This window comes from Channa argus, chromosome 2, assembly GCF_033026475.1.
Source record: "Channa argus isolate prfri chromosome 2, Channa argus male v1.0, whole genome shotgun sequence".
NCBI classification, from domain to species: Eukaryota; Metazoa; Chordata; class Actinopteri; order Anabantiformes; family Channidae; genus Channa; species Channa argus.
Genome location: NC_090198.1, coordinates 11,592,991 through 11,877,516, shown reverse-complemented (window position 1 = coordinate 11,877,516; position 284,526 = coordinate 11,592,991). Strand labels below are relative to the sequence as shown.

Below are 284,526 nucleotides of genomic sequence, written 5' to 3'. Positions count from 1 at the left end.
GAAGGTTTGTGAGCTCATCGATCCTGTGCCACTCTCTCTTTGGCTAATTGTTGTTAGTCTTTTTCATTTTTGTCTCAAAGGCAAACCAATGGACTGGAGCTGTCACTCTACTGATCTCTAGTGAAGACCACAGACATACACACTGACCTTTTTAAGCATGGGCATTTCTGGCCCCTGCGCAAAGAATATGAGAGCTTCATCACAGCGTGAGGACAAAACTGGTTCCTTTGGTTTTAGAGCAGTCACATTGTTAATATATTTCTAATCGATGATTGGAGCTTGATGGTATTGGAAATCTTTTGGTCATTGAACACACAGTCTGTTGGATCATATGGTGACTAGTCAATGATGTCAAAGAACGAGTAAAAGTGACCTGAGAAGATAAATTTATACTGTTTGGTGTGTGAACTGAACTGAAATGACATATTCGAGGTAGGTGGTGTAGGTGAAGTGGTTGACAATCTGAACTTCATCTCTGCTGTTTCTCTATTCTTTTGTAACTCAGGTGAATCAAAAGAACACATATGAATATGACCCAAGTGTTCACTAAAGCATGAGGAAATGCACAAAATACCCAAGCTTTCATATAGCACCATTGAGAACACACAAGTAATCTAAACACTAGTATCCAAGTGACTAAAATGGAGGAGAAAAAGTGTCCTTTTTTGCTGTGAAAACAAAATGCTAACATGCCAGACAATTCAATTTCTCATACTGAATGTGTTTTTCTTGGTGATGCTGCACATCCACTTTCTGCATATGTTTTGCATATTGTGGGTTAAATAATTGCATTTGAGATAAAATACTCTTTAAATAATTAGGAATGGCTTACTTACCTGACTGCTGTTCACAATAATAAAATGGTTTCAGTTTGGTGATTGTGTTTTTAATATTCAGTTTTTCTTTAAAAAACGTGTTCAACCAAGTAAAGTTTACTATTAAAAACAAAAAACAAATGCAAACATTAATTCCATAAAAATAATGATCCCACAGAGAAACAAAGAGATCACTGTCTCTTTGAAGCTGTGGAGGCTGCTACTGTTTTGTACATGCCTACAATATACAATATGCACTGTTATAATAAATATGAACAATTAAAACCGTATAGTAATGAGCATCTCGAAGATTATTTTAGATTTTAATTGAGAAAAAGACACTTGGAGGTATCATTGAGAAAGAAATATAGAAGCTGTGATGTCATAAAGTCACTGCCAAAACACTTTGCGTGGTTGAAAATAACACAAAGCAGAAGTGTATTAACACCTCTGACACCTTCATCTCTGTCGAGATGACACATTCTTCAAAATGTGCAGTGATCCCTCAGACAGTGTTTTTAACCTTTACAATCATTAAATGTCAGAATACATGTCAAGATATTATTACAGTCATGCGAGGTGGCACGTTATCACTTACACCTCAAAATGAATCAGAATGGGATGTAACAGTGACAACAGGGAAAACTGTGAAAAAGGTTAATAAGCTACTGACTGCACCACAGTCATCGTGATCTTTGATACTGCTCACTAGCTTTCCCTTGTAATTGAATGAAACCTTTAACTTAAAGAACTTACACCCAATATGCAGGCAAGCATGAATGTACACATCACACAGATGCACTCGATGTGCACTGATCAGCCACCTTGTTAGGTCCACCTGTAAAATCTATTTTAATCCAATACTGCAGCTCTGCCATAAATTCTCCTTTTGCAAGGTTATAGTTGCTCGGTTTTTAAGTTTAAACTGTCAGAAAATTGATAATTCTACAATGTGTTTATTACATAGTGTGTGGTGGAATCGGATGGAAGTGCATTATTTTAAGACATGGTTATTATGGTTTGGCCCCCTCATTATTTTCCATCTACTTTGCTCTACCCTGTAAGTTGATTATAGTAAGAATCATCTTGTAGTTTTCACATATTATATTTTATAGGCTTAATGTGATGTTTTACTTGTAAAATCTTATTATGCAGAGTACCTGCTCGGGATGGGAATTCACAATATATCATGTATAAAAAATATCAAGATCCAAGTATAAACTAATGGGTGTAATTGCAAGAAACATCTGTTTACATTACATATATACTGATAAAACTGTTGGTAGGCTGCTGTATGTAACAGTGAAGTGGTTATAGAAAAGAATCACCCCCTTGTAAGTGTTAAACGTTTTTTAAATAATATATATATATATATATATATAAATAAAATTATTTAGAAAATAATTTTTATGTTTTCAAGGTACTGTCAAAAGTTGTGAACATGAAAGTGACCATATTGTTTTTGCACTTTAATATAATTGCAGTTTAATAGTTTTCCCTCTCCCCATATACAGTGGAAATAGAATTTTTGGAAGTTTTAACCTTTTATCTTCCGCAACATCGAATCATGGTCACTTTAAATGTTTGTCAAAAACACTAATTATCTAATTGTGTGACTGATGATTTAGATGAATGATGGGGTGCATCTATATGAAATTCTTGTAGTTTATATTTTTGATTAGTTAATTTTCCTCTTATTATTGGATTTTACTATTGGATGTATCACTGTGAAATGATACATTCCTCTGGATGAACTGTAGTAACTCTGGTCCAAATTTAATTTGTTCCAAACTTTCCTGACCATTTAATACCTGTGAAACTGACACTATGGTCAGCTCTGACTGTGCTGTCTTTAGTGCTAATGTACAGTGAACATCATCTCGTTTACATATCTTAGACCACTGCTGTGCATTATCACGTACAGCTTGGCTCTGTATTTACCACAGTTTTAACATGTTAACATTTTCACATTTTACCATGACATTGTATAGACAAAACTTGAATGTGGCAGCTGTGACTAGAACTATCTGCAAGACCACTACAGGTAGAAAAGTCTAAACACAGCCTAAAACATTAGACATTAAAGGCATTGTATCACTTGACCATTTATACCTATAAATTGTCAGTTGGAAACACATATGAAAAAGGTGTATAAAAATAATTGGTATTGATAACTATGAGGTTTGTAGAAATTTTAATTATTGTTTCAGATAATATTTTCAGTCCATATGGTAAGATGTTATATGCCATTCTTTATTTGTAAAAGACCACAGTGTAATTTACAGGTGGGTATTAAACAGTGACAGTAACAGCAGAAAGAACATCCAATGGAAAGAAAAACAATACAAAACAGAAATCTCTTGTAAGAAGTGAGCTTTCCCTCTGTGGTACTGAAGGGAAAAAATGTTTTAAGTGAGGATATCATGTGCCTGCTGCTCCACCAGAACTGCCATATTCTTAACGTCACCACACCATAAGTCCAGCTGCTCCTTCATACCTTTGATCTGAAACAGCAAGCAACAAGTAAGAGTTAACATTTGATTTATACTTCTCCATTGTTACACATTAATGTTAACGCGGAAAAAGGAATTATGGGTATCCATAGGCTTGCAGAAACCCTGACACGCAAGCCTCCCAAATCTCAACAGCATGTTGTGTGGAGATGCGTGTCGAACAAGCTCACTGAATAATGTCGGAAGTCTGGATTGAAATGGAAAAGGAACCAGAAAGAAGAACAACGAAAAAGAAGAAGAAGATTCCTAACAGTTCATACCTGTCCAGATGTTCACACTCATTTTATATAACACTGATGAAATGTGTAATATATACTGCTGCTTTATTCAATGCTGTTTTTTTGGATTCATTTTGTTTTCACTGCGTTTTGAGTTGCCATTCAAATAAAATGTCAACACTAAGAGGCCATGCACTTATTAGCTTAGTATTAGTTACTTATTATATTAATGCAATAGGGTCTCACTAGAGTTTTTTGAGATGTCTATTTCAACTTATGATTTTTTGTTTTGTTTTCAACATTTAAAAAAGAGAGGAAAAAAGTAAAATAAGTAAAGACTGGGTTTGATAGTACACTAATATTTCACATGGGACACACACACTGGTAATGAAAACCTCTAGGGGAGGAGCTGGACCCCTCTGCATTTCCCCAGTGGCCAATAAACTGTTCGACTCATCCCCCATCTGTAAAAAGGAGGGGGACTATAAAGTCTAAATGGACAAACTATTATTTACTTTCTTATTTTTAAAGCATCTCTCTTACCTTGTTTTAAGCCATATTTCAGTAGTTTGTATTTATTTGCCTATCTGGTTTCAATTTCCTTATGGGATCAATAAAGTTCTTAGGATATTGAATATAGATTCACAATTAACCATCAGGTGTTTAAAAATCTCTCAAATATTTATAGGTTTCTTTAATAATAAAGAACAGGACTTGTAGTTCTCTATGTCTATCAAATACATCATATACTCATCTGAGGAATGACTGCAGAAAAAAAAAATCTCCAGAGGCTTCACTTTCATTGTAATTGTAATTTTATGCTCTCTACTGCTGTAAAATCCAGCTCAGCAGCCCAAACCCAAGCAAAGCATCTTGCCATCCAATTTATCATTGAAATCCACTTTTACCTTTTTACATACACAGTGTTGTAAATTGCTTACACAAAGAACACTAAGGTTTGTTAAACATGATACTGCCCCTTGTGGACATGTCTATTGTGCAAGTACAAAAGAAACACGTGCAAAATTATCCAAATGTAACCTATGTATGCATGTGTACGTTCAGGAAGCAGAAGTGTAATTCTGCCTTTAGACCAGCAGATAGAAATTGGCTTGTGGATTTCTTCCAACATGACTGCTGGACCTTAGTAAAAACACAACTGTAGCCACTGGAATTTCTCTGTTTTAATTTAAAAACAATAGGAGAACTAACCTGCTGTAGGTCGAGCACTCTGGGTTGCACCCAGGTCATCTGCACCTTCTGGTCCACTTCATCAATGTTCCCTTTGATCAGGCCCACAGACAGAGCCTTCATCACCAGTAGCTCCACCTGCAGGAGACACCTAGTATCACAGACCATTTTCCCTAATAATATATACACATGCTGAGGATCTGCTCTGCATCTGGCATAAAACAACAAGGGAAACTGAGTATTTCACTGAATTAACATTGATTGATGGGGTGACTGGAAGCACTTGTCATCCAACTGACCTCATTAACAGGGATTTTGGCGCTCTGAGCAATCTCACCGAAGGTCAACTGTCTGTGGTTTGCAGGACGAGTGAAAGTCATCTAGAAGGGAAAGGAGACATTTGAAATGATTTAGCATTTTTGTTTTTATGCCTTTACAGTGCCAATGATCTTGCAGAAACAACAGATTTGGCTTCTAGGTACTAATTGTCTGTTATTCTGAATACATTTAAGAAAGAAGTTGGGCCCGGTCAGATTCATTCCACATCTTGCTAGCACTAGCTAACAGTAATGATAAACCAGCAGTTCATTCAAGAAACATCTGTACCAGCTGTTTATTTATAGATGACTGCAGTCTGTACTTTATCTCCACGGTGAAGCAAATGACAATCTGTGTAGTTAGTATGGTATGCTGCTCCACGTTGTGCTCAGGCACAAATTTGAATGTGGGTATTCAGCACAGACATATACCACATAGAAACTGTATAGATTTACTTCAACAAAGCGAGTTTACCGACTGCAACAAATTATATCACATTGAAGTTTTGCCAGTTTCAACAGTGTTGTGATTGGGCTGTCATTTTCAGAGAATACAGTTGGATGAAATTACAGACCAGTTACTACATGATTGTTGGGTGGCAGGGTGTTACCTCCATCACACAGAGCAGCTGGATCTTCTGCATTAGTTTCACTTCATGTGCTGCAAGATCAGGCTGGAACCACAAAATTAAAAATAATTGAATATTAACAATGTTCACCATGAACAGATAATAGGACTGTCAAGACTTGGGATTACTAGCTGAGACTAGCTAACCCAACTATATGCAGATTTAAGGCTGGTGTCATATATGCAGATGACTTAATATCAGACTGATCATTTAGTGGACAACTGGACTATGCTAAAGTGTCTTTGTGTGTTTCTTTTTATTACAACCCTGTTTCCAAAAGTTTGGATCCTGTTTAAAATGTAATTCTCTTTTACCCCCAAAGTTAAAACTCTACCATGCAAAAAAAGACATTGACAAGATCCAGGAATACTGCCGCCTTCTTTGACACCGAGTTCCTTTAACATGGACTGAGGCAAAGTGGTAAACTCTTCTGTGGTTTGAGGAGTCATTTGAAATTCTTTTTGAAAACCATGAACGTGTCATTTATGAAGGCACCAATAATTAGTGATAAATGCAAGCTTTGAAGCAACACACTCTTCCATTGAGACAACATTTAGGTAACACTTGGATCTTGCTAATTTCAGCAACACATTGCCAAACCACATTATGCACATATTACAACACCAAACAAGCAAATATTTAGAAAATTGCATTCAAAATTAAATCGATCAGCCTTCTCTCTTTCCAAATTAGGTGGCCACTGAAAATTCTTGATTGGGTTGCTTGCATCAAGTTGAAAAGTCAACATTTGATATGTTGTATCTACACTACTTTATATAGATAAGTTCTAAATAATTTAGAAATAATTGCAGTCCCTTTTTATTTTAAATTTAAATATCCTAATTCTTTAAAAATGTGTATATTTAATACTCATGTTTTCCAGCATATACCTGGTATAACTTGACCGCTCTGGATAGCAACTCTGATCAGTAGTGACTCCCATATCAGTTTAAGTTTTAATTTCTGTCTTTCAATATGCTGGATGGACAGTTGTATGAATATAAATCACCTGTTGGCCCCAGGCAGTCTTGAAGCCCTGGAATTTCTCAACATTGCCTGCATTGAAGGCATATAATGTATCAATGAGCCACTGTTTGTCTGTGTTCCTCAGAGATTCCAGCACTGGATGCATCAGCTGCAAAGACATACAGCAGACATTGGTTTAGTTGAAGGGCTGTTCAGCAATTATGACGACCATTTTCAGAGGAACTTAGTAAACATCCCACCAGCTCTCCAAAGTTGTAAACTCCTTCGCCCAAGAGTCCAGCCAGTCCAAGTGTGAACGCCCGCTCCTGCTTCTCTGTTTCTGCAGAGTCATCACTACATCATTCAGCTACTGATGCATTGTGTTTCATCAAGAAATCAAATCTAGTTTTCCTTCATGCCTTTGCTCACCTGGAAGGTCTTTGATGTCCACACATCCAAGGTAGCGCAGAGCATCCTTGTAGTAGGAGGCATGGTTGCCAATGATGCGATAATATTTGCTAGAGAGATCATAAAACCTGCCGTGAACCGACGTCACCCCAGGCAAATTATTTAACATTTCCTCAACCTCTTCAATGATTTTCTGAAAGAAAAAGCAAAATAAGCACTGATCTACAACATTTTGTACAGAATTATCGCTCATATTGCTCTTTTCAGTTGCAGTTTTTGAACCTTCAAACCCTAAATTAGGCAGGTTACTAATTAGAAATACCTACTTAGTAGTAATATATACGCTCAAGGAAAATTTATTATACATGCCCAAATGTGACTTTTTCCTTTCCAGGCTTATTTCACACATAACTGTGTCTTTGAGTTTGTTTCAGAGGGAGCATTTACCTTTGTGGCAGTAAGATCATTGATCTCTAGTTTAAGGCTTCCAATAGAGGTCTTGCAGAGTATGACGGCTTCATCGTTACTTTTCACCTAGATGGAGCATTTTAAAGTATAATCATAACTGTTTCACATTAGATTTTTTTTTTTTAAACATTGATAATAATGTTGATATCTGACAGCTTACTTTTTCCTTGGTCTTCTCAAGAAAAGTGATGGCATCCTTAGGATCTAAAAGCAAAAAACTTTTGCTTAGGACAAACTCTCTCAAAAAACAACAAACAAAATAAAACTATATTCTGCATAGATATATTCTGTTGTTCATACCTGACATCTGTCTGGCGACATACAGTATAATCTCCACAAGGGACAGAGGATTGATTCTGTTATGGGTAATGAAAATAATAGATCACTATCAAAATAGGTAAGTGAACTGTAGACACTGGACTGATATTACAATAACTGCTATCACATGCATACACTAGAGTAAATGCTTGAGCCAATTTGCTGACCTGTGTTCAAAGTCACTGAGAAAATTTTCATAGAGCTATAAGGAAAACAAACAAAACAAAAATCAGATTAGAGATAACATCACATTTAATGTCAGTCTAGCTGAAAATACTTGATGAGGTTGAATTAAATGTTGCGATTTCAATGAGTTCATGGTGGGAGTGACAAGTACAGAATAACGTGTCGGCAGAGTGGTTACCTGTATGAGGCCATCTCCTGTTTTAAAGCAGGGCTCTTTGACAAAGTCTGTCAGCTTCAGAGTCAACTGATGCCACAACCTGCCAATAAAAACACACGTTCACAAAGGCCAGGTATTTTTTGTTCTTAATACTAGTGGAAAAACTGTTACATAAGCCTATGACCCTGCATGACAGTTATATTTTTTTCCAGGTATTTAATGTAATGTACTCTTACAAGCACAATTCACATTATGCTTAATAGTTAACTAGTTAACTAGTTAGTTAAAGAAGTGCTAGCAAAACTTGTTACATAGCAATGATAATCTACGTCTTCTACTAAGATTATATTTACCAAACCCCTACTCTAAAAGTAACTGTAGTGGCCAAATTTTAGTTAAGATTTTGCGTCTACCGTTAGCTAGCTGTTAGCTGCAGCATCTAGCGTTAGCTTTGTGCATGACTCAGCGTACACTTTCAATGAATGAGCTGGCTAACGTTAGCTAGCATAACGTTAGCATAACAGTTGAACAAGGCTATCTGCCTTTTTACCTTTTGTTGTACAAATCCTCCAAACCGTGCCACTCTGCCGCCGTTTCTGGCGTGGGGCTGTTGCTTTGCTGCTGTTTAAGGTACCCGGTAACATCTTTCATGATAGCGACAAACTGAAGGTAAATTTTATTCAGGCAGATAAGTGATGTTGAGTTTCAGGTAATGTCAAGTAGCTTGCCGTGTTGAGGACAGGCGCTGATCTGGCCAACCGTAAGGAGCAAAGAATCATGGGAAATCCAAGGGGCGCTGTTGTGTTCACATCAGTGAGATTTCCGTAGAGTCACACCAGATACATTCCGAAATTACGTACTTAGATGGTGCATTAACAGCACTTTGTTCCCAGGTGTGTTCAGACAAAACGGTGCATATTTTTATAAAATGATGGTGATAGACTGACTTAGCCTAATTTTTGTTGTTTGTTTATTATGTGCACTGGGATGCATTTGGGTCGTAGTTTAACAATACGTCCTGAATGCAGCAGAAGACGTAATACTCTGATGAGCGTTATGGGAAATGTAGGAAGTGTTTCAAAGGTTAGCCAACAATATTCGATAAAGAAGTGTTTCTAGTGAAAATCGTTTCTTTTATGCAGTAGACTTTTTGTTATTGTTCTATTGCCACAATACATTTGTGTTATGGCTTCTTTAGTGAGCGCATTCTTAACGTCAAATGTCAGACTTTGTGGTTTGTGTCGCAGCTTGTGTTCAACAACAAGCAGGGTGCTCTCTGCAGACGGTGAGTAACATTCATGTTTACAGCTCATATAATGCAGCAGAACCAGTAACGTGGGCTATTTGTGGTTGTTCAATTTCTGTTTTTAATGCAGTTTTCGGTCAACGCAGGGTGTGTCTTGGTGCAGGTGCAGCAGCGGTATCCAGGTAGATCTGTCTTGAAATATGAATCACATCAGATATCGCGTGCACTCAGGTTCAGTTATAGCCTAAAGTTAAACTTCTATTGCTACAGCTGGGAAAAAGCAAGGATGTATGTATTTACTAGCAGGTTGAACCGAATTGTGGGAGTTTACAGTGAGTAAAGATTAATTGCCCATTTTTGTCCGTTGAAATTTTGCATATAAATGCCTAGAGCTGTATATGCCGGTGTATTTTATTAGTCACCTAATCCTTTGGGGTTTTTACTTTTGTCAGGTGGTTAGTGGGAGGTTTTTGAGTCCCTTCATCCCTGTCTTGCGTCTTCATAGACAAACACATCATCCCTGGTGTGATGGGATTCGAGCACTTTTCTCCCGTGGTGGTGGTGCAGCTGCCAAGCAGCACACCCTGGAGGACATTGCGAAGAACATCAGAGAGCGGCAGTTTAAAAGGGTGTTGGTGATGGCTGGGGCTGGGATCAGCACACCTAGTGGTATACCAGATTTCAGGTAAAGAGATTTTATGTGGTTTACTGCCGTAATGCTGACAAATGATCCGCTGTGGCAACCCTGAACTCACAGGATAAACCGAAAGGACAAAAACTTCCCTAATATTGTAGTATTTCTACAAATCTGAAGAAAAATATCTACTTGTCATGTCTTTAGTTCTCTACTCTATAACAATGATGTACAACCACAAGCAGAGTGAGTGTTTCTTTAGTTCCACAAATCTAGCAGAGTCATACTTCTGCATTCCAGAGGATTCTGTTATATCAGTTTCAAAAGTTCCCTTTTTCCAGTTATTCTTCATTCATCATATCAATGATTTATTAAGCCTATAAATGTCATAATTGTGAAACTATCAGCAACAATACTCAATTTACAGGAATTTTGCAACATGTACATATCAAAATTCTAGTGGTATCTATCGTTTATCTTAGAAGTGATTTAAGTGGCAATATCTTTCATCTCTCATCAGATCAGTGTTTATTCCCTCACAGGTCCCCAGGCAGCGGCCTCTATGACAACCTGCAGCAGTATGACCTGCCCTACGCCGAAGCTATATTCGACATCAACTTTTTCCACCAAAACCCCAATCCCTTCTTTGCTCTGGCCAAAGAGCTATATCCAGGAAACTACCAGCCTAATTTGACACACTATTTTGTATGTCTGCTTCACAAAAAGGGTCAGCTTCTCAGGATGTACACGCAGAACATTGATGGACTGGAAAGATGTAAGTATCTCTCACAAATCGCTACACACTGAGAATATTCACGCAGTCATAGTTATGTTCTTTTGTATGTCTTTATCAAGTGGCTGGAATTCCTCCTGAGATGCTGGTGGAAGCCCACGGTACATTTGCCACCGCCACCTGCACTGTATGCCTGAGAAAATATGAGGGCGAAGAGCTACGAGTAAGTGATTACATAAACACTAACTGTACATGTTTGATCAAGCCCAAGACTTCAGCAGTAAATGTAGAAATGTTTGATCGGAGTGGCCAAACTAGGACACATGCTTAATACAGGGTGGCACATTTGGAAAACTTTTGAAAAGTTTTAAAATTAAAATTGAAAAAGTCTTTTAAAATAATAAACTGTATATTTATAGGTGAGTAGTGTGCTTATACATTTTTCAATGTCAAAAAAGTACCAATGGTACCATCTACCATTTTCACTCCAAATAGTTATAAACAAATAATAAGAAACAGTGGGGGAGAAGTAAATGGCGTTCCTTTCCAGGGATAATCTGCCTGGTTGCAACTGCCACCAAATTCTATTGTGACAAAATGTATGAAACTATTTTACATGTCCAGCTATCCATCCATTATCTGTAACCACTTATCCTGTTCAGGGTTGCAGGGGCTGAAGCCTATCCCAGCTGTCATTGGGTGAGAGGTGAGGGTACACCCTGGACAGGTTGCCAGTCAACCTCAGGGCCAACACTGAGAGACATACACTTTTGTTACAGCAGATACCTACCACCTTGTCACTCTGGCAGGGGGTGGCACCCCAGGCCACCCATCTGCCCCTGTTCTTTTAATAGATGATTCCAGCCATTGCTTTTTTATTTTTGTTTCGTAAAATCTTTGTCTTTTTCTTTTTGCAATTTTTGTACCAGACATTCCTTCTATTAGTCCAACGTCAGATATGGTTTCCAAATTGTTTTAAACACCTCCTTATGCTGTAAATCATATACTATAGTTAGTTATAGCGCTGTTTTTTCTGTCATTTTATTTTACTTTTTACTGTTGGTCATATCTGTGAATAAGTAAGAAAACAATTAAGAGGTTCACCCAAAAATAATCAGTAGACAGTAATTTTACATCCACTTTTCATGTCTCATCAGCCAGCTGTGATGAGTGGTAAAGTCCCTGAGTGTCCTTCCTGTATGGGTGTGGTAAAGCCTGATATTGTGTTTTTTGGTGAGGAGCTTCCACATCACTTTCTCAAGTACGTCACAGACTTCCCCCTGGCAGACCTTCTGATCATTATGGGGACTTCACTGGAGGTGAGTTTCATCAGCATAACACTACGTCACATCTGTGCAATTTGACTTCTGTTCAAGTGAGAGGATATGTTCGGGTGAGAGGTGATACAAGGATATTCTTTTCATTCTTTGCGCTGCAGGTGGAGCCCTTCGCCAGTCTGGCAGGAGCTGTGCGCAACTCAGTTCCCCGTCTCCTCATTAACAGGGACCTGGTGGGGCCATTTGCCTGGAGACGCCTGCCTAAGGACGTTGTGCAGCTGGGTGATGTTGTCAGTGGCGTGGAGGCTCTGGTTGATGCCCTTGGCTGGAATCAGGAGCTGGAGGCTCTGATGGCAGCCTCTGCTAAGAAAGTGAGATATGTTGTTTTTTTTTGTTTGTTTAAGAACTCACACATTCATACACATCCTGTAAATATCTGCATGTTATAACTGCATGTAGCATACTAAGCTTAATGAGTTTTGTCATAAGTTATTGACAGGTGCAGGAATTTATCAGTGATGTATTTATTTGTTTTTTAACATTATGTTCATAAAGAGAAGCAGGAACCACACTGATGAATTCACTATTACTGTATCTACTTTTATCTGCAGGCTGAAATAAAGACAGAGGAGTGACACTATTTCACTATGTGAAGCCTAAGACGTGGTTTCATTCACTGCACCTCCACCCTCTGTCACTGGCAAATCACAGAAATAATGATTAACAATTAAATGTTGTTAAAAAACTTCTGCAACAGAAATGCCGTATAAGAAACTGTCAATGAAGTACGTGTGAAATAATGTAATGAAGTAATGCATAACAATGATGTGGTGGGAAAAGAAATTGGCTTTTTGTCGGCATATATAGAAAAATTTGAAAATAGTTGGATGGTTTTTCATTTAAGTTTTATGTACAATACAAATTTGTGTGCAGTTGAATTATTTTGTTGTGCTAATAAGGGAAATGTACAGTATTTTATATAGTAGCCAGTAGTTTCTGAAAATGTGTCAAAATATGCATTAGAAATTAAGTTATCTCATCGAATTCTATTAAAACAAGGATGTATGTACATATTAGAATTTATGTATAATATGCAGTAATATTAGAGGAAGGTACTAATGACAAGTCATCCCTCCTTTTTCCTGACATAGACGTCTATGTCAGTTTCCTGACATAGACGTATGTAATAAAATGTGAAAGTACAGAAATGGTACAGTCATAAAAAATGTGGGAAACCAGCAGAGGGAGACCAAGATCATCTGTTCTTATTTAATTCAGCTTTGAGTGATGATCTACAATGGTGCTGGTTTTACAGATCAGGATGCTGTAAAAAATGCCGGATCGCAAATGGATGTGTGTACATTGAAGTTTGTTTACAATGAGTTTTTCATTGTATTATTAAAAAAGCCAAAGCAGTGAAATCCTTGTAAAGTCTTTGCTTAGAGCTCAGGACATTGAATTTGAAGCTAAAGTTAAATGTGAAAATTTTTCTAAATGTTGTGTGACTACTGTACACATTTACAGTGTAGAACATCTTTGTTCTACTTCTGTTTAAAAAAAAAATAAAGAGCACATTTTCTCTTTAAATGTTTGAGGAGTAGCAAATTAAATGTGACGCCAGGATCACAGGCCTTTCAAAAATACATAAATTATTGGCAAGATACAGTATGACAACATCCTTTATTAGAATAGTAATAGAGAAATATTTGTGTGATTACAAACATGAATGAAGCTTTTTTATTCAGTAACTGTGGTTTAAATTTTGATGACAGTCCTCATCTGTCCTCTGCAAGCTTGAAAACAATGTGTTTATGTTATGTTTTGTACATCATATTCTAGTTTCCCGAGCCTGGGAAAGTGTCAGGTCAATATAATGGGATATTTCCCTTTTTAAACTGCATTAAAACATGAATGCATTTAGAAATGCTTGCAAGTTTTACATACTGTGGAGTAATATATTGTTAAAAAAACAGATATGAATAATTCTGGAAGAACTTTACATAATTTTGTAAAAAATTTAACCAGATAAAACCTATTGAGATCGAGATCCCATTTACAAGGGCGACCTGGCCAAGAGTTCAGCAGCACACATCATCATAAATACAATTTTAAGTACACATTACAAACAATATAAACATAGTCATGGATTTATGAATAGATGTTGCAACTCAATGGTGGGAAATCATTCAGGTCTTTGATCAGTCTGTGGTGGCAGGTGCGTCCACATCAGAAGTTATTTGGTAGATAGGGTGCATGAAAACATATTCAGTGCCTCCAATTATATGTTTTGTTCACTCACTTTCATCAGTCTGTCTTCACTTACACCACGTGAAAGACTGTGAGTGTCACTTGTGAGTTTTTATAGTTGAGAAAAAAGTGAGTCAGTTCTCACCATGAGCTTACTGTAACATGCATCTGTGTTGGGGTTTTAAGTTTTGATGATCATTAGAGGTTTGATCAAATTCAGCACCTGCTTCAGCTTTTTCGACCCAGCTTTCACACTTGGCCCCAATTTTCACTTCTTCTTTCCCCCCTGAGTGCTGGTTAAATGTATTTATAAGGTGCTGCTGATGTCTCTCTAACAAGAAAAGGTCTATTTTATCACATAGAATATATATCACCTGCTGAAATGAAAAAATAATTAATACATAGTTTTTCTGTCCATGTTACTATCTGTGCATAATCTTCATAAGGTCATCATAAGTTTACCACAGCTAATCATTAGCATGTCGAGCTCAGTGCTCTGTTCTTGTAATGCTTTCAAAAGATGCTGCTCTGTTTGTTAAGGCATCCCTTTGGTCCAAACTCAAATGTGCATGAATACCAAGGAATTTGGTACAGGTATTCAGGATCCCCTCAGGATAAAGTGAAACATAAGTGGTCTGCTGAATTCTGCTGACCTTCACTTTGTCCAATCCTTTAGTTTATGTCCAAATCTATTTAATCCTCTGTGTTTTCCACTATATTTAGCAAATGTTGCAAATACACTTAATTAATAAGATAAACATGGTAAATATTAACATTACTACTAACGCACTGTGTGAGCAAGCTGATGTTACTATTTATCGTAATGTGCCATTTTTTTCCTCAGTTCACTAAATGGCCACTTATATAGTTACAACGCTGCTTCTCATTCACCAGTTCATTTACATACTCACACACCGATGGTGGTAGCTGCCATGCAAGGTGCTCACCTGACCAGCAACTTTGGGGTTTGTTGTCTTGCCCAAGGACACTTGGCCAGGAGAGACCAGAATCAAACCACTGACCTGTGGTTTGTGCACGACCGCTTTACTAACAGGGCTACAACGACCCCTCTCTACTGGTCTGTGGCACTTAGCCCAAGCTGGAGACATACATTTTTTTTTGCAACAGCTGGCAACTGTATTTTTTATTTTTTTTAAATGGTGCATTTCTCTGTTGCTCCTGTGTTAAACAGTAAACTACCTCATAGAGTTAAAAAATGCTATGACAAGTTACAGTAGGAAAAACCCAGAAAATAGTAAAATCAATGATAGTTATAATTCTCCTTCACCAGAAATATGATTCAGTTCATAAATACAACTGTCATTTCTGTCATTAGCACAGGGACCTATTTATATTGTCATTTGTGAAATTAAGGCTTTTGGAACCTGTTCCTGCTTACTCTAACTCACTGCAGCACAGCAATGGAAATAAATTATTGACATATGCTAAGAAGGCAGTAATGACATTGTGCAGTCCTGTGCAGATCCAATTTGCCCATCTCAGCTGGATGCATGTTCAGAGGGAATTTTTCTCACTTGGTCTTAAGAAGTTTCCCGGATTCAGTTTAATCCCACTTTTATTCTAAAGCAGCAATGGCAGTTACTTATAACTTCATCTCAGATAAATTGTATACTTTCCAGTTTTCTCTCAGGGAAGCATAAATCTTCCTTGGCGACATAAACGTGTGGATAGATTATAACCCCAGCCCCATTTTTTTAAACTTAAAAACCAACAAATGTTTATTTTGCTTGGGTCAGAAATATCCCACAAAATCAGTGAGAAGACAAACATTCCAGAGTAGCAGAGGAGGTTCAAATATATAAAATAAATAATGAATGCTGCGAAAAGTTTTGCACTCGACAAAAACAAAAAGAACTGTTGAACGATCTGACTTGTTTAAGTATTATAAAAACTATTAACAATATGGACTGATTTAATATTAAATCGTCACCTTCTTTTTATTGATTAATTAGTGATTTCTTATAACTTTCAACACGACCATGAGGACTGATGTGAAACATCTCGTTGCATTATAGGAACAGCTGAAATTTAGGGAACTTGACTTTTATACTTTTACTTTTAAATTGGTAGGTGACAAATATTGATCACCCTCTTAAATCTGACTTTTAGTATGAAGCCACCATCAATCAGCCTGTCAGTTGTCTGTCCTGGTCAAAAGCAAGGTGACACCACTGTCCCGTAATTGTTGTTGGCAGGTTGATTATTTACCAAAACGATTTAAACCAACAGCCAAGAAGAACTGACTGCAGATTGTGCACTGCCCTGTTGTGTTTGTGCAAAGAAACTGTCAGAATGAAAGGAAATATATTATTAAAAAGAATATTTCTTTGTATTGAGAATAATTACAGGCATTCATATGCATTTACAGGTGAGTTTCAGGCTTCAAAGGCTCAAGCTTTTCTGACAAAAATAAACCTGGCATGTAAAAAATGTCTGGAGTAAGTCACTCCAGACATGGACACTCTGGCAGCTGTGATTGAGCAACGCAGCACAGCTGGATTGCGTGCACACTGAATTAGACCACAGCCCTGTTTTGGACAACCCCCCCTATTTCCTGTCTTTATCTTATGATAGCTCAATCAATTTCTGGCTGTAGTTTCCTATTTACTCTACACTCACGAGCATTATTTAACTTTCTAATATACTTTTTGGCAAGAGAGTGAATAAGCATGTTTCCCATATTGTCAAACACATTCTTTAATCTTATATAAAAAGAGAGAAGTATTATTTTAGTCCGTTAAAGATTATTCAGCCTGCCTCCTTGAGGATGTCTCACTTGATCCTTTCAGGCGAACTTCCCTCTTGTGCTTTGTGCAAATCAGACATCCTCTAGTAGAACTGGCAGACCATAACCCCAACCAAGGCTCATGTACAGAATACTCCCAAAAAGGAAGTGCAGTACAGAAATGCAGAAAGTCAAATGTCACTTGCAGACGTAGGCATCTGTCAACACGCAGTCTGTTGCTGCTTTGTGCAGTTTTCTACTAAAACGTAATTTTGTCACATCATCAAGTGATAAAATTGACTTAGAATTACCACATAATTAGCTGCTTTTAAAAACACTGGTAAAGTATAGGCCTCATTGTTTCCAGTCTGTCACTTCCTGACATATCCAGTCCAGTCATATGTCAACATGTCGTAATTTATTCCAGTGTGAGAGGGTTTTTACAGATACAGGTCTGAACTTCACGGTCTCCACATTCTTCCCTTTTGTTCACTGGGTGAGTGTAGGGAAGTCTGGTGTCAGCAGCAGGTGCTTAACCATTTCTTGAAGAATTTCTTAAATTCAGTGTTGAAGATGGTGTAGATGATGGGGTTGAGGGCGCTGTTGACATAGCCCAGCCAGGTGACAGTGCTCATGAGACTGGGAGGGATGTCGCAGTTCAAACACAGAGCACGTGTCGTGTGGACCACGAAGAACGGAGTCCAGCAGAATAAAAAGCAACCTGCAGAGAAAAGTCAGACTTGGTCATCATGTTAAACCTGTACATCTCTTTAAATCATAACTCAGTCATTTCTGTCCAAGACCTTGTTTTCTAAGAAAGATGACTGATTGACTACTGCCTGGAGCTTCATGTGCTTCTCACAGTGTAGTGACCCCATAGTTAGTCCCATAGCTGTATGTCACAAAAACAGCAAATGCACACTTGTGAGGCAAAATATACAAACAAGCATATTATTAATTATATATGTTATATTATTATTATTATTATTATTATTATTATTATTATTATTATTATTATTATTATTATTATTATTTATTAAAGCATAAACATCAAACATGACATAAAAAAGCTTAAATCTTACAAAAAGCTAGGAACACATGAGATAAAGATGAATGCAAGACTTAAAGCAAAATCTGAAACTGGGATTGAATGTAAAGAAGACTGATTCAATGAGGAAGATTTGTAACAAATTAAAAAGCAAATAAGAAATCCACATGAGAAGGCAATTACAAACCAATCACATATTACAGGCACAGATGTGACTAAAAGCATCGATGGATTATAAAAAAATGGATCCCTGGGGGGTTTGTGTGTTTGTGGTCTTTTCTCATTTTGCATCTGCTTTTTCTTGTCTTATCTTTTTTGGACACTTCCATCCCTTTTTTGACCCATCATATCTGTTTTAGTTCATTTTATTTCTGATTTGAGTCATTTTGTTTCAGATTTTTGTAATTTTCTTTCTAGGTTTTGCCATTTTTTGTCTGTTTTTTGTCATATTGTGTTTTTGGTAATTGGGAATTGTTATCTTTCAGCGCACCCTTTTAGCACAGACTGCAATCTAGCTCTGTTTGTAGCTCTTAATGAGATGTCTCCTGAGTTTCAGCTCTTTCAATAAATGCTCTTTCCTGCTGCTTCTCCTTCCGTTTTATCTTGTCAGTGACCTGTGACTAAAACAAAGCTCTCTGACACTGACCAGTGTGTTTCTTTCCAGACTCACAATTGCATAATTAATGTTTTAGAGGCAAAGCAAACCCATAACCAAACCAGAGATAGTGTTTTTGTTTAAAAGATTCACCCTTTCATTCATTTCTCTTCGTTACTCTTGGTGATTGTGCCTTGACAGTTTGAGTTTAATTGAGAGTTCATAAAAGAAAAAGCAGAAATGTACGACCCTGCTGATTTTTCAGAACTTAGAACTAGACATTACTGCTTGGTGACGTTCAGTTAATTTTGGATTTCTTGATTTTGTTCTTACGCACATGGAAAATAATTTTAGTGTCAGAGTTGGCAGGAAAATACAAACGTTTTATACATATGTAAACTTCTACATATAATCTGACCACAGAAGGACAGAAATGGGAAGATCATTTTGATTTGGAGATCAATGAGAAAACTTGATTTAAAGTCGTTCCTAAAATGAATCTTCCAGACCAGACATCCTTGCCCGTTTGACTTCCGTCTTTAAGAACAAACAGGTGAATTTTTGAACTATTGACTGCCAGTGATAACTCGACTTAATTTACTTAGCTTCCCTTGTTAGTAAGGACTCTAAAAAAAGCTGCCTCACTGAAACCAATGCCATTTTTCTCTGATGACAGCTCATGTTTGTGATGAAATCTATCTAAATGATTTATAGCTTTGTGTAGAGTGGGTGATGGATGGGGCTTATATCTTTTTTTTCCAGGAGATTGAAGGACTTTGCATAATATGCCAAAGCTCTTCTGTTAGTAGGACACCATGCATATGATGTATTCAGGCCAGCCCTGAGACTACTGTCATGGATACAAGGATCTACAAATGTATTAAATGTAATCTTGTGGTGTGGCGGCTATAGCTCAGTTGGTAAGGCACTCTTCCACAGGGTCAGTAGTTCGATCCCCGGTCCAGGCTATATGTCAAAGTGTCCCTGGGCCAGACACTGAACCCCTAACAGTCCATTCCCATCCCCAGATCTGCAGGGCCGGTCCAAGCCCAGTAGAAATTGGGGAGGGTTGCGAAGGGCATCCTGCATCTGGCGTAGAAACTGTGCCGAATCAACATGCGGACAATGATCCACTGTGGCGACCCTGAAATTACGGGATGAGCCGAAAGCACCAAAATAATTAAATAAAAGTTCTGTCTTGTGGTGAATGAGTCTGACTGAACAAAAACTCTTCCCAGCTCAGGTGTCAATGAGTAAGTCCTGTCTTTTCACTGACTACTGCATTACTGTGCACCTCCAGTAATTGATTATCAAAACATTTGTGAATTTAGGTTTAGGTTAAATTTCATTTGCAGAATCCGTATACAAAATACACATAACAACCTGTGGCTCAGACTGTAGGCTGGGCTGTCCAAAACCTGCAAGACTGATGCTTTGATTCCTGGCTTGGATAACATGTTGTATTCTAGGGCAAGATACTGAACTCTAAGTTGCCCTTAGCGTGTGTTCCTTACCTTTAAGTGACTTTGGTTTGAGGTGTCTGACAACCTGTTAAATGCAGCTTTCTACTGTTTGCTGATTAGTACTTTGACTTCACGATCAACATGTCTCCACTCACTACTGACATTAAAATGAGTGCGTGACAAGCAATAGAGTATCTTCTATTGTTAGATAGCTGCTGCCTGACAATGTGACTCATCTGCTGGACACTAAACTTTATACATATCCCGATGAATTTAGAGCAGATCTCAGTCCATTCTTCAGTCTATGTACAGGTGAGCTGGTGTGACTGTAAGAGCATGTGCTGCATAGTAATTGGATTGAAGGCTTTACCCTATAATGGCCGTTACTTGTGGAGAGACGGCCAGTCAGAAGTGACAATTTTATCCTGACACACAGAGCAGCCTGCACGCATGTCAGCAGTCTCACTGCTACAACACAAATAGTAACCGTCAACACAAACTGCGAAAGCTGTCATTTTATTTCTCAAACTGTGCAACAAGTAAATACTTTCCAAAATGTGTTACTTGCAAAAGAAAACTCAGAACAAAAAGTTTGATTCACAGAACAGAGACGATGCTGGGTAAAATGTAAAGTGAGGAAAGTTTGCTTGTAATTTATTCTCTAATCCTGTTTGAATAATCGGCTCTGCACTCAACTTTGATGCACTTTGTTACTTATACTAACTGCCACTTTGCCAATTATTAACAGGGCAGTGATTATCGTATTGAACTGTTCAACACTAATGCACCTCGCTTGTTGTTAGGAGCAATTATACTTACATTTTCAACTTCAATACTGAAGTAATAACTCAAATTCAAGAGGCTGTAATGACAAGTGCTTACACCTAAAAGACTGTTCTGGCACTTTGATAGCAGTGAAAACATTTTCACAAAAGCTTCCTCTACAAGTAAATGAACACCAAACAATGAATGTTTAAATAAGATGGTTGTTGCTTTCTGAATGGGAACTGTACTTGTGTGTTCGTAGGCAGAGAGAGAAGAGGAAAGCTAAGAATGTAGGACTGACAGTAGGGACTTTGAATGTTGGTACTATGACAGGGAAGGCTAGGGAGTTGATCGACATGATGCAGAGAAGGAAGGTGGACATACTGTATGTCCAGGAGACCAGGTGGAAAGGTAGCAAGGCTAGAAGCTTAGGAGCAGGGTTCAAGTTGTTTTACCATGGGTCAGATAGGAAGAGAAATGGAGTAGGAGTTATATTGAAAGAGGATTTTGTGAGGAATGTTCTAGAGGTGAAAAGAGTATCAGACAGGTTGATGAGTCTGAAGCTGGAAGTTGAAGGGGTGATGTTCAATGTTGTGAGTGGTTATGCCCCACAGGTAGGATGTGAGTTAGAAGAGAAGGAGAAATTCTGGAGTGAGTTAGATGAAATGATGCAGAGCATCCCCAGAGGTGAGAGAGTTGTCATTGGTGCAGATTTCAATGGGCATGTAGGTGAAGGGAACAGAGGTGATGAGACTGTTATGGGCAGGTTTGGTGTTCAGGACAGGAACGCAGAAGGTCAGATGGTGGTTGACTTTGCAAAGAGGATGGAAATGGCTGTAGTAAACACTTTCTTTCAGAAGAGGCAGGAACATAGGGTGACGTACAAGAGCGGAGGGAGAAGCACTCAGGTAGACTACATCTTGTGTAGACGTTGTAATCTGAAAGAGATCAGTGACTGTAAAGCATTGGTAGGGGAGAGTGTAGCCAGACAACACAGGATGGTGGTGTGTAAAATGATGCTGGTGGTGAGGAAGATAAGGAGGACTAAGGCAGAGCAGAGGAGGAAGTGGTGGAAGTTGAAAAAGGAAGAATGTCGTTTAGTTTTCAGGGAGGAGCTGAGACAGACTCTGGGTGGTTTGGAGGTGCTTCCAGATGACTGGACTACTACAGCTAATTTGATCAGGGAGACAGGTAGGAGGGTACTCGGTGTGTCATCTGGAAAGAGGAAAGCGGACAAGGAGACTTGGTGGTGGAAGGAGGAAGTTCAGGAGTGTATACAGAGAAAGAGGTTAGCTAAGAAGAAGTGGGACACAGAGGACTGAAGAGAGTAGACAGGAGTACAGGGAGATACAGCGTAAGGTGAAGATAGAGGTGGCAAAGGCCAAACAAAGAGCATATGAGGACTTGTATGCTAGGTTGGACACTAAAGAGGGAGAGGTGGATTTGTACAGGTTGGCCAGACAAAGAGATAGAGATGGAAAGGATGTGCAGCAGGTTAGGGTGATTAAAGATAAGGATGGAAATGTATTGACAGGTGCCAGGAGTGTGATGGGAAGATGGAAGGAGTACTTTGAAGAGTTGATGAACGAGGAAAATGAAAGGGAACGAAGAGTAGAAGAGGTGACTGGTGTGGAGCAGGAAGTAGCAAAGATTAGTAAGAGTGAAGTGAGGAGGACATTGAAGAGGATGAAGAGCGGAAAGGCAGTTGGTCCTGATGACATACCTGTGGAGGTATGGAAGTGTCTAGGAGAGGTGGCAGTAGAGTTTTTGACTAGTTTGTTTAACAAGATCTTGGAGAGTGAGAGGATGCCAGAGGACTGGAGGAAAAGTGTACTGGTACCAATTTTTAAGAACAAGGGAGATGTGCAGAGCTGTGGCAACTACAGAGGAATAAAGCTGATGAGTCACACAATGAAGTTGTGGGAAAGAGTAGTGGAAGCTCGGCTAAGGGCAGAGGTGAGTATTTGTGAGCAGCAATATGGTTTCATGCCTAGAAAGAGTACAACAGATGCAGTATTTGCTTTGAGGACGCTGATGGAGAAGTACAGAGAGGGTCATAGGGAGTTGCATTGTGTCTTCGTAGATTTAGAAAAAGCGTATGACAGGGTGCCGAGAGAGGAGCTGTGGTATTGTATGAGGACGTCTGGAGTGGCAGAGAAGTATGTTAGAGTGGTGCAGGACATGTATGAGAGCTGTAAGACAGTGGTGAGGTGGGCTGTAGGTGTGACAGAGGAGTTCAAGGTGGAGGTGGGTCTGCATCAAGGATCGGCTTTGAGCCCCTTCTTGTTTGCTCTGGTGATGGACAGACTGACAGATGAGGTTAGACAAGAATCTCCCTGGACTATGATGTTTGCAGATGACATTGTTATTTGTAGTGAGAGCAGGGAGCAGGTGGAGGAAAATCTAGAGAGGTGGAGGTCTGCTCTGGAAAACAGAGGAATGAAGCTTAGCCGCAGCAAGACAGAATACATGTGTGTCAATGAGAGGGACCCAGGTGGAATGGTGAGGTTACAGGGAGCAGAGGTGAAGAAGGTGCAGGACTTTAAGTACTTAGGGTCAACGGTTCAGAGCAACGGTGAGTGTGGAAAAGAGGTGAAGAGGCGAGTGCAGGCAGGTTGGAACGGGTGGAGAAAAGTGTCAGGTGTGTTGTGTGATAAAAGAGTATCAGCGAGAATGAAAGGAAAGGTGTTCAAGATGGTGGTGAGACCAGCAATGTTGTTCGGCTTAGAGACAGTGGCACTGAAGAAAAGACAGGAGGCAGAGCTGGAGGTAGCAGAGCTTAAGATGTTGAGGTTCTCTTTGGGAGTGACGAGGATGGACAGGATCAGGAATGAATACATCAGAGGGACAGCTCATGTTAGATGTTTTGGAGATAAAGTCAGAGAGGCCAGATTGAGGTGGTTTGGACATGTTCAGAGGAGAAACTGTGAATATATTGGTAGAAGGATGCTGAGGTTGGAGCTGCCAGGCAGGAGGTCTAGAGGAAGACCAAAGAGGAGATTTATGGATGTAGTGAGGGAGGACATGAAGTTAGTTGGTGTGAGTGAAGAGGATGCAGAGGATAGAGTTAGATGGAGGCACATGATTCGCTGTTGCGACCCCTGAAAGGGAGCAGCCGAAAGGAAAAGAAGAAGAGATATATATATATATTTTATATAACAACCATATTAAAAATCTGTTATCTAGCTTTCGCTTTGTGTTAAGTGCCTGTCTGAGCACATGCACTATATCCTCCAACCTCTAATTACAAAAAAGGAACATTTTTATCAGTAGCTTTTGTGAGTGGTAAAATCCTGTATCATAATATATTTGGTATCTCGATTTGGCACTCCAACTGGACTTCCTGGATTTTATTTCATGTCTCACTTGCACTTTTTACAGCATGTCCCCACCAACACTGTGCATTTTTAAAGGGTTGTTTAAGGTCTAAACACCTGCTTTGGAAAAGAAAGGCTAGAAAATAAGTCACTAAGGTGATTCATCTTGTATTTATATTGTATTGCCCAAAGCTCAACTTTTGTTTAATTAAAACCTGTGAACAGTTTTTAGAGATATCAGCTACGAGATTAAGGCATAAGATGAAAGATCTTTTGTCGCTTTAAATTTGGTAACCTGTGTCACCAAGCGTCAGGTGGCTTACTCAGCTCAGATTTTTCCAAACCATTGATGTTCAAGTTGTAAGTAGTTGTAAATGTGACTTTGTCAGCACCAGGAATGAAGCATATTAAATGACTCACCTACTACAACAGGTAGCACCTTCATTGCTTTCCTCTCCCTGCTGTTGATCTTTGCTGTCTTCTTCCTCTTTTGCTGCTGGCTGAACGTCAGTGTGGGCACAGAGTTCTCTCTGTACTGCCGAGGATAAGGAATCTCCTGCTGCATGTAGTCATCTGTGTCATCGAGTCGGGACTGAGCCAAGTCCCTCTCGATGATCCTGGGCAGAGGCATAGGCAGAGGCCCGGGGATGGTGCCTGTCAGTGGGGGAAGGGCGGTGGCCACTGCTGCATGCTGCAGCTTCCTGCAGGCCTCGATGCTGCTGCGGAGTTTAGCTTTACGAGACTCTTCCCAGTGCCGTAGCCTGTGGAAAACCCCAAAATAGAGCAGGACCATGATGGGGCAGGGGATGAAAAAGGAGCAGACAGAAGAGTAAACCACGTAGTTGTTGTCCTCCAGTTTGCATTCGCCGGGGTCACGGTTAGGCACATTGTTGATGCCGAAGATGACAGGTGAGGCCACGGCTAAGGCCAGCATCCAGGTGGCTGACAGCAGGATGAGCTGACGATGGTCGACATGCCTGCGGTTGTAATTTAGGGGTATGGACACTGCAATAAACCTGCAAAGCAAAAAATTAAGAGCTAACACCTCAAAGAACATGTCTAAGAGAGCCAAGTTATCTCCTACTTAATATCTAATAACAATTACTTGTATTTTTTGCTTCAGTTATCTCTGCATTTGCCAGATATTAATAAGTAATTAGTTATTCCAAGCGTATAAGCTTCTTTAAATCTACAAACCTCATGTCCATAAAAGTCTGGACATTATAAAATGCAAAAAAAGAGAATGCAGTGATTCACAAATCCTTTGAAACCTAATTTTGATTCTAAACAGTAAAAAGGCAACATATCAAATGTTGAAACTGAGATTTGACTCAGCAGTATTTTAATTTGGTATGATAAGAAGACTGTGTGGGTAAATTGTTCAAAAGCTTTTACATAATTTAAAATCAAGAAAAATGCCAGCACTGTATACACGGACAAGGCTATAAACCAATACAGAATGGCTTTGATCTTCAAACAGCACTGCGTTCAAAACAGACTTGATTCTGTAGTGATAATCTATGCATGGGCTCAGGAAAACCTCTGAAAACCATCGGCAGTGAAAACAGTTCGTTGCTTCATCCACAAATGAGAGATAAAATTCTATCATGCAAAGAAACAATCATGTATATGTGAAACCACGTTTTAGCTTCATTACAGAGCATGGCTCCATAGTAAAAAAGGACAGGTGCTGTCCCCTACTGAAAACATTTAGAGGATAGAGGCGCTATATGAGCGGCCATTTACCAATTTACCATAGTGATAAATGAGAAAGGATGCTGTGAACAGCTGAAATCCTATATCAAGCAAGAATGGGAAAAGTGTTCCCATGTTCAAAATTAAAACAGTTCACCTCTTTAGTTTTCAAATGATTAGAGAGTGTCAAAAGATGCGGTAATGCAACACAGTGGTAAACATGCCCCTGTCCCAACCTTTAGATGTGTTGCTGACTTCAAAGTCAAAATAAGCAGATATAAGAAAAAATGTATTCCTGTTTCACCATTCTATATGTTCTCTTTGTACTATTTATCATTTAGCACTATTTATCATTTAACAATAGGTTTTAAATAATTTGAAAATCATTGCAATATTTTTTCATTTACATTTTACACATTGTCACACTTTCTAGAAATGCAGTTACCGTGTAACTGCATTTCTAGATACCATCTAACCGTGTTAGATTATTTTTCATCTCTATGATGAAATCTGATATGATTTTTGGAAAAAGGCAATAAAATGCATTCTGTACAGTCAGGGCGTCACCCTGCTACTCCAGTCAGAAAGTCGATGCCAGCCATAATTAATTAGTTTCGAGAGATATTTTATATTTCCCATCTGCCTTTAACACTGAATTTTATTGTGCTTGCAGCATCAAATCGGAGCTGATGTGGAGATGATTTACTTGAACTTTTCATTAACATAAAACAATTATTTGTTTTGTGCAATCTAACAATCTAGTCATCTTGCAGAAATATAGGTTTACTGCCAGGTTTTACTTTTCATGACAAAAATAAACAAAAAGCCTGAATGTTACTCCTTTAAATTTTGTTCAGGTCAAACTGTGTCAGGTCCAAATGTAGTTTGGCTGTCTATTCAGGTGATACTGCAGGGCAGGGGAATGTGACCAATGGCCGTCACAGGGCAACGCAAAGAGTAAACATTGTAGATACTGTGTGATGCTGGCTGAAGTATTTACACTGTATTTTTGTTCTGGATTAACGTTATATTAAAACTGTAGCAACTGAGGAATGTTTCACCATCCAATCATCTGTGTTTTGGCATTTAAATATAAATTAATACAATTTTCGGCCACTTTAAACATTGAAACATTTCAAATGGGACTATAAGGTTCACACATCTATCCATCTCCAGGCAGGGTACACTCAAGACAGTTCATCTTAGGTCAACACAGAAAGACACACACAGACAGACAACCATTCACATGCAGATTCACACCTACGGGTAATTTAGAGTCACCAATGAACCTAACATGCATGTCTATGAACTGGGGGACGAAACCAGACGACCTAGAGGACACCTACTCACACAATGGGGAGAACATGCAAATTCCACACAGAAGGTCAGATTCAAACCTTCTAGCTGTAAGGTGGCAGCACTAACCACTCCACCACTGTGTTTCAGACACAGAGCATCATCACAATTCATTTAAAGTCAAGCTTACAAGTGTGTGTTAGTGTGTTTATTGCCAAAGTGTTCCTTTGAAGAAACAAACACATAATCTGTGAGTTTAGATTACAACAGCTAACCAGAGTATCAGATGCATTGTTCTTGTTCCCTTCCTCTATAGCTAAAGAAGCCTGACAATTCCCCCCATGTGTAAGGGATAATTGATGTTTTCCTATAAACCTGGACCAGATAAACACCCACATACCTGTCCACACTGATGGCACAGAGGTTGAATATGGATGCGGTGCACAGCATCACATCCATGGTCATCAGGGCATCACACACCAGCATGTTCAAAGACCAAACTCCACCCTGAAACTGCACACACAAAGCAAAGAAACACAAACGCCACTTCATTAGCTGCCCCAAATCTGAGTGTAAATATCTGTAATCCTCTTGTGCTTGCACCACTGCAAGTCATTTTTGCATTCCTTTAATCCACAACTCGTTGGTTCTCCTCTTCTCCTGGTAACTAGCAGCATTTTTTTCTAACTTTCACGTTATTTCCTGATTCAGTTAGTCCATGTCGACAAGCCACCAGTGTAGTAGTCTATATTAGCTTGATACCTGTGCCAGTGGTAGCAGGCAGTGTAACAAGATCACAAATATGGCTGATTAAGCAGGACTTAAAGGGTAGCTAGCAGGCCACCTCTTAACCTCAGATGTTTGGACAGACACACAAGCAGGGGGCAGATGAATGCTTAAATAAAATTACACAATTTGAATCTTTTTGTTATCTGAAAATACAGTTATTTTTGACTCATACTTATAATCATAATGCATTCCCCACCCCCACACCTGATATTAATTGAAGTGTGAAGTTTGCCTCCTATGTCATCAACTCTTTGCGGTGGGCTCAGCAAAACTCCTGATCGATCTGGTCCAAATGTTTTACAATTTTTACAATAATATTTAAAATATTGAGTTTGAAGGACAGGACCATTTTTAGACCTCTGTCCACACAAATTCCTTTTTCTGCACAGAATACCCACAGGTGCTGGCTGCGATATAGGCTGCTGCTGCTGCTGTGGACAGATTGTAAGACAATGGTCTCTGGGCCACAGAAATGTAAAAGACCTCACACCCCTCCTACAAATGAGCAAGACACCCAGACTAGAAACGATGCAGCTGTTTTGTTGTCATTTCTCTTTGTAGTCATGCTGCTGCTCTTGATATTCTGTTTGCATCTCTTTCTAGTCATTGTATGTCTCTTTGTGGACGTTTTGTGTAGGCCCATTCTATCTTTGGAGTCATTTTGCATCTCTTTTTGCTCATGTTGCATCACTTTGTAGTCATGTTGTGTCTCTTTCAATAAGATTGCAGATGCTGCTGCTGATTGAAAAGCTGCAAGTGAACTTCAGAGGCTGAAAGCTTCTTGCCACAGATACACAAAATACTACCAATCACTACACAGATTCTAAATACCCAGGGACCTAGTTTATACCTGTGTAGGCCCCAGTGTGTACGTCGTATACCCATTTGGTAATCTATCCAAAGGTCTTACCTCTGCGTAAACGAACAGCGGCAGAACCAGCACCGCCAGCAGCATGTCTGCAAACGCCAAACTGACTATGAAGTAGTTTGTGGTCGTTTTCAAAGCCTTCTCCAGATAAACGCTAAGGCACACAAGCAGGTTGCCCCCGGTGATTGTCACAATCAGCAAAACCCCAAATATAAGCGCCAGGAAATTATAATGTGTGACCCCAGCCACCGGAACCGTGTCGTTGCTGAAGTCAGTAAACTTGTCGGACATGGTCGCCGGTATTGCGCCGTGCGCCGCAGACTGACGGTCTCCTTGTCCGACTGAGAACGACTCTCTCCGGAGCAGTTTTCATCTATGAGCCGTATGAGCCAGCAGCCCTGACATGAGAAGGAGCGTTACAGGTGAAGTGCTAGTATTCCCGTGAGGCGTTCACTGATAGCGCTGAGCCCGGTGTGCACCGCTGACCAGACGCAAAAGGCGACGCTGACAAAAACCAGATCTCGCTTAATTACAGAGCCACAGTTTCATTTTGTTTTGTACAATTAATGTAATTATACTGTCAACCTCCTGTAGATTTACGTGGACCAGTTTCTTTGCCGTCCCCTAAGCCTGGTCCTGAAGGAATAAGTTAGCGGAGTGAACGAATCGGAAGGTACCGACTTAAATCCATCCGCGCAAATCTTCTTATCGGAGCTCTGTGGTGGTTTTCTGTTAACAGTCACAGCAGAATGATTATAGATGGTAGAAATAATATGGTAACACAGAAAACCTCACATAAACGTGCAGGTTGTGTATCAAAGCAGTTAATTAGCTTTTAAAAGGGCAACAGGTTTTTAGGTTCTGGTTGTGGGCGGTTGAGGAGTAGCCATTTCATTTTTATATTTTAGCTGTTTATTTCATCTAAATATGCATTTTTTGTTTTACATAATGATTAGGAATCTGTTGCAGCTCTTGGATCTACAACACTTTGGCAGGTTGTTTTTCAAACAATGTCAGCACCGAATTTCATATCATATCAAATCATATAAAACCTATGTTTGACTGGTATTAGTACAAAGCTTACAGATCAAATCTAAAGCACATAATGAATCATTAAAACATTCAGAGAATCTGAAGAAATTTTAGTGTGCAAGGGGCAAGATGGGTGATCTAGGCTTTGCAGATGACTTGGCACTACTGTCTCACAGCTGCCATGAAATGCATGATAATATTACAACAACTGCAGCTACAAATAACATTCACAAGAGAAAGACTAAGATTATGAAAATCGACTCAGTGTTGAACTATTTGGACTTGAAGACAGCAAATTCAAACAAGTGGCATCCTTTATCTATTTGGAAAGGATCACAGAAAAGACAGTGGATGGGTAAAATGTTGTTGTTAAATTGAGAACAGGTGAAAAAAGCACAGCCTTTCTGCAACCCAAGAATATCTGGCACGCTAGCAATGCATTACCAAATTAGAATAGGAGCCTGCAACTCAAATGTAAAATCTGTGTTTCCTTATGATGCTGAGACCTAGAGACCAACAATCATAATCAATAGGATGCAAATCTTTATTAACTACTGCCCAAGATGAGTTCTTAATTTCCACTGGCCAGACAAGATCAGCAATAACTAGAAAAGGCAATTTCCAAGGAAATTACGTGGGAGAGCTGTTAAGTCGCCCGGTAGAGGCCGACCGCTCAGAAGCGGCTGAGAGCAGAGGCGTTTGTACGTTCAAAGCCGCAAACGCTGAAGAGAGATAAATACAAACAAAAAGAGAAAGAAGAAGATGACAAGAAAAGGAAAAAATCCAAAATCCCAGGAAAAGTTGAATTAAGAAAAGAAAAAAGTAGAAAGTAACAATGGAGGAAGTAAATAAGTAAAAAGTTGATATTTAAAGTGTAAAGAAGCAGAAAAAGAAGCAAAGTAAAAAGTTGCTATTGAAAGTGTAAAGAAAAAAGTAAGAAGTGAAAAAGCAACAACTTGATTAACAAAAGTGGAAAGAAGTAGTAAGAAACAAAGGAAAAGGTAAATATTCCCAAAGTTAAAAGAAACAAAGAAAGAAGCAAAGTAAAAAAGTTGCTATTAAAAGTGTAAAGGAAGAAGTGAAAAAGCAACAACTTGATTAACAAAAGTGGAAAGAAGTAGTAAGAAACAAAGGAAAAGGTAAATATTCCCAAAGTTAAAAGAAACAAAAAAAGAAGCAAAGTAAAAAAGTTGCTATTAAAGTGTAAAGAAAAAAGCTAGAAGTAACTACTTAGAAATGAAGGAACCATTTTAATGCTGAAAAACTGTTGAAAAAAAAAAAAGTTGAAAAGAGCTTTTAATTTGAAAGTGTGTTTCCTGTCTGTGTCTGTGTGGTAGTTTGTGTGTCCACTGTAGGGAGACTTCAAAACAAACTCATTTTAGCATTTAAATGCTAAATAATTAAAATAAGAATGATAAAAGGCTTTTATTTTGAAAGTGTGTTTCCTGTCTGTGAGGGTGTGTGTGTAGGGAAACTTCACCACAAAGTCATTTTAGCATTTAAATGCTAAAAAGTGGATAAAATATTATGAAAGGCTTTTATTTTGAAAGTGTTTCCTGTCTGTGAGGGTGTGTGTGTGTCTGTCTCCACTGTGTATGTTGAGGGCGAAAAACTCAGGTAAAGTGTGTGGACACAGCTCTGAGGCTGATTACATGATCTCATGCAGCTGTGTCCGTTACCATGACAATGACTGCTGCCCGCCTGCTGAGTCATGTGAGCCAAATGCAAAGGCAGGCTGGAAAATTGCTGAGACTATGCCTCGCAAAATGCTCAAAATATGAAAAGGTATTAGTCCTATCGAAACAATCCAAAAACTGTGAGTGACAAAAGGCTTCAATGAACACACTGATGTACTTTATTTGAAGATACTCCATAAAATGAAGGCGTGGTGGCGATTTTAAAACAGCCCCCCGTTTGTGATTTGATTAGAATTTAAGAACCTCTGTTATAATGGGCTCCAATGGGAGTTTCAGACGGCACTCTCTCTGCTTCTGGACACTTGGTGAAAGAACCGTCAGTCCTGTCACTATGAGAGTTACATTTACTGAAAGAAGACAAAAATACCTACATTCTGATGTATAGTTTGTTTATGTAAGATTAAAGTTGACTGAAGGAAAGAAGGAAAAGAAGGAAAAAAGTTGCTAAAAGTGGAAGCTGAAAAGTTAGAGTGCGTGTGATGTCACCCACTCTAGCTGCTCCAACATTCCGCAATACACACTAATGGAAAAGTTGAAAAAGCTCCAAAAGTTGCCTAAAACTAAAACTGCGATTATTCAAAAAGTATAAAAGATACAAAGAAGCTGATCAACACAGAAAAAGTTGAAAGGGACTAGACCCGTATAAACTTTAAATGAAGTTTCTACTCCAAAGTATGACGACACAAGAGGCAGATGAAAAGTGGCAAGTTGAAGGGAAGTTTTAAGTGGCTTCCATTCATTTTCAATGGGAAGAAAAGTTGATAAAAAGTGAAATATAATAAAAAGTATAAAAGTTATTAATGAGAAAAGTAATAGCCCACATGTCCTAAAAGAGACCTACGATTAGGAAGTGGAACGGAGTTTCTACGACAAACCGTCTAGGAGGAGATAGTGACCGAAAAACGGCGAAATAAAAATAATAATAATAATAACTAGAAAAGGCAATTTCCAAGGAAATTACGTGGGAGAGCTGTTAAGTCGCCCGGTAGAGGCCGACCGCTCAGAAGCTGCTGAGAGCAGAGGCGTTTGCACGTTCAAAGCCGCAAACGCTGAAGAGAGATAAATACAAACAAAAAGAGAAAGAAAGAAGATGACAATAAAAGAAAAAATCCAAAATACCAAGAAAAGTTGAATTAAGAAAAGAAAAAAAGTAGAAAGTAACAATGGAAGTAAATAGCTAAAAAGGTGATATTTAAAGTGTAAAGAAACAGAAAAAGAAGCAAAGTAAAAAGTTGCTATTGAAAGTGTAAAGAAAAAAGTAAGAAGTGAAAAAGCAACAACTTGATTAACAAAAGTGGAAAGAAGTAGTAAGAAACAAAGGAAAAGGTTAATATTCCCAAAGTTAAAAGAAACAAAGAAAGAAGCAAAGTAAAAAAGTTGCTATTAAAAGTGTAAAGGAAGAAGTGAAAAAGCAACAACTTGATTAACAAAAGTGGAAAGAAGTAGTAAGAAACAAAGGAAAAGGTTAATATTCCCAAAGTTAAAAGAAACAAAAAAAGAAGCAAAGTAAAAAAGTTGCTATTAAAGTGTAAAGAAAAAAGCTAGAAGTAACTACTTAGAAATGAAGGAACCATTTTAATGCTGAAAAACTGTTGAAAAAAAAAAGTTGAAAAGAGCTTTTAATTTGAAAGTGTGTTTCCTGTCTGTGTCTGTGTGGTAGTTTGTGTGTCCACTGTAGGGAGACTTCAAATCAAACTCATTTTAGCATTTAAATGCTAAATAATTAAAATAAGAATGATAAAAGGCTTTTATTTTGAAAGTGTGTTTCCTGTCTGTGAGGGTGTGTGTGTAGGGAAACTTCACCACAAAGTCATTTTAGCATTTAAATGCTAAAAAGTGGATAAAATATTATGAAAGGCTTTTATTTTGAAAGTGTTTTTCCTATCTGTGAGGGTGTGTGTGTAGGGAAACTTCACCACAAAGTCATTTTAGCATTTAAATGCTAAAAAGTGGATAAAGTATTATGAAAGGCTTTTATTTTGAAAGGGTATTTCCTGTCTGTGAGGGTGTGTGTCTGTGTGTGTCTCCACTGTGTCTGTTGAGGGAGAAAAACTCAGGTAAAGTGTGTGGACACAGCTCTGAGGCTGATTACATGACGTCATGCAGCTGTGTCCGTTACCATGACAATGACTGCTGCCCGCTGCCTGCCTGCTGAGTCATGTGAGCCAAATGCAAAGGCAGGCTGGAAAAGTGCTGAGACTATGCCTCGCAAAATGCTCAAAATATGAAAAAGTATTAGTCCTATCGAAACAATTCAAAAACTGTGAGTGACAAAAGGCTTCAATGAACACACTGATGTACTTTATTTGAAGATACTCCATAAAATGAAGGCGTGGTGGCGATTTTAAAACAGCCCCCCGTTTGTGATTTGATTAGAATTTAAGAACCTCTGTTATAATGGGCTCCAATGGGAGTTTTGACGGCACTCTCTCTGCTTCTGGACACTTGGAGAAAGAACCGTCAGTCCTGTCACTATGAGAGTTACATTTACTGAAAGAAGACAAAAATACCTACATTCTGATGTATAGTTTGTTTATGTAAGATTAAAGTTGACTGAAGGAAAGAAGGAAAAGAAGGAAAAAAGTTGCTAAAAGTGGAAGCTGAAAAGTTAGAGTGCGTGTGATGTCACCCACTCTAGCTGCTCCAACATTCCGCAATACACACTAATGGAAAAGTTGAAAAAGCTCCAAAAGTTGCCTAAAACTAAAACTGCGATTATTCAAAAAGTATAAAAGATACAAAGAAGCTGATCCACCCAGAAAAAGTTGAAAGGATCTAGACCCGTATAAAGTTTAAATGAAGTTTCTACTCCAAAGTATGATGACACAAGAGGCAGATGAAAAGTGGCAAGTTGAAGGGAAGTTTTAAGTGGCTTCCATTCATTTTCAATGGGAAAAAAAGTTGATAAAAAGTGAAATATAATAAAAAGTATAAAAGTTATTAATAAGAAAAGTAATAGCATAGATCTCCTAAAAGAGACCTACGTTTAGGAAGTGGAACGAAGTTTCTACGACAAACCGTCTAGGAGGAGATAGTGACCGAAAAACGGCGAAATAATAATAATAATAAAGAAAAGGATCTCATAAGTGTGAGAGCTGTGCTTACAGCTCTCCCACTAATAAAGAGAAAGGATCTCAATAGTGTGAGAGCTGTGCTTACAGCTCTCCCACTAATAATAAAGAGAAAGGATCTCAATAGTGTGAGAGCTGTGCTTACAGCTCTCCCACTAACTAGAAAAGGCAATTTCCAAGGAAATTACGTGGGAGAGCTGTTAAGTCGCCCGGTAGAGGCCGACCGCTCAGAAGCTGCTGAGAGCAGAGGCGTTTGTACGTTCAAAGCCGCAAACGCTGAAGAGAGATAAATACAAACAAAAAGAGAAAGAAGAAGATGACAAGAAAAGGAAAAAATCCAAAATCCCAGGAAAAGTTGAATTCAGAAAAGAAAAAAGTAGAAAGTAACAATGGAGGAAGTAAATAAGTAAAAAGTTGATATTTAAAGTGTAAAGAAACAGAAAAAGAAGCAAAATGAAAAGTTGCTATTGAAAGTGTAAAGAAAAAAGTAAGAAGTGAAAAAGCAACAACTTGATTAACAAAAGTGGAAAGAAGTAGTAAGAAACAAAGGAAAAGGTAAATATTCCCAAAGTTAAAAGAAACAAAGAAAGAAGCAAAGTAAAAAAGTTGCTATTAAAAGTGTAAAGGAAGAAGTGAAAAAGCAACAACTTGATTAACAAAAGTGGAAAGAAGTAGTAAGAAACAAAGGAAAAGGTAAATATTCCCAAAGTTAAAAGAAACAAAAAAAGAAGCAAAGTAAAAAAGTTGCTATTAAAGTGTAAAGAAAAAAGCTAGAAGTAACTACTTAGAAATGAAGGAACCATTTTAATGCTGAAAAACTGTTGAAAAAAAAAAAAGTTGAAAAGAGCTTTTAATTTGAAAGTGTGTTTCCTGTCTGTGTCTGTGTGGTAGTTTGTGTGTCCACTGTAGGGAGACTTCAAAACAAACTCATTTTAGCATTTAAATGCTAAATAATTAAAATAAGAATGATAAAAGGCTTTTATTTTGAAAGTGTGTTTCCTGTCTGTGAGGGTGTGTGTGTAGGGAAACTTCACCACAAAGTCATTTTAGCATTTAAATGCTAAAAAGTGGATAAAATATTATGAAAGGCTTTTATTTTGAAAGTGTTTCCTGTCTGTGAGGGTGTGTGTGTGTGTCTGTCTCCACTGTGTATGTTGAGGGAGAAAAACTCAGGTAAAGTGTGTGGACACAGCTCTGAGGCTGATTACATGACGTCATGCAGCTGTGTCCGTTACCATGACAATGACTGCTGCCCGCCTGCTGAGTCATGTGAGCCAAATGCAAAGGCAGGCTGGAAAATTGCTGAGACTATGCCTCGCAAAATGCTCAAAATATGAAAAGGTATTAGTCCTATCGAAACAATCCAAAAACTGTGAGTGACAAAAGGCTTCAATGAACACACTGATGTACTTTATTTGAAGATACTCCATAAAATGAAGGCGTGGTGGCGATTTTAAAACAGCCCCCCGTTTGTGATTTGATTAGAATTTAAGAACCTCTGTTATAATGGGCTCCAATGGGAGTTTCAGACGGCACTCTCTCTGCTTCTGGACACTTGGTGAAAGAACCGTCAGTCCTGTCACTATGAGAGTTACATTTACTGAAAGAAGACAAAAATACCTACATTCTGATGTATAGTTTGTTTATGTAAGATTAAAGTTGACTGAAGGAAAGAAGGAAAAGAAGGAAAAAAGTTGCTAAAAGTGGAAGCTGAAAAGTTAGAGTGCGTGTGATGTCACCCACTCTAGCTGCTCCAACATTCCGCAATACACACTAATGGAAAAGTTGAAAAAGCTCCAAAAGTTGCCTAAAACTAAAACTGCGATTATTCAAAAAGTATAAAAGATACAAAGAAGCTGATCAACACAGAAAAAGTTGAAAGGGACTAGACCTTTATAAACTTTAAATGAAGTTTCTACTCCAAAGTATGACGACACAAGAGGCAGATGAAAAGTGGCAAGTTGAAGGGAAGTTTTAAGTGGCTTCCATTCATTTTCAATGGGAAGAAAAGTTGATAAAAAGTGAAATATAATAAAAAGTATAAAAGTTATTAATGAGAAAAGTAATAGCCCACATGTCCTAAAAGAGACCTACGATTAGGAAGTGGAACGGAGTTTCTACGACAAACCGTCTAGGAGGAGATAGTGACCGAAAAACGGCGAAATAAAAATAATAATAATAATAATAAAGAGAAAGGATCTCAATAGTGTGAGAGCTGTGCTTACAGCTCTCCCACTAATAATAAAGAAAAGGATCTCAATAGTGTGAGAGCTGTGCTTACAGCTCTCCCACTAATGAGAGCTGTGCTTACAGCTCTCCCACTAATTATCTGACACAACTAACAGCAGAAGAGGAAATTGGAGGAAGCTGATCAAGATGGATTGAAAACATACTATGAAAACCATAATCACACAACACCAGACAAGCTTTGACATGCAACCGTCAAGGGAGGAGGAAGAGAAGTTGGTCAAAGCACACTTGGCAAGAGGATCTCCAAGCAGGCTTCCAGAAAATGGGATACAACTGGTATCAGATAGAGTAGAAAGTAAATGACTGACACTTATTCTACCCCACTTGGTCCTGGCCTTTAAAAAAAGACAAAGAAGCCTACGTCTGTAGATGACGTTGTGTAATAAGTACATTTGCTGCTCGGGGAGAAGTATAAGACCCTGCTTCACTTTTATTAAAGTTTTTGCCCAAAGAACATTACCTCATATATGATTTAATGTGCCACAATTAAAAGTTTCCTAAACTTTTGATAACTTCTCATTAAGGTTGATGGTCCTGAACAAGCCAGCTTTGATGTCAGTGTGAGGAAGTGGAACCTACTCAGTGGAAACTAGGTCAAATATGAAATCATCTTTACCCGTGATGAGTGTGTCTCCAGTGAACACAGCTAACATTGTAATGAACAAGACCAGGTCTGTCTATTTCAAAGGCCTTTAAATTGGACTGACATGCAGACGCTGTAGAGGACAGGTCATTAACATAATTTCACCTGAATGTCCCTTAAGCTTTTGAGGCTTCCTGTACTATGAGTATTGCAATTATGAAAGCAGTGAATAATGACCAGGGCCCCTAAATGGTTCAGATATATTGTTTCAAGTTTTAAATTAAATGTTGCCATAGAGTCAGTTATACTAAATTTATAAACAACACAAAAACTGTAAAAAAAAGTCAAACTTTATGTTCAAATTTGCATTTATCATGATGGCAGATTTACCTTACAAGCTTCTGTTTTTTAAAAATAAGACATAAATGAAGAAAATAATAAAACAAGCTTTTCAGTTACTGTTGTCTCCCAAGTTGAGGTCCAAACAGATTTTATCACCATAGGTGATTTATGTTTTTTATTTATTTATTTTATAACCCATAGGTGATCAAATATTTAGTTTGTTTTTTCTGAAATGTGGACTTAAATTGTCAATTATATCTAATAACACACACAGTTTTCCATATGCCCACTCAATTCAAATATTCACAGAGCAGGTTAGAAAATGTAAGTGAACCCCTAGGCTAATGACATCTATAAAATCTGAAAAAAATGGTCTAAAATTTCTTCGGAATTTTACCTAAATATGTAAAACCTTGGACAAAACAAAATTCTTTTTGCTAAGCCACCTAGGCTCAGTGTCCAACAATCAAAGATAAGAGCACCATCCCCACTGTGAAACACAGACGAGGCTCAGTTATGCTATTACGCTGCTTTGCATCAAATCTGTGCAGAGCACAATGAAATCATAACGTTATTATTCTGGAAAGAAACACACTGGCCAGTGTCAGAGCACTCTCTTGATTGCAGGTCATGCCTCCTTCAGCAGAGCATAATGACCAAAAACATACACCTAAAAGCACCAAGAATACATGAATAGAGGAAACTGAAGTGTCCTGATCTTCATCCAACTGAAACTCACTGATCAGACCCGAGAGAACTGGAAAAGTTCGCTTCAGAGTAGAGGAACAAGTCTGAGTATGAGTTCTTTTGGGGAAACAACATGGTAAACATAACAATTTATGATTTTATGTGAAATCTTATATTTTGCAAACAAAACCTCTTACTCAAATTTCCACACCTTGATGTTATATTTAGACATCACATGCAGAAAACAGCTGACAAGTTTTCAAGCAACTGCTACTTTTGATCTCGGTGTAAAGGTGTTTGTGGCCCGGCTCCTCCGGTGGCATGAATATCATTAGAATAAAATCAGCAGCAATTAGCTTTTCACACATTTCACACATTGCCTCAGGAGGAAAGGGAGAACTTGAAGATTAGCACACATGCATAGACAAACTCAACGCAGATGTTTAACTTGTTCTAAATTATTTGGGCAGAAATAAAGAGAAAGAAGATCACTATGAAGAGTCATCCCACTAAAGGCAATAAAGGAAACCATGCACACTAATAATCTTTTCCTCTGCTGGAACCCAGTGATTAAATGAGCACAGGATGAAAAACTGAATTGAGTTGTTGCTTTTGATAAATAGCATTTCCATATGACTCATACTGTATGGAAGCAAAGCTACATTCTCTAAATTGTAATGTTTTGTTTCAGAAAATTGTTTATTATTGAAGTCATCTGCATGGGAACATGAGTCAGTTATGGCATAAATGTTCTAGGTTTAAAAAAGAATTCACACCAATTAACAACATTTAGGAGACGTGCAGTGATGTTTGATAAGAATGTGCAACACTTTCTCTGGCAAATGTATTTTATAACAAAAAACATTCAATCTTACAACTTTCATCATGAGTGTACATTGATTAATTGATTGCAGCAATGTTGTGGTGGACACAGCAAACAAGCTGTGAACAAAAAACATAGAATTAAGAAGCTACAAGATCAGAGAGTTCGATAGTCCATGTCACGCTATTTATTCGGTTAAAATAATATATCTTCTCAAATGAAATATTACAACATTTCCTGTAGCTGTTGAATTTCCACCTGATCTAAAATCCTGGCAAAATTGCATTTTAAATTTCGTTACTTCCCACTGAGTTTTTCACTTTAAGCTCCAGCGTTCTTTAAATGTGCCTCTGGCACTTGACAGCAGTTTTTAGAGGTCAGTCTGTACCTGATTGAGCAAATAATGACTTTGTAACTCTGCAGGTGGTGATTTAAAAATATCTGAAAAAGGCAGGAGTGCTATCAGACATAAGTTACTGAAGAATGAGACGGAATATTTAGGAATAGTGGGTATAGAGTAGGCAATGTAGTACAGTGTGTAGAGAGGACAGTGATGGCTCCCTGAGTGTGCTTCCCAGCACAAAGGAGCAGTGATGAAAACTGACAACCTAATGAAGATGTCTGACCCACAGTAGCTGAGGTAAACATAAATTAAAGACACGGCCAAAATCCTGATGATTTTAGATTAAATAACCCAACATTTAAAGACTAAAATAAGACTAAAGAGAAAAACAGACAGACAGAAAAATAGAAAATGCCCAAACCACATATACAATGAAAGGGAAGTAAAGGAAGATAAGGACCTGAAGTCAGATACAGTTAAAATCAAATAGCAGCACGACAAAGCAGGACTTAAATCATCCCTCAGCTTTTTCACCTTGTAAAATTTATTTAGCAGCTTATGTTTCTTCCCCATTTCCCCCTTAACAATGATGTTGTTGTTTGTCGAGCAGTGCCAGCTGAAGTGTCCGAAGCGGCAGTCGAATGGTTACAGCGAGTGCCAAATACTAACCACACTGTCCCCAGTTTGGTTTTGGTTGGAGACCATTGCTGCATGTTGTACCCTCGCTATCTTTGTATAGTTCCTGTCTGCAACTTTGCAACTCGGCGTTAATAATGTCAAATATGCATGAGGAAAAGCCTTGCCAGCTGAGCTCACTGCTGGTGTTTCCTTTTATACCGTATGACTATTATTACTAGGGGTTAAAAAAAGTAACCATCATTTATTTATAACTTCTAATTTATGAATCAGCCTGTATGTCAGAAGGTGCATATAAATTTTGATTATAAAGTGCAAATCTAAATATTGTTTTGCACATGTGAATAAATGTGTGAAAAAGTTGCTTTCGCTAAATACATATAAATAAATGTGTGTGTGTGTGTGTGTGTATGTGTATTGAATGATTCTCAATTGTTTACTAAAATTCATTTACATTTACAAATTTAGACACATTTACAAAGATGTAAAAACTTATGCAAAACATATCAAGCTGTAACAGCCAAGATTGATATCAGGCTTTAAGTACTTTAATAGACTCTGAATGCATTGAATTTCAAATTATGTTGAGTTGACATATCAGTAGCAGCGATTGTAGAAATTTGTGCTTCTAGTTACTTTAAAATAAATATGTCCCCTCATCATCAAAGCATTTTAGTTTACAATTACAATGCTTTACAATTACAAGTACCCTTTTTTTTTTACCTGTTGACATCTATTTTTGATAACATTTTGGAGAGTGGAGTTGGGAGAGAGCACACAGCAAGTCCAGCTGTTACTAAATGGCACTTTTGAAAATACCATGAACTGCATGACTGAGAGTCTCCACAAACATTTGTTTAGCACTACTTCAACTTCACATTAAAATGTAGCATTTGCACCATACAAAAAATATGTCAGCTAACATTATTAATCACTGAGACTTAAATCCACATTTTGTTCTCTCCCTCTGTTTTAGGCAGAACAAGAATGCTATTAAGTAGATCTCTAATGAAATTATCTTCTATGCTAAATCCCTCCAACCCCAAGTTACAGTTACATCACCAAGAGAACACAAATTTAATTATATAAATGGGTCAGTTCTACAAACACATTTAACCCGATGGTAAAAATGTGATAAGTTTAGCTACACCAGCAGCCCCAGGAACCTGAAAGGTCCACACTGTCGTGAGTGTCCTTAATGATAGCATGGCACACTGCACTGTTGCATCTTAAATTGTGTTATGAAGTGTATCACACTAATAATCAATTATAAATACTTATAAATAGGCAAACTGCCAAGTATTGGTTTTACATACCACGACTTTGTCTTGGTGATGAGTTGCAAAACTAGACGGAACTGAGGTTTGAGTTTTGGTGGAGCGTCTGCTAGAAGGGCGAATTTAAAAAATTCTGTCAAGGGTGGTAGGGGTTAGACCACAATATCTATTACATACTGGTATCCTGTGGTAATTTTGTGTTTCTTTACTGTTGCTTGATTTTTATCAAGCATTATTAATGGATAGTTATTAAGGAGTCTTCGGCCCTGCTGCCCACTGACAACACTTTTAGAATACAGCCAGAGAATTCCCGTACACATTCAATAATGAACCAAGTTACTGTGAGTAGCAATAAATCTGTACCCTTTCTGTGAACAAGTAACAACATTTTGTTCCGTTTCAGTGTGTCACGGTTTCCAGTCTGATTAGCTGTGCGTTCAGTGTTAGTGAGGAGCATCTCTGCATGGAAACTTTATGTATGAGCTTTGTGCCACGTTACTGTGAGCTTGTTGTTCCCACACAGAGAAGGTCGGGGGCTAGGATACTAGTGTGTGTGCATGAGTACTGAGAATACTAGTGCAATGTATGACAGACCGGTGTGTGCACAGTGGAGCCTTGTCCACATGGGAACCCATTATGTGTTGGGACACAGCAAATTATGCACATTATGTGTTGGGACACATAATGTTTCAGACAGCATAACTTCCATTTTTACTGTCAGTTAATTTCTTAACCATAAATTGATTAAGTGGAACTTTAAATTAATTTATCAAGGGGAATGCAAACTTTGGCACCAATGTAATTTAGATTTCTTTTTCACTATGACATGTTTTTTACATGTATAACATATATAACATGTTTTTTACACACTCTGAACATTTGTACTAGCTGAATGTGCTTTAATATTATTATGTCAGATTCAGGGTTAAGTTTGCATTCCTTTACATTTAATTTATCTTATTCCTGGCTGTGTTGCAGCACACGCACACCCGGAGACAGGCAGACAGAGAGGGATCAAACCAAAGGTCAAAATAAAAACATGAGCTAATACACGAACAATTACACAACATGCATTTCTCTTGACAGCGGACAGTCAAAGACCCAATCCAAGAAACAGCTGCCATTAACTACTTTTGTATATTCTACAAACACGCACAGACTAATGTATCCAAACCTGGCTGGTAATGCTAATGAAGGTATCATTCTGCAAAGCATGAGCATGTTGAGCAACCAATCAAGATGCATTCATTCAGGTGGGCTAGATTCTACAATAAATTACAGAAATCATTTTTAAAGTAATGTGAATTATACAGTTAGATTAACTTGAAGTCAAATGTTAAACTTTACATGAACTTTTAAAAATCATACTGTTTATAAATTATACTGTTTTAAATAACATGAAAACATAGCAGTGCTTCAGGGTTCCTCAGGCCTTTGCAGCGGGAGCTTGACCGGCCCGTTGCCACTGTTGCTGCCTCAGTACACGTGGACACAGTTTTTCAAGCTTCTTAGCAAGTTTATTGTTCCAGTTATTCCAGAGAACTTACCAACAGTCACCATGAAGAACCAGTCTGTCTCTGTGTCTTATGTCTCTTTAGATTGACCCCATGATTTTGAGGGCTCTGTGGGGGTCATACCATCTGCTGCAGGAATCCTCATTCTTCTTGTTCCTAAGGACAATTTTCCATATTGGGCTCCTTGTCCTTTTTTTTTGTTTCCAATTAGAGTTCTGCCTTTTGGTATTACTTTGAGTGAAATAACTAATATATGTGCCATATGAATCTCATGTATTAATCCAAAAACTTTAAACGGGTTTTTTAACCTGAAGAGCATTTTGATATGTGAGAAATGTTTTCAGCCGCCAACATTCCTCTGCTGGATTCCTCCCAGAATAAATCAGGGCCACCAATATATAATGACCAGTCCAGCTAAAACAGATGCAAGTATTTTAGTGGGAGGCTCCAAGTCCTCTGCTGGCAGGCTCCTAATGCAATATGTGCCCGTAAGATGAAGTCACAAACATGGCAACTGTAGTCAACTCCCACTCTCCGGGCAGCACAGACCGGGCATTATGTGGATGAGTACCAGCTGGTACCACAGGCTCGTCATCCTCCTCGGTACTTTATTTGTTGGTGCGTCTGCAATCAGGACATGGAACTGAAATTGAAGAGCAAACCTGTGAACAGTCTTCTTGGATGTATCGTCGCCGTCTGCTTTTGTACCGTTTGTCCAGCTCAAAGACGTGAGTAGAGCTCTGATTTCTGTGGGAGGCGTCATCGGTTGCTGCTGAGGGCAGGGAGGAGAGCTGTGGATGTTGATGAGGCTACCAAAAGTGTGAGAGAGACACTTTATGTTTTAAGTGTTTGGTCTTTTAAAGTGTGGTTCCCATCCTTTTTGAATGCAGCCCCCTTAATTGTCTGCTATTAGCAACAAACAGAAAGTAGGATTTGGGGGAGAAGTAAATGAATCCCGATTTTCAATCAAAAAAGGCATTAAAAAAATTGACAAAAAGAATTAGGCCAGATTAGGCCTCCCAGGTTGGAAACATTCTCCAAACTGAAAACTAACTTATATTTACAACATTTGTTTATACCAGTTTTTCTCAGCCCTGTTCATCAGTGACCCCTGCCCTGTTTGCTTTCCAGCTATTCTAACCTTAACCCCTGCTGATTACCCTCACAAGGTGCTTTCAGTCATTTTCCAGAAATAGGAAAATACTATATTAGATAAGGATGGAGGAGGGGAAGACAAAGTAATTGAGGCTTGGGTAAATGCTGCTACAGATGTTCTGCAGTTGGTTTAGTTTTAAAGGCTACAATATTTAGTCAAGAATATAAACAGGTAATGAAAACCCTCTTTGTAGCAATACACACATCTATGTATGTTTATGTATGTTGAAATATGTGTGTGATGGGTTTCACAATAATTAATTAAGGTGACCTATTGTTACAAATTATTACGTTATTCTCTTGTCTCTACAAATTGGGTTTTTTTCACTACCTTCAACTACCAGTTTGTACGGTGCCTCCTGGTCCTGTGACGGTCCCAGAAAACAACACAGCTGATGTCCAGGTGGTTCGAATCAGCTCCAGTAGTGATGTGGCACTGACCGTCACAGTGAACCCAGCAGATCTGTTCTACCTTAAAGGGAACATCCTGATGATAAAGAAAGGACTGGACTATGAGGTACAGCCTGACGGATACTAGATGATTGAAGCGAACACCAACACCAAATCATGTACAACAAACAGATTTGATAATCATCCCTTTTCAGTAACTGATGTAGGTGGTGTTTGTTGCGATGGTATTTGAGCTGCCCTACTCTGTCTGTTTATTATACCATTGTGTGTGTGGTCTTTTCTTCTGAGGTGCTGCATTGTGGAGTCCAAAACAAATTCTGCACTAAACTAATAATGTGATCTTTACAATATTTCCCTTAAAAAGGGAACCAAATACCAACAGTAAAACATCATCCCACTAGTGATATATTTTAGAGGGAGCATCACAATTGGAGCTGCTTTGCTGGAAAGCTTGTTTTCATCAAGGGGAAAATTAATTTCAGGTTAAGGATAATATCAGGGTGGCTCTCTCCCAGCTGAAGCTCAGAAAAAGTAGGTGATGCTGCAGGATAATCACCTTAAAGTCCAACATTTGCAGGTCAGAGCACAGACCTCAACTCATTAAGGATGCCGTGAGATAACATCAAGAGAGCTGAAGCTTATTTGGGAGAAAAAAATTGTCCAAACATCCCTTCTTAACAATCCACAGCTATGTGAAGTGCTTGTTTGAGGTTATTCCTTCCAAAGATCAACAATTTATTAAATCCAAGGGTTCGCTTATTTTTTCTAGCAGCACCTTAAACGGTTAATGACTGTGTTTAATGAAGACATAAAATATTATAACTGTGTGGTAATAGCTTAAGCACATCGTGTTTATCTATGCATTTGACTTCAATGAAGATCCAATCACATTGACTAGGTAATGCAAACATTTTCAAGGGTTCACATAATTTTTCTTGCCACCGTAAGCCTGTATCTGTCCAAATGTGACCAAATGTGTCCAAATGTGACTCAGGGTATAAAGATGTAACATCTTTTCCCAACACTGGTTTCAACACTAGTGATTTGTCTTCAGTGTAGTGTAGCACAGATGTTTATTCATTCTGTATTTTACACAGAGGCTGGAGGTTTTTGCTTGGAGATGTTCACAGGGCTTAAATTAATGATTTGTAGCTTGTGTATGGTACTGTGTCTATTTAGATGATATTTTGTAGTTGAGCTTAAGGGAGTGAATATTGTAAGGAGAGACTGTGATGTTTTCAGAGAGGCAGATTTGAGCATGCCCCTGATTACAGGCAGATAAATTGACTGACACTTACTGTAGGTATAAAGTTAAAATGACTCAACCATTAAACTGAATGACTATTGCACAGGGAACATGGTTTAGTGCATTTCCATCCATAAAATGGAAATGACTAATTGATATATTATTTGAGCCATGTGTGTGTTGTGATTTGATCCACTCAAATCACATTTTATTTCAACACTAACATGTGGATTTAAAAAGTAGGATAATTTAATTTATTTATTATCATTATCATTATCATCATGGTTATTATCATTATTAGTGTCAAGGTGTCTTTATACTTCAAATAACTGATAATAAAGCTGGTCTGTGTTTTTAGTCATTACCTGGTGCAACACTGGTGGTGTGGGTGCAGTGCAGCAGATTTGGAGCCAAATCTGTGAGTAGGATCACATCAATCTCACTCCTACATGATCTGACAAGATAATCCTGTAACAATTTATGATGAGCTAAATAAAAATGAATAATAAAGAGCTGTTGAAAGTTGAAGACATGTTTTAATCTTGTAAATTGTCAATATGCATAAGATTCGTTAAAATAATTGGAAATGTGGTTCAGAATGTCAACAGATCTCATTTAGTCCCCTCTCTTCTTTGTTTAAGGTGAATGAGTCTGTGGACGTTCTGGTTGAAAATGTGAACGATAACCCCCCAAACTTTGCACAGAACCACTACGTATTAGAAGTGAATGAGGTGAGCAGATTAGCCTTTCATTACAGTTGGTCTCACACAGGACGGTGTTGACTCTTTTTTTGTCTCCGGCAGCTCACTCCGGTCAACTCCAGTGTTGGACTGATAATAGCTACAGATGTTGATTCAGAGCCACTGTTCTATCGCTTAGAGTCTGCCACGGTAAGACCACGGTGACTGTACTCACTATTTTCACTTCTACCCTCCAGTCCATCAAATAAATTAAACAGCCTTAGAAGAAAAAGCACCACACTGTTCATAAATCATGTCCACAACTAGACCAAACCATATGACAAAAAGTCACAAAAACACAAGTGGTAAAATGCAAACAATGTTGGAAACAACTGTTATTATGGTTCCTCACGTTGTTACTATGTGGAGGATGGATTAAAACCAGTGAAGAAGGTGCCTTACATTACTTCCTATAATGTATTTGTATGTATCTTTCTTTGTGTTCCAGGATAAATATTTTCGCCTGGAGAACATAAACACCCCAAGGATAGTTGTTAAAAGCATCCTGGACTATGATGTTGTACAAAAGCTCTCTCTAGTTCTACATGTACAGGTACAAGAATCAATTCAATACACATATAAAACAAACAAGATGCAAATCCAGTCTGCACGTCTAAAATGTGTCACATGTTCCAGGACACATTCAATGGTTCGGCCTCCAACAAACCCTTCTTTACTTCTGTGGCCACCATCACCGTTCACGTGAAGGATGTTGATAACCGGCCCCCATGGTTTCAGCCATGTTTGAGGACAAACTTAGGACTCGCCAAACTGTGTGTGAGCACAGGGTACAGAGGCAAGGTCAATCTCACTGAGAAAGAGGTAAGTCCCCACAAGAATGTTAAACAAGTCGGTTTCCAAAATCCAAACCGAAGAAGAATGAAGAAGTGCAAGGTGTGAGTCATTTGTTTAGAGATCAGACTGAGGATTTGGCTAATTACAAAGTATTAGAGATCTTGCAAAAAACATGATCTCTAATACTTTGTGGTTAGCCAGTGGTAATGGGGGAAAGCAAGACATTTTGAATTAACAAAAACCATCAGAGGCTTTGTACAAACAGTGCATTTAGTGGAACCTCCTGAAAAACAAACCGCTTGTGTACTGAGCAACACACAGAGAATACTTCAGGTCAGCCAATGATAACTTCTTTTCTAACTCCTCTCAGCCCTTGGCATTCTCAAGCTTCTCGTGTTCCTTCTTCCTGATGTTGCTATCACTTGGGATCTACAACTACAGCCTTGTTCTTCTGTCCTCAACTACAATGTTGCTACATAGTTTGTCATTCTGTATCTGGAAGTCCCACAGAATCTGAGCTTTGTCATCTTCAACCACCTTTGGAGTTGTATCTAATTTTGACTTTGGGACTTCCAGCCCCTGCTCGGCACAGTCGGCACACTGTTTCGGTACACTATGCCAGCCACTTGGTTATGGTTCGCCATGTATGGCCTGCCTGCTATCATCGGATGTCCTTGCGGGTATGGATCAGTGAGTCAGTGTCTCGTTCACTCCTGGCATACAGTTTGATGTCATGGTCGCACCGTTCTGTAGTTGGTATTCGTAACGACTCTTGGTGCTGATCTGGCTGAGGGGATTTAGGCTTATGCACAACAGCAGCAGGGACAGAGCACTTCCTTGGTATATGCCACACTTAATCTTGACTTGTGCAATTGGGCCTCTGGGGTTGTTTTCCACTTCCCCATTGAGATGTCAAGGAAGGCTCTTAAAGTCCTGTTGAACTTGTATAGTTCCAAGCATTCTAGGATCCATGTGTGAGGCATTGAGTCATAGGCTTTCTTGTAGTCAATACAGGCAGTGCACAGATAGTGCACAGTAGGTCGAGGGTTTGATTGCCGTTTAGGGTGTGGTCAATATCCAGTTTGGGCCCTTAGTAAAGGCCCTTAATGCTACCTACCTGCCTTGTTGCTAATGAGAGTTACAAAACAAGAGTCACACTGGCCTGGGTCAACAAGGTCCGCGTGAGGTGTCAGGAAAACAGGGCAACCTGAGAGAAGAACAAGACATTCATGGATGAGAGATGAGAATAGGAATATATATATATATATATATTCCTGTATATACTGTATTTGGCTTTGAATTAATGACTTGGCATATGGACGTTATGTTTGTCATTATCCCTTCATGTCACATGTTGACACCACCTCAGTTTATTTGCCAAAGAAGTGGTTCACAGGCAGAAAGTTTAAATGAATATATACACATGTGGACCCTAGAATCAGTGCCATATGATTTTATTTAACAGGAAGGGCCGTTGGTGCTGGAGCCTGGCCCAGTGTTTGCCAGGGATGGAGATAAGAACAGGAGTGAGCAGATCAGCTACAAAATACTTAGAGGTTTGAACAATATTTTATTTCCATCTGTTCACCTCCATTTATGAAGTATTTACTCACATATTTAATGTTCTCCAAATCTCTGAAACATAAATGTATATTCCTTCATTTTTCTCACAGCTAATAATAACCCAGTTATTTACTAGTTACTAGTAAAACAAATATAATTTAATTTCAATATCCTGAAAACATTTAGTATGAAGGCGATTTACTTTTCTGTTTGTATTTTATTGCTTTTGTTTGGGATTATTTTCATCTTTAGGCAATGAGGGAAATCTTTTCCAGATTGATGAAGACACAGGAAACATCACAATGGCTAAAGCAGCTGATATTGTTGGGCCAATAACTCTCACCATTCTGGTAAAAAAATAATATAATAGGCCAGTATATTGTTCCTCAGTGATTCTAAATGGAAGACAAGACAAAGCATTTCATTTCCTACAAATCAGGCATCACAGGTGACCAACAGGGATCAGTTTGCAGTAACACAGGTGACCATCGAGGTGATGAAGAAGAGCAGGAACCCTCCACGGTTTGAGAAGGAGCGATACGAAGGATTTATCTACAGCAACTCTGTACCTGAGAGCATGATCCTCAGAGATCGAAGCACCTACCGGCCTTTCAGGGTCCGAGCCCGGGACGAGGACTTTGCTAGTGTGAGTGGTGGTCTCTATGTGTTTATTATGAATATTGTTTGTTAATTGTTTAACTGGATAAGATAAATACAAACACTGAGCATTGGCTGGACACTACCGTTTCTTTCATTTGCTTAAAAACTTGTGTCCACACTTAACACACAGGCTGAAACAGAGGCTCACTGCCCCAAATGACATTTTGTTTGCAAAACTCTAACGAAACATTTAAAACAACCTTTGACATGCAGAATCTACTGGGAGAATCTAGCCTGGACCATTTCAGACATTCAATAGGGCACCATATTTACATTGTATTCCTTCTCGAAAAACAAATTAATTAATTAAAAAATCACCTAAAATTTTAACCAAAATCTGATACTATTGCATGATATTTTATTCTTTTTAAAATATTGTTCAAATACGAAACCTGAACAAGGTAAATACAGAAAATACAGAAAAGTTAAAAAAAATTGAAACTTACCCAAAATCGAAATTAAGATTTATAATATTTCAGATTTTACATTTAGTCAGTTCACTCTTGTCAAGTAGCTTCTCATTAACATCAGACTAAATATTTTCCCTCACCTTTGATCCAGGCTACAGCTACTCAGACTTTTAGGACACATCGATGCAGTTGTCGAACCAGGCAGACTGGAAGAACTTGGCAAAACAGTAGCAATCTTGAATTAAATGCTATACAAAACAATAAAAGGAATGGATTTTTGTCTTTCCTTACTTTTTAAATGTTATTTTTAGATTTTTAGTGATTATTTGTATTTTTATGTTTTCCTTTTTCATTGTGTAATTTTTATTTGTTGCAGTTTGCAAAAATACTTTAAAACCAACAATTTTGCTTTTAATATACAATAATAACCCTACACAGCACCATATAGCTGAGATGGATTTGTATGTGAACAGGGTAGATCAATCAGCAGGAGCAAAGATTCCTCCTAATGACTTTAAAATTTCCATAAGGCAATGGTACAGTACAGCGGGGTTGGTACCAGGTTGGTTGTGGTATCTGTCTGCCACCTAGTGGCCAGAAATCAGTTTAATATGCTGCTGCTGAGGTAAAATAAAGTTTTTCTCAATTGCTAAGATGTGTTTAATGAAATTGGAATCCCCCTGATCTTCATTATTACCTTCTTATAACATCAGAAATCTTCTTTTGGTAATGAGTTAATGCATTTCCATTGGTTTCACACAGGTTTTACCTTTTTACAGTTGACACGCATGTAATTTGTTGTATTTACCATGTAAACCAAAGGAAAACACATTTCCCCAGCTGATAGAAAATATTTGCAAAATTCTGAATCCCTAACATATGTGTATGCAACCCCCTACACACAATTCTTCAACCAATTATCAGTCCTTCTCCTCTGTGTTGCTTTTTGCAATGATTAAAAGAGTCTAAAAGTTTGACCATCAGTTGTGTTGTTTAAGGGAAGATTTTGATTTTGTTGCATATTTTAATTACATGTTCTGACAATTTAAGAGTATTTTGGAAACAAAATGTGTCATTTGTAACAGTGATCATCTATTTCAGCCTGTGTGTAAATGGTTTTGGAAGAGACAAGTGTTTAAGCAAATGAGAAAAACTGTAACATAACATCACCTAAAACCTTTTTTCTATATGTGTGTGTTAGGGTGTGAATCCAGATGTGAAGTATGAGGTTCAGTACAGCAGCTACGTCAATGTGACCTTCGATGGTTTTGTGGTTTTGAAGAGGGTTGTTAAAACAGAGTCTTTCGCACTTCAGGTGACTAACGTGAAAAACTGTCTATTTTTAGAGTCAAGCATTTCTGCTCACTCTTACCAACACTTCCTGCTATTTTCTAAGCTTTATAACTCTTGTTGCCTGCAGCTCAGAGCAGTGGACATGGCAACGGGGGAGTTTGGCACAGCTGCCCTCTCTGTTCAGGTCATACCCGGTGAGACCATCAGTTATTCTCTGTAATAGTGACTGCTTAGTTACAATAAAATGAAAAATGAAGTGATCAGTTTGTTAACCCAATGCCATTTCATACAGTAATAATAAATGATCAAACATTACCTTTTTTTTAGATTGTAAATTTACATTATGGGGCTCCAAAAAAAAGTGTAAAACTAGAAGCAAGATTATATTGTGCTGTAGTTTTATTCCATCTCACTGAGTCTAGTTGACTAAGCTCCCTAACAGATGTCTCATTTTGAAAGCTAACATCCTTTTGTCCTACTAAATGTATTTACAGTGCCTTGCAAAAATAATTATACTCCTTGAACTTTTTTATGTTTTGTCAAGTTACAACCACAAATGTAAATGTATATTATTGGGATTCTATGTAGTAGACCAACACAAAGTGGCACATAATTGTGAAGTGAAAGGAAAATGATAAATGATTTACCACATCTTTGAGATTTCTTTGTAAAAAGTTTTGAAAATGAATCATTTTCCTTATAATGTACCACTTTGTGTTGGTCTATCACATAAAATCCCAATAAAACTTGTGGTTGTAACGTGACAAAATATGGAAAATTTCACTTTTTCAAGGCACTGTATTTGTCTGCTCTGTAAATGTGTAGAGGATAGTGCTGGTGTTATCTTTTATCTTTCTTCTTTCTGCTAACTATAACGAAATATCATATTTGAACAAATGGTCCTGTAGAAACTGCAATAATGATGCAACATTATTTGTGACAAGCTTGACCACTTATCACTTAGTAGAAGATAAAGGCAGATCGTATTGATTAAAAGCAAGTTTTTGGTTGTTAAAAAGTCCCTAGACTTGTAAATTCTGCAGGGCTAACTTTGAGTCACTGTTCCGTCTCCTCTCTAGCCGATGCCATCCCGTCTCCTGCAAACGTCGGGTACCGTCCGGGGGACATGGCTCTTCTGGGCCTGGTCATGGCAGCCCTGCTGGTCCTCTGCCTCACAGTGATTGGGTTTTTGATTTCCCGCTTGTGGAAAGGAAATGCCAGTAAACTATGTGAGGTCAGTCATTATTGTAATTTTGCATTTCTATCTCTGAGCTGTTTTGGGCTGTACAACCCAACCTTTTTAGGAAACACGTATGGTAGTTCGTTGCAGCATGAGATTCAAAATCAGTCCACCATTCTTTGCTTAGCCTTTCAGTTATTAGTGTTATAATGTTACCATAAATAAAATACAACAAAACTTACTAATCAAGCAGAAACATTTCTAGTGAAATATGGACATGAGAAAAAGCAATGGTACTATTTGCAGTTTCCTGGTTTTCTGCATAAATTCGTCATTTGATCTGATCTTTTCCAAAGTAACAAATACTGTATCAACAAACACAATATTGTTGAGTTGGTAAAATAATAAACAGTCAAAACCATTCATGCTTTTATAGAATCATTATCATACAAAAAAGTGGTAAAACTAAAGACAACGGTGTTTCAATAAGTGGTTGAACCACCTTTGGCAGCAATAACCTCAAACAGCCACTTCCTGTAACTCTGGATTAGATCTGCACAACATTCAGGAGGAGTTTTAGACCATTCTTCCTTATAGAACATTCCCAGATCAGCCATTTTCTGAGGACATTTGGTGTTGATGGCTCTCGTGAGATCATTCCACAGCATCTGTATTGGGTTGAGGTCTGTGCTCCAAAGGTTGGATTTCGTGGAGCCATTCTGTAGAAAATTCACTTCAGGGTTTAGGGTCAATGTCATGCCGCATCACCCAGGTCCTTCTGAGCTTCAGCTTGCAGACAACCACTTTGACAATATTCTGTAGGACACCTTGGGGAACCAGAATAGCAAGTGATGTTAACAAACTCCAATGGGGATTCATTGGAGTTTGTTAACATCTGTGTTCATAACAGTAACAGATAAAGACTGAAAGGATTTTCAGTCTTTAGCTGTTACTGTCTTTAGCTGTGCCTGTGAGGTGATCTTGGCTGGGTATCCACTTCTATGGCAAGTAGCTAGAGTACTAAATCATCTCCATGACTACATGTTTTACCATGCTTGGAGCTCCACATAGAGCTGACAATATGACACATCATCAGTTGCGTTTATTTTACAGTATAGTATGAAAGTGAAAACACAATTTGAACTAAAAAACTTAAAAGTAAAAAATAAAAAAAAAAAATCACTTTTAAGGTGCTCATGTACATTTTTGAACAATGTTGTAAATCAACATTTTCCAACCTTTTTAAGTGACAAAAGGCGTTTTCAATTTAAAACATTTACATGCAGAGCTCCTCCTGTGTGGCTTTTGATGAATATTTATTAGCCTAAATACACAGAAGGGCTCTGTGTTACAGACAAATGAGCCTGGCTCACTCTTGGGAACCACAGTGGCATCTTTAACTTAAAACAATGCCTCAATATCGTCCTTGCTTCATTAACTGCTGTATCAATAATAAGGGTCTCCTCTCCTGACTGTAGTGCTTGGGCCACTGCCTGAAGTCTGGCCAGTCGGGGGACGGCCATAGGGACTCCCTCCAGTACACCAATGATGGCTTCCAGAATGAAGGCGACCAGAACCGTGGGGGTTTCAGGCGCTGGAACAACGTTATCCCCAGAAGAAGCACCTTCCCCCAAGCTCGTGGCCGGGTCATCCCCCTGGAAAGACGGAGCCGTCACTGCTCCTCCTGTGGCATTTACACCAACCACATTGCCAAGGGGAGCCCCTCAGTGAGACACACCATTAGGGGCAGAGGAGATGGAGATGTGTACAACATGAGATCGATCCTGACCAAGAAGAGGAGAAAGGAGGGCCAGAAGACAGTGTGGTTCAAGGAGAGTGAGGATTCCTCGGACATCGAGGTGGAAATAATTCCTGACACTGTGGGCCGGGTGGAGGAGGAAACCGAGGAGGAGCTGGAGGGAGAGATGGAGATGGAGGGGGTCGTCAGAGACCCAGCTGCCCCAATTAGAGAGAGTGATGAGGGACAGGAGAACAAGAACAAAGAGCCTAATGAGGAGCAGGACCATGAAAAAAACAGCTCAGAAAAAGAGAAGGAACGTCAGGAGCAGGACAACTGACAGCAGGCGTCATTGAGAAAAAAACTGAGGAGATGTTTGTTTTCTTGTCACTTTTTGGAGACTACAGGTCATGGCTGAGGTCTCAGCAGTCACGATGAAACTCCCAACTTCCCTGGATAACCACCATCCGTCAAGAATAGAGTCAATGATCAAAAATGGATTTCTTTGTCTAACTTTATACAGAGTTAAAAATATATTTGTCTGCTAAAATGTCAATTTTAATACATACAATTTTAATATTGTCGTTTGTCATAGATTTTTTTTTGATTGAGGTGGCTGCACCTTTAAATAGCAAAATGCAACAGATGATTTGAGTTGCATTCAACTGGTCTTAATGTAAGCTTAGTTATCATTGTTGAGAGGATGATGAGATTGCATCAGCTTTGTTGTCTGATGGGGCAAAAATCTTTAAAACCAGACAGATTTCAATCAAACACCAAAGATTTTATTCCCCCAAGCAGAATGAGGGGGAATACAAATGATGACAGTCCTTTATAACCATGGATTTTTAAATAACTGGCATTACAAGTATGACATTACTCTGGACAATGCTGTGAATCAATAACGAAGTTTGCAATTTATAAAGTATTTAAATGCAAGATGCAACAGTGTATTTTTCAATTATCCCTTTACTGTATGTCTATGCTTTTATTGTTTTTTTAAAACATGCTTTAGTTCATGTTTAACAATATAATGCATTAACACAGCACTGAGCAAACCGAAGTTTGGATTGCCAATTTATATCATAGAGCACGTTGCACAGACTGTAAAGCTCTTTAAGCTAAATTGTTTTTATAAGTGTTTTATATACCTATCAGCCACAACTTCATAATCACTGACTGGTGAAATGAATGGCACTGATTATCTTGTTACATGGAGAACTGTCAGGGGTGGGACACATTAGGCAGGAAGTGAAGAGTCAGTTCTTGAAGTGGATGTGGTGGAAGCATGAAGAAAGGTCAGACACCGTTTGAAAAGTTTTGTACAGGGCTTTTGAAATGGCCCATTATGCAGTGGACAGTATAAACAGGGGGTGAACAGGTGACAGGGTCATGGGCATCCAAGGGTCATTAATACACAGGAGGAGCCCATCTGCCTCAATCCCACAGAAGAACTACTGTGGCACAAATAACTGATCATGATTGAGTGGTCACAGTCCTCATGCTAGTTTTATTGTTGTGGCTAATTGGTGGAAAATTGCCATGACTCTCTAACTGGCGAGTCATTTGTAAAGATCAAAGGTTTCTCTCTAAAACAGAAAGTAATAAAGACATTTTTTTCCTATTATATTAGGTGTGCAGTTAAGTTTTATTAAATAGATTGTGGTCCAGATTCTCTGGGCCATGTTTCAAGGAGTTCAGAAGTAATATACTGTATAGGTCATTGGGGATGTTTGCCTAATGGACTTAAGACCATAAACATGCTTCATGTTTCTCTTTTTAATGGCTTATAAGTGGTCTATAAATCATCAGTAAATAATTTATTAACACTATTTAATGCAATTAATGTCTTAGCATAAAGTGGTTTCAGTCAAGTCATAGCAATGTTGAATTTGCAAGATTTGGACATAGATGTAATAACGTATATATTTATTTATCAGGTATATTATTGACTCCGGGAAATTAATTTTATTACAGGAAATACAGTGCATCGGAATTGCAACATAACAATAACATAATAGAATTTTAAACCCATCTCCCAGTCCATTCTTTATAGCCTCATAAATATAAAATGAGTCAACAAAAGACAAAAACTGAGGATTTGTCTGCAGTGAAGTTGTGGATGTGTGAAGTGTGAATTTGTGTTATGATTTGTTTCATCCTCTCTGCACAAATTGTGTTCACATTTTATTAAACTGAACTACATGTGCCTGGACTTGGTAGTGAACAATAAGTGAAGCAAAACTGTATCAACTGAATATTAAACATCTGAATTGACTTTTTCACATGAACTTTATTTCATTGAGCATGTGGTAAATAATAATCACTGCAAGTAAAATAATCACGTGTATGGGCACATGTATGGTTAATGTGGACTTTTTGTACATTAGTTGATGATGAGAATAATAAAGTTTAAAGAATGTGTTAAGTCTAAGGATCACCTTACTTGTCTGTAAGTTTTCTTTTGCTGTTTCACACAAAAATTATTTTTAAAGGGCAACTTCAACAATTTTCCACTTGTTTCCTAAGGCTTCAGTTTAGGGTGTAAATGTAGATTAATGCCTTTTAAACTACCCTCTGAATTTAATAGTCGCCTGGCTTCTAGCTGAAAAGCTTCAGATGATGTCACCCAGAGGAGTTAACCCTTAAGAGTTCAGATGTTTTTTATAATAAGAGCAACCAGATGACATAATCAGAACTGAAAAACTCTTCAGTTTTTCAAGGTGATGTCATTGCGAGGTGTTTTCAGCTAAAATAGTTTAGGTCAGGAAAGGCAGATACAACTTTTATGCAATGTGGACTAGAATGATAGAAAGCTTGTTATATTTTGTTAGTCAACTGTACAAAATCTAAATTTAAAAGCAGCAGGTAATTGAATCGAGACATAAGTCTTATATATTATTATTCTATAATATAAATATTGGCCAGAAGCAGTAACTTCTAGTACACAAGTGCACACACACACACTCTCTTTTCCCCCATGCTAAAAATGGATTTATTAATTCCTGACATTACAAAGCACAGTAAAAGCAGATGTATTTTAAAAAGTGTTTATTGAAGTCAGTCACATTATTAAAACACACTTAAAGTCAGTAGTATCAGACTGACATCATTCTAAAACACAAATTGAGTGTTCAGTTTAACACAAATCCCTGATTAAAAATAAACACAAAAAGCTGATCCCTGATCTTATACAACTAATGTACTTATTAACCTTTTAACTCTGCAATCTGTGTCAGACACTGCTTGAAATCGTTCAGATCAGTGCAGTTAGGCTCTACACAAAATCTATTGCTAAATATTGTTTGATTGCAAAGCAACAGAAAACATGCGGCGCAGATTTTTTTCCGCAGCACTTTAAAACATAATGGTGCAGGATGTGCTTACTTTGACTTAGCAAAGCCCACTCTGTTGTTCTCTCTATCAAAAACGGTATAGTACTGGCCGATGAATACATCTCCCAGAATCCACAGGGGTCCAGCAGGGGCAGGGATATCCAGACCCATGAAACCACTCAGACAAATGGTCTTTCCAGCCTGACTCTCCTGATGTTTGGAGGGAAAAAGACACACAGATAAAGCTGCTGTAATGTTCTGACAATGCAAACTTATTAGGCCTTCAAACTTGTTAGTACATACACAGAAACAATTTGTGTATAATGACTCCCCAGCCTCCTCCTGGCTTTGCCAAACTAAAGAATGCAGCACTTGCTTGGTTTTTGGATGTAAAAGACAATCAGTGTTGTATTGTTACAGCAAAAGGTGACTCTGTGCTGCCCCCTTCTGCAGGATAAACAACATCTCCTGCACACAGTCTCACCTTAAGGACATACTGTTCTCCAGTAAGAGCATAGCTCTGTCCGCCCAAGTTGAAGGTGATGACAGGCAGCGATGGGATCTTGTCACAGTTTATCATGTACTGAAAGACAACCAACATTCACTCAATGTCATGATTTTAACCAGAAACTGACAGGGAAACAATAGTAATAAAAAATAATATATATTTACATATATATGTACATATATATTTACATACATACACACATACAACTAAAAATTTAAGGTTTAAAATTCTATTATGTTATTGTTATGTTGCAATTCCGATGCAACAAAAAAAAAAAAAAACAACAACATTGTTACAAGGAGTCAACACTGCAAGTGACATGTGAAATGACTGCAGGATGCATCAAACAGAGTTCAGGTAAATCCTGCATCCATTTTTGTTCTTTGGGTTTTGCACCGAGTGCTTGTGCAGACATATGACCAATATTGGATATTGGTCACATGGCTATTTGTTTATATCCAATAGGCAAATGAACAAATAATTTTCCAGGGCTACCTGTGTGCTAAGACATCTTGAATAGGTTATGTGTCAGGTTTGCTCGACCAACAGTGTGGTCATCTGAGCCCTGCTGGGTTTATCTCACCTCTCCCTGTATGAGTGGAATGGCTCCAATGGCTTTCTGCAGGGCCTTGACTTCCGCAGCAGGACCGGTGATCAGAGAGGTCCCGGTGTCCACAATAGCTTCACAGCCGTCCTTACACAGACTCAGCTGGCTACCCACTGCCATCCTGACACACACACAAAAAGTGGTTTAGCATGTGTTATGGCCTATGTGTAAAGAAAGCACACAAGTAAAAGGTCCAACAAAGAATTATTTTACTTAGTAATGCACTTTGTTGTTAATCATAGTAAAACAGAAAATAAAAGCATTTATCTAATGAAAGCTAGGCTGTCTGCTAAATGCTCTTCTAAAAAGTTGTCAAATTACTGTCATTTGAGTATAAAAATAAAGCAAATATGATCCGTGTATTTTAGTGTGTAATGTAATATGCTCACCCATCCATGTGGATCTGCCAGTAGGCCTGACGGGTAATGTTAACATAGTGGAAGTCACCAGTGTAATATTTGGGGTCAGTTCCTCCCAGCAGCAGCTCACCACCAGGAGTGGTATCTGGGTTCCTGATACAGAGAGGGGAGGTATTAAATTTGGTATCGTCAAACATCAGGAGGAACACAGAGGTGACAAAATGTTGTTTTTTCATTTTTGGATCTTTTAGCTTGTTTCTGAAACCTCTACCACAGCAATACAGTTTGTTCATGTCCCTCAAAGCAATGAAAAAAGTACAATTACAACATTTTCCACAAACAGCTTGTTATGTGCTTCTTAAGTGGGTGAACCAGCTCTTTAAAAGAATAATTTGGGTTATATTTTAAACAATCCCCATAAAAACACTAACACATTCCATGAACTGCCACTACTCCTGAACTTTTAAACGTTGAAGACAAGGACATGTCTGCCACACACAGTTGACGCTTACATCACAGGTAAACCAACAGTAGTTGCAACATCTGTGAAAAATATTTCAAGCAAGATTGTAATGAAGAAACAAGTCCCCTATCCAGCTGTGAGATTGTGATTTATTGTTGGTTCAAGTGTCTGTTTTGGGAATTGCAGAAAATGACAGATTCTGAACTCAAACTTTTTTTTTAATCATTTGATGACCCATTTTGTTCAGATATTTTAGACATTTCTCACTCACTTTAAAGCGTAAATTATTTCCATACTTTAAGCATCAACGTAATCTAACATTAACACAGTTGGCAGATAAGGAGAAATAAACATTGCATCACCTCCTGTGAAAACATCGAGTTGCTAAATAGCTGCTAAATGCTCTACTTTCTTTCACTGAATATCTCTATAGTTGTGTCTGACTGCATTTTGGTGATAGGTTGTTGGTGCACATTAATTAAATGTTTGCTTGCTTGACACTGTTGTATACAGGGTCAAACCAAAACCAAAAGCAGGGCTTTGACCAGCAAAACCAAAATCATCAGTTAAAAGGAGCTACAACACTCTGTAGTGCTGCATATTCTTTGATAATGCTTTGTTCATGTTAGTATCTGGCCACCAGCTATTATATAAAATTACCCATTAAGTCTGAATATGAACTACATTTTCTACTTGGACTGAAAGCAAACACCATATTCGTGAGAATGACCTAGCTGCACGTTAATTTATTTTCTTGCTTATTTATGGCCTGTAGCCACAGATGCCTGTACCATCTTCAGACGACAGTTTGTGAGCATAATGGCAACAACATTTGAGTGATTTGTTAAAGCTCTGCAGGTAAAAGCTTGGCTGACATTAGCTGTTATCAGACCAATCTGAAGTTGCAAGGGATTTCTGTTTGTGGCCTTTACAGCAACAGTGTAATACAACTTTAATGTGTAATCTATTCTAACTTCCAGGTTTTCGAAGTGCAACAGAAATCGAAGATACCAATTGCAAAACCCCACAATGTTAACAAACGTCAGTTAAAGGAAGTCACACATTTCAAAAACTGTCACTGAAGTGTCAGGTTGAAATGCCAGGACATGTTTATACGCTACGTATAAACATGTCGTATAATAAGTGCAGTTATGGATCAGTCAAAAATGAAAATAAAGATGTGGATGATGTTTCACTTCTATATAAAAAAAAAAAAAAAAACAACAACAAAAACTTATAATCAGTATTATTATGTTGTAATATCTTGCACTTAAAATTCTAATGATAAAGGTATCACTTGTCACAAGAAGAGTGAAGTTTGCTGACGTCCGGCTGTCGATGTGATAAGTACAGTCAAAATCAGAAGACTAGGGCTGTACAGAAACTGTAAGGGAAACAAACTGTTTTTTCACTTATCAAGTAAAAAAAGCTATAGCCATGCAGTGTTTGGTAACTTTTACCCTATGCAAAAACAACACAGATGCTGTGTGTAATTTACAGCATCCACTCCTACATATAATGTACAGTTCACAAAGAAATAAAAAGCAGCAACATATAGCTCAGATAGTTAGAATATTGCACTTTTAACAAAAACCAATTTCCTTGTAGTTCATATATAAAAACTAAAATTATGTGTTATTCATTATTGTGTTTACCATGTTAAAAACAGCTGTAAGTATCACTGAGTAGTAAAGAGCCTTGCACCCAAAGTAAGAGGAGTACAGTGGAAACAAAAGCAAAATCCGTGACAATGGTTTCACCTTCAAGTCACAGTTTTCCTCTATATGAATTTAACAACCCTTATCTGTTGTCCAACCTGTTCAGGTAGAAGGAGAAAAGGTTCTTCTCCACCTTCTTCTGGCTCATGATATTGTCAAATACTGGAGCCACACCATCCACAGAGATGCGTGGGTAGGCCATGCCCAGAATCCCATCAAACTTGGCAGCTATAAAGGCCACACCAGGCTGCTTTATGGCCTCCCCAAATAGTTGTTTCTCTACAGATATATCTCCAATCTGAATAAGGAGGGATAAAAAAAAAAGAAGCTCGGTGTTAAAAAAACAAAAAAAAAAACAAAACACACTCTACTAAAACTACATCCCACTGTAATGGTAATGTGCGAGATAAGCTTACTGTGCACGTGTCCTGACTGAGGTAGCCTGACAAGCTGCCAGTTCCGTATTGGATAGCAAAGGCAGTGCCATTCTTCACATATGTGCTGGACTTGCCAGAATTATATTTGTGGTGAAGTACTGCAAAGAAAAGGAATGTAAAGATTTAGATTTACTGTAAAGCAGAATCCATAACATTTTTTGCAGAGGGTAACTGCACTACAGAAATGTCATTTTACAGCTGCCATACAGTACTGTCTTTGTGTTAAATGCATTATGACTTACAGCATGCAATGTCTAAAATGGAGCAGTGAACGGAGGGAACCCACAGATTAGAGGAACCAGTATCAAACACCACAGTGAATGTCTGAGGGGGGGTACCCAGACCAATCTCGCCATAATATTGGGCCTAGTGAAAAAACAAAACATACATTTGTATGATAAGTAACAATGATCATTAGGATTTTGAAAGCTTGCGAAGATTTCACTGGTATTTGCATGACGGAACCCACAGGTACATAAAACCACCAGTGAATAAACATTCTAAGGCTAATCTAGTGTACTCAGGAGAAGAGATTACAATAAGCCCCCAAATCAGAAAACTGGTAATTTCTAACAGCAGAGAAGCCAAGTGGCTCAACACGATGTCAAAACTGTAACTGTACAAAACAAGTTAATATCACACATCAGTAATTTGTTCTAGTCTTACGGATGATGAGGCCCAGCAGCTGTTGGTGTCAACAAATGTTAGAGTGATGCAGGTCAAACAGTCCCTCAGTTATGTCAATAAATCAACTCTTCGTTAAACAATTCAATGACTGAAGCACATGATTACTTAAATTTAGCAAACTTCCACTTCACATGACTCAATGGCATTTAGGTAAAAGCATCAATTGCGAAATACTTAAAGAATTTTTGTCATGTCACGCAGGCCTCAAAATGCTTCCTTTTTCATATGTAGAAGTCTTTGTGATTTATTGTGTGATTGGTGACTGATTAAACCAAATAACGGTAAAGGTTTTTTTTTTGCCAATTTAACTCAAAACTTTAAAATGTACACTGAGCTCTCACCTCCATTATATAGTGATTCTGTTTAGATTTTGTTTTAACTGCTTTAGAAAGGTGCAGATGTAGGTGTGTTTTCACTTGGGGCAGGTAATATTTAGCCTTTCTAAATGAAATAAATGCAATGTAATGCCATAAAATACAGCGCATTGCAATACAACAAAACAAAACCAGAAAGTGACCTTTTAAGATTATCAAGTTAATAATGTAATTATAGTTCATTATCATCATCAAGGTTCCGTATTTACACACACACAAAAAAAATATATAACTTAATAGAAAACACCAGACACTAGCAATCTATTCAAAACTAAAGATAGAAAGAAGTTTATCAGATGTGTTTGGGCCAGCAAAAAGCTAGTCATTTGTCATATTTTTATAAGCACCCTCTTCATGATATCTTCAGGATCTCGACCAAAGGCTGACCAATGTCATTTTGACTGACAGATTAAGTAGAACAAGAGCAAACCAGCTTTCTGTCAGCTGACGAAGAGAAAGAGACTTACAGATCAGCTGAGTCACTGTCATATGGTTTAGGATCCTCTTCAGTCAGTGTTTTATCACTTCAGAACAAATCAGCCTTTCTGAAAACCGGTCAGGATTTACTGGCCTTGACAGACAGGTTTAATTTTGCATTTAAGGCTTTATATAAAAGCCCACGCCCATCAAAACACAACAGGACCTTTGTGATGGCCTTTTAGCTTCTCAGTAAAGCAAGAATTAAGGGTCCACAGGTCAGTGATTAGGAGAGTAGTGCTTACATCAAGGTAGTTCTTCAGCAATTCTGGAGTGGGTTCATTACTGGGGGGAAAGCCAGCATTGTACTCAAGGGAGTGTTTGTCGGCCAGAAGCTCCTCAATTATTCTTCCAGAGTCTGTCATCTCACGTCTGATAGAACGGAATTTCTTTAATGGAATTCTGAACAGGAAGAAAAGTTAAAAAATAAAAGAGAACAAAAAAGGTCATTTAGGTTATTTTACCTATGGGCTTGCTCAAATTAAAAAAGTAAAATACAAAGGAAATAACGTTTAATCATCAGATCTGTAAAAAACAAAAAAAAAAACAAAAACCCAACACTCATAATGAATTTCTGTAGAGCACCAAGAATGTGTCATTAAAACTGTTTATTTGTAAAAACACCAAGTCAAAATTTCAATAGATTTTATGCATTTTCAATTTTAATGAGCTCTTTCAAGATTAATTTTATTTTCAATACATTCCACAAGCTGTTGATTCACACTAGAGTCTTTGATCATTGTTAAGCATCTTGGCTAGTACCCTAAGCTCCATAAACGGCTTATGATAATTTACTGACCAGCAAATAAAAACATTTTTAGCACTTTTCAGAAGAACAGTTAATAAAAGGCATTTAGCACACAGGACATAACTGTAATGTGCTCAGGCTATTCGCCAGCACTGTGAAATGTTACGGTTGATGCTTCTGTAATACTGTAACATGTAAATGAACAAACGCATATACCATGAAAATGATGCTGATCTGCAAGAGAGGCAAAAACTTGGATGCAACTTTGCTGCACTACTACATTGTAATGGCTGTCGTTATTATAGTGGATCACACGCTGGCTGCAGACCTATGACAAACCTTAAGTTTTACATAAGACAGACGAGCTGTTTCTCGTTGCACTAAAGAACAGCAGGGCTGCTGCCGCTTAACAACAATATAACACTGAACGTTATATAGAAAGAGCTCTGCGGTTTGTGGATCACTGTGGTTTAACAGGTCACAAGATCTCACAGGCAAAGAGACAAGGTCTCATTGGTGCTGTGTTATACAGAGCTCAAATTGCCTCCACTTCTACATTAGGTGTAGTATGACTGACTTCTGTCGTTAGTTTGGTTACAAAGTGACACTATGTAAGTGGCAGTTGGCTAACAGTTAGCGTTAGCTCACACCAGTGTTCGCCGTGTAAACAAAATACTCAACGAGTTTTTCTTACCGGACCAGAGCGTCGTTGGTCACAGCCAACGCAGCAAAAACACATAGGATGAAGGTCCTCATTGTTTCAGCTAGAGACTTAGAAACGCGTGGACTGAACAATGACTGAGCACTTCGAGTTGTTGTCGACAAAACCGAGTTTTATCAGCTGAGTGAGCGGAGTCACCGTCACGTGAGTATCCAACTCTGTCTGAATGCGTCACTTCCGGTGGGATTCCAGGACGTCAGTGGATAACGTAATCACCTGTGAAAATAAATATTTCCTTCTTGTTGTCTGCCGTGCGATTAATTTAATCTACAAGCTGGAATTCTCGGCTGAGGTGTCACCAACACTGAAGGCTGCCGGTGTTTGATCAGGCTTTTATTAGTTAGTTTTATAAGTTACTTCTTACCTGTAATGACTGAGACTGAACAGCTAGTGGCTGCCTCATCCCACAGATCCCACAGAATCCCCAGTCCCCAACTGGATCCCTCTTGGTTTATATCAAGAAAGTCTCTCAAGATCTCATGGGGAAACTGGGCTGTTAAAGGATCACTATTACAAACAAGCTCTTTGTTAATGTCACATTCACAGTACAGCTGAAAATAAACACTCCTCGGACATTTCAGACAGCAGTTGGATTGAGTTTAACTTTCCTGTACCATGTGAAAGTTATATTTTGAGTACAATGTGTTCAGACCTGTTGCAGCTTTGAACATTCAGAGACCAACATTAACATTTATCTGTCTGTGAATCTTTCTAAGCTGTTTTTCTTCTCAAGACAGGAAATGCATGTTTAGCATCTTCTTCCCCACTATCAGTTCATCAGCAGCTAGCCATAATTTCAAGTTTACAACCTGAAGTTAAGTGTTATCTTTGTTCATTTTATTGTACAGTCTAAAGTAAATGTTAGTTGCTGATTAGTTTAGTAGAACTGTATGTCACTACAGCTGGATTTGTAAACTTTTACATTTTTGTTCACATTGTACAAAAATTTATAGAAAGCTTCAATTTCCAATTCCAGATTTACATGTGGGAATGAATTATACCCACAGAACAACAGTATGTCATGCTGAATATATAAATGATACAAAAATGGAAATGTTATTACTCAAGATTTGTATTGGACTGGTGTATTTGTCAAAGTAAAGTGGTGGTGCTTATGAAGTTTCCCTTCACACAGTGTCGTAGCCTTTTCAAACAGTGTCACATTTCAGTCAGCTATTTTAACTGTGTGCTTACATATTACTGAGTCCATACAACCCCAGAAAGACCAAGATCAGAGATGCTATGCAGTGACGTAGAGTCACCTCATGTGTTTTGGCCAATTCCCCACCGTGAACCACTTTGACGTTCATCCAGCAGCACTCTTCCCATTAAACATTATCATTTAATAATTCCATCCAGATGTGACTGCTTACCGAGATCAGCTGGCATATGGGCAGTAAACCCTAGGCACCATGCCTTTAAAGAGAAAATAATGACGAAAGAAATGCTCAGTGGCTAACAGGGGATGTATTTAACTGTATTAAATACAATGAGTTTGCTTTTCAAAAGCAGACTTGTAAACTGTAAATGTGGTAATAAGTGTAACCACTGCAGACTTTTATGCGTACAGGCTCCATGGGTACCAAAAGTCCTGATGGTGACTGATCCTTTGGTGTAAATCATGATAAGAAAACTATTACTTTAAGTTAACAGGTGTTTCTCTGCACTGCTGTCAGTGCCCTGTCAATACAGGATTTTTTCATTTAGACCATCCAAACAATACATGTGTTCAGTTTGACCTGTGTCAGCTGATATCCAAAGCAAACGAGGGAAAACTAACTAAGTAAAACTAACTTACTTAACTATTATGGTTTGCAGTACATCTGATAATTATTAAACCTACATTGTCCATTTTATTACAGTTTAGAAAACAAAACAAATATATATTTATTTGTTACTGGGTGTAACATCATGTGATTATTCTTCTGCATTCTAAATCCTTATTGAAAACATACATTTTTAATTGCCAGAAACAACAATTAGAAAGTTACAACACATGTGAGTCATCCCTCACATGTGAGTCTGAGCTTCAGTAGCATTTGACAGTGACAATTCCAATTTGCACCATCAGCACCTTGATGCCAAAGCAAAATGACTTGACAGAAGTCAATCACGTGAGCCCAAACCATCAGCACAGCAGTCAGAAAAAGGAGCAAATAATTCTTATGCTTATAGGAAATTTGTGGCCAATTCTGAGAACATTAAACCAACAAAGTGAAAATGCAACAACAAAGAGGAAGGTCTGTTACCAACAGTGAAGCAACTCATTTTTACAGCAACAGGGAGTTCACTAATACTGATTACAGCAGTGAATCATTTTGCCTAATCTCTGATAGTTCTGACCAACTACTCTGGGCCCCTCTGCTGGCTGCCCTGTGTCCTAATAAATGAAATTTTGTGGAAAAACAAAAGAACCTAGTATTAAAACAGTTTGATTTAGGAAACAAGCAGAGAGACTGATTTTGCATAAAAAAAACCACAACAAAATCTTTCAGCACAAACCAGAAGTGACTGTTAGTTTGTAACCATACCTTTATGCATAACATTCATGTGTTTTTTTTACAGGGATAATTAAGAGTCATTAGTAGGCTAAGGGTCCTATTTATGTCAGATTCACTGGCAAGAAAAATCATAATACTACAGCATCAAATTACATTTATATCTTATTAAACTTTAAAGCAGTGGTAAATCCTAATTCAGACTTTGTGGCAGCACTTTGTTGAAGGCTCTTTTATGCAGGGTTGCATAGGATTTATATTACCAGACTAAGTGCAGTGTTGGTTCTCATTCACCCATCCACACAAGAATAATGGTGGAGCTGCCATGCAATGTCCTTTATCTGTAACCACTTATCCTGTGTAGCATTGCAGGGGGGCAGGAGCCTTTGCCAGCTGTCATAGGGTGAGAGGTGGGATGTACACTGGACAGGTCGTTAGTCTATCTTAGGGCCAATGCCGGCAATGTTCTAGCCTGATCCACCGAGAACAGCTTGGGGATCAGTGTCTTGCCCAAAGACTCTCCGACATACTGTATGAACAAGAGAAGGGATTAAACTGCTGACACAGTGCTTTCTACAGTCTGAGCCAAGCTAAGAGAAAAGCTCAGAACAGCCCTTCCAGAATTAGAATATTTAATTGAGTTTGAAGGGTACAGCTCTGATTTCACCATGTCTAATTCATATCTTAAAATATTTTGATTGCTGGAAAGTCCTCTTTTAAAGTGCCATTTAGCAAGCGGTCAGTCTAGAAAGTTCTTTTTTATTTGATCTCCTGACCCATTGTGTATTTGTAATTTTATCTGACATTATTGGCTATTAAACTGTTATTAACTTACTTGTTTATCTCACAGTCCTTTTTGTTTTTGGATCACACTGCCATCTCACTGCAAATCACTTCATCCATCACTAAACAAAATTGACTTGACTCTTGTGACTGGGGCCAAACCCTTTCAGCCAGATTCCTCAACCTGATGGGCAGCAGCAGCATGACATGTTCAACAGGCACATTAGTGTGGGTGCCCACCCTACTACTCCATCCACAGACTAGTAGTCAATAACGATTACAATATTAGCAGTCAGACTTTTGTGCTTAACTAAGGTAAATATGTCCTCGACCTGCTGAACCGACAGAGATAATATTAATTTCATTACAAAACTGAGTAAAATGGCAAAAGAACATTTTGCTTTCTGATGGAACTACTGGTACAGATGTCTGTTTAACTTTATTTCCCCCCCCTTTACAGTGTACAGCAATAAGTTCACCAATCTGTCTGAGATCTTAGTAGACTTTAGATAATAATTTATTCATAAATTATTCACGATGCACTGTAACACTGGAAGGCAAACTTCTACTCCCTGCAGAGCTTTACAGCTCCAATGCACACAATGCAATCAGCATTACCGTAACCCCACCATGGTGCTGGGATTTGCCTAGCAGCAGGTGTCAAAGCTTCAAATGTGGAACGTGAACAGATAATCGAACGTGTGAAATTTCTTCAAGCACAAAAACAAGAGCAGAAGATCATTCATGTTCCGAAATAGGATTTGACTCTTTTCTATTAGTGATCTTTTTTGCAGAAAACAGAAAATGGACCACTGAGATGGTGTCATTTCTCCCTCTTCAGATGGCTATAAAAAGACCACCTGCACCAGAAATAGTTCAAAGTTAGAGGATGTGCGCTGCTGCATATGCTGCTACTTGTGCGTTCGAGCTTAAAATTGCCAATTGCTTTTTAGTGCAAGTCTGTTTTATATTGTCAGATCTGACAAATCATAAATCAAGGGCTTTCAAAATGCTTCTTAGACACATTCCTTTGTCTGCCATATTTCCACATGTCAGTGAGTCTCTTCAGTTCGTTAAACACTGGAACTCTTAATTAATTTTCCTCCCGTGTTCGAATGATAATGATGAAGTAATTAGCAGTTTTTCTTTCTTACAGTGCATCTTGCAGACTTTCTCTGGAAATCCAACTACCTAAAAAGGCCCTCTAACTCCGTGTAACTCTTTTGTAGAAAACACCATTAGGAACACGAGTCATACATAAAAACTGCCACCTAATACAATGTGTTCCTGAGAAACAAGGCTGAGGGATAATCACCCAACCAAACATCCAATTAAAAATCAATTATGTGAGGACAAAAATCTTCATCCCAGTCCTGGCTAAGTCCCTTTTTTGTTGACTCTGTTCCAGTACACAGGAAATATTTAGTTATAGTTGTCTTGTTGTGTGGAGAATTGAACACTCATTGAGGAGCAGAGTCACTGCACCCACGCTTAAGAGAAACATATCAGGTCCTCTATATCAGGTGACTGTTCATGGTCAATTTCAATTAATCGATTTGTGAAGAGGGTGCATGTGTCATTTGAAACTGCTCTGTCTATTTTTCCTCTCCTTCTTGTGTCTACATTCATTTTCCGTTCTCTTTTTGGCTCATCGAGCAGCTATATAAATACTTAAAATGTGACTCATTGTGCTTTTCTGTTATACTAACAAAAAGTAGGCTGAGGGCTTATTTTGTTTTGTTTTTTTAACTCTAAAACATTTTTTTAAGATTCTGTGTTGTCAGTGTAATGACAGGACGCAATCTGTTCACTTAAATGTTTTTTTTACTTCCTGACTTCATGTAGCCTTCCCAGTGACTCAAACACTAGGTGCACTTCATTGCATGTTAGAAGGCCCTTTCAAAAATCAGTGTCTTTGAAGGACTTGCATGGATGCTTCAATTCAGGGATTATTCACCAGTGAAAACTTCATTTATTTACTTGTTAAGTTTAATGAAACCAGTCTGCATGTGCCTGCTGGGCTTCTCTGCTTAATCAAGAAACCTGCATTCAAATATTTGAAAAGCTCTCATTACAAAATGCCCAATGTGACTGGTTCAGTTCAACTTTAATTTACATTCCCTTCTAGAAGTGAATCTGCATGCAAGTACAATTTAGTACTTTCCTTTAGGAATTGAGATTATTATTCTGAAATATTAATAACAAATAGAATACACGGTTCTGTGCAAAAGTCTAGATTATTTTCACACAGTACCATATGAGAGGCATCTGAATGTTAACATTCATTGTGCAGCATGAAACACATTTTCAGAAAACGACTAGCCTTGCAACAAATGTTTGTCCCCTACCATGGTGACCTGATCTGAACAGTATGGAGTTATTCTGGGATTACATGAAGAAACCAAAGACATTAATTTTTGAATAGAATCATTGAATAGAAAGCAGCTCAAGAAGAGGCCCCATCGACCCTGGCAGGGGTTGAGCCTCTTAGCGTTCTTAAGGTATTCTAAATGTTTGTGGTCCAGAACCACGAAGGGATGCTCAGCCCCTCCAACAAATGCCTCCACTCCTCCAAAACCAATTTGAAAGCAAGAAGCTCTCAATTGCTGATATTATGTTCCACCTCAGAGAGCCCGCGAGAAAAGAAAGCACACAGGTGAACCTTGCCATCTTCCCTGGACCTTTGAGACAGGACAGCCCTGAACCCTACATCTGAGGCATCCATCTCCCCGATAAAATGTCTACTGGGATCTGGGAGAGTGAGAATGGGAGCTGAGAAGAACCCATCTATAAGACAAGAGAAATCCCAATCGGCTTTGAGGGACCAAGAGAAATGTCTCTTCGTAGAGGTGAGTTGGTGGAGCGGTGTGGCAATAGTGCTGTAGCCTCCAATAATACACCTACAGAAATAGGCAAACCCTATGAAATGTTGCAGCTGCTTGTGCGACTCAGGGATGGGCCAATCCCTCACTGCACTCACCTTCCCGGGGTCCATCTCCATATTTCCTGAGAAAATGAACCCCAGGAAGGAGATTGAGGGCGAGTGAAAGACGCACTTCTCAGCTTTGACGAACAGATGGTTCTGGTACAGCTGGGTCAGCCCCTTTCCAACATGAGTGATGTGTCTCAGAGGGGGAGAAGATAAGGCTGTCATCTAGGTAGACGAAAACAAATTTGTTCAACATGTCCACCAACACATCATTGAACAAATTCTGGAATACTGCCGGTTCATTAGGCCGAAGGAGATTATTGGAAGGGGGTAATGATTGCGCAGGTTAATTTGGTTTAACCTACGATAGTCAATTCATGGTCGAAGTTTTCTTACCCACAAAAAAAAGAAACCTGCACCTGCAGGAGAAGATGAGGGGAGGATGAGGCCAGCTGCAAGTAACTTATTAATGTACTTCTTCATGGCTTCACACTCAGGGCCAAAAAGAGAATATAGCCTGCCGCACAGAGGCATAGAGCCCAGTAAAAGCTCAATAGGCCAGTCATAATGGCAAAGACTTTGTTCTAGCTAAAAACAAATTTGAGGTTGTGATATACCTTGAGCACTCTAGATAAGTCAATGTTCTCAGGTGAGGTCTCCGGGAAGTTTGACGGAGAGGCCGCTTGTCGAATACATTCTTGAACGGGAATCCCCCAAGTTTATAATTTTGCCCCCTAGCCAATCAATGTTTGGATTATGGCAAGCTAGCCAAGTGTAACCAAGGATAAGAGGTTGCTGAGGTGACCGGAATATTTGAAACAATAGATTTTTGCAATGGTTTTCAATGGTCAGAATGAGGAGAACAGTCTGCAGGGTGCTCGGGTTCAGCACACGGCCATCAAGGGCACGGATAATGATGGTCTAGAATGTGGGATTAAAGGAAGGCCCATCTTACAAGGCAGACTCATCTATGAATTCAGTGTCAACACCAGAGTCAGTAAAGGCAGCGAGGAGAACTGTGAGACCAGGAAACTGCAGCGTTACCTTTAAACTGGGTCGGGAGGCCGAGGTGAAGTCGGCGCACGTATGGTTCAGCAGATGCCTTCCGGTTCCTGCTTAGGCCTTCATTTTACAGGACAGAGTTGCACCTTGTGATCAAAGCGACCACAGTTGAGACGCAAGTTATGTCGAAAATGCCTCTCTCTCCTCCGGAGACAGATGCATCCTCCCTAATTGCATGGGCTCGGGGGGGTGGGGGTTGGGGGGCTAGGGCATGGGAACGTGATCAAGAACTGGGGAGTCGAGAACGACTTTCATCATGAGTTCACATATCGATCAGGGTTTTTTGGGAGTCAGGGAGTTCCCAATAAGAAGGTTCCTTTTTTAAAGATTTTGACAACCCCTGATGAAACCTTTCCACTAATGTGGGTTCAATCCAAGTGCAGACTACCGCTATGGTTCTAAACTCGATAGCGTACTCAGTACCCTGAGTCAGGCATATGATGCTAGATGAACAGGTGAGGATAGCACGACAGAGAGGAATGCACTATAGAGACAAATTTACTGAAGGAGTCTGGCAACTTCTTCAAGATGACAGGAACAACCAATCCGCCAAATACCTTAACATACTCTGCTCAAGTACTTAAGGAGAGTTGGTGGACATAGCAAAGTCTTATTCTATTAACTGCATTTTGTAAAGAGTTAAGTGAAAAATGAAATATGCTCATGACACTGTTTTGGAAAGCATCCTGGGTTTACTGCTAGTGCCTGAAACATGATACTGCACATTACTCTGAATAGGATCAATTTGCATACTGAGTACTGCACCTCTGATGAACATATTTTGATTATAATGTTTCACTTCTAATACAAACTATTAACCTCTGGTGTACAGTATTTGAATGTCTTTACAAAACTTTGTGGGCATCTAACGATTGTTCCTCCTTCCGGCTAACTCTTCAGTTGTCTGAAGAGTTGTTGGCAGCTAACCAACTGTTACAGCAGATGCAGCAGCCCTATGGCTAACTGATTGAGGAAGACAGGGATGTGCAGATCAGCACACTGAACGAACGGATCACGTCGCATGAGGATGATGTCAGTGTCACTGAGGAAAGAAAGTACTGCTCTGCAACAAGTAAGAAACAACATGGCGGGCCATCTGGAGCACTCCTAAACCATTGAGAGGATTTAGCAATGATGAAGCAGATCCTCATCAGCATGCAGTCCAGACAGGGAGACTCTAAAACAGATAAAGCTGCTATCAGGACCTCTGGTGTGGGAAAACAGCCTCTCAAACATGTCAACAGGGCCACAAAAGAAGAGCCGCCGAAAAAACCCAACCATGTATGCTTGCAGGAATTTTCCAGGAGGATGATCTCTATCATAAGACTGCAAAAATTGACACATGCAAGCTGAATTCGATTGTTTATGAATCAGCACCCCGAAACCCATGGGTGATGCACAGGAAAATTGTTCACAAAAAAACATGGTCGAGTCTGCCAGGTTTGTATCAAGATGAAGACTAACCAGCTTTATAGACCCATTGTTTCTGATTTAGGAGAACAACTAGGGCCCGGGTATGTAGGAGGGACGTGTTTCTTTCTCTTTCTTTTGTTTTGGTTTTTCCTGCAGTCGCACTGTGGGTTAGTTAATAGGTGTAGACTAGTAAAAAAAATGCATTTCCGAGTAGAAAATACACTGTGAATGCTTCAGTGCTGGATGCTGGAAATGTCGCTTCCTAAAATATACTGGTTAGGCAAACATCAAAGCCAGTGAGCCTTAGAGTGTGTGATATCACCCACTCTAGCAGGGGGCTATTGTAGCTAAACTGACGGGGTAGAGCAAAAAAGTAGTTGTGGAGAGTTGAGTGTCTAGCCACGGAGGTCCTCACTTTCTTACCATGTTCTGTTTAATTATTGCGGAACATGTTCTGTGGATGTGACCTGTCGAATTACGTCTTGTCAGAAATTGTGGAACCTAAAAATTAAATTGGCATATAACGACCTCTGGAGTGGGTAATTGTTGGACCACCGGACACATGTACGACTGCTCAGGGCATTAATTAGGTCAACTGATAAATATTTGTAAAGATTATCTGCAGTTGTGCATATACTTTTATCTCTGAGATCAGAGCCGTGTGTACCATATGTTTCATCCAAAACAAGCTGGGATAGGTTTTAGACTTGTGAGCCTTGAATTCAAAATGGATGAATTTCCATATACTTCATTAAAAATCCCCTCGATGTTGGGATTATGTCACTTGACAGACAGGCAGGAGAAAACCCTGTGGTCGATCCACAGTCATAACGCTGATTTCATCATGAAGAAAGAGATAAATGAACAAAGTCAGCTTCCTTTTTCATCTTGAATTCACACGTCCCAGCATTCAGTCAGTGGCATGATAAGTGAGACTTTGTTCTAAGATTTTTCTTTGAGATAAAGATGATTTTCTTTACAAACATTAAGGGCACAGGCACAATATGAATTTAATAAATGAAGCAGTTTTATCCTGTGACTCCAAAGATATTACAGAGTGTGAAAATTTTGAGCTAATTGAGCTCCACGCCAACCCCTACTACAACACTACTTCAGTTGGCAGAGTAACACACACACAGACACACACACACACACACACACACACACACACACACACACACACACACACACACACACACACACACACACACACAGACACACACACACACACAGCCATTTCTCAATATACTTGTGAGGACACTCCATCATCCGCAGTGTATCAAGAGGCATTCAAAGGCCAGATGAGATCCAAAATCTCCCCAGCATGTTCTGGTATTACCCCAGGGCCTCCTTCCAGTTGGACATCCCTGAAAAACCTCAAATAGAAGGCACCCAGAAGGCATCTGGATGAAATGTTCAAATGACTTCAGCTGGCTCCTTTGGAGATAAAGAAGCAGAGCCTCTATTTTAATATCGGATTGGGCCAAACCTAATTTAATCTTAATTCTAACCTTAAAACTAAAGTTTAACCATCAAACATCCCCTTGATGTTGAAGGCCCATAGACTGTGGGCCTTACTGTGGAACTTATAGTGTTGTCGCAACAACAACAGCAGCAACGACACTAACACATATACACAGAGAGAGGGAGCAATTTACGCAATTTCTTTGCAAAAGAAGATTGCTATGCAAATGTTTAATAATTTTAATATGTACAGTATAATCTTGCATCATACAGTATATGGCAGAGTGAAGCTATTTTCACTCACTACAGCTTAAAGCAACTCATTGATAAGAGATTGAATGAGTGGTGTGTGTCACCTGGGGAACAGCGAGTGTATAAATAAAACAAATTCAAGGTTTTTTAAACCAAATTTCCACCTGCTTCACTTCAAGTAACAGGTCTCATCTCTACAAGAGGTGTTGAATAAAGTGTGAAAACTGGAGTACACAAGGACACGCAGACAGGCAAGCAGACAGGTTGACAGAAAGACAGAACAGCAACAGACAGGTGAATAAAAGGACATACTCATCAAAATGGAAAGAGATGACACACTGTAAGTGATTAGCAGGCAGAAAGACACACATACACACATATACAATATATGCAGAAATGCACAGCTGCAGACAGATAGGGAAACACTCCACATCTTGTTTCCATGGCAACCAAGTGAACAGGAATCCTTGTGCAGATCAAACTCTTTACCAGTCCAAATCAGTAAGCTCTTTTGAAATGTACTGGACTGGTGTGTGTGGCTTTATACTGCATTTAAAAAACTTTTTAGATCTCTAGATGAACTAAGGCTTATGGTTTTAGTTGTGTGTCGAAGTATGGTATAAATATTCATGGCCCCCAAGAAATGATGTAAGCATGTGTTTGGCTTCATTTTAGAAAGAAAAGGAAAAGCTTGGTACCGAGATAACCGCACGCTCAGCAGCCCACTCCGAATATTCAATAAACTGTTGAAGACACAACTCTGGCCCAACTTGGTATACACTTCAACAAAAAAAACTAAAAAGAAAACCCTACTGTATCCATTCCACCTTGCAATTGCATCTCATGAAACAGAAACATTTGTTCTCATAGCACTTTGCTTTAATGTTTTCTCCTTGACTTAAATTGTTCTGCTTGCTTTGCACCTCACTTGTAACAGTATTTTTTACTGAACATGGTAAACAACAACCACAACAACATTTCATTGTGATTTTTGCAATTTGACGTGAGGATTTCGCTCAAAACACTGCCCACACAGAGCAGAGACTCTACACAGTGTTTACCACTTTGGAGCTCTCAACACCGCTGCTGTAATGGTGCCACCTAAGCCACAGTGTTGATGTTAATAGCATTTATGTTTTAAAGAAAACCCAGCACAAAATAAAACTTGTTACCTTGGAGCCATGGCCCTGTCTCAGCCACACCTCTAATTACTTGTTAGGTCCACTCAATGCCAGACTGTGATCACATTAATTCAGAGTAAGCTTTTGATTTCCTCAAGATCCAACTCACCACAGATTTCAAACTGCAGATGAATCTGATTCATGTGATGATATGTTTGATAGCAATTCACCTCCAGCCATTATATTCCCAGTCAGAACAAAGCCAAACACTCCCGCAGTCAGTTGCAGTCTTTGTTACTCGCAGTGTACCTTGATCGGCCCTATTCATTCCCCCTAAGGAGCTCAATTCTCCTTACGTACCTGTGGTCACCACAGACTTAACTGTGAAGCTACCTCCTTATGCAGGATCTGAAATGAGGATTGGAAACTGGACTGGTCTTTATCCGAACACTCAAATGTTTTTTCTAGGGACTTTCTAATGTGCTCTCAAATCAGAACTTTATTCAGAGCACTAACTGAGTCATTTCAACTATTTTTCATGCAGTGTACAACCATGGATGATGTAACCACATATGATCTGTCTGGCAGAGCACGATGCCTGGCTCTTTATAGCAGAACTAACCATGGCTTTCAAAGTCTTACCCATTCATCTAGACATCTGGTTTGTTGAGGAGAAACTTACTACTTTGCAGTTCAACATTTCTTTTAGCTGCAGAATCATTCCTTAGATTTTTACCAAATAAAAATTTTATAGTTGATCCTTACTAACAATTACAGGCTCTGGCCTTTTTCAGCTTCCTGGGGTTCTTCAAATGTGCTCCCACTTAACCTATCTACGATTCCTCTCTTCATCCTTGTCGATCAGATGTTACTATTCATACTCGCAGCTCTGTCGTAGTGACACTCCACTTTCTCTACATACTCCTTTTATAATGATGAAAGGCATTTTTTCTCACTTGCTGATTCAAGCTCACCAAGACTAGTTTTTTGCCATTTCCACGATTTAGATAAGGTGGGGCTCAGTGTGTGGGCTCACCACATTCCTCCTGCTGTTTGACGCGCACTGTAAACGGATTTCACTAGGGAATGTAAATTTAGGGGGCAAGACAGGACATTAATGAGTCTGCTTCCTATCGTGTAAATAAAGCATTAACACCTGAGGCTAGTGAGTATTAGGCAGGTATAAGTGTAATTTTTATCCCATAGCTAACAGGTAATGCAGATCTAAGCGACCTGTAAGCCTCTTTAACTCACCTTGTCAGTCTCGGCTCTCAGCTGCATCTCTCTGATGACATCCATTACTGCCCTGAAAAATTGCTTCAGATTGGAAATTTCATTAAATCTTGGCCAGCTGCCATGATCTATCATCAAATATGAAGCTGTGGCACGGTAGCATTATGAAGCCAGCCTCATAAATAAATGTATTAAAATAAATTAAGGTTGCAGAATTTTGGACGTTGTTCCTTTAGTTGCTTTGGTCTGTATATTGATAACATAAGTCTTGATTTTGGAGGCGTTTGGAGTGTTGATGATACGCTGGGGTATTTTTCTGAGCAGATTTTTATTTTGTGTTTTGTTTGAAGACTGGGAGAAAAAAATACTGATAAATCAAAATCAAATTAAACCTTAATCCATCCATTTCATTTAGCCAATTCTATTTAAGATGAGAGTGCTAGAGGCCATTTCATCCATGGGACAAGTGCAAGTAGGCGATTTGTACTCTGCAAATATAGAATCAAGAATGAAACAAATATTACATTGTGTTGACATAATGTCATGCTTTGTGAAGTCGTGGACATATACAATTCTTCTGAAATTCATTTTCTGGCATAATTTCTTCCAGTATTATTGGAGTGAGCTGACACTGACAGATTGAGCAGGCATTCTCAGACTGTACATGTTTTACAGCCACTGTAGTTAGGATTCCTGCACTAGTATCTACACTGCATTTAACCTCTAAAGGGTCTAAAACTGTATAAGTGCCATGCTTCTTAAATCCAACACGTTTTCAGTGGTCACTGAACTGTGCAATGACACAACTAAATGAAAAACAATTGCTGTATTTAACATTGCTTTGGCATCTCCAGAAGAAAAAAGTTAACAGAATATGCCCAAAGGGCAAAAAGCAGAACAATTTTACATTACTTATAACTGGAACGTCTTCCAAGTATGAGGATAGGTAAATGTAGTGCAACATATGGACTGTTCAATTCAGAAAACGGAAAGCAAACAAATTTTGTGGTTTAAAAAACTACATAGATACGAGGAAAAACTATACAACTACCATTTTACACTCCCCCGAATATGGCTAAGATAAATTTATTGGGGAAAATATTAGCTTTGGACCGCTGTATTTGTCCCTTCGGACTGACAGCATATATTGTCAATTAATTACCTTTCCCAAGGTTTTGTGTCAGTCATTAAGTTCTTAAAAATAGATTTTCAAAAATGCTCCCTCTTTGACACAAAGTCTAAACATTTACGCACCCACAATACTTTGCAAAAGAGAAATCAAATTGACATAATCAACTGATACACAAACCTGGCTCGAGTATAAGTATGTTAGCTTGGGTACTGGAATAATTTGTTTGATGCTATTACACAGCTGTACATCTCTTTTATATGTTTCAGAGGCACGTATTCTACTTCTTCCTCTACTGAAGTTAGTTGACAGCTTTAGTTACCTTTTAGGTTAAGAAGGAACATTTGACAAGCTCATAATATAATGTACACCATATTTGCTTGTTGGTGGCTTGTGTCCTTTGTAATGTAAAGTACATGTGTTAGTTGGTGCAGCAACTCAAGCAAACAAAAAATTTGACCTATTCTCAATTCATGATGAAGGGAAGAAAGTGTTCACATTTACTGTAATCCCCAGGTCAACTGTTCGTAAATGAAGGCATTGCATTGTTTGCTAAACAAAACAAATGTCCTTACACATGCGAGGTGCAGGACGGTGGGTGAATTACATCCAGATTAGTCATGATGAGTCTGTCTTGGTTCAAATGCAGTCATATAGCTTATTAGCAGTATCTTTGCACACTTTTGCACCACCTGCTTGCAAAGCCAATACATGTTACAGGGAATAGGTTTTACAAGAAAAAAAAGGTAATGATCTGATTTCAATGCTACAAAGCCGTTCTTCATTAAATTAGAGCGTGAATCAGTAGTAATTATTCTGGTCATTACTTCGTTGAGATTAATATGGTGTGTGAAGTAAGAGAAAAAAAAGAAGGGTTTGGTGCCAAGGCCAGATCAGCTGAGCAGCTGGTGATCATCTTTGCCCTCAGAATGATTTCACTTGTAGATGTGCTGAGAATATGAACCTTCTGCTCACAGAGAAGGTTCATAAGAGCTGCTGAAGTCGATAGCCAGGCTTTACTACTGATCTGTGATGGTCAGTGAATTTTTTTGGTGATGAAGTGTTGCTGTGTACATTTAAGGCCATGTCACCTTTTCTAACTCTGCTTTCTTTACTTCCACCTCAGCTGTTGATTTCCTTCATTCCTCAAAATGTCTTTAGATGATGCTTAGAAAAGAGGTGCAAGATGGAAGAGCTTCACTTAGGAAACGTACTAATAAAACAAGATAAAATACCCCATTATGATAAAAAAAAATGTATTTAAATGTTAGGTACTAAAATACAGAAATATTATTGGCAAAATGTAATAGAAATATTGAGCTAGGTACAACATTCCATAAACAGCATTTCCTGCAATATTATTGCAGGAAGTGCTACCAAATATTTTATGACAAATATTTGTATGACAAATATTTAGTTTTATTTTCAAGGGTTTAAATTAAATACAAATAAATAAATACATTTTGTTTAGTCTAGTGGTTCTCAGGGAGTGAGCCCTTCCAAAGAGTCACCAGATCAGTCTGAGAGGATGTGACATGAATCAAGGGGGATAAAAGAAGAAAAAGTACCTAGTTTTCTTATCTTTAGAAATAAAATATTGGATAATTTTTGTTCTTTGGGCATCAAGCAGTTACTTAAATTAAACCATGTCAGAAGTTTAATAGACGCATATAAAGTTTTAATCAAGACGACATTATACAAGGGACAATCTTCCTCTATCCTTCATCCTGACTGCCTCACTCTCAAGTTACAGTTCTAATTAGTTGGCTGAAGATGTTTCCCTCCCATCAACCAATTGATTTTTGCCACAGTCTCCATGAGTCAATCATTTAATAGCAGTCACATTTTAAATGTGCTCCTCTCTGCATCGGTCAACTGTCATTTCACTGTTGAATCGATGCAGTCTGAATGGGGTCTAATCACCTAAGACTCTATTGACTGACGACCCGGCTCACTTCTGTCATGCACACTGTAGCAAGAAAGTACACATAAGCACTTTGTGAACTTCTATTCTCTTGTGTGTCACCTGATTGAAGTGGAACTGCTAATAAATAATTGGCATAAGATGACAAACAGCCTCGCAGAAACTGGAAACTAAGCCAACCCTCAAACTGTGGCAATTGTGCTGTACATCCCGAGGAGAAAATAAGCAGAGTTAAGAAAAGTTATACCATTAATCCCCCACCTCTCTTGCAAAAAAGCAAATATTGGACAGCCCAGCTGAGCTTATGGAGCCAAACAGGTGTGGAGTAATTACAGTTGAAAGAAAGTAGTTAAAACATAAGGTAGGATAAAGGGGGTTATAGAGGATCCCACACCTGGATCTGAGCAATTCTCCCTCACACTGAAAAAGTAATACACAAAACAAACCTTTTTTCTTTAAATCAGAATTATAAAATGCGTCTTAATAATGCAGCCTTTCAGAGGTAAATAACATTACATAATAAGTATCTACCTAGATAATTTACCAGTTGTATACCTTAAAACAACTTTGTGTCTAAATACTTGCAGTTAGGTTAATTGGTGACTATGAATTGCCTGTAGCAGTGATTGGTTGTCTGACAATTTAAATTAATCTGCAGAAGTTTTTTTGAGGTAGGAGTGACGACACAATCAAAACACCTTATTTGTGAGCTGTTCGACATTGCGGTAATCCATAAAATAGAAAATTCTGTTGGGTGTGCTTACATCCTCAAGGAGTTTTGAGAGATGGCTTGTGGTTCAATGTTAGTTTTCATTGCGGGCAATGGTTTAGTGCTCAGCCAAGAATGTTGGGAGTTCTTAACACCATCCATTCAAATCCAGTAGGAATGGTTAGTGCTGCCACCTCACAGCTACCCAGGTGGGCCAGAGCGGATTTTTCTGTGTGGAGTTTGCATGTTAATCGCATGCGTGGGTTTGCTCTGAGTTTCCTCCCATAGTCCAAAGCCATGTAGTATTTATTTACTGTCTAAGTTTATTAGTGACTCTGAAATGTGGCAGTGAATTCTGTCTCTTTCAGCACAAAGATAGTCTGGCAACCCCTCCAGGCTGTCCTCCACCTTTTGCCCAATGATAGCTAAATTGGCTCCAGCACCCACTGTTATTTATCAAAACAACACATTTATCAAATTAATGTGCGTTTATCAAAACAATTCATGAAACAATGCCGCGCAGTGGATGACCTGCACATTCAAGTAGTTTACTCAAAATCTTATTCATGTCAGCGATCATGTCATTGCCATGAGAAAGACAAATGGTTGAACATGTTGTTTAAATTATGGCAAGCATATACAGACAGAGCAACATCTAAATTGTGAGAATTGCCCACATTGGAAAATTTTCAATAGTTAATTTTTTTTTATATAGTGCCAAATCACAACAAAGTTCAGTGCATTTAACAATGTAAGGTCAAGACCCCGTTGACTAAGCGCTAGGTGATGGTGGATTGAAAAACCCCTTTAATAAAAGAAACTGCCAGTAGCAGGCTCAGGGTGGGTGACCGTCTGCCTTGACCTGTTGGGGTGAATGAAGAGTGGAGAGGGAAAAGAATAGAAGAAAACAAGAAGCAACAAAATACAATCAGGGAGGCAATGAGCAACTTCCAAGTGCCGCCACAAAATATTACCTGGAACACACAGCTCCTCTCATCATACCTGGAATAAGGTCAGAGACAGAGAAAGGGAGAGAGGCACATAGTCTGGATGCTAATGTGCTTGGAAGAAAAAACAGATGGTTAGAAGATGCAGTGATTTCCAGTAATGTCTCATCTGCAGGACTAAAATTAACTATATTCTACCTACAGTGTTTAATTACTAAGTTTACTATTTATATTATATATATGATATTATTTCAGGGGAAGGTGTAACAATAGGAAAAGTCCCTGTAACAAGCTTACTTGTCTTTAAATCTAGGGACAGACAGGAGCCCTGCACTGAGATGGAATATAAGGTTCAAGGAGATCTTTAATGTGTTTTTTAAAAGAGGGAGCTGGGTTATCTTGGCAGTCAAGCTCTGAGAAATCACACAGAAAAAGGAAATGAACAGCAACTGCCAGGGCAGAAAAAGATGAGTGAGCCTGCATGGTGGTTTTCTGTATCAGAATGACAGTAAAAACAGTAACGTTGTATTTGCACAATCCCCTCCCCTTCAGGAAAAACAAGAAGGCAATTTAATGAATGCCTTTAGGTTCTCTGACAATATGTGCCATTATCTTCATGTCTAAACATTGTAAAATGACCTATTTAAAAATATAATGTTCCCTCTTCATTTTGACATCTGTGCTTTTTAGTGTCACAGTTCAGAGAAACTGTAATATGCACATCAAGGTAAACTGCCCTTTAAAGGTGTGTGGCCCTGAGGCATTTGCTCATTTTTTTCTGCCCAGTTGTTTTTGCTTTTGTTCAAATTAAAAATATGTGCCCTGAAACTACACACGAGCTAGATGCATCGCTCTCACACTAAAGATACATTTATAACTGTGAGAGTGTTTAAGAACAAAAATGCCAAATTTATACAAACCAAATAACACAAAATGAAAAAGGGATAGTAAAAAACTGAAAATCCAGTCAGAAACATATTTAATTTTAGACAAATCCCCCCTTCCATCAGGCAGTGAGGAGGTCGAAGGGAAAAGTGAACAACTGTGAAAATCTGCCCACTTCACCCCCTCAACAACATGTATTAGCTGTAACAGCAGCAGCTGAACGTTCTGTATTCTCCTCTCAGAAATCCTGATGCAGCACTGTCCTTTCATGTCATTATATTAATCATAGTGGTGGATGAAAATGAATTTTAGCTAAGCTTTATTAAATTAGACAAAGTTGTGCCTTAATTAAAAATAACTTAGGTAGGACAGAAAATATTTGTGAATCTCAAATTGGCAATTTCCACGTAGCTTTACTAAATAGGTTTTAACAAATGTCTGTCACACTAGGATTACTGGATCAAAATAAAGAGAGATACATAGATACATAGATACATAGATAAAGGAAAATGTAAATACCTCATTTACTGAACATCTATGCCAAAGTATATACACTGTAAATGCTACATGTAAAGATGTATGTTGCATGTATGTGTTTCCATAGTAACAGTAAGTGACAACTGACAGTGAGCTCTTCTTCTTCTGACTGTTTCGGCCTTTCCATTGTTTTTTTACATTTACTAAAAAAAATTTTTGTAAGCAGCAAGCATACTCCACATAAGATTTCTCTTCACTGTCTGCTCTTTAATCCCACTGATTTTCAAGTTACAACTTGTGTTTTTGAAAGAATTTCCTTTGCCTCGCTTCCGGTCATCCTCCCACATTTTCTCAAGTGCCTTTGACAGATGCTGTTGGAGGTTTGGGATGGCCAAGAGCCAGAGTTTCTCTTGGATCCATAAGCTCTGGGTGGCTGCCATGATGCCATAGGGATAACGTTTTTTTGCAGGCCAACTTTGAAATTAACTAGACAAAAAGCTATTGGGATTTTTCAATGGCATATTAAATATTGCAGACAATAAGTGCCATGACAAACAGAAGTTTCTGATACATGATACATGTTTTGTTTAGCAAGATATTCTTCACAGATGAATACCACTTTTAAGATTTATGTATCTTTTTTAAGACACCTAAAGGCTTGAAAAAAGCATGTGTGGGGGCACTAAGTGATAAACTTTACAGTATGTCAGAGAATAAAACATGGAAAATGTTTTAAAGTTGTGTAAACTTTCACTTCAGGCATTTAACCAAAGCCTATTCAAACATCTACAATCTTCAGGACAAGTGAACAAGAAGTGCAGATATACTGACTGATTTCTGGGTTTTAGAACTAATTCCTAGGGCACTCAATTTTATAGAAATGTGTAATATGCAAACCTATATTGTATGGATATAAAAAGAAACCAAGTTATGATGCAAATCCATGAATCATAGAAATATAAATCAAGTTTTATTAGAAAGACAGATGAAAGAAATGACTGAGATATTCCTAGTGGAACAAAATGATACATGTAGCATTCAAATGTACCTTGCAAAATTTCACTCGCCAAGCTAAATTGTTTGCTAATTAAATAATTGTTTTCACACTGTCCTGCTGTAAAATACAACTGTAGGCCTTTTGGTTGTTTGTCTAAACAGAGAAAAACTATCAACATAGATGTATTACAATGAGAAAACATAGGCATATGGGGTGTGACAATGTACTGTGGCACAATATTTTGTGATTAAAAAATGCTGTGATACATTGTAAAAGTGGAAATTGGATTGCAATAGTTAACATTTTTGATTCAATTTTACCTCAAATTTTATTGTCTCCCAGAACATCTCGGTGGAATTTTCCCCTCTTAACTACAGGTCGTCATAGGCCAAACATTTTGTCTTAGCTGGCTGTTGTTGACTCGGACTGTCACTTGCTTACATATTTAGAAGACACATGATAATGAAAGAAGCTTTGTCAGACTTTATCTGCTGTGTGGCAGCATTTTGGTTTTTCAGCATGAATATAAGAAAATAGGGACACAGCTCTAGAGCAAGGAACGACTATTTGCAAGAGATTTTAAAAGACACCCGCCTCTGTACATGGGCACTCTTCCAACTAGCAAGTAGCTTACTCTATTTTAGTCTCATAAAGTTTGGAACAAATAATTTTTCTATTTTCTCAAGGGGGCAAAATTGCAAAATAACCCTTTATCATTGTTTTAGATATATATCAAAAAGTCCACACTGACTTGACCGAGCATGTTGATCTCATTTTTTTCTTGATATTCCAGGTTCTCCAGTTTCCTCCTACAATCCAAAGACATGCAGGTAGAGTAACTTGTATCATGAGATGAATGTGAGTGTGAATGGTTGTCTGTCTCCATGTGTGTGGCCTTGTCCTATGTGTACCCTGCCTCTTACCTGATGACAAAAGGAATATGAATGTATATATATCTATATGTGAATATGTATGTATATGAATGCAAGTTTTAAAGTAGAAGGTATTGGTAATGGTATTACCAATTTTTAGGTATGTGATGTTTTTGTTGTTGGTGTGTGTCACTGTGGTGGGATTATCTTATCTCCGATGTTCACCATAGACATCACGACCCCTCTCTTTTTTTTTTCATAGGGTGACTTTAATGAGTTTGGCTGTATGAATTGTTTATGTCATTTCCTGCTATTAATTAATTAATTTAAGCTTTCCCCCAAAATCTTCTATTACAATTTAGTCGAGAACCCTTCAGGAGGAATTCCCTGTTGCTTTAATTGTATTAAACATCATACTGCATTCTCTAGTCTCTCTGACCTACTTAAGTGCTGAAAGATCTGCTTTCCTTTCCATTTTATTCCTTTTAAAGCAGCTGTCTGAAGTTACTGTGCAAGGGGCAGGCTAGTAACAGGTGGGCTCTGACTGTAGAATCTGACTGTTTTGGCTTATATTATCTTAATTTTTCTATTAATATAAGGTCCAGTACAAAGATAATCTATTGTGGGTAGTGTAGCTGCAATTGCTAGACAAGTATTGAAGTGGGTGTTTGCTGTCACTCATTCCACCAGTCACAAATAGACACACAAAGCAGAATAATGGGGGTGCAGATTGTACCATCAATATTTAAAAACTGACATTTTTTGAGTGAAGCTCTATGGATATGCTGGTGATATGTGATAAAATTAATTCTGAAAACTTTGATGCTTCAGAGCACAAATTGACTGTAAAAAAATAAAAGCCTCCCATTGACTGGGCTTTTTTGTGGCTAAAGACGCTTGAAAATTGAAAGGGACTTTGTTTACCTCTGCTGTTGTTAGCCTATGGATGGATTTATTTGTTAGAGATCTGCCTTTACAAGGACTTTGGAGTAAGTTTATTACTTTATATCAAAATAGTAGCTATTCTGCCTCAGAATGCAGAATCAAGTTCAGTGCACTTTGTTGAGCAGTGAAGCTTCCATGGGAAATGAAGGTATTTGTAGTTCACTTTAACATGGTACAATCATAATGCAAAGATCTTTTTTGATAAACAAGTTTAGAGCACATTGTACTTGTGGCAAGCTTAGCTTTTATCTTCTATTTAAAACTGTACTGCAGCCAAAAATGACACTATGTGAACAGTGAGAATGATTTAAGGCAATATATTTTTGGAACAGACTGCTAAACAATGAGCTGAAACTCACATTAAAGCATTAAAGGCCGGGTTCAGGTGACAACAGTCTGTCAGTTTATCATTACATATTTCACATTATTGCGTAAAAATGACTTGTGATATCAGCGGCGAGGTTGAACCTGATCTCCCCGACACTTCCATCAGCTCTCACCTGCTGCCTGGAGGAGATGAAGGTGTGGCTGTCAGACAACTTCCTTCAACTGAACACACCAAAACCAAAGCCTTTCTAATTGGTACCCCCCCTCAGCTCCATTCCTCCCCAATTAACTAGATTTCCTTTTCTGGCCAGACCATTTCCCTCTTCCACTCTGTTAACGACCTGGGACCACCTGTCCTTCGAAACACAGGTCCACCACCTCTGTAAAATAGCATTCTTCCATCTCAGAAACATAGCCACACTCCACCCCTCCCTCTCCTTCTTCGTGATGCTGAAACGCTGGTCCAGGCCTTTGTCTCCACCTTTGTCTCCTCTGTTTTGGGATCTGTGGCAGGAGCCTTCAAAAGCTTCAACACATTCAAAACAGTGCTGCCAGGATTCTTATAGGGGGGTGCGGAAATATGAGTACATCACTCCGCTCCTTCCGACACTTCACTGGCATCCAATCCACCTCCGTCTTAAATATAAACTTTGTCTACTTGCCCACCAGTGCATCCATGGAAACGCCCCACAATATCTTAAAGAACTCCTCACTCCACAATTCACAAGACACCCTCACTCCACAATTATACGCCATCTCTGCCCCTCCAGGACGAAACACCAAACAATGGGGCATTGAGCTTTCTCAGCAGCCGCTCAACAAGTTCTACTGCCTGAGAACTTGACGGCACCACAGACTGTGGACTGTTCTTTTATTTATTTTTTTAGTTTATTTGATTTTTATTTCTTTTACTTTTATTTATTGTATTTTAGTTTTCACATTTTATTCTTACTTTTAATCTGCTTGTGTAGCTCTTTATAAATAAAATAAATTATTATTACTATTATTATTATTATGATCTACACTTGTGCCACAAACACAATGCATGCCTTGTCATAGATGTCAGTTTTGTTTCAAGGTATACTTTCTGCTGAAATGCTCAATTTAAAGGTGATTGTGAAAGATTTGCTGCTTGCTCCTTGATGGAGCACAGCAGTAGTAACATAAAATCTAAACATAAAACAACTGTTCAACTGGAAGAACAATGTTTTACATTACATTCAGTCTATCCATGTTTATCTATGTGAATAATTTGTAAATGCAGCTGAATTCAAACTGATTAAAGTGAATAGCCAGACTGGCTTTGAGAAAATAATTTAACTGTGTATCAGAGTCAAGGACAAAAACAACAGCAGCAACAGAGACTTGAGCTGACAAGACAACAAAAACAGAGGTGTAGATGAGAAAAGGTGGCAAAAGCATGTCAATAGAAGAAAAAGAAAAGACCATTCATTGGAAGGCTAAATAATGTTATGTGAGATATATGGGAGGGGAAGACAAAGATTAAAAACAAGAGAAAGAGATGAGGTTGATTAGATGCATGAAGCATCTAATCATCATCTCATCATATCTGAGTTTCCTTCCTCCAAAGAGCCTTTATGTATGATGCAGGGTCACCATAAAACATGTGCATGTGTGTGTATATAAACTTACCAATTAAAAAGGGGGTTTTAAAAATGGTTAGCCAGGTGATTTCTCAACTCCTAAATGTTCCCATAAGCACCACTGCTACTCATCATTTGAAGAAGCCTGTAGATTCGTGAACCTACTTATCCTTGAGGACAAGTAGCTTTCTCTAATCCACTTCTTACGAAGGAAAACAAGGCCAGGCACTTGGACAAATAGAAAGAGTGCTACTGCTACTTATAAGACAGCCGTAGCTTGCTGATTGGAGTCTTGTGTTCATTATCTGTCTAATTTCCACATCTCACTGAACAAGGCCTGTGTTTATTGATCTTCTAATGGTGGGATAATTTCTGGTCTGCCTGATTGGGCTGACAATCTTCAAAATTCTTCAAGTCTGCAGCATTTTCTAACTAAGTCTTCATTATCCAGGGGGGGTCGTCTTCAGAGCAGAATGTCACAGTATCGTTTCAATTTACAAAAAAACCTCAGCCAAGAAAGCTGGGGCAATGATTTCTTTGATAACTGCATTAAATGTATTTCAAAGTACTTTAGGCAGAAACATTCACCTGTCACCATCTAACATTATGAGAAAATGCTCAGTGTGCAGGTACAAAGTCATATTATTGTCTTGTATTGTGGCAAATATGCACTGGGGAAACTGGAAATAAACTACTCAATCATTCTACAAATGAGTAATGATAAGAAAGGGAAGATATCTGTTTTTCTCTTCACTTTTACTGTTTCTGGTCTGTCAAAAGCAAGTTAGTATTTTCCAAAAAAAGAAATGAATAAATAAAATATGGAGACACAGAAGAAAAAGAAACAAAGATGACAGCACAAGGGTGCAAAGGATCCAATGTGGGGAAAAATGAAGGAATATATAAGAATACAAGCGACAGATTTCCTGTCATTTTATATTGCCCATCTGACTCTCAAAATATCAGAATAACTATATCTAAACACCAAACAGCTGAACTTCTAACTCTTGTCAGCGCAAGTCTAACAAGCTAGAAGTCATTTAAAGTCCTATTTTGGTTTACTCATCACAAAGCAATGAAATAACAGCCTTTTAAAAAACAGGTTTTCTGTTAAATAAACAAAACACAGTCAACAGGACTTTCAATGGGTTTATTGTCACAATGGAGCTTGAACTGCAAGTTGCAAGTTAAAGTTACAGTGTGCAACATTTTTCACATTTTGAAATAGAAATATGCTCCAACCTTTATCTGAATGTGGAGGGGATGCAGTGTAGCATTCTGTGACACATATTCATTGGCAGCATTGCAGAAATATTTAAAAGCTTTTAAGCGAGGCTCCTCCTCCTGACAAATCAGAAAAAAGCAACAACTCCAACTTTATTAGTAAGTTCTAGATTCTTTTTATTTATTGTAACTTGATGACTACAACCATCTGAAGGGCTGTGCATTGTGCATTGTGGAGGGTAAAGCACAAAGCAAAGTTGTTTCACTGCAGGAAGAGGGAGAGTGGAGAATTCTGGTTCTGAGTCTAACATTAACTGTAGTTTAGGTTGCACACTGAAGCTTAATTTTTTTTTTCAAATTGTATTGATAACATTCCCTGGAAATGTCTATTTTTTTAAGTAAAAGGAATTCCTCACCCATAATTAAAGGTTATGGTGAGACTCTAAAGCCAAGAATGAAACTGCTGCATTTCTATCAGAGACCACACAGCCCCTGGTCACAAATCTGGCTCCAAAATAATTTGAACCCTGTTACTGACACCTGCTGAACACTGAGCATTAGTATGTACATTATTACCCAGGCTTTTATTGTAACAGCTGCTAGAATTTAAGGAGATAACATTGTTCTCACTGCCCGTATCCTTTACTCTCCCCACTCTCTTAACTTGCTGTTCTCCTTTCTTTCCTTCTTTCCTGTCTAAATTAGTGGGCAAAAGTTGCATTTTTCCATTTTACTCAGTCAAATGTGCAAGAAGTGAAGGGGCCTTAATACTTTCCATCGTGACTCATCTACTGTGCATCTTCATAATAACTAAAGAAGGTCGACAGCGAGGTGATGGGTGTTTTAGACCTGCACAGTAGAAACCACGAGCAATGTGTAATTTTCATGTCTAATAAAATCTTTAGGCTTTAATGGAAACAAACATGATTTCCAAAGGGAACATACTGTACTGTACATACTCCTTGTTCTGTAAAACTAAGCAAGTAGATTTTGTATGGCCTTACGTATACACACATACACCCACATTCACTACAATACGATAGATGGGAAGCTGTCAGAACAAACTGCAAGAATTCAACGCTTGCTGGAACAAGCTTGACGATGTGATTGAAAAATTCACAAACCAAAGAAGAAAGTCATGTTCAAATTAATGACCTGTCACTTGACGCCAGCACTCACACATGACATGACATGACATGACCAGGCCCTAACTTTCCCTGAAAATAATTCATCCAAAGTTTTACAATTTGGATGCCAGGAATGACTTCAGAGTACTGAAATCTCAATGAAATGAGGAAGAATTCAGTCCCACAGATCACCGGTGCCGAGCCTGAGAAGGTGACACTGTCAGATTAAAATGTACATTCCAACTCTCGTCTATAGTTACGAGCTGGCTGCAGATTTACCGTAAACCTGCCATATCTGTTAACTGTACAGAGATGTGAGACATGGATACATACTGATAAAATATGGAGGACTGCAATCCTTATTCCTAATTTCTCAAAAAAAATCTGACACCGGTTAATTCAGTTTAAAGTGATTCATCAAGATTAAGTTAGATAAATTGTCCCCCTGTGTCTTCAGTCTGATATATATGCAGGCTTAAAATAGCAGATGGAACATTGGTAAATTTATTCTGGGGCCACTAATTTATCCATTTATGTCAATAGATTTCTTTATTTTGCATCTACCAAAGAAGACATACTCCTGACAGAAACAAGACCTACTTGGGTGCTTGGGAGTTTTTTACTGCTCTCCTCTCACGTACAACTTTGTCAGTGCCATAACCATAACACAACCCAGATACTAAACAATGAAACTCATTATAAAGCTTTGCAAAGCTTAGGGGAGAAGGTCCAGCCATGCAATATCTTTAATTGCTTATCTTGTTCACGGTTGTGGTGGTGGCAGAGGGGCGGCAGCCAATCCCAGTTGTCATTGGGCGAGAGGCAGGACTGGTTACCAGTCTATCTTGGGCCCTTAGGGGAGCAAATTCATATTTCATATTGTTTCACATTGTTAGATGAGCAGATGTGAGCCATTAGTAAATATAAAGTCACATCGAGCACATGGTCATCTTAGCTTACCACAACTACAAGAAACAAGAAATCAAATCACTGTTTAACCTATCTAGTTTTTTTTTATCCGTGCAAAAACAAAGAGTTGAGATTATCTTGTGCCAGACTACTTGTTAAAATGTTATAGGGGGCATTATGAGCTTGTTTTAACATTTCAAAACTATTTTGAATGGACTATTTTAATGTAAATGTTAAATAGTTGGGTGTTAAAAGAACAATTGTGTTAATAGTTCAAGTATATTTCTATAGTAAATAAAAATATCCAAACTTCTATGTGTGTTGTAGTGATAGTAAGTAGCTAAAGAAGAAACAACCTGTATTTGACGACAGTATTGAAATCAAAATGCAAAACTATTATTAACACTAGCATTCACTATAGGTTTTGTACCTTAACCAAACTGCGGGTCAAAAAAACACATCCAGCAGGAATTATGCATATGTAATATCCAAAGGCTAACCACCTAACACTGAGGTAGTGGGCTGGCTGCCTGAAGAAACAGCGATGGTAAATGTCTGGTGAAATGTCTCCTACTGCACTGTTAAAAGCTAAACTTTGTCATAAATTAACTGTTATGCAAGTATTTTATCTAAGTTTTAGCAGTATTTAGGTTCAAATGCTTTGATTTATAGGGTTGACAGCTGTTTTGGTAACAGATGAAAGGTGAGTAGACAGCAACAGGTGAAAGCTTTTGTCAGTGTTTTTGACTGTTTTGACTTTTGGATGTACTGACCTGGAGTCAGTACATAGACCACAGGGACCATTCAGTGATCCATCCATCCAAATGCATTTTAAACTCAAACCCTTTTTAAATTTAAAGTTTAAGACTTTTACCTGCAACCGTTTTCTGTCAATCTGCTTACCAGGTGATAGACTAATATAACTACTTTAGCACTAAATATAATATTTAGAAATTGTCGATGCTGCATAATGTTCATATTTGGTATTTGACAGTACAGTGTGTATACTTCATGCTAATACTCATTTTTCCTTTTGTGAAAATTATACTTAAGCTAAGTGTTTTTGAAAAAGGTTTTCTGTGGCTTCCTGTGTAGGACTGAGAAGGTATTTTTGGGGGGGAGTTTTTTAAAGGTCTGGGGAGTTCGACGCATTCCGGTGACTTTCAGGTTTAACCCAAACATGCCGTATTCAAACATGTTTCAACAAACTGTCTATGAACATGTCAAGAACCAACAATAGGAGACGTGGAGTCTTTCATTCCTTTTCTCCCAGGGGTGATATTCAACTTTTAACGGAAACGGTCTGAGCTGTTAAGCTCCACAGCTTGTATTGACTTGTGTGACTACTGGGTTGAACTGTCAGAAAAAATTATACAAATGTCAGCAGCAGCAGTGTATTCATCTGAAAAATAAAAATAAATTGGTGTTTCTGCTTCACAAAGGTGTCGTGTGCAGGAAATGCCAGAGAAGTCAAAAATCAGTTGAATGTGTCACTTTTCGAAATGTTCCTCTATAAATCTTATGTTACTTAACAAACTAAAAGTATTCCTCCATCTACTACGTTCTGCTTATCCAGAGCTGGGTCATGGTGGTAGCAGTTAGTAAAGATGTGAATCTCCCCAACCTGATGACATAAACAGTATAATACTTAATGCTGACGGGTATAAAACCTTTGAAAAAAAATGTGGTTTGTCAGCTCGCGACATCAGTGGAGAGTAAACGTAATGATACATACATGCATACATACATACAGATGAAATTGTTGTATAGAGGATGCAGTCTTAACATTTAGACAACATGTATTAAAGCATTAAGAAAAGCATACATCTGGAGCTAGGGGGCCATTTTCTTAGATTTTATGTGAGCATTCAATACAATCCAGCCAATTCTTTTATCAGATAAAATGATTAATACTTCAACTAGAGGTTAATTTTCACCTCATTCTGTGGCACCAGTATTTTTTTTTGTAGTTAATATATAGTTATCACACAACGTCAACTCGAATTGTTACTATTTTAAGAGCAGCCCAAGGTCGTGTGAGCTCAATTTTATGCTTTATATCATCCACATGTGACTGTTAGACTGATGTTTCAAATACATTGATATTGAAGTCAGTTTCATCAAGTACTAAAGATGATCCTTGTACTTGTCAGCATTGTACAGACAGGCTGGTGAAGTGGTGGGACAGACGCTTACTTACAATCAATCCAAAGAGAACACAAAATATTTTTGGCTTTCCAGTGAACCTTCACTTTTCAGCAGTTACTGTTGACAATATATACAGTAGATCAAAGACCCAAGTATAAATACACACAACAACACTCTTACTTTCTTAGTCCCTTGAGGTCATTTGGACCCAATCAGTAATACAGAGTGTTGTGTAATATGGTACATTTGTCTTTCTGTTTATCTTCAGTTCCACTCAAATGACTGTCTACATATTAAAATAATGAGTCAAGTACTGGAGCCAACTTTTAGAACAGGATACACAAAAAGGATGCTGTCTTTGGCTCATCATATCACATAAGATCCTTCACATATTTGCTTTAAGAAATGTCAGCTGTTGCCATCTAATAGAAAATCTAGAGTTCTACAATTTAGACTGAATAGAGGTTAGAATTCCTTAATTCCTTAGTCTGTCACACAGATAAATCAGACTTTGGATTTAAAGTGATTAAACATCAAGTGTTGTTCTGCAGCTACATTTCCATAAGGTCTAATGTAATATATGTTTGTCTTTGTAATTAATGTTGCAATATGTGTGGTTGTGTTTAGTTGTTGAGATGCAAGAAGAACATTCTCAAATCACATCAAATCTCTATAGTTTGTTCTCTGTGGTTTGTTCTGGATCTGCCGTGTCTGAACTTGGTAACCTGAGCCCAGGGTCTGGCCACATTATGGAGAAAATTTAATTTGGTTGCTTGTATTCATGACTTCATTTTTTTGCAAACTATCTAAAGCTCACGACCATTGTTGGATCAAAGAGCAAATGGTAAATTGAAAGCCTTCCCTAACAGCTCAGCTCCCTCTTCCCTGCAACAAATGTACAATGTCAGAATGAGTGTCAAATCTGAACACAAAGATATGACCTAAGATGTATTTTCCTCATGTTGCATAATGAAAACATACATACATATATACATACATACATTTACATAATGAGACACAACATAGCTAATTAACATAAATATACAGGAACATATGGCTAATTATTTGAACTCCCCACATTATTTTAGTAGTTGAATGTATATACCCTTTTAATCCCATCCCCAGCTGTGCAGTGCCAGTCAAACCCGGTAGAAATTGGGGAGGGTTGCTTCAGGAAGGGCATCCGGCGTAAAGACTTTGCCAAATAAACATGTGGATAATGATCCACTGTGACGACCCTGAACCCACAGGATAAGCCAAAAGGACAAAAAGAAAAAAGCATATACACTTACTAATTATACAAGCCCAAAGCACACACTCACTATTCAAATACACCTAGCAAGCTATTTAACACACATTTTAGCAACATACCTCAAGCAGCGGTGGTCTTTACCAAACGTTTCCTTGATGGGGCAAGACCCTGTTCATTTTCGTCCTTTTGTCCGCTGTTAATCTGATCCCTTTTCTTTCTTCATTTCTAGAGAAATATACAACTTGGCCACAGTAGCCACATGTACTACAATCTCTACATCTTCTCTTTATTCCCTCTTATTTACCTGTTACTTTTGATTTAATCACTTCCCATTTGATATTAAAATTTATAATTTTCTATTCTGAACACAGTATGAAAGTTTGTTTTAACATATGTAATAACTGCAAGTAACAGAAAATGAGCGGCTGGGGCAGGGGGTTGTTTTGGTCTTTGGTCTCTCTATCTTATGTACACTGATTTTTTTAAATATCTGGACCATTGTTGCCAGGCTTTATGATAATCATGGTATTTGCACAATAATTTAGACCTTTGTACAATATATAGTTCTTAAAAAAAACTGTCCGGTACCACCCACATGTCAAAGTTTCACAGTCACTGAAACAGTGCAGAGCAGATTTGGAACTAGCCTGGTCCTGATTATTCTGTGCTAACTGTGTCAGTATTGTGTTCTGTAAATCTGATCTTTCATTTGCAAATAATGATCGAATCAAGTCTCAGATGATATCTAGTGGCACAGCTTGTAGCCACTCAGAGCTTCTTATAAACTAAGTGTTACATGTTAATTGTGTTCAGACTATCCTCTGGTTCTGCTCAAGGTGTATTCAGTTTGGTTCATGGCGGTAGAAATACTCATCTACAACCTAATTCTTCCCACACTAAGATGTGTCCTGTAGCCTGAGCAAATAGAGACTGTAGACATGTAGATGTTACTGTAGCTGCAGCGCAGACCTTCAAGTGATATTACAACATGCACTGCTGTCTGGACTTTAAATTTGTGATAGTTCCATGAAAAATATGCTAATTTTGAAGTTTTTCTAGGGTTATTTTGTTTGTAGGATCGGGCAACATTGATTTGAAAATACATGCACTGGTTTGAGGGGCAAGCCCAAACCATTTGCTTACTGTAGTTGGGAAAGACGCTCAGAAGTTGGTGGGGGCATGTTCCTACCATTGATGTAAAACAACATCCTTGGCAAATACCAGTTTGTGCCTAGGAACATGTTTCACATATGCTATGGATTAATGACAGCCACTGGGATCTACAGTATATGGCAATTAAAGCCAAACAATGTGCAAAAAGCTGCAACAACCAACAAAAATTAGTTTTGACTTGAGTGGGATTATGTCTTCCAGCAGCCAGGGACATGCAGAAGCAAGTAGCTGTGCATTCTTCACACAGTATTATCAAATGAAACTGGTGCTGATAGTAGCTGTCTGGATAGATGCCGTTCTTCTTTTTTTTTTTCTTTTATTAAACTTCCCAGCCCTCTCTCAAAAATGTCCTTTGTGTAATCTGCTGCAATTGGTGTTGCATCACAGACTAGTAAATCAAACCTGTTTCCCATGTGTGACATCAGTGCTCACTCTCCAATCTCCTTCTACTGACACACAACACAGACCAGTCCACTGAGCTGCAGTAAAAACTAAACCAGGATGATAATAGTTTTTAGGAAGTTTAACTGTTTTAAATGCTGGTGCATCTGAACTTTTCACCAGTCACTCGGTTTAGCAGCACAGATTTGAACAGTTGTTTAAGCCACATGAACTGCCTTTATTCTAAATCAATCAAATTCGAGTTTTTGGGGACTGACAGTGCTACATTGTAGGTGTCCAATAAATGTGTGTCTTCATGCAAGCAATAACTGAATGTGGCCTAATTAGAACGTACATAAAGAAGAAAAATTACAAGAAAACTAAAACGTGACCAATTAAGCTTTAAAATATCATACTTAGAGTGGAATTATAGTGATGTAATAGAAAGCAGATACTAGCACATACAGTACTGGCTGTACTTATTACTTCACCACAGCTTTTGTAAAACTAAGTATGAATATTTTTTCACTCAACCATTTTAGGGGGACATTGTACTTTTCTAGGCAAATACCATTCGATTTGTCTATATCTGTCTATTGTGCTGGAATTACATAAGCTTTCTCCCCATTTACAAAACAGCAATTAATATTCTCTCTGCCGCCTGCTCTCTGTTGTTAATGCACTTATCTGGTGTTTTGGGTTCACAAACTCAAGCATTCTCTTTCTCTCTCTATCAGGCATTTTGCCCCCAATTTTTAATTATCCTTCCACCACAGATACACAGGGACCCATAGAGCTGGTCTTTGTTAGGTAGCGAGATCACTGCAAGCCATGACACCCTGGGAATGACAACAGTATATTTGGTGAGCTAAAAAAGATGTTTAATATGCTAAACATTACACTAGCTCATCACATTAGTTTTGCCAGTATGTTAGGAAGAAGGAGAGTCCACTTAATGAGATGATCCATCTTATGCACTGCATTTTGCATCTGAAACCTGTGGACAAGTGAGACTATATCATTTATACATGTACTACTGCCTTCTTGTGCTGTTTACATTACATGCAGTTTATTTACATTCTCTTTTGGCTTGAAGCTGCTCTCTGACACCCACACAATCATTGACAGCTTGGTATAAAATGTGTTGTCGATGTTTTGCTTCTAGGGGACACAACAGAATGAACCTCTGAATAGAATCCAAGACCTCATCTCCCATGTTCCACCTGGCAAAGGAGAACCATTGTTTTCCTCAGTGTGATCAGTTTGTCTGCACACCAACGAGCTTAGCAACTGCCAGGTTTGAAAATCAACCATGTCTCTTGGAAGTATTTGGATGAGATCTCAGCAATGACTGTTTTAAGGTTAGGAAACATCACATGGACGTTTTTTCACGATCTGAGAATGCAGAGTTTCTCTGCTTATGTTCTATCCACTATTCAGTATTTACTGTAAAGTTTTAAAATCAGCGTAGGAGTGGAAACATGGCACTAAGTGACTTGGTAAAGCTAAAGACCGGACCAATTCTCTCTTGAATTGAATATAAAATCTAAAATAAGTATAGGTATTGACATTAATCACTGGGTGAATTTGTTAAAGGACCCAGGACCAATTGGGTTAACAAGATGGCAGCAACTCTTCTTCATCCTCTGACTCAGCTTGTTGGTTTGTCTTCTTCCGGCAGCACTGCAGCAGTCGGACACTCTGGGGATAATTCGGCAAAGAGAACATGGCTGTTAAGTTCTTACAGACTACTGCGCCAAAGGCCCATCTCATGCACACTAGCAGCATGCAGCTATAGGCATTCCAACCCCAGTACCCACATCGTGAGAAACTCATTTTGGCTCCACATGGATGGAGTAGTTTGTTCACTGCCAACCAAAAGCTTTTCACTTCTGGCGATTGTATTTAAGCTTAAAAAATCTTCAGAAAGTGTCACTTATCTGTGAAGATTTGCTTGCCTTGTACCTCACTTGTAATTCGCTTTGGATAAAAGCGTCTCCTAAATGACTCAATGTAAATGTAAATGTAAACGAAGATGATCTTGCTGAACAAAACATGTATCAAAATTGTCTGTTTTTCTGTGGGAATCCAAATGACAGTGGAAAAATCCCATTAACTTTTTTAGAGTAACACTCAGGCAGGCCTAAACATAATTCAAGTCTGTGGTGCTTTATTGTTTGATAAGTGGCAGGAAGAAACGCTTAATAAACATGCAGCAAGGTTTTCAAAATAAAGGCATGCAACAGGGAGTATCAAAATAAAAGCATAAAACATGCAAATAAAAACACAAATTAAAATACGTGCAGATTAAACCAAATCAAATATAAATAAATGAAACTAAAATCTAAACACAACTGAAAATAAAAATACTGTTATTCATGCAAGAAATAAAAATCCAGACAAATCGACAAAACAATTTAAAACGTCTGACCCTTAACACATAGTATTTAAATTTTCTTGCTTGGTACAGAGCCTCCAATCTATTGCAACTCTTGAATTATATTTAGCACCTTTTAAGTTGAACAGTAAACATGTAAACATAAAGAGCACTGAAGAGCCTTAGTTTACACAAGCAATTTTCATGCTTGATTTAGGTTGAATAAATGCATGCCTTAAATCCTTTTCATTTATGGACACCAGTGTCACAAAAACTAAATGTCAGCGAATATAGCCTTGACCTTGACTCAAATAACTTGAGTCGTGAGGAACATTGCTTCATTTTACTGGTGGATCGTGAGAAGATGCATAGGCATTGGTTAATGTTAATACTGAATATTTTTAATTATGTGTGTCCTTAACCCCTGTCAAAAGGCACCTTAGAAATTATGATCCATTCAGGAGTGGAGTAATGAAGTATATAAAGAAAAAGTAAAAAAATGTCAAAGAGGTAGCTTAGACAGCAGTTAAATGATAGAGGGATAAAAGATGTTCAAGACACACTTGAATTATATTTATTTAATGTGGGTGTCATCCTTCTGTGGATTCCTCCGTCTAAATTTTTAGGAGGTAGACTTTATATTTCTATCAAAGAAAGAGTTCGAAACACCTTTCCTTTTTCCTGTTTTTAATAACATTTTATACCTGTTAATATCTGTAACTTTAGTCATTATCTGTTGGTATTGAGTACAACTTTAGGAAAAAGCTGAGAGACAAATGTGACCAAAAAATAGAAAAATAATGTCCCTCAGAGTGCGGAGGTAGCAGTGGTTTAATTATAAAAATTGTTGTCAAACTTGGTGTTGCATAGCAACCAGGATGTTGTAGCATCCTTACAGCCTTGGACTTACCACTCCTGTATCTGTGATTTGTGTTTGAGCAGATAAGCACATCATGTTCGATGTCATCGTTATGTCTTCCCAAATTAAAGTAACTAAATATCTCTTCTCATACAAACTATTCTTCAGTCTGCGTGAACTGGTCAATCAATAATGATTATGTTTTATTCTGCTTTTTGCACAGGTATTTCTAGGTCAATTTCAGCATTCAGTCCAATCAAGTTTTTTACTCTTTCCCAGAGACTGTGGAGACATGAGCTTTAAGTCATACAGCCCACAGTGGACCGCCTAGTTATTTCATCCTAAGCTTCAGATGATAATTATCCATCGATGTACAAGCCTGAGGTTGATTATATTTATTCAAATGCTCTCTCTTTTCTTTCCCCTCCCTTTCTCTTTTGTGCTCTCTCTTTCTGTTTACGGCAGCTCTGCCCATCTGCCAACTGCACATGAATATTTAATGTGTTTGCCCTCGAGCTGTGCAGTGTCACCCGAACATTTACGCTGCGTGAAAAACTGGTACTGTAACTTTCATACATTTGTATTATTTCTTTACTTCTGACTTAAGGTGCTGCTGGTGTTTAATTATTCTGAGGAAAAGAATCCATTTAGAGTAGTGTATACTTTTGAAAGCACAGTCAGTTTCTCCCAGTTAAATCTAAACTTTTTTTGCTGAATATTTAGATTGCAGAACAGTTCAACGAGCTTGTTAGAGTGCGCAGACATCTTGGAGCTCCTCAGGGACATAGTTCACTGCCCTGCAGCTATTTCCTACTAATTAACATTCACAATTCAAGTTTTAATGTTAAGCTGTTGTTGCATCAAGGAAGCAGAAACACCTGCCTTTAAAGCATTAGCTTGTCATAATCATCTTCCTGTGGATTGTTTGCAAACTAGAACAGAGTGGGATTCATTAATAATAATGAGTATTAAATGCTCCAGCTGTATGACAAGCCCTTTAATGTCGGTATGACAGCACAGTGGAAAACAGGATTAAAACCATATACACACATTTGTTATTGTGCCAGTGTGTTTGTGTGAAGGCACTCACACAAACAAACCTACATTCACATCTTAGGTTCGTTTCTGAGTCTGGAACAAAATCTTCTTGAAGGCCCTCCTGAAGTCTCGGTTAAAAATAGTGTATATGATGGGGTTCAGGCAGCTGTTGCAGTACCCAATCCAGAAAAACAGGTCAAAGAGTGTGTCTGGGATTGTGCAGTTCTCTCTGCAGACAGCGTGGAGACTGTAGGTGAAGAAAAAAGGGAACCAGCAGAGGACAAACACCCCCATCACCACTGCCAGAACAAAAGTGAAGCGCTTCTCTCTCATTTGAGCCACTTTGTTTTTGGACAGAGACGTCTGCCTGCTGCGGAGAGGCACCGGAGAGTGGAGGAGGAAGTGTTGGGAGCACTGGTCAGATGATGCCCATGATATGGAAGCACAAGAAGGAGGAGGAGGAGGTTTTAACCTGCTGGTTACCTCAGCGTCCTTCCCCTCCTCTGTTGTGACTCTGATGCAGGCTCTCCTAGGGAAGCGGAGAGATGATGAAAACGAGGAGGATGTTTTTACATCAGCTTCACAGCTCCTCTCCTCTAAGTCAATATCATCCAGCTCTCCTCTCTTGTTGCTGCTGCTGCTCTTGTCAATGTTAGAGGAGCTGTGTCGGTTTTCAGGCCGCACGCTGTCCAGCTCTTTCTGGGATTTACTGCAGTTGGCTCCTTTTCTTTGGCAAGGTCTGGCAGAGTCCTCAAAGCAGGTCTCAGACTGAGACGGCTGCCGCTCCATCACGTTCTTTGCCACAAACACAGTGGATGCTCGCTGTTTGGCAACTCGGTAGATCTTACAATAAACGAGTATCATGATGACTCCTGGGACAAAGAAGGACACCAGGCAGGAAGAGAGGATGTACCAGGTCTGGTTATTTAGAAGACACTCCTGCCTCTGCAAGTCGTTCTCGTCCTCCATCTCTAAATCCTCCTCTTTCTGTGTCATGAGCAGAGGTGGGGACGAGATGATAATGGATATGAGCCACACGATGCTGATCATTGCTTTAATTCGTTTGGGTGTCCGTTTGCGGTTGTAGCTGACAGCCTTAGTCACAGACCAGTAACGGTCAAGGCTGATGGCACAGAGGTGGACAATGGATGAAGTGCAAAACAAGACATCTAGAGCCAGGTAAAAGGAGCACCATGTGGAACCAAAGTACCAGTAACCCATGACCTGGAAGGAGGGAACACAAATAAAGATATTTTTAATGACTCATTTAACCAGCATTAATAACATGCAGAAGAAAAAAACGGTGATTTTCCAGGCAGCATTAGTCAAACAGCGAGGCCTTGACTGAGGCACCGAAATATTTTTTTTAACCTTAAAAATAAAAAGAGTCTGTCATGTTGGGTACAACTGTATTTAGCTTGTAGGAAGATCTCACAGCGAGTTTGCCCAGTGACTGCAAATCAGCCCTCTTGGAAATAATTTAAACTGACAGTCTTTTCACAGCAGCAAGAAACAAACACCAAGAAACATCGATCTCGTTTTGCCTCAGCTTGGGCTTTTTCTGTAGGGTAAAGTCCAAAATTTAGTTTTTCGTCAACAACATTTGCCTAACTGTCAAGAGATAAAGAAGTAAATATTGCTCTCCCACATCTGCAATGCAGTTGCTTGGTTACCAATCATTTGAATGCATGCATTACCTTTTTTGAGGAACGTTATGTTGAGTTTACGATTTTGGACCTCAGAGTAGAAAAAGCCAGATGGAAAAACTGGATTTATTCATAAAGTACAAAGAGTCTTGATTACTTCTTAACAAAACATTTTTAAACTGCAATGTTGACTGCATTGTTCACATTTATACAGAAAATTATTATTTCTCTCTATTTTAAAGTTCCCTTATTTATATATTTGTAAATATAGCCTAACTACATCTATATTTTTGAAGTCATTACTAAAATCCATATTAAAACTTTTTTTTCAAAAAATAAACAACACATTCCCGGTTATTGCTTTTTAACATGAAAATATAAATCATTTCCACAAGTATCCTTTAAATTTGGTTATTAAAGAACTGTGACCAATGTACTAAGGTCTGGTGAACAAGCTAGATAGATATTTATTTCACATGACAGTTTCAGATTATGTGTATGTGTACATTAAGTGAATATAAGCCAATACATTGCCCCTGGTGGTTGCGCTTGTAGAACATTTAGATGATCACCATAGTCATCAAGGTTCATCCTGAGGGCAACATAAATAGCAATCCATACAATAGCTAGTTTGAAACAACATGTCAATCTGATGAGGGTGACAGAGGTCAGAGAATTACAAAATCATTGGAAGTCATCCTCCAGGGACCATGATTAAAGCCATGAAAACCCACCACTACTATTGCTAGACACTGAAGAGAACATCAGTGGGAAAACACCTACTCACAAACTCTAAGAAGTAAAACATATCAACACATTGTCTAAATGTATGCAGCATCTGGTAAGAGTTGGACAGGGTTTATTTAAAAAACTGACTTGACAACAACAGAGAAGAGTGTCCTGTGACTGCTATACTATACATGAATCCACATTACGTATATACTCACAGGAAACAGACACTTTAATGCATATTATGAACATTTATTCCACCAGCCAGAGTTTTTTTACACTCAAGTGTAAACTGTGTTTATACTGTAGTGGTTTTATCATAGGGGCCATGAATTTAAAAAATAGTTTGTTGAATTGTGACATAGGAACATAGATTCATAGTGACACCCACAATTGTTGGTAGGTGTCATTAGATATCAGACAAATTAATATGGTACCAATGACAGAGGCCCACAGGCTGTGTTCTTATCAGAAAAGTGGACTCCAGACTCCGATTGACTTGGAATACCAAGATCAAGTCTAACACAGATGATATCTAACGCTTGGTGAAAAGAGGTAAAGTCATGTCAATAGCCTGGTGGCAGAATGGTTGTAGACGTAATAATGCTCACAGACACAATTCAATACATTATGGTATATTATTTGATTTCACGAGTCAAGCTTCTACAAATAATGTGAGTAATACAACAATAAAAGCTACCTTTGACACTTTATCTGTGATAACTATACAACGATAGTCTGTATGTCATTTTCTATGACCAACCAGACATACACAATTTTTATCAGCTGTAACACATGAGCAAAGAAGAAAATTAGGTCTTGTAGTATACAGGTAGAAACTCATCGGGAGGAAGTTTGTGTGGATCAGTGGGTGTTACTCAGGACCATTCCCAAAAAGACTGACGTTTAATTCCAAGATGAAATGTTTTAGCAATGATTGTTCAACAACATTAACTATGTGTAACATTAACTATTATTATTGGAACCCTAATGATGAATGTTGTGTAATGTAAAGTTGTAAAGTAGTTGTTTAACCCAAATCACAATCGTTTTACTAAACTTAATCGTTTGTTTTTGTGTCGCAGTGATCTTCTTCTGTGACAAATAAGGTTGAGAAGATAAAATAATCTAAATTGTTATTTAGGTTGGGGGTCTCCAGGTTGGATGTGTTGGATGTAAAACTTGGGTTAATCTTCTTTACTTAAGAATATTGTAAAACTGTATACTGGCATTTGGGAGAGATGTGATGTGGTCTAATACTCTATTATTTCAATTAAATAAAGAGTTTTCTCACCTCGTTAGCCAATGAGAAGGGTATGACCAGCGTCGCCACCAGTATGTCAGCTGATGCCAGGGACACTAAGAAGAGATTTTGAGGTGCCTTCAGGGCTCGGCTGGTGAACACCGCAACCACCACGAGGACATTACCCACCAGAGTACCCAGGATAATGACTGTAACCACCAGCACAATGAACACTGACGCCACCTGTGAGTGAGGAGGTAGAGGAGGAGATCTCGACGAGGACGAAGATGCTTGGCTGACATTTTCCGAAGAAGTGTTTTGATGTAAAAAGGTCGGCACTGTGGCCAGTACAGGAGTGAAAACATCCAAGTCCATCCTGGTTATATGACTGACATTATGATCCCTGTTATTTAACCTCCAGTGCATTCACCACGGATAGAGCGTCATTATGCCAGCAAGTAAGAAAATAACAGGACAAAAAAATGAAAAAAGGAATGAGGAAGAAAAGTAAAGCCAGTGCTAAAAAATCTCTCAAAAAATTTAAAACACTGTCTTTGAGTCCAGAAGAATATAATTCGAAATCTTCACAACTGACAAATGAAGTGACCATTCTTAAAAAAAAGATCTAATTCTGAAATAACATATGATCTCTAATCCTCTTAGGGATACCCTTTGACAACATTGTGCCCTAAAAACATCCCAGTGTTCATGTTGCAAGCCGTTCTACTAATGAAAGAAGGATTTACGTGATTTTTAAAAAGTCATACCTGTTCAAATTTCTCAGTCCTGACACTGGCGTACAGTACCAAAACTGCCCAAGATAGGACCACTTATCTCATGCAAAAAAAACAAAAAAGGAAAGCATATGACTACATGTGCTTACTGGAGGAAGGACTGAAACCCTATTTGTAATGCATGGTACCCTCATACTGCTGCACTCCGAAAAAGATAAATGTGGCAGAGAAGAGGATTGAAAAGTAGAGAGGAAACGACTGAAAAAGACTGAATGGGATGAACAGATAAACAAAAAAAGAGGAAAGAAGAAGAGGAGGAGGTGATGCAAAAAGAAAAAAAAACAATGAGGTGCAAAAGACAAACAGAGGTCCTCACTTTCATGCGCGTCGTAGCCGTGCTGAGTGACACTGCTGCTGCTGCTGCTGCTGCTGTTCAGTGATTCTCTACTGCTGGAATAGAGAGGAGGAGGCGGAGAGAGAGAGAGAGAAAGAGAGAGTCTAATAGAGAGGACAGATAAAAGAAAAGAGTAAGAGATGCATGGACAGGGAGAGGAAGAATTGTTTGAAGGAGAGGACGAGTGGGATTTAAAAGAGTATAGAAAAGGCCAGGACATGAGGAAGAGGAGAAAGAAAAGAAAAGTACATGGTGTGAGAGGAAGATATTTGACGGAAGAGAGACAGAGTGGGAGGAAAAGCACAGTAAAGAAGAGAGAGAGGGATGGGGAGAGGTGAGGATAAGGAAAGAATAATGAGGTAAGGAAGAAGGAAAAAAAGACAGAAAAGAGGAGATCAGAGAAAAAGAAAGACAAGAAAAGAAGAGTAAAAGAAATGGATAGAAAAAGAGGACAAGAAGAGATGAAGGATGACAAATCAATAGAATGGAAAGGAATGAGAAGACAGAACTGGGGGAAGGGTAGGAATGCCGTAATGTAAAAGGAATGAAGGGAAGAAGAGGAAAGAAAAGAGGACAAGAGAATGAGCAAAGAGAATAAAAGAGGAAAAAGATAAAGATAAGATAAGATAAAATAAGAAAAGGAAAACACAAAAGACAGAGGACAGATATGGAAAGCAGATACAAGTAAAAAGTCAAGAGAACAACAAAGAGATATGAGAGATACAGTAAGAGGATAATTTAGAGTAGGAGGATGAGAAAGAAAAAGAGTAGAAAGTATGTGATGGCAGAAAGGAGTAGAGAAAAAAGAAAAATTGAAAAAGAAGACTGAAGAGATGGAAGAAGTGAGATGAGAGAAAAGGAGAGATGAGGAAAAGAAATAAAGGCAGGGGAGGAGATTATAAGAAAAGCTACACACTTGGGTGATGAGAGGAAACGAGTAGAAAAAACAGAAATGAAGAGAAATGACAGATGAGAAAAAGACATTAGACAGAAAGGGAGGCACTTTAAGAGTTTGGGATAAAGAAAAGGGCAAGAGAGGAGATACCTGTCTCCTGTAGACACAAGTTGAAGTGTCCATGGACAAGACACCTGTAGTAGCACCATCATCTACCATATGTGCAGCTGTTAAACAACTATTTCCCCACAGGGATCAATAAAATAGTAAAATCAATAAAATAGTTAAAAAAGGAAAGATGATAGAAGAGAAGAGGAGAAGGAAAGGAAAGGAAAGATAAGAGAGGAAAGACAATATGTAAGCAGAGGAAGAATGGAAAAAGATATATCCTCAGGAGATGAGAAAAGATTGGAATTTAAAGAAAATGGATAGAAGAGATGAAGGAAAGGAGAGAAGATGTGAAGAAACTAAGAGGAGAGAAATACAGGAGAGGAGAGGAAACACGAGTGGAGGGAAAGAGGAAGATGATAGGAGACAAATAGAAAAGAAAAGGAAAAAACAAGACAGAAATGAGGATGAAAGGGGGGGGAACAAGTTAGCAGGAGAAATGCGGTTTGTGAGAGGAGAGGCGACTAGATTGGAAAGGAAATGAAAGAAAGCTGAGACAAAATAGTTAGCTGTAGATGTGTCAACTTTTGAGTGGTCATCAATCAATTCCCATTTACTCTGAGATGAGTGAAGAGAGTGAGAAACCTTTCATTTAATCATTCACTGATGCTCTTAATTTAGCTGCCTGGCACTGAATGATGACATGTAGGCAGAATCTGCCTGCAGCGTGGTTCCTTTTCTCCTGAATGCAGCCCACAACAGTGCACGCTGTGACGCTCACATGCCTTTTATTTTGGCTTCAGAGGTAGATGACCTGCTAAGTTAGGCATGTCAAAACCCGACATGACGAGAATCCCTGCAGGCAGGGAGGTAAAATCCTGTGATGCCACAGCTTGTCGTTATACTTAGCAACAGATCGGGGATAGTTGGTTACACATCAACAAGCTTCTCCAGGGAGCATTTACACCTGCCATCTTTCGAGCTGTTTATTCAGCCTGAAACAGCATTCAGGGCTTTAGGTCAGTGGGAATAATGCGGCTTGTTTCCAGAAAATGCACATCGCCAATTGTATTAAGCTTTGTGGGATGGTGAAGAGGGACTTGCTAACATGATTAAGGAATCAGGGAAAGACCAAATGAAATCAGTGTTCCTGGAATCTTCTTCAGCTAAAACAAGCCTGACAACGATGAAGTGTTCCAGCCTAAATCAGTCACTGGGACGAAGTGACACAGACCCAGAAACAGTTCTCAGAGAAACCTAAACCTGCTATACCGTATAGATATACAGTATGTGGTCACCTGGGGGAACTGGAAACAAGTTGTAAACACTGACATCACTTTTATATGATGAATTTGTAACCAAACACTAACACAAATGGTTGTTTTAGCAATTGATACAGAAACAGGACAAATTAGTGAATTTGTTAGTGACGATTGTTAGAATCTTTACTTGGTGTTGTAATCTTCATACACAAATGAGTCAGTATATTAAATGAATTCACTGTTGGTTTCACAACACGAGACTCTCTTTGAGTGTATCCTTGTTACGGTGAACATGTGAACAGTCGCCTACTCATGCATTCATTCATTTGGAGGTGTATCCTATTTTGGCCACCTGATCAATCTTAATCAAATATTCATTCTTCCTGTTTCAGATCCCATTCCTGAGGGAAATATCTGACTCTTTAATAGCTAAATGTTCCCTTGTGTTCACCAGCTGCAGTGCAACAGTGCCTTTTATTTTACATCTGAGGCTGGTGTGAGTAGAAAGATTTAAACGTGCTCTAATCCCAGAACGGTGAGCTAAAAGAAGCTAAAAGGAGGTGAAATATAATCATTGAGTTATTGAAGCGCTAAAATGAAACAATTACATGTTTGCTTTTACAAAACATAACCAAATATTTTTTGGATTTAGGGTTCATTTTGACCAGGAGGTCTACTTCAGCTAACATTAGATTGTGAGTGGGTGCTGCCAGAGGCTGTGGTCGAACCCGACAGCTCCCCGATGGAACCATCATACCTGTGTTTTCAGTTGCCTCTGCCAAAGTAATGAGAAAATGAGCAGCATTCTGTACTCTGTTGCAGGCATGATGTGGAGGAGTTTACAAAAAAAAGTGTATTATATAAATTCTTATATGGAAAGTAATTAGACACCAACGTCATATTTCACGAAAGAAGGACCAGTTTTGATCACTAAGCACTGTCAGTGAAGCAGATAAACGAGGAAAGAGATTTGCTTAAGGTCACATATGAATCTCGGTTTGTGAAGATAGAAAAAGGACTGAACGTTCTTTATTTCCAGACTCTCCAACCCTGAGCAGTGAGCTGAGAACAGTCTGCTCAGAGGCTTGCAGTGAAGACTTGAAGTCATGACTCTGGGAACTGTATTTGCTGTGATAAAATAAAATGGCTATTAAAGGAAATTTCAGTGTACATTTGTCCTCCATTCAAAACTGAAAAAATGTGGAACCAAAAAGAATGGTTGATATTGGTTGGTATTTGTATTGTCACATTGAAACAGAAATGAACTGTCACAAAGGTGAAATTATGCTGTTCCAACTGTTCCAGTGGTTTACATTTGTTTTGGCTTGTGTCCTGATAAAAAGAAAAATTTTTTTACTTGTGGCTAATCATCAGATTTGATTCTACTGGTATGATTTATAAACCGCTCACAAGTAAGTGATGTTTTGTTCTCAGACAGTTTAAGTTACATGAAGCCCTAAAGTATTCAGTATTTCAATCACAAAGCTCGAAACATCTTTTCTGCAAGGATTTTTGATTAATCGTAAAATCGTAAAAAAAAAGAAATCTACTAGTCAGAGTAGAGTAAATCTACTCTAGTCAAATCTACTGACATAAGTTATTTATGCATGAAACATTGGCAAAAAGTGAGAAAAACAACTGAAAAGTAAAATTTAAAACTGAACATGTAAGCAAGTTTACTGGGAGATGTTAAATTGGCCCCAGTACACAAACTCACTGTCAAGATCAGCTTCAGCCTTGGACCATAAACCACCTACTATGTTAGTACCTGGAGTACTACATCCATACAAGAATTACCTAGTAATGTGTAAATTTATGTGGTCAGTATTAGAGGATCGCAGACTGAATCAGAAATGCTGTAGGATATGAAATGTGACTAAACAGTGATGTTGCCCTCTAAAAGTCACTTGCTATAGAAAGTGTTCAGGTATTTGTTTCTTTTTTCAAAGAGAAAATGAAATAGGGTCCATTTTGTGTCAGCCCTGTGCACCTGGGTTTTCAGTTATAATCAAAAATGAAAAAAAAAAACAAAAAACACCCGTCTATTGCAATGCATCACAGTGGGAACCACTGCATTGCTAAATCACTGAGTTTCACTGAGCTGCTGCACCAGTTTAGGAAAACAGCCGGAATCCTGTGTGACAGCTCTGCAGCAGCTACTTAAAAATGAAGCTCAGAACCCCCCTGGAAAAAACACACTTTCCATTTGCTTATTTTCACCTAATACCCCGAAGAGCATGGTGAGGGGTGAAATCTCTGGACCCTTTGGGTGACTCATATCGCCCGCTCTGATGGAGGCAAAAAGACAAGTTAACACACAAGGACAAGCACAGGGAGACAAGTTAACAGAGGGGGAGACGCAGACAGTATAGGAACGACATAAACAGATCAACAGGCAGCCACAGCTAAACAAAATGGAAAGGCCAAAGCTTTGTATGGCCTAGTGCAATTTCTCCAAGGATAGCAACTTAGAATATGTGCAGAATCACAAAAAAAGCTCTAAATCCTCTTTTTTACAGCCCTAAAGTCAGACTGGGAAGCTAATTAATTCATTTCAGAAAATATGTCTTTGAATACCAAGTAACACACAAAGACAATAATGGGATACTACATAATGCATGAGATAGAGGTCATCTTTATATTTTCTACTTAATTTTGTTCCAATACTAAATGATACACACGGTTAAGAAAGTTGTTTTAGAGTGGAGTTTGTACCTTGTGGGTCGGTGCATCTCAACAGCAACAGTCTCAGCTGTAAGTGGCACAAGCTGCCTGTTGGGTTGAGTCCTGAAGGACACAGAAGAAATTAACTTTAGATTCATCACAGTGCTTGGACAATCAAGACTGCTTTATCTGTTGCTTATGATCCTAATAAATCAGAAGGATAAAAACAAATATTGGTAGCGCTGCCTGGCGCACTGCAATTTTAGAACAAAACACAAATACAGTGATTGTTCACTGAATAGTGAAAAACCATTGTGGATGTAAAAGCAGATGTATGTCTGAAACTGTTTAGTTTTTATGATGCATTATCTGTTCACATGGATGGAGGCAAAAGAATTTATAGCCCCAGGTTGTGGTCCTGATGTATTAGCAAACCTTTGAGCCTAACATTTACTAACTGGTGATGTTTCAATATAACCATTTACTGTCGTTCTGAAGGTGTTTCTAGAATCCCCAAGGACTTCTAACCATTTGGACTTTTATATTCAGTAAACCTAATTCAGCCAATATGGTGGCTTATCAAATTCAGTTTTGTATGGCCATTATGTGCTAGATGTTGAAAAGGTGTGAGTCAGACACTGCTGGACCATCCAACATCCACTTCAGCTGAAACACATCGATGCCCTCGGTCTGTTGCTGTAAGATCTGGCTCCAGTTCATTTCAGAGGCATGACTGGATTACAAGACCCCAAACGAACCCAACTCAACCAAACCCCTTGGACATAGGAGCAAATCCCAGAGATACATACAGAGACTTTGCAGTAGTCTTGTATCTATTTCTGGTTATTTTGTATCTATTTTTACTAATATGTCTCAGTCTTTGAAGTCATTTGTATTTTCTGTATCTTTGTGCTAATTTAGAAGCTCTTGTAGTATTTTTGCATATCAATTTATTTATAGTTATTTGATAGACTTTCCAAGACAGGGGCAGTGTCATGTTCAAAGCGGCTTGCCAAGTGAGCAGAAAGATATCTAAAAAGGCAATGTAAATAAAATGTCATTGTTTATAACTGCCAGACTATCTTGAGATTATGGTCTAGCTAGCTATAACTTTATATAAACCTAAACTAGCTTGTTGACATCATATCCCAATTATACGTAAATACTGTGGTACATTAGTTATGAGCATTAACTCTCCTATTCCTGTACTTGCTCATCTGGATGGTGGAAATGAGATATGCAGTCAAACTCACCCAATTAGGGGTATATTATGCACATATTTTGCCTCCTGGCATGTTTTTCAACTTTCCGAAATTTGATCTGACAGACTTACCCGATTCTGACATACCTGATTTATATCACTATGTTAATCCTATCTCCATATGGAAATCGTACAAGAGCCTTGATCCCGACAAGTTTAACTGAGCAGGATTGGTGCAAATATTACATACTGTTGTGTCAGTAAACAGCTAAACAACAAAATGCCCACTTTCTTCAATGTAAGCATTGTTAGGAAAAGGTCAGGTCAGCCACAAGCAGTCTACATTCACATGTTTGTCTAGTACATCAAATTTTTCTCTCTCTCTCTAAATATCCGTTTATAAGAATGTCTAAGATGTTTAAACTCTGCAAACAGCATGAACATCAGAATGTAAATACCGTAGATTAAATGGTCAGGACATATAGTCCAATATACATCCAACATGGCATATTGTAGTGATTTAAACCCATAAGATTAAGGCTTCACATCACCAGAATTAAGAGATCATTAAAACACAAAGTTCAATAGTATGTAGAAAAACATGTCTATACAGTGTCTGTTCAGGAACTGCATCTGGGTTCATTAGCAAATTAAATGAACAAACAAATCAATAAAGAAACCATTTTGTACACTGACTGACAAACAAAGGAAATTAAAGCAGCGACTAAATGAGATACACAAACCGATTTCTAAAATAGCTTTTTTAGTCCAACTTCACTATGTAGTCACACATTCTAATTAGTCTACACCACAATGATCCATTAGAGTGGGGGGAGTGTACTTGTCACTGTTGACAATGGGTAGATTTTTCCTTATAAGTTGATTTATTTTCCTGAAGTGTATGCATTTCTTCTTTGGGTGCATCAGGTGCTAGCAGCTTTTGAAATCTTGTCACATGGAGGGTCCTTTACACACACTGACTTCTAACTTCCTGCGGCTCACCACCAGTGGCTGACGTGCCAGTTTCTATTTTCATCAACGTGACTAAGCCTTTCTATTATCTGCCTCTAAATAACGTGGTCAGAGCAGCTGAGAAACAGTCTGATGTTCAACTTCAGTTGTGCTGCCGGCAGAAATCAGCTCCTTCTCTTTTACAGTGTTTACTGTCTCTATACAGTGATGTCAGGAGAAACATAACACAATGTTTAGCTCAAGCTATATATATATATATATATATATATATATATACACACACACACACACACACACACATATATATATATATATATATGTATATGTGTGTGTGTGTATATATGTATATATATGTGTGTGTGTGTGTATACACACACACACACACACACACACACACACACACACACACATATATATATATATATATATATATATATATATATATACATATAGACAATTTTTGCTGTTCTTGAAAATTGACGGTACAATAACTCAAAAATCCCATCATAAGACCCAGAATAATGTTCAGTGATAGCTGATAATACAGTCAAAGATGAATGATTTCAATACCAGTTCCTTTCCTGATGGTAAATGGTCTGCACTTATATAGAGCTTTTCTACCTCACCAGACAAGAAGCAACAAAGATCTCCTGTCACACTCAAGCTAGGTACTTTGTCAATACAAGTAGTTAAACCCTGGTCCCCCTTAGTGCCCTGAAATCTGAAACTTTTACATAATTATTCTTGGACATGGCAAATGGTTCATATGTGTTACTGTGCAAGAAAATCTAATGATAGCCAATACAACAGCTCTTCCATTAAATTTACTTCTACTGGTCGTGTTGTACATTTTCATTGTACTGACAAATGTCTACGACCTTGGTGCAAAATTGTAGAGTTTAATTAACACCTCTGTGACAGTGTGAAAAAACAAAACAAAACACTCTTAGTGCCAAAGAACAATGGGTGCAGAAGTCAGCAGTAGTTTGGATCATGCCAGTAACAGCTGACATCCAGCTCATGTACCATCTAAAGTGTGACTACTGTGGGTTTCTCTTTTGTCACCTCAACATCGACAACACTGAACCTCCTCAAGTGTCAACACGGTTTGTTTGAGTTGTTCAAAGATGGAAATTCACAAATACAAGGTCCATTTTAAATGAGTGATAATTACACCCTAATATGGCCCCTATATGGTGATAACACTCTGAAATTCTTCAGAAGGAGAAAAGTATGAATGGAAAAACTGACAGTGGTCCTGTGGCTGCTGTTTACATGTACAGTGCCTATACAAAGCACTCACGCCCCTTGGAAGATTTCAGCATCATGGTTATTTCAATGTAGCTGGTATAACAAAAAATTACAAAAACAATTGTCACCTCAAAGTGACAATACAAGTGACGAAGACAGATTGCTACTAAGTAATGTCAACTAATAAAAAATTTAAAATGCAAAATAAGTAAGTAAGTAGTCCATTTAAAGTAATTCTCAAAAATGAACACAGAGGCAGCCTCAGAAAGTAAAGATCATCTGATTGCAACAAATGTGTTTTATATCCTTGTACAGTAGTATAAATAAACATGTATCTTGAAGTTACTAGTGAATCAGTATACTTGCCCCATAAAGACAAAACGACTCTAAGCAACTCTATAAAAAGGTTATTGAAAAGCATAAGTCAGGGGATTGATACAAGAAAATTCACTGAATATAGTCACTGAAGATCCCTTGGAGTACAGTTGGAGTCCAGAAATGTGGCAAATTGTGCCTGAGCAGGCTATTCTCAATTGTAAAAGAAGGAGACTAGTGAAGAAGACCACAAGGACAGCTATAGGTTCTCTGAAGGAGTTACAACCTCTGGCAGCTGAGACCTAGTGGCTACGAGAAAGTTAATGTGGAATAAAACTTATTTTATAACTCAGCTAGGGTTTGACCGAAGGCACTTGACTATGAAGTCAACTGGAAAAAGGTCAGATGAGACCAAAAGTGAGCTTTTTCGTCATCAGGCTATAGATACTATATCTGGGAGAAATTCAGCAGTGTACATCATCAAAAACACATCACCCCCACCATGAAGCACAGCTATTGCAACATTGTGCTATAGGGATGCTACTGTGCAGCAGACCCTTAAGGCTGTTAGAGGTAGAGGGTAAAATAACCGCAGCAATATATAGAGAAATTCAGGAGGAAAACCAGATATAATCTCGGACTGTGACTTAAAGGAGGCATGTTTTCCAGGAAGACATTGATCCCAAGCATATTGCCATTTCACTTCACAGAAGTGATTTAAAGACATCAGGATTGTCCACTGTCATGGGCGTTATGGAGTGGCTCACTCAGAGCCCAGACCTAAATCCAATTGTGAATCTGGCTGGACTTAAAAATGGGTGTTCACTTTCGTGACCCCCTTGTCACGTATGTATGGATAAACTTAAGGTCACTATTACTATGACCTCATATCTGTTTCTTCCACCCATCCCATTCTTCTAAATGCAGGGAATGATTTATCCACAAACACTGACTTTAACTTTCTGTTTTTTTGTCCTCAGGTAAAGGTGAAGTATTGACATGCGGCTTCAAATGATATCTTTCGATCTTCTTCATTTTTTTATCCCCCAGTGGAGACGTAGCATATCGGTCTGAACATAACACGATATAGATATACAGACTGATAGACTTCATTTACCATGATCAGTCAATAGGATACTTATTAAACTTTCAGTCATTCTGTATTTGCGTTGTCTCCATAGAGAAATACATGCTTAATATGTGGTTTTATGGTTGTTTAGACCTTATGACTACATAGGAGCATACGGACAATGTTTGCTTTTCATATTTAAACTTGATTTACCTGTTTGGGTGTAACAAATACATCTTCTTTAGTACATGGAGACAGGTGACCACCTCCCACCTGGGCAGAGAATGGCCAGACTAAGTCGTGTTTGAGTAAAGCGGTTTCAAATGTCCAAAAAGACACACAATTGCACTACAATATGTTTTGGGATGTATTTTGCAGTTTTATTTAAGTTTTTCTAACTGCAGAGAATAACTGGTTAAATGCAACAGACTTGAAGTCAAGTCCGCTGCTTCAACAGTAAATGTCAACTTTAGGTTTTAACTACTCAGAATCAAACACAGCACTGACGAAGTTTCTACACACAACGTTTCTACATACATAGATAACAATGGAACAAAACATGATGGGGTCAGAGCTTTCTAGTTCTCAACCAGTACAAATTACAGTTCATCTAAATACAACTTACAAGTTTAAATATATTCTACAAAGGTTGTTCAAATGTCTCCTTAGGTATGCAAAAAATTTAACTGAGGACAATGTGGGAGAGGATCGTGGCTAAGAAAAAAAACTAAGTTAACATAGATGTATTGTCTTACTGTCAGTCAGACATGATGTGATCTCTTTAGTTTTATACTTGGAGCTCAGTTACACTAGACATGGTTGGAGAAGCTAAGATTGCACGCTAAACAGTGTTTATCTCAACAGTCTGAGCCACAGAGCAGAGTCCATTCCCCTCCTCCTGTAAGATCAGCAGATCTCCCACTGTCTGCTGCCCGTGGACCACAATGCACTGCTCTGTGCCCTCTGAGATCACCACTTCCACCAGCTCCTGCTCTGTCTCTGCAGGCAGTGAGCTCTCAGAGCTGAGCAGTAGAGGGGTGGAGTCTGGAGTGGACAAGTTCTCTGTGTGGATGAAGACAACAGCGTGTTGGACATTACCCGAAGCCTCTTCATCTCCTCCTCTTGAGGTCTCAATGACATGAACATTCCTCTCTACCTGCCTCAACTCCTTTTCTCCCACTTTTCTTCGTCCTCTTCTCTGCTTCACTTCATCTTCATCCTTATACCCTTCCAAGTTCTTTTTGGGTCTGCCCCTGATTGGCTTTGGGTGACTGGAGCTTAAAGTCACTAACTTGTGTATGAACTCTTCCTTGCTGCTGTTTGTCTTCTCATCATGTTCTCCATCCGTTTGCTCCTGAGGTCCTCCCTCTGTCCTGTGCTGAGCTTGGTGCCGCAGCAGACTTTGTCTTACAGTGTAGGAAGCACCACAGTGGCAGCTGTATGGCTTCTCCATGAGGTGAGCTGACTTAATATGTCTTCTTAGCTTGGTTGCCAAGGTGTAGCCTGAGGAAATAACAAAAACCAAATCTGAACCATAAATTAAGTTATCCAAAAAAAAAACCAAGATGCAAGAATTTCAGCCTTCAACTAACAGCTCAATATGTTTTAAAAATGTGATAATTACATTTTAGAAAACCAACACAATGGAAAAACCTGGTTGTTTGATAAACTCTTTTCCTGGCCTCATGTTTAGGATTTCTGAAAATAAGTTTAACTTAGAAATTGAAGTTTTTGTATTTAGGCAACATTGGAGGACTATGTCAAAGACAATAACATACAGATAACACCAACATTTGGATACACACACACTTCTTGTTAGTAGGTTCATTTCATTGTTGGCTTTAACATTCTTATGCAATTTGTTCACTATAGGAACAGTAAAGTCACTAAAGTTAAAATGTATGTAAAATGTGACAGTTTCAAAAAGTAGCTGAAGAAAATGGACCAAACATCTGCGGCCCACTGAGTGAGATAAACAAGGCCAAATCAATTTGCGGAACCCGTTCTTCTGTGGCGACCCCTTAAAGGACAAGCCGAAAGCCTCTGAACTTTTTTTGCTATAATTACATCTAAGATTCTAAACTAAATTAAGAAAACCCCAACCTCGCCAAGAGAATCACAATGTTAATGATTTGCGTAATTATTAAGCACTTTGGAGAAAAAGGTCCATTATGCGTTAAAGGATTTGTGGGCTAGGAGAAATTAGAGGCCAGTTTTTTTTTTCTACAGCTGTATTTGACTTCTATATTTTCATATCATCTTCGAACCTTTTCCACAGAGAGGGCAGCGATGGGGCCTTTCTCCAGTATGCAGTCTCTCATGGGACTTTAGGCTGTGGGGATCCCTCAGTGATTTTCCACAGTAACTACAAAGGAAACCTCCTCCGGTGTGGGAAAACATGTGCCGGCGAAGTTCTGGTTTTTGGGAAAAACTCTGATTGCACTCTGTGCAGGGATATGGCTTCTCTCCATTGTGAATTCTCAAGTGACTCTCAAGGTTTCCTGACAGAGGTACACAGACAGACAGACAAAAAGAGGTCATACTCATTGACAGCTTGTGGTTGTAGCAAGAGCAAATATGCACTTTTCCAATAATGTGTGATGATTAGCTTTTTTTCATAAAATTGATGCCTTCAATATGACAAATTTAAACATAAATTGCAGGAAATTATCAAACTGTAACATTACTACACAGCTGTGTAGTAAAAAATATTTGAGTCCAGTGAACTGATCAATGTGACCACAACAGGAACATGCTTCCTGTCTATTTCATTTAAAAAAAATACTTCAACACAGTGGGCAGTGTTAAAGTGTTTAGGTGTTTTAGTAAAAGCAGTAATATTATGCAGGAAAAAAACTCTGGTGCAAATAAAAGCCCAGCATTCAAAATGTTGTTAAAATAAAGGTATAAAATGTACCAGAAGTAATAAAAGTTAAAGTGGCCATTTAGCAGCACAATGGCCAGTGTCATTGTAGTGCTACGGTCTCATATGATATGTTATCAAATTATTATTAACACTGTAGCTGGTCATGGTGGGGATCATTTCAAGTACCATACTTTTTACTGTATTTACATAAAAAATCTGAAAAATAGCCAGTAAATACAGCTATCAGATAAATGTTTTCAAAAAAGAAAAATTCTCTCTGAAATCTAGTGAACTTGAGGTGTATAGTAAAATAAATAGAAATTATCATGTAGGTTAGAATCTTACATAAAAACAATATTTAGTACTAATAAAGTAGTAATACTTTGCAGCATTATGATTTTAAGAGCAGTTAAGTTAAGTATTGGAGCTATTTATGACCAACAGCAGCTGGTGTTGTTACACGCCAAAGTCAGGGGATGTTTACTGGTTACTAGCTTGCTAGCTAATAAGATAAGGTGTACAAAGATGACATCTTATGGGGTATTAGAAGTTTATTTTGCCGTTTTCTGCTTCTACACTTTGTGCTTAGTGTTACTGCTAAATGTCTGCCATAGAAAACACCTTAAGTCTAAATTAGTGTCTAAATTATTATCTTAATTTTAAACACTGAAATAATCATTGCAAACTTTTCAAGTAGTACTGCTATGCTATGAATTTAATGTAATAGCGAAGACAAAATTATAAAAAAAACCTGTCAGCAAAATGCCATACAGCATCACAAATGTTGACATCTGTTTAGCACTTTGCATTTATTTCTCAGTAATCCATTAAACCATCTGTTTCCCCCAAAGTGCCTGCATTGCAAAATATCTTTGTTTACTTCAGCCAGGAGGTCTCTGCAAGCAGCTGGGAAAAAAAACATCTGGCCAAGCATTATTTTCAAACTGATGTCGTTTCTACACAAACGGGCTGATATGAGCTGTAAGCTAACAGCTACAGGAGGCGTTTAAATACAGCTCAGAGTGGAGGTCACCTGCATTCTGCAAGTGCTCAGACCCCAATAAAGTACATACTCACTGTGGTTATGCCTGTAAAGGAAAACAGACTTAAAGCATAAAAATGCACTTTAGGCTGCGGTTAGTGAGCACACTTGACAATTTGTTGAGGTTCCAGGATCAGAATTAAATCTCTAATATTACCTTTTTGACTGAAACACTTGCCACAATGCTGACAGATATGAGGCTTTTCACCAGTGTGAAGCTTCATGTGGTTCCTCAGAGAGCCAGAGTTGGCCAGTAGCTTGTCGCAGACTGTACACTGAACCTGGGCCAGAAATACAAAATCAAATGCAGTATGTCATCCCTATTAAACCAGGAATATTTTAAATTGTCACTACAGGTGAGTGGAAGAGCATGTAACTGTACACAACAAAACACAGTCCTACCTTTGGTAGCTGTGTGTAGATTGTTCTGCTGCAGTAAAGGAGGCGGTGGATACGTAGGGAGGGACGACGTGCAAATGCCTTGCCACAGTGCTCACAAGTGTAGGGTTTTTCACCGGTGTGCAGGACCATGTGCTCCCTCAGGTCCCGCTTGAGGCCATAGCTCTTTTCACAGTGAGGACAGGAGAATGGACGCTCCCCGCGGTGACTCATCTAGCAAAAACACCATTATTATTTAAAATAATATGTATTATTGGTACTGCTATTATTCCATAGAATGGGTAAATTGCTACTCTCCATAATGAGTCAGCTCCTATCCACTAAAGAACAGAAAGAAAACTCCCCATATCCACAAATGCTAAACTACTGCTAAAAGAAAACACTGGTGCAGTATCTTACATTTCTGAGCCCATATATTGCTCAAGTTTTTTTTTTTCCCTGAAAACAGCTGAGCAAAGGTGATAATAACTGTGATAGCAGAAAATGTGTCAGTTAAAAAACAATCGATGCTAGCTCTTAGCCTCAGTGACTAAAAGGGATTAGAAAAAAAGACAGACATTTTTGTTAATTTAGAAGTATCTCCAAATCTTTTCACCAGCAACAATTCATATGTGTGTAAAAAGTAAAATGTTCCCTGTAAATAAAAATAAACATCTGCTGATATATAGTTAACTAAAAACTGGATTTTAGATACAGTTTTTTAATAATTGTACTGCTTCAACAATGTACATACAGAGACTAAAGCCAACAATGAATTTCCTCTAATGACCATAAGGTTTTTCTCTCTTGAACCTAATTTAGCTTTAGTTTCCTGTGCCATAGATATCTGTGGCTGATTAAAAACACATTTAATGTGATCATAGATTTGTTTAAAAGGGAGCTGTAAAAATTTTTTTTTTGCTCCTCTGAACTAAGAAAGAGTCAATTACCCATGCTTGTTATGTCTGCTTTATTTAGTCAAATACATGAAGCTTGGCTTTAGTCTCTGTATGGAAATTGTTAACAATTATAAAAATATAGAAAATAGCCAGCCTTGTGCTTTAAAGAAATTATAGTGGTTTAAAAAATCTGTAAAATCTTGTTGTTAGAGAGCAAGTATTTGAAAAATAATAATGCCTCTATCATAGTTATATAGTATAGTATATATATTTTTTATAGTAATGACTTTTCAGGTCGTAATTTAATTTGTATTTTATTCCAAACAAACATTCTGGATATTTTTGATGTATTTGTGTTATTGAAAGAAATAACAAAATGAGGAAATATACCAAAGAAATAAAAGAGGAACAATAATCAAACAAAAGAGGAAAAAAAGAGAAAGAAACAAGGAAAAATCCAGAATGAGAAAATAAAATGACTCGTCAAATACTTTTACTAGTTTATGAACTTAATAATCTAACTACATCTCCTTACCTGATGGGCTCTGAAGCTTTCTACAGAGGTGTAGTTTTTCCCACACTCTTCACAGGTGAAGGGTTTTTCTTTTGTGTGACTGAACTGGTGTTTCTTCAAGTGACTGAGCTGGTAGAACTTTTTACCACAGCTGGAACATCTGTATCGCCTCTCTCTGATCTCTGGACACCCTGACAGAGCTGCTCTGGTATCATACACTGTTGTGACAGCCTCAGCATTAGGATTTAATATCTTCATGGAAAGCGCTGTTACCGTGCTCTCTGTGGAGCTCTGTCTTTGTCCCATTGTCTGTTTGGGTGGGTTAGGGCAGGCAGGCAGTCGCTTCACCCGGCTGGTCAGACAGTGAACCCTTCGAGCTTTAGCAGCCAAGCGAGAGCTAGTGCGAACAGCAGGAGGTTCAGAGGGGCCTTGGGTGTGTGTTTGTTTGTCTGTAGCACTAGAGTGTGACTGTTTGTTATCAGCAGCCAGGACACCTGCTGTCACCTTCTCTACGTCTGTTCTGTCTGTTTGACTATTAGTAGTGTGATCCTGTTGTCTGTCACTGTCTGGACTCTTCTCAGACATGGTTTTTTGCACTCTTTTCTTCCTCCTGTGCGTGGTTTGGTGACTCCTCTTCAGACATCTGTTGGGGTTTCTATGGCGTTCCTCCTCCTCTCCCTCCTGTGTTCCCTCCTTCTGTTGGTCAACTGTGTCCTCTTTCATTTCTTGAATGATTAATGTATGGGGAATTATAGCTTGTGGGTCTTTTTTGTTTTGCACTTTGTTACCTGTCCAAATAAAAAAATACAGTAAAGCAGTGTTAATCAGTAAGCTGAATGACCTTTTTGCATCATATTATTATTAACTGGTATTAACTAGAATATTTCCACCTCTCTACCCAGGAGAGGAGGGATGTCTGCCTAATGCCTCTTTACATTCATTCGGCTTAGAGCCCTCCACATAAACAAGTAGGCACTGTGCCTATAGGGAAAAACCTGCACATCACTGTTGTTCAATGTTGTTCTGATTGTGGACTCACTAATACTGATATTAGCTAATGCAAGAGTTTGCTTGAGAATTTCACCTTCAAATAAACTGATAATCTTAGAGCTTAACATACTTTTGCCACATACAAACAATTAAGATTGGATCATTTTCTACCGTAAATGAATTTATCTAGTTTCAGGGACTGAAAATAAATCTGTTATGTTTTAGGTCATATTCATGTAGAAATAGAGAAAATTCTAAATGGTTCATAATCAACATATATACTTTTTAGTTAACTTTCCTTACAGAGTCAGGGAACATAGTCATGTACTGTACGTACAAGTGTGTCCGACCTATAGCCAAATAAAGGTACAGGACTGTGTTTTTCCACTAGCTGAACTTCCAGTGGTCTATATAATGTATCTGCATTATTATTTTTTATTTGTTTTAAATCCTATTATATCACTAGTTATCACTTGTTGTTCTTTAGCACAGATTTCTGCTCTCTAACTAAATCTAATTAACGTCTACCACAACAATGTAACTTTCCTGCAGGGATCAATTGCTTTTTATCCTATTATCTTTCATTTACTATTCCTAATTGTTTTGGAAACACTTTCAAGATTTATGGGCTCAATCTGTTTACATCAGCACTCTACAAGAGCAAAAGATTAATAAGATATCCACATAAAATATAGCAGTTAGATGCTGCTGTGTATTTTCTGCATGAAGGTCCTTCTTAATGTCCTATCAATCATAGCACATAAATGCTACGCAGATCAGAAATAAAGAACTAGCAGAAGTGGGGAACACATTATTCCTATATAAGAAATGTGCTTTAATAATTTTGTTTCTTTGCTGGTGTTTCCATTTTAATAAATTTAATTTATGTGTTCCAGCGATGATTCAGCTCCGAATTATTTATCTCCAGCTGTCATAATCACTTTCATTGTTTTTTAGCTAAAGGGGGGTTTTTCCTCACAAATGTCTCAGCTGAGACTAACATATTAATGTTAAATAATCAAATGGAAGATGCTGCTGAACTCATCAGTGACGTTATTTATCGACTAAGCCATTTAGGTTTACATACAAAACATTGCATAACTATAAGTGGGACTGTAATTATAGTGATGAGGTATCAACACTATTGTTAAAACTGTAGCCCAAAAAACTGATTTCCACTGGCGTAAAATAGCCCTCTAGCTCCACTGGGTGGAGAAAATGAATTGATATAAAGTGGACTTTTTTTTCAACCCTGATGGAAGTCTCAACACTCTGTTCCCCAGGTGAGCTCACAATTCTGGTTGGTGTCTGACACAAACGTCCATCCTGGTCTCTACCTTTTTGCAGCCCCTGCAATAAACTCTTAAGACTCTCTGAAGTATTTTAGCATTTTCATTCTATTCTTGTGTGTCACACATATTTAGATATGCTTTGTATTAATCCAAATCCGTCTTTAACATCAAAGTCAATAAGCAATGTGCTAAATAAACTGCTTTGTACTGCTTTCTTCACTATTAAAGAAACATATATATTTGTAATCAGATACATTGCTAAGGTAATTTACCTACAGGGAATTATAACTTTAACCATAAAGAACATTTTAGTGTTTGTCAGTGCATTATTTTATGTCCAGAAACTGTATTGTTTTAAACTACCTCACTGCTCTTATCAAACTGATTGGAGTTGTACTAATTAGCTAGCTGATAAAATCAAACATAACATACCTGCCCAGCACCAAACACCAGACAGACACAGCTAAGACTGTGGAGACTATCTGATGAACATAGTGCACCATCTAGCAGCTACTGTACAGAGGCCCAGTTTCAGTCAGAAATCACATCAGTAATAATTGCTGTAGTTACCTGTTACAGAATTATCAGGTTTGTCTGTTGTCTGACTTTTTTCCACAGTGTCATCATACAACAGCAGCTCAGTGCCTGGTTGGACGTCCTGACACACACACAGACACACTTCCACACATTCGCCCACACACACCTCTCTGCATGTACACTGTGCCACCACATTCTGTTGGCCTCTGCTTTGCACTTGGCAGGCAAAGCTGGGGAAACAAAGGAAAGAGAATTATGGTTAACTAAATTTACAAGTGTTCACAGCTGACCTACATGCTTACATGTACTTTCATCTGATCAGTGAAGAAAGTAGAATTCTTTTATTGGGTTGATCGCTTTCTAAAATAAAGAGAAAAACATTTCATGGGTATAAACTTTTGTCCCTGCAGGGTTCTATCCAACTGTGTGTATGAAAAGACCAAGAGATGCCTGGTTTAGATGATGATTTTAAAAAATGAAAGACATTATATATAAAAAAAAGTTCACTCTGTAAAATGTACAAGAGATCAAACGTGATCTATAAGATAATGGTACACTAAATATTTGAGAAGCTGCCATGAAACTACTGTCAGTTAGAACAGGAGGACACTTAGTGCCAGATTATGAAGGTTCACTTTATTTACAGTGTGAGTTTTTAAATCCCGACACCACACAGTACACATCCAGGAGCTGGAGATAATGCTTTCAGTCAGCAGTAGAAGAAAGTGCAAAAAACACACAAACAACTGTGTCGACATAATAATATGGCCTACATTTTAATGCATGGTAGTAAGTGTAATATTTTATTAGGATTAAATGTCATATCCATCCAGCCATCAATTTATTAACTTTAACTGCTTATACTGTTTAGGGCCAGGAGCCTATCCCAGCTGTCATTGGGCAAGAGGCAGGATGCATCCTGGAGAGGTCACCAATCTAATCTATATCAAAGCCAACACAGAGAGACATACAAAAACAGACAGACAGACAGGCAGACAGACCGACAGACATACAGACAGACAGAAAGGCAGACAGACAGACAGATATTCACAACTTTGGATAATTTAGAGTTACTAATTAGCTTAACATGAAAGTCTTTGGACTGTGGGAGGAAACTGGGGTACCCAGAGAAAACTCACACATTTAAATGCTGTATATAAAACGTTTATTTTCTATTAAAAGTTACTGGCCATCTTTTACACATGGATACAATATGTATTATAATTCTAAAACTTTGTATTGTTTTGATTGCTTAAGCAAACATAATAATATGCATAGAGGGGGCAGCACGGTGATGGAGTTGTAGCCTCACAGCTACAAGGTTGCAGTTCACTCCTCTGACCGACTGTTTGCATGTTCTCCCTGCCCTTGTGTGGGTTTCCTTTCGGTACTACAATTTCTGGCATGTTAGGTTAACTTAACTGGTGATTCTAAATTGCCCGTAGTTGTGATTGTTTGCCCTGAGATAGACTGGAGACCTGTCCGGGGACTCCCCTCTCTCTCGCCATATGACAGTGGTGGTTACAGATAATGGATGGATAGAAGCATGCAAAAAAGGGATTCACCAAACTGCACAAAAATAAATAATTGTTAGATTTGATTATAAAAAGGAAATCTAAAACTGCTGTCAGAAATCACAACACATAACAGTTCTACACGTAAATTCTACATACCTAAAACAAAGTATAAGAGAAAAATAATAAGAGGCCTAATGCCTCTTACATGACAGGTGCTTTTCAGAAAAGCACCTGTTAGTCTGGTGTGAATCAACATCATCTTACCTGACCCAAACAGCTTTTTGCAGTAGAGCTTTCTTATTAGCTGCTTTATCCTCCGGTGCCTACAATGCACAATTTAACATCACAATTAAATGGCAAAAACATAATTGCATATCATTCTGCCTCACTAATTCAATGTTCACTTTCCACTGTGTAAACACATTTTCCATATTGACCTGCATAATACATGGATAAAATATGTAATTTTCTAATAATGTCCATGAGTGATGGCTAGTGTCTATGTCTGTCTCAGTCTTACTTACTTAAAACTTAACTAAGTAAGTTGAGCTTTGAATGTGTTTTGGTTACAGTGGCCCTGTAAGTTATGCCTGGAGCATCTTTTTTATCTAAGAAGCTGCTTGTTTTCTTCTGTGGAAGGTTTGGTGCAAATTACAACGACTGATTCTTTATCTTCCCACAGGGTGGGCACTTAATTAGGCAGAAACACTCACATTTACTCGACTCCTTCTCTCTAATGGAGATTAATTACTCTTAAACAAAAGAAGCCAGTGAATGTAAAATTATTATGAAAGGCTGTGATGTGATGTCATTGCATCAGTCAGCCAGGATTAATTCAGATCTGGGATTTATTTGTGCTGGATTGATACTTGACTGTTGCATTTTGAACATTGAATTGAATGATGAATGCGATGCTTCGATCCTGTCAAGGCCTCTGTTGAATTATGATGGGATAACCAACAACATGAAACAGATTCTACATTTGGAATTTGCATTTCTATTTTTATAAGACCAGCATCCTTGTTGCCAAGTGCTCTTTGCTGTACTGTGTGATGTACTGCTTTTGGAGAGCTCAGTGTCTGGTCAGGTGCAGCCCTGTTCAGGCTTAAACATATGATAATTTTAGGATCCCATACAGGCTTAATTTGACTATTGGAATGCTTTTCTATTTTGACTGCCTGAAAAAAGCAGACCCACAGATACTTATGAAGAATGAAAACGGAACATAGACAAAAACTCTATGGCACTAAAACAGATTATTTTATAAGACCATGTAGGAATGGTTCCAGCTGCATCATAGAGCAACATACAAGTCTTTGAGTTATGAATCAAAGGACAGACATAAATAACTGCATATTTGCAATTTATATTTGATGTGAACATTGAGGCAAAATGCAAGACGGAGAAAAAACGGCAAACAAAGTTTGTTTATAATCACCTGAAGATGTCAAATTGTTTAATAATGACAGGAAGTCAGTGCAATGCTCTGTGATCTACTGGACCACTGCTTCTAAAAGAAATGTCAGGTCAAGAATTCACAGTCCCCAGAAGATGTAAGCTACTGAATTTGGTGATCTTTTCTTCCAACATCAACATGAGACTGACAATTGTTGTTTTGAGTGAAATGTCTCAACAGCTACTAGAAGAACTGCATGACCATGATGAAATTTGGTTCAGATGTTTATGTTCTGATCAGGACGAATAGAGGTGAACAATAAAGCAGCCCCTAAATTTTCTTCAAGCACCAACATCAGGTCAAAGTTCAAAACCCTTCCAATAAAAACATAGCCACAACCATTATTCTAAGCTATATACTGCATTAAGCTCTAAATAGCATATATTAGCAAGCTAAAATGCTAAACCTATACAGTCAACATAGTATCTGGTAAATATGATTTGGCTATCAATATCTTTGAGAATATTGCTTTGTTGCTTGTGGCCCTGAACTTCTCAGTTATATGTTGATGTAAAACAGGAAACAATAAGACGATATTGTGAAGATGGCAAATAAACTTATTGATTTGCATCCGCTTTTTAGTTTTTTTGTTAAGTCAAGTAAAAAAAATGTTTTAACAAAAACAGCCAAATCTCTATTGGGAAATCTAAACATCACCTTTTTAAGAAAACTACTGTATGTGAAACATAAAACCTGTTGAGTATATATCTGACTGGAAGAAAATTCTAATTTACACTAAAAATGAACAAATTAAAGCAGCCTTACAGCCCACTCAATCTGCATGCCATAACTGTGTGTTTTTATGGTCTTTATTTGAATAAATGCATTCGGCCTACCTCTTCAGCCTCTGTGCTATTGGTCTGACCTGCTCTGCACTTCACTGTGAGTTCACTTTCTCGACTGTGAGCCGTCGAGTCACTGTCATACTTCCAGGACCACTCTGTGTCCCCTTCACTCCCTAGCAGTGCTCCAGCCTCCAAGGAGCGACCAACCCACCACAGCCCCAGCCTATCCTCATAGAGCCGTGAAGGACCCACAGCAAAGCCACAGGGAATCAACGTGGAGAGAAATGAGGCAAGAGCAGATGGAACAGGAGGAGCAAGATTGGCCATCAGCCTGGACAAAAAATAAATGGCATGTTACATGTGGAAATAAACATGCTAAACTTACTTTTAGGTTATATGCTGCGAAGAAGACAGTCTCTGCTCAGATCATTTATTACAGTACAAAAAAGTTATTTCATGGTGTACAGCAAAAGCACAGCTCACAGTATAAATTCTTTAAAAGTACCACCATAATATAAAAATAAAAAGTTCTATTTACATCATCATACTCAGGTATATAAGCTAAGCAACTTCTCTTAGCTGTGCCACAAATCGCCCAGAGCTGTTACTTAATTTCACTGTGTGTGTATTTAATTATTTGAAAAACAAATTAAGACAACTGAATGGCAGTCAATTTTTATGTTTTTGCGTGCTTATGAAAATGAGTCTCATTTCAGCTGGTTTATCATCAAACTAAATTTGAAGAAATAAAAGGCAATGGCAACAGGGAATCACAGCAGGAGGACAAGCTTTAGAAGTTAATCTGATCCCACAAATTAAAATTAGAGAATACTACGCCTGCAAAATAATGGTCAGTACTGTTTTAATACTTAGTTTTAAGTATATAGACATGCAGACCTTCTTAAATGTTAAACAATTCGCTATATGTATATACTATTAATATTACGTTTCCAGCTTGTAATGCGGTTTAATGTGCCATCTTTTTACTGATACATCCACCGCCAGTCCATCTCAATGGCTTCTGGCTACCGCAGGGCAAATGCATTTCTGGCCAACAATCAACACAAATGAGTTAACTTAGTAGGTTAGCTTTGAGCTGTTAACATTTTGTTAAATAGAAGAATTTCCTCGTTTATTAATTCGCGGATCTTGTTCCTATTATGGATGAATTACACGTGTATGATTGGGATTTTTCAAAGTTAACTAAGTGTAACAGTAGATGTCAATTTATATCAACTTGTGTTTTACACTGTTTAGCTAAGTGGCTTTAAGTTAGCAAACATCCGTGACTCCTAAATGAATTTATCAACCAATTTGATAATGAAAGTAACTGTGTACATACTTGGCACGTGATCAGTGTCTTGGATTTATTATTTATTATCATATTAGTGTTTTTATTCCCATGCGAACTCTGCGAAAGGCTTCGTTATCCAGCAAGAAGAACATCAAGCAAAGTCCTCCTAGTATATGGTCCGAGCGGAACAAAGAGCCGCAGTATTTTGGTTCCGCAAGCAACTAGGGGTATGCGCCGATCTGACAACAAGTTGTGAGGGGTTCTTGTATGGTACTGATGTAAGAATTATTTGGATGTGGGACAATAAACTGTTTCATGTAAATACAAGAACCTAAATCAGCCAGCATGTTATTACAGTTTGCATAACAACCATCTAAGGGAGACCAGCCTCACTTGTACATTTACATATTTCCAACATCAAATGGTTTAGTTAGGCATGATAATTTTGTATTTTTAATTATCTGGAAACAGAAGTTTAAAAGTGTGTGGTTGTCCCCCCTGCATTGTGACACAGTGGTCAATGTCAATGTTTGTCTGTTTCTATGTCAGCTTGACTGCTTTTGTATGTTGTTGTGATTGTGTTTTTGATGAGTCCTGTCAAGGGGAGTGCAGATAGTATGAGCTTTCGGCTAACGATGGTGCAATGCATCAAATGTTTTTAATAATTTAATAATTTAGCACATGGTCCATTTTAAATACAATCCATGCAGCTTATCCCAGCAGTTATCGGACCAGTCTATCTCAGGGCCAACACAGAGAGACATACACAGATAGACAACCATTCAAATTGAGCCTCTACATTGTAATTATTTAAACAGTTCCATTGACAGAGTTGTTAGTGCTGCAGTAAATCCTGCTTCACTCACTTTTCTCACTTGAAAAACTAACCAGAACACATCGGTCATTAAAAATGACAGATGTCAGGATATTGGCAACTAGTCATATCATACTGTGGTATTAAGTTCACCACCAAGATCACAACCTAAAAACAGCAGCAGTTTTCTCAGAGGAGTTCTCTGATTTATTAATGTTTGGAGTTAATTCATTTTTACCTTTTTATTTTTTGCATGTTCACTAATGTCACAACTCTTTAATCATAAGTAACATGAAATACGGATATTTTAAATAGATTTGGTATCGGTTACTAATATTCTTTTGAAAGTATCCTGCAAAGGACCATACGCCTTGCTTTTAATCAAAAGACAAATTGAGACAAATTCTGAGAGTTAGTTTCCTTACGTGCACTTGAAGTGTTGTGTTTATTATTGACTTTCAGAATATTTTTCATCACAGAAATAGTTCAATTTAAACCTGAGTGAAGGTTTCTCATTTGTTAATTTATTATTGAAAATCGTATATTTCCAGTGATTTTGTCTTTCACATTTCACATATTCTAGCTTAGCATGTAGAAATAAATGAAGGGCTACCGTACTAACTGTCCTGTTAAATAAAGCACTACCAGATATTTTGTTTTTAATGCTCCTTCTATAAATCTAATATTTTATTTCATAAATATCTTGCGAGCTGGTCGTATTTATTGGAAGTGAGAGATTTACTGGAAGTGAGAGGATATAACTCATATATCCTCTCACTTACACTTCTGGATGATCATGAGGGCAGACAAGTTTGTCTTAAGAAGAAGGACCTTGTGTATGTGCATGTGTGTTTTGATGTGTTGTGTATGTGTTTTCTCTTTTGTTGTTGTTGTTGTTGTTGTTGTTTTGCACCTCAGGGTCACTGTAATTTAGTCATGTTAAGGTGCTCCACATCATGTGGTGTAACAGTGAAGGTAAGGGTAGAGTATGTCTTTCCAACCACAAAATACTGCTGAGACTTGTCATTAGCATGAAACTCCACCAGAGGGAGACCTAGTCAAAGACACCTGGAGAATGGATAACAGGTTCAGAGACAGAGGTCTGTGTCTTCATATACTGATATATATATTTATATATATATATATTTGAATTACAGAGTAACACGCATTATGCGCTATACAGACGGAGTTTTGTAACTGAATAGTTGTTAGTGCTAATGTTTAAACACTGCCCTTGAGCTAGGCATATAATCCATTGACCCACGTTGTTATTATTAGAGGTCATCGGCTTTCATCTGGATCACTCTCAGGTGTACATTGATAAATTTACAGTAAAAGAGTCTCAGGCTAGAAAACAACTAGACTTCTTTGACAATTTGACATTTTAGTTGGAACGATACATTTCCATGAAGAGTCTGATGTATTCATTTTAATACTGGAAACACTTTTTCATGCTGAAATCAGCCTGTGAAATGTGCACTGATCAACCACAACAATATATTTACTTGCAGCAAGCGTTGATGCTTGTGACACCTGTCCATCAGGGCATTAAATATTTCCCATGCTGACCCCTGATCTGTCAACCACAACATCAAATCTTGGCGTTTATGTTAAAGCAATTAAATCCACCAGGGGGTATTAATGTTGTGGTTGAACGTTGTATAAATTAATGCAATATGTCGGTGCCTTCACGTTCTTTCGGAAATATCGATTTTAACCTAAAACCACATATCATCAAAGTGATGTCACGTTTAAGTGTTTGGGCGCATTACTCTGTTTAAATAATAATGAAGTGAGGTATTTCACCACTATATTGCGAACATTACATGACAATATCTCAGTTTTTGTGTATTTTGTGATGCCTGTGCATCTTATGATAAATTGTGTAAAATATAGCGTGTCGGTAAATCAACTAATTTATAAACTTCTGCAGCAGCATGAAAGCGCATGTCTGTCTGTGTTTTTGAATTGTGAAACTACAGGCCCCACTGTGTTATTATTCCTGACCATGTGGACGTAGTCACGACGTGACCCAGCCTATCGGAATTTCGGCTCCTGTCGTTGACTCTGTGAAGGCAGCGCCTCGGTCACTGCTCCGTTGGTTGACTGACTCGCCATTCAACACCCAGCCCGCCCAGCAGCACTGAGAGCGGCATGGCAACGGCGAGGAGACTGGGGGAGACGGTTTAACCGAACCAGAGAGAGCGTAGCAGTCTCAAGAAACGCACCGTGTGTGGTGCCTCGACCAGTCAGCGCTCACCCCTCGAGGAAACGATGCCCCACCGCCGCCGCCACTTTGCCCTGCCCCTGACCAGGTGTTGGACCAAAGAACAAGGACGCTGCTAACGTGACAATCAGATCAACTTATATGTATGCGCTCTGTGCCCTTGTCCCTGGTCCCGCACATAGACGATCGAGAAGATGCTGAGCCGACTGATGAGCAGCAGCATCAGGAGTCTGGACAGGGAATGCAACTGCACTGTGAGACTGCTGGACGACTCGGAGTACACCTGCACGATTCAGGTCAGTGGGGACCAAGGTTTCCTCATTGTGAAACCACCTTGTTTTGGAGGGTTGGCGCGTAACGGGGTGGTGATCAGGTAAACGGACGTTTCACCGCACATTTGATCAGCCTGATAGACGCAGGTGTCATTTACCCCAGCCCTGTTCAGTCCTTCAACATGGATCTGTTGCTGTGTGTTTATGGTCAGACTGTTATCATGGGGCTGCAGAGTCTTCAATGACGTTACCATCATGATGCCTGAGGTGCGTGCATTGCGTAGCAAATTTCAAGGATTGCCAAATAGCATTAGGCTTAATGCGTTTCCAACAGAAGGTATGAAATTAAAAACAGTCCTGCAAACAATATCTGTGCAGGCTGTTATTTCAGCAGCTTCATGGACTGATTTGAAGGCATTATGAAACTAATCTGGATGATCTGACCCTGAACGACTTTGGATCAAAGTGGATTTGTGTTTTTTTTTCTATTTTTATTGTTTTGAGATACATGAGTCAGGCAGCCCATTAGAGGTTTAGGTCAATAACCAGGGAAAAGTTAATTGTTCTTTAGTATGAGAGTGGAGATCTCCCATTTTTGTCAATAAAGCAGAGGGTCAGAACAGAGCACTTAGCAATAAGAGGACTAAACAAATCCCTAATGTGTCTGAGGCAGCTTTATTGAAGCACATTCTTTTTCAAACTGGAAACAATAAACACTAACAGATTTCCATTTCCCAATACCTAAATATTCTTACAGGGGCAACCAAGGGTCCCCTCTGCCCAATCCAGCTGTATAATGGGTATAGTTTCTGTGCACTCGTCTGCCTCTCTTGCATCACTAAAGATAGTAAGAGTGCTGAAGAAAAAACGTTTAGCAGAATCACATAACACAGTCGACTTTTAAATAGTTACCCTGCATTTAATGAATTAGTCTGAGCTCCCTCCTCACTTTTTGGTTCTGGTTGTTTGTTACAGCTCCTGTGTAGGTTTTTCATTGTTGTTGAACCAATGGCAGAGAAGCCTTCATTCTACTTCATGGTCATTCCTTATGTTTGTAGCAGTATACGAAGGAGTAAGGTAGACTTTACTACAGGTCAATTTTACTGTCTTCTGATAACTCAAACTTACTAAATAATTTAGCACATTTTTTTGTTTATTCGCTGGGCCCCGTACTCATGCAGTACCCTACAGACTTGTTTGAAGCATGTCTCTTTATTTATTGTGCACTGAGCTGTCTCAGAAATCAATTGCCACATGGTTTTTGAATAAATGTCAGACATGGTTAGGGTCAGTAAATGGTTTGTTTATAGGAGATAGCAGAGAAGTAAAAGTAAGTGATTGTCAATTGCCCCCTTTGTAAATCAAGTGAGTGTACGTGTGTCCCTGTAACATCTTCTGTGTGGCTGCATCATCGAGAAGCCTGTTGTATGCGTAGTCTAACCTGGCTCTTTGAGTTGCCAGAACTGTGTTTGATGCTTCTTACTCAAAGGGATTCCACTTCTGCTGAATTAGAAACGACAGCACACAAAGACCATCACCACCTGCTCATTTCTAGGATCTGACGGCACAGGAAAAGCAAGCCTTTCAATGTCTAACAGCTTAAAGTAGTAGTGCTCAGGGGACCCATGAAATGGTGTATTTTTTAAGTCAGCCCATGGGCTTTTTCTTACACTTGCCCTCATTTCTTGTGTAAATACATATCTGTAACAAGTGTGAGGCCCATAATTGTTTGTTATTTTTTACATAAAGGGGTGATTTAGTGTAATACTGAATGTGGAAGTATGCAGTTAAATAGTCGTGCCTGTCAGGCTGGAATCTGAGCTGTCATTCAAGTTCATCTTTAGAGATTGTTCTAATTGAACTTTTGTCCAACTTCCCAAACATGGAGAGTGATAGGTACTATCACTCTCCATGTTTTACAACTAGAATTCCATGTACGTTTCTTCTGACTGATCTGGAGAGGACACGGTCCGTCTGGTGTTTTTTGATGAGTCGTGTTTATCAGAGTGCAACCCACTCTTGTTCCCCCTTGACTTCTTCCCCGTCATGATTCAGTGTTTGGCTGTCAAAATATGCTGATCCCACCCTTTTCGTATCTGAAAGCACACAGCAGGGACAGAATGCTTAATTTGTAGTAAAGCTTCTATTGAGATTAGCCCTCTATTGGCATATTTCATTATTTCCACCATGGGAAATAACGAAACATGCCATTATTTTGCGCCATGGGGTTCCTGATGAAGCACAACTAGTCTAAATATAAATATAAATAGGATCATCAGCTTAATCAATCATCTATTGTTTACAACAACAACATCACAGTTTATTTGCCATCACTTGAATGTGTGAACATTAAGGGAGCTTTATTAATTGTGTTTCATACAAAGCATCTGTAAAGCTAAATAAACACTGGGAACACATTATTTTCTATCTGCTTAAATGACACGACCATGACCTTAATGAAGGAAGATAACATTGGAAGTGTGAGGTGATGGCTGCTGTCCTTCCCTGCACAACTTAGAGACATGGCCCAGAATAATGGGGTCTCATGGGGCTCAATAGAGGCCACACTCTCCATTTAGCCCAATTAGCCTACACCTTGAACTGCTGCAGTTACAATGAAATCACATCATAGGGGAACGATTGTAGAGGTGACCTTCATACATAGAAACAATCCATGTGTGAAGGCAGCTTAAGGTGGAATCCCCAAACTGATTACATGGTTGCTGTTTTCTTCATATGTTTATATGTGTTATGTTTATTTATTCCTCCTGTTCATTTGACAACATCCCCTTATTACCACAAGGGCCCCACATCTGCAGTTGACCATACAATCCCTTAAGGCCTCAGTCTAGGATTCATGCACAGTGGTGTTTTTGCTGGTAGAGAATAGGACAGAGGTTTAATAGGCAAGGTATAAAGCAGGTCCTCTGCTAGCATGTGGTTGTGCCGTGAAGATGATGGGATGCTGTGGGAAAACGGTGGGAGGTGCTGAGAAGGGCATCGCAGACGGTGGTGCCTTTGTGTGCCCTTAAAGTTCTACAGTATAATAGCAGTTCTGCTGTACCATTTATACTCACAAGCAGTAAACAGGATTTCCCTTTTTCTTGTCTGGGGGTATTTGACTACTTTAGGCAATGTTGCAAATCAATTGGAAATGGACTGGTTTGATAAAGTGCTTTTATCTACTTTACATTTTGCTTCTCATTTACACAACACATGCACATTCTCACACACGGATGGCAGCAAGCTACAATGCACAGCACTGGAGTATCCAGGGGGAGCAGTATGGGGTATTTATGCTAGGACACTTGTGGAGATAACAAGCACAGAACAAGAACAGACCAGACCACCAAATCTGCTGAGCTACTATACATCCTCCAGTTAGCAGCACGGTACATTTTCTTAATTGAATTTTCATTACAATTTCTTGTCATGTCATTTTATTGCAAATATCTAATTATTTATAATGTAATTTGATGCTTTATTTCCCCCTTCTATTGTAGGTTCATTGGACAAATTGGTTAGAGAATAAGGTGGAATTTTGATGAATTGTTTCTATGAAGTATTTACTAGTAGTAAAATCCTGGGTGATGGGGTGGCAGTGACTCAGTTAGCAGAGTGGCAGCCCACTGACCATAGGGTCGGAGGTTCCCGCCCCACTCTTCCTGACCACATGTTGAAGTGTCCCTGGGCAAGATATTGAACCCTTAACAGTCCATCACCATCCCCAGCCCCGTTAGAAATTGCAGAGAGTTGAGTCAGGAAGGGCATCCGGCGTGAAAACTGTGCCAAATCAACATGCAAAATAATGATCTGCTATGTTGACCCTGAACTCACGGGATAAGCCGTAAGAAAAAGGAAAGGAACATCCTGGGTGATATTTCATGGAAAACTGAGTTTGTTAACACTGAGTTGGGGGAAACTCTGGGTCTGTAGTTTGAAAAAGAGTTGTCGCTTTATTTCTGTGTAAGAACCCAGCCTTTGTCTTTACTGTTATTGCTTTTATGTGCAAGACATTGATCTCTCTTCACATTTATATACATTAAACAGTGTGGATTCCTCCTTAGCTCAGAATAAAATCTATCCACTGTCTTTCAATGGGCCAACACTGGATAATGATACAAGTGTCAGATTGTCAGTCATTATCGTGCACTGAGGCATTTACACATCAGCCGACTGTAATCATGAGTGAAGCAAATATAGAACACTGATCTCACGTTGTAATCAGCTGCATTAATGGATCGTTATCATAGATATAATGACATGTTGGAAATATTGTGCATTTTAGGAGGCTGGTTGTTACAGCTGAAAACACTAGAATAAATATCCTTTATAAGTAATAATATTGTGTACGTAAGTAATATTGAAATAATCTGCCCAGGCCATATTTTGTTTTATTTAAAAAAACAAAAAACAAATTGTATTTTCATTAAAAAAAACAAATGATGATTAAAAAAAGGTGTTACCTGAAATATAAAGTTTATAAGGTGTTGCCCAATGCAACAGTATGTTGGTCTAAATACATTTAATTTTAATCTGTCACTGGCAGCAGTCTACAAAAATTATAAAAAAGTTAATATTAGTATAAGGCTAAGAGTAATTTACAGGCACCTTAATTTTAAGTGGTACTGTAGACAAGACAATGTACATGTTATTAATGTACATATTTGCTAAACTTCACAAACCTATTACTCATAGCTCAGTATTACCTACAGCTGTATACATCTCAGCATTCTGAGGAGTAAGACACCAAGCAGTCTGGCAGCTGTTTTAAGAGGCAGACAGTGTGGGCCAAATTAAAATTCTTACTGTGAAGAAAAAGATGAGTATTAGGGATTTAAATTAAAATGAGTGATAGAATCGCACTGATCCAGTGAGACCTACCTGGCACTGGCTCAGATCCTGTATAGCCCACTAATGAAATTAGGAATGTTCTTTTGAAGGTAAATGCAAACCTTGGGAGGAGCTTGTTATGTTTTGCAATGCATTATTGAAATAGGTTGCTCTTGTCTCCCCAGCGAGCTCTATGCTAAAATTGGAATAGTGTTTCTAACATGTTGTCTTTTTATACATGAGCTGGTCTATTCTTCTGCTTATGCTGCCTGTACCTCAAAGCTTGCACACTAAAATAATGATTATGGCTTATCTATAACCCCCAAATCAGAGCATAACTTAAATAATTAATGGTTTGTTTTACAAATAAGAAACCCAACTTAATGTGCCTGCCACCTTTAATTCCAAACGTGTTGTTTTTTTACTCAGGCTGACACATACATAAATGGTGAACTATACAGCTGTCCTTGATATTTTATTATACACCTCAGACAATTTTCAGAACTTGAAATGAGTGATAAGACAATAGTATGTAAGGATGTGCAATCAGTTATTTGTTGATTAATTTATTACATGCCAGAAATGAATAAATATTGCTTCATGTGAACATCATGCTCAGGATGTTAGTGCTAACAAGTGTTTGATTTTTAGCAGGTGTAATGTTTACCTTGATCATCATCTTGCTGATGTACTCATCTTAGTTAGCATAAAACAAAGTAGAGCTGACGCTGATGGGAGGGTTGTCTTAGATTGGTCCTACATGGCTGGATGATTCAAGTATCCATGCAGGATGATCAAAATTATTGAGAAATGAATCTTAAACTGGAGATAGTTCAGTTGTGACCAAAGTAGTGGACCGACAGGCTGACATTGCCATCCGCAGAGCAGAGCTGCTCGTGTTGTAATAAAATACACATGATATGTTACGTGTAAACCTGTTAGCATGTGCATAGTTTTACTGTTCATATCCTGGCAGTGGACACATTAAAAATAGGACGTTTCAAGTGAGTCTGGTACTTTTTGAGCTATTGTCAGTGTTTACTGGATTGTATTGATTGTGATGTGTAATCAGTCCAAAAACGCGACAGCCAAAATGTTGAGACCATATGCAGTCAGTGAACAAACAAACCTGAGATTTAGGCTGTGCAGTCTGCACACATCTTTGTGTCTTGCTCTAGTGGGGACATGCATGAATGGTCTCACTCAGCAACTCCTGTCAAAATATCTTTGATCAGGTCTCTTGGTCTCAGCTCCAGTGGATCTGCTCAGCAGATGATAACAGAATTCTGCTTGGATTGGGAAGCTCCCAGGTGTCTGCTAAAGGGGCTAAATTAGAAATATTATGAGGTGTTCCATCTGTGCTTTTACACATCCTAACAATGAGAGTCTGTTAAGAGTCTCTCTCTCTCTCTCTCTCACACCACAGCCAAAGGCGCTACACGTAGCACCTTGAACTTTGCAAACAGTGGTGCAAAAAGGCTTTGTATGCTCAGTAAGCTTTTTCTTGATAAAAGTGCAGTATATAAAGTACAGTATTCTGAAAATGTGTATTTGATAGGCAAATATGAACTTCACCTGACCTCCAAACATTTACCCTGTGGTTCACAAGTATGTGATTCAGGTAGAGACTTGGGATTGTTGGTCCCTATATTTATTTCTACCGATGTACTTTGTATTTCTACAGGGTTAATGTAGAATAAAAGTAGGATGACAGAGCTCCTGCTTATCAGCCATATGTGTTGGCCTTCTGTGAGGGACATGTCTTCCTGATGAGAAGGCATTCAGATAAATAATACATTAATCCAAAATGCGGGGTGAGGGGAAGATAAAACCTTCAAGGTTTTGGTGTGCTTTCAGATTAGGGTATCTCTACAGTAATGCGTACAGTACATCTCTGGCAATGGATAAGACTTAACCCCACTGATACAAGCCACACCCAAATACTTTGCTCTCAAACTTCATGTAATGGGTGCAAAAAAAACAGGACATTATAGTGTATTGGCTATATGTAATGAGCTATCAGTAATGATTATTTTTAGTTGATACCAGTTCTATTCATCCATTATCTGTATCTGCTTGTACTGTTCAGGGTCACAGGGGAACGGAGAATATGCCATCTGTCACTGGGTGAAAGGCCGGGTACACCATGGACAAGTCGCCAGTCTGTCTCAGGGCCAACACAGAGAACACACAGACAGACAACCATTCACACTCACACCTACAGGTCACAAATTAATGTCTTTGAACTGTGGGAGGAAACCTACAAAGCACAGGGAGAGCATGCAAACCTCACACAGAAAGGCTGCAGCGAGAATCCAGCTTCGAACTGGGGACCTTCTACCTGTGAGGCAGCAGTGCTAACCTCTCTGCCACCATGCTGCCTATTCCAAATCTAATTAATGATGAAATATCACAGCACAGTGTTTCAGAATGTAGACAAAAGTACTGATTGTAAGATTGTTAGCTAACTACACAGTGGAATTTTATTTCCTGTATTGTAAGAAATATGCCCATGCAAAAATTAAAAGTGATTTTTTTTTTTTTTTTAATATCTTATACGCCCGATACAGCTAGTTTAATGTCTGCATGAATGGAGTTTAGACTCCAAATATATTTTGCAGTGAATATAACTTTGATCAAGACCATGTGCCTGGCACTGATGTTGCACAGTACACGTCACATGTCTACAGTATATAAGCCTTGTAAAAAAAAACAAAACAGTTATAATAATATATAATTATAATATAATATCTACAGAGATTGGTGTATAAAACAGGTTTAAATATTTAAAATAATTCATTCATTCATTCACGGTCATCTGCAGTGAGACTTACAGTCACACTTGTGTGTATGGGGTTTGTTTGGCCTAAGAGATACTTGAACCTTTATGTTCTGTCTGAAGTTCTCATGTACGAAAATCCTGTTTTTTGTGAATGGATGAAATATTAAGACTGAGGTTTCTGGGTCGTTGTCTTTCCAAAACCGTGTGTGTATCTAACCTGTCTGAACATAAGCATATGGTAGCTTCATAGTGATGTCACTGACTTTGTTGTATTGCCACACCCGAAGGAGCCACAGTTTAAAATTAAGCAAAGCTATTTCTGCTACAGTAGTTCTTTTCCTCTGTCTCGCTCACATACTATATGTCTTTTTTTCTTTTTCTCCTTTTGCACTTTATCTCCTGGATAGCCCTTGAATTCCTCAAAATCCCCTCCTTCGTTCCTCCTCTTCTTTTCTCTGCGTATCTTCTGTCAGCCAACAGCACTGCACCTGAGCAGATTAATGAGCTTGCCCTGACTGAACCTGACACCATCAGACACCATAGCAAAGGCATATGATACGTGACAGAGCAATAAAGATGCTGTAGGCATTTCATTGAAGGCAATAAGCATAACTTAAAAGGCTCTAACGGTGCAACGTACCAATCAAACATATTTTGGTTTCCTGTTTTTGACCCGATCATTTGCTTTCCAGTAGTAACAGCACAAGGTTCACTTTTGTGGTTTTAAGTGTAATGGGTTACCATGAGTTTAGTGGTTCTTCATTTTCAATCTACAGTAGCATCACCATCAGATCAAGTTATAATTGTGTGCAAGTCACTGGTTTATAACTAAATACCTACATTACAAAATGTATGATGTTCATGCTTACTCCAGCTCTGTATTTATTGCTTAAGCCAGTGTTAGTATACTAACATGCTAAACTAAGATGGTGAACATAGGAAATATAATACCTGCTTTGTTGTAATGGTGAGAATGTCAGTATGCAGATTAAATCAAGCTGAGCCTATATACAGTCCCACAAAGCTGCTAATGTGACTATGGAGGGTCTCCTATTTGTATTCATACTCTAGTAATTTACGCGTAAACACTGTTTCCATTGTCACAGATTTCTAGTCTCTGACAGTGTGGAAGAAGCACACACCTGACTGCTGGATGTTCTACGAGAATGGAAAATCTCACCGAAACAATTTTTGCTAAAAAGAACAAAAAGAAAACAAAGAAAAAAAGATGAGCCTACAGAGGGAAAAATAACTAAAATCGTGAAACAATTAGAGCTTCAGGTAAAACTGTAGTTAATGTAAATCTCCTTTGATTGTCACTCATTTTAACATGTTTAAAATAATCTTCATGAGAATGACATTTAGTAACTACATGTTGAGACTTTAGTAGAGCTTGCATTAGGTTTTAGTTTTGTTGTCATCCATTATCTTAAAACAGCTCAGGGGTTAACACGGTATTGAGTTCAGTATTCAGAGGGGTTTTACCAGTACACAATGGCAGTATTGGACTTGATAAATTCCTAGTAATAGGTAATCAGTTAGTTTTGCATTAAGACGTATTTTACGGTCTGTATCTCAATACTCTTTGGCATTTCATTACAAAGACAAACCTTTTTCTTTCACACAAAAATTTGGGTGGAGGAAAACAAAAGTAGGCTGATATGAAATATATCCATTCTGTGACTCTTTCTCAAAGGGATGAATGATATCTCTCGGGTAGGAAGCGTGTCTTTGTGGTTGCCTTTGATTCTTGTTAAAATGGGAGAGAGAAGTGTACGAAACTATTCATTGTTTTGTGGCACTGAAGATGAGTCTGTGTGCAGCTTGCTGACACACCCGGCTGCTCAGGTCCAAACAAACCCATAAGGAAATAAATAAGTGGTTGCAGAGGAGTAGGTCAAGAGCACATCAAGTCAAGCTGAGTTTCATCAGTTTAATTAAAATGTTAACGATCAGTTTTGCTGATTTTCTGCACAGCGTTTAGGTCTATTGCCGTATGGCTGGTTTTAATTTTGTAGTTAGAAAATAATTAAGTAATTTTTTTCATATTTGAGCAAAATCAAGGAGATTGTGGTTTAATTTGGGGAACTGAACTGCAGCCAAACTAAATCCCCTTACTACATGTATGGAAGTGGTTACTTCTCTGGGATTGTTCGGTGTAGAACCACTATTGTGGTGCCGAAGTTCAAATGGAAAAAGATCTGGAAATGCTTGTTCCTTAGTTTAGTAATTGATCCTGTCTGAGTCTGTTTTTTAAACATCTCTTTACACATATTTCAATTAGTACATTCCAATCACTCCTCCATCCACAAAATCTGGCGGTATGTCATATCTCCAGAGAGCGGCAGCAAGACTCTGAAGATTACCAGAATGAATGTGTGCTAGCCTCTTCATGCTGGATATGAGACCGGCAGAGAAATCCTTCTCACCATAGCACAGGCTTTACTGCAGGGAAATCTTTAAAGACTGCACAGAAAAAGGAGAGCAGTGTCATGTTCTCACTGGAGTCTTCTCTGGCGCTCCTCTTCCTCTTTTCTCTCTTCTTTTATGTCAAACTTGAAAGAGGAGACTAGGCTAATTTTGGGAAGGCAGGGGCTTGCTGTGTAGTTGAAGACATCACTGGAGAGAAAAAGTTCATCACAGCTGTGAGTGTTATCAGTCTCACTAAATTTGGAATTTGTTCTGTAGTGTTTTTTGGACAGACATGGGGCTCATGTTCTATTCGTGATTCAGTTCTGGTTGATAATTTATCACTATGCTAATGATTCTCCTAATTGGTTGTGTGTCGTTTGTAGGTCTGTGTGTTATGTAACAATATTTGTGTGTCAGCACTATAGAAATTTGCATAATATGTTAATTTATGCATAGAAAAGAGCTGGCAACAGTAAATGTTGCTGATGTCAAGTGTCCACTGGGATATTAGTGTGGTGCTTTGAGAAGAAAATGCAAAAAGCTTTAATTACACACAAATGCTGATTTCCAGTATGGCTGCCTGCTGGCTCTGCACACTACAGACAACAATGTCCTCTGTGTGTGTGCGTGCGTGTGTGTGTGTGTGTGTGTGTGTGTGCGTGTGTTGTGTGTGTGTGTGTGCGTGTGCGTGTGTGGCCTCAGGGAGAGAAGTTTACATTGGACAAAAGGAAATAAAGACATGACATCATGAAGATGTCTTTAATGACTCCTGTGCTCCAAAACAAATTGCTAATGGATCTGCAGCAAAGAATCAAAAGAATTTAATATATTATAGACTTTAAATATTTTTCAGTTGTGCAATGTTACGATTTTTGTTTTTATGTAAGCAGTGTAAACACTGAATCATATGCTCAAAAATGTCTAACAGCAACAATGTTGTGGTTTGTAATGTGACTGAGCATGTGTATTGGATATATTAGGCTTACAATTTACAGTACTAATGTATTATAAAGAGTGCTTCTGTTTGTGTGGTTAACTTGTGGTGTGTGCGTTGTAGTTGTCTTGTTAGTCGTCTCTTGGGAACTTGAGCCTGTCAGCGCTGTAATGTGGATGAAGGTGGAAGCCAAGCAGCTTGGTACTGCAGTTCAGTCCATGTTAAAGCAATACAAGTGCACCTTAGGCATCAGTGTTAAAATAGTGTTTATTTGTAATATTTAAAATATTGTATTGCATTATATAACAGGTGTGAAGTTGGACTAAAAGTTAACGAAAATGTCTCAGTATAATTCAGTTGAATTTATCGCAGGACTTGTTGCATTTCACTACATTACTTTTAGCTTTGAGTGTCTTCGTAAAAGTTTCACAAAGATCTAAGGATAGATACCCCATACCCTCAGGGGTATTCTAACTATTCAAGCTGGATTGTCAGAACTAAACATGGATATATGAGGTTTTAATTAGTCCTATGTATTGATTATTGCTATTTGTTCACATAAGTTTAGCAAAGTTGTTGTGCGCTATTAGTAGTGAGTAATCCTGCTTGAGGCAACACCCAAGATGTTAAGATTTCAACCTAATAAAAACATAGAAACTGTTTTTTACATTAAACATAACATTAGGAATTAGTAATACTTCCTCCTCTCCACACTGTTATGACTGTGCTCTATAGGGTAGTCAGCAACTTTTTCATCAGCAGCACACACAAACACACACACACACACTGCTACTGTGTTTCTAAGCACATTTCAGCTTATTCCTTTTCTGTTTTCAATTCAGCTAAAATGCTGATTTTTTTTTTTTTTTTTTTTACTTATGGCTTTGCACATCTTTAGGCCAATTTCCTCAAAAGCTATCTTCTGTTTATTTTGAAAGACATAAACATAATGAGAGGTAAAGATTATACAATGTTTCTGCCACCACAGATACACAAATCTGGACTGCTCACTGCTTCTCTCATACTTCTGGTACTATTTTATGTAACAAACTGTATAGCGACTTCACTGTTTTCTGACACTCGATTTGCATAGATTTGCATAGTTCCCCATTATCTTTGCACATAACAAAAAAATCTTTAGATCAGTGAAAACGTGAAGGTTTGCATTTGGAAGTGGCAACAGAAAACACATGAAATACTAAGTAAGTCATCTTTTATTAAAATTAAGTGCACTACAAAGTATTTTTTAACCACAATACAGGCTCATTAAAAACATGTTCTTCATGTGGACTGTAGTGTTGGATTAATGCATGGACAGATATTGCTATAGTAAAAATTCTTCCACTCAAAGACATAAATACAACTCAATATTTCATTGCCACAAAGTGAAAACACTTCATCTTCTTAACTTGAATCAACACCTCATCCTGGGTAAACCCAAGAAAAGGTGTAAAGATCTTCAATTTTCTGGATACAGATTTTAATTCAAGAGTTTGGCTGGGAAGAGTAAAATTAAGGCCACAGTCTGCACTGATATAAACTGCATCTAGGTTTATAAATTCTTAACAAGCTGTTGGACGACAAAGCTTTTCTTAAATCTTCTTGGTTGGTCCCATGTGTTTTATAAAGAAGCAACTCTGAATTTAGCAAATAAAAAATTCCTGTAAATATTTTATTCATGTTTGATTGTAGATAGAATATATTAGCCTTCTCATTAGGACACTTGTGTGACTATAACAATAACTTTGCCATCAAATTTGGACATGTTGATATGGCCTTGGTACTAAACCACATGCTGTATAATACATAATGTAGAATATGCTGTTAAACATCCTAAAGTATAGTTCTATGCATCATACCTCTGCATCAGTGACTTGATAAATGTAATCAGATTATGTACACTGGCATACAGCTGTAGATGTAGCTGTTTCACAGTTGTAAATCCCTGAAATGTCAAATATGAATACAACGCCTGTGTTTCCTGAGAATTTTAGTCACTCCTAGATATTATGCTACAAGACAACTTAGGACTAATAATAGTACATCACATTAGGACTGCTATGAACGGGTGTGATGACACTATTTTACAGTCAGCCAAACATTCATAGCTGCAAAGTATGGTAAGAAATCCTAAAGATAAGTATTAAAATCTTTGAGATATGATTTATACCAATTTATTTCTGTAGTAGTAGATTTATTGGAAAGGTGCTGTGTTACCCAGTGTGTGACTTCCCTATGTGATCATATCCCAATCAGCTCAGTTCACTCTAATGTTCCCCACATCATACACTGGGCCACATGATTGAACACAAAAGTATTAGTCCACCCTGACTTATGATCCCCAAGGTGTGTGCATGGGGATGATTTATCCACAAAAGGATGATGTAGTTTACCTCCACACCCTTGAGTGTTAATGCAGTAATCATGTTTTTGTTCATGATTGTTGTTTTCATAAGGAGACATTAGTAATTCTTTGCATTCCCTGTGCTGCATTAAAAGCTTTCAAAGTTAGATATTTTTTATGGCAGAAAGTGGCCCAAATTCGCCTCAAGTTGCAATGGCTGTGGCTTCTGTGCACACAATATGTGTTCTTCTTTTTCACAGAGCAAATGCACCACACTCAAAAAATTCTGGAGCTCTCCTTCACTTTAAACCTTTTGGACATAGGAGTGGTTTCCGAAGTTAGGAATGTTGACAAAATGCTCTTACTCCTTCTCCTAAAAGAAGAGAATTCTGAGTATTTTTGTCCAACGAGGAACTATTTCCTACTCTAAGTTCTTAGTACACTAAATATAAATTAGAGCTGGAATATAGTGTTAAAGTAAGAATGATCCTTTTTTCTTTCTTGCTAAGTGTAAAATGGAAAAAGTGAATAACTCATGTCTGTCTTTTACAGCAGATGTGAAGTCACAGCCAGGAGCCAAGAAGGGAAAAGGTTTCTTTGGCTCTGTTACCTCTGACAAAGAAACACTCAACAATTAGACCTTCAGCTGACAGTTTTACACTTTTGTTTTGCTCAAACAAACAAGATTTAACATTTGTGTGTGTGTGTGTGTAATGTAGTGAGGAACTGTCAAAGGCTTCTTTTGATTATTTGACAATAGTCTGGTAAGTTTTGAAGCCTTCCTGTTCATTGAAATTTAGACTAACATCTAAAGTACTGGGTGGAGCAAGGTGGATGAAGGGAGAGAAGGCTGGGTAAAGTGCAGTGGATTGATTTTAGAGTTCAATGCTACCTTGATACCCAAACAGTTCACAGTCATATTATAGCTTAAAACAAGATGACCTTTACATAATAGTCTGCGTCTTAGTTGATAATTAAGTTTAATAGGAGAGATTGACACACACATCGGAGCATGTGTAACCCAAATCCAGGCACTTTGTCTATTAAAATTATCTGTAAAATTTGTTTGATTTAGACTTTTCTTTTTTTACATTTGACCTTTTTACTACATTTGCAGTAGATTGTAATTAAGAGCATTTCTAAGGGATCAGGCTCCTTGTGGATCCCCTTCATTGTACCCAACTGTACCTCTCTTTTAAGCTGAGCTCCTCGGTTCACAAATCTGCTGCGGTCTATTTTTAAACTCTTGCTATAGTGGAGCAACTGTATGTGTGTGGAATATTAAGCACTCCTCCTCTAACTGGCTCTCACTTATCCCCCCTCTAACTGTGGGTAACTGCAGTCATCATTGGCTTCGTTCCATACGCAGAACTGCTCAGTCAAGTGCCAGTCAAACAGCTCTTGCTTTTTCTTCCTGGCTCTCTTCTTCCCCTCTCACACTCCTCCATATACTGTACACACAAACACAATCAGTGTGCTGTCTTTGTCCTTAAATCTCTCACTGTGTTTCATCCACCTTTCGTCAGCCCTGTAATATTCTTATAGTCTCTTCTCTTTACTGAGCCAATTTTCTTCAAGCTGTTGTGACGTGATCAGCAGAGTGATTACTGAGCAGACTGGCTGTTCTAATCACACAGGACTGATCAGCTTTGCCTTTTGCTCTGTGTGTGTGTGTGTGTGTGTGTGTGTGTGTGTGTGTGTGTGTGTGTGCCTGTGTGCTTGTGCGTTTAAAAAAAGGGAAGAGGTAGCACAAGTCTTCCAGCCTTGGGGGAGCACTTTCCTTTTTTTTTCTTCTTGCCTCTCAGAGAGGTGGACAGTATGAGAATGACTCACTAAGACAGATTGATGTGCCGGCCTGATGTGCTCTTAGATATTTGTGTAAATGCTCAAAATGGCTATTTTGGATCTTTATGGACTAAGCAATTCTTCCTTTGTGAAGCAAAATGTAAAAGAAGATTCCAACATAAACAAAAGTATACAAGAAGAAGCCCACACCTGTTTGTAAATGTATCTGTTTTTGTACCATGCGTGACTTTTTGAGCTGCGACTCATTAAAAGTATATGTCAAGTCAAATCAGACTGAGGTTTTTCTGATTGATGCAACGTCATTTGTCATTTTCTTTACTCGTCAGTGTCAAAGAAATTGCTTTTTAAAGAAACACAGACTGCCTGAGACACACATACAAAACCTCGACCCACACAGACGCTTGCCTTCTGCCATTTGCGACACGGCAGACAATGAATGTGTTCCAGACACATTTTTCATCAATCACTTCTCTCTGGAGGGACACAGAGTGAAATACATATGTCCACAGACATAAAAAGGTTAAATTGGCCCTGATGAGATCTATGTGCCTTTATGCATGTATCTGATTTTCAAAATGTTTATCAAGAAAAGAGAAAGCAGGTTTAAGGGTTTAGAGTTTCCTTTTAAACAGTAACTTTAGCCTCTTTTGACCTTGCAAAGCAACTCACAGGATATTTCATATTGAAATAGCTCTCTAAGATCCTAAAATGTAATACATAAAAAAAAAACCTAGTTGACAAAAACGCAGTGCTCAGGAACTCTGGTGGTTTACATAGTCAGAGCAGGGTTGCTCTGAAAAATTACAAAAACATTCCATAAGATTTACTACAATAGTGCAGGGAGTGAGAAATCACCCTCTGCAAATCAGGAGAAAAAGCAGGATACAGGCTGCTTACACATGGAATAACCTAAACTCTTATTTTGACAGAATATAGTGTGTTCATGCAGAATCCTTTCAGTAATATTAAGAAGCTCATGGAGAAAATTGGTTTTCAGGGTCTTTATCCCACGGCATGAAATTTGGTGAAAGATTTATCAAGGGCTGAAATCGAATTGCTTAGTGGTGGAGTGGTTAGTGCTGCCGCCTCACAGCTAGAAGGTTCACGTTCCTGGCTGGCTGTGGCTATTCTGTGTGGAGTTTGCATGTTCTCCCCATGCTTATGTGGGTCTCCTCCAGGTCCGGCTTTTTCCCACAGTCAAAACAAATGCATGTTAATGTATGTTAATTGGTGACTCTAAATTGTATGCAGATGTGAATATGTGAGTGTGAATTGTTGTCTGTCTTTGTATGTCTCTCCTTGTTGGTCCTGAGATAAACTGGAGGCCTGTCCAGGTTGCGCCCAGCCACTCACCCTATGACAGCTGGGATAGACTCCAGCCCAGGATATGCAGTTACAGATAATGGATGGATGAAATCAAATTGGCCACTCCTGAACCAGATTCCACATTCAGTACCTTATTATAGGCTGCTCATTATTTAAGTGGGTACATAACCAGTTGCAAAGCTGCAGAATTTACACAGGTAATCGCAATAATTACTTCCATTGCTGTTTGGAGTGCTGTGTTTATACCTTGCTTGTTCAAAGACAGCCAACATAAAGGCAAAAGCCATGTCAGCATAAATAAGATGTACAGTTAAATATTGGCATGTCTCAGGTTGTGTGAATAAACATGTGTAGCAAAAGCTATAACACTAATAGCAGTTGTATACTGTATTGTTTAAAATGCCCTTAAAGCATTTTTGTCACCAAAGATTTTCACATACTGCTCCTTTGAATACAAACCGAAATCTAATTAGATTCCCAAGCTTAGTTTCTGGCCTTCAAACATCAAGGCAAGGGCATCACTTCATTTCTTGTTTTGAAGCAATCCCCAGGCTTTAACTAATGATGCGATGCAGGATACTGCAAGCCCCCCTTTTCTCCACTTCTCTTTTGTTTCCTGTTGCTTTATTTCTCTTAATGTTAAAGAGGATTTTTCTGTCCTTTTATTTATCTCTCTCCAGAGCATCATGGGGAACTCACACCATCTATATCAAAAGACTGAAGAGGTTCTATGCCTGAATTAAGGTCGAATTCTGACTCAGAAAGGCACAAATAAATTGGTTGCTGCTGTGAATTTACTGTGAAAACTTTCCTCCATTTACTTTTGCTACATTGTTAATGTGATGAAAGCAGCAGATGCAATAAATACAGATTTTCTAGTTTCCTAACAGCCCTCCTCCGACTCTGTTCCCAGTATCTGTTTGCTTGGAAGCCTTACTTACTGACTACTCTGGCTCACTATTTGGACAAGCGAAATGCAGCTTTTGACAACACAGCAAAAGCTGATGAGGTGATGGAGATTTAGGTTGAAAAGCCAGCATTCTTATATGATTAAGTGATTTTAATGTGCTGGTCCAACCATTAAGTGACAGTTGCTTATAACTAGATGTTATTTGGATTTATGTTCACTTTTAAAAATCAAGTTGTAAATCATGATTTGCACAACACGGCAAGCAATTGTTCTTTCGCAAACATTAACTTGATGATGAATCAAGTCAAGTCAATGACATTGTCCCTGTACCAGTGGCTGTGTAATATCCCGTCACAGCACCACTCTGTCCCAGCCAAACAGCCCAGTGACTTTCCTCCGCCCTTGGATTTTTGGAGATGCTGAGGAACAACGGGTCTCCATGGCAACAAGATTATTACATCACTGCTCTCCAGCTGCTGTTGTCAAGCTGGTGTTTGGCCAGCTCTGCGGCAGCCCAACAGTGACTCCATACACACACAATCACACACACGCATGGCTGCACATGCCTCTCACACCCTCACTCCAAACTCCTCCAACTACACCATATGTTGAAACTTAAGAAGATTTTGATAGGCACTGATTAGTTACCAATGAGGATGTTTTGTGTAGTTGTGTTTTTTTAATCAACAGACAAGAAAACAAATGTATGTTAAATGGCAGATTTTCACCTTCCTTAAATATAATGTATTTTCGTGTTTAAGAGAAGAAAACATTTTCAGCAGCCCTTACTTAAAAATGCAAAGCATGTGATGGATACTTTGCTACGTTGTTGTCTTACAGTTTGTTTTAGGACACTGTGATGGATGTACCATTTTCTGGTATTTGGTGGAACAAATAAGTAAATAATTAACCAAGTAAATCCTCCAGTTTCCCCAGGGGAACAATAAAACCTTCTATCTAAGTAGTGAGCTCTCTAGAAGATTATTTTACGATGATAAAAATAAGCAAGGATTGTTAAAAAATGCAATAAAGGATTCCAGGATCATAAAATAAAATAGTCCTGCACTTTCCTAAGAATCTACAGTATGGCTGTCTTCTTCTCTTGTCTCCTTTACTCCAGTTTAGTTTTCATCCTGGGGAAGGTTGATCCTTAAAATGTTTGGCCCTGTTTAAACGGGGTTAACAGTCCCTGTTAGCCCAGTTTTCAGTAGGCTAGATCCCTGTGGATGTCTATGATACATGGCCATGTACTGTAAAAGCAACCTATCTACAGCTGGCTGTGATGTGCAGATGCAGAGGATGTGATGATAGGAAAACGTTCAACATCAGGCTTGTCATTTGCATAGCTTCATGACAGTTGTGTGCTTGTTCTAAACCTCTACCCTGCTAGTCAGGTTGATTCAAGTGCAAGAAGGTTGAAATCTCCACTGTGGTATTCAGCTACATCATTCATTAAATTGAAATTACTGCTGCAGACAGGATGGTTTTTCCCAAAAGGCTTTGTGTACTTCCTGCTTCAGCAGGGGTCAAAATGACCTTGCTGCTTGACTGAACTCTCTCTGCTCTGTGCAGTGTAGCATAGGCCCTGGGGTCTCACTGGGAGCGAAGAGTTGATTTTACGTTGTACATCTTGGAATGTACACTGCCCAGCCAAAAAAACAAAAGGCAATGAAATTTGAGTTTGTTTGAACACCTTTCACCTTGGCATTATTTTAATGAACTTATGCAGTGTCAAAACTTTTATTTCTGTCCAGGGTTGCATTTACTTTTCACCAAGACACTGTATTAATGATGAGAGGCCAAGCCACTGCATAAAGTTGTCTCCAGCACATCAGACAAAGATTCTCATTGGGTTTAAGATCTGGACAATCCATGTGTGAAAATTATGTTTCTCTTTTACAATTAGAGCCCAATTCAAATTGCATCCTGGCATTGTCAACTTCAACTACTGTATTCATTGCCTGTGTCATCAGGGAAGGAAAATCAATGGAAAAACCTTGTTATTTAGTATATTCAAGTAGTCACCTATTCATTGCATCAGTTGGAGTAGAATAACTTGTTGCCAACAGAGAAATATTAATTATTGAATGGAAGGCTCTTACATATTTTCTTAAATCCAGGTGGTGACTGTGATTTTGGCCAGGTAGTGCATATTATACCAGACTTCCTTCAGCCCTTCCCAGAGTCATTGTTGAGGCAGAATCACATATTTTATACCCCTACCCCTTGTTTTCAAGGGGTATCACACTTTTGAGTTTCCCCTCAAAACAGACTCATAAGGTGTACGTGGCTGAAATATTTCCTTATGAAATAGGACACTCCTTCAAGACCCCCCATCAGAGACAGATGGGTGGTCACGTTTTCTAAGGGGACTGCGGAAAAACCTGTTAACTGACTGTTAAAACATACAGGAGGGACACAATACAGTAATGTTAGCAGTAGCAGATAGCCACCTAATCTCCTACCCTGCCTGCCTGCCTGTACAGGACCACTTATAGTGAAGCAATGCAGTGCTGAAAGGGTTAAATAGCGTATGGAAACATGGATGTGAAAAATTGTGACTGTCTTACACTAATAGTCATTTTGTCAATTAGATCTTATTTCAGTTAATGGGTCACTGACATAGGGTAAACTGATACTAGTGATTTTTTTCCCTATTCTATTCTATTTTTGTTCAGGAAATGTACCTACAAATGAAAAATCATTAAACTAAGGTAATCTTGTGCTTATATTTTTATGGCCAGTTAACAGAGAAATACTGACATTTATTGATAACCCTTTGTATTGAGTCTTTTCCAATCTGTCTATCTACGGTATCTGCCTATCTATCTAAAGCGTACATGGGTACAGGGGATTAAATATGTATAAAAATGACACAATTTTTAAGATAATGCAGCAGCATGAGACACTCAACAACATATCAGATGTTGAGATATTTTACAATTTTTACTTTTTACCAACTTTGATGGCTGCTTATATGGTTATATGGTTTGATGAGATTTGAAAATCATTGCATTCCGTTTTTATTTACGTTTTACACATCCTCTCAACTTTTTGGGAAATTTGGGTTGTAAATCATATGCATCATAAGCAGGCACGTTTACTGCTGAGCATGATTTTCAATCCAATGAACATTTTTAGTTTTACATGGCCTTTAAAAATGAAATTATAGTTCATCTCTTATAATGTCAGCAGCCATCAGCAGGATCCCAGTGTCATAAGCCAGATACCTACTGGCCTAAACAACAGAGAAAAGAAAAGCCTTAGAAAATTGGGGATTACTTTCCAATCTGCTGTGCTACCCTGCCCAAATACCCATGTTACGTATGCTTTATTAAGAAACAAAGAAAATACATATTATTTATTTCAGGACTGCATGTGGGGAGAATTTCAAATAAACAGTTGGCCTTGCTGACAGTTATCCTGTACAAACTAGATCCAGAAGACAGATCTAGTTGGAGAGGGCTTTAAAACTGAGAAGTGAGAATGTTAGTATTAATCCTGTTTCCCACTAGCTGTAGAACATTGTAGAGCCTTTAAACACACTGGTCAAGTTTTAAAGCTCAACTATGTAATCACAAAACTTGTCTTAATGTTAAGAGGTGCGCCTACTGTGAAGACTCGCAGAACAGCACTGGCCACAGAGCTTTAGATTTCTTTCTAAATGCTATTGAACAGGGCCATTTTAACAACTCAGACATTATTAACAATCTCTGCTAGAGTAGTTTTCCAGCATCCTTACTTATTATAATTGAATAATGATAAATACCTGAAGGGCTGTGCAGGCCGTGGCAGAGAAGAGTAAATGGTAGGAGAGCAGATCAGAGCAAAAAAGAATTATTTCCAGAGCTTCCAGAGTCCAGTCTATATTGTCTCTTCTATATTGTGGCTTTAAAAAAAGGATATACTTCTTATTCTGAACAGTTTTAGTGGGGAGAAGGAAGTCCCATACTGAAGCAGATTCTGATAGGTTTGGTATAAAAATATGTCAAAGAAAATCAGTACCTTGTAATCAACTGCAAAGATATTTAACTGTGATAAGGTTTATATGAATATGCAATATATTTTGTTTTGACACATTAATATCAGCGTTTATCAGTTTCTACACAGTGCCTTTTTCTTGTTTACATTGTTTACATATCCTAAGAAATTTTGATTATATTTGAGTATATTTTACCAGTTTTTTTTTGTTTCAGTCTAATTCTCTGGATGAATAAAGTACCCAGTAGTACCCAGTTAATCTGATCTGTGGCAGATCCAGTTCATGTCACGAGCACCGTATTATTATGTTTACCACTTTAAATTCAAGTGGCCAACAAGACTCAGCCAAATTAATTTCCCACTTGATTAAATTGACAATGCATTAACTTTAGAGAAAATGTTTCCAGGAAACTCCCCAAAAAAACCTCTTATTATAAAAACACATTATTGAAGATTAATTGGACATGATTAAAATCAGTCTTGACATATCTTTACATTGCAAAAAACTTTGTTTATCTAAGTCTCATATTTTGCAAATTTAGTTTTCAAATGAGTGGACTGAGTTTCACCCTAAAAATGAATGAACTGTTCACATTTTACAATGGCTGGAAGGGACATGAAATGTATGTTAACAAAGAAATAAGTTGGCTGCTATTAAGTCATAAGTCATTAAGCTATATTTAAGGAATGCCACACATTATCATGAAAAGAAGTAGCAATCATGCCATATTCAGAATGACTCCATAAATGAACCTGTCGCTAATTTTTATATTCCTAAATTTATATGCTGTAAATACACATTGACACTGGAGTGGCTATTTTGAGAAGTTCAAAGAACCACAAAAAAAGGAGAGTAAAAGCTGTTATCAATTTACTGCTCATAAATATTAATATTATAGATGGGGGCCTGGTGGCTCAGTGGTAGAGCATTGAATTGGATTTGAACCCGCTGACTTCTGCATCCCACCCCATCAGGTGTGGCCCCACCCAGCCACCAAGGGCAACCTTGGTGCTGGTCCCGAGCCCGGACAAAAAATGGGAGGGTTGCGGCAGGAAGGGCATCCGGCTTAAAAACACAAGCCAATTCAACGTGCGGAACATGTTCCGCTGTGGCGACCACTGAAGGGACAAGCCGAAAGCCATTGATCCTTTGAAATATTAATATTATAAAGAGATTATACTGTTTGCTGCCTGATTTAAATATGCATGTTTCACATTCGACTGAGAAACTTTTTTGACTGATATGAGACAGAACTTTAATGTACAGAGCAGGTCAGCTTCAGTTTCTACTTGTATGTTTCAGGCAATTAGTTTTTCCCAATAAGCTCCTTAGTGAAAATAGACATGATGTCTGCAGGTGGCGTGTCTAAATGTGTTTGTTTGAAAAAGTGCACCCCATTCTGATGACTTGACAAAAGCTATTGTCAAACTTTGCCTTTTCCATCATTAACATTTTCCCTGAGCTCTCTTCTGTGCAGGAATAGCTGAGCTGTTGTCACTCATTAATTAGTCACTGAGCTCTGACTTTGCAGAAATGTCTGACCCCTACCGACGAAGCACTACGAAAGTGCTTATAGTGGATTTTGCTCATATTGGAGAGGACTGTTGCTTATTTACTTATGTGATGTGATTAATCAGTGACTTTATTCTCACCTAACGACATATTTTCCACTGAGGATGTTGCCCACATCTTTCAACATTTTTGTTTTCCTTCCATTTTTTAAGTTTTATTATGATTTAAGAGATTTCAGAAAACTGTCTATTTGTTCAGTTGGCAAAATCCAGATCTGATTCTAATCTCTTTCACAAGATTGGAGAGGTTTCTTAAAATTGTCCTTGTGTAAATATTGGTAACAAACATTACATCATTTTTAAGTATGTCTTAACACTTGTCTTGTTACTCATCCCTGTTAAAGTCAGACAAAAAGACATTTAAAATGTATCTAAATATCATTTACCAACTCAAAGGATCAATATTTGTTCTGTTATTTACAGAGAACACAGTGTAACAATGATACAGAGACATCAAAACCCAATTTTCTCTCATTTTATATTACCCGGGACAGACTTGCTCCCAGTTTGCTGGACTGTTTCACTCCAAACATCACATCATTTGTTAATTTGGCATTTGTTCAATATTGCAGCAGTGGAACAATGATGAATCTTTACAAAGTCTTACCTTCACTGTGAAACAGTGTAGCTCTGTCCTAAAGACCACAGATTTTTATATGCACCAAGTTTATAGGATGCGTGTGCTAGACAGTAACAATCCTGCATAAATTGTAGTGGCTGATATCATATTAATGCTTATACAGACATAAAGGTTTATGCACATTAATGCAGTGCAAGCACAGACGTAAAGCCTGTTATGTTGGAGGCCCTACAACATGTAATGATATTGAGCTCAAGAGTCAGCTGCCTTCCTGTCCTCCTCACTGCCCAGTGGGGAGAGACAATTCACACAGGTAAAGCTTTTAATTAAAATACTTGTCCTGAAGGTAGCTGTTCTAAATAAAGTGTCATCTAAATGGATTTCACTTTTACTCCTTATCCTGATACAAGTATCTCTTCTCCTTCATGCTTAAAGTTACACTAGGATCCTTTTTTTGTGTGTATTTATAAATGTAAAGCAGTAAAACAGTTGCCTGCAACATCTTATGAGGGATGTGGACAGTAAGAATAATGATCTGCCACAGATACAACTGTCGAGCTGAGGCAGTCTTCAGGGTCACATGACAACTCTATATATAAAGAGCTTTTTGAGCCATTGTAAATATAAAAAGAATCTAAACATGTAATCAAAAATATGATATTAATATAAAAAATATACAATTATGGGTTTTAATAAAACAAGCTTGGCCTGTGTTATTTTAATACTACATAGGTCCACCCTGCATTAACTTTACATTCATTTCTACAGTAATTAGTTGATATAAAATATGATATAAATGGTGAATAAAGCAAATGCTAACATAGTAAATCTAAGGTGGATGTGAACTCAGAGCTGGGACCTCATGACTAGATTTATTTACTGTACCAAAACTTGGTTAATCACAGTTTTCTGCGGCACAAAAATACATTTACTGACATGTTTTAATTATTTTGTTTCTGGACTATGAAATAGTTAATACTTTCACCTTTCAAGGTGAAACAATTAGAGCAGAAAAGGTCGATCTGCTCATTACTCCAATCAAGAGGCAAAAATTAGCTCTCTCTTAAATGGCTTCCATGTTTCTCTGCTTTTATATCACTCTTATTTTCCTCTCCTGCTTAAGTAAAGACAAACACTCAGGGGTACAGACTGCTCACTACTCAACAGTGTTGGATGCTGGTTTGGCAGTGGTTGTCTCTGCTGTTTGCACACTGCTTACAATCCTCTACAAGGAGAAACTGGCACGACTGTTGGGTTAAGCCAGGCATGTGCCCTCTGAAGAGGATTAGCTCATCTCGGGGCAGCGGGCAGTGCCCTGTGAAATGAGCAGGCTAGACCCTGTGTGCGGTTGTGTCTTTATGATATATCCAGCTAAGTCTGCATCTCCAATCAGTGCTCCAATTACACTTCACACTTTCTCTGACAGCCCTTGTAAATTGTCACTCAATGTTAGTTTAAAAAGAAACTGAAACCCTTACAAGGTTAGGAGCTGTCACCACGTGGTGACACCACATAAATTGTCAGACAGGCAGAAAATGTCTTCATAGTGTACTGCTCTCTGTAAAGTCTTCCCCTCCATGACCTGTCTGTCTTGTTGGACATTATGTTTGACGCAGAAAAGAGCAATCAGAATAACAACACAAGCTTTTTTGCCTGTCCCAGTAGTGTGGTTTGTGTGTGACGAGGGTGTTGTTGAACTGAGAGCTGTGACAGGAATAAGAACGACTTCTGGTTGTCGTCCCAGGGGCTCAGTGAATCTCTGCAGCTAATTGTCTCCACCGCTGTGTGTCGGTATCAGAATGCTGCATCAGTGTTGTTTATGTCACAGGCTGCTGTTTGCCTCTGGGGGTAATGGAGAAGGTGCTACTTCACCTGTGGAGGTTTAAACAGTGAGTAATATAATAAATTAATCACTTTTAAGAGTAACATTAACTCTCCTAAATGGCTGCCTAAGGTCCTTTTTCTTCATTTCTATTAAACAAAGCCAGAATGAATATCTATATGAATGAATGTCTATAAACTGCTACAGTACATATTTTCTTTTAACCATTAGGAGTTTGCCATAGTTTTTGAAAGCATTAGATTTTACCATAATGTGCCACAATAAAAGATATTGACCATCGAACCAATCATGTGACTTGGTCATGCCGGTGTGAACAGGCATCCTTTAATCCCAGTACTTTCTAGTATGTGGTCAGTTGCATCTGTATGTCTTTGTTCAGGTTCTGATGTTTTAGTCAGTCCACGCTTGCAGTCATTACTGATCTATGTCATGATCATGATCTGTGTCACAGTCCCAGACATCTGTTCAGCTCCAGTGATATTATATTTCCACCTTAGAGTGGAAATGTAGACATACTTGATGGAACAGATATTTACAACATGATGCCATGTCTTAATTTAAGAGAAACTTAAGGTTTCCTTAGTGTTCAAACCTTCTTCTAGAGATTATACAATAGGTCTGGTTAATAAATGCAGTTATGAAAAAAAGGAGAGCGAATTCCAGTAACAGCTGCCTCAAATTTTACAAATAATCGTTTTATTTTAATGGACCATTCTGTGGAAAACAAATTCAACCCTATCCCCAAAAAGGTATATATTTGTGAGGAATTTAACTGCAACCAAATTACAGTTTCTCTTGAAGATACGTTGACATTTAATGTAAAGGTTTATACTAAACGGTCAATACAGTGTTCACCAGACGAGTTATATTCACATATTGTTGTATTCATATATTTCTCATTCTTTACCAAAATATCTGGTCTTGGATCACAATCTCTAGTTTTTCATTTCTCCAAAGGAGACAGGATTGGCACATGTTCCAGTCAGCCATGGTACTGGAATGATTGACAGCAGTGAGGCGTTCTGACTTGGATAGCTGTACATCTACATTTAAAATAAATAATGGTAGGGAATTAGGTTTTATGGCAGTGGCTCTGTTAGCAGAGTGGGAGCCCATCAACAGTTGGGTCATCGATTCCCCCTTGCCAAATGTCTAAGTGTCCTTGAGCAAAGCACTGAACCCCCAGAGGTGCCCAACCCCAGCTGTTTAGGTTGTGCAAGTCAGTGCACATTTGAGGGCTGGTCCCAGGACTGGCAAAACTGAGGAGGATTGCATCAGGAACATGATTTGCTGTAGTGACCCCAACTCAATGGGGAGCCAAAAAGACAAAAAATGTAAGCTGGGCTGTAAAGTATACTCCCATAGACCCCATGAAGCAGCGAGGGGTGGAGAGCATTTCAAGAGCTCTGCCTTTCAGCAGTACTTTTTCCAGAATAAAGTAAATTAAAATATGGAGGGGTTATTGCTAATCATTTGTTATGCTTATTCTGACTAAATGTCTCCTTCCTGCATATTAGAATTAACTTTTTTAATTTACCACTCTTTTTATCTTTTTTTAACCACATGGATATAGGTAATAGCGTACCACTTCTATATCTGGCTGGATTCATTGTAGAATCACAGATCTGGATATGTACTTGTTTAAAATTGTTCAGTGAAATTCTAAACTAGTGTTAATCTTCTAGTCTTGCAAGGCAGATGTGGGGACATGGTGAGTACTTGTCAAAAGCTCTTCGACTAATGGAATCCAGCAGAATGAATATATTGACATGATGTGACTAGACGTTCATATAGTTTTAAGAATTGTTTTGCACTAACTCTTGTCATCAGAGATTTATGATTCTGATGCTTGAGATTTAATATGACAGAGCTGAAAGAAATTAAAGATAACTTAATTCATCTCAGGGCAAGGGGGCAAATCTGGGAAATTCTTTACAGTTAGTTCAAACCAGTTAACCTCAATGTGGTCACACACAAAAATAGCTGTGTATGCACCTGCTAACGCTTAGTTACTACAGTCTTTAATGCGATATGTTCAATATAAATTGGCACTGGAGGATGTAATTGTACCATGTAGCTTTGGATAAAAGACTTGCTGCGTCCCTGTTGGTGTGATTTGATTTAGTAGAAAAAGTCCCTTTTTTCTTTCTTTCATCCCAAGACATATGTTTGTTTTTTTTGTTGTTGTTTTTTTCTCACTGTCATTTCATCCACTGCTCTGTCCACAGGACAGTGACGGGTGTGACATTATCCCAGTGTGTTGTCCGTACAGACAATGATGGGAAAAAACTGGTACATTACAACAAAAAAATACATGTTTTATCTTAAAATAGATCTTTTGATAAACTGTAAAAGCCTTGTTGAATAGGTTATGCTTTCAGAGCGCTGCCCTGCAGCACAAGGAGAAGACTTCAGAAACAAGAGGTTGGAGATGTGCATAACAGCTCAACTAGAGAAAAGAGAGGCTTTGATAGTGTGCCTTTATCTTGGAGGCATCTGCTTGGATATGGGTGCTTTCTTGTTCAAAACATTAAGTCCTTATGTCTCCACAAAAGTTTCAGTGATTAGCCCAAGTTTCCATTTCTGAGCTTGGTAGTAATGTGAATTGTTAGGGGTTAATATAGCAATACCAAACATTCAGTCAGGATGCAAACCTAGAGAAAGGTTTCTATTGCTGTCAGTTTTATTCACTGCCAGCTGTCAAGTTGTCATTTCTTCTGTTTACATTAGAGCTAGATCTTTCTGTATGTTATCAGGGCTGATTATTATGCTGTTTTCTGAATTTAAAAAGCCTTTTTGCTTTGCCTTCAGCCATTCAGCACTGCTGTACATATGCAGTTGGATGAAGAATAACTTTTTCAGAGGGTGTAATTACCAAAGCCTGCCTTCTGTTTGTTCAGTCATGCAATTAAAATGTGATTCATCTTTAATCCCAATTTTCATGTCACAAGCATCACTAAGTACATCGGGATTTTTGTGACAAAGAGATGCACTTCTTAGTATTTTTGTTCCATTTGATGTGAGACCAACTGGAGGTTGGAGGAAAACTACAAGATGAGATGTTGCTGTTTTGTTGATATTTTGTTTTCAGAACATTTCAGGAGACTAAGATGATTTTTGCACAATGTTATTGTCAACTGCTTAGTGTATAAACCTTTCTTCAAACATGTTTTCTTTAGAAATGATACAGTCACATGATCACAAAATGTTAAGCTTGTTATTGGACCACTGACTTTCTCGTCTCCACCTCCACCTCCATGAGGTTCAGAATACCCAGGCTGTGTTTTCACATTTCTGCATATGCATTGATAAAGCTCCTGTGTGGGTGGCCAATCACTCCTCATGTGCTGAGGTTATATGGATGAGATGAATGCACCAGGGGACTGTGAATGCCTGCAGGTAATAAACACTAGAAAACACAGTAGCATAATAGTGTTTGTTCTCCACAATGGGGTTGTAGAGGGGCAATTTTAAACTAAACAATGGATTATTTAAAAAAAGAAAAAAGAGTTGATATGAATGGGGTTTTTTTGTTTTGTTTTTTAAGAATCAAGGTTTTTTTTTTTTTAAATCACAAGGTTATTTAAAACGACTTATGTCTAATGTCAGTGGCATTGCATTTTGGTTTGCTGAAATTATTAATTACAAATAATCTTTTCTATGATTTTTAATGTCAAAAACCTTTTCAAACAAAGGCAATTTACTTGCAAGGTAGCTGTTTTCTCTTAGGGTAAAAACAGTCATAAATCACAATCATAAAAAATCTGTTAAAGAACAATCAGTATCACCTACTGTTCATGTCTCTGTGGAAATCAGTTCAGGAGGAGTATAAAATTCAAAGGAGTAAACATAATTGTTTTTGTGCTCCACAGTGGACAGTTTATTCATATTTGTAAATTAGTGATAGTATTTTTAGCATTTGGCATGTGAAGTGCTTCTTTAGTCTCCAGTGAAAGCGCCAAGCAAAGTTTACATTAAACACCTTTTACATTTAACAATAGAAGACAGTAGTAAAGGAAGCTATACAATAACAAAAGTAAGGTCTTGAGACCCTATGGTTCTCATAAACGTGTAGGACGTGTAGAGGTCAGACATGAAGCATGCACTGTAGAAAACACACCACACAGTACTCCCGTCTTAACCAATAAATGCAGATGAGCCGCAAAATTCAAAACTCCTGTTGGTTTTCTAATTCCTGCGTGCCACAATCATAAAACCACCAGATTCTTTGAATGTTGCGACAGATCAAGACTTAATGCATTTGTTGGTGTAAAGGTTTCTGTCTTCTGTTGCCTTTTTTCCATAATATCCACCCACACTGATGAGTATAACTACAAGGGAAACGGCTTAGACAGCTCAGCGTGGGTTCAGCTGATGTGAAAGTGCTTCATTCATAACTGCCTTAAAAAAATGCTTAAAAAAGTGGTATCCCTAAGCTAAATGTGCTCTATGTTAGGGAGTTTCCTGAATGATAAAGTCAAGACGTGGCTTACCAAGGTACTCCCTCTCCTGCCTTACTATGTGAGGTACTGTACAACTTCTTCCCTTTTTCTCAGGTTTCCCTGCTTGGTGCTATGTCCAGCTCCCTTTATCAACAGATCGGTATGAGAAGGAAGCTGTTTTACTGCTGCTCTGGCTCAGTTTTCCATTGACAAAACCATTCTGGCAGCACCCTGAGTGTTATGACAGCGCACTGGCGGTCACATTGTCCCCAAAGGAGATAAAGCAATTCATCCAAGTGTGCTCATGGTGCATTTTGGGAAGTATGAGGAAATAATGAAAAAAAAAACTTTTGTATGGAGGATACATCACTGTTACACTGTCTGAGTAAATGTGTTTGCCATCTGGTGCTCTGATGAAATAAGATAATATAAAGCCATGTGCATGTGTGTGTGTCGTTTGGGCTTTTTGTGAGTAGAGCTTTAAAATATCTTGGCCCAAGAGTCTGATGTGTGTGAACACCACAGTGCCCTTCTAAATCCTGGAATCCTGTCTGGATGCAAGCACAGCAGATGCAGGGCGCCTCCTCCTGTGATAGGTCATGATCAGTAACACGTTTGACCTGCTGACTGCTCAGTTAGAGCAACGGTATCAGCTACTAGCTGCTTTTGCAGAATGAAACACTGTCTGTGGTGTCAGAGCTCAAAGCATTTGTTACAGTCTTGCCCTTAGGTGCTGCTTAAAGCATGCAGCCACGGTGTATTAAGAAAAAAATATTTGTGTTTTTACAAAATATAAAGCTTTGTCTTAAAGTCAAAATTGATCTTTACTGTTACACATTCTTTGTACTGTGGATGACAAAGGTAACAGTTTTTTTTTTAAATAACTTTGAAATGTTTTATTATTGGGCTCTTCACTCAAATTCATGTTCATTCCATAATTGGACCAGTCTCATGCAGTAAGTTTTATCACATACCTTTTCATTGCGGGCCAAATGGTTGCTCAGTCAGCTAATAACATCTACGCTCCTGTATGTATTAGCAGTGCTCCTTGAGTTAATCTCTTAAATGGACTGCCATTACTGGGCGCAGGAAGCTGAGTAATTGTTGGGTAAAGTCACCTCTAGGCATTTACAGCAGTTAGCCTCTCAGTACTTATACCACTTATTTATTCCACTTTGCATGAAAAAAAACTGAAACCATCCCAACTATCAGCTTTACTGTTTAAAAGGAAGTTGCATTCTATAAGTGCATTTTATATCTATAGATAGATAGATAGATAGACAGAATGGTCATCAGGTATCCTGCTGGCATAATAATCTGGCCAAAGAGGAGATGAAGGACACTGACACCAAGACAAAGAAGCTCCTTACAGTAAACAGAGAGTTTCACCCCAAATCCAGCATCCTGAGACTGTTCACTAAGCATGGAAGGAAGAAGGAGGCCAAAGATTAGTAAGTGTCTAAGCCTTTATCCAGGATGAAACAACAAAGATTCACGAATACGTCAAGAAAATGGCCCCCAGCGATGACGTGTTTAGTGAATACCTCAGGCAGTGGAAACCAGATGAGTAGGAAGGGGAAGCACATCCCTCATGGTAAAGTGGGCCCCTGCACGATGGAAGAAGTGGCTGATAACAAAAAATCCCATCAGTGGCTGTAAAAGGCTCGACTGAAAGACATCATCACAGAGGCACTAATCCTAGCAGCACAGGAGCAGGCTAAAGTACAAGATCAATAGAGCCTGGGGTCTACCATACCAGGCAGGACTCCAGGTGCAGGCTGTCCAAGGGTGCAAGATGCTAGCAGGCAGGGCATACATGGAACGCCATACTGTCAGTGTACAGAGACAGCTGTGCCAAGTACATGCTGGAAGTCCCAAGTCAAAAAGGGATGCACCTCCCAAGGTGGTTGCGAATGACCAAGCTAAGATTCCAGATACAGACTGACAAAATGAAAGGCCGTAGTGCTAGATGTAGCAATCCCAAGTGATAGCAACATTAGAAAGAAGGAACACACGAAGCTTGATATGAAGAAGCTCAATGCCAAGAGCTGAATGAAGACTTATAAAGATGTGAAAGGTGAAGGCAGAAGTGGCCCCAGTGGTAATAGAAACATTGTGATCCCCAAGCTAGCAGAGTGGCTCCAGCTGATTTCAGGAACAACATCTGAAATCTCCAGAAGAGTGCAGTTGTAGGAACAGCTAAGATACTGCACAGGACATTTCTCCTACAGCAAATAAATATTTTTTCACCCAGTTGGATTTATATTCTACAGCACCTTTCCAGCACATATGTCTACTACAAGATGTTACTTGATCTCGTATTAACGGTTAAATGAAAGTCATTGTAGATAATGTGGGCAGAACTGCCCTGTATAAAACTACTACTTTGTTTGTCAAATTTTTTTCTTACCATTACATTTTTTGTTTTGATTTCTGTGTTTGCTCTTTTTAGTCTAGCTCTTCTTAATTTGTAGATGAGCTGCTTGCTATTTGTAGTGCTCAAAGCTAAAATCGCATTCACTTCCCCTCCTGGTCTGGGTCAAGTTGCAATCTATGGTTTGCATAAAATTGATCTGGACAGTGTCTGAAGGTTGAGCTTAATGGAAATGAGAAATTTGCTGCATTGTAATGTTTTCTCTCATCTATTTTCCTAACTGCCTTGTACACCACCCTAAGGTGCCTAAACAGAGCAGCTTTCTGACAACACATAGACGACCTGAACGCACCTTGCCTGCAAGATGACTGAATTTTGACTGAATTGGTCATTTAGCAGTTGCTTTAATCCAAAGCAACTTACGAGTAAGTAGTACACCATAGGGGCACCTTTAGGGTCTAATGTCTTGCCCAAGAAACCTTTGACTTGGGCCCGGGAGTAGAACCACTGACCCTTTGGTTCGTGGATGACTGCTCTACCATCTGAGCTACAGCCACTGAACCTAAAGAAGCAGCTGAGGCCGATGCTAAGGTGGTGTTTCTTTAATGTAAACCCCACGCACAACTGAAAACACTTCAGTTGCAGTCCAGCTACAATAAAAAAAGAGGAAATGTCCCCTCCATCCTGACTTTAAGGTACAGATAAAAATTCAATTTACTGTGTGATTACCTTTGCTGATTTTCATTTGTCACACAGTATTCAGTTTAAAGCGCTCGGCAAAGACAATATCAAGGTTAGCAAAGGTCAACATATATGTATCCTATGATAGGTCGAAAATGTAAATATAGTGACAGGCCTATCTCCAGGTTTTAGTACACCTTCTATGTGCCTTCACATATCTCCTCTGTTTCACATCTGCACCTTGTTCTCCGCAGGGATGTTGGATTTACGGTGTTGTGTTTTGGTGGTCACTAGCGTGGAAGCACAAGGCGATAGGCTTCATAATGGACTGACGAGCAAAGACTTTGTGTAGGTAGTGTTCATGGGAGTTGTAGTGTCACATTGCAATTATTTCAGGAGGTTTTTGAGACTAAAAAATAGTTAAAAAAATAAATTCAACAGGCAAAGCGGCTAGTGGGAGTGACTGTGTTACCTGTGACTGCTAAAATCCACCGCATTGGTGTTAATGTCAAGCCCAAGTAGTTACCAAAACAAATATGAATTAAAAGAGATGTACACTGTAAGAGTAAAATAACAGCTTCAACAAATGCCTGAAGTGTTACCCCAAAGCTTAACAGCAAAAAAGAGAGTGAAACTGGCTGCCATTTAGTCCCCATTGTAAGCAGTGGTACTCTATCTGCCATTTTGTTGCATGGCACCAAATGGGGTGTACTGTAATTTCAACAGACACCTGCACCTACAAGGTGCTATTTTAACAGTTCATTGGGTTGTATGAGAGGATAGGGACAAACAGCCTATATGTTAGATCAGGTTTGAGAACAGGTTTCTTTGTCACAATAACAAGGGGCCCTAGAAGAACCACTTCACCATAGTAATGCATGCAAGGCGATATTATACTGACAGCATAATTGTACTGATGAGGAATGAGAGGTTATATTTTGTTTACTTATTTTTTTATTGACTGTGAGCTCTTAGTGTGCTGTGTTGTAATGAGGTTTGTATTGAAGCCAGCCTGAGACACTTAATCACAATGAACACAACTGACACAATCACAAAGCAGGTTGTTATCCCACTCTTAAGCAAACACACATTTGACAAAAATTATCTTGGATATACTTTATTCTAGTGAGGACAATGCACGAAATGTGTATATTTGGTAAATGTTAAGAGTCAAATGTTTAAATAAGCTCTAGGACTAAAGTTTGGTTGAATGCAGAAAATATTTGACCAATAAATCAGTGTGGTGGACATTACACTTCTATTTGCAGCAAGTCTCTTGAGATCAAAACTAATGTTCCAGATTTTTGGCACAGTTTAGTGAATCCAATTTAGAGCATCCCCTAATTTCTTAAAAGGATCAGATCATAACGGCACTAATAGTTTAATGTGAGACAAATTACGTGTTCGTTATATCTTAAAGTCAGAATTGACTCAGTGCTTTTTGGAAGTGAAAATCACTATTGAAAAGTAATACACAAACAATATATTATGCACATGGACATATTATCTTTGGCCTTAACACTTTCAGACTGAGACCTGAAGAATGCTAGTTAAGGGTAAGGGCAGTGAAAAATTCAGGGAGTAGACCTCATCATTATGATGACTCTGAAAAAGCATTTAGAGACAATCGATTGGTAGGATCCCCCAGGGCTTAGATTGTGGAGGTGGTGGATTAAAGCTGCTGCATGGAAAATGGAATTTTGCAGTTTCTATTGTTTGAGATTTGCTTCTTCGCGATGTTGCTTAACACGCTCTGCATAGGCTCTCCAATTGGTTTAATGTTTAGATTATCTGATTGGTTTCTATTAGTAAGATGATTCATCTAAAAAGGACATTTAGTTAAACCTGAGTGACCAAATGTTTCCAGTGTCATACCTGCTGGTGCCACTTTTATTGATTGTGTATGTTCTGTCCTTGGCGTATCTTTTAATGTCATACCCGCCATGTTCTACTAAATAACAAAGACAGGACGTTTAGGTAACACCTCAAACGTTCTCAATTACAGCTGACAGTGCATCTGTCACAGAAACCAGTGCATGGAATGTGATCCACATAATTTATCAAGCCATACATTTGCCCTCTGTGAACTTCATCATTACCTGTCCTGTGTGCAGTTTATGCATCTAAAATCACCAGATAACTTAGTGCACACGTTTTTTCTCTGATGTCCTTATTAAAGAAGAATGGTAAAATGCTGTTAATGAGTTTCTTTTGCAAATGTTCAAAAATATTTTAAATCAAGCTGCTTTTATATTTTACGCAGATACTCTAATATTTGAAATGCTTAAGTTAAGAAAAAACTAAAACTTTTTCATGTTGTAAAGACATTTCCTGCTCACTGTGTTTATGGGGGACACATTTGTAAAGACCTGGTCAAAATGCCAGGCACAGCAGGGTGTAGGGAGATCTCCTACCTCTACACCGATCCAGCTGCACTCCCAGTTGAATTTAACACATTCCCTTGCTCTGATTTTCTTTTTTTTTTTTTTCATTTCCACAGTAGCAGTAAAAGACACTTGCTTGGATATGATTGTCAGTCTATAGCTGCATGCTCATGACGTGCACATAAAAACAGTAAAGCAAGAGAGGTTTTGAGTGTCAGTGGTGCCTGGACAATAACTCGCTTCTCAAAGTCTGTTCACTTAAAGATGTCAATGGAAACTGTAAGTCCTGCATCATCACATCCTTTGGGACACATGTAAAGCATCTGACAGTTATTGTGCATGTACTGTGGCATGGATGAACTGTTGAAAGCTGCAGTTTATGGGGAACAATAAACCCATCTAACTTTGGCAGAGTTGTTTGATCATAGTCCGTACAGTATTAACCATATAAAATATGATCCTGATAATAACCTGAGTTATGCCTAAGCTGGCGTTTATTGTTATCAAACTGGTCAGTCCTTCGAGCTGGAGGGTGAAAGGGAGGACAAAGAAAAAAAGTGCTTAGTGTTTTGGCTATTTTTTATGTTATGCACATCACTGCTCTTTTCCTGGAGAAAAGCCTGAGGGACATTTCAACTGGAACAAGACAGTGACAGGTCCTCATTTTGTACTGCACTTTCTCCTCGATTTGATTATTCTGCTTTCCTCTACCTTTTCCTCTTGCTCTCACTTACCTTCGTTTCCACATGACATTTTATTGCCTTCCCCTTTCTCAAGTGCCCTTCACTCCTCTCATCTTTCCCCCAAAACATCCCTTACCAGTACATTTAATCAGTTGGCTATGGTTACTCCTATAATTCTTGTGGGTTTTCTGCTCTCAGGGCCATTGTTCTATTGTGGCATCTCTGTAATGGAGGCCCCAGGAGCCTGAGCCTCGATCCAAATGAGACAGGATTTACACAGCTGAGCACTGTTTGTGAACATAGTCCCAGCATTGCCAAGTCCCACTGGGCCACTTCTAGGGCAATAAGATGGCAGAGTACTGACAGTGAACGTCTTTTAAGAGGATCGCTGTCTTTCCATCTTGCAGCTGAGGGGGTTATTAAGGGCATGTGAGCACAAAAAGGCAATGATGGAGATGTATTTCAGTGAATATGTCACCAATTAATGACTAATGATGTCCTTTTCTGCATCTGCACCCAGCCAGAGCTCAGGTCTTTCTTCCTCAGAATCACAGCAGCTCTCACAGTTATGTTTTGAGCATGGCAGCTTGTCCAGTGACCAAACAAATGGCGCTTCCTGACTTTTTAAAATATCTGTAACCATTAGATAGCTGCAGGAACAACGTGTCTTCACATTATTGCCATATTGAGATGGGTGGTGGTGCACCTTTACACACAGCTGCAGCAAATTGGCCCTTCAAACAGAAAAAAGTTGCCCACCCCTAGTCTAAGACATAAGTATCTGTGATGCTTTGCATACATCACCTCAGGAACAGAACCTTCAACTTCAGTTCCTCTTTCACCTCTGCTAGCAATCTCCTGATCAGTCTCTCACACCAAACGTCCACATACTGTACATGGGACCATGACACCTGTTAGGCTTTATCACTTGACCAAGTGTACAGACTGGAGCTGTTGTCCTGAATCCATTCTCTTCTGCTCCTCCTCTTCATTGTCTGCACTCTCACTAGATGCACAAAAGTTTTTGAGAGAGCATTTGGACTGTCAGAGAAGTTGGTAACAGGCCACTGCTGCTTCCTCCATGTTTAAAGTGCAAATTGCAGGTAAACAACCCCTTTGAATCAGTATGAATAAAAAAACGGCAAAGGCAGTCGTCCACGGACCACAGGGTCAGTGGTTCGATGCCCAGTCCCGGCTATATGTTGAAGTGTCTCTGGGCAAGACACTGAACCCCTAAAAGCCCATTCCTATCCCCAGCTGTGCAGTGCCGGTCCAAGCCCAGTAGAAATTGGGGAGGGTTGCGCCAGGAAGGTAAATCATCATGTGGACAATGATCCGCTGGGGCTACCCTGAACTCACGGGATAAACTGAAAGGACAAAATAAATTTGATATATTAACAACAGTGAAATTTAGAGTCATTTTTGCAAGGAGTAAAAATAGATGTAAATATAAAACTAAAGCAGAACAACATCAAGCACCAGCATTACTAGAAGCTACTATCGGAGCTTTGACCTTAGGACCACTTGCTCAGTTGTTCCAATTTCCATACCCTAGCTTAAAATGACACCATCATTTATTGATGTGGTGTTTCCCAAGCTGATATGGAACCCCTCTCAATAATTAAACCGACGCAAGGCCTGGCCAGGCTGAGAGAGTGGCGTGCTGCTGCTGATGCTCGGCCGAGGACTGCAGTGATCATTTGGCCCCGGTCTGGGTTATTTCCATCTCTCCGTTTATCATTTTTATTACAACTGTGATGAAACACTGCGCATGCTTTCATAAAACACTTACGGGCCTCTGCTTGTTTAATACATTCCTCTCCTACTGACAAGCCTGCACTAATCTCATTTACCCAAGAGTCACAGTGGCTAATATCTCAGCTGCCCACTCTGCACACCCCCTGGTTACTTTTACCACATAACTCGCAGTAAACATAATACATAAATGAACATGTGAGCATACAATATATTATTGTTAATGTTGCTTTCTACTGCTGGTGTTTTGGTTAGTCCTCACTGTCACTATTCCTCTTTTTGTGCATGAGTGTATGTGTGTGCAACTGATTTTACCTGCCATCATATTCTCAGAGCTTGTTGTTGTATTTGTAAGGCATGCATGCTGTGGATATGGTATTTTGATTGTATTGATAAATCTCATTGGAATGAAAAGAATAAATCCTGTATATTATCTCGAAAAAGTGGAGCTCCAACCCCGAGACACTTTCTGATTCTATTATGTGTCTTTAAATTCTGTCCTTGAAAACCTCAAACAAATTCAGTTAAAGGTAGCAAATTGCAACCTTGATGGAGTACTGATTGAAAATGCAGTATAAATGCAATACTCCTCAAGTAGACTCAATCATAAGCCTTCACAAACTGTGTCTAGACTGGATGAGCAAACTGTCATGACCTAGCCAGAGTCCTTTCTGAGAAAGTAATGTTCCACATCTTGGATTGTTCCTCTTGGATTTAAGTATTGACAATCGGTGGCAGTCTCTAGAACCTGTCACTGTCTGGGAAGGCTGATAACAGGACTATACTCACCAGACTTTACATAAGGTCGGACTCAGAAGCTACACCTGCCCAAGTAAGCCTGTTTAAAGTCCTGTCTTCTCTTTGTCAGCCCTATAAAACATTTTTTTCAGAATAAGTTAAAGGGACCATGCAGTCCTTTTGGCCTACTGACAACTGATTCTTAAATCTCAAAGGTAACAAATTGATCCACCGCTTCTAAATCCTTAACAGTGGGGTGCTAAGATAACTTTTTCTCATTTAGCAGTTTATTTCTCTCTATCCTCCCCCCCTCCTCTTTTTCTCTCTCACTCTCTCTGCAATGAAGTGGTTGGGGTTGGCGGTGCACATACAAAGTGCAGGACTGTGATTCCACAGACACAAGTTTGACTCCCAAGTCTTGTTGGAGTCACTACAGTCATTTCATAACTTTGGCAGTTTAAGAGACATCAACAGCTTCAGCAGACTTTGACTTTTAGAGAAGCTTGAAACAGCCTGGTTTAAACAGTATTTGCTTCTTCTTTTTTTTTTAAATCAAATGTCTTACTCATATAAAACAGGCTGGCATTAAGCTCATTAATAATTCCAGTTTTCTGCAATTTGATGGAGAGATGACAGTAGGCAGTGTTTAAGCTAGGCTTTGTTCCCTCTGAAATGTTATGTATCATTACTGATTAAAACTCAGTGAATCAACAGCCGCATTGCAGTACTCAGCTGTCTCATAAAAACCTTGAATATTTTTTTAAAATATATTTTTCTGCATCTTTTAAAAATACAAAAAGAAGTAAGAATATTGTATTTATTTATATGACATTGATTTATTTATATGAGTATTTATATAAATGGCAGGGTATATAAATGCACAGTGGGATGTATTATTACAAAATTGTTGACGAGATATTGTGAACAACATGCCATTGGATCCGTATAGTATAAAACAAAAATCAATCATACTACAAATCATATGTACATTTATTTTAGTTTGCATGTCATTTTATTTCCTGGGTTCCTGATGCTTTGGTATTGAAAGTGTTTTAATGCGCATGGATCTAATTATTTCCCCTACACAAATTAAACCTAAGGGAGAGGAAACCGAGAGAAGCAATCCTCACATTGAAACCACATCACCACAAACCACATAATAGATCTGCAGTGCATCTACTCAAAAACACCAAAGCAAAGCTTTGACTGGCAACATATAATGTTTCCTCTTAGCTGCAGGTTTAAATCTCATAACGATGTTGAAGAATGCTTAACTTCAGATCAATAATCCTTCTGGTCCAGAGCCTACATTTGTGTCTCTGTGGAGCCCCAGACAAGTACAGTGTTTCTTATCAGAATGCAAGACAACACATATACATTAAAAGTGTGTGGTCAGCTGCCCTATTGTGGAGTTTCCAACCCTTTGCTGCTTTATTCTAACACAGTTCAGTCAAGACACTAAATGATCACAGAACAAAGAGAGTCCTTCGATCTCATCCTAACAAATTGCATCAGAGTGCAGAGTCGGGTAAATTACCAGGAACAATAGGATTACCTGCACTTACTGAAATGCACAACAGAAGAACCAAAAGCTCCCTATTAAATCGTACCATTTAAAATCTGTTGTAACGGCTGATGAATCCATTGTAAAAACTGTGAATGCCTATGTTGTACTACCACTATAAAAATAACTGCAGTTTTTTTTTTCCCTGAAGGACTTCACCATTGTTTCTGTATACAAGATTTACGAAATACTGAGGTTCAAAAGCTAGTAAAAAAATGTGATTTGATTAGATTTGTTAATAGATGTAGTAATTAGGCCAACATAGTTTGAATGTGAACATGATTTTGAACCCTTTACACAAACTGAAAGGTTTAAAAAGCTGTTCAACTTCTATTGAAAGTTTAACAGTCGAACTTTGGATGGATAGAGAATTGGTTAGTAATTCAGGAGAAACTAACCAGCTGCTGTAGGCCACTGTATACCGTAATGTGACTGCACACGTGTTATTTGTCCGATGGTGTCTGAGGATGAAGAGTAAATATACATGGGAATGAATAACCCTGAACTACAAGCGGCCCATTAGTAAAACTTAACTGGATCAGCTTTGGTGGATTCAGCTGTCTGCCCAGTTTGATGACATAATTACAAAAGCACTGTGTGGTTTTTCTTAGCATTGTACATGCCGTTGTAGCAGCAATACTGATACATTTCATCATTTTTATTCTTAGACTGAGATAAATCATCCTGCCTGTCTGATGCTGTTTCATAAGTCTCAAAGTACATGGAAACATACAAAAACAAACATGTGGCATGTGGCAATTTACGCCACAGAACATGAAGGAAGTAGGAGGTGCAGGCTTTGAAATCAAGGTAGATCGGTATCAAAGAAGATAGATGAACCTTTGTGTGTAAGTGTGTGTGTGTGTGTTTGTGTGTGTGTGTGAGAGAGAGAGGGTGCACGTTGATGTGTGCACTTCTATTTCTGCTGCTGGGCTACTCAGCAGGCCTGTCCTGGTAAGTCAGGGTGTATTTTATGACAGTGACATACAGACACAGTGACAGAGGTGATGTAGGCAGCTTAGTGCATTCTGGGAAAGGTCTGGCCAGTGCACAGCTTGACACAACTGGACCTGATAGGTTTAAGTTGGGTAGGGCTTTGGTGTTGGTTGAGTTCTAGCTCAAAAATTTAATAAAAATACTGAAAGTGGCATTTGTCTCTATTTTTATATCCCTTGACTTAATTGGTCTACACATCTATAGCACTTTTCTACCTATTGGTATGGAAAGCGCATTTTACACTGCTTCTCATTCACCCATTCACAATCACGCACACACTCACACGCTGATGGCGGAGCGGATATGCAGCTGGCCTACACTCACCGCGAGCAACTAAGCTGGGGCTCATTGTCTTGCTCAAGGACACTTCGACATGTGAACATGTGAACCAGCAACTGGGGGATTGGTGGATGCTCCACCTCCTGCGCCACAGTCACCCCTCCTTCATGAATTAACATCTTTGATGCTTTGGTGGTGTACTATAATGTAATAATGTCTTAATATAATTACTATTTGGCAGATTTATCATTACACCTCACAGCCAGATTTGCAGACAAATTTGAAATGGTTTAAGTTAAGTCACAATTTGTATTCAAATATTTATCACTCAATATAATTACATTTACCCTAAGCATTTAATTTAGGCTGTGTGTATTTATGAATTAGAGGATGCCTAAGAGCCTAATGACCTGAGGAAATCTTGTACATAATCTGACAGTTCTGGTTGTACTGTGTGATACAGAATTATTTTGTCATGCACAAGAAATGAACTGCCATGTTTCTTTTGTTTGACCCGGCTCAAAGGACCAACTGTGCATTAGTTGTAAGACAGCTAGCAACAGATGGACTCTTTGAGGGTGTTTTTAGCTCAGCGGCTAAATGCAGAATCTACCAGAGGATTCTACAGTTTTGCAAAAAATTTTCATTCAATTAACACTTTTATCTCTCATGCACACATGCCGTTCTCACTGACTGACAGACCGACTAGGTGACTGCCCAACATCGTCGTCACCGTAGTGCTGCTACTATGGCTTTTTTCAAAATGGCTCAGCGTGCCCCATACAGAAAGTACAAAGTTATTTTTAGTTTCGAAATAAGCACAACATGGCTTTTTGGTGACTTCAACAGCAACAGGCTTAGTGTATGTAACAAATTTAACCCATTCAAAAGAGGGCCAGTAACTAATCATGTATTTGATTTGATACTAAGTGGTCTAGAGGTGAGAACATCTTTAAGTGGAGCTGTTCTCTCGGCCTCTGTTTGTGATTGCTGTGCTCTGCGATGCAACATAGGCCGTCTCATATTGTTGAAGTTAAATCTTAATTAAGACTAAAATAAAATACTAAGGTATTTTAATTAAGACTGCTTTAAAATATATTTTAAAAATTGTATCCCCACCCCCAACTCCGACAACAAAAGGTATTGATATTTTTAGAAGGGTCAGATTTGTGTTCTGCATTGCATGACAAGGGCTTCCTCTCCATTTTCAGTCTGGCTTTTTCTTTGCTTACACCTTGTCTCACTGCTCTTCTAGGTCTTTTTCTGCAGCTGAAATTTCTCAAAGCTTTCACAGATGGCTGCTGCCTGAATATGAATTTTTGATAGCCTTCATATATCTCCCTTGAGCATAGTAAAATATTAAAACACTTTCTGGTGGCCAATTTGACTTCTCGGAGGCTCCAAAAATGGACTTTGTGGTGAGAAGGGGAAAAATTATTTTGATGTGAAGCTATAAATGTTTTTAAAATGTTTTTTTTTTATTCATATTATTTTATAAAGTATGGTTTGTTGCTCTACCTGTGCAAAGTTTAGCTTTTGGACCTGAGCGTTCACTCATAATCTGCACTACTCAATGTGTGTGTCTTTTTTTTTTTTATATATTCAGTCCTTCTGTGTTTATTGTCATTTCTCTTTCAGCGTGATGCCAAGGGACAGTACCTGTTTGATCTCATCTGCCACCATCTGAACTTGCTGGAGAAAGACTACTTTGGAATAAGATATGTTGACCCAGACAAGCAGAGGGTAAATTAAAAAAAAAAAAAATTTTAATTAACACCCATTTAATCAATTGGATTTTATTCAACTGAATCCAGTGACTTCTTTTGTGGTTGTGGTTCTTTCATTTGTGGTTCTTTCATCTGAAATGTTTAAAATAGGTATCAGTAATGTTCTGTGAATTACTATTATTATGGGAGTACATTTACATTTAGATTTTACATTTATTAGTTTGGCACACGCTTTCATCCAAAGGGGCTTATAAGTGAAAATACAGTAAACAATTTACAATCAGGGTGGCTATTGGCTTTAAAGTTTTTACCCCTACAGTAGCTTCAGTTAACTTTTTGCTCATTTGTGGGTGTAAAATTGTCTTTTGTCCCTTTAGATTGAAAACAACGTAGCTTATAAATTGCTTCTTTAAAGGGGATAATTACTTAGAAGAGTAAAGGTCTTATCCTGTAAAGTGCATTTTATTTTGTTAAAGCTAATAAGGCATTGTGTTTAAGACAACACAGCTGTTCAAAGGAAAACCTGTGAAGCTGATGCAAGAATAAGAAATCTTCTGTGGCCACATTTAGAAAGTAGGAAGGTCTGTAGCTCTGTTTGCATCAGTCTTTTTGAATCTTTCGAGTAGGTATTTCCAGCCCTCGTCCTCAGGGACCCCTTACCCTACTTGTTTTCCAACTATTCCTGAACTAACCACTATCAACTGGCTCAATCAGGTGTGTTCTGTCAATGAGAACCTGGAAGGTGAAGGTTTAGATAAGTGTGAGGTAAAAAAACACAAAGCAAATTAGTATCTTCCAACTCCTGATTGACTGAACCTAAATATTTAGCACATGTAGGCAGTTCTGCAGATCAGTTACGTAAGCTGGCAATGGTTGATGAATAACATTGTCCACAGCCATTTTAATATTTAAGGCATCGGCCAGCAGACAGGCGTTTAAAGAGAATAGTAAATTGTCTACAATAGTATAGCACTTTTCTACCGTATTGGTAGAAATTTTATTATACTGCCTTTTTACTTACAGTTGTTTCACCCTCACATACACCAGTGATTGCAGTTGCTATGGAAGCTGTGACAAATTTGGGGTTAAATATCTTGTCCAAGAACAGGAGCAGCTGGGAATTAAACCACCAAACCAGGAATTGGCAGACAACTACTCAACCTCCTGAACCACTACCAAGAGAACCTAACAAGAGAACAAAAATGCAGGTTATGAGCTAACAAAGGTGCAGCATCACTGTGAGCACTGTACCCCATTATTATCAGCATGTCATATCACTGATTGGAGTTAGTTTCGACTCGTGACATTTAGCATCCTGAGAGAAAACAGCACTTGCCTGATTATTTTCCGAACAGCTTTCTTTCATCTCGTCTCTGCATGGTGACTGCGTTGGAGGCTGTCTAAATAAACAGAAGGCGAGAAGTAATTCTACTGTGGCTTCCAGCTATAGATAATAAGTCATCATGATCAGCTGTTGAACAAACAGAACCAAGACTGACAGTTTAGATTCAGCCTCAAAAGAGCAGGTCTTTACTTATCTTTCTCTCCATTTCAGCACTGGTTGGAGTTTACAAAGTCAATTGCCAAACAGATGAAATGTAAGTATTAAGGGAATGTGCCTATTAATTGATTCAATATAATATCTTAATTTGAGCAGTTTGCAAACAATTTAATTACGGTAATACCAAAAAAACACAAAGAAAACAATTAGAAACCATAATTATTATAATATATAGGTGTTAAATGTTTGATTTCCATCTGCAGCCCAGCCTCCATTCACCATGTGTTTGCGTGTCAAGTTTTACCCACCTGACCCTGCTGCTTTAAAAGAGGAAATCACCAGGTAAGATTTTGAGATGACTCAGCAGGCTGCAGCGAGGAGGTTGTAGAGCAAGGATGGAAATAAAATTAAACGTAGGGTAACTCCTTTGTCTGACTGATTAAGTTCTGCAGTCAAGATTTGTCACAGGTTTAAGCCTCTTCACTGTTTAGTTCAGTTGGGTTTAATAGACTAGTCACTCAAAGCAGGCAGAATATACAAATAGCAGACGAGTTGAGCGAAGCTGTAATTAATAGAGTGTGTTATAGACTGCCTATACTTCATATAAACACTACATTCAGCAGCTGCCATTATAGGATCTAAAAAACATTGGAAAAAAAACATAAAAAATAAAAACAGTTGAGCAACCAAGAAAAAAACCACTGACAGATTAAGAAAGAAAATTTAAGGAAACGTTAAAAGGATTTGCAAACACTGCTTACATGCACATAACCAATACAGGACTTGAAAGTTTCACATAAATTTGCAAGTATTAAAGGGCTCACATGTTCTTATTCAAGGACTAAGCCATCTGATTCAATTCGTGCAAAACATGAATGTAGGAGGAATTAATGTCATGTGGCATATTGTGCTTTGCCAGATTTTGATGAAACTAGCACCATTTATTTGAAAGGAGTTGTTCACAAAAAACAAAACAAAAGTCCTCCTTGTGAAGGACAAGGCAGCAAAAAATCAAGTCCTAAATTGGTGGGGAGTTAAGAGCAATCACTTGAGAGTCTATTTAAATGTGTCAGCCATTTTAAATTAGAGCTCATGGTGTGTATGTGTAATTACACTGGAATGAGATTAATAATTGCAAAACCCAAAGAATAGAGTAAAAAAGGAAATCACAATCAGGCAACGCGGAAAGAAAAAATCATCGTCACCCTGCTGCATTTCCATTTTGAGCTAACCTCATAAAATAACAACAAAAAAAGGTTTGTGTTTGTTTTTATACATAAAGTCAGTGAACATTTCTGTTTTGTTTCAATGGACTCCTCTACTTGAACAGAGAAATAAAGTGGAGAGTTGAGACCACCGTGTGAGGTGTACTTCCAGCTTGTGTTATTTTTTACAGTTTATACACTAAGCAATGACAGTTACAGTACATCAAACATGATTATTTTGTGAAGTCATCAAATATGCATACATAAAATAAAACCTCTCCAAAGTACATGGAGACTAAATCACTAAGGATGTCTTTATCTCCAGCATTTCTATTAAGTTCCTCAAATCAGAAGCATTTTCATTTCGCTGGTAATATTTTACGAGCCCACAGCCAGTTTGAGGATACATAAATACAAATACGAATAGTTTGACTGAGGGTTTAAAGAGTAATATTTAATACTCATTAAAAGCCAGATAATGAAATGCTTTCATCATAGCGTTTCGTGTAAATTTTCTAATTAAGTTCACTTTTTTTGTTGGGTAACAATAACCATCATAAAAAGTAGCCTGAAGTACAGCAGGGACTGTTGACAACACATGTAGTGATGCAGTAAGCCTGTGTGGGATTTCAGCCATCCCCCTTCTATAAGCTGCATGAAGCTACTACTGTACTGTGTGTGGCATCTTTGACAGCTGAACAAACTGCTCTGAGGAGTAAGCCGGAGAGCTGCCGAGCCCAGAGATCCCTGTAAATTGCATCCATTGACTGGTTGCCACGTAATGAAATCTCTTATTCAGTGTCTCGCTTTTCTTGATTGAGCAGAGCGGCAGCAGAGGAGAGCTCCTCCATCCTCCGCCATCTGTTCTGATTAGAAGCTTTCACAGACACACAATTAGCAAAAAGATGAAAGGCAACAACATTTCACGTGGATTCTTATGATACTTTTAGCTTTTAGTTTTCATTATAATTCATTGTAAAGGAATCTACAATAACATTCAACCTGTGGTTTTATTCTGTGACGGCCGCCTGAGCTTCAGGTTGAGAAAACCTTGATGACAGATCTTTCACTAAATGTCTCCCTACATTTTCTGTGCTTTTTTAAGTGTTAAACCAAAAAAAAAGTAGTTACAATCACTGGTACTCAGTTTAGCAGACTGCCTGACCTCCATAGAAGGAAGCTACTAAACAAGACTCCATCCTCTCTGACACTTTGAATTCCCTATAGTCCGACTTCTATGCACTGGCTTCTGATTCTATCTTTAGGCAGCCACAAATCATATCGAAATATAACTCTGTTTTCTAATCACTCTGCTATCACTGAATAGACTGAATTTACTGACTGACAAGACAGATGCGTATTTGAATAGCAGTACGCTTGCTCCTTTTATGTTCTGTGCAAATTAGCAAAAGATAAAATGCTGACATTCTTAACTAACGTGGCTAAAACACTAAGAAATCTGGGTTTATTGGCACTGACAGTGTTAACATTTAGCTCAGATTTTCACTATGCTGCACACTATGGTTGCAGATCGGGAAACGGGAACACAAGCACACATGGAAACACACATGCACATGTCCTGCAGGCAGCCTCACACAGTACAGGTGGTTTGACCAACAATCTACTTCATCATGTTACTGTTGCAGTAATAAACATCCCGCACGTGCATTGCTAAGAAAAGGATTGTCAATTTAATTCCCATATCGTAATAATGACCCAAATCAAGTTGTTTGTGTTTCACTCCACAGATATCTCGTCTTCCTGCAGGTTAAGAGGGACCTCTACCACGGTCGCCTCCTGTGTAAGACATCAGATGCTGCTCTGTTGGCTGCCTATATACTACAAGGTGTGACAATGTAGTCATTTAAAAAAATAAACACACAATTTACATAAAATTTTAAATACATTTAAGAAAAAAATTTAAAAATAACAAAAAGTCATAAGAAAATATGTGTTTTTAGTGACTGTTTTTACTGTCAGGCTCATCAACATGCAGTTGTGATCCATTAAGTAAGACTTCATCTGCAAACCAGCTGTGCTTTCAGCCTTCTGCCTCTCAGCCAGTCCCTGAATCCAAATGTTCTTTGGTATCACTGTGTGGCTCTGGCCCCATGATAGATCATCAATATACAGAGAGACATTGACTGATACTCGCTTGCTTGCTATACTTATTACAATTAAGTAAATGTGTGTGTTCAAACGGTGCGTGTGATTTGGTAGGAAAAACTAGGTAACTAAGTGTATATTTTTCTGGGTACAACAGTATTTTAGAGAGTGGTGATGAATAAGCCTAACCAGATTAGTTAAATGATTTTCAGATACCCATCGATAGAGATTATGTGATAGGATAAAGAAGAGGATTAAACTGTCCGCTTTTCTGTATATGGGGTTTCCTGCACCTTCCCTTTCTTTGGAGCATTTCTTCACCAGGTGTTTCTTATATAAGCCGTCTCTGACACCGACATGTCAGAATATGTGAATCTCTAATGTTTTTTGTTCAAATAAACTCTGAGGTTTTTGGCTCTCCAAATGCAGATGGCTGTCTGAGCAGCACAGTGCTCCCCAGAGAGCTGACAAGTAGGCAGCATCCTCTTGTAGTTTCTCCACTCTCTGAAATCTGAAATCAGTGGTTAGTAAACTACCCTGCTACGTCTGATGACAGCAATGTAGTAAACACTAAATAGCTTTTTACAAAGGTTTTCAGTTCAAAATGTGGCCTGGTGCACCCTGTTTGCTGTATTTTTTCTTGAGATGAGTCTAAAAGTTGACTGACTTTCACAATAACATTTTAAGTAAGGACACGTGTATAAGATCACTTCTAAAGCTCAAGGTGCTTCCAGATTTCCCCAGTAAATGTGAAATGGAAAAAGTTTGAAACCAACAGGCTTCTTCCTGGAGTTGGGCATCTGCCCACCTGAGTTAACAGACAAGAACAGTCTTGTTAAGAGAGAGATGACCAGCAATCCAATGGTCATGCTGAGCTAAAAATCCAAGACGATATTCATAGACACCTTCCACTGAATGTAATAGAACTGTGAATGCAGGTATGAGAAATTTGTAAAGAAAACTTATTGCTGAGAAAACTTAAATCTGCTGACCAGGGAACAAACTGTAGTGAATTTAAGGTGTTGAAACATTTGTAAAGGAGAGACGTTAGTTTGCCTTTGGTGATGGTTGACACTTTGGGTATTTATGATATTTGTGATGCTTCTTGTACCTCCTTATTTTGCAATTTCCAGCTGAAATCGGGGACTATGATCCGGGAAAGCACCCAGAGGGCTACAGCTCCAAGTTCCAGTTTTTCCCCAAGCACTCAGAGAAGCTGGAGCGACGAATTGCTGAGATCCACAAGACTGAGCTAATGTAAGGTGACACCTGTCCATATCCCTGTGTACTACTTCCCTTCCACAGGGGCCTCAGCACGAGAGCACAGCTAACTACACCATACACTTGTGCCATTTCAAGTCATCTGACAGTCATGGAGCACTAAAATAAACAACTGCTGTAATGGTTTTAGACCTTCACAAACAACTGTTTTTTAGAGCTACAATAGGCAACTTGAGAATAAGATGCATCATATATTAAATGAAGAAGCAAGCTTTAAATCAGCAAATGTGTCGTGAAAAGACAGCTGTCTGTTAGGTGTCTAAGAGGTATAGTGTAAAGAGTACACAGTAACGTTTGGCTTTTTTTCTTTGTCAAGAAATGGTTTAGAGACGATACTTATCCTCTGAGACCACAAACATATTCATGCATGAATTGGCCTTCATGCTTCATAAACAGCAAAGTTTATGTGCATTAGGATACACACTCTAAAACTAGAACTTGTCAGTCAGTTGATGACGTCATAGCTGCTGGCTTTGTTGATTGGTTAAAATGATGATGATAAACGTTAATGAATATAATGCATAATCTTTGTTTAACTCATCAACTGGTCTCTCTCTCTCTCTCTCACACACACACACACACACACACACACACAAACTACTGTAAGTACAACCCAGGTGGACTCAGGTCCTGGATTATAGATTTGATCCTACACTGCCCTCTATTGCTCATTTTCTTTGGTCTGAGGCAGATCTCTGAGTACAACAGTTGGGTTACTGCTTTAGTCTGTGGCCTGGAACAAATATATGAGTCGGCTTTAGCTTAATTATGATGAGACAATGACCACATTTGTTTATTAATCCTTTATCCACAAAATGCAAGCTACTCAGTTTAAGTAATGGCAGCTAAACATAGATTTCAGTGTGTGGCCCAATGTGTTTTTGGTAAGATGATTCATTTTTGTTTCACATTAAAACTTTTCAGTGTCATTACTCATTTAAATTATTCATAAATCACCTTAATGGATCACTGTTATCATTGATCACTGCTACTATATCTGGCAGATGGGCCAAAACTTGTAAAGGTCATACAAGGCGTATGAACAAACAAGGAGCATGCAAATGTTAAGGTCCAAACTTATGTTTTCCCATTATAAACATTTTGCCATCAGGATATTTTAGCAAAAACTAGATTGAATGTTGAATGAAATGATGCCCTCTGAATCGACACATAGTTGGGATAGAGTCCAGTTAATAGCTTTGTTGTATATTTCATCCCAGAGGTCAGACACCTGAAACATCAGAGCTCAACTTCCTCCAAAAGGCTCAGATGCTGGAGACGTATGGAGTGGACCCTCATCCATGCAAGGTGGTCATTATTAAAACAAATGTTCTCTTTAGCTTGCGCTTTTTATTAGTTTGTTTTCTTCATGTGGAATTTGATGCAGTATTTTTTTAGTGATTTATCAAATTCCTATGAATGTAGGAAAGTTACAGTTTACACTTAAAAACAAGGGTTTTGTTCTTGTCAGGATGTGTCCGGAAACCCTGCTTTTTTGGCTTTTACTCCTTTTGGATTCACTGTGCTGCAAGGAAACAGGAGGGTCCATTTCCTCAAATGGTGAGTGCAGATGAACAATTTAAATTGGACATTGTTTTGGCATAGTTTGTACATAGTTTCTAGATAAGGCTGCAAAGTTTGGCTATGTAAGTTACTCTCAGTTACACTCTTAAGATATTTTACCAAGTATAAAACTGTCTTTCAATGCACACTTCAGTAATATACCCTAACATGTCAATACCCTAACATGTATGTTCATTCAATCTATGGACATGCACTCTGAAAAGAATTTTATTTATCTACAAATTTAGAGATATATGAGGAAAATGGAGAAAGAAACAAAGAGTAATCAGTGATCTGTACTAGAGGAAATTAGTAACCTTTTTGAGACAGCTGAGTCAAACAGCTCTGAACAGCTCCAGATTTACGTGAGTTGTTTGAAGTTGTATTTTGGTCAAAATACATTTTTTTGATAATTTATTTTTTTTATGTCCGTGTGTATAATCAATGTGTCTAGACTTTTCTACACAGAAATGAAACTCTGTTTGCCTTATCAATTTGTCTCAAAGCACAATTAATATTTAGCACCTTTATTCATTATTGTCTGTACCTTAGTCCTTCTTCTAAAAAATTTTATTCAACATTTTGCCTGTTTTTATATCTCTTCTGACTTTCATTCCTTCTTTGCATCTCAGGGAGGAGGTGACCAAACTTAAGTTTGAAGCAAAGACATTCCATATATATGCAAATCAGAAGGAGGTATGTGTATGCATTAATGTAGCTCTTCATATTCCAGCCTGTTGAGCTAACACAAAATAACTTAAATGTGACTCAACGTATATTTTCATGTACATTATCTTTGATAAGATTCATGTGTCCACAGGAATTATAACCTGTTTTCACAAATCTGTAAAAAGAGTCATCATATGTTAACATTTCTAAACGTACTGGAACCATAGGCCTATATAGGACTAGGTGTGTAAGTTTGTTTTTAACAGCATCCAATTCTCCACTTAAAATATTGAATCTAGGAGGGAGGAGAGAGAGAGAGTAACATCTATTGCACTTTTAAGGTGATCTTTTTGTTGACAATCTGCACACAATAATTAGCACAATTTATTACATATAAGACATGAAAAAGCCCATGAGCATTGATAAGTAACAAGTACCCTGCACTTCCAGATCAATCCTGTTACATTACTGACAGCAGTATTGTAACAGTAGTGTTTCTCCATCTGCTCAGTGCATGACTGCTGTCAGTCACTATGAGCCACTGCAGCTCAGGGCAAAGAGTGAAATGGTACGGTCCACTGTAGGGGTGTGTAATTTTGTATTTGATCCTTTTTCAGGGGGTAGGAGTGTATTGGGGTCCAGACAACCAGTTCTTGAATGTTTGCATAGGCTGATGAGTCTTTGTATTGTTTGTATAAATATAAATATATGATATACTTTAAGTTGATGTACTGGATTTGTTACAGGATAGAAAAATCATACTGACTTACTTTGCACCTACACCTGAGGCCTGTAAGCATCTGTGGAAGTGTGGGGTTGAGAATCAGGCCTTCTACAAGTGAGTCGCAGGACCTGCAGAGTTTATTTCATAAATGTCATAATTTCATTTAGTTACGTGTGTATTTGTGATTTTTCTCTTCATTCACTCACAGACTGGAGAAGTCGAGTCAAGTCCGCACTGTGTCCAGTAGTAATCTCTTCTTTAAGGGTAGTCGATTTAGATACAGGTACATATTGTTACATGTGATGTGTTTATAGCACTTTTTACATGAACAACAAAGGAATATTAAATAGATGTTTACATTTTAGAAGCAGCCTCCGCGAGTTTTCCTAGAACCATGGGGAAAAAATGTTTCACCTATCCTTGGTGCTGCGAAGCTTGCTTTAGTGATATTGTTTCTGTTTTCTCAGTGGAAAGGTTGCAAAAGAAGTAATGGAACAAAGTGCCAAAATTAAAAGAGACCCCCCTGAGATCCACAGGTAAGATTTAAAATTTATTGTTTGAACAGATCTGTATGTTTCATTAATGAGGTTTTAAGGTTGTTGGCAAATTCATGCTGACATGTGTGAATATGTGTTTATGTGTGCGTTTATGGATGTGTTTGTTCAGGGCTGGCATGGTACCAAGTAGGAGCTGTCCGTCCATCACCCACGGCCCTCGTTTGACCAGTGTACCCAGGACCCGACGAAGAGCTGTGCATATCTCTATCATGGAGGGTAAAACACACACACAGAGTAGTTACAAACTGTATAGCACATGAGCAGATGGGTGGAACGGAGTCAGGTGGACAAGGGAAGGGGTCGGGTAGATCTGGGCCGTATTCACAAACATTCTTAGACTCCTTAGAACTTAGCCTAAAAGCTTGGGATCCGACCTTAGGAGTTAACAACAATGTTTATCTCAGTCAGAACTTGCGGTTGACCCTGTTGTATGACACATTATTTTAAAAGCTGTGGTTGATTAAAAGAATATATAGTGTTGCGACCCGAGTGGGATGGTTGCTTGGACTGCGTGCAAGGAAAGGTCCTGTAAGGTTGATTCAAACCCGGGACTTTCTAGCTGTAAGGCAGCAGCACTAAACCACTCAACCACTGCGCCTCCCTCCTTTGTCATAATTACTACAATTTTATGTTATGAATATTTTTGTAGAATTTATTATAAGCAGTACTTTAAAAGTGTTTGAAAACACATCCTGTTCACACATTGATAATTGTTATATTTATTTGCTCATGTTTTGCTAGACAGACGATTTGAGTATTAGCATTGGTTGGAATGTAGCTGATGTTCGTCCCATCATTTACACCTACAATACTGGTGAAGCCGTTATACAAGGTGCAAACATCCTGTGGAAATAAATGAACTATGTCACAGTGCGTGGCTGTGAAAGCACTGTAATAATTTGTGTGATCACTTAACTGACGGAAGGATGTGGCAGGAAGAAGATATCACTGCTGCACTGTTGTATTTTTCAAGTTTAAGCATTTTATTGTTGTGAACACTTTCATTTTTGGCAATATAACATTACTGTGTTGGGGGAGATGGAAGCACATTTCTAATTCAATTAATTGTCATTCAGCATTGGGAGGATTTTTCTTTTCCGTCTTTCTCCTGTTTCTTCCGCTGCTCTAAAGCCCTTTAAAAGTCATCCTCCTTACTTCTAATAGTTTTTAACCATATGAGCTTTTAAGGGCTAAGATGTTTTGTGAATAGCACACTCTCCCTGACACCCAGCAGTCAGTCAATCTTTGTGTTTGTATGATATCTCACTCTTTCTCTCTTGGATATACACTTTCTGAAAGACACACTCCAGGAGCACCCATCAGCCAATGGCCTCAAGCATTATTTTGACATGAGAAAGCCATCCTGTCAGTTCATAAAGGGCACTTACTGCAGCCTCTTTCCTCCAACAGGCTATTAACCTTTTGCCAGTACTGCCATTGTGAGGATGTTTGATCTTAGTTGACCAGTCTGAATAAAGCCAAATAAACTTCCTGTGTAGTGTATTCATCACAAATACGGTCTTTTGTCAAACTATCTCACTGACCAAGAGCCTGCTCTCTCAGTTTCTCTCTCTGCTGTAAAACAACCCCCCAGTGCTTTGTCCTGTTGCTCTGTCTGCACTGGTATTTCCACTGGTAATTCTTAGGCTGAAAATAGCTCCTGCTGTCAGCGGCCATGCCTTGCATGTTACACACGACAGTGGGAGTGGAGGGTGGGGGTGAATTGTGACACAAGTGGACCACATTCTTTTGCCCTGTCTGTCACTCTCTGTCGGCCTGTCTATTTATCTGGCTGAGGTGAAGTGGGTGCCTCTTAGCCAACTTTCCCCAGTCAGACACAAAGAGGGACAGCAGGAAGATAGAGAGGCGAAGCAGTTTGAAGACAGAGATAAAGAAAAAAGAGAAAGCGGCAAAAGTGTGCAGTTAAGGTTAGACAGGTGTAGTTTGCTCTGCTTGAACCATGGTGAAGTGCCTGATCCGGATTAAGACTAAGGTGAACGTTAATTTGCGTATGATCAACCATTGTTATCGAGATGTGACCGTGCGAGTTCTTTCTCTGGGACCCAGGCTCTTGGGCAAGGCTTTAGGGGTCATACCCCTCTTCCCAACCCTCCCAAGGGGTTCTTCCACCTCAGGTTCTGGTCCTGGGTCAGGACAGAGCTCCAGGACTCCTTCAAGGCTAGCTGTTCCACCTCAACTCCATGGCTGCAGCCCAACAGCCAGTTGTGAAGGTAAAAACTGAGGCTGGATTTGTGTATTGGGATTATGGAGCGCTGCTTTATTATAGGCAATGCAGTGGCAACAGGAATTTAGCAAAGCAGCTCCATAAGATTCCATTTTGATGACTTTCTATTGGAGAACAGTGTCTGAATGGGGAACTGAATATTTCAGGGTTATATGTGGGTTTCTGCTATTGTCTAAAGATTATATTAAATGGCATTTATATGATTATATGATGTTGCTGAAGTCAGTGGCAGTGGACATAAGTGTTAAAGTTTACATTGTCATATTTTTTAGAAAGCTCAAGCACCAAGTGAGAGCTGAATGATAGTTCCTACAGGCCGTTGTCCTCGTCTTTCATGTGTACTTTAGTTTAAATACTTCATGTAGATATAGACGGCACAACAGATGAATTATTTTCTTGATAACAGACAGCAAAACAAAATGATGTTGCCCTTCTGAACACATCAGAATAATAAATGTTGGCACAGAGTTTACCAGGGCACAGTTTTATTAAATATTCTGGCATATAAGAGGCTGAGTGAATCTATTAATTTTCGGACTAATTGAACTCAAATTAAACATAATTACTTAGACCTCCTCTTTTAGGTGCTTCAAAAACAGGGACAGGTTCCGTCTGAATCTGTGTCTTGCAATAAGCTCTTTTTCATTTTTCATGTTTACAGAACAGACAACAAAGTAGAAAATATATGATAACTGTAAATAATTACTGAAGTTGTAAAGAAGTTTGATGTGCTGTTGTAAATTGGTTGTAACAAATAGACAGAGAATCTTGAAATTCTAAGAGATTGTTTTAATCTGATATTATAATTGTTTCACTACACTCCCAAAATCTGGTTGTAAAATTGTGCATTACGAATATTTCCTACTTTTTTAATGTTTGATAGCACTGCAAAATATGAAACAATTGAAAGTATTATTTTGAATGATGCATATTTTAATTTGAATGAGTTTTACCATCTTAAATGTTAATTACACATTTTTACACATTTGACAATCTCACACCTAAAGTCTGACACAAAATTCACTATCACTAACACTAACATGCCTCGTAGCTGTATTTCTTAAAATTTAGACAGTGCTGAAAATGTGCTGAAAATTCAGGAATCAGCGTTATGTTACTATACAGTTACATTTGCACTAAGTGCATGTAAATGCTGTTTCCCATCACCCAAGAAAGCTGATTTGTCCATTAAACCTGGTTGCAGACTGTCAGACTGATCTATTCAAGCCTGTTTTTGGTAATTTTACATTTATTGGTGGTCAGTTGCTGAGTAAGAACATCAGGTCAGAAACTCTGATGAGATGTGACTGTTGTAACAATACCTCTCAGTAAATGATTGGTCTTCTTTTACGTTTTGTTTTCAGGTCTAGAGTCCCTTCGAGACAGCGCCCACTCCACGCCTGTGCGCTCTGTCTCCCATGGTGACTCCTTCATGCCTTCCCGGGGCCAGATGGTGGACGGCACCGAGGCAAGCACATCAGCTGTCATCTCCGACGAGGCCTACAGCCCCTCAGACAGCGTGCTCCCTACACCTGTGGCTGAGCATGGGATGGAGATGCCTTCGGCTCACCACCTCAATGGCTCTCCATGCAGTGTCGATGAGGAGAAGGAGTCAGAGGCGGGGACATCAAAGGAAGGGCAGGCAGTAGAGTTCGGGCCCGGCAGGAGAGCACTGCGTATGGTGAAGAGCAGGCCGTCTCCCCCGAGCGATGTAGAGGAACTGAACAAGTTCATCCTAAGTGTGTTACGTCTGTTTCTGGTTACCATCGGACTGCTGTTCGCCTTGCTGCTGCTCCTCATAATGCTGACAGAGTCAGACCTGGACATTGCCTTCCTGAGAGACATCCGCAAGACGCCTGAATTCCAGCAGTTCCACTTTGAATACTTCTGCCCTCTGCGGCGCTGGTTCGCCTGTAAGTTACGATGGATGGGAGGTTTCCTTGTCAGCAAATGAGGCAAAGTGAAAGACACAACACAGGCCTTCACGATGGAGATAATTCTTATACAACAGACAGGCAGGTCAGGAGGAGGTGAGACGAAGGAAGAGGAAAATGATGGCAGCCCTGTCCTTAGTGTGGATCCAGCTTTTCCCAGAAGGGAGTTCCCATCACAAGCCACGCACTGTCCCCCTGAAGAGCCTTGTTATGTTTGACCATCACTGCGAGAAAAACTAATCACGTTTCCTTTGGACATTCAGGTCATTTTAAGGTATTTTATTTTTACACAAGTCACAGCACCAGGATTTCATTTAAACATTGAAATGGACAAGATAGTCTGACAGACTTCACTTATTCAACAGATAATAGTTGCCTTTATTTTTGTATTAATTTATATGATGAAACATCACTGTAAGACAGAATGACCTAATGTATTGTGTGATCTGAGAGACTGAGCAAAGTTTGGAGAGAGCACGAAATGGGGGCCAGTCTAGCTCATCTAATTTTCACGAGATTCATGATGATTAAATCATATTATGGTCACTGCTATGAGATAGAAAATTGTTGTAGGCTGTTTTGAGTTTTAACAGTATTGTGAAATGGAAATGCGAAACTTAACCAAATGTAGATCAGTCCGGAGTCCGATAATATTTGGAAACATATTTATATTTTGAGGGTAGATACTGTAAATGGAATTTACTGTAATTTAGTTATTTGACCCAGACTTGATATCGCTGCCACTCTGTTAGAAGCCTTGAGTGATTATTTTTTGTAATAAGTGTGGGTAAGTTTGTGATCAGACTTCTACTAACTGTTTGCTTACATTACCATTTTCTTCCAGACCACTAATAAAAGTTTTATTGTCCACTGGCTAGAAAAGAAACTTTTGTAAGGATATTAATTAATATTGAAGGTGGTAGGATTACTGATTTTCTTAAACAGCATCCAAATATTGCTAATAACTACAATCAGCTTCTCTGTGTCAGGACCAGTTGTTACTTCACAGTAGTAACTTTTAAAGTAATTGTAAAGGGGATGGTAGTCTGTGAGCTAGTGCTGTAGTGATAGTGAAATGTTTGGTTAGATCTGTGACTGCCACACTGTAGAAGGAGTTAAACTTGATGTGCAATACTTTTAATATAAAATATCCCAGCGTCTTTCCACAATGGGAAATTTGACCTTGTTTCACCTTGTGCAAAACTTAGTGTTATCTTCTCACAGTAAACCGTAAAGACAGTTTTACTTCAGCAACCATGTTTGGGTGTTCAGCCCTGTTGTCTTCAAATGTATGCATTTCTCTGTAAAGGCTGCACATTTAAATCATGTTTGCATTTTTGTACAAGCTGGTGTCCAACTGACACATGAAGATTTCCTCACAGTGACTTTTATCTGACTTGAAGCATTATTTTTACAGTTGATATATAGTTTTCAGTACCGCACTTGCTTATAAGTGAGCTTAAGATAAGTCATGTTTACGTCCTACTACAAAGTTCACCATTGCACCTACCAAAGAACCCTCTGTTGTCTGATGTTTATCAGTTTTTTACAACAGATGGAAACTCTGATAGTCTGCTGTCCTTTTTATTGCAGCCTTATAATGTATGTCAATTCACAGATTAGCCTGCAGTGTGTCCTTACAGCCCAGAGCAATCAACTGCATAATTTAAAAACATAAAGTTTGTGACAGGGAATTATTTTTGACCTACACAAAAACCTACAAGTGCTTGATTAGGATATACACCGATCAGGCACAACATTACTAATGGTGGTCTTAATAATGTCACTGATGACTATGGTCATTTTGGCCACTCTGGGCAGTCTGTGGCTTCACATCCCCATATTGTACAGACCACAAATGTGATACACTGTGTGTACAGGTGTAGTAGTACAGAAACTCAAGTAAAAATGCAAATATTGGCCTAAAACAATTCTTCACTCCAAGTACCACTTCAAACATTTTACTCAAGTAAAAGTACTAAGCCGATTATCTACATTTTACTTAAAGTGAAAAAATGTTAAAATACTCCACTAAGAAACAATTTATTTTAAACAATACTGATTATGGCAATTATGGCTAAATATACAAATTATTAAAAATAAGGATCAAAGGTCACTGTTGGTAAAAGTGGAGCTGATTTCAATCACTTTATTAGTTCTAAATATTATTATAAAAAACACATCCTATTTTTACAATGAAACCACCAGTACTAATGTACTGGTACTAATGTTGTGGCTGGTCGGTGTATGTAGGTGTGTCTGTTGTGTGCCAGAGTTAATTATAAGCTGATCAGCAGCTGTACAATATTATTTATGCAACAAAGGGAATGGTGTAGGATAGTGATTGGGTGAGATGCAGTTGGAAAGTGTATGTATGAATATTCAAATCTCTCCTTAAAATGACAAAGTTAAAATAAAGAGAGTAGTGTACTTTAGTATTCCCTGTAGTAGACAATACTAAGCTTTAAATGTTTTTAAGTTTTATTTTTGTACACTACTACTGATATTTTCCAATTGATAAATTACCCCTTTACCCTTTGTTATTTGAGCATTAAAGTATCATTTTATTTTCACGTGTATTGAATAATGTACAACATAATTTGAGCAATAAACATTACAGATGTGACATGAATATTAATAAATTGCAAAATAATATGCATCTCTGTATTGTAGACATTCAAAATGTCCTATGACGCCTCTGAGAAGGTAAGACAGCCTGTTGATGCATGCGTGAATGGGTCGGTGCCCACTGTTTCTCTTACCCACACTGGCAGGTAACACTCTACAGTACAGGATACTTCTCCAAAACATCTGTCAAAAAATGTTTAACTTATTTGGTGTTGCTTAATACACACTGCTTTTTTTTTTTTTTTTTTTTGTCTATTTCTTTTTTAGAAAGAGCTTAGGAACACATTTACTCGTTAAAGTTTGCCTACGTGTAAATGAACCGAAAGCTTGACAGTAAACCAATTTTCACTCGACTTTGAACTGGTTTTACAGAAGTGGAATGTTTGTATTTTTATCCACTTTAAACAGCATAAGTAGCATATTCAAATACCTGAATATTTCTCTGTGCACTCAGCTCAACATTTTTTTTGTATTGCTAAAATATAAAAAGAAAAAAAAAAAACAGTATATAACCGGTGATAAAGAGGGGTAACGCTGAAATTGACAGACTTGTATTTGTTTTCCTGAATCATGTGAACATGGGTAAGATATCAGATATGGTCTCACTGTATGCTTCCTTCCTGTACCATGGTCCTGCAAATGGAAATGTCTCTGTAAGCATGTGTTTTGCATTTATTGCCTCCAACAAGACTGCGTATGTCCCTTCACTGACTTAAGACTGGTGTAATCCATTTAAAATAAATATATTCTTAACATCTCACACTTAGTGTGGCTACAAGTTCAATTCTGAATTCACAAATGAAATATGTGCACAAGTGTTTTTCAACTTGTACCTCTTCAATAAAACCGCTTGCTCACTGGTCCCCACAAACACACAGCCTTTGGTACAATGCTGCCATCTTACGGTCATCAACATCATCTGCACTCAGTGTGTCTGGCATAAAATAATTTAATTAACTTCAGCAGCCACAAAACCAACAAACACAACTGAACGAAAGTGGATTTTACAGCAAAGAATGAAAACCAGGCATTTTAAAATATGCTTGCATTCTGTAAGACATTTGATGAATAACAAACATAACACATATTAAATAAGAATACAAACATGAGCTAACAATAAACCTGTCAACAGCCACATTCAGACATTTGATAGTGTAAGAGCCTGTACAATGTTACCAAAAATTTAAAATGTTCCTATCTTATTGAAGTCAATGCTAAGATAAGTTCACTGAACATCTTCCACGAGAAGCCAAATTTCCAAGGCACTAGAGTACACCAAAAACAACTGAACTCAGGTGGCTTTCAAATCAGTTTTTTGTGTGTGTTTTGTTTTTTAAAAATGATATATTAATTGCATTTCTCTGCATCTTTAACTAGAGAAAAATGCCCCACAGCTGAATGGTCATTAAATTCACCTACATTCTAACGCTGTCTATCCCTGTAACAGTAACTGCATTTTCTTCTGAATAAGGGTTTGACAGCCTGGCAGTGGTTTACTATTCCTAACTCATTCTTCCTACTCTGCTCAAGGCAACCAGTGGCTCTTGGTCTTAGTTGGAGAAGACATGCAGGCGTCCCGATGAATTGCCTCCAAGTAATGCATTCCTCGTGGGGTGGAAGGCAGTAATGGAAAGCACGGTGCTAAGGTTATCCTCATCTAAAAAGGAGTGCTGGAGCCGGCCACTTTCGTGGAACACCTGTACCCTTCGAGGTTTCAACATGCTCCCCACCACAAAACATGCTTCCTGTTTGGGGTCCCACACAGCTGAGATTTTGCTCAGCCAGCGGCCTGTCTGCATATTGTGCCTGAATGTGAAGATTGAGAAGGCAGGTTGTGGGTCAAGTCCAAGATGGTCAAAGTCAGTCAAATAACTAATTGTATTTAATCAAATTTCAATTACACAGATTAACTGCACCTGATTGATGTCAGCAAGGGAGGGTTTGTAGTCATTGTAGATGTATCATATATCCTGTCAAAAAGTTTAGGCATTGAGCATGGGCGGAAGATAAAAAACAGTAAATACAACAGTTATTTTAATTGTTGCATTCTCTCTACCTTATATTGTCATCCATACAGGAGGTGAGAACTCTGTTCCCTGTGCAGGGGGAGAAATAAGCACTGGATATGCTTAAAGAGTGGCCCTGCAGCTGGGAGACTGCCTGGCTGTTTTTCTTCTTCAAACATCTGCTGTCATAAATACTCACTACCCTGCAGACAGGATCACAATGTTGTCTTATCAAGAGACTTACACAGGTAAGAGAGCTGTAATGAGATTTTGCTAGGGAAAGCTAAAAAAAACAACAACAACAAAAAAAACCAATAAGTCATACCTGCTTTCTGCTACTGCAAAATATTGCTTCTCTAAAGGGTGCACGCTTACACAACGCAGAGTCTTGGGGTCTAATGGGTGTAGGGACTCATGGGAGTTTCTGCAGAGAAATGACCAACATCACATTTAAATAAATAAAAGACAATACAGATTAAATTGTTTACCTGTATGGTTTCAATATAATGGAAAGAAATAGAAAACTACTCATCAACAACACATTACCCTGGGGTGCGCCTATCAACAATGGCAACCTCTCCATACCAGTTCCCAACAACTAGTGTCAGACAGTCATGTGACATAAAGTCAAAGGTTTTGAGGCCATCTTCAGTATCATACACCTGGAATGATGTACAATCAGACTTGTGTCAGCTGGAGACAGGAGTAACTTAGAAAGTGAAGTAAATTTGCTGTAGCTCTTTAAAAGTCTACTGTGCATTCAGGCTGTTGACTGTACAACATAATCATAAACCTTTCTTAAATACATTTGGGACAAATGTTATCTTACATCATCAAACATAGCTTTCTCCACATCCATGCAGCGCAGAGATCCATCATAGCTGAGGGTCAGCAGGTGTGACCCATGAGCTCTGGAGAATGCCATGCAGCCCACTGGACGAGTGTGAGGCTCAAAAAGCAGCACGCCATCATCACCCCAATCACCACCCTGAAGGTACAAACACATGTGGGCTTTAAAAAATAATTATAATAATTGTGCTTTTAGAAATGCCTGTAGTCTGATGAAAAGGAGACAAAGTAAATTAATACATTAAACAAACATGTACTGAGCTTGAGTACTAAATATTGATCTGTAGGCAAACCAAAATAATTCTAAGTCCAGTGAATATTAGCCACACATACTTAAATAAATAAATCAATCGATCTCTTATGGCATTTTCACTGTTGTTCCACTGTTTTTAACCAACGTGTCTGTAATCGGTTTTCATATATTGTTGCTTTAAGCTTGTTTTGGAGCTTCTTGCCCTCCAATGGACAAACACCAATTCTTGAAATCATTAACACCAAAATAAAATACACACCAACTTCCACAGTCCAACTTTCCCACTTTTATCTCCTGCAGCCATCAACAGGCTGCTGGTGCAGGGGTGGAAAGCAGCAGAGAAGATGCGATCCTTCACCACTTTGGCCACTCTGTCCTCATGTATCGTCATCTTCTTTAGGACTGAAGAGTACCTGCATGAAGACACCAGTGAAGTCTTTTTCTAAAAATGTCTGTCTACATTGTAGTAAAATTGGCTAAAATATCAGAATTAAGCTTACTCTTTTAGATCAAGTGCCCCCTTTCTTTCTTCTGTTGAGTTCTAAGAAAAGAAAGTGATTTTTAAGAGTTAATAATTGATCCTGAAGCAGCATGAGTAAAGAACAAGTGCCAGACCAGCTTTAACTTTTTTTTGTGCTGCATAACAGCTAAACAGAACTGCATACATTTACTCTTTTCATGTGAAAAAAATAGGAAAAAAAAAACATTTAACAGTGATGCCCTTGATCTTTTTTACCACACTTTTAGAAGTAAAGTACTTTTTATTTACAGTGTAGTTGGGAGGAGAGTGTACCAATTATGGATTATCTAAAAATTTAAATGTAAGCTCATGAGGTGGTGCCTACCTCAAAGTAGAGGTCAAGTAGTTGGGAGGGGAGCTTGCTTCCATCTTCCATGTTGATTGGTTTCATGGGCAGAGGTCCAGGGGGCTTCTTGAGTGGCACTGACTTTATAGCAAGTAAAATAACCAAAATGAACAACAGACTGAGGGAGGCTGTTTAATGTATTTATTCATTTATGTGTAGATACCCGTTCATAGATCAGCGTGCCCCTGGGTTCCGGGGGAAGTGTCAAGATTTCTGCCTCTTTCTTTTGCAGACGGAGGGATTTGCGAGCTGGCAGTATTTCTTTTGCAGTGGCATGTGACCTGAGCATTACAGTGAGGACAGTAGTGCGTATGACTTTTAAATGCTTATTATCTTAAAAGCTGAAACTAAAAAAAACAGCCTACAGTGATTACATACAACAGCAGTCAGACATTAAATGTTCACTATCATGTTGCTGTCAAGATATTTTAAAGTGGTCTGTGGACCGCGTTTTTTACCTCATAAGACCCCTTTGTGATGGCTTGGGCCGTGTCAGCTGCTTGAACTCCTCAGTTACCTTTTAAGAAAGAATACAAAAATACCAATCATCCCATCACTGAAAGCTGGAAGAATGATTTATGGGATCAAAGTGCAAAATACACACAAATTGCTATTCAAATTGCAATTCTACACACATGTTCCATTTAAGCAAATGACAAAGGATCAACATGAAGTTGTTGTCAGTTTCATAATGTTGGTGATATCTTTCATACTTAATACAATATGAATGCAGGCAGTGGTTTCAGTGGCAGTAGCCTTTTTAAAGGCATGTACAGAATGTGTTGGTAGAGTTGGTGAGTGTTGAGATTGTCAATAAAAACATATCATCCAACCCTTAAGACAAGAGTCCCTAGATTTATGGGAACAACATCAACTCTTGTGGCTGTGATTCTTCCAACCCTCGGTTTACCTTGAATAAATTGATAGAAGACAGGAACGCTTGGTTCTTTCTGATGTTCTCCAGTCGCTCTAATTCGTATGCAGAAAGTCCTCCATGTTCACCCTGTGTAACACACACACACACACACACACAAAAGAAAACAAGCTCCAGTAACGTTACTTATAAAAAGTCATGTAGGTCTACATGATACAACAATATAAAAGACCTAAAGTTTATAATTCAAAAAAAAAAACTGCCCACAATAAACCGGTTCAGGGTTTTTCCACTCACATGTTCCACATCACTATTTTCGACATCGGAGCCGACCTCCTTCGGTGGGTCGGGTCCTTTATTCTGGCTGCTTGTGTCATTGTCTCTTTTTGTTCTCTAACAAGAAAACGTTCACACGTTAACACAATTACTAGCACGCAATACTGCAGTGTGCCTGTGAAGTATGACTTTTACCCGTTTCTTGCTTTGTGTATCCGCCGTGCTTTCTTCTGGAGAGTACTGGAGGCGTTTAGGTGTCAGAGTGTTTCGAGATGATCGTCGGACGGTTCCCTCGAGTTTCGCGGGGGTCAACTCCTGCAAGGTGTTTACAGTGTTAACAACCAACTCCACCCCGAGCTACAGAAACCTTAATGCCCTCAGCCGCTGCAGAGAAACTTCCTAGCTACAAACTTTAAGTCGCCAGTAGCTCTAACGTTGACGTTACCTTCACAACAGCCTGGCGTTTGCTCCGTCTGGTCGCCATATTAGTGCACTTATGGCGACATGTAAGAGCTACTTCTACAGTGAAGCAGCAAGAAATCAACACACGCGAACCTTCCAGCTGTAAGTGTGAAAAGAATTGAAAGAGTTGGGGAATAATTGGCGCCACATGACGGACTTGTTTTGTAACTAGCACCTCCCCTTAGTGTTGGGGGAAAGAGACTCATAGCAACTAATTGGTTAGAATTTCTACGTCACCACAAAAAACGGGCAGTTCTCTACTGCCAACGGCCAGTGAACGTCTTCCAATTTGATTGACATCTGGCTCGCCTGTTTGCGTCCACACATCCGAGGTGTAATGTCGCCACCTTTTGGCAGATGTGGGGCACTAGCAATAGGAAACTTAGCTCTGGCTTTTTTTGTTTGTTTGTTTGTTTGTTTTTGTCGGCTTATCCCGTGAGTTCAGGGTCGCCACAGCGGATCGTTGTCCGCATGTAGCCCTTCCTGACACAACCCTCCCGAATTTCTACCGGGCTTGGAACGGCACTGCACAGCTGGCGATGGGAATGGGCTGTTGGGGGTTCAGTGTCCTGCCTGGAGACCCTTCGACATATAGCCAAATTTCTACCTTGTAACAAAGAGAAAGACCCATAGTTACCTCAATAAAACAAATGCGCAGAACAGCAAGGTTAGGAGTGTGGCACATAAAGATTTAATCTTTGTAAAAAACAGAAAAACACTATAAACAAAGTTGTGACATTAGAAAAACTACATATTAGTTCAGCAGAAACGCAAGCTCCAATATAACTTATTACAATTATGACAGTCTTATAGAAAGTTCATTTTCCTGTAGTGGAAAAGCTGAACTGCTCAAATAAACAAAAAGCTCCATCTTGACAGCTGATGTGTTAAGCCCAATCCTTCTAATGTGAAAATGTGTCTCCGTAGGACTCTGGTTAGCTGCACCTGTACATTAATGTAAATGGTCATGTAAAGAAGCATTTCTAAAAACCGAGAATTCAATGCATTTTTACACGTTTTCTGTTATGAAACACTTATGTGCATTCACGGTGTTCATTCACAGTACAATGAACGTTTACCTCTTCCCGTATTTTTTGCTTTTTGTTTTCTTACATTTTGAAGATAATACCTTTGTGAAAAAGTCCAAAATGCCTTAGAGCAACACTTAGTTATTGTCAAGCCTTTGCAAAAGCAACATAAAATCACTTAAGGAAACATAAAAACACTTAAAAATTTTAATTCCTACAGACTCAGTTTAGGGTGCTTCATCAGTACTCCACTTTGTTGTCATGTTCCTCGTCCTCAAACTGAAGGTAGAGGGTAGGAAGAGCATGCAGCCAGTCCACACATGTTTTTTCCTCTCTCGATCCAAAAATATCTGATGATATTAAAATGAAAGGTGTTGCAATAATGCAATAACAAATGATCATATTGAAATACACACAGACTATACTTACCCATCAAGTCCCCATGTGGTGCCCCAAGAGTTCTTCACTATCCAATATAGTGCCCCAGTCTTTTCAGTGCCATAACCCACAGCCAGGACTGCATGATTCACCCTGTCTGCTGTGTTCCTACACTGGGAGCTAAACAGACAACAATGATGCTTTTAGATCAAGACAGTCTGTCTTTCGTAGGATGAGTGGGCTGCTATTGTCCTTTATTACATCCTGCCCATGCAAAGATGTGTTGTTTAAATGTTTCTGTAGATAATATGTACACAATTCAAAATGAGATCTGTTCCAAAACACTGAAATAAAATATTAATATATTCTTCAGCGTTTTAACTACCACATCTATGGCACAGAGGGAAGAAAGTTGAGTGAAGTGAATCACAAGCACTTTTACCTGAAAATGACAAAAAAACGCCAGAAGCCTTGTGAGTTTCATAATACTCTTTCATGACCGACTATAACTTTTTCCGTCAGTACAAAAATCCCATTAGTCTGTTCTACTGAGATGGGTTTCTCACCTGGTGTAAACACCTTCTTTGTAGTGCATAAAGTCAGGCATGACTTCAAAGCTGAAGGTCACTGGGTTGAGCCAGGTCACAGCATCCACCATGGCCTTTTCGTCATACTGTGGATGGACAAACAAACAGGAATTTTAATACATAAATAACCATAAAGTTTCAGCTATAAACTATAGGCAACATAGTTTGGCAGACCAAGGGTTAAAAAGTTTAGTATAATGCCACACTCACACTAATTTGCCTTTGCCAAAAATAAATGCTTCTGCTATTTCCCCCTTGGTTACTGGCATTGATTTGATTAACTACCTTTGTAATCATGCAGTCATTTGCACAATGCTTCATGTGTATCAACACTTACACTTGTTATGTTGACAACATCCAGCACAAAAGCAGCTGCAAGTCCAGGCTCAAAGTGGCAGGTGCCATCCTAAATAAGTAAGGACACAATGTCTTTAAGAAGACTTGTTTCATTTAAAATTATTATACCAAAATCTACCCTGGAAAAGTCATACAATGCCTTTGTAGGGATAGTCCTCCTCAGTCATCAGACCCTTGTTGTATCTGATGTATTCGAATGCCTGGCTGGGGAGCCCACTGAAACAAATTAGGTGGTATGGTGGAAATGATTAGTTGTTGCCAAGGGCTATGGCCTTAAAGACAAGTATGCTAATAATAAGTATAACTCACTTACTGTATAATGATTATAGTGACAACTGTATGTTGCAGATATCTAACTTATTAACTTACCCCAAACATCCATGATTGTTGAAGTCTTTAGCACAGTCTATCAGCTGCTGCTCAGACTAAAACAGATATAGACAAACTGTATTATACTTTTATACACAGCAGTGATTCTGTTATTTAATGCTGTTATACTTGTGTCTTGTAATCATTCACAAAACCAAAAAAACTGCAGAGATCATTCTGTAAAATTGATAATGCTGTCGTAGTGTTTAAGCATAAATTGTGTCACTATTGTATAGACTGTAAAACCTCTTCAGGCAGAATTGGGGTTTGTGATTTTGGCATTTATAGACACACTTAGATATATGTGGTTCGGGAATTCATTTGTGAGTACACTTTTATCATTCTGAACTCTAAATCCCTTCAGATGTCTCAGCCGTGAAGCTTAGTGCCATTTGTGATACTTATTAGATAAATGAACTGACTTACTACAATAACAGTAACACAGATCTCACCAGAGGTATTACCTTCCCAGTAGCAATAGCGTTCACTGACTCCAAACAACCACTGGTGGAGAAGGACCAGCAGCTTCCACAAAAACCCTAAAGACACAAACGCAGCTCCAACAATTGTTAACGTACTCTGTCCCAGGGACTTACCACTGACTTTCCACTTATTGGCTTATTGCTTGTGTAAACAGTTCCTGTGTCTCTCTCTTCTGTTTGAGTACATTGAACCCATTGTCGAGTTCAAGAAACCAGTTCGAGATGAGTTTAACTTATTGACGTGATGGCTGTGGCATTTAAACTAATGGTACTAAGGTGCCCAAAGTGTGCCAAGAAAATATCCCCCACTCCATTAAACCACCACCACCAGCCTGAACTGATACAATATAGGATGGATCCATGTTCACATGTTGTTTGCACCAAATGCTGACCACTGAATGTCACTTCAGAAATGGAGACTCATCAGACCATGCAGCCTTTACCAATCTTCTAATATCTACTTTTAGTGAGTTACAACAGGTGAATATGCTGACCCAGCATGGCGACAAAGATGGAGATGAAGATTTTTAAGCTTTTAGGAAATCATACAATACTGACAAATGTATATATTGGAATTTTCTTTAAAATTACCATACAACTTAATTACTATCTTTTGATTAATGTCCTTGTGCAAAGTCATGTCATCCTGATGGCCTCATTAGATTGTAGGTATTCAGTTTTTGCTGTTAGGATACCTGATTCTTCACAGTAGTCACAAAGTTGCCTTTCCTCCTCCAGTCTACAAAGTCAGGGTAAGGACCAGACTTTCTGACATGACTTCCTTTAGTAGCTGAGCAGTTCTACAAGTGACCAGAATTATTTGATAATAATTGAACGAAAACACTGTTTAAAAAAAAAAAAAAAAAAAAAAAAAAAAACCAGCTCCATAAATTAAAATGTAAAATACACTGCTAATTGTATCATACTGTACCTGTGGCTCAGTCAAAAGAAAGAACTTCTTGAATTCCTCAAAGGTCATGTCTGAGAACTGATTCAGGCCCACTATATTTGAAAATGAACAATTGTGTAAGAAATAACATTTCCTACATAATCTTGTAATACACACTTTGAGACAGGAGTTAGAGCAGCGCTGTACTGTACTTGTAAAAGTATGATTTGCAGCATTATGACGATCAATTATCCTCCTGTTCTCAGAGAATATCAGAAGCCGGTGGTGATACTCTTCAGTTTCATAAACCTTTTTGTGCTGCATGTCAAAAACAGAGACATAACAGCATGTGTAAGCGAAGAAATTGAGTTTTTAAAAAGTTGATATTCAAAACATATTAAGAGTTAATTTCCATTGATTTTGTTATTATGGACATACCTGTGACATCCACACTTTGAACTGATGCTCCTCTGATAGGAAACACAATGATGCCGTTTAGAGACAGAGATCATATCATAGTTCGTGATGCACTGTACCCAACACTATAAAACAGCTGCTGAACCTCGATTTAGTATATCAATAATTACTCTGGACCTTAATCTATTAATAATAATACAAATATATACTATCAGGGCGACTTTTCTCAATCGTCAGTTAACTTTTTGCAGGAAGTTTACTTTAAATTCATAATTTTTTTCTTTGTGCAGTGTGTAAAATAGAAAAGCGATGCCATCCGCTTTTTATTCGGTTGAAGTTCTCGTCAAAAAAAGAGGAAAAGAAAAGCATCTATGTCAGAACCTGTTGTCTGCCTTTAAACCCGTTTCAGCGCGATGGAAAAACAAACAAACGGTGAAACACCCACAGGTTTGATATGTGTCTTCTTACCTTCCCGTGAGATTAATGGTGTTAAATAAACCAAACCAAAAACGGTGATGAGGAACCAGCACACGGTGAGCGCCATACTCTCGCTGTATGTTCCAAGTATCCGGAGAGGGGGGGGTTGTGTCACCTGACTCGACGTGATTTTACACTCAAAGTTTGGGACTGATACACCCCACAGTGTAAAGCAAAACATCCGGTGGCCTTGAACACACTTCTCCCCCTGAGCAAGAATATATTTATTAACAAGAGGTAATCAGGAAAGAGTACACTTTTATACAAAACTGGAAATACTGCTCAAGCTGTTGAAATAGACTGAAATATAATTCTCATACCACTGGGTATTGCTTACTGCAAACATCAGATGTGCCTGTAAGAAGGGAAGGATTCATGTGTAAGGGTGGGGTTTAAGTACAGTACACATACCGTTCTAGATACAGATTTGAACACATGGAAGTGGTACATGCCTGCCACTTAAGCTTTAGATGTTTTTCTATACAAAGCTTGTAAAAAATACATAGAAATATTTCAAGAATAAGCACAATATTACTACTGTATAGCTCCTGCTAACACACCGGAGTAGACAGGATACAGAATGTGTTACACTTATAAATTGTTTTCAACAGTGTTTTAAAGTATTATACACAGAAAAGTTATTATAGTTGAATGATCATAAGGATAACACATTTCAAGGGATATGTTTTTAACACATTGCACATAGGAAATGCATCAAACTGCCTGTACACATTATTGTACACAGCAAATATGTCTGCTTCATTGGCAAATTGTAGAACAAAATAGTTTACATACTTGTGTGGTATATAACCCATTTCATGATTAAGGCAAAACCATAATGCACTGGTCTAAGAGGATTAACCATAAAAACTATGCTCTCACTGAGTGTAGAAGCTGGGATTTTAACTTCCTGAAGTGGCTCAATATTGGTTACATCTGCTACATACACTGCCCGGTGCTTATACTGTATATACATCATGTTGCCCACCAGGGGAAGAAGATGACAATAAGCAAAGCATAAAAACCCATCTCTGCAAATCGACGTGTCCCAGCTCACTTAGAAATCAGCAAGTGTGCCAGTCCGATTCCAACACTTCTAAATTTCTTGGTCAGTCAGTGGCTACATAAAACCTCAGTGCACACGATTCAGCTTCAGTTGCTGCAGTTGTCCGATTGTTCACCCCCTTTTTGTCGGTGTGGAAAATTAAATAATTTAAATATCTTAAAGTTAGTCAAAGTCTGTTTTTTTCCCTTTTCTCTGCAATAGCTATTGATTGTATTTACATTCAGTAATTGCCCCCTATACTTCTCTATTTTCATCATTGCTGGAAGGGGTCCACCACCCCTGCACTGGAATCTTAAAGATTAGAACTTTAAATCAAGGATGCAGCTGGAGGATTCTTTTACATTTACATCTACACTCGAGGAGAAATGGCCCGTGCTCTAAAGGACAGGATTTCTGCGTGCGTCTTTGAGAGAAAGTTTACTGCCGTTACGTGCAGCTGTCTTTATTGTGACATCTGAGCAAAAAGCTGATCATCATGTGCCTCCATCTTTCATAAACAAGCATTGCTTTATACTCCACATTGCCATCACAATATAATTAAATATCTGGTCTATATATCTCTCGTCTATTTATTCCTGTTGTTGAAAATAACATCATAAAATGGTATTTAAGACAATAAATAACATATGTTTACTCTGTAGCTATATAAATAAAACCTCTCTGGGCTTCTACTCAGTCTCTAATAACAATTATACACAACAAATCCATTGGGGAGCACATACTAGAAGGGCACAACCTACTGTGTCTAAAACAAATAACAGTATATGTACATTATGCTTTACACTCCACAAAGGGGCTGAAAGGGTGAGCAATCCTCTTCACGACAGAGGTTTAGGCTCAAGTCTCAAAGATGCTTCATACAGACTTTCTTCATCAAGAACCGTACTACTGTCCAACAAGTACTTCGCCGCCTGTAACAATAAAGAACACAATAATAGCAGTCTTTACGTAAGTAGAAATGTCTGCTGTTTTTACACTGCCTGTTCAGTGGTGTGTTTTATTATTGTCCATTTTGCCACCACAGCATTCTGTATTAAAGAACCAAACCTGGCATGTGGTGTCAGTGTTGAACCACAGTTTTACTGGGTCAGCTGTTGCAGACAAATTACCACATGTGCACATCATACCCAGAAGACTGGTGGGTACTACATTTTAACACTGCATTATACAAAACTGATTTCAACAGCCTGTTCATTCAGCTAAAAACAATGTGTCATTTGCACTTCAAGCTGGAGTACTAATAAAAGTGTTTATTTTCATTTGTTTATACACAATTAGGTCAGTAGATTAATTGGACAAATACTGCATTTGGACAAAAAAAGTATAAAAGTATTCTCACCTTTGGTTGATAATCAATCTTATAGGCTGTTTGCTGAAACTGCCGTATCTCTCTGATGATGTGAGATATCTGAAGGCAAAATAAGTGGATAACAAACTTAAACCAGTATTACAGAGACTATAGAATTTTCAATACATTATATGGACAATAGAAAATGTATATGTACTTGGTTGACATGCAACAAAAATTTTAATTTACGCTCAAAGCAGAAACAGTGAAAGGTTTATGAAATTGTGATCATGGCAAATAATCAAATCATTGCGGTTTACCATTCTCATCTTGGAGAAGTTAACCAGGTTGTCCTCAGTGTAGTTGGGTGTTCCCTCCTCAATAAAGGCCAAGTCAGTCAGGTACATCCCCAGGTAGGGAACACATGGAGGGTCACAGCTGTGGATACAAGGCAGGATGGTACCGTGAAGTAAACATGAAGAGGAATATAGAAAACTCATCTAGCAGGAGGCTTGAACATCTTAAAAGAAAGAAAATGAAGTTGAATACTCACTTCTTGAGAGCTTCTCTTAGGTTTTTAAATCTGCCCTCTGATGACACCAGCTTCTGTAATTTGTCGATCACAGTCTTTGTCTAAAAAAATTGTTCAAAACAAAACTGTTATTTCCAGAATCTAGAAACATAAGTAAAATCTTCGGTTTTGAAATGTTCACAGTTCCTGGAAAAAACCTTAAAGGAAAAATGTGATATTTTAAGTAGTCTACAGGGAGAAACAGCAAGTCTGCTTTTGTCTAGTTGTATGCCATTTGTTGAATTTGCACAAAAATGCCAAATTGTGGTTTTATGAGGAGTCAGGTGCTGGAACTATTTTTTGGTTTCAGAAATAACTAATACCTGCTTGGAAACTTTTAACCAGGTCTTTTTGAGGCGGAAGATGGAGCTGCGGTTGAGAGACGATGTGATCTCTAACACCGCGTTGTAGTTGTGTAGGCAGCGGCATATGTCAGCCACTGCCACCCATTTCTCAATCACCGCCACCCGCATGTTGACATCATCCCAGTGCAGGATCTCTGTGGCAATCCTGTTACTGATCTGACAAACAAGACAGAAATGCAATTTGATATTATCAATCAATCAATAAATCAACCAATCTCAATTTTTCTTAAATACCTACATCATTGAAATGTTTGGTTGTTTTCATGATGTACGGAGTTCTCTCGTTTTTGTCATTCTTCATCCAGCCTTGACCAAAGAACTCTCTGTAGAAACAAATTATTCATATAAAAACTCAACATTGAATGTGTGCACTTCCCTTTACTCTCCCACTTATCTGCTATTATTTGGATCTCATAACAAGTACCTTTGTCTGTGTGTGTTTGCCGCTTTTGTGTGCATACATGTATACGTGTGTGCACATGTGTGTGCGTGTGTACTCACTCATATGGGATGACCTTGAAGACCAGGTGGTCCAGCAGTGTGAGTTGCTCAGCAATTTCCAGGGCAGAGTGGCTCTCAAATGGTTCGGTCTTATTGTCCTCCATGGCCTGACACAAACACACAAATTGAAAAGCATTGTCACAACTAAAGCAAAAATTGTTAATACAGGACACCCAGTAATTTCAAGACAGACTGAAAATGCTTCAGTAATACTTCTCTCACCATCTGTGTGATCTCTTCCAGAGTGACCTGGTTGTCTCCGGGGTCCTCCTGAGTTAGAGTCCTGCATACAAAAAGGCAATACTGTACCATAATTTGACTGTCTTGTCCAAAATTGCAATGATTAGCATAAATGGATGTGAACTTAACAAAAATTGACAATTTGTTTCTTTTGTTACACAAGAGTTGTAGGTACATTTGGTTTCAGCTCCACAGCTGGATCATGTTTAGCAGCAATGCTGCTTGCAGACAGGTTGGTTAGTTTCCACAGTGTAAAAAGCTTGTTATGCATTTCCCAGAGGGACAGAAGATTTCGGTGACTCCATTTTAGAGAAATGGTTCTCTTTCTGCGGCTCCACCTTTAGCGTCCATGCACATGTTGTACAGGGGCTTACAGCTGGAAAACAGATGTGTCATAGTCTATGTGTGTGCAGTCAAGTGATAACTTAAAACCAACCTGATGATGTTGGCAGCTGCCTTTCTTTCTTGTGTCAAGAGCTCCGGGTCATGCATCACCTCCTCCAGGAAGCCAATTACCCGCATCTTCAGTTCTGTGTTTAGCTCAAAGTCCTGAAGACCAATACAGGAACAGCAACAGCAGTGCCATTACAAAAGTGGTGTTTTATTTCAACAAAAGTGAGAAAAAGGAAAAAAGCTAAATAGAAAGAAGGAAGTAAACTGTACCTGGGAGTGTTTGGAGACCCAGTGACGCAGCACATTCAGAACTCGATTTGTGGCAGCTCTTCTAATAACAAACTCTTTGTCGCCATTCCTCTGATCCGTAGGAAAACCTAGAATCAGGTTTAACAAAGTTACACTGAAACTAACAGGAATGACCGCTGTCAAAGCACCACTACATTGGTTGATTTCTCTACTATCTTTTCAGTTCCTTAAAAAGCAGTTTGAAAAGATAATAATGAAGAAGATAATAATAAAGCACATGCTTTAATGATGGCATACCCTGAACACAGCACTCACATCTGTAATTTGTTTGGGACCCCTCTGCTGGTCACAAAGTTGCCTTTGACTAATAATGACAGTTCATCCACAGTATGTCACAGTCTTAAACTCTTTTTTCTTAGGAGTAGAGTTAGATATTCCAACCACAAGTGAACTTCGGTTACATCTGCGTTTTTGAAGGTTATTGCTTACATAACAGACACTAGAAAATTCCAGACAGTACTCAACAAACCTGAAACAGCCAGTAGAGGTATTATTTCATCATTTGCCTAACCTGTGCTAGCAAGGGACATACGACGATGCTTCTCCTTAGTTGGCGTGCCTTCATTGGCACCAGCAGTGGCAATAGCAAAGGCTGAGGCAGCTGAAAGGGCACTGCGGTTGTTATCCAGTTCCCGGCAAGATGACACCACCATGCCATTGTTGAAGGAAAACAGGGAAAACTCTACAAGGACGACAATGAAACAGAGAGATAAATCCCACTATTTACTCTTTATCATTGTTCCTGGAACTGTTAAAGTATTCTTCCACTAAATTGAACACAGCTCCTGTTTTCTGACATTCACAGGTAAAGAGGAAGTGAATCAGGCCTAACAATAAAACCACCTGGTCAATATTGTGTAAGCCCCATTCTGCTAAAACAGCTTTGACCTCTCAAGGCCTCTGAATGTGTCCTGTGGTGTCTGGCACCTATCAGTGAATGTTTTTATGGTCTTTAAGGTTCAAGGTAAGTTGTGAGGTGGAGCCATCATGATCACATTGTGCTTCTTGGTGCCATCTCTCGCCCAAGGTAAACAACACACAAACACACACAGCTGGCTGTCTACATGCTTCAAAAGAAAATGTAATTCATCAGTGGTTTCTATGTGGTGGCTGATCGTTGCAGCCGTATACCGTGTATGTACACACTATGTTGTTGACCAGTGGAGGGCAACAGAGAGCTAAAACAGACCTAGCACACTGTGTCCTGCAGCTCGTGGCAGTGAAGGTGAGCACTCCACTGTCTGCCTCTCTGCCTCCCTCCTTCCCTTCATCCCTGCCTTCCTCCGTTCACCCGGGGGCGGTATAGAAGAACACGCACATCGTTGCTAAGGTACAAGGTTTCCTTCCACCTACTCACACAAGGCACTGGCTTCCCTTGTATCCAGCACCGTGGGAAGAGAACACACTGGGGATGAATTGTGCCTGACTACCTACGGGGTGGATGCTCCCTCTCTGCAGCGTGGGGAGGGCCAGGAGGCTGTGGGTGGTATTTATCAAGACCTTATTTGGTTATAGTTACGCTTGTCATTTTCTCTAAAAAGAAGTTTGCTACAACGTAAGTCTGCTATGTCTCTTTAAGTCTGTGACTTCTCATCCTAACCTCTTAACTATATTCAGATGCGCAATCTGCATTTTTTTTTTTATTATCTGAGGCATGATTCCATGGGGACACATGTTTTTCAAATAAACAAAACAACAATTGAATTGAAAATGTAAATTTTTCTACCGTTCTGCCTACTGCCATGTTCCCTGGCTTTCTTGACATCTTAGAGATTAGCCTAAAATATAGAACTTAAAATATATTTTAATTGAAACCGGTCATTTGAATCTAATTAAAACTGATCGTTTCATATTAGACAATTTTTTATAACAGTTACGTCATGTAATCTTCCAGTTTGAACTGTTTATTCAAGCAATTTCAGAGGACGTAACAATAGGAGGCATTACAAATGTGCCAATGTCACTAATTGTTTTCGTTATTGACAACATGGATTATTTTTGATCTTATTGTGTTATATTACCATTCTCTAAGATGCTCCACTGGCAAGAACTGTATGTCACCAGCACTAAGAGCTAAGCTCTTATTCTGCCAAGTTACCTCATATTCTTGCCAACACAGTTTTGTTTAACTGGTGGGTTGGGATGCAAAAGTAGATCACGAGACATTCTAATCAAGTCTTGGACATAGAATAGTTTAAACTGAAGAACACAATGATGGAGAAACTGAGCCATACTGTACCAGAGTTTTTTGACTTGACATTCTTGGGTGTTGATGGAGACTTGGGAGGAGACATTTCTGCCTCTGTCTCATAACATTGATTCGGGTCTTCATCACATTCCTCTCTCACAGACATGTCTGGAAACAAAAAATGTGTTTCAAAATCAAAAAGACAGAGAATCTCAGTACCCAACCATTGGGTTTTGTTGGTGCTGGGGAAGGGCAAACAGTAAAGTCAGGGTCGAGAAAAAAACAAAAGGGCTACAGATACATTTAGGCCCATGAACTCTGACAGAAAAAAGCATCTTAAAATCTTGATGGCTAATACTTAGTCGGTTAAATTTGCAATTTTGACACCCTATCCTAAGCCTATCCTGGCTGTCATTGGGTGAGAGGCAGGACAGTTCTCCAAGTCTATTTCAGGGCCAACACAGAGACACACAGACAGACATCCATTCACACTGACTTTTTTTCCTTACATAAAACAATGTACATCAGTACCACTTTACAAACTTAATAGAGTTCAGAGTATACATGCCACATATGAGCTGCCATAGCAAACATGTACCTTATTTAAACTGGGCAAAATCTGTTGAATAGTGATTCTAACCTTGCTTGTTGAGAACAGACTCTTCCGGCTTGCTTTCAACTTTAGGCTCTCCCTCGTCAGGGATTTTGTTGGCCATTGCACTAGACACATAAAGCTTGTTGATGTCGAGGGTGGTCTTACTGAAGGGTGACATGGTGGAGTGCATGCTTGCATAGCCATTAGAAGAACAGCTGAGAGCAGCCAGGTCCAGGGCTTTGCCCCCTGTGATGATGGGGATGTTGAGCGAAAGCTTGCGACGGCGGTTGGGCGAGGACGTCTTGGTAATGGAGAGAGGAGGAGGGGAGGAGAACTTGCGGCTGGCACGTGGCGATGTAGGTGGCTCACCATAAAGGAGTTTGTTGTTCTGGCTGCTGGCAAAGAAAAGCTCCAAAGAACTACAGGAAAGGAAAGTGAAAGAGAGGAGAAAACAAAGAGAGGTGTGAAAAAGACACAAGGATGATGGTTTTTAAAGTTTGGGTGAATCTTTCCAGTGGCCTGAGGAGAACAGACGGAAAGAGGGAGAAATGGTGGTAATAGGGGAGCATGGTGCACTTGGTTTTTGTACACAAAAGCAGAAAGGCAACACAGGGCTCCTAGGGAGCTCTTGCCTCTTTTATTTATGCTACATTGTTTAAGACAGCATCCTCCTTGCACTGAGAGCCACCCCCTCTGAAGGCCTATAAATAGCATGTCAAGTGACAGTGTGGGAGGCACGGGTGCTGCCAACAGCAACCAGCCCAGGGGAGGCCCATAGAGACTTGGGTAGAGAGAGAGAGAGACACAGAGAGAAAAGGGGAACCAGAAAGAGACAGAGAGGAAAAGTGGGAAAAGAGACAGAGGTACAATGCAAAAAAAAGCAGGGGCGAAAAACAGTGAGACAGAAAGGGAGGGGGCGAGAGAGGAGCAACATAGTGAATATGGATTCCACCACAGTGAACAGTGCTGACTGGGAGTGGGCGAATGGGAAGCCTCCAGCCCTGTATGGTGCTAGCTGCAGCCATGTTGTGCCTAAATTGTCTTTGCCTAAATTTGCAAAACAGTAAAAGAAAACAGATAAGAGGAACGATGGAAGAGTAAAGATGAAAATGGAGGAAAGAAGAGTAAGAGAGGGGGGTAAGGGATGGTGAGCAGGTAAGGAAGAGAGGACACAAGTAAAATGGGAAAGAGGAAAGACAAAACAGAGAGGAATATGACAAACAGGAGGAAGAGAGAAAAGGAGAAGAGAGCAGGATCTGGGTGCAAAACACCACCATCAATATTTAATGCTGTGGAGCTGCTGCAGACGATGGGAAAAATTGAGGTAGAAAGGGAGAGAGAAAGGGGGGGGGGTAAGAAGAGGAAAGAAGGAGAGGGTGGGGTCCTGCAGCAGTGTGAAGGGTTGCCATGGTGACAGCGCAGCGGAGAGAGGGATGGTCAGACTTGTGACATGAAAAATAAACCAGACAGTAGCAAAGGGTAAAGAGAGGCATTAAAAAGGAGGAGGGGTTAGGGAAAGGATGGTGGACACAAGACCCAATTAACTGTGCTGGTGGTTTGAAGATCACAAGGTGTGACCTCTCGCTGTCTCCTCTGTAGTGCCTTCTCACCTGGACAGGACAGGACACAATAAGCCGCTCACAGAGAGTCCGCAGAAGATAAAAATCTAATTTCGGGGAGGTCACAGTTTTTCTCTGCACCATTACTGCACTGTTGCTGCACCCTCAGTAGGAAAAATGTGGATATGTCAAACTTTGGAACTTTTGCAATTGTCACAAACTGTAGCATCACACTGGGGTGTTTGGAGGAGTTTAATTCCAAAATAAAAACACTGCTGGGTTATGTGGTCCAGTTTCACATTGGAATGTGTGGTTGATACACTTTGACTTATTATGCAATTTATTTGACTGATACGCCACAGGCTGTATCCTATTTTACTTGGCCTTGAATGACAGTTAGTTGACCCATGTTGGTTTGAAAAGACACTTTGACTGATATTCAGACGAATATGAGCTGCCTTTGTGGCAAAATGTCCAAATTATATGCCATACATTTTATGACTGTAAGGGTGCACATGCTTAGTGTAGCTCAAAGACATGGAACAGGGAGAATCATCAAGCCCTTTCTAAAAATAACAAGCAGATCTAAAGCTAACAGGTCATTTCTCATTAGGGTCCTTTGTCCAAAAATTAAAAACCAAGACTTCAAGAGCTATGTTCAAGACCTTTTTGTCATGGTGTAGAAGAAAGATATAATGTGTAAAGTTTTAATTAGGTACATATAGAAGGCTTTAGATATGTAGGTGGATTGGATTTTGTGACCTTTCGAGTGATGTTGAAACTGCGTTGTAGAGTAGCAGACTTTCCCCAGATCCTCAGATCTGGATTTAAAACAATGCCCAATATAAAATATTCAGTAATTAAATCTTGGTGTACATCATGACCAAAGCAATACACACAGAGGCACAAAGGATTTGAAGAACCAGCCGTGAAATTTTCTCTCCTTGCACTAACAATATGGTTAGTGTGGGCAACTTCATACCAAGCTTATAAATTCTAAATTGAACCACCTTGAAATTAAGCTCAACACTCACCGGGCAGGAATGGCACTGATGGGCTTCTTGTAGATGGTGATGAGCTTGTCTAGCACTATGTCAGCGTTGGTGAACACCCGGTAAGAGTGGAGGAAGGTGTTCAGGAAGTCAATGGAGAGGAAACGCAAGTCAGTCAGCCTCTCCAACAAGCGTTCCACGCTGGCGTAACGGATCTGCAGCACCTTACAGGAGTTCATCATCTTGCTGAAGCGGATGTCGACATCGTCACAGTACAAGCTGGTGTCCGACCTGCATTGGAGGGTAAGTGAAGTTAGGTATTTAGGTAGGTAGAACATCTTGTGATACACTGTAGGTATTTACAGTGTGAGAGCTGCTCTTCAGCCAAATTTGACTCACAAATTCCATTGATGGCTTTGCATACATTTTATCAGGCACCTGTTTAAAACACTGTTTGAAGGTCACGACTTCAGCCTAAAGTTAGCTTCAGGCTTAGGTACTGGAAATAGTACATGTCATGCATGCAGTTGGGTTTATAAGTACATGGTAGAAGTATGGAAGTACATATATGTGAGGTGTATGCATGCATTTTTTACTGACTATGTAATTTTAATCCCCATTTTAATCTCCATTGTTGCATGCATAATGTATGTGCATTGCAGCTCTCACTTAATCATCTGTGGCACGGTCACTTTGCTGTTTTCCTCGAAGGCGTTCATCATCAGACCATTGCACCGAATATTGTCAATACACTGTAAAGCACACAAGCACAAAGGAAGGACAGGAATCTCTGTGAATATTACAGTACAAAAGAGAAGGTGAGTTCACAAACAAAGTAAAGTGCAAGTGCAAGTTTCTACCCCCATAACAACTTCTGATCATGGTCTTAAGCCCAAATACTTTTCTGATCTGATGATTTTAATAATTATGTCCTATTAAATATTGGATCACATTTTGAACTGCAATAACAAGCTGAGGTAAGGTTTGTTCATGATAGTTGAATGTATATATAACTTTCACTTCTCTATATCTAGTAACACAGAAGTTAAGTCATTGCCGTTTAAAGCCACAAAAAATATATATTTAAGTTGAAGCTCTGGTTCTTAATCCTGGTCCTCAAGGTCCCATGTTTGGCCTGTTTTCCAACTAACCCAGTACACCCACTGCTGATTGCCTGGATCAGGTGTGTTAACGCAATCAGAAGCTGGAAGATACCATCTTGAGGGTAGTAGGGGAGGACAAAGTGAATTGGTGTGTTCCAGCACCGACTGAACATGCCTGATCCAGGCAGTGTTAGTTGGAGAACAAGCAGAGCAGAGGTCTTTGAGGACCAGGACCGAGAACCCCTCTGAGAATTGTTTTGGACACATGCCTGGCTGATGTCACTTGTCCATGCTGATTTCTCTTGCCGAGACGAAGCCACCAGGATGACAGTGTAAGGCTGGCTGTCTTTGGGCTCCACCATCAATTTAAAGTCTAGGTGCTCTGTATCTTGGCCACTCCGCTCCCCTTTGGCTACAGAGCACAAATTCAACAACCTTTAATTGAACAGGATCAAATCAAATATTCGTGCCATAAAGCAACATGAAATAGCCATTGTTGAAATGACCAATAAAAATAAAACTTTTCTTCATTATAGTATCGATACTGAGGTAAATATGACTGTTTCCTACAACAAAAAAGCCTACTCCTTTACAGAAGGAAATTTCTGAATTCAGACTTTACTCTGCAAAGTGTGTCATGAAACAGTGCTGTTATCTGTGCTGATCCACCATGGTTACCTTGATTACATCAAGTGCAACTAGCACCAGTAAACCAGCCAACCATTATGACTATGATTGTTTTGGTGAAATGTATTGGTATTGAGTCAAAAAATGTTTCATTTTTTTCACATTTGCTGTGGAGAACTGTCAGGTTCTCCACAGCAAATGTGAAATAATAATCCAAAATAAATCCAAAATGTCAATCAGAAAACAATGTGAGATGTATTTTGTTTTTTATAATTTTGCATTTGTATTATACTGTTTTATTCTGACTGCAGCTGTGAATGAATGTAGAAAGGTAGAAATCCTGTAACTAGGTTCTTTAATCACCTTTGTGAATTAACAAATATAGAAGTGATTTATAATCAACAACAAACTAGAAAAGTGAGTATAATTAATATTTTCTTACTTTATTAATCATGGAAATTAGTACTTTTAGACTTCAGGATTGTGTTAATACCTGTCCCTTATAAACATAGCAGCTACTACTATACTACTCCACCTTTACATATATTACATCTAAAATGTGTCAGTGTGTTTGACTTACACTCATCATCTGTCCCCTCTGGTTCCTCCATTAGTGTGCAGTCTATGAGTGAGACCACTCCATTCTGTGACAGGAGTCGAAGGTTGTAAGGTCACATACAGCAGGTTACCAGGTAACAGACAGTGAAGGTGTCTTTATAGTTTAAACAAATTTTGCCATATTATGAAGAAGATGTGAATTTGAGGATGTGAGCAAAAAACGAAATTTAAGGTATTACGTGCATTTTAAAAGTCTTGAAAACTGTCATTGCAAGCTCCAAAATGTAAGTTAGCACCTGATCTGTTTTTATTGGGTTGTGACAGTTGACCACAATGTTATGTTTCTTCATTGTACCAGCTCCTCCTCATTACAATCTTACTTGTACCTTAGTGATGTGAAGTTTCCCCCCGGAGCCTCGGGTACAGATAATGAGATGTTTGGAGAATAAGAAGCACTGTCTCTCGCCTTCCTTCTTCAGAGACAGAGAACCCAGTCGGCCTCTTGTGATCTTCCCTTTTTCACTCATCGGCACCTGGATCAGAGAACCTGTTGAGAGATGCACAGACACACACACACACACATATATAAACACACTAAAACACAAGTTTTTTATGTTTCATTCTTTAACTTTTGGACTGTGTAGATCTCTATCCTTTAAAATGCTTGCTTTAGCGACTATTGACAATTATAAGACAAATGCACAACATGTTTACTCACTAAAATATATAACAAGCCTGTTGTTGTGCGTCAGTACTTAATGATTTTATTCACATGTCTGCAGCAATGGAGGAGGGTGTTGAACATCTGGGTAAGAACACATGAGATGCATCACAACAGAAAAGGTTTCAAGACAAATGAGTGTAGATGGTGCTAAATGCATGTTAATATTTTGCTGTATTACATTCTTACATCTCTGAGTATGACACTCCCTCAGGATATATTGTTTTGCTCACTTTAAACTGTTGCGTAGGATTATGAAATTTGTCACAAGTACAAAGGCGTGGCTACTGTTCTTTAGGTTTGCAAACTTTTGGACATTTGCATTTTAACTCAAACATGTTATTGTTAACAATGTTTTATGTATTTGCAGAGAGTGAGGGAGGAAACACATTTACCTTCAGATGTAATTTATTTGTATCTGCTGAAAATATGGTTACAAACAATTCAACTACTATAAAAATGAATGTTGTCTTTTCATGTTCAGTGTTTCAATGTGATATTAAAGCAAGCCTACCTTGCCTAACAAATGTCTGGCTGGTGTCCAGCAGCACTTCACAACCCTCCACAATCATCCGCTCAATGGCCAAGTTCTTCCTGATGTTCTCTGTCTCACTCACCTCATCATGCATGATTCTGAAAGTGCAACAGATACTCATGAATTCAAGTACTAATAAAACTGTATAGCTAATGAAGTGTCATCATTTTTGGTGACTTTGAACCATACAATTTATTAACTCAAGCAGTTGGCTACGGTCATTTTTAAAATCAGGACAGAAAAAAACATTCAAACATCAAATCAAACATCAAATGGTACACTGACTGACAGGAGATCTACCTGGAAAGTTCCTCCAGTTTTGACTTGGCATAATCCAAACTGTTTCTCTCAACATGCTCATGAGGAGTGTGAGCCAGCAACTCATGCAACGTCAGGATGTAACGAGGGATCTGGCAGAGAAACCAAAGAGGGAGGCCTTCATATTACAAAGGATTTTTAATGTTAATCTGTTAAACATGTACATTTTAAACAGAATTGTTTGGGGTGCTGCAATAAGTGATGATCAGGATATGACATGTGAAAGCTATCACTGCTGCATCAAACATGAAGGAAACCTCTGGAGTGCTTTTTATTCTGACATGAATCTTATTGTCTGCAGCTAAACGATGAGTGGATCATTTAGATCAGACCTTCATCAGTGTTAAAGCAATACTCAACACTACATCCTTGATATCCTACCTGAAACATGGGGTAAGTGAGGAAGGTCTCCAGCGTCCTCTCCTCACAGTCGGGCTTGGCCTCATATTGTTTCAGCAACTTGTCAAAGTCTCGGTTCTGCTTGCAGTGGGCCAGGATCTGCAGGCTGTACTGGTGGTTCCTCACAAACTCCTGGTAGATGTTCAGCATTGGCAGCAAGATGTCAAATAGGTCAGCTGTAAGAAGTGGAGATATTTATGGATACATGCAGTGTATGAAAATTTTTTTTGCAGGTTTCTCATTAAGACGCAATTACAAAACAACATAGATATGTATAATGTGTGTGTGTAAATATGCTAATAATGGAAGAGACATTGTGGAGCACACTGGGGCCAAATGGTTGTGGCACACGTTAACACAGCATTTTAAGTTCGTCCCAGGGGACCTTTCCTGCATGTCTACATCCTCTATCCTCCCATGTTGCTTGTTGCTATGTTGCTTTATGTTCATACTGTCTGCAAACACCTAAATTCAGAAAGTGAAAACTTCTTTTTGTGCTGACCTGAATTAAGCAATATCCGTGTTAAATTAAATCTTGAGACAGGTTGCAAAACAGTTCTCAGTTAAGTGTTTAGGGTGTGAAGTATGTGAACAAAAAAGACTTAAAAACAATCGCTGTTAAGCTGTAAAATATAATTCCCAAAAGAGTCCCAAAGAGCCACCGTTGCACTAAGTTGATGGGATCTCTGTGGAAGATGTCTCAGAAACCTGCTAAAATCAAACAGAAAATGTCTTCTTTTGCTTTTTTTTCTTTATTTGTGATTTGCTTGAACTGCGACTAATCCTAGCAAAAATGAGGCTAGCGAAGAGCTGTGTGGGTGACAGAGAGGTCGCCTTTGTGTCACTTACCAAGCACCAGTGTGGGCCAGCTGGCTATCCTGGCCTTCAGACCCTGGTAGAAGATCTGGTGGAGGAACATGATGGTCTCACTGGTAGAACAAACAAGCAGAATGACGATCATGAGCTATTGTTCATAAGTGCTGGCAGCTCCCACTGCATTGAGTCACTGCATTTCACAACGAGTCTCACCACCAGCCACCTGTTAAGGAAGATGCTGCTGACATCATCATGAGTGATGGGCGGCTTCTTGGAGCTGGCAGCCATGCGGAGCGGCCGCAGAAAGTTGTTGACCAGGATGTGGAGTTGCTGGACATACTCAGCCTCGGCCTCCAGCATGCTAAACACCACCTGGTTCCTCTTCCTCATGCTCTCAGCGTGGGGCGAACGAATGTAGTCTTGGATGATGGTCTTCCACTTCCTGCGACAAATCCAACCACGCAGGAAACTCTGGACCTGTGATGTAAACATTTAGTTATCTTAGGTTCCTATGTTGTATGTGTGCATGCATGCATTTGTGGCCAAACATTTCTCTAAAAATCTAGTGGGCTTCAGAAGGGCTTTGCTAGCCAAGAAGGTTGTAGCTCATTTTCTCTAAATAAAAGTGGGATTTATATCAGCTTTTTCTGCAACTCCAACAAAAATTTTAAGAAGCCTGATTTTCATTGACATTAAGGTGTGACATAAAAACAATATTCCATTCAAAATGAGACCAGGAAAAACTAATTCCAAGGTGTTTGTTTTTAGTATTTTGTCAAGCAGTGAGATGGCAAGGACGTGTAAAATATGGACCAAGGCAGAGCCCACTGCGAGGTGTAGATGATGGAAGACAGACTCATGCATTGCAGGATATGTTGTCTATCACTTTAAAAATAGAAACTACTAAGTATGCATAAATCTGCATTAACTTGAAAAAAATTACATTTTAGTACATCACGTTTCCCAGTTACACAATGCAACTTCCAGATTGCAACATTGGTAGTAATGTTACATTTTTAACTTCTTTCCACTTTGGTCAAAAGCATCAGATATTGCAGGTTTAAAGATTTCCCGCACCAAGCGAAAGGGTCTGTTAACCCTATAAAGACCAGCCAAAGCTGATCACAGTACTTGTACTTTGGAGCATCACAGTGTTAACATCTCCTGAGAAAAAATGAAATTGTGCTTCTTAATGTCTGACTATTTAGCTATGTTCACCTGCTAGCTACGTTTTGCTATGTTAAGCTTCCCTTAAGAAAATAGGGTTTAAAAAACCTGCAGGTGGCCGGAGATAATTTAGTGTTTAAAAACCGCTTGCATCGCCTAAGTTTGAGCAAAACTACTCAGTGATTGAGGGTTTTTCATTTCAAACGGCATTACAGCAAAGTAGTCACATCTCACCTTTTTGATCTTCTTGATCTCTGTGTCATCCTCACTGGGTGGCACCTCTGGATTTGACTGAATCTTCTCATTGTCCTTAAGCAGTGCAGCAATCTGAATTAAAACAGTGGACTAAGATTAGTCCCATATACTGTGTGCAGATGAAATCATAATCTTGGTCATTTTATAGTTTCTCTTTTCACTATGTGCTTTTTAAAATTCCCTTTAGTTCCACTCTCTTACAATCCATTAGATGATTGTAAAGAAATATTTACAATATAAATGACCTGCAACAAAATGTTTCCTGTTATTTTACCCAGGCATCTTTCATTTACTGCCTTTAGAATCACACTGTATGAATAAGACTAAACTCAAAAAAGTTTTTGTTAAAAGACTGAAATTAAACAAAACAACCATAAATCTATTACTACTACATCTTTTAGCATGGACAGTGACACAGTAGGTGATCACTTTTTTGTATAGACCACAGTATTAAGTACAATAGAAACAGATTCATACATATTGAAAACCTTTATTCAATTGGAATGAATTAGCTCTCCATTAGCACATTAAAGAGAGATGCATTTGATCCAGTTCAGACTGAATTTAGACTGAATAATTAGAGTACAAAACACTGAGCTGTACTGAAAATACCTCTCATGGGTGCTACAAGATATGACAACCTCCATGTAACTCACAGCGTTGGGGTTTGGAATCTGGGTCATGACCCTATGCCCTTTTTTCTTTATTCACTGTGCCTGACTATGTTTGCTTTGATCCTTCTCTCCCTGTCTTTACACACTCACACATACAAACATTACACAGGTATGACTAGCATGAAATTACAAGGAAAGTTACCTCTGATTTTAGCCGCTCTATCTCAATTTCCCCATCCTCTATCTGTTGTCGAAGTTGCTTGGCAACCGTTTTTTCCGTCTCCACGATTTGGAGTAGATGGAGATACTTCTGCATGAGGGTTTCATGCTCTGTAGCCAGGTTCCTGTAACTATACACACACACATTGTAAGGACCTCATTAAAGCATGAGCTCTTCCTAGATTTATCAAAGCGAGAAGAGACCTCTGATCAGCATACATTTGGACCACAGACCTTATGTTCACACAGATCTCAGGCACTTAGGCAGCCAATTCTTTAAATACTTAGGGGCTTAGCAAACCATGTGTAAAAACTGCTTGTGCATGGAAAATAACTCTGTACATTACCCTAGTTTAATACTTTATGTGCATGCTCAGTGGGGCTGAAAATATGTAGAGCCATGTACATAAGGCCTCAGACTTTGAATTTGGATGGCTCCTGACAAGTGAGAAAAAAAGGCTTTTGCTTAACTTGAATCAACATCAGAAAAAAATGGAAATGTGCTCAAATGTGAAAGTTCGGGGAAAAAAAATCAGCTTGTTAGAAGATGACAATAATTCCAACATGAGATAAAATAAAGCAGTTCTAACTGTTCACGGCCCCGTTGTGTTTAACCTGCTTACAGGCCAGTTCACTCCTGTGCAGTATGTGCTGCTGCCTTGACTGAACACTAATCAATGCAATCTTCAGTAAGTTCAATCAACTGACCTTTCCCCCAAACACATGCACACTGCAGACATGTGGAGTGAATTCTGTTCCTTGTCTTACGTGACCTGCTTTTGTGTCTGAATCACACAGCAACAAATCCCCTGCAGTGTGTGTTGGGACTACATATATCAGGTGTAACAATAATAATATGGTTTATTTAATTTATCTAGATGTAAACATACAGTAAATGTGACAGGAATTTACAAAATAATCCACTGGAGTTATTCCTAAAAATGTCTTATAAACACATGTTCACCACCCACTGGACCCCAGCTATAGCAGCAGACAAACTTAAGTGAACTTTGAGCCTTTACTTTGGGATTCAATACCTAATAAATGTCCATGCATTTTTTTCCTTAAAAAACTGGTGCCTCAGAGGTTTTCTCCTATTTGGGATTCAATACCTAATAAATGTCCATGCATTTTTTTCCTTAAAAAACTGGTGCCTCAGAGGTTTTCTCCTAATAATTCAGAGTTTTGAATTCCTCAGTCCTATGTTGAGATCTTATACTTAACAGTAACAGTTACACACACACACGTTCACACAAATTCTCCACAAAGTCTCAACTGTAGTAGTGTATGCAGGTGAGAGGTCATATGTGAAAGGTACCTGGCCTGTGTGATAGCAGCCACCCACTCGTCACAGTCCTTGACATCTTCAGACCGCAGCTCCAGTGCCTTCTGGTTGTCATGATTGAATGTGACAGTGAAGTAATACTGAAAATTAACAACACAGAAAGAGATTGAAATATTTAAAAGAGAGTAAAAGAAAATATAGTAAAGTGCGTGTGTGGGAAAAAAAAAAGAAAATGGAGCTAAGCATTACATAATGGTTCACTGTAATCACTGACCAGTTTCTTAAACCTACATTTTGTTGGGAGTACAGTTGCATGTAGACACACATGCTCATGTGAGTGAATGAGTGGGAGAGAAAGATCCTGAGGGAAACATCTTGAGAGATTCATTATAAAGCCTCTGTGCTTTCGGTCTGTAACCTGGCAACTCACCTCTGAGTTGGCGCCATGTTTTGTTTTGTTTTATTCTGTTTTGTCTTTGTCCTCAGTAATTTGACTGCATTTTAGTGACATCAACACCTGTGAGTCTTCACCCCTTTTCGCTTCCTCACCAATTATCTCTCTGCAGCCTTAAAGCTTCAGTTACGGCAATTATGGCAAACGCATTGGAATTGGTTTCTAATGGGCCTAACGGGTCAAATCCTCACAGTCAACAAAGTGGTGGTCATTGCAGTAATAGTACACAAAGCCTATTTGTGGTACAAACACATCAAATTATATAACACAGATGCATTGTAAATAGAGCCTCAGAAATCCAATATATTGGATTTCTTAATCCCCCAAATGCCAGGAGCAAAACACTTGTGAAGGGGAGCAATGTTCCATATTTCCTGATGAGCATCAGAACAGGCCTTTGTCAATAACGTGCTTCCCATCTCCCACTTCCTGTGAGCTGTTGTGTCGAGCTTTTCAGACAGCTATATTTAGCTCTACGTCACAGCATTTTTGCAACAGATACATTATCAGTCAGTAAGTGAGACAACAAAGTCTGTAGTAAACGTTTGATTTTAATTTATCAACAGAACAGAGAATATGCAAAAAGATTAAACAAAGACAATTTTATTAATAACAGATAATTTCTTTAAATTTTTAAAAACTAAGTAAAAAGTAGAAAAAACTAATCTTTGTTAAAACACTGATTTGTTATATACCCCAACTAGAACAGAGATGCAGAGAAGCTGCAATTCAACAGATTAACCAGTAAGATGGTAGAAATACTGTCTATTCCAAACAAAATATTATAACCATTCATTAACCCCAATGTTTATGGTTCCAACCAAAAAACCCAATTAAGCACTGTTTGATCACATTTACGAGAATTACTTGTAAACATGTCGCCTTACTTCAATATATTATCCAACTGTAAAACATAGTTTATCACAGTTCATCCACCCCTCTCTAGATTTTCCTCCACCTGCTCCCTGCTCTTGCTAAAGATCACAATGTCATCTGCAAACATCATAGTCCAATGAGTTCCTGTCTAACCTCATTTGTCAGCCTGTCCATCACCAGAATGATTTGTTTATTGTATACTTTGAAAGTTTGAAACTAGTTAAATTTAAATTGTATGAGAAATAAACAGATATTTGGAATATTGATTAAAGAGACCACCAATTACAGATTAATTCAATCTCTTTCAGGCTGTGACCCATTTTTCTGGTATTATGCTTTGGTGTTTCTTTACTGGAAACTGAAATTGAAAACTACTGTCACTTGTGCTCTTTATATAAACACTATTTACATGGTATGGCAAACACAAAAACATTATACAACAAATTCAACAACGGTAGATTAGGGAAAACATTTTCATAATCACTCAAACAATAGTCAGCTCACCACGCTGGACTCGTTTGTACAAAGAACAGAATAAAGAAAACACGCAGTCCATTAGGCTTTTTTACTTTGACCCCTTCATCACCACATATGAGGCGAGAGACCTCATATTTCTCATTTGCCCATATTTGTTGTATTTGCTAAGTGAAGCACAATGCCAAGGCATGTTGTTGCACATTTTGTTGGCCCCTTCAAATGCACTTTTTCAGATGCAAATAGGGGTTGCCATAGTAACTGTGGGCTTAAACGTAGCTCGCCTTCTAAATGGGGAATAAGAACATTTAAAAAGTAGAACACTCCAAAGAATACAATGGAAACGGAGAGACAGACTGAGAGGGAGGGAGAGAAAGATCTTTTGCCTTTTTGAGGAGGGAGGGCTATAAAAAGCGCTGAAGCCCTGCAAGGTGGTAGTTGGCATCTCTTCACTGGATTGTCTCTCTCGCTGTCACACACAGATAAGATCCAGTACTCGCCTGGCCATTCCCCCTGCAGCTCTGACACGCACACACTTACAGTATATGCACAAACAGCACTTGGATATGTTGTTCTGCATATGTAACGGATTTATAATGTGCAGTAGCACTGCCTCAGATGACCTCTGCACTCTGCTTGTTGACTCGATGTCTTTGTTATTGTTTGTTTTTGCAGAAGGGGAAAGTTGAAAGGCCTCCAAGTGTCTGTAACACTCAAAGCATTGATTGCTTTCCGTGTCCTCAGCTCACCTTTTGTTTGGAGCTGCTTAGCTTTATAGATTGACATTGGCATATGCAAGAGGAAACAATGAGGCAAGTATAGACCTCTGCACAAAATGTGCAGATGTGGACGCACGCAGAGATATGTTACATGACTGAATGTACCACACAAAATGTACAGCTTTCACCTATTAGGAAAATGTCTGTACGCATGTGCAAATTTGATAACCTAATCCAGTGCCCCTCCCCTGCTCACCCAAAACATAATATGAAAAGGGACACGCGCAGAACAGAAGACTGTTATGTTAATTGAAGGCTTTCAAATTCATTTAATTCACCATCGAAATAAATTTACTGGAGCAGCCTGCATGAAGAGCTGTCATTGTACATGTCACTCAGCCGATATTTCATCCTCCGAATGGAGCATGGGTCTTATCCTGACACGATTTTAAGGAAACAGGCTGGACAGTGGACAATGTATTGTAATTTACAGCAAGTTTAAACTTAAACCACAAAGTAGGTTGTTAATTGCCGGTGAATATCAAAACAACACATGTATCACTATGTAACACTATGTGCTTTTCTGAGCAGCTACACTTAGTCAAAGCTTTGATAATTTTATACATCTAAAACAAAAGGACAAAGAGCCTCTCTTCTTGTTAATTGGCAAAGTTTACATGTCTGCAAAACATTGTTTATAAGGGAAAGATTTTCAAATAAACATAATACAGTATGTTCTACTAAATGAATTTGAAATGTCCATCACAAGAAAGAAAAACATATCTTAAGTAAAATGTGTTGGGACATCTGTGAAGTATCCACTTGGTGACACTGAGGGAGGTGCAGAGGCCCAAAGAAGACTTGGAAGCAGAGTTCAGCACCATGGACAGAGACAGATTCAGGCACACAAGGTAAAGTGTAAGAGCCACTGTAGAACATTTATCCGGTGTCCATGCTTTCTTGTCAATAGAATTTTTTCCTTTGGGGTTATACAGTCAAGTGCAAATATTATTATTTTTTATTATGTTTTTAAACCCACCTAAACGAGACAACCCACATGAGCGCCACAAATGGTAAACTACAATAAGGTACAGTGAGTTTCTTATTGTATTGGACAGATAGATTTGAATTATGCATGGTGCATAATTATTCAGCATGGTGGGGAGGGACTGTTATATCTCCAACATGTGTAAGAGATTTTGGGTGTATCTACCCAGTTAATTGTTTTGTGGCTCAGAACATTGAGCTTTACTTCAATGAGGAACTGAAACAAAATTTGAATTCTCAGTTGTGCAATTTATTTTTAAGTTTTGGTAAGCTCGAGTATAAACAGGTGTCTTCCCAACTTAAAAATTAGTCTTTGTTGCTTTGAATTTTTTGCATCTACTGTTGTTTTGAAAAAAAAAATGTTTTACAAATAAAGTACATAATAAAATTATAAAATGATTGGAAGGCCCAAGGTGCAGCTTTAGCAACTTTGCAACAATTTTGTAAACACATTTAATAGAAGAGGATTATAAAATGTCTCCTGTCCACTTGTGGGACTGAGATGTATAAGATGTTTAAGACTTTTAGCGACAACTTGAATAGGTAAATTGTCCATCACTTTGACATTTGACTTCATCTTATTTATTTATTTTTGTATTTATTTATTTATTTTTTTGTCTCTGCTGCAGGAAAAGCAGAAGAGACTGCAGCTGGCAGACTGCAGTCATAGCTCACAGCAGCTTGACCACTTCTCCAGCTCTTTAATGCTTTCATGCCTCGACGTTTATTTCTTCCAGCAGCAGCCTTCTCAACCCCTAAAACTGTTAAGCAACAGGCGACCATGCTTTCTCTGGGATTATTTCTGACTCATTTCTGTGTCACGGTGGCATGAAAAACAGTGGAAATTGTTTAGCCCTCACACATGTTAATCCGTGGCACTAAATGCCCGAGGAATTAAAGCGAATGGGGGGGTGCACTGAAAAACAAAAGCATGCTCGGGACACCGTTTAGTTTACATTCAAGACTGTTGTTGACAACCCCGTGATAATGAGAGCGCTATCAAATGAACCAAGTCGCTATAAACCAGGGGAGACGCAGTTGCCAAGGTAGGATGCTATTAATATCAAGACAAGGAATTAAATCAATACGTCAAAACGACATGGAAAGGGCAGCTCTTCCCCGCAAGATGGCAACCTGCAAAGTTTGGACGCAGTTTAACTTTACTCCCCACATACGCGCTGCAATGCCTGAACGCTGGATATGTCTAAAAATAGAGTCTTATATACAAAAGTGATGCAACAAATACTATGATGGCGAAAGGAAAACAGTTGGATGAATCTGAATTAGTGCACATGTGTCCAAAGTCTGCACAACAAGTCTTGCTAACTTTGAACCAAGGTAGTTTGCATTTCGTGCATTTGATGAGTTGCCTTCGAGTCAGGCTGTGAGGCTATTTTAGCGCAGAATCGAGACAATCAATCAGTTGGATGACGCCATTACGTAACACCGAACGTCAAGTGAACTATAACGCAAAACATCTTTGGGAAATTCTCATAATAGACTATAAACATATTCACTGATAAACAGATGTTAGGATAAAAGCAGAACACGTTCCGTTTGAATTTTTGCAGAGTCTTCAAAATGCCTGCTCTCTCTATTGTTGCTTTCATCAAGATTCAGACTCAAAAAGCAAGTTTCTCCCTTGGAGAGAAACACAACAAGCAGCTTTGCTGAGTGCGTGCGCTCTGGCAGCCGAATTACCTGGACAGTATCAGTCGGTCAGACTTATGGCAGCCTCCCGTGTGATCTGTATCTTACCTGCTTTTCTAAGCATTCCTTCGCGGAGAGAGATGGTTTTGGGGACGGTGCCCTGTCACAAACACATCCCTCCAACAGGTACAGCCCGGAGGGGCGTGAGCTGGAGTCATTTTCGAAATAAAATAGCATGTTCTGCAACAAAGCGAACCACTTTGAATGCCATTTTGTGTTGTCTGAGCTCTTCTTACTCAAGCAACCTCGCCTTGTCCCATCCTTTTTCGCCAAAAGAGCCAGATAGGTGATATGGCCATCATTGAGTCTTATCCCTTTCTGCATTTTGGCTCCGAATCCGAAATGATCTGCGGGGATGCCTGCGGATTCTTACATGTTCTTCTTCTCAGCACCCCCGAAACACAGTCAGACTTGGTGGGCAGTAGCCCACTGCTGTGTGCCCATCCACAGTTGCCACAATAATGTTTGCAACGGCGGAGAAAAAAGGAGGGGGGGGGGACAAGAGGAAGAGGATGATGATGCACGTAAAGAGTAACAGTTACGCATTCAACTGCACTAATTCCACGCTGCAAGGATACTACAGCAACCACGATGCCGTCTCAGAAAAGCTTCCGAATCGCTCATGATAAGGGATTGTAGCGTCCGCGTGCATTGGCGTCCCACGTACACACACACACACGCACAATATCCCTCTTACTGTTTCGAAAGCGCAGTCATGTGACCTGTCCCCGGAGCAGTACGTTTCAGCACCCTGGACCGAAACTCCGGGGTGAACCAGAGAAGGACAGAGACGCAGCTTGTTCTTTTGGAGAAAGAACCCCCCCCCCCCCACACACACACACACACACACACAAACACACACACACACATACACGCACACAGTCTGTGCTGACTCTGTCAACAATGTCAAGTTTAAGTTCTGCGCTAAAAATGTGACCTTAGAAAAAGTTCATAATACCTAAAGTGCAGAAAGTACAGACTGCAGGCAAAACCCGGTAAACAGACTAATGTTCAGGAATAATGAATGTTATACAGTAACATGTAAATGTGGGGCGAGTTTGATTAATTTATCTACTGCTGGCTGGGTAGCTTTTCGCCATGTGAAATATTAGTCTTATCATAGCCTATAATAATCCAACACCTATTTCTTGTTTACATCTTTGCTAATTAATCACAATCTGCAAATTAACTGTACATGAATTAATGTTGCATGTTGTAGTAGAATATTTGCCTGACTTAAAGGCAGTATAAAGTATCAGAAAGGGAAATACTTAAGTAATGTACCTATTTAACTACAATGTTTGACTAAATCTACTTTCCAGTAATGCAGACCAATAGACCAATCCTTACCAGAATTACACCATAACAGCCAGAAGAAACAGCCCCACAGTTAATTCTACGCAAAGATCTATATCAATATTGCATGTGAGAAACTCAGGTAGGCAGAAGTCCATCTGCAGTGAGCAGGAACACTTGCATGTGTGTTGTAAAGAGTGATGGCTCAGAATAAAATGAGTCCTGCCACTGTTTCTTTAAAGGCCTAAAGCCTTTGTCCTGATGGAACAGTTTGAAGCTCATTGAACAACAGGACATGTGGGTGGAAAAAGTGCATGTACTGAAGAACTGTGAGTGCAATTTGGAAGCATCTTTGTTGTATGAAACCGCTGAGTGCAAATATTTATGTCCCCTTTATGTCCCCTGAAATGACAAAAAAAGTAAAATAAATAAAAAAATGTTAACATATTGTTCAATGCACACTGAGGTAGTACAAATGCTCCTTCATCAGAAATGAAATTAAGTTTATTTTTACTCGCTTCATCAAGGTGAATGCCAACATTTGTACCAATGTAATTTTCATAATTTAATATAACGTTTTATACACTCTTTGACTGTTTTGTTACTTTGGATGATAGAGGGACATTTGTACTATATCTTCACTGAACTGTACTCTTCAGATAATCCATGTAACTAGTCTTTCCCTGTGCTGTCTTTGCCCTGTTACTGACAAACCAGCAGCTTCACTCTGCAGTGTTGCTGGGGTCACAACAGCTTAGTTAAAATAATGGGAAATTACAGTCACTCATACAAATAAGACAATTACCAACGGTAACAACAAGAAGTTACCGTTGGTCCTCTGCTTCCGTAAGCAAATGCTCTATTGTGGAAAAATGCTGTTAGCAACTGTAATTGTTTTTTTTACCCATGATGCATTGCAATATACAGTTAAACTTTGTAAAATGACAGAATAAGAAGTAAAATTTTTACTGTAGAAATTACAGCAATTTATTGCAGTGCATCTCATAATCCCTCAGACTCGGCTTCTAGCGGTTTGTCAAAAGGCTGAGTCCCAGTCAAATATAAACTTTATACAAACTGGTTCATAAGCTCTGCAGTAGCTTGTGTGCCTGCTTAAAAATACAGTCATAATGACCTTTTTTAAATATTGCATAAGAGTTTGTCTGTTTGCCATGATGCCCTGACCTTGAAACTGCATATTTTCTTCTTTTTGGGGAGCTACAGAGCTGAAGATCATAAAGGTTTTACATATCTCTCTCTTGCTGTCCTATTGTCCCCTCACTTTTCACTGTTACAAGAGCAAACTTCCTCTGCCTCTATCCATATTCACAGTTCCTGCATAAGTACTGTGCTGAAAATTCACCACCCATGTTGTTGCGGAGACAGACAGCCACTGACTGTCCAGCAACAGCCAGAAGGTGAAACATTCACTGTGAGCTTGCACTGATTTCTCTGCATCACTCCTAATTTACTCCCTTGGTCCAGTGAGAAACAGTCTGATTCTATTCCAGCATTTGAAATAGTCTATGGTCCCTAACCCTTTGTCCTTATGCCTTTTTAGTCATGTTCTCCTTCTTTTATGGGAGACAAAGAGCACAGAGTTAACAAAAGCCTCTCAGTGCTGTCCACTGCTGGTACATTTACATATCTGAGAGGGCGAGAGAGATACTCATTAGGGTTGGCCCATAATTAATCCTGGATTAGCATATTGGGGCGAGGACACACACAATGGTTTGTTTCATCACAGGGTGTTTCACAGTGGGATCACAGGGCTGTGTCTGTGTGGGATCATTAAAAGGATCCAGGGAGGTAACCAGGCATAATTGAGTGATGTTTGACTGCTCTTGTTGCTAGATTCAACCAGTTTTTTGGTCCTTTTATTAAATGGCACAGAGGACAGTCCACCTATCTTAAGTATTTCATTTCCTTACTTTTGGTGTCCGCTACAGTGAAGGGTAGCAGGGGAGTGGAAGGAGCGAGGTGAAAGAGTGGGGAATGAGCTGTAATTCAACCCCATGCACCAATTAGAAGACTGAGCCACCAGGATGCCCCAGGCTCAGCTATGTTGCCGCTCTCCTTCCATCCCATAATCAGCCCCTCAGACAAGTGGTAAAGAAGTGGTGATTCTCCAATCTGGCTTGCAGTGATAGTAAAGATTATTTTTATGGCTTCTCATTGTAAAAGGCATAAAATCAAAAGTGATACAGAAGATTCGACGCACAAAGTGGTGATGACATTTGACAAAGGCCATAAAGGGGATTCAAACCATATAACTGTGGCCAATCAGAAAGCAGCTTTCAGAGGGCGGAGGTGATTTCAGGCATGTTGTGCAACAGGATTTATTTTGAGGGATCCTTTTTGGGTTTCTGGGTTGCTCCGTGCATCAAAAGCCAGGCTGTCCATAATGCCATCATTTATTTGGAGTAGTGTTTCTGTCCACCAACCTTTGCTTTTTGTCTGCTAGTCTATACTTACTTTGTGTGTCTTTGTGTGCTGGGCAGAGGACATGCAGCATATTGATTGATTTTATGAGAGTTCTACCCTAAATGTGGAGCATGAAATGTTTATTGGAATTGGAATTTTCGGTGTAAATTAAAAATAAACTAGAAGCAAAAGCTGTGCACACTTCTGATTCTAGTGTTTCTACACTTTTGATAAATATTACCATTTAATAAGGTTGTCACTTGTGATCCCTCTTTATAATACACAGTTTCTCTGCCAGATTATTTGTATCAGTGACAGCGTCCACAGCTCGTTGTCCCTGGCCGGCAGATTGGCCCATGTAGGCAGCTCTCAGACTCTGGGATTTGGCTGTAACTCTACTCTGCTGTGTGCCAGGTACTGCATACAGGGCCACCACCTGGCTGCAGCATCCTCAGGCTATAGGGAGCATGTGAACTGACCAAAAGCTTCAGTCTTAGACATTAACAAATACAATCACAGCTCACCCACATATTATATTTGCTGCCCCTAACAAAGACAAACCAACCAGGGGGTTGAAGTGGTTATATCATGACTCAGACTCTGAAATGAACATTACAAAATGAGAAATGTGTCATTTTTAAGAGAATGTCTTGTTGTTCCATTGTTGTTGTGCTGTAGATTAAGGATAAGTATTGTGACATTATGTAAAAGGTTTTTTTTTAGCAATAATATAAAGAACGTTTGTTAAACCCTCAATGCCCATTCTTTTTAACCTTTTCATTTACACAATAATTCAGATGTTATACTATATGACAGTACTCAGGGACATAGATCTTGCAGCAAATGGACTAAAATATATAATAAAAACTAAAGAGAATTTTTTTTGTCATCTTTAAAGGAGAGCATCAGATTATTTTGTCAGTAAGTCTTCATTTCATTAACACATATTGATTAAATGTTTCATTAAGAAAAACAAAGCTTTCCACATGAAGGCAGACACCTGAAAATACTGGGTAGCTCTCCAGCCTACTGCATAAACTCCAACCTACAGTCAGTTCTCAGCGTGGTGAGCACAGCTTAGGTTATAGCAATACTCATCTGTTCCTCTGACTTTTCCATTAGCACCACTATGAGGTTCACATTTGTGGGTTAAAATAGAGATCAGCCACAGATACATTTTATTTTGTGTTATGTTTATGGTTTGGATAGGTTTATTTTAAGGTTTGTAAGTTAAAGGACATTCAGCATCATGATTACAGTGGAAAAACGACAACCACTTTGACTGCAATAGGATGCTAACATCCTAAATTTTAAAAACAAACAATTTACCCATTAAGCTGTTAGTACTGTCACTGTGTGCAATTTTTTTCTTTTTCCTTTTTTTCTTTTCTGCTTATCCCGTAAGTTCAGGGTCACCTCAGAAGATCATTGTCCACATGTTGGTTTGGCACATTTGTACACCGGATGCCCTTCCTGACAATACAGTCCTCAATTCAACCTAGTGTGGGACCGGCACTGCACGGCTGGGGATGGTGATGGCCGGTTTGAGGTTCAGTGTCTTGCCCAGGAACGCTCGGAGAGCAGGGCGTGAACCTCAAACGCTGTGGTCGGTCGGCGACCACTCTACCAACTGAGCCTGTGTGAGGATACATGCTCACAATGCAGAAAAGATGGTTAGCATTTGGCTTAGAGGTAAACTGTGCCTAGCTGAACAGAGCTGACTCTAATGTTTCATTTTTATATCTAGATAGTTTTAGATGGAACCAAATTTTCAAAATATTAAGTGTTTGACCTAATTAAAAATGATCTACTCTACTGCAGCCAGTAGGCATAATATTCAGTTCCAGAAATAGCTGGAGAAATGTATATATTTCTAAAATTTCAAAGCTTTATTAACAGAAATATTTTTTCAGTTTTAACCAGTATCATACACTGCAACCAACTCTAAAACACAGAAAAAGATGTCAGTATAGATCCTAAATACTGCCTACTCTCTCTGTCTCAAACCCCTAACTCCCTTCTTCACCCGAACCTCCACTGTGTGACCCTGCTACAGCGGCATCTGTGTCTCTGGCTTAACAGGTGTCATTTGCACAAGCTCCACACACCACAGCCTCAAACATTTGGTCCAAACATATATGCTAATGTCATGCAAATGCCATATAGCAGATCTGGAGGTGAGGCATATTAATGAAAGGCAAAGCATCAGAATCAGCTAGAGAAGTGCACTGCCCTTGACAAGCAGACCACCGCATCTTCACATTTGCTGAAGGTCACATCACTGGTCACATTGCTAAGGCTTCAGGCAACATCTGCCATGACACGTGGCCACATAGACACATGCATGGCGTTTGCGTGTTCTCATGATCATGTAGACATTCATGTGTTTGCACAGACGCCATCCACCATCACACAGTCCTGGCTGTAGGATGGTGAAAGCTGACTCATGAAGGCATGTGTTCATTATTATAATGTAGTCAGTGTGGAAGCATCTTCAGCTGATCAAATTTGGGATCAGATGAAATATGTGACTGAGTGTAGGAATTTTACAGACTCTCCATGCCTCCTTATGTAATGTCTTGCTTGCAATGTTGATTCACAAGTTGACAAAAGACTGGATTGGAATTTGTGCTTGCTCCACATACATCCTGAGTACCTAGAGTGTGTGAAGCACAAAGTCAGAGCACAGGGTCAAATGCAGGCCAGAATGGAACACTGGAAGAACCCAATAGGATGAGAATCTTTACCTAGCACATGTCACGTATCTGATGAAATACCATAACTATATTGTGTGTCACTGAACCAGCTTTTGCCACAGGGGTCATGTACTGTCTGCTAAAACCCATTCTCTGAATTAAAATATACGTCTAATATTGTTCGATTTACATGAGGAGCTTTAATGTGTGTCTTTTATCATCAGAAGAAACACAAATGTTCAAGGATTGTATAAAATAATGTTAAATAAATTAAAAAGTAAAATAAAACTATGATAGTGCATTTTTTTTGTGATCCTCCTTAATAAAGTTTAAACAATTAATTTATTTCCGATATGAGAACAATTGTACTAATTGTAATTAACCATTTATTAAATATTATGTTACAAAACCAAAAATTACTAAATCCAAAATCTACTCTTTTTGCCATTTCAAAGGCAAAAAGCCAGGCGTTTCCCTCCGTTGTGGAAACAAAACCCATTATAGGAAAAGCATAGGTGAGTAAGTATTGAACTGTGAATATGGAAATGTATGAGGGTGAACTGAAACACAACTTCAAATAAATGCTAACATGGCTGTATGGTGGCATAAGCATTGGAACAATTTAATGCTGACCATGATCGACAGGTGTCAGAACTCCCATTGCATCGCAGCTGACTGCGTATAGAGCTGCCTAGCTGCAGACTGTTTAGAGTGCACTTGCTGTCACTGATGTGATGTGCTTTCAGCTTGTTTTCACTTCCCCCAAGTTTTCAAAGTTATTAAAGGCTTAAAGTGTGTGTGCATGTAGAAACCAGACAAATACACACAAAGTGGTTATGTCCAATTACCCTTGGCTCATCCCTTATTTTCGGGCTGGTTTTATTTGTCCACCTACAACCAATGGACTGAATTATGGGCTGCTGGCTTTTGAAACTCCAAGGACCCCAAATTTGCATGGCTCATGTGCATTTCAGGTTGTGTTTTTTATTCACAGCACAAAATATTTTTTTTATCTGCACATGCCACCTCAAAAAGCAAAGTGACTGACTTTGAAAAAAATGTGTTCTTTGTAGACACTGTAATGAACAACATACCAATCACAGCTCTTTTTTACAATGTAGTGAAAAAAAATGTACATGGGCCTAATCATTCATGTGTTGGTGGATTGCAGACTGTATAAAGATCAGCAAGTTATGGTTTCTCTCCATTTACAGAATTGCTGAGCTGCACATTTCTGTGATGTAAAACTTCTGTCCTTTTTTCATTTTTATCGGACAGATTTTTGATTCTACAAGCATTTTATTTAACCACTGTCAACATTGCTGTGCAAAAATGTGCTTATACTTTATATTCTTTTCAAACCAGCAAGGTGCTTGTTGTCAGATCTAACAGTGATGTAGCAGCGCATCAAAGCTAAACATGACGTGGGTAAACAACAATAATGTCACTGAAGCAAGCTTACAAAGGCAGCCGCAGCAGCACAAATGATTGCACATTTACTGTGGAAAACAGACAGGTACAAGCAGGCACACACCCACACCAACAGACAGCTACTGACGCTCAAAACAATCACATACTCTGGCAGAAAGTGTCATGAACCATTCAGCCGCTCTTCTTTTTTCTTTTTATAGAAGCTGTTTGGTGCAGAGGCCCAAAATTCGATCATGCATTCTCTCTTGACTGAACCCTCCATTTTTAGAGAGTCTATTTGTGGCAGTTGCTTTCTCCATGCCCTAAGGAGAGGGGGGGGAGGGAGTAATAAAGCTCCCAGAGTATGCCTCGCTTAGTTCCAAACTGCAGAACTCACCGCCTGCAGTGCACAGCAGAGCATGAACACATTAGAATAGGCACAGCACTGAGGGGCAACATGACTGGAGGAGCAAAGAGTCTGACCTGTGCAGTCTGTTTTAAATCCCTCCTTCTCACTGTGTCATAGCTGGGGGTTGAACATCATAAGCTCTGTGTTTGTTACTTGAAGAGTTGTAAGCCTCGAGAGATTTTCAGTATTTAAAGAGCAGGCCATTTCCACAGCAGTCAGCATGAATGTAAAAGCTTACTATGAACAGTTTATTTCCCTTTTTCTTTTTCAAATGATTGAAATGAAACATAATATTAATTTCCATGGACATAGTGAACAGAATCTTTGTCACTGAAACACATATCATCTGCACTAACCCTGTGTAATTAATATTGTGTTTTTAAACAAACCATGAGGTCATGTAAATTTGGATTTATAATTAGATGTTTTCTGTGGGCACGCTGAAATGAATTTTTACATGGAGCAATGAAATGTTTTGAATTGTGAAGTGGAACATTTACTGGCAGAGGATCCGTTAAACTTCTTTGTACAGGGCATACTGCTCGAGACACATTCTTGCAGATAATTCACACTTTATTAAACTTGTGCGTGGAAATGATCCGCATCTAGTCTCAGCAGATCAACAGGTAGTCAGATGAGCTGATAAAAGCTCAGACAATATAACTCAAAATTAGTAAGGACCTTTCTGCTGTCACCAGAACTAAAGAGGTGATATTTTAAAAAAGTCACACATTATCTCTTTCCTGTGTCCTTAAGCTGTAGTTTAATACCCTGCTGTGCTCGGTCCGAAAATTTGTTGATACTCAGCTATTGTACCTTGCAGGCATTGGTTTCTACCACTTGAGGGCTCAGTTTCTAAGGTAAAAGTTACACCTGCCAAACTCAGTTGAACTGTTCAGAGCAGTGTCAGAGTGCGGTAGACCTTAACTGCACAGGACATATTAAAATTATGTAGCAGCTATACACAACATGAAGAGTAAGTCTGGTCCCAGAGAATATAGGGACAAAACTCTGACCAAAATCTACTGAATGGAACCTGAGGAAGAAACAGAAGAAGTACATAATACACAATAATAATGCATCTACTGTTGAGTCTCCAACACAGTGTCAAAGGGTTTGTCCCTTGTGCGGAGTGTGGAATAAAAACAAACAGGACACATAACACATGAAAGCAGAACTCAAGGACACCATTCATACAAAACATGTCCCCCAAGGATAGATGTGGAAAAATATGAATGAATGGAAACTTGTTTGTGGAGCTGCACAAAAATATTAAACCCTCTGTAGCTCCTCAGTAGAAACTCTGACAAAGAAGCTGGATTTTCCAAAGCTTGAGTGCATTGTTTCTGGGATGGCATGTTGGTACTGAAATTGATTTTTTTTCAGTTCAGTACTTTTTCCATTATTAACAGGACACTTGCATTGTTCTTCCCACCAAGTAGTTTAACTTTTTAGCATAGACCTCTGTGGATTTGTACACAACAAAATGTTCACCAGCTGTAAAGATGCTTGAAGGCATATTTTGAACCTTTGCAGAACCTAGCTGAAAATGAGATGAATTCCCTGCTGTAAAGGATCAGTCAGAAGTGTTGATCAGGGCAGGCAGGGTCTGTTCTGCCAGTTTCCCAGTGAAGGGCGTGCTCGCCCTCTACTGTTCAGAGACTGGCACTGACAGCACAGACATTTTACATCTCAGCTCACTGGGCTTGCCATTTCAACTCTCAGTTCCTGATGTGTGCTGGCAGCCCTCCATGATCACATTTCACCCTTCAATGAACAGCAGGGGTGTAGCACAGCACAACGGCAGCAGCTCGGGAAGCTCCACAGTGTTGCTCTTCGTCTGTTTCAGTAAGGTTTTCAAAGTCTATTAGTTACTGATTTCCATTTTCATGCTTAAAACGGGAGCTTGCCTGGTTTTGTCTCTCCCACACTGGAGCACAACACTGTCTGCCCTAGTTACCTGAGAATTCAGTGCTTTGATTTCAAGGTTTACCATTTTTCTTATGGAATAAAAGTTAGTTATGCACATACAGTATTTATGCAGTATTAAGGGACACACACACACTAACACACACACAAACAGAAAATTGTCATTGGTTGACAAGTACAAATTATTTCAAACACAACATCATCTGTGTCCATAGGCACACGGTGCTGTTTGGCGGTTCAAAATGAATTGACAGGTATCTGGAAATGGGAAGAAACCCAAGGGTCACATGCAATGAAAATATGTGTTCAATCAACTACAAAAACATTTCCTTTGAACTGTGAATAATGGAATGATGTAATTGTTGTTATTTTAATTATCTATACAGATCTGTATGCTAAATCTATGTCATAGTTTGAATATTAACTGAGATTGTTTCGGATGGTTAAAGCAGTCCAGCAAAACATATTCCTTCCCAGACTCATGATAATATCTGTTTTAATTCAAATCGATACTGATATTCAGTAATTAATGTGTGGATGGGGGTTGGGATATAGATATGTTTCTTGCTTCTGTACAAATTTAAACTCTAAACAAACATGTTTCAGTCCACTACAAAGATAAAATATTCTTGTGAGACCACCTGCGACAACATTTCCAAGGTTACAGCCGTGTTTAACTGTTGACTATGACCTCTTTAAACTCGAACCTTGTTCATCTAAAGGGAGAGATTAAATCCTTCATATTGAACTTATGCCTGGTACAACTTTATTAACAGTTGGGGCACATGTTTAAAATGAAAATGTCTACACACTGGAAGGAGATTTTTGTTTTAGGCGGTCAAGATATAAAACAACTGCCATGAACAAAGCCAGCTCTCAGACACAAGCACAACAGAAAAGGCCACTAGACGGCACTGCAGCCATCAATTAAAATTATGTCTTCATTTCTACTCTGTTACATTAATTTGCTTTAAAATAAAGTCCTCACACAAGTCATAGAGTTCATCAGTGCTCATTACCACCATTAGTTCATCTTTTATCATCAAATATAAGTCAAATATACTTCATATATACATGTTTAAATAAAGTCAGATATTCAAGATAATAGGAGATGTTTTTTTTTACTGTACCTGCAATTCCATTTGAATAACACCCCAAATTAGAATATGTAATAAGAACAAATATGCATATTTTTCAATCTATATATCAAGGAACACACACACACACACTAGGGCAATTACAGTTTGTGCTGTGCAGTGTCTAAGATGTTGAATGAGTCAACAATGAACTGCATTCAAAATCTGGACAGTAGAAATTCAGTTGAAACACAAAATAGTTTTGTATTCTTATTTCCTATGGTGCAAGATTATTTTTTTATACGCCAAGTCATGGTGTGCATGATTCTAGCTTTCGTAACATGCAGTCATGTGACAGTTGTGTTATGAAAAGATGCTTGGAGGCATTTCACAAATACGGTATACACCAGTTTGCTCATTGACCTCACGTGGGTGTGACTGATGTGCAGTTAAACTATTTAAATTTAATTAACTTTGAATGAGTGTTTTTTCTCGCTATAAACAACTGTAAGGTTTGTTAAAGTGCAGGATTTGTTTAAGGAGAACCCCTTTTTCTAATATAAATGTGTTGTAGAAATACTACTAATTACAACTCAGCTCATTATATTGAGAAGCTAAAATTAACAATGGCTCCGGATCAGCCCTAAAATGTGTACCTAACTTTCACTGAGGCAGTTGATGGATGAGATGAGAAAGGCCAGTAACAATTTAGCAGCTGATGTAGAAATAAAACATATTAAAAATCTACAGCTTCAGTGAAGCTTGTGATGACTGTCACCAAATGCAGATGCAAACACCCACCACAACTTTGTATCTTATCTTGTTGTAGATTTAGTGATAATGTGTTGAATTGTACTGTTTTGTGTTCATTTGTATTTTTGTATGTCCAGTCATAATGTACCTCTGTCGTAGAAGGGTAAGGTGTTAAGCGTTTTAATGTCACTGAAGAAGAGAATGAAAGGAGTTACATTAATTATGGCTGCATTACATTTTTAAAGAATATTTCCAGTGTCCTGCTAATGTTTGTATACTTTAATGGCTTATTTTTCTCAAAGCATGCTATGATATTTTACACTTAAGGTCATGACATTTCATCCAAAATTCTCTATTTTAGTGACAACAATCATTTGCCACAGGTACAAACTCAGGCTCTGCTGCACAATACCAGCGAACTGAAGAAGCTAAGTGACAGTCAGCTTTTTGTTTTCTGCAGTGACGTGTCAAAGCATCTTTTTGAAAAAAGTTAGTTTCTTCATAAACATGTTGCAAAATCTATGCATCTCATAAGCACCACAGTACCATCCAGAACAAATGGTTTTGGCCATTACAACAAAACTCATATGCTGTTCTCTAGGTTTGAACACTAAAAAGAGACCACTACATGCTAAAGACAATTTTCAGAATCAAAAAGTAGGAGTCATCCTCAGCCTGGTGGTAGACAATATGGGACAGCAGTCTTCTCCAAAGCTGGAAAAAAACATGTAGGGACATTCCACTGGAGTTCATCCAGAGGAAGATTCGACACGCCAGGGGGTACTTCCCCTGCTGCCTGGCCTGGGCTGAGATGGCGTGTGTTGTGTGGATGACATTAACTGGTCTCACGTAGGATGTGGATGTTTGAAGCGATGGAATGAAATGTAGTGTGGTTGCTTTTATTATCAAACTAATGTGTTTTCTCATTTATGATCAGACGTAACTTTATGTAACTTGTAATGAGAAATATTTCTAAGCTTTTCTAAAGCAAACCGATCTATTTTAGCACGTTTTAGGTTTATTTTAAAGTAAACTTACAAGCAACAGGCAGAACTTGTGTGTTTTATAAAAAAAAAAAAAAGAAAGAATGTGTACTTACAGAGTTTGACTTGTTATGTAAGAGGTCTGTAAACATTAGACAGTGGTGCATAATTTTAGAAAATACTTTACAGCTACTTTTATGTACACGATTATTTAGCCACTCAGGATTAACTGAACTGTGTTTTGAATCACAATTCACCGTGTGTCTATGTCTCTGATCACATCCTTACACATGTGTGTGCTCATGTATGAATGCACATGTGTGGTGGTGGGAGATGGAGAGCAGAGGGGTCAGAAATGTGCCTGCTTTAATCCCAGTGAGGTACAGAAGATGCTTTAGCTGATCTCTTCTGGTCCACATGAGTGATCCTAATGTGTGATATTCCCACAAAACTCCGGAACTGGACAAACAGAGGCCGAGGTCTGTTTGGTTAACACCAGACTTTCACACCCACGAGAGGATCTCAACTAAATAACCGACAACAATGCCAGCAGATCTAGCTACAGCCCTTTCTCTCCCACTGTTATCCTAAGACTTCACAAAATATCAAGTGCACAATGTCAAATCATGTGGAAGAGGGCTGCATGGAGCCAAAAGGAAGAATACTGGGTAATAATTTGACCACCACGTGAAAGCCAAACTAAAATACATAAATCAAAATCTTTTCTAATTCCTTTTCTGACACAATTACTCTGTCTCCTTGTGGCACCCGAGTCATTTTAAAGAAGACACAACTGATAAGATCTGTGCAGTGAAGAGTTCGAGGCAGCGCAGCGTGGGCTAAGCCAGGCGGACAACTTACTCAGCACCTCCCTGTTGTCTTCGTGTTCACTCAACAGTGTTTTAATTCCTGGCGACAGAATACAGCCTCAGGGCTTGAACACCCCTCTCTAACCATCTGAAAATCCTCCTCACAGGCCGGACCCTGGAATTCTTAAACACAGCCCTGATGGTGATCAGCATCTGCCGTTTCATTCCCACAAGAACACCCCAAAAAAAGGCATCACCACTTTAACTCTTACTGTAGGGTTGTTACATAGATTTGATTGGACAAGACTTTAAATATTTTTTCTTTATTATAAAATGCTTTAGTATTTTTATATTTAAATTGAGCAGCAACACAGGAAATTTGAGTGTGAAGCCGATGTAGCTATTATTTGCGCTCTATTGGCTCTGCTATCCTCCCCTCGGCCAAAAAAAAGTTATTTTTAATGTAGTAATTAGTCTTTAGTTGTTTAATCTCACAATACATTAATATGCATGGATATGAGTATTCCCTACACTGGCTGTTATCTTTACACAGCCTGGGTTTTCCTACATATTGTTGTTACTTACTTACTTGTGTCACTCAGATCCCAGGGAACAGCTATTAGCAATGATTTTCATAAAATGAGTCAGTCATGAAGTAGTATTTAATGAAAAAAGTGTTGAGGAACTTCGTCTTTAAGACTAGAAACATAGTATATGAGCTACAAGAAATATAATAGGGTGGCCAACAAAAACATAAGATAATATAAGATAACACTTTATTGATCCCAAAATGGGAAAAATTCCACTGTTCAAGCAGTGAAAAAACAAGCACCAGATATTTCACCTCACATTAAATTATTACAACTCACATTAAAAACAAGAGCACAAAAAAGTTACGTGACAGACACAAAAGTTACTCCCATAAAATCCATACACATAACAATGACAAAAACGTTACTCACATTGTGTATCACTGGATCGATGTGTTGTTAAGACTGATAGCTGTGTGGAGGAACAATAAAATAAAAGAAACACTTTGCAATATTATATAGTTTAACACAACAGAACTGTCAACCTGACTTGTTCATTAACAAAGCCCAGGTCTCCACAAAAACTCTGTCCCCACAATTTATTGGTACTACTTTGCCGCATTATGCAATTCTTGTAGTGCTACTCATCTTACAAAGCAAGCCTCATGTCTTTTTTCTCACTTAATGTACTATTACTACTTTTTGCACAGTCTCAACAAGAAGTATATGAAAACCTATGTGGTAATTAACCAACCAACAAACCAGTACATTTTCTGCACCCTAACGGCTGTTTCCTTTCTGATTCCTTTAAATTAGCACTGCACTACGAATGCAGCATACCAAGCGCATATTTCCACTCTCAATCTGTTGTCACTTGGTTGTAACAAAAAAAAAAGGGGTGAAAACAAGACATGTTGATTTATTTAGAGAAAACGACATGTAATTGTGTTGAGTTACTAGCTGTGAATATGACAGTGTGGTCCCTCTGTGTCTTCTTTTTCTGGTGAAAAGGGACAATGGACACAGTAGTGGTAATGTTAACTTGTACACATGTTTTTAGGTTTTTAATATTTACATAGTCTATACACAAACTAAGCTGTATATCCTTTTTAGGTTTTTAATATTTACATAGTCTATACACAAACTAAGCTGTATATCCTTTCTGAGATGGTCAGTGAACTCCTGTATTACTGAAAACAATATTGTGGAATAATTAGCAGCAGCAGTGTCTTTTATCTTTGATAGATTTTGATATGACTTTACATTATAATACCGGAGTGAGGATTAAAACTGGAAAACAGAATTTAAGTGAATGAGTTTCACAGTTTAATAGTCCAACTGAATTGATGCGAGATGCAGCTGTACTGTGGGTAAGAGTATGGCGACACAGAGAAGCTTAGTCACTGTGGCTGCTCTGCTTCAACTCAACACATGCACAGACTCGTCCGAAGGTAATCACGGCATGGGCTGCACTGCTCTGTTTAAAGGCCAATGAATGCAGCAAACCTGCATTCCCGCACCTGCCTGAAATGAAACAGGAGGTATTAAGAGACGGGCATAGAGGGATCGACTGCAAGACGCAAAGGATGTGAGACTAGAGAACCCTGCATACCAGAGGGCGCACAACACAAGTCTACACACACACACAAACATTCTCGTTAAAAACGTGCTGCTTTTAATCACTCACATAGTTCAGAACGGAAAAGTGTCACAGAGGAAGCCTTCTCGTCTGCACAGTGATTTTTTCATCGGTGATACACATTTTATTTCCTTTTTGTGCAATGGCATCTCCCAACATTAACATAAGCAAAGACTAAACAAAAACTGAAGATACACACTTCATGGATGAACCAAAATTATTTGTGCATTTAAACAGGAGCTATTTCCTTCTCCCTCAGTGTGGGCCCCATGAGGAGGAGAGGGGAGAGTGACTGGTCAACAAAGGTCTCAGTTTCTATGAGCAGCTGAATACCAGAAGAGCTGAAAGGTATGTGCATATTGGAATGTGCTTCTCAGCCACACCTGTGGGGAAACACACCCGTCAACATGGCCTCCCCTCATCCCACTGGCTGATCTCTCCGTGACTGACAGCTGGAGGAACTATTTGGCTCCAGTCCACAGGAGCCTGGGGGCAGGTATGGCGAGTTGGGAATATGAACCAATAGCAGCTGAGAAATCCCTCTGAGCCAGGCGGGGCTGCAGTGAAATAAAACTCATCAATGGGGTGTGTCTCAAAAGTTTGTCAGCAGTCAAACAGTGAAGGGCTACAGATGCAGGAAGCCACTTTGACTGGTTAAAGCTTAACTCTGTCAGTTCCCTGCTGCGTCAGGATCTGGGCAGTTTTCAGCTGGCAGAGATGATAGAAAAAGACAGAGAGGAGCTTTTTTCCATGACCGATCCAGCTCTGCTGTGAGTGAATCATGGAAATCTGGAATCAGGAACTCTGTCAGGGCCTGTGAAGACTTTGAGGTGAAGGATAGCAGATTGATGCTGTTCTTTATTGGAGACTTTAATCACTTTCAGGACTTTTGGTGTAGTTTTGTCCCTAAACAATAGGTTTGTCAGCATAAAATGGCAGACAATACAACAGATGTTGGTGTGATACTGTGGTCGCTCACATCTCCTTATCACTTTTCCAGCCCAGCTATAGATTCTGCATCCGTTGGACGGAGAACTGATAAGGGCATGTGCATGACATTAACTACAGATACTGAAGACACAGCTGAGTCTGTGAGCCTCTGATGCAATTTAGTCATTCAATTCAGTTCAATGGTGGTCATGTTGAAAGCGGTTATACATGTTTCTACTCATTTGTTTTTTGAGTATAGATGGATTTTGACAAGACTACAGGTATTGTTTTTAAAGATTTTGTTATGTCATTCTTTTAAAATGTGAACAATTGTAGCAGCAAACACAATCTTAAATGAGGGGTAAGTAAGGAAATGTCATAACTATCCACTCTTAGCTTGCATTCTAACCTATTTGGCGATTTGTAATCAAACAATGGTTAACATCTAGATGGTTGAGAACCGGGTACATATTTTATTTGCAGTGAACTAAATAAAATGGAAAGGTTTGTCTTTGATGTTCCGTCAGGCAAAATGAAAGACAGGGGAATATTAACAGACACACAAATTCCCTTCAGGCAGCTTAGAGTGCACCTGGTTTTGAGGCATACAGTACTTCCCAATGCAGCTTTCTTTCTCAGGTGTGACTTCAGTCAAGATGATGCACTTCATTTGAAAGGGCACACTTGGACCAAATGTGGTGCCGCAAAATAAAAACCAGTGGGTAAGAGTGAACCCGGACACTCTGACATGCTACAGCATGCCTGACTTAATCCACTAACTTTGCGCTGGGAATGATGCAACTGGAAAACAAAAATTAGGTGAGTAATATTAATGTGTTACATGCCAAATGAGTGACATGTTTTTTTTTTTTTTTACAGCCACACAAATGCTGCCTTGGTATTTCTTAAATCTCTGCTCAGTGAGTACATACTACAGTTTCAAAGTGAAGATATGTATATCATACAGCACTTAACATTAAAAGAACCCCTTCTTTTAATGTTAAATGCTGTCAGTTAATGCTGATAAGATGGGCTTATTGGAACTGAAAGCAGGAAAAAAACAATGGAAATTCTAGGGACCTAATGTTAGCATGCTGATTTTATATAAAATACCATCCACACAGATTTGTTCATTCATAAAGAAAAATCTCTTGACTTTATTTTAAAAACAGTGTATAACAGCTGAGGGATGTTTTGTTTTATTCTTTTTAATTTAATTATACTGTATACCTAAGAACATTAGTTATTCCACCAGTTATTTAATAACTGCCAGAAAAGAGAAATTCATAATTTATTGCAAAAAAGATTTCCTTGTCAAACTCTCAATTTTGTACACTTTATTCAAAGATTCACAATTGATTTCTCACCTCCAGAGTTATAGAACACCAAAATTACCAACAAAGAGCATTGACTATGTAAAAACACACACACACACACACACACACACACACACACACACACACACACACACACACACACACACACAGGACAAGTTTTCTTGATCTATTGGGTGTTTCCTAACTGCTCTCTGGGCCTGAGGCACCCACTCCCTCTCTACATCTGGTGGAGGATCTTCTTTCCTCTGAAGAGCAAGACTTTTACATCGAACTTCCCTGCCTTTACACAGCAGCATTACTTTACCAAGGTCTACCTCTTCAAAGCGGAAACAAATGAGCTCTCACCCTCATTTCCATGTAGTTTTTGGAGAAATGTATTGTGTTACAGTCCATGTTATCAGGATTGTGTTTCTGAAGTAAGGCTGATACAGAAATTTTACAATTATTTCATTGTGTCATTGGAAATTGTTGTTAGATGCTACGAATAAAAGCAGCTATCTGATGCCTTATGAGTTTATTGCAAGTTGCAGCACAACTTAAATGAAATATGTAACAAAAACTCAAAGAAGCTAAAAAGGTATATTAAGTTATATAGGACTAGCATATATTATACAGGGTGCAGAAAATGCATAGAATATAGATAAAGCCATACATCTCAAAATATTACTGAACTCAGGAGTCTGAAGTTCAACTGTGCATTTTTACTGCAAATCTTTAAAGTCTGAATATTTAAACAGGTAAACATTCAGTGCCCTTATGCATATTCGATAATTAAAATAAAATGGGCTTGCATATAAATTGGGCCACTGTCTCCAGCTGCAGAAGGGCCTGATAAACTCAGCGAAGGCCGATGCTTTTAAGCTAGACCAACCATAGAAGCACTGACGTCCCATAGCTTCTTGGCTGCAACGTCATCCAGGGCCTGTGGTGCTGGTGTCTTGGGGGCACAGTCGCTGTATGAACAAGACCAAAAGAGAGGTTTTGTACATTGGAAAGATACAAAATGTATAGCTTTCCACACAACTGAACTATGAACATCACTCGGTTAATTTAGTCATGTGACATGTATTTGCTGAAGCTGCAACGCAAATATAAAAAACAATTTTAAGACCTACTTTTATCCACGTGGGGTAAAAACTATGGGTAAAACTGGAAGTTGCTGAAAGTTTTAGCCTACTTTGATTATGCCAGCTATAGAAGAAGCTATCTGTGCAGCAGTGGGGCTATGATGGATCGTGATGTAATGTTTTTGCTTGTGCATGAACACAATTATCATCATGTAAGTGAAGATGAGGTACGTCACAACTGAGACTGCACAGTAACACTGTGTTCTTTTCTTTGGATGAAATAGATTCTCTTGTACCTGTACATGAAAACAACGGTAATTTTTAAAAATCATTAAAGTGTCTTATTTAAGCTGTAAACATTTAATATTACATTTACATAATGTATAATGTTCTGTGTGATACTGACTTAACAGAAAGATTACTAAAGATTTCTAAAACATGAGATGAACCTGGGACTTAAAAAAGTACCATGATGCATTATTCCATGTGTGGTTCCCTTTTCAAATGACATCAAGTCTAAAGATTTGTTAGGGGTGTGATGTTGTCCACGAAGAATTGAGTATCAAATTAGTGACAAGAAATTATGTTTAACATTTTATTTGTGAAGCAGCCGTGAATATACCTGATTAAATTACTTTACCGTGTTTAAAATGATCAAATAGACTCAGTTGAAAATTTAGTTTAGGAACACAGTTAAAACTAATTCAGGGTAATAAATTCTCATATCATGAAATTTATAATATTTAGTTTTTCATTTTGTTGAAGCGATATAACGTACTGATTAACCTGTATGATCATTCTGGAAGCTGCAGGCTGAACTATGCTGCACTATACTAACAGGGGTTTGTTATTTATATTGCCATATTTGTATGAAGGAATCTCAGTAGGCTACATGTTTGAATAACATAGCACAGTTCAACAGCCCGTTGTCAGCCTGTGTCCTCCACAAATGCTGCCTTGGTATTTCTTAAATCTCTGCTCAGTGAGTACATACTACAGTTTCAAAGTGAAGATATGTATATCATACAGCACTTAACATTAAAAGAACCCCTTCTTTTAATGTTAAGTGCTGTCAGTTAATGCTGATAAGATGGGCTTATTGGAACTGAAAGCAGGAAAAAAACAATGGAAATTCTAGGGACCTAATGTTAGCATGCTGATTTTATATAAAATACCATCCAGACAGATTTGTTCATTCACAAAGAAAAATCTCTTGACTTTATTTTAAAAACAGTGTATAACAGCTGAGGGATGTTTTGTTTTATTCTTTTTAATTTAATTATACTGTATACCTAAGAACATTAGTTATTCCACCAGTTATTTAATAACTGCCAGAAAAGAGAAGATGAACCTGAACAATGATCGCAATGAGCAGTTTAATCAACTACTCTAAAACAGCTCCAAACAAAACTGGCAAGTTATCATCTTCATGAATGAGGATTTGATGTAGGATTCCTGGATTAGACAAATTAAAGTAGTTTTACCTGTAGACATCCCTCATAAACTCTAAACCGAGTAAAAGTGCATTGAAAAAGCAAGGAGATATACTGTACACCCAATACTTTCCTGAAATAAGATCAACATAAACAAATAGTGCTAAAATGAATCACTGGGTGAAGTTTAAACAGAATGAAGGAACCAGGAATTAACACTGATCCTTTGTCCTCCTCTCTCTAATGTGATTCATGGCTGCAAGTACCCCACTGCCTCTACAGAGAGGGGCTAGTGTCTCAGGCAGAAAGTCCAACGGAACATGCTCATTTTTAAAAAGTCACAATTTGTCCAGTCAGGCAGTTACCATAGTTTAAATGCCATTTATCAACAACCATGCTTAACATTTCTCAATCTTTGATGGGGGACTGCTGGTTTCATTTAAAGCGCTACTATGAGTGTTGTCTCACCACACCCGTGCTACTCTCCAGAGCTAAGCTCTGCCCTCAGCCACAAAGCCAGTCAAATGCCTCCAGTTTAGAATCTGTCCAGAACTAATATTTTATTATATATTATTATATATTATAGAATTAATAATTTTAAATTGTGTCAAAATCATATATAAAACTTTTGGTATGTTTTTAGGAGTTTTAAAGACTTTTAAAAGGCCTAGAAAGAGTATTGAATTTCAGGCTGTTTAAGGTTCTGCTGGAACACTGTGTCAGTTTCACTAGAGATAGACTTGCCTGTAGTAGAGGCCACTGTTGTTTGCCAGGCTCTCCTCCACAGCGCAGTAGATGGTAGTCTGGGCTCCTTCCCATGGACTTTTGATAAACATTACAAAGGGTATCAATAAGATTCTTTTCCATAGGGCTAAAGTTGGGAAAAAGTAGCGTCCCAACTCTGTGCGGATGACCCCAGGGTGAAGGCTGTACACTGTCACACCGGTGTCTAACGAGAGAGAGCCAACAAATAAAGTCATATTTAAAACACATGAAACTTTAAACTGGGACAATTCATCTTTTTCCTTGCAGTCTATCTGGTTAATAACAACATGGGTATTTAATATTTTTAACAATACAGTATTCATCATAAACATTGTGCAGTGGACATTACCTTGCAGTCTTGTAGCCAGTTCTCTGCAGAACAGCACGTTTGCTAGCTTGCTTTGGTTGTAGCTAATTTCAGGTTTGTAGTTTTCATCGAGGTTGATGTCATCAAAGTCTATATGACCTGCATGAAATAAAATGAAATAACATTTTAAAAACAGTTATATAATCACTGAAGTTTAGTTAGAACGAAGTGAAAGCAATGAGTAAATGATGGATTACAATGACTAAACATTGTCTTTACCTTTCTCGTGTGCCAGGCTGGAGACGATGACAATGCGACTTGGAGAGGATTTCTTGAGCAGGTCAAGGAGACAGTTGGTCAAGAGAAAATGTCCGAGGTGGTTGACACCAAACTGCATTTCAAATCCATCCTTAGTCTTCCACTTAGGACACCTCATGATACCTAAAACACAAAAAGACTTAGATAGAATAAATCTAACAAATAAAGAACATCTTTTGTCAATTTGTGGTTGAGATGAACATTATGCTACAAACAGAACCAGGCCAGCACGAGCAATATAAATTGCCTGCTACCTTCACTGGGTCTACACCACATTTTACTACCAAGAAATGAGGGATCATATTTATTCAGCTGCACTGAACTGTTTGCATCACTAGCTCCGCTTATTAGGTATAGTTACATATATGTTTTCACAGTAACAAAGACAAAACACCTGCATTGTTGATAAGAATGTCCAAGCGTTCCTCGTTCTCCTGGACGTCCTTGGCTAGGTCTCTGACAGACTGCAGAGAAGCCAGGTCCAGTTTCTTTACCACCACATTGCCGTTGCCACTCTTCTGCCGGATCTCATCAGCTGCAATGCGTGCTCTTGTCATGTCCCTGCAGGCTAGGATCACTCTAGCCCCTTGACATAAAAAAAAAAAAAACTGGTTTATTTTTGAGATGAACAGTGGAAACGATACTGAGGTGGTAGTGTCATGGTTGCATAAATAATGACAAAGTCACTTAAACAACCTCGCTGGGCCATATCCAAAGCCGTCTCCTTTCCAATGCCAGTGTTGGCTCCTGTGATCAGGACTGTTTTTCCATCCAGCCTGACCTTGCTGCGACACACTCCCCCAGCCATCCATCTACGGAAGGCCAACAAGCCTGCGCCTGACGAAAAAACAGTCTTAACCATACAATCAAATATCTTTCACTTGTGATTACTTTTGCTTCATTCCTTTGTGTGATAACTATTTACTAAAATATGTTCATTAAAATGGTCCTTTCACTGAACTTTCTGTCATGAACATGAGCCATTTGTATCTCACTCACAAAGAAATGAACTTGAGTTAGCTCTACTCACAATGGTATTTAAGTATATGTAAAATGCGTACAAAACGAAGCAACGTCCTGTAAACAAACACAAAACAAGTATTTACCTGCAGCAAAGGCAAATGTGAGACTGGTCGCATGGTTCTCTACAAAGTCCTTGATCGTGTCTGCGTAGTTCGTCATTTTCAAGGCTCTTAATTCTTAGCCAACTCACTTCAAAATGAAATTATAATCACAGATCTTATGTTAAAACCCAGTCGGTTTACACGAACAATATTCCATAAACTCGATAGAAGGACTAATACTGTAAAACCTGTGGGTTTTTCCGTTGTGTGTATTAAGAAATTCCTGAGCGGAAGTGGCAAAGAGGCGTGCCCCTCATAGAATTTTCAGAATAAAACTACTAGCATGCGTACCATCTGTTGTCATAGCAACTATATGAAGGCGCCGTGGGTTAATGATAGATTCTCTCACATAGGTTTGAAGATCTCCTACGGGCCCAAAGAGATCTAAAAACGTTTATGTCCACAGTGTGCACGTTCCCAGTGGTTCTCAACCCAGGTCATCAAGGAGCCCTGCTCTGTTTGTTTTCAGCAAGAAGGTGGAACAAATCATCGTCCCTCATCTGAAGTGCTATCTGCAAGCTTTCCGATCTCAGTAACAAATTGGTCTTTAAATGGTTTGAAAATTATCTGTCCAGTATTAGAGGGTTATATGTATTATTTAACATGTTTTAACGTTTCATAGGCGTGGGCTAATTTTTAACCAAAAAAGTAAATAAAACTGCCCCGGAAGTTGTTTGTGCTTCTGCCACGTCAGAGTTACAAAAGTGTTATCATCGGAGCTAGGGTACGCTGAGGAAGAGGGGTCTCTGCAGTTCCCAGCAATCGTTCTTGAACATGCTGCATCTGGAACTGAGCTGTTTGCTGCTGCATGTGCTTGTGGTGTTTGGGACTGAGCTCACATTTGAGCTCCCTGATAATGATAAGCAATGTTTCTACGAGGAACTAGAGAAGGACGTGAAGTTTGAACTCGACTTTCAAGTAAGTTACTGTAAAACCGTCACCACCTTACTTTGTTTCCAGGATGATGTTATCAACTTATTCTTAAGATATTGAAGAATTCACGTGAGATGGGTTGATTTGTCCCTTGTTCTCAGAAAGGAAGAGCATGCCTGTAATGTATGTAATATCAAAATGCATCTGTTTAACTGAGTTCACCATTTACTTATTCGAATGGCACTAATCATTTTAGCTGGAGCTTAATGCAACAATTTATTAAAGCAAAACAACTATAGTAGATGTTTTGTTAAACATTGTTGCCCAACCTGTTGGTCAGTTCACAATCCATATGCTACAACACAATCACATTTCGAATTTGTCATTTATCCCTTTAATATAAAATATGTTTTTAAAGTTGTTGCTGATCGGTTTATATCGTGTCATCCACATATGTTTTTGATCTGGGGTTTCTGTTATTACAGGTTATTTCCGGTGGTAGCTATGATGTGGACTGCTTTGTAACGGATCCCCAGAACAATGTCCTGTATAATGAGAGAAAGAAGCAGTATGACAGCTTCTCACATGTCACAGCTATGAAAGGGGTCTACAAGGTCTGCTTTAGCAACGAGTTTTCCACTTTTACCCATAAAATTGTGTATCTGGACTTCCGCCATGGAGATGAGGAACCTCTCATGCCCAGTATGACAAGGACCACAGCACTGACTCAGGTAAGTCTGAGGAACTTTATTTAAAGCTGCACATTAGGAAAAACTGCTGTTCATTGTCAATTTACTGTTAAAATGAGGACAACAAAAAGTATACGTGCATCCTTTGTGTTAGAAGTAGGGGTTTTCTTTTTGTCCTGTTGCTTCTTTGCTGTATGTTATTTTTTGTTTAATTTCACAGTTTTTAAACACTTGCAAATAGCCTGTGTCTTGGTAGTTTGGAAAAAGACATACAAAGATACAACCACAAATGCATATTTTTTACAGTCGAGTTATAAACCAGATTAGATGTTAATATTTTTATATACTTATTATTCTAAAATGAGTTCACCCACCTTCATAGTTTTCTAGTTAAAGATAATATATACTGTGATGTACTGTAATACAACATTATGCATATGCTCTGTTGATCGTCAGAGAGTTGCTAGGAAAAGTGCAGATCAAGAGCAGATTAAAGAATATGTTTCAGTGTTTGCATATGTGTGGACCCACATTGAACTGAATGTTTTTCCCTTGGCCAATTCTGTCCTTCATTTCTGTTCATCTTTGTATTTTTCAGCTAGAGTCATCTTGTGTCTCAATTCATGAGATCCTGAAGGTAGTGGCTGACTCACAGACATGGTACAGACTGAGAGAGGCAAATGACCGCACAAAGGCAGACCATCTTCTTGAGCGGGTAACCTTCTGGTCTATCGGAGAAACCGTCCTGTTGTTTGTCATTGGCATCGGTCAAGTTATGTTGCTTAAGAGCTTCTTTACTGATAAGAAAGGCTCTGTAGCAGCCACCACTTAGAACATATAGTCTCTGAAAGTCTTCACTGTAAATGCAAAAGTGCATTTGAGAATGGCACGTCAGCAAATCCTTTTTTAAAAGGATAGTTCAAGGAGCTTTCCTATGTCTGACTGTTTACCCAGTGTCTGACACCACTCATACTTGCATTGAAAATTACATTTTTCAATATTGCACAACTATTTATTATATTTTAATGAACTATAACCTAAAGCAGTTTCATCTGCTTGTTAATGACCCAGATTGCCTTACACTGGGACCATTATAGGTTTTCATCTTGACACCTGGTAATTACAGTGAATGTTGGGGCACAACAATAAACTTTCTGACTTTAAGTTTAGTTTCTTTTCTAGTGAGCTATCTTTGCTATTGTGTACATGTATTTGTTAAAAGTTGTAAGAACTGTCTGCAAAGTGCCTTATGTATTTTTTAAGTTCTATCATCTCCTACCTACTAAGATTGCTGGGAAGTTATGTCCCATCGTGTTGTTACTGGAAGAATTGATTCTTAGTGTTCGTTATTATGTTTTACAATAATAGATAGGGGAAAGTGAATAATTATTCTAGCTGTTTTTTCACCATCAAAGTTATGTACTCAGTTGCCTGTGTTTATCTAATTGTTATCTGTAAAACCTGTCACCAGATAAATTCAATAAAGTTTGATGGAAATTCTTGGAAATAGTTTTGGCGGAGCTGTAAAATAATAATAATTTTAACTCTGCCAGATTATGATTGGCATTTTCATTCTTTCTAGGATTTTCTGGCAGCATGAATATTGTGATTCCTTTTCAGATCTAAGTTAAAAACAAATAGGAAAAAATGTTTTCCTATTAAAATCTGGAATTTAGAAGATGTTACAGCCTTAATATATCAGCATTTCTGTCAGTGTTTTCTAATTGAAAATTTCACATTATATTTCCAGGGACAATAATGCATTAATTCTGGTTGGCTTAGACTTTATTACTAGTGATGATGATGTCCTTTCGGGTTATCCCGTGAGTTCAGGGTCGCCACAGCGGATCATTGTCCGCATGTTGATTTGGCACAGTTTTTACGCCGGATACTAGTATCCTTTCTAATTTCATGTGAGAACGATATATAAGTGTAAGATTTAAAGAAGCTAACAAATCCCACCCTACATTAATTTTAGGTCAAGTGCAGGTAATCAGATTTGGGAAAAGCATGAAGTACCATTAGATAAAAACTCTAAACATTCATCAAATGTGACGCCAAAACCTGCAGTTATTATGATGTACTTTAGACAATTTTCTGGAGGACACAAATATTTAATTTAACATTACAATATTTTGTCTCTAAAGTGTACATTACTCAGAGGAGCGGTAAGAGAAGGACCTATCTCCTGAACCTGTGTTTATGTAATTGTTATCTGTAAAACGGATAAATTCAATAAAGTTTGGGAGCAACGCCAAAGTTAACTAACGTTTCTCAATAGTGAGTTTACCCATAGTGAACTCACCTTAAACTACTCATTGTACAAGCTTCGTTGCGATTGGCCCACGGCAGCTGCTGACCAATCACAGCGAAGCGTGCTGCATTGACGCTGACGTGCTATTCATTAGCGGCCACGCGCGCCTCAGCATTTCGGGTTCTACCGGTGTTTGGTTCATTCATAAAAACGGTACAGCTCTAGTGACCGTGACCAGCTGATAACGTCATGGCGTGTTACCTAAAGGCTCTGACACCCCTGTCGAGAGGCGCAGCTGCTGCGCTCTCGCAAAACCCCGCAGTGCTTTCACCCGCCGCCGTCCACCATCAGAGACCACAAGAGCGGAACTGTAAGTCAGTCGTCGCGCGAAACCACAGTATGACTCATAATGTAGTTTGGTTCGCACTTTTTCGAGAGGTTCACAACATTAATGTTGTCCCCTGGTTGTGGTGCTGCTGGCGGAACATAACGGTAAAAAACCAGATCCTTGTAACAACAAAAACAAAGTTTTCATGAAGGAAATTTTTAATGTATCACATACTCGAGGCAGAACAGAAAGTGTTTGTAAGAACAAAATTGATGCTTCCCATGGAAGAGGAAGTTATGAACCTAACGGGGTCAAACACTGACATAATGTATGTAGCCTACATCACATATAAATAATTTAACCCCTTTAGTCTATAGTGGCTGCTTTTGCCAGTCTGTCTTGGCGTGTCAGGCACAAATCGGGCTTGACAGGTGATAAGGTCTATCAAAGACATCATATATGGCTAGGGTCAGAAGGTTGGCAGCTCAGAGTTTTACTGTCTCAGGACAGTGAACTCTGCCTCAGCAAGTAGTGAAAGGGATATGAATCAAAGTACAGTCTTGTGTGTCATCAGCTCATTTTGATGGATGAGACAGGTGTCACAGGTGTGCAAACTTTGAAAGTTGCTTATATTTTTTCACCTGATATCATTAGTATCATCATTCTGCAGCAGCTGTTAAGTTAATATATATATATACAAATTTTTCAGATTCTACAAGGCGTATTAAGGTGGACCAGCCCGTGGTGGAGATGGATGGAGATGAGATGACTCGTATCATATGGGAGTTTATTAAAGACAAGGTAGATCACACAGACTGACCATCACTAAAGTTAGAAGCAATTTAGAGGATATTTCCTGAAACCAGAGTCCAAATTGGTCACAGCTGAAACGAGTAATTGATTAATTCATCCCAGGAAAAGTGATCTGCATTTTTAAACTATAAAAATATTTTGGTTTTCTTAATCTTCTTGGACACAAATCTGTGTTTTGGGGTTTTGGGGAAATGCGATGGATATTATTTTTATTAATCTATAATTAAGAAAATAATGTGATTTGGGGAAAAAGGTCCCTAAAGCTAATGTGTCTAAAGCTGAAAGTACATAACATGTCAACATCTTGTAAATTCATAGCTCATCCTGCCCAATGTGGATGTTGAGCTGAAGTACTTTGACCTGGGTTTGCCTTACCGAGACCAGACCAACGACCAGGTCACCATTGACTCTGCACTGGCAACTAAGAAATACAATGTAGCTGTAAAGTGTGCCACCATCACCCCTGATAAGGCCAGAGTTGAGGGTAAGTTCGACTCATGTTTATTTATATTATAACTATATTTATCTATGTTATTCTAACTGTTTTTGTAATAGAGTTCAATTTGAAGAAGATGTGGATGAGTCCCAATGGAACCATTAGGAACATCTTGGGTGGCACAGTTTTCCGTGAGCCAATCATTTGCAGAAACATTCCCCGTCTTGTTCCCGGTTGGACACAACCCATAACAATCGGCAGACATGCTTTTGGAGATCAGGTAATTCACTAACTGTTTGTTCGGTCTTTGCAAACATTCAAGAACAACAATCTCACATTTCAGGTTTGATGTTCATTCTCACAGTACAGAGCCACAGACTTTGTTGTTGACCAGCCTGGAAAGTTCAAGGTTGTGTTTTCTCCAGCTGATGGGAGCAAGCCAAAGGAGTGGGAGGTGTTTGACTTTCCTGCAGGGGGCTGTGGGATGGGAATGTACAACACTGATGAGGTATGAATGAAGTGGTTTATATGTTAACACGAGATGACGGAAAAAAAGCTCTGTATTCATAGTCAATTAAAGATAATTTGTTAAAGATGGATGTTTTCAGTGTTATTTCTGTTTCCCTCTTGTAATGCTCCTTTTTTTTTGCACAGTCCATCAGTGGATTTGCTCACAGCTGCTTCCAGTATGCCATCCAGAAGAGGTGGCCTCTGTACATGAGCACCAAGAACACCATTCTCAAGGCCTATGATGGTCGTTTCAAAGACATCTTTCAAGAAATCTTTGAAAAGTACGATACTAAACAAACGAGCATTTAGACCCGTTGCCTATGTGTTTCCTGATATTGCTTAAGAAAAACGCTCTTTTACAGACCAACAGTATACTGTTCCTAGCTGTAGTATATTAGAGCATTTAACAGCTAACAGGCCACTGAATTCAGGATGCCTCTGTCAAGTGAATTATTTGCTTTCCTTTCAGGAATTACAAACCTGAGTTTGACAAACTTAAGGTCTGGTATGAGCACCGTCTCATTGACGACATGGTGGCCCAGGTTTTGAAGTCCTCTGGTGGATTTGTTTGGGCCTGCAAGAATTATGATGGAGATGTGCAGTCAGATATTCTGGCTCAGGGTCAGTTATCTACATCTGATCTACATATCGAGTTCTGTTTCTGGCCTTACTTTGTGATGCAGTAGTCTTTCATGGCAAGTGTTTTTGCATATGTTGTGTCAGGTTTTGGATCTCTGGGTCTCATGACATCAGTACTGGTGTGTCCTGATGGTAAAACTATTGAGGCTGAGGCTGCCCATGGTACTGTCACCAGGCACTACCGTGAACACAAAAAGGTAAGGGCCACTAAATCACATGCATTTCCTGGAGTGTTGTCAATTTTTTGTGTGTATGCGTGTGTGTGTGCACCTTTACTTTTACTTGTGCTGGGATTAATTTTAGACCTTGGGAGGGATGAAATGTTTCCAAAGTGGTGCACTGTTTGGCCAGTAAAGTCAGCTAGGACTGAGACTAGCTGTCAGGATTAAGGTTTTAGTTAATTTAAGGAGAACTTAAAGTCGAAGTAATGACATTTAGGTACTGGAAGCCTGTAACATAAATCTGGCTATTTTGAGTGAATTAAAATTGTCACTTAATCATCACACATAAGGTTTTTTTTTTTTTTTTTTTGGCAGCTCAGAGTTTTAGAGCTAAACTGAACATATACTACATAGTGGCTCAAAAAATAAAACATCTTGACAAGATGGCCATTGTCGGCTTTGAAAAGACATTTTTTTTACAGAACTGCTACTTAACATTATCATTTAGCAATATTTTTGCAGAGAAAACAGAACCTTGGGTGAACTCTCATGTCCTTGATAAGTATCAGAAAAAATACCTAATTTATGACAGAAAGGGTATTGATACTAATGTGTGCATCCCCAGTGACACTATAGACCTGAATAGAAAGCAGCGATTATGCAGTAAAGTTACCAACAAATTCTGTCCATGCATTGTAGGGAAAACCAACCAGTACGAACCCTATTGCGAGTATCTTTGCCTGGACCAGGGGCCTGGAACACAGAGGCAAACTTGATGGAAATCAAGATTTGATAGAGTATGGATTTATTATTTTGTCATTTATTCATGTGACATATAATGTACCTTTTTTACATGATGATCTTCACTCTGCCATGTTAGGTTCTCACAGACATTAGAAAAAGTCTGTGTGGAAACTGTAGAGAATGGTGTGATGACCAAGGACCTGGCAGGCTGCATCCACGGTTTGGCCAAGTGAGTTTACATATGCAGATCCCCTGAACAAAATGAACAGGTTGTAGAATGTATTAAAGATCTAACATTGCTGTGCTCTTGCAGCTGCAAGCTGAATGAACATTATGTCAACACATCAGACTTCCTGGATGCGATCAAGACCAACCTGGACAAAACTCTGGGTAAATGAAAATCAATCAGAAAGCACACTGTAGAGAAACAATCACTGACTGTAGAGTTTACTTTCCCTTGTACAAACCTTTAAAGTCAGAGAAGATTTATACACTTGTAATTTTTCATGCCTCTTTATATTTGTATAGCTCACTTACTGTATACCTCACTATGTTTCGCTGCCTTTCCTACTGCCAGCAGTCTGTTGTGTTGCACAAATTAAGGGATTTTAGGTTTTGAATAACATCTACTCTGTTAACTTATAATTGCAACTTATAATGGCAATTTAAATGCAGTATCAGTTATTAACTTTTATTTAGAATATATATTTACAGACTAACATATATAAGAATGCATCAACTCACTCGGTTAACAAGCTGTGTTTATATCTCCTGAACTTTGGGAAACGTTCACTAGCACAAAGAGTACTGAATAAATTTGATTATGGCTTGAATAATTTTTTAAAAGTATGACAGCATAGCCAGCCCAAGCACGGTAGAAATTGGGGAGGGTTGCATCAGGAAGGGCATCCAGTGTTAAAACTGGCAAATCAACATATGGACAATGATCCGTTATGGCGACCCTGAACTCACGGAATAAGCCGAAAGGACCAAAAAATTAAAAATGAGGAGAAGCTCTAGCTAACCCTGTGAAGAAGAAGAAGGAAAAAATACATGGTCTGTGACTGAGGACACAGATTAGATTGTCCAGCAATTACAGAATTAGTTGAACAATCCCAAGCTCCTCCAGTTGAAGTGTTGTTGGGCAAGATACTGAATTCCAAGTTGAACCTGTAAGTTCCTTGTTAGAAACCACATGCCAAATGACTGAATGTATGAAACCCAGAATTGGAAATATTGGTCTGATCTGTGCCTTCCAGAGAACTGTAAAGAGAGGTTCAGGAATGCGATATGAAAATCCAACCCCTCCTTTAGGCTGTAGCACTTGTAGAGGTTACTCCACATAGGCTTTAGCTAAATGGCAAATCCAGATGAAGTCAGAATGAATGTCCTGCAGCGGCTTCATCCGGGGCTGTAAGTGCATTTACAGCATTACATTATCTATGCCTCCATACAATACTGTCACGAAGGTCTACAGACAATTCTTTTGACTTCATGGCTTGGTTTGTGCTCTGACATTAACTGTGGGGCCTTATATAGACAGGTGTATGCTTTTCCAAATCACATCCAGTCAACTGAATTTCCCACAGGTGGACTCCAATCAAGTTATAGAAACATCTCAAGGATGATCAGTGGAAACAGGATCCACCAGAGATCAATTTGAGTGTCATGGCAAAGGCCATAAATACTTATGTACATGTGATTTTTATTTTATTTTTAATATTTTTGCAAAGATTTTAAACAAACTTCTTTCATTATGGGGTGTTGTTTGTAGAATTTTGAGGAAAAAAACACATTTGATCCATTTTGAAATAAAAAAGTTAACCGTTGTGAATACTTTGTGGATGCACTGTGTTATACCCTTCATGACAGTGAGTAGTGTTTGCATCAGCAGGGGGCCAAACCTGATAGAAGCTTTAGCAAAGCCCAAGGGAGTGTATCGCCAGGAGATGTCGACATGGTCACAGTCAGCAGTGTATGAAAACTTTTCAACAATAAGTCCGACCATTTATCTGACCCACTACTGCTCTGTGTGCATTTATTGAGAAAGTATAGAGAGATCAGGCATAAAATTACGACTTAACATATGTTTAGGGAGAGGCAGGTTCTAAAAATCAATGAGGTGGACAAAACATAAGAACCAGCTCTTCTTATAATGCACTCCAGTATAACTCCACTACCCACTTTGACCTCAATATTAAACACATTGAATTATCACCTTTACAGTTTAAACCTAAAAACTGAGAAATTATAATATTGTAAAAATAGAAGTCATGCCAGAGCGAGTATATTGGATTGCATTAAATTGCACATGTGGTCATAATGTTAAGCCTGATCGGTGCATATCTTTCTATGTTTAGCATGTTAACATTTTCTAATTAGCACAAAATATAGCTGATAATTTCTGGTTACTTTTGTTGGAGTGTTAACACCCACAAGAAAAATGCATGGTGAAATAAGTGCTGGAAGCAAACATGAGGGGGAAAAAAAAAACCACACAGTAAAAGTACTATTCTCATGGGTATCTCCAGGAACATGTCATTGGCTCTAATTAAATCATTGGGTGGTGTGATTCCAGATTTGAACTAATTGAAAACTGAAAAGTTCTGGGATAACTTCAGTTATTCCAATAATCCTAATGGGAACATAAATGTTCAAATGTCATGTAAATCCACTGAATAGTTGTTAAGGAAAACAGACAGTAGGATTTATCCACTGGGGACAAATTACATGCAGACTAAACACACAAACAACACAAACACACACACACACACGACAGATGACAGATTAAAACACCAGTCTCAATCATTTAAACTAGAGGACCTTTATTAAATATTTCATGGTCAATTTCCATGATGTTTCAGTTTAATATTCCTCATCTGAAAAAAAAAAAAAAGAACTAGTAGACCATTCTTCTGGTTTAGTGTGCATATCGAGGCTGACCTGCATAGCAGGACAGGGGGAGCTGACAGTCTTTCCCAAAACAGAATAATGAATAGCAGGACTACTGTCAGTCCACTTTCAATTCAATCACTTCAAACTTTAACCAAGAATGCAATTTTTTTTTTCTCTACACATTGGCTTTGTTAACATTTTCAGTGTTCTTTTTCCATCAGGGGGGCATATTCTGAATTAAGTGAACCGAAAGTAAAGTGATCACAGCCCTGGATTTAAGAGTGCTTAATCTACAAAAACAAAAGCACACTGCTGATTCTCCGTACAAACTGCTCATTTTTCATATCGCATATGAAATGACTGTACCATCAATATCACGGAAACTGGAGTTTACAAAAAAAATTACTGTGAAAGCTGTTTGTGTTTAATAATATTGCCGCTATAGGGGTTTAGAAGATCCTACAATCTTATCTTCCCAAGCTCTCCTTCTTGAGGCAAATAAGTGCACTCTTATCAAAGAACGACAGCCTTCACAGAAAAATTACAGTTTCCATGAAAAAGTGCTTTGTAATGTTCACTCAGGAAGTCAAAAACTAGAGCGGTATATTCACTACACAGATTATCAATGTAAAGCTAAAACGCGTGAAACAAAAATGGTGGGAGAACACACTGCGTGCGTATCATTTGAACAGTGACAGGGGCTTCACATGCTGGCAATGCTGTTTTCTAGTATCAGCTGATGTGGGACATTAGCAGCTTTGGTAGTAAGCGCCCTGGTAGGAAAAAGGCTACAATGTCCTGTGCAAAAAGCACAAATTTATTGAAAGACAGGTCTGTTAAGTTTTAAAATAAGGGCTGGGCAGCAACATACAGTATAGTGACAACTGGGATCTGTTTAATGAGCGCATTCAAATCTATGAATATGTTGTGATTATGTATCAAAAGTTTAATATACAGTGAGTAAATAGTTGACATGATGGAAGCTTAGTTGCCAATGTATCCAGCTGGCACTCTCAGTCAAAAATACATCGGTTGTGAATGGAGTAACGCAAACAAATTTCTATCACATCAAATGTAACTGATGGCTCTGCGACTGCAACTTTTTCTTTTCAAATAACTGATACATACACACAACATACAGATTTGACTGTCCGCCAGAGAGTCTTTAAGTCAGTTGGTGTTGTAATCCCCAAAAAGTGCGTCAGACTGTGTCAACAGTTTCAGTATCTTTGCTTTAAGCAACAAGCTGAAACGTCTCCTTTGAAGCACTTCTCCTTCCTGGCCTCATATCAGAGTCCATCAATTCTGGCTCTTCTGGACAGAGGCCAAACCTAAAAGACAATCGCTTCGCCATTGTCTCCAAAGACTTGACAACACCTCTGTTGTTCTTTCTGCCTTCAAAATAAAAAGCAAAACATGTTCTCTGGTCCTTTGCTACTTAAGGTGTAGTGTAGCTGCTTGTATCCTTCCCAAAATTGTAATATTCCTCCATGTCCTCCATGTTTGCTGTGGTGAGCTTAGTGAGGTTTTGGGAGCCACCATTGTCCATACTGTCTGGTGATGTAAAACTGAAGGTCTGTCCTTCGTACTCCCCCTGGTTTTCCATTTCTGGAAGAACTTCTACAAAGCACACACATAAAACATTAATCATTTCCAAAAGCTCCCATTCTAGTACAGTCAGTGTCAACAAGGCGAAGACATTATTGGGCCAACATTGCCCATTATGGCTGCCCATTATTTTATTCACTTTTTTTCCATTTGATTGTGTCACAAAATATATTTATTTTACATATCATTATAATTATTGAATATTTGATATAAATTAGATAGTTATAGTTAAAGTAAATAAACAAAATAAATAACCTTAATCTGCTTCATGATATGTGTTGGCTGACAGCATACAACAACTACCCTGTAATTGTCCTAATGTAATATTAACAAAAACTACAGCTAAACCAACTTTGGAGGAAAGTTGTGTGTTCATGTAGGATCCCATAATAAGAGGCGGAGGTTTTTGTGTTACCTAATATGAGCCTTGAAAAGTGAGGCAAATTTCAGAACAATATTCCGATAATAAAGTAAAATCAAATCAATCACACCAGTAGACAAAATGGTGTTTCAACAGTAAGGTTGGGTTTTCATAGAAAAGAGCACATACAGTATATTGGGTCAACTTTTGCTTCATAAATAAAAAAGACAAACAGTAAACATGCAGCCACCAGTCCTCACCTTGTCCTTCTGGTGAAACGTCCATACCATGCTTGACCTTCATGTGCCTGCTAAGGTTCCCCTTCAGGTTGAACTTACTGGTGCAGTAAGGACACTTAAAGGGCTTACTGCCAGCGTGAAGGTGCATGTGGCCCAGAAGATTGTACATTCTGTTGAAAGACTTGCCACAAACCTGCAAAAATTTAAAAATACTGTTTTAAAAAACATTTTCAAACACAGACAAGATAGTCAACAGTAGACACCAATGAAAACATGTCTATGGATTTTATTTTACTGTAAGCATGTGAAGTTCATTGGAACAAACCATTTATTATCCAACTGTAAAAACCTTATGAATTGCTTCCTTGCACCGTATTTTCTCATTGGAAATGTGTCTGCAAATCTCAATTTATGCCAATTTAAGAATTTGGAAAATCTTAGGTTTGCTGCTATCACCAAGGATATAATCCCTCTTAAAAATGAATCAAGTTCAAACACTCGCCTTGCATTTGAATGGCTTCACAGGCAGGTGGACGATCATGTGGGTCTTCAGGGTCTGTTTCTGAATGAAGCTCTTAAAGCACACGTGACACTGGAAGGGTCTGACACTGTTGTGAATGAGCATATGCCTCTTCAGGTTTGCAGACAGCGTGAACTCCCGGGAACATACATCACACTTGTGTCCTTTCATCCCCTGCAGAGACCAAGCAGAAGGAAACGGTTAATCATTCAAATTTAGAGATGAATTTAGAAATTCACATCCCTCGTTGTCAGATTATAGATGTAATACTTAATTTGTAGGTTTTTAAACTCTGAAGGCAATAGAATTGAAGTGTGGTCACGGAGGGACAGACTGATGTAAAATACTGCGTGAGGTGAAAGCAACAGGTACAGGTTCTGAAAACAACTACAAGTTAGTTCTTGTCATATGGCTGCTTATTTGGCTTATTTATTAACATTATCAGCAGTTGGAGCACACGGAGGCAGTTAAGCTAAAACCCTTCATATCCAATTGCATATCACAACTGAGCTTTAAAAAGGGGAATCATATACATTTTTGTAGAATCAGTGCGTCTTCATTTTGAGGAGTTTCTAAGGTTTTCTAAGAGAAAGAATCAAGCCTCAGCTTTACTTGTGAGCAGGTTTTAAACTTCACTGCAATGGACAGAGCACCTGTTCATCACGTCATGTAAACATGATGTAAGAACAGGCCCTCAAGCAAAAAAACAATTTGTCCTTATTAACATTTGAACATAACATTATTCTCAACCTTCCTCTGAGATATTGTTTTTTTAGGTACATTTTTTTAGGAAAGTTCAATATTCATGGCAGCCATTTTATGTGTACCAAGGGAGATCACTACACTACAACAGCAAATACCCTTTCTACCCCTACTTTCTCTGCTTTCATAATATTCCCAACCACAAGCCAGAGGACATGTACAAACACTGAGAAGCAGGTCACAAGAGTAAACAATTCGAAATATTTATGGTCTTGAGGCCTTTCTGAATTAATGTGCTGCTGCAACATAAACACCACTGTTCAGTTAGATTCAGCAGAGAAAAAAAAAGGAGTTTGACTAAGAGAATTCCAGGTTTTTGAGAAGAACAAATATGTATTACAGGTCACTAGTGAGTCGAGAGACAGTGTTTGTATAAGCAGACAAAACTGGCAGACTGTCAGTCCACCCACCGTCTGCACAAAAGGCAGGCTGCGTTGCTATTGTCCACCAGGGGGAGCAGTGAACAGACAGCAGGCTTAAACACAAACCATGAGAAATTGCTGACCTATTAGATTTCAGTATTGCTATAATTTCAGAACGACACACTTAATCATCAAGACATCACACTGATTGAAGGTTTAAGTAAAAAGATAGTCAGGTGGGTAAAGTGGGACTTGAAAGTTTGTAACCCCTTTCTTTATTTCTGCAATAAAAATACCTAAAGTGAGCAGAAGCCCTAAAACTAGATGCAGGGAAGCCAATTAAACATGAATGATAAAGAAGTTACACTTATTGTTAACTTACTGACTCGCTAAGTTAGTTGGACTCTACTTTCACACTAATTGACTGTTACCCTCCCCAAGAGTGTTCAATCAACAAAGATCACACCAAGGCCACGTCTGTTATAGATCACAAGAAACAAGAACAACCCCTTTGTAGGCCTGGTGGACAAGCCAGAAAACTGAAAACATTCTGTTTATGGGTGAGACCAACAAACAACTTTTGGCTTGCATAATTAGCATGATGTTTGGCGATGACCAAACCCTGAATTTCATCACAAGAACCTTATCCTAGGTGTGAAACATGGTGGTGGCTGTATTATGAATTGGGCCTGCTTTGATGCCTCTGGACTAGGTTGTCGTGCCATTTTTAACAGGCCAATAAATTCAGAGTTGTACAAGTAAATTCTACAGGAAAATCTGTGAGCTGAAGCTTAATAGGAAGTGAACAAGAGACTCAAACACGCACACGTTCTTCTAGCAAAGAAGGATTAAAGCAGAAGAAAAATTGAAATGTTTTGGTCAGGTCAAAGTCCTGGCCTTCAACCTACAGACCTGTTGTGGAGGGACCTACAGCAGGCAGTTCATGCAAGAAATCTAACATCCCTGAGTTGAAGATGTTCTGAGAGGAGCAGTGGACTAAAATCTTCCAAACTGATATGCAGGGCCAAGAAACAAGTTTTTGCTGCAAAAGGGGGTCACACCACTTCACCGGTTCACATAATTTTGCCACATAAATATATTTAGAAATTGGTCTCATTTAGAAATTGAATGATGTTTCATTTTCTAATTTCATAATTTCATAATTAATTTCACCTGAAGCACCTGCAGCACCTGCACATGTATATTAAATAAATTGTGTTCTCTATCTTCGTCATTTGTCTGTATATGTGTGGAACAAGCAGGGGGCAACAAGCCATTACAAACAATTCATTTAGGAGATGATTATATTACCTAAAGATAGCTGCTGTCGTGAATTTACAACATTTAAAAAATAAATGAAAAAAAAATCTATAAAAATTTAGTCTTGCAACAGATCTTGTTTGTTGACATGCATAAACTCATCCTGGACTTTGCTTATAGTCAATAAGCAATTAACTGTGATCAAAGTAAATTAATGGAAAATGAGCAGATTTCATGATCCACACTGTTAGAAATGAGTAAATAACAAATAACAAGTAAATCTTTCCTTTTTATGTTGTAGATGAAACAGCTACCTTTTTTTCCCAGTGATGAAGGAAGTACTCAAAAAACTGTGTAGAGAACGAAATGTACCCCAGTAAAAATGAAAGATCCAAATGACACTTTTACTCAAGTAGATGATTTATATTTTACTTAAGGTATTAAAAGTACTTGACTATTTTTCTGCCCCTTTCTGTGGACCAGTGCTGCTTTGTTTTTTCCACGTTTTTAAAATTGTATTGACAGAAACACAGAGCCACAGAAATCCCTTAACAATAAGAAATTATGAGTGTGAAGGTATGTGGTTATCTTGTAGCATTATTTTGTTATTCACACCTAATTTTATCCAAGTAACAAAGTGGAAGGTCGCACGTAATCCCACTGTGCACTAGCGAATTCAACTGTGTTTCCTCAGAATGGAGAGAGAACAAAAAAATCTCCCCTTTTGATGCGTGTGTCGTGGTGCTTTGGTAAGCAACACCAACTTCAAGTCAATGAAACGTTTAGAACGCTGGTCATTATAATGTTTGACTGACTTTGACATGGCAGAGTGAATTTGACACTGCATTCAATGATCCCCATTTAAAAACACATTTTACAATTAATTCAGAAGGACTTCTCTCTAAAAATAAACCATTATTCCTGGGGTCTTCACTATGTCTACCCTGATCTGCATTTACTGCACATGAGGGCAAACAGCTAGTTAAATGACTGCATACAGGCTCACTTTGAGCACCACTAATATGTCAAATAAGTCTTAAATAATTCCATGAAAGGAGGATCTGGGACTATGGAAACCTCCACCTGGTTTAGTAAAGCGATATCTGTCTCGCTAAAGACTAATTTTCAAAGTGGTACATTATGAAATTTGTAATGTAATGTAATTGTGTAACGGAACTTTGAATAGAAATTTAGTGGAGTGAAAGTCATAGATATTTGCTCTTAGATGTAGTGAAATAAAAATCAAAGTAGTTATAATTAAATATATTTATGTAAAATACAGTAACCTAGTACTTGTAATTTGTTACTTTTTAGTTCGTGTTTTTATTTTTATTCATCTTAATTTCTGTTCTGACCTCTGAAATTCGAGTTTTACTCACATCCAAATAAGGATACTCAAGGATGAAGGACACAGGATGGCGCCTTTCAGCCTAAGTGCTCTTACTCATCTACTTCACCCAGATCTCAGAGGATAAAGGACAAAAGACAAACTGAGGTGAGGTCTCCCTTCGGTGATTCGATAGTGCCACTTTTATTTGTCTGTTTGCTTTTACTTTCCACTATAATTTTCTTTACATATCAAAATTTATGCCCTCAACAGTCTAAGGATCTAAACACATAAAATTGACAGCGTGACTGTAACTAGAACTGTCAGGAGTGGGTATTGGAGTTAATGTGTCCGACGGCTGTGTCAGTACCTTATGAGTGAGTGAGTGCTGACGTAGATGGTGGAGCTGCACAAACTCTAGGCCGCACTGGGAGCAGGTGTAAGGCCTCGGGCTCTGATGCTTCAGGAGGTGGTTCTGAAGCTGGCTGCGGTAGGCAAATGACTTGTTGCACTCTGTGCATTGGAAGGTATGGGGGCCTTGGTGGCTGGTCTGGTGGCGTTTCAGGTGGGCATAGGTGGGAAACTCCATGCCACACTGCGAGCACACATGACAGCGGCCACGCTCGTGCTTTACTTCATGCGCTCGTAGTTCACTGGGATAAGCAAAGCCGCGGCGGCAGAAGCGGCAGCTGTAAGGCTTGACGTCAGTGTGTTGGAGCATGTGTCGCTTCAGGTGGCTTGTTTGAGTGAAGCCCTTTTTGCACACGGTGCATTTGTGGGGCCGTGTACCTTGGTGGGTTAGCAGGTGAGTTTGGAGATGACTGGGCTGCTTGAAAAGCTTACCACAATGTGGACAAGCATGTGGTTTGATGCCATTGTGACCCAAGATGTGTGTGACCAGGTTGTACTTGGAGGTGTAGGATTTTTCACACATGCGGCACTTCCAGCGCTTCAGACCATCTCCCACGTCCACGCAGTAAGATTCATCTATCTGGATGTTGATATCTAGCCGGTCTACTCTCCGGCCACCGTGCCGGCGAGGCGGCTGAGGGTGTGGAGGCTGCTGGTGCTGCCCTCCCCCGCTCCCGTCTGTCCACATCATGCTCTGGCTGCCATCTTCGTACTCTCCCCCCATGCTCATTTCCCCTGAATCATAACTGCCCACTTCACTGGTCTGGAAGTAGCTACTGATGGCTTCCTCTTGCTGTGTGGGCTTCATCATGTTGTTTCCCTGGTGTTCTACCTCCTCTTCATCATCCCTAACACCTCGAACGTGGCTTCCCATAGGGCGCTGGGCCTGCAGTGCTCTGTGGCCCTGCTCCCCACCTCTGTGGCCCACCTGCGTAGGTGGCGGATGGCCATGTGTATTGCCTTGCTGCTGGTTAGTTGCCTCCCTCTCACACTCTGCACAGTTCTTGTTGGGGCCTCGGAGAGTGGCCGGGTCTACTTGTACTAAACCACCTCTGGGAGCCATATTGTTCAGCATGTGGACACAGGAGGTCATTCCAGTGTTCACCCCTTCCCCTTTCACGTGGGATGAAGACACATCACCACCTTGGAGGCTGTGACGATCAGGAATGACCATTTTCCCATCTGGATGTTGAGGTGGCCCCTGCTGCCACCTCCTCTGACTGCAGCTGGGTTGCATCTGTCCTTCCTCTCCCAAGTTGTCTCCTAAATAATCTCCGTTCGCTCCAATAAGCTGGTCTGCGTATTCGTAGTCGACTCCGTCTACTGGGGGCGCAGGGGACTCTTTGGGTTCACCATTGTAGAAGCCATTAGGTGCAATGGTAGCTCCAAACACTTCATTCTGGGAAATGAGACCTAGCACGGCAGCCTGAGCCAAGGACAGCACAACTACTGGATCTGTCTGTGTGCCTATGTCCACCAGCCTGGCCATTACCTTGGGCTCACATCTACCCAGGCGCCGGCTCGCCTCCTCCTGGAAGTGAGACACACAGGCACAGAGTCAAGACATCAGCACGACAAGGAAACAATTAAGAAATAGCTATTACAGACTAGAGTGAGCTAGTTATGACTCATTTTATAGCAACATAATGAATAACAATAAAATTTCACAACATCAAGTTTTATTATTTTATTTTCTAAACCTTGAGAACAAAAGGTAGTAGCTTAATTGACAAGTAAGAACACTTTAATTGCTTGCCCAATTGTGTCACAGAAGACTTTAGCCACAAACGTTAAAGTTTTCTATTTAAATTTTAACAAAGGCAGGAACGTCCTGATAGTAATTTTGCAAAAGCTGAACTACAGCACACAGTCATCTAGGGAGAATGTGCCTTTCATCAAAAGTGGTCCAATGGGGACAAAAAGGCATCAAGGCTCATCATCCAGTTAGTGTTTTGTTTTTGCTGGGTGTTGAGTGAGAGAGATTAAGAGAGATGAAAATGGAGAAAGAACGATTTTGATTTTATGGAGCCCTTTATTAAAGCCCAATAAAGAATGCAGAAAAAACAGAGAACATTTCCTCTGACATGGGCAAATCTATTCCCAAATCACTTGTTCAGATCCAATAAGATTGTCCAATAGCAAACCTTGGATCCAGAGACTGAAACAGACAAACTATGAAAGACATCATCCTGATCTAGCGAGCTATCCATGAATGGCTTGTGTGTGGTGGGAGATTAGATGGCCTACTGATCTAAACACAAACGCACACAGTCAAGTGCAAGAGGGGAAAAAAGAGCCAGAAGAAACAGCCAGATTAGGAAATAAAATAATAAAAAAAAAGCAGGAAGAGCAAAAACAGAGGAGAGCAGTGAGATAACAGAGGGGAAAAGAAGAAAAAAGCTGAGACACAGAGAAGGAGGGAGGAAGCTAGAGAAACCGTGGAGAGAGCTTAGAGCAGGCAAAAGTCTAGTAGAGGGGAGGGGGAGAGGAAAAAAGAAAAAAAGAGAAAATGAAAGGTAAAGGAAGAGTGAAGGAGAGATAAGGCGAAGAAAGGGGCAGGAGGGAAGGAACAGGCTGAGAGAAAGAAAATGACACTGTAGAGGGAGGGATGGAGGGAGGGCTGAGTGAAAGAGTGAGAGGGTGAGTGTGAGGCAGCAAGCAAAAGAAGAGAGAGAAAGAGAAAGAAAGATATGTAGACACAGAGAGAAGGAGGGGAGGGAGGGTGAGGCAGTGAGCAACCAGGAGACAGAAGGAGAAACAAAATGACAAAATGAAAGCCAGACAGAATGAAAGATAAAAATTGTGAATTTGAACAGACAGGCAGGAGGGCAAAAATAAATAGTTGAAAATAAAAATCTTAAAGAGGACAAACTGAGTCGCTCAGACATTTTTTCATTTGGAAGAAATAAGAAATCAATGGACAGCAACTTTAAAAACAAAGAAAAAACAACCAGAGCATCTCTGGTTGCAGTCTTCTACCTGTCTTCCAGTTACAATGTGATCAACCCATGTTTCCCACCACCTCAGTAAAGTCCCACTTGACATGCTACAAGAGAGAGAGAGGGAGAGAGAGCGAGCTAATAAACTCACCACGCTCCTTCTGCTGTGAGGTTTCAGGTGCTTTAAGGATCTCATTCTTCAGAGCGAGTGTTGAGTGGAAATAGCCTGTGTTCGTTTCCTATTTATATGTGAGGGATGAGGGGAGGCGGGGCTAACACTGCCCGCCTCCATCCCGCCACCCCCCACCCCCCAAAACCCGTCTTCTTTTTCTCCTTCTTCTTTAACATAGTTGTGATAGTGACTTTGTATCACACCAGCACAAACAAATAGTCTTCCAACAAGGGAGCATGTGGCCAGTAGGTCTGAAAACTAACACACAGCTTGTACATCAGATGCACAAGGATCCTCGATAGTCTGGTGATAAATGGGCTAAGTCACCTCAAAGTCGCAAGGCACATGCCAGCAACAAAAATAAAATATTCATCTTAACAGTCTGAAAACACTGGATCACATAAAGAAACACACATGAATTTTCTCCATCTGTCATTTTTTTTGTCTTTGTTTGTGCCTCTCACTGCCCATCTTCCTTCCTTTATCGGTTCTTTCCCATATTGCTAGCTTGGTCCTTTTCTGTGGATCATCTGTGCCTCTTTTTCTTTGTGCCTTCGTAGCTTTCACTCTCATTTTTCAAGTAAGGTTTATGAGTGGGGAAAAGTGTTGGAAGATTTTTTCGTGCACAGACTCAGATGCAATAGGGGAGAAAGAGATGGAAGGTGACTGACAAGGAGATGAGCGAATGGAAAAGAGAGAGAGAGAGAGTGGAGGAGGGAGGGGAAGGAAAGAACGTTGAAGGAAAAGAGGGGAGGGGGTGGAAGTGAGAGATAGAAAGAGAGAAATAGACAGAGGGGGATGGGGAGAGTGGAGCAGAATGCGGTAAAAGAATAAGAAGAAATGGAAGATGGATGAAGGGAAGAAACAGACAAAATGAAGAGTTCAGGGAGAGAATAAAGGTGCTGCACGACTTATAATGATGCATCAAACAGCCTCATGAATCCCTCTCTTCTGGCGGCACACACATATGCTAATGCTGCTGAGTGACACTTCAGGAAACGTAGAGGTTCAAGTGTGAAAAACTTTCCCCTCTTTTCACGTCATCTTGTGACCTGCTCACTGCCACTGAAATTAGAGATGCGTGGCGAGATGAGATTGCCATGGAGTCATGCGATGGTGCCAACGGTGGCCTGAGAGTGCACAAAGGTCATACATATCCTGCCAACACAAAACTGCAAAATACTGAGGTGATTGACTTAAAAAAATGAAACACTGTAGACTCAATGCTTGATTCTGTGTATCAAAAATTGATACTTTTAAAGCATCAATCAAATATCTCGATCCCATCGTGCTTTAAAGAATGCTTTGTCACTTGAAAACAAACATTGATGGCTAAGCAGAGCGTGACAGTGCGAGCCTTTCACATAAACAACTAAAAATGAGTGTTAGTGTATGAAAGTAAAAATCTGTTTGGACACGCAGTTGCAACTCTGAGTAGGAAAGCCCAATGATTTTTGGATTTTAGCCTATTAATTGCAAAAGAAAGCAAAAAGTGAAATAAGCAAATCTGAAAATATAGTTGTGAGGTTAATTACGAGGTCTTTCTTCTATACCTGAAGATGGGGCTCAGTGCTGCTTCCCCACTCCCAAACAACCCCTCCTTCTCCCAGCAGGGCCTGCTCAGCAGTGAATTACAATAGAGAGACAGAGGATCAATAAGTGATACTGACTGTTTTCTTATAATTTTTAGTTTGCCCAATGATTAATTTTTATTTTATAGATTTTAAATCAAAGGACATTTTTAGTCTGTGACTTTGTTTTAACTCCCTCATTTTAGCTAGGTGTGTGTAATGAAATTAGGTAGAACAAGGGAAATTGTATTCATTCATTTTTACAACAGCAGACAAGTAAACCGCATCATGACTCTTAATGTTTCAAAATGTCAAGGACCTTGGGGAAAAAAAAAAAAAGTAACATATTGTAAAAGTAAAGTATTACCAAAATCATGTTATTGGAATCAGTACCAGTATCAAAACATTATTATTGATACCCAGCCCTAACTAACGAGTTACTTGATGAAATCAACTTCCTTTTACCTTTTGGATTCACAGACTAGTCATTTCATCCATAAATCTTTGTGAAAAATCAAAAGCGTAAACAAAATTAAAATACATTGAGATAAATTGTCTTGTAAGTCGCTTTGGATAAAAGCATCTGCTAAATGACTAAATGTAAATGTAATGTAAATAAATTGTCCAAAAACTAGTTAATTTAATAAAGGGTAAAAATAAAAACTGCAAATGTTTGCAGTTAGACTATTTCCATAACAATTATTGAATCATAACAGTTGCTGATACATTTTCTGTTGTTCAACAAATTGATTGTTCGATTAATTATTTCTGCTCTAAAATACAAAGACTCATTTGTTTTGCTATACATTTTAAGACAATGAGTCCATGGATTGCAATAATAGATGCTGAAGTGCATCAATCCTACCATGTTACAGAACACGACTGCAGCAAAAGCAGCTTCACTTCTCTTTGTCTGCACAGCCAGTTTCTACACTCACAGCAGTGTCAAACAAAGAGACAAGTCATGATCTAAACAGAACGTGAAAGAGGTTGTAAGAAAAATTTAACGGGAAAAACTTTTATCCTATGGAAATATGAATTCAGTTACTTTCCAAAATGGAACTAAATCATCAAAAACGAAGTAAAAACTAATGATTTACTTACAAAAGCAGTAGTTCCCCATCATGAGCCTTAAGGACCCCTGCTTTTCTTGTTTTCCATCTACCCTTGGCCTACTTGTTGCTTATTACCTGGATCAGGGTTTTTCAGCCAATCAAAAGCTGGAAGATACCATTTTAGATGAGGGTGGAAATGGGAAAGACAAAGCTAATTGGCATCTTCCAGCTTCTGATTGACTGACACATCGGATCCAGGCAGTCAGTGTGTGGGGCTGGGTTAGATGTAAAACAAGCTGAGCAAGGTTCTTTGAAGACTGGGATTGAGAACCGCTGTACTAAAGAACTTGTAGTTATGTTTGTTAAATGAAATTTAAAGCAAAACAACATTTTCCGCAAAAATCTTAAATTAAGTAATGTGAAGGTTAGCATTTGTTTTTAAATTTATAATACATTAAACTAGTGATCTGTTGGTTTAGGAGATAATAAGATGTCTGCATAAGGTTAAAAACAAAACCTCCAGTTTCCCTGAGTGATATCTAGACTTTCAATTTATTAAAAATGGAACATAAAAAATCTGTGAGAAACACATTTTGCTCATTGTTTACATATTTGCATACATGACCATTGACTCTGACATTTGACATTTCTTTACATTTTCTCACAAAAAACAAAACACAAAAAGATATAAAATATTATTAAAATATTTGTCCAGACACATTTTTCCAATAACACAAATTAAATTAAAAAAATTGGAAATACAGCAAAAGCTGAAAGCCTTGTTTCATCAAAAAGAGTAATAAATGGTAAAGAGCATAGCAAGGATGTGTCCCAGTTCCCTACAAAGCAACTAAATCTTTTTTTTTTCAGTTCAACCATATAGCACAGTGTCCCAAACAGCATATGCAAAAAAATATATATAACAAATTTTTTAATTGGTATGCAGTTTCAAGTACAAACTGGCACTGGCATTGAGACACGTTCTGATTCCAGGTATATATTTCAGTCCAGATATATATGAAAAAAAAAAACTGGTATACAGAGGGACGGGCTCAGACTTCTCCTGATCTGTCAACTCAATCAGAGAATCTGTGGTAATCAATGTGGCCACAGCAGTCTTTGCTGGAAGCAATGGTAGCATGGTCCACATCCCTGCTTCGTAACTGAGGGTACTTGGGTAAATGTTAGTAATTTAGCTGAAATGAATAGTCAATTAAATCTGTCAACAGAAAGAAATTGAGGCTGGGTTCTCCTCATCAATATCTATGCTTCCATGCCATGTTAAATGTCTCACCTGTTCTCATCAATGCAATATCTCAACACCCAACATCCACTTGTACTCATGGATGAACAGGTTGCAATAGGAGTCTAGGCAGACATGCATGTAAACTGCAGCTTGGACTGTTGCCAGAGACGTCCAACCATGAAGTAATAATTTTAGGTTTTACTTGCATTAGCCTAAATTGTGAGATTTTGGCATGGCAGACTAATGAAAATGCAACAAAACCCACAAGTCTCAGTCACTGTTGCTTTAGTTAGGAGTGAATCAGAGCAGAAATAAATATAAAACTCTCCAATGTTGTGAAATTCAACAATAGAAGTAAAAGTTGACAGGATATACGCTTTAGACTTACAGAAATTCAAGGAGTCGAACAGTTGCTTACCTTTTTAACTATCAAAAAATTAGATCATTTCCAAAAAAGTTATTCATGTTTTGTACTGATGATTTAACCTAATCGATCATACCAATCCAGGCTGTAGAAACGTTCCATTGCATTTACATCTAGGAGTCAAAGTGCTCATAAAGTACTGACATTTTTCAAACTTTACCCAGCCCAAGCAGTAGCACTTGCATTTTACTCAGTCAAACCTCAACCAGTTTGTAGGAGTTGCAGCTTCCAGCTGTGCAATTTATGAGGCCATCCCAATCTTAGAGGTGAGGCTGTCATCTGGTTCATGTAGTTCACATTCCCCTGAGGATCATGACTACTATTTGTTGTTGTTTTGTGGCCTAGCAATTTAGCCACTTGTTGATTATAGGGAAATAGAAGGAACCACGATGTTGGGGTAAATGGCTAGCTTGGGGGGAGTGAATGTTACAGGAGGCAGGCAATTACATGTGAGTTAATGTGAATAACAGAGCCCAGTATATGGCACCTTAGATGGACGGTTAAACAAGAAACAAAACTGCTGTGATGGAGAGAAAGGTTTTTTGTACCAGATACAGCTTTTACGGTAGAGATAACAGTTACTACCAATAACATGGTTTTGCTTTTTCATGATAGCAAACATTTGTTTTTATAAAGTTTGTAACATAAATGTCAATGGGAGTGTGGTAAACAACAGGATAGAGAGAACATGGAGGAAAGAGAGAGGGGGAAATGACAGAGGACAAAATGGGGGCGTAATAGAGGAAGCAGAGAGAGAGAGAGAATGAGAGAGACAGAGAGAGAGAGAGAGAGAGAGAGAGAGAGAGAGAGAGAGAGAGAGAGAGAAAGAGAGAACAGATGATTGCAGGGAATGAAAGAGGGATTGAAGGGGGAGGGAGGGGAGGAGATAAAGAGAACCAGGATGGGAGGGGGAATGAGTGAGTGAGTGAGTGAGTGAGTGAATGAGTGAGTTAGTGAACGAGTGAGTGTGAGAGAGAAAATTAGAGGCAGCAGTGGGGGAGGGGAGGGTGTAGAGGGAGAGCAAGCGAAAACGAGAGACAGAGAGCAAGAGAGAAAAAAGGGAGGGAGAGAGATGGGGCAGAGAGCAACGTGAGAGCGAGAGAAAGAGAGAGGGAGGGAGGGGCAGTGTGCAACGTGAGAGAGGAAGAGAGAAGGAAAGAGAGGAGAGGGAGGGGTAAGCTTGATGGAAACTGAGAGCAAAAGAGGAAAAAAGGACAGAAAGGGAGAGAGGGAGAGACAAGGAGGGAGGGAGAATGAAAGAAAGAGAGGGGAGGAAAGAGGAACAGAGAGGGGGAGGGGAAGAGAGCGGGAGAGAGAAAAACAGAAAAAGGCTGATAGGGAGCGATTGAGGGAGAAAGGGAGAACAAAACCTATCACGCTTTTTTGTGGTTTCACAAACATGGCTGCAGCAAAAGGAGAAAAAAAAAAGAATGTCATTGTTGGTTTTCACAAGTCCTCTTTCTTTAACACACAAACACACACACCAAGTAACATTATAATACACCAGCATCAGCTGTAATCACCCATGTTAATCACTGAAGGGTGAAAACTGTTCCATTCAGGTGCACTGTGATGTGTTCACACACTAAAGGCCTTAGCCTTTCTTTCTGCTGCTAAGGCCCTGAACAGCACGATACAACCGATTTAACACCTGCTTATATCTTATCCCAGATAGATTGGTATCAGTTTGTTGCGGGGAAGTATGACACTAATCCTGAGGAAAACTTGAAAACTCTGGTAAGTTCTGGAGGAGTAAGAAGTGTATTTTTGCTATGACTTATATTGGGATTTTATTGGGATTTTTAAGAATGTTTATTGGTGATGGGCAAAGAACAGTGATGTCCCCAAATTGTGTAAGCCATGCGTAGACACATAATTTGAAAATATATTACAAATTTTCTGCACTGCCATTTTCTTATGACTGAGAATGGTTATTTTTGACACAGCAAACAGTTTGTTCCCTGAAAAGAACAGACATGTTTTTAAATGTAAAACAGTATAGTGATAAATTATAAAAGCTAATTAACCTTTAACACATACAATACTGCAGACTTGACAGATTTCTATTAAATGTACTTACTTTGTGATATTATCTATTGTAATAATTTAGGAATGAGACTTTCAGAATAATTAAATTGTCATATTACCTGGAATGAGAAAAATTCTAAAATATATTTAGGTAATGTACTGTATGTGTATGTGCAATGTAGTGTAGTGAAGATTTCATATGTTAGAAAGCAATTTTCACCACTATCATCAAACCACTGAAGGAAAAACTATTAAATGGAGCCATGAGTCTCCAGTGATGCCGCACCTTACCAAAACCCTTAAAGTTGTTGTTTTTCCTTTAATGTGTCAATTTGCCATCACCTTGCTTATCTATTATTCCAAACACATCAGTGATAATCATGTGTCTGGACTGTAGGTATTTTCACTTTGCATTGGATACATTTCTTTTTTGTTATAGTGCAATAAAGAAAATAAATAAATAAATGATGTATTTATTTTTAAGCAGATGGATTTATTTTTTTAAGCAGATAGATATAGAGATAGAAATATCTCTTGAATTTAAGGTAAACCAACATTATGGTGGCATATTTAAGGATCTAAACATATGCCACAATAGTTTCCCGCAGGTGTACAAAGTAATTGGTATATTTAAGTAACATATTTGCAACATAGGATCAAAGTATATAGTACAATATATTTATGAACAGCTCTCCTTTGGGAATTAAGTCAATTCTAAAAACTGCTATCTAAGCTGTTCCTTGAATAACCTCTCTTCTCCTTAAACAAAAATAAAGTTTTGGGATTTCTGAGCTACACATTTACACACTCTGCGTTTTCCCATGCAGACATGAACAACGAGGGAGACAAGTCTGGTTTTGTTTCATCTTTACGAGGTCATCAATCCAAACTAACCTCACAGCATTAAAACATCAATTCCAGATTTTATTTTATTCATACCATGTTTCGTCCTTATGTTACAAAATCTTTCACAACAGTATAATAAAATATAGAGGCATGAAGCTTTGAAACAACCCTAAGTGAAATTATAGGACATAACATAAAGTCTCAATAAATGTCAGCTCTGCTGCCTTGGGCCTAGTATTTTGTTCCAAGCCTTTGTAATTTTTGTTTTAAACTACATCACTTCTTTCCCCTCTTTCCTCCCATCTTTCTTCATGTTTCCATGGATACATCCCATCCACCCTGTTTTTTCCCCTCTCCCCTTCCCCTCTTTTTCATCACTTCCACTTTTCTCTTCCAGTATCATCCCCATCTCATCTTTTGGCTCTTATCTTTTCCCATCCATTTTCTTTAATGCATCCTTTCCCCAGATTAACTGCCTTGCTCAAGGAAACATCAGCTGTAACCCAGTCATGCACTCAAGTAATTTGTTCTTATATTTATTTTTGTTTATCCGTTTAGGGCTCTGAAACGCAACTACAGATGTTGGGCAACACAACAGATAACCGTCCCAAAGCCTGAAAACACATGGCTGACGAGCACATACTGGGGCTAAATCAGAGAAAATGTAAAAGGAAAAGACAAAAATTACTTTTGGATAAATTTACTCAAAGATAAAAAAGCTACACAATTTCAACATTACAGATTTTCTTTACATGAAGCCACATAATCCCTTAGAGCAATACTGTAGAATTAGAGATAGAGCATAGTGATCAACCTAACCATTTGATCTAAACTTTGACACTACACGCAAAGTACTTGGTGCAATACTGTATGGTGCATTAGCCAAGTCTTTAGATATGACGGTGAATCACTTTGTACTATCCACTAAGATACACAGTCCTCCTGTATTATCACCAAACACACGTCTCTAATTTTAAACTGAAAAGCTAATCCTACAGCATTAAAAATAAATAAATAAATCTACACTTTAGCATGTGTTAGATTAAAAAGTTTTAAAAGCTTTAAAGTTGTTGAGTTTTATATTCATTTTAAATGCAAATTTGACTGACTTCTAATCATATTTTGATGATTAAATAAAGGACACATAAGGCAAGATAGAATCAGTAAAGTATTAGTTAGGTGCAGCTCTTCTACAGCCTGACGTAAGGGACCCAAAGTCCATCCAGTGACAAATTGTGATGATAGTAAGGGACCTAATGTTTCTGTAAAAATGAACCAACTGCAAAATAAGAAATTTTAGTTGCATAAAATAAAATTGTTACAGATATTACACAACATTATTAGATTCTTTGATTAATAATTATATTCAGTCTTTTCAATTGCTGAATGTTTCCCAAAACATTTTTTCAATCAATGACTGTGAAACAATTAATTCTGAAAGGAGGTCTTGAACATTTTCTGACCATCACTTTACTGAATAAATGTTTTAACCTCACAGTAATTTAAAATGACTACTTAATCTTTCCCCCCCGTCAAATTCTTGGTGTAATTCATATAACAACAATAACGGTTGGGCAACATGAGGTGTCAATCAAACCACAACTGTGTGTTCTTCCTCCAACTCTCTCGAGGGTAACACTATACTTCAATCAGGAACCATAAATCTACTAAGATAACTTGCTTGGTGTCACTAGTACGAGTGCTGCACATTGTGACGACAAAAAGCCTCATCATAAGGACACAGAAACAGGAGAGGTGTGAAAGGACACAGGGAACTACAGAACAGGAAACACAGAAAGAGACTAAACAGATAAGACTGTACACACTCATACACCCAATGTATGAAGATAGATACACAAAGAGCTAAATTTACAATGAGGAGACCATGAACTAGGCCAGTGCTTTGCACTATGCTCGAAAGTGGTAGTTGGCTAAGTGAACACAAGCTTACTGAGACCTTAAGGCTAAAGGGTAACACTGAAAACCAGTGCACACCATGTCAGCTAAGATCATTACGTTCTGATCAGGGCTCAGTGGAGGCTAATAATCAGGACATTATCAGAATGGAGGAGCAAAAAACATAGGAAATAATGAGCAGACTGTTACAGTACACAACACTGGAAAATACCATCAGGCATGAACTAGTTAGCAGATTGTACACGAGCACGTTCTGCTAAACTGCAGCAAAATAAGTTCAACATTGCTAATCTGTTACATGCAGAAAATCTAGAAGGACTGGGAAAGACTGACAGACCCAACCCGACTTAGCAGACAACTAGTAACAACTTCACACAGTAAAAGCTGGCAAGAACACCATTAGCCAGACCAGCAGCGAGACCAAAACTGACAAGCATGACTCGCACCTAATAAGCGTTACATACTGGAGTTGTCTTTTAAAACCTCCATGTGCATACACTCCAGGAAACACACTTTAGATTCATGAAAATATTGTGCATGAAGATTGTGAAGTCTTGACTTATTTATCAGCAGCACACATATGCGGTTATTTTGCCAGTTGTCTAGTAATCACAGAAAATGAACGACACAATTTTAAAAATATTAAGATTAACTCACCAGCCATGCTAATGGCTTTGTAAGGCTCAGCAAAACAATACTCATGGTGATGACGCAAACTTGCTAAGGTTTAACAGGTACATTTACCAAATATCCATTTTCCACTAGTGGGAAACGTAATTTTTGCAGTGACCTGATGACAGCACTAACAAAATAGTTAAGGGATCACTAAAGCTACGGTTAAGTGCATCCTCTAACACTGAAATGGCAAGAAGATTAAAACAGTAAAGGTTTCTTTCGTCAACATACCATTTAATGCAAATTTAGCTAATACAAATGATCCTAACTTATCAGAAGCAATTAAACCACTTGATAAACCCTCATGGCAATTAACTTTAATATGTAAAAAGAGGTGCCTGATCTTTAAAAAATAATGTCAACGCTTAAATGCTTGATGACTGGCACCCGTTATGTTAAGCAGTTTGTTCAGAGTAACAAAACAATGGGATCAGGAAAACTGCTTTTAGAAGACCTCAAAGGGAATTTGATAAAACTTCATAGAGCTGGACAGGGATATAAAAATATTTTACAGCATTTAAGGATAGCAGTATCATCTGCTAAGACCATAATGCTGAAATGGAAGAAACACAGACACGCTAAAAACATTTCAAAAAAGTTGAAGGCACAAAAAAAATGAAAAGAAAGAGTCGCTAGGTAACTTGATGGATAGCTACATAAGAAACCCAAACAAACAGCAGGAGGTCTGATCAAATCCTTTGAGGAAAACTTGAATAAAAGTCCACATCTCTACACTAAAGATTAGTCTGCACAGGTCTTGTTTAGGAGAAAAGCATGCAGTAAGCAGGAACCATGTGAACAAACCAAATGAGTTTTGGAAACATATTATGTGGTCTGATAGGACCAAAGTTGAATTATTGGGTTATAATTCACACAAATATGTGGAAAGGAACACCATCCTACAGTCAAATGAGGTGAAAGCTTACTGATGTTTTAGGGCCATATGTCTGCATCAAGGAGCTCTGCATGAAGTGGAAGGAAGAACTAATTCAGCCCGATGTCAAATGATTTTAAAGCAAAGGCTCCTCCCATCAGTCAAAAACCTAAAAATGAGAGGCAGTGGATCCTTCACCAAACAATGACCTAAAAGCACAAAGCAAAGTCAACTTGGGAATGGTTTAAAAAGACTAATGTGAATGTTGTAACGTGGCCTTAAATATCATTGAAAACCTGTGTAGGAAGTAAAAAAAAGGCAAAGGGAGGACATACAAAGTATTAGAGCACATTTAACATGGGGGGATACAGACTTTTAATTTGATATAAATTATTTTAATACAACTTTCTTTTTACGCATTTTGTTTTGTTTTTTTTTACTTCTGATGATGAAAGATCATTTGTACTATCTGAATGTGCAGAAAATATTATGTTGTTGAAAAAGAATTTGCTCTTTTTGCAATTTTAATTTGAAGAAATGCAAAGTTTTGCACTCAACTGCTCATGCTTGGGAGAACAAGAAGGCCTCTAATAAAACTAATAAAACGTGTGGCCAATTATTTAGTACTTATTGAGACATTTCACTCAAAACCACATCCGTGCTGGAAGACAATTCAGAAAATCCCACAAGTCATTAGGGTACGTCCTCTGGGGACAATGAACGTCAATAACAATGCATAGAGTAGTTGTTGTGATACTTCAGTCTCAAAAGTGGTGGTCAGACCACGTCACGGACTGATGCAGTCAAATGCTAAAAACCTGCACTGGTACTAGGTACAGATATAAAAAAAAAACAAGGTGGCTTAAGAATTTGCCATCACAGTTTAAGCATCAATAGGTGATCCTGTGATTTAAATTTAGATTCAATTTTGCCCACTCAGTATAAACACTGATAAACATCTAGGTCCTTCTCACTTTTGTCAAACTGGCTGATGAGGTTCCTCCAAGCTCTAACAACTGGCAAGTTTGTTTCTCTTTTGGACCAAAATCAATAATAAATTCAACATTTCGACAGTTGTGTTACTGTTATGCAATGACAAAACAGCAAGCCATATAGAGTAAACCATCAGTTTCCTTTAAAACATTGCAATTTGGTGTTACATTTAGCCATTTAACATTGTTTTCCAGCAACGACCTTCTGAAAAACAAAAAGTATTGTGTCATTCAAACAGGCCAATGCATGCACTTCCACAGCATATACAAACAGAGGGATTACACTCTGGAGGTTGTTCAACATAGCTCCAACCAACAGACCCACTACTACACATTAGGCCTTTGTGCTTCGAGAAACATCAGCCTCTCTCTCTCTCTTTTTTTTAACCCTGCCTGCAGCACAGCCGAGCACTGCAATGTGCTGACACCATCATCAGCAATTCTAAACCTTTTACCACAGCTATATTCCCACATCCTGATAAAAAAGGATGGAGAAAAAAAGAAAGCCTAATTCTCAGTTATCTTCATTTCAAGATGTGAATAATTTTTAGCGTGTGGTAAGATGACTGATTCAGCTCTTTTTAGGAATACTGTGGATGTCCCGATGTGCAGCCTTTTTAGCTCTGCTGGACCTCATTCAACACAGTCACCCTGTCGCTGATGATCCATGGACGAATGGCTTATGATCCCCTGAGTAGCATACAGATTGTGTAGTAGTAGCAGCAGCAGCAGCAGCAGCAGCAGCAGTGTAATAACGCATTATTGATCCAAACTTGGGAAAATTCATTCATCACTGTACAGCTCATGCTGGCCAAGAAATGAAAAAAATGCAGTTAAACTTGAAGGAATAAATTCTGCTGACAAAGTGTGAGCCGGAATTGTTGAGAACCTGCCTGTGCCTTTGTTAATCTCGACCAATTTTCAGTACACTTATTTAATCACATTATGGGGATGTCATGAATAATGTCCAATACTATTGTATCACAATGAAGAATCTTTCAACACTCAGACAAAATGCTTGTATCAGTATGAACAATACAGGAAAATCACAAGGCAGAACAAAAAAGGTATGACAGAGTGTTAACACAAGGTTAACGGAGAAAACAGCGAATATAGCAGCCAGCTGAGAGACAACAAGTTTTCAAAGCAAATTAAAATTTGGTGGAATGCCTTTGAGCAAAAAGAGAGGGGTGATGTTATGAACAAACAGGGCCCCTCAAAACTGCATTCAGGGAGGCGAGCACTCCAATCTATGAAGTGGCCATGACTGGTGATCCACAAGAGCTGCTTGACAATTCAGGCAAAACGGTACAAAAGCCAATGGACACACTCCACAAAGATGGAGGTGGACACTAAAATGAGAAAATATCAGGTCAAAAATCACTTGACCAACACTCAAAAGAGAATTAAAGAAAGCCAAAAGTACTCGGAGATGCACTGTCTAAGAGCTGAAATAGCTAAAAAAGGGTGAGCTGGATAGTACAGGGTAACGCACTCCATGCACTCAGGAGACTCCTGTTCAAACGGACACCAGAAATGGGTCTCTTTCAAAAAATGCAACACAGTTAAGATGTACTGTGTGAATTTAAGATGTGCACAGCTGTGACACCTTCGCAAATGATGCAGAGTCATTTGAACGTTTCCCTCAAAATGACCATCAATCAGATGACCCACAGAGCAGGAGAGGATGTCTTTTTAATTACTGCATCCCACTGGAGGGCACTGACACCAAACTGCATCATAGCACATTTATAGCATGCAGCTGCCTCTCTGCATGCAGCACCCCATTCACTTTACATGATTAGACACTGCCTGGCAGCTACGCATGGGGTCAGCAGTGTTACTCTTCACTCTGGCTTTGTATTTTAGTACATAAAACGCCAGTGCTGCAGTCCCAAATGGGGGCACATATGCAACCCAAAAAGCCATACAGCACCTTCACATCCCCTGACTGCCAGTGTTGAGATGCACTTGCCCTCATTAGTGCAGTGGAGGATGCCTGTGGCCTATCAATGCTCCCTGACAGCCCGGTGACGAGTCAGCCAACTGGTGGCAGCCTCTCTTCCCCACAGGAGCAAAGCATCCGGGGCTACAGGTCCCTGCTGCAGTGCATCGTCCCCGTGCGTGCACGGTTGGGACCAGAATGTGGCCTCGAATGACAAGCTCGACTAGGGTTTGTGGGTACTTTTATCTGTTCAAAATAAAAAATACCCCCCACCTCCATACACACACACACACACACAAACTTGCACTGTATCTTTAAAAAGCAAGCCCCGACAACTTAACAGCAAAAACTTTGTTGAAGACGGGCCGCGGCGACACATCTTCTCCTCCGGTGTGTTAGCATGAAGCATTCTGTCATGTGTGTGTGTAGGGTGTAGGTTGGTGATGGGCAGAGCCGGGCTAATGTGGCCTGGTGTAGCCCCTACTCCTTTAGGCGTCTCTTTCCCCGTTCTCTCCATCCCCCTCTCGACGCCATCTGTTTGTGGCATGAGAATGTGGAAGTAAAAAAAAGAAAAGACGACATTTTGACTGTAGTTGCTGACCTACATCGACCATTTGTTTTCGGCACGGCGTAAAAACACCCGCACCGACGGACGCTCGTCAAGGGACGTCGAGGCAGTAAAATCGCCTTAACATACGGCGGATACATTTTCTAGCCTGGTCAGGAGGAATTTAATAAGTTACGGCTGAAACACTCCTCCTCCTCCTCCTCCTCCTGCGCCTCGCCGGGCCGGACAAGTCAACGCTCCGGCGGCGCATAAACCCCCGCTATCACCGCCAAAGCAAGAGAAACATAAAATCAAAAACTCACCTGGTTCCAAAATCGGTTTATGGTGGCGACGTGATTGTGGTTAATTTTAATATGGGGGGAAACAGTTGCAACGGTGGGTCCCCGTTGTGTGTGGCAGGGAGGAGGGAAGGGAAGAGGGGCTGACGTGAATGAATAAACAACCGAGCTCCTCCTCAGCGCCACAAGTAAAGGCGGAATGTGGCTGACTTCGTGAAATTCACCCCCAGCCATCAAACGGCCTCCTTATGTAGTAGGTAGCAATTAATGCTGATGTTTTTAACTGGCTCCGCAACCTTTGATGGCGACTGTACCTCAGCCACAACGTGTTACATTGCTTTCTATAAAACAACACTTTGTCTTTCGGATAACCCGTATATATCTAGATCTATAGATATCTAGATATATACACCTATGATCATTAAATAATGTGTTTTATAAGAAACACATGATTTATATGACATTA

At 38.7% G+C, this 284,526-nt stretch overlaps 15 protein-coding genes across 29 annotated transcripts; 5 read left to right on the top strand and 10 right to left on the bottom strand.

Moving 5' to 3' along the window:
- Positions 1-2,992: 2,992 nt before the first annotated feature.
- On the bottom strand, positions 2,993-8,957 carry psmd13 (proteasome 26S subunit, non-ATPase 13). Its single transcript, XM_067495379.1, has 13 exons — positions 8,737-8,957; positions 8,208-8,286; positions 8,011-8,045; positions 7,826-7,881; positions 7,686-7,729; positions 7,505-7,591; positions 7,079-7,250; positions 6,910-6,989; positions 6,693-6,818; positions 5,666-5,728; positions 5,037-5,117; positions 4,759-4,875; positions 2,993-3,319 (listed from the first exon to the last, which is right to left on the bottom strand). Exons 1-13 carry the CDS (start codon positions 8,835-8,837, stop codon positions 3,224-3,226), a joined length of 1,137 nt encoding a protein of 378 aa, XP_067351480.1. The 5' UTR covers positions 8,838-8,957; the 3' UTR covers positions 2,993-3,223.
- A 140-nt stretch (positions 8,958-9,097) lies between these two features.
- sirt3 (sirtuin 3) lies at positions 9,098-13,497 on the top strand. 5 transcript variants are annotated; one of them, XM_067495380.1, is made up of 8 exons: positions 9,098-9,471; positions 9,563-9,614; positions 9,938-10,117; positions 10,609-10,841; positions 10,922-11,022; positions 11,957-12,118; positions 12,238-12,447; positions 12,688-13,497. In XM_067495380.1, exons 1-8 carry the CDS (start codon positions 9,372-9,374, stop codon positions 12,709-12,711), a joined length of 1,062 nt encoding a protein of 353 aa, XP_067351481.1. In that variant the 5' UTR covers positions 9,098-9,371; the 3' UTR covers positions 12,712-13,497. The 5 variants fall into 5 exon arrangements, with proteins under 5 accessions (XP_067351481.1, XP_067351484.1, XP_067351485.1 ...); XM_067495384.1 differs by having other exon boundaries at positions 9,345-9,471; positions 9,579-9,614; XM_067495381.1 differs by lacking the exon at positions 9,563-9,614 and having other exon boundaries at positions 9,434-9,471.
- Positions 13,498-13,505: 8 nt separating this feature from the next.
- On the bottom strand, positions 13,506-29,404 carry drd4b (dopamine receptor D4b). The gene is made up of 4 exons (XM_067495378.1): positions 28,948-29,404; positions 27,649-27,761; positions 24,678-25,273; positions 13,506-17,790 (listed from the first exon to the last, which is right to left on the bottom strand). The coding sequence occupies exons 1-4, from the start codon at positions 29,194-29,196 to the stop codon at positions 17,588-17,590; spliced, it is 1,161 nt and encodes a 386-aa protein (XP_067351479.1). The 5' UTR covers positions 29,197-29,404; the 3' UTR covers positions 13,506-17,587.
- A 14,290-nt stretch (positions 29,405-43,694) lies between these two features.
- cdhr5a (cadherin-related family member 5a) lies at positions 43,695-57,639 on the top strand. 4 transcript variants are annotated; one of them, XM_067495359.1, is made up of 14 exons: positions 43,696-43,888; positions 44,660-44,832; positions 46,331-46,390; positions 46,614-46,703; positions 46,776-46,862; positions 47,161-47,265; positions 47,349-47,534; positions 48,973-49,063; positions 49,323-49,420; positions 49,510-49,716; positions 51,342-51,455; positions 51,561-51,627; positions 52,513-52,667; positions 54,092-57,639. In XM_067495359.1, exons 1-14 carry the CDS (start codon positions 43,798-43,800, stop codon positions 54,689-54,691), a joined length of 2,124 nt encoding a protein of 707 aa, XP_067351460.1. In that variant the 5' UTR covers positions 43,696-43,797; the 3' UTR covers positions 54,692-57,639. The 4 variants fall into 4 exon arrangements, with proteins under 4 accessions (XP_067351464.1, XP_067351460.1, XP_067351463.1 ...); XM_067495362.1 differs by having other exon boundaries at positions 43,758-43,980; XM_067495361.1 differs by lacking the exon at positions 43,696-43,888 and having other exon boundaries at positions 44,806-44,928.
- ctsd (cathepsin D) lies at positions 57,386-64,930 on the bottom strand. Its single transcript, XM_067495377.1, has 9 exons — positions 64,759-64,930; positions 63,562-63,718; positions 62,021-62,144; positions 61,758-61,876; positions 61,440-61,639; positions 59,191-59,313; positions 58,778-58,922; positions 58,171-58,269; positions 57,386-57,896 (listed from the first exon to the last, which is right to left on the bottom strand). Exons 1-9 carry the CDS (start codon positions 64,818-64,820, stop codon positions 57,735-57,737), a joined length of 1,191 nt encoding a protein of 396 aa, XP_067351478.1. The 5' UTR covers positions 64,821-64,930; the 3' UTR covers positions 57,386-57,734.
- A 35,858-nt stretch (positions 64,931-100,788) lies between these two features.
- LOC137114626 (alpha-2Db adrenergic receptor-like) lies at positions 100,789-106,287 on the bottom strand. The gene is made up of 2 exons (XM_067495369.1): positions 104,514-106,287; positions 100,789-102,068 (listed from the first exon to the last, which is right to left on the bottom strand). Exons 1-2 carry the CDS (start codon positions 104,886-104,888, stop codon positions 100,920-100,922), a joined length of 1,524 nt encoding a protein of 507 aa, XP_067351470.1. The 5' UTR covers positions 104,889-106,287; the 3' UTR covers positions 100,789-100,919.
- A 9,403-nt stretch (positions 106,288-115,690) lies between these two features.
- znf408 (zinc finger protein 408) lies at positions 115,691-129,077 on the bottom strand. The gene is made up of 9 exons (XM_067495355.1): positions 128,946-129,077; positions 127,655-127,934; positions 125,627-125,685; positions 123,879-124,075; positions 121,048-121,814; positions 119,638-119,847; positions 119,393-119,516; positions 117,595-117,828; positions 115,691-116,830 (listed from the first exon to the last, which is right to left on the bottom strand). The coding sequence occupies exons 2-9, from the start codon at positions 127,928-127,930 to the stop codon at positions 116,169-116,171; spliced, it is 2,529 nt and encodes an 842-aa protein (XP_067351456.1). The 5' UTR covers positions 127,931-127,934; positions 128,946-129,077; the 3' UTR covers positions 115,691-116,168.
- A 2,659-nt stretch (positions 129,078-131,736) lies between these two features.
- Positions 131,737-192,329, top strand: frmd5b (FERM domain containing 5b). Of its 2 annotated transcripts, XM_067495366.1 has the most exons (14): positions 131,737-132,234; positions 175,068-175,172; positions 176,712-176,754; positions 176,921-176,999; positions 179,611-179,708; positions 181,102-181,225; positions 182,470-182,557; positions 182,721-182,809; positions 183,445-183,508; positions 184,228-184,319; positions 184,414-184,488; positions 184,673-184,741; positions 184,872-184,978; positions 188,372-192,329. In XM_067495366.1, exons 1-14 carry the CDS (start codon positions 132,133-132,135, stop codon positions 188,959-188,961), a joined length of 1,725 nt encoding a protein of 574 aa, XP_067351467.1. In that variant the 5' UTR covers positions 131,737-132,132; the 3' UTR covers positions 188,962-192,329. The 2 variants fall into 2 exon arrangements, with proteins under 2 accessions (XP_067351467.1, XP_067351468.1); XM_067495367.1 differs by lacking the exons at positions 176,712-176,754; positions 176,921-176,999 and having other exon boundaries at positions 131,740-132,234.
- A 173-nt stretch (positions 192,330-192,502) lies between these two features.
- Positions 192,503-197,671, bottom strand: wdr76 (WD repeat domain 76). The gene is made up of 15 exons (XM_067495368.1): positions 197,139-197,671; positions 196,889-197,008; positions 196,715-196,810; positions 196,454-196,546; positions 196,002-196,060; positions 195,707-195,824; positions 195,523-195,624; positions 195,178-195,218; positions 194,937-195,090; positions 194,405-194,563; positions 194,122-194,237; positions 193,901-193,999; positions 193,626-193,778; positions 193,486-193,539; positions 192,503-193,375 (listed from the first exon to the last, which is right to left on the bottom strand). The coding sequence occupies exons 1-15, from the start codon at positions 197,175-197,177 to the stop codon at positions 193,120-193,122; spliced, it is 1,659 nt and encodes a 552-aa protein (XP_067351469.1). The 5' UTR covers positions 197,178-197,671; the 3' UTR covers positions 192,503-193,119.
- A 152-nt stretch (positions 197,672-197,823) lies between these two features.
- Positions 197,824-202,516, bottom strand: LOC137114668 (pro-cathepsin H-like). Of its 4 annotated transcripts, none has more exons than XM_067495372.1 (13): positions 202,460-202,516; positions 202,131-202,347; positions 201,684-201,715; positions 201,458-201,563; positions 201,288-201,358; positions 201,052-201,156; positions 200,327-200,413; positions 199,875-199,930; positions 199,640-199,721; positions 199,486-199,554; positions 199,128-199,234; positions 198,613-198,741; positions 197,824-198,533 (listed from the first exon to the last, which is right to left on the bottom strand). In XM_067495372.1, exons 1-13 carry the CDS (start codon positions 202,514-202,516, stop codon positions 198,458-198,460), a joined length of 1,194 nt encoding a protein of 397 aa, XP_067351473.1. In that variant the 3' UTR covers positions 197,824-198,457. The 4 variants fall into 4 exon arrangements, with proteins under 4 accessions (XP_067351473.1, XP_067351475.1, XP_067351476.1 ...); XM_067495374.1 differs by having other exon boundaries at positions 200,339-200,413; XM_067495375.1 differs by lacking the exon at positions 201,052-201,156.
- A 134-nt stretch (positions 202,517-202,650) lies between these two features.
- LOC137114427 (ras-specific guanine nucleotide-releasing factor 1-like) lies at positions 202,651-226,882 on the bottom strand. The gene is made up of 27 exons (XM_067495353.1): positions 226,152-226,882; positions 220,857-220,963; positions 219,522-219,669; positions 218,685-218,777; positions 217,507-217,760; positions 217,317-217,396; positions 216,450-216,643; positions 216,051-216,160; positions 215,730-215,848; positions 214,881-215,041; positions 214,517-214,580; positions 213,579-213,721; positions 212,876-212,958; positions 212,249-212,497; positions 209,701-210,074; positions 209,112-209,228; positions 207,384-207,554; positions 206,834-206,940; positions 206,607-206,719; positions 206,153-206,213; positions 205,931-206,037; positions 205,668-205,752; positions 205,388-205,585; positions 205,047-205,126; positions 204,814-204,931; positions 204,545-204,613; positions 202,651-204,116 (listed from the first exon to the last, which is right to left on the bottom strand). Exons 1-27 carry the CDS (start codon positions 226,425-226,427, stop codon positions 204,024-204,026), a joined length of 3,774 nt encoding a protein of 1,257 aa, XP_067351454.1. The 5' UTR covers positions 226,428-226,882; the 3' UTR covers positions 202,651-204,023.
- Positions 226,883-244,309: 17,427 nt separating this feature from the next.
- On the bottom strand, positions 244,310-249,596 carry si:ch211-107o10.3 (uncharacterized protein LOC407663 homolog). Its single transcript, XM_067495386.1, has 7 exons — positions 249,321-249,596; positions 248,911-249,051; positions 248,609-248,800; positions 248,176-248,337; positions 247,939-248,055; positions 247,569-247,773; positions 244,310-245,277 (listed from the first exon to the last, which is right to left on the bottom strand). Exons 1-7 carry the CDS (start codon positions 249,394-249,396, stop codon positions 245,181-245,183), a joined length of 990 nt encoding a protein of 329 aa, XP_067351487.1. The 5' UTR covers positions 249,397-249,596; the 3' UTR covers positions 244,310-245,180.
- Positions 249,597-250,021: 425 nt separating this feature from the next.
- tmed3 (transmembrane p24 trafficking protein 3) lies at positions 250,022-252,400 on the top strand. The gene is made up of 3 exons (XM_067495387.1): positions 250,022-250,256; positions 250,697-250,942; positions 251,499-252,400. Exons 1-3 carry the CDS (start codon positions 250,113-250,115, stop codon positions 251,730-251,732), a joined length of 624 nt encoding a protein of 207 aa, XP_067351488.1. The 5' UTR covers positions 250,022-250,112; the 3' UTR covers positions 251,733-252,400.
- An 880-nt stretch (positions 252,401-253,280) lies between these two features.
- Positions 253,281-258,621, top strand: LOC137114642 (isocitrate dehydrogenase [NADP], mitochondrial). Of its 2 annotated transcripts, none has more exons than XM_067495370.1 (12): positions 253,281-253,524; positions 254,192-254,283; positions 254,614-254,779; positions 254,851-255,011; positions 255,096-255,239; positions 255,386-255,522; positions 255,711-255,862; positions 255,965-256,077; positions 256,741-256,838; positions 256,922-257,014; positions 257,099-257,175; positions 258,375-258,621. In XM_067495370.1, the coding sequence occupies exons 1-12, from the start codon at positions 253,404-253,406 to the stop codon at positions 258,446-258,448; spliced, it is 1,428 nt and encodes a 475-aa protein (XP_067351471.1). In that variant the 5' UTR covers positions 253,281-253,403; the 3' UTR covers positions 258,449-258,621. The 2 variants fall into 2 exon arrangements, with proteins under 2 accessions (XP_067351471.1, XP_067351472.1); XM_067495371.1 differs by lacking the exon at positions 253,281-253,524 and adding an exon at positions 253,537-253,646.
- Positions 258,622-260,611: 1,990 nt separating this feature from the next.
- On the bottom strand, positions 260,612-284,309 carry znf710b (zinc finger protein 710b). 3 transcript variants are annotated; one of them, XM_067495358.1, is made up of 6 exons: positions 284,085-284,202; positions 283,556-283,748; positions 266,490-268,061; positions 262,391-262,582; positions 261,910-262,081; positions 260,612-261,300 (listed from the first exon to the last, which is right to left on the bottom strand). In XM_067495358.1, the coding sequence occupies exons 3-6, from the start codon at positions 268,017-268,019 to the stop codon at positions 261,119-261,121; spliced, it is 2,076 nt and encodes a 691-aa protein (XP_067351459.1). In that variant the 5' UTR covers positions 268,020-268,061; positions 283,556-283,748; positions 284,085-284,202; the 3' UTR covers positions 260,612-261,118. The 3 variants fall into 3 exon arrangements, with proteins under 3 accessions (XP_067351459.1, XP_067351457.1, XP_067351458.1); XM_067495356.1 differs by lacking the exon at positions 283,556-283,748 and having other exon boundaries at positions 284,085-284,309; XM_067495357.1 differs by lacking the exons at positions 283,556-283,748; positions 284,085-284,202 and adding an exon at positions 269,621-271,252.
- Positions 284,310-284,526: the final 217 nt, after the last annotated feature.

Bases quoted from the DNA above. Each gene is read 5' to 3' on its own strand.
- drd4b (XM_067495378.1), bottom strand. From the start codon at position 29,196: ATGTCCGACAAGTTTACTGACTTCAGCAACGACACGGTTCCGGTGGCT. The intron at 27,762-28,947 runs GTAAGACCTTTG...TTGTGTGTGCAG, and splicing joins CGCTGTTCGTTTACGCAGAG to TTTCAGGGTGGAGTTTGGTC. The intron at 17,791-24,677 runs GTGAGTCATTTA...TTTTCTCTGCAG, and splicing joins GGTGCTACCTGTTGTAGTAG to GTTGCTTTTTATTCTGCTGG.
- si:ch211-107o10.3 (XM_067495386.1), bottom strand. From the start codon at position 249,396: ATGACGAACTACGCAGACACGATCAAGGACTTTGTAGAGAACCATGCG. The intron at 248,801-248,910 runs GTTGTTTAAGTG...TTTTATGTCAAG, and splicing joins TTTGGATATGGCCCAGCGAG to GGGCTAGAGTGATCCTAGCC. The intron at 248,338-248,608 runs GTGTTTTGTCTT...TTTGTGTTTTAG, and splicing joins CATTCTTATCAACAATGCAG to GTATCATGAGGTGTCCTAAG.
- psmd13 (XM_067495379.1), bottom strand. From the start codon at position 8,837: ATGAAAGATGTTACCGGGTACCTTAAACAGCAGCAAAGCAACAGCCCC. The intron at 7,592-7,685 runs GTAAGCTGTCAG...TGCTCCATCTAG, and splicing joins TTGAGAAGACCAAGGAAAAA to GTGAAAAGTAACGATGAAGC. The intron at 6,819-6,909 runs GTGGGATGTTTA...ATGTCTTTGCAG, and splicing joins TTTACAACTTTGGAGAGCTG to CTGATGCATCCAGTGCTGGA.
- znf710b (XM_067495356.1), bottom strand. From the start codon at position 284,294: ATGGCTGGGGGTGAATTTCACGAAGTCAGCCACATTCCGCCTTTACTT. The intron at 262,082-262,390 runs GCGAGTGTTTGA...AAATTTTTGCAG, and splicing joins TGAAGCCATTCAAATGCAAG to GTTTGTGGCAAGTCTTTCAA. The intron at 261,301-261,909 runs GTGAGGACTGGT...TGTGCTTTGTAG, and splicing joins CGTTTCACCAGAAGGACAAG to AAGTTCTTCCAGAAATGGAA.
- ctsd (XM_067495377.1), bottom strand. From the start codon at position 64,820: ATGAGGACCTTCATCCTATGTGTTTTTGCTGCGTTGGCTGTGACCAAC. The intron at 61,877-62,020 runs GTAAGTCATAAT...TTTTCTTTGCAG, and splicing joins CATTTTAGACATTGCATGCT to TACTTCACCACAAATATAAT. The intron at 58,923-59,190 runs GTGAGCATATTA...TGTGTGTGTCAG, and splicing joins TGGCAGATCCACATGGATGG to GATGGCAGTGGGTAGCCAGC.
- frmd5b (XM_067495366.1), top strand. From the start codon at position 132,133: ATGCTGAGCCGACTGATGAGCAGCAGCATCAGGAGTCTGGACAGGGAA. The intron at 179,709-181,101 runs GTGTGACAATGT...TGCAATTTCCAG, and splicing joins GGCTGCCTATATACTACAAG to CTGAAATCGGGGACTATGAT. The intron at 184,320-184,413 runs GTGAGTCGCAGG...ATTCACTCACAG, and splicing joins GAGAATCAGGCCTTCTACAA to ACTGGAGAAGTCGAGTCAAG.
- LOC137114626 (XM_067495369.1), bottom strand. From the start codon at position 104,888: ATGCACTGGAGGTTAAATAACAGGGATCATAATGTCAGTCATATAACC. The intron at 102,069-104,513 runs GTGAGAAAACTC...CCCTCCTTCCAG, and splicing joins CCTTCTCATTGGCTAACGAG to GTCATGGGTTACTGGTACTT.
- cdhr5a (XM_067495359.1), top strand. From the start codon at position 43,798: ATGGAACTGAAATTGAAGAGCAAACCTGTGAACAGTCTTCTTGGATGT. The intron at 49,717-51,341 runs GTGAGTGGTGGT...TGTGTGTGTTAG, and splicing joins GGGACGAGGACTTTGCTAGT to GGTGTGAATCCAGATGTGAA. The intron at 51,628-52,512 runs GTGAGACCATCA...TCTCCTCTCTAG, and splicing joins CTCTGTTCAGGTCATACCCG to CCGATGCCATCCCGTCTCCT.
- znf408 (XM_067495355.1), bottom strand. From the start codon at position 127,930: ATGGCCAATCTTGCTCCTCCTGTTCCATCTGCTCTTGCCTCATTTCTC. The intron at 119,848-121,047 runs GTAAGGAGATGT...TGTTTTTGCTAG, and splicing joins AAAGCTTCAGAGCCCATCAG to ATGAGTCACCGCGGGGAGCG. The intron at 119,517-119,637 runs GTAGGACTGTGT...TTTCTGGCCCAG, and splicing joins TCTACACACAGCTACCAAAG to GTTCAGTGTACAGTCTGCGA.
- wdr76 (XM_067495368.1), bottom strand. From the start codon at position 197,177: ATGGCGACCAGACGGAGCAAACGCCAGGCTGTTGTGAAG. The intron at 196,811-196,888 runs GTAAAAGTCATA...TTTTCTTGTTAG, and splicing joins ATACACAAAGCAAGAAACGG to AGAACAAAAAGAGACAATGA. The intron at 194,000-194,121 runs GTAATGTGTTGT...ATTTCTCTGCAG, and splicing joins GTTGATAGGCGCACCCCAGG to AAACTCCCATGAGTCCCTAC.
- sirt3 (XM_067495380.1), top strand. From the start codon at position 9,372: ATGGCTTCTTTAGTGAGCGCATTCTTAACGTCAAATGTCAGACTTTGT. The intron at 9,615-9,937 runs GTAGATCTGTCT...GCGTCTTCATAG, and splicing joins GGTGCAGCAGCGGTATCCAG to ACAAACACATCATCCCTGGT. The intron at 10,842-10,921 runs GTAAGTATCTCT...GTCTTTATCAAG, and splicing joins CATTGATGGACTGGAAAGAT to TGGCTGGAATTCCTCCTGAG.
- LOC137114668 (XM_067495372.1), bottom strand. From the start codon at position 202,516: ATGAATCCTTCCCTTCTTACAGGCACATCTGATGTTTGCAGTAAGCAA. The intron at 201,157-201,287 runs GTACAGTATGAT...GGTCACTTGTAG, and splicing joins TTCTTTTGACTGAGCCACAG to AACTGCTCAGCTACTAAAGG. The intron at 199,931-200,326 runs GTGAGATCTGTG...TATCTGTTTTAG, and splicing joins CTGGGAAGGTAATACCTCTG to TCTGAGCAGCAGCTGATAGA.
- LOC137114427 (XM_067495353.1), bottom strand. From the start codon at position 226,427: ATGCAGAAAGGGATAAGACTCAATGATGGCCATATCACCTATCTGGCT. The intron at 214,581-214,880 runs GTACAAGTAAGA...CTCCTGTCACAG, and splicing joins GGAAACTTCACATCACTAAG to AATGGAGTGGTCTCACTCAT. The intron at 204,614-204,813 runs GTAAACCGCAAT...TTTTGCCTTCAG, and splicing joins ACTTCTCCAAGATGAGAATG to ATATCTCACATCATCAGAGA.
- tmed3 (XM_067495387.1), top strand. From the start codon at position 250,113: ATGCTGCATCTGGAACTGAGCTGTTTGCTGCTGCATGTGCTTGTGGTG. The intron at 250,257-250,696 runs GTAAGTTACTGT...CTGTTATTACAG, and splicing joins AGTTTGAACTCGACTTTCAA to GTTATTTCCGGTGGTAGCTA. The intron at 250,943-251,498 runs GTAAGTCTGAGG...TGTATTTTTCAG, and splicing joins GGACCACAGCACTGACTCAG to CTAGAGTCATCTTGTGTCTC.
- LOC137114642 (XM_067495370.1), top strand. From the start codon at position 253,404: ATGGCGTGTTACCTAAAGGCTCTGACACCCCTGTCGAGAGGCGCAGCT. The intron at 253,525-254,191 runs GTAAGTCAGTCG...CAAATTTTTCAG, and splicing joins GAGACCACAAGAGCGGAACT to ATTCTACAAGGCGTATTAAG. The intron at 255,523-255,710 runs GTACGATACTAA...CTTTCCTTTCAG, and splicing joins TTTCAAGAAATCTTTGAAAA to GAATTACAAACCTGAGTTTG.